General features: G+C 35.2%; 4 protein-coding genes across 5 annotated transcripts in view; 2 read left to right on the top strand and 2 right to left on the bottom strand.

Annotated features, from left to right (window-relative positions):
- Positions 1-25304: 25304 nt before the first annotated feature.
- Positions 25305-175721, bottom strand: sha (shavenoid). 2 transcript variants are annotated; one of them, XM_089096051.1, is made up of 15 exons: positions 175474-175721; positions 149613-149768; positions 129234-129377; positions 123337-123447; positions 120201-120355; positions 68845-68980; positions 67240-67399; positions 65060-65234; positions 61987-62211; positions 54925-55137; positions 43060-44176; positions 37023-37840; positions 32738-32917; positions 30494-30658; positions 25305-25777 (listed from the first exon to the last, which is right to left on the bottom strand). In XM_089096051.1, exons 2-15 carry the CDS (start codon positions 149734-149736, stop codon positions 25382-25384), a joined length of 4119 nt encoding a protein of 1372 aa, XP_088952177.1. In that variant the 5' UTR covers positions 149737-149768; positions 175474-175721; the 3' UTR covers positions 25305-25381. The 2 variants fall into 2 exon arrangements, with proteins under 2 accessions (XP_088952177.1, XP_088952182.1); XM_089096056.1 differs by having other exon boundaries at positions 37023-37315.
- A 50935-nt stretch (positions 175722-226656) lies between these two features.
- Positions 226657-226959, bottom strand: LOC148956674 (uncharacterized). Its single transcript, XM_089091687.1, has one exon. The coding sequence runs from the start codon at positions 226957-226959 to the stop codon at positions 226657-226659; it is 303 nt and encodes a 100-aa protein (XP_088947813.1).
- Positions 226960-228810: 1851 nt separating this feature from the next.
- The window catches only part of LOC148956672 (uncharacterized), a 75143-nt gene continuing 40657 nt past the window's right edge, over positions 228811-263296 (top strand). The window contains exons 1-4 of the mRNA XM_089091677.1: positions 228811-228880; positions 241655-241841; positions 245314-246197; positions 246302-246475. Of these exons, the coding sequence (XP_088947803.1) occupies positions 241670-241841; positions 245314-246197; positions 246302-246475 (1230 nt within the window). The 5' untranslated portion in view covers positions 228811-228880; positions 241655-241669. The remainder of the gene's footprint in view (positions 228881-241654; positions 241842-245313; positions 246198-246301; positions 246476-263296) is intronic.
- The window catches only part of LOC148956673 (uncharacterized), a 26491-nt gene continuing 13714 nt past the window's right edge, over positions 250520-263296 (top strand). The window contains exons 1-3 of the mRNA XM_089086643.1: positions 250520-250881; positions 253802-254139; positions 257530-257872. Of these exons, the coding sequence (XP_088942769.1) occupies positions 250521-250881; positions 253802-254139; positions 257530-257872 (1042 nt within the window). The 5' untranslated portion in view covers position 250520. The remainder of the gene's footprint in view (positions 250882-253801; positions 254140-257529; positions 257873-263296) is intronic.

Genomic DNA, 263296 nt, shown 5'->3' with positions numbered 1-263296 from the left:
AGTTCCAAATTTTTTCATAGAAGATAGAAAAGTTCAAGTTCTCTTCTGAATTTTACCAAAGAACATAATTCAATTCTAATTTCTCCAGAGAAAATAAAAAGCTTCCACGTCAGTTTTAAGTTCACCAAGACATAAAAAATTTAAAGTTCAGTTCTAATTTTTTCCATAGAAGATAAGAAAAGTTCTACTATGATTTTTATTATTTTCATTAATATAAAAAGTTTCAATTTAATTATAAATTTTCTTAAATTAAATTAATAAATTTCTCAAATATATTAAAATATTTAAATTTCTCTTCAAAATATTTTTAATGAAGAATAAAATTTCAATTTCGATTCTGAATTTTCTCAATGAAAATGAAATAAGTTATTGATCAATTCTATTTTCCTAAAATAATATAAAATTTTCCACTTCAATTCAGATTTTACTCAAAGAGATGAAAAAATTTAAAACATTGTTCCAAATTTTTCAGTTCCAAAGTTAGGTTAGGTTAAGTTAGGTTAGGTTAGGTTAGCCTACGTACGCGCGCGTACGTAGGCTAACCTAACCTAACCTAACTTAACCGAACCTAACTTAATCTAGCCTAACCTAACCTAATTTAATCTTTTTACCATGTTTAAGTTAGGTTAGGTTAGCTTATCCTGAGCGCTCGTGATGAGTTTACCTAACCTAACTTAAACAGTGAGAAATGTTTCTAATTATTTATTAATATTTATTTATAGCTAACCTAACCTAACCTATTGTTTTTGGTGGTTAGATGAATGAACTGAATTTAAGAAAAATTAGAAATAAAGTGAAACTTTTTATCTTCATGGTAAATAATCACAATCATAGTATAGCCATTCCTATCTTCTTTGGAAAAATTTAGAATTGAACTTTATATTTTGTATGTCTTTGAGAAATTAGGAACTGAAATGGAAAGCTTTTTCATTTTCAATGGTAAATTTCAGAATTGAGCTAACTTTTTTTCTCTGCTCTAAGAAAATTCAAAAGAGAACTTGTACATTTTGCACTTCTTCGAGAAAACTCAGAATTAAAGTGGAGCTCCATATCTTCATGAAGAGTATTCACAATCAAAGTATAACTTTTCCTATCTTCTATGAAAAATTTGGAACAATGTTTTAAATTTTTTCATCTTTTTGAGAAAAATCTGAATTGAAATGGAAAATTTTATATTATTTTAGGAAAATAGAATTGATCAAGAACTTATTTCATTTTCATTGAGAAAATTCAGAATTGAAATTGAACTTTTCTTCTCCCTGAAAAATATTTTTAACAGAACTTTAAATTTTTTCATCTCTTTGAGAAATGTTGTAATTGAATTTAAGAAAATTTAGAATTAAAGTGAAACTTTTTATCTTCATGAAAACAATCACAATCATAGTTTAACTTTTACTATCTTCTCGGTAAAAACTTAGAAATTAACTTTACATTTGTTATTTCTTGGTGAACTTAAAAATGACGTGGAAACTTTTTATTTTCTCTGGAGAAATTAGAATTGAATTATGTTATTTGGTAAAATTCAGAATATAACTTGAACTTTTCTATCCTATGAAAAAATTTGGAACTATTTAAAAATTTTTCATCTGTTTGAGAAAAATCTGAACTGAAGTGGAAAATTTTTATATTATTTTGGGGAAATAGAATTGATCAATAACTTATTTAATTTTCATTGAGAAAATTAAGAATTGAAGTTGAAATTTTCTTCACTTCTTTGAGAAAATTTAAAATTGAAGTGAAACTTTTCATCTTCATAGAAAATAATTACAATAATAGTATAAATTTTTCTATCTTCTATGGAAAATTTTTTTTATATTCATGGAAAATAATCTGTGGAAGCTATTTATTTTCTCTGGAGAAATTAGAATTGAATTATGTTCTTTGGTAAAATTCAGAAGAGAACTTGAACTTTTCTATCTTCTATGAAAAATTTGGAACAGTATTTAAAATTTTTTCATCTCTTTGAGAAAAATCTGAACTGAAGTGGAAACTTTTTATATTATTTTGGGAAAATAGAATTGATCAATAACTTATTTCATTTTCATTGAGAAAATTCAGAATCGAAGTTGAACTTTTCTTCTTCCGGGGGAAATATTTGGAACAGAGCTTTAAATTTTTTCATCTCATTGAGAAAAGTCGGAATTGAATTTAAGAAAATTTAGAATTAAAGTGAAACTTTTTATATTCATAGAAAATAATCAAAATCATAGTATAAATTTTCATATCTTCCACGGAAAAATTTAGAACTGAACTTTAAATTTCTTATGTCTTGGTGAACTTAAAAATGAAGTGGAAGCTTTTTGTTTTCTCTGGAGAAATTAGAATTGAATCATGGTTTTTGGTAAAATTCAGAAGAGAACTTGAATATTCACGATCAAAGTATAACTTTTCCTATCTTCAATGAAAAATTTGGAACATAACTTTAAATTTTTTCATCTCGATGTGAAAAGTCAAAACTGAATTTGAGAAAATTTAGAATTAAAGTGAAACTTTTCATCTTCACGGAAAATAATCACAATCATAGTATAACTTTTCCTATCTTCTACGGAAAAATTTAGAACTGAACTTTAAATTTTTTCATCTCTTTGAGAAAGGTCGGAATTGAATTTGAGAAAATTTAGAATTAAAGTGAAACTTTTTATCTTCATGGAAAATAATCTGTGGAAGCTTTTTATTTTCTCTGTAGAAATTAGAATTGAATTGTGTTCTTTGGTAAAATTCAGAAGAGAACTTGAACTTTTCTATCTTCTATGGAAAATTGGAACAGTATTTTAAATTTTTTCATCTCTTTGAGAAAAATCTGAACTGAAGTGGAAACTTTTTATATTATTTTGGGAAAATAGAATTGATCAATAACTTATTTCATTTTCATTGAGAAAATTCAGAATTGTAGTTGAACTTTTCCTCTTCCGGGACAATATTTGGAACAGAACTTTAAATTTTTTCAGCTCATTGAGAAAGGTCGGAATTGAATTTAAGAAAATTTAGAGTTAAGGTGAAACTTTTTATCTTCATGGAAAATAATCAGAATCATAGTATAACTTTTCCTATCTTCTACTGAAAAATTTAGAAGAGAACTTTAAATTTTTCATGTCTTGGTGAACTTAAAACTGAAGTGGAAGCTTTTTATTTTCTCTGGAGAAATTAGAATTGAATTATGTTCTTTGGTAAAATTCAGAAGAGAACTTGAACTTTTATATCTTCTATGAAAAATTTAGAACACTATTTTAAATTCTTTCATCTGTTTGAGAAAAATTTGAATTGAAATGTAAATTTATATATTATTTTAGTAAAATAGAATTGATATGGGTACACACACAAAAACTCACACACACACAGAAGCTTACACACACACACACAAAAACTTACACACACACAAAAACTCATACACACACAAAAACTTACACGCACACACAAACTTACACACACACACAAACTTACACACACGCATAAACTTACACACACACACACACATAAAATTACACACACACAAAAACTTACACACACACAAAAACTTACACACACACAAAAACTTAAGAACAAAAAAATAATTACACACACAAAAAAAAACATACACACACACAAAAACTAAATCACACCAACAAACATACACACACACAAAAAAAATAACACACAAAAAAAAACTTACACACACACAAAAGCTAACACACACAAAAAAACTTACACACACACAAAAACTTACACACACACACAAAATCTTACACACACACACACAAAAACTTACACACACACAAAAAATTACACACACACATAAACTTACACGCACAAATAAAAACTTACACACACACAAAAAATTACACACACACAAAAAATTACACACACACAAAAAATTACACACACAAACAAAATTACACACACAAAAACTTACACACACACACAAAATTAAATACACACACAAAAATAAAAACACACAAAAAAACAAAACACAAAAACAAAATAAAACACAAAAAAAAAATAAAAAACACAAAAAAAAAATAACACACACACAAAAACTTACACACAAACAAAAACTTACACACACACAAAAAATTACACAAACACAAAAACTAAAACACACACACAAAACTTACACACACACACAAAACTTATACACACACAAAAAATAATACACACACAAAAACTCACACACACATAAACTTACAAACACACAATGACTTACACACACACACACACACAAAAACTTACAAACAGACACAGAAACTTACAAACACACAAAAAATTACAAACACACACAAAAACTTACACACACACACAAAAACAAACATACACACACACAAACTTACACACACACAAAAACTAACACACAAATAAAAAATTACACACACACTAAAACTTACACACACATAAAAACTTACACACACACAAAATTTTACACGCACACAAAAACTTACACATACACACAAAAACTTACACACACACACAAAAAATTACACACACAAAAAAACTAACACACACACACACAAAATAATAAACAGAAAAACAAACATACACAAAAAAAAAAAATAACACACACACAAAAACTTACATACAACCAAAAACTTACATACACACAAAAACCTTACACACACAGAAAACTTACATACACACAAAAAACTTACACACACACAAAAACTTACACATGCACAAAAAACTTACACACAAACAAAAAATAAAAAAAAAAAAAAAATAACAAAAAACTACATATAAAAAAAAAATTAAATATAAACAAAAGAATTACACACAAAAAAAAATTTAATACACACACAAAAACTTACACACGCACAAAAAAACTAACACACACAAAAAAACTTACACACACAAAAACTTAAACACACACAAAAACTTAAACACAAACAAAAACTAAGAACAAAAAAAATAAAAAAAACAAAAAAAAATAAGAAATAATAAAAAATAAAAAAACAAAACTATCTATAAAAATCACAAAAAAAATAAAAACAACAAAAATTATTACACACACACAAAAAATTACACACACACACAAAAGACTACACACACACAAACAATTAAACACACAAAAACACTTACAGACACACAAAAAAAAACATACACACACACAAAAAATTACACACACACACACAAAACTTACTCACACACAAAAACTTACATACACACAAAAACTTACATACACACAAAAACCTTACACACAAAAAAACTTAAACACACACAAAAACTTACACACACACAAAAACTTATTACACACACATACACACACGAAAATTTTATATTATTTTAGGAAAATATAATTGATATGTGCACACACAAAAAAACTCGCACACACACAAAAACCTTACACACACACACAAACAAAAACTCTAAGCTAAGACTCTAAGCTAAAAACTCTAAATTCTTAACTAAAACTAAACTAAACTAGAACTCTAACTGAAACTCAAAGGTAAAACATCAAACTCTTAACTAAAATTAAACTAAACTAGAACTCTAACAAAAACTCTAAGCTAAGACTCTAAGCTAAAACTCTAAACTATTAACTAAAACTAAACTAAACTGGAACTTCAATAAAAATTATAAGCTAAAAACTCTAAACTATTAACTAAATATAAACTATAACTCTAACTGAAACTAATATTTAAAAAAATCAAACTCTTAGATAAAATTAAACTAAACTATAACTATAACAAAAAAAAACTCTAAGATAAAATTCTAAAATCTTAACTAAAACTAAACTAAACTAGAGCTCAAATTAAAACTCTAAGCTAAGACTCTAAGGTAAAACACCAAACTCTTAACTAAAACTAAACTAAAACTCTAACTGAAACTCAAAGGTAAAAAAATCAAACTCTTAACTAAAATTAAACTAAACTAGAACTCTAACAAAAAAACTCTAAGCTAAGACTAAGCTAAAACTCTAAACTATAAAATAAAATTAAAATAAACTAGAAATATAACAAAAACTATAATATAATACTATAAGCTAAAACTATAAACTATTAACTAAAACTAAACTAAACTAGAACTTCAACAAAAACTCTAAGCTAAGACTCTAAGCTAAAAACTCTAAATTCTTAACTAAAACTAAACTAAACTAGAACTTTAACTGAAACTCAAAGGTAAAACATCAAACTCTTAACTAAAATTAAAATAAACTAGAACTCTAACAAAAACTCTAAGATAAGACTCTAAGATAAAACTATAAACTATTAACTAAAACTAAACTAAACTAGAACTTCAACAAAAACTCTAAGCTAAAAACTCTAAACTCTTAACTAAAACTAAACAAGAACTCTAAATGAAACTCAAAGGTAAAACATCAAAATCTTAACTAAAATTAAAGTAAACTAGAACTCTAACAAAAAGTGGCGCATCCCGGCGGCGCATCCCTGCGGCGCATTCCTGCGGTGCATCCCTGCGGCGCATCCCTGCGGTGCTTCCCCCGACCCGTGGCACATCCCCCTGTGGCGCATCCCCCTGCGGCGCAGCCCCATGCGGCGCTTTCCGGGCCCGCGGCGCTTCTCGGGCCCGGGGGACCTTTGAGGACCGGGAGGAGGGCCTTTGGGGTCCGGGGGGGCCCTTTGGGGGTCCAGGGGCCCTTTGAGGACCAGAGGAGGGCCTTTGAGGGTCTGAGGAGGGCGTTTGGGGGGCTGGGGCTCTTTGGGAGCTTGGGGGACCTTTGAGTACCGGGGGCTTCCTTCGGGGTTGGGGTGGGGGATCGGAACCCTTTGGGGTTGGGGTAGAGGACCTCACAACACTGTTCAATGGAACTTTTGTATTATAACGACCACACTCAAAACCTCTTCTAAAATCTTCTTTTAAATCATCTTTTAAATCAACATCTCTAACGGTTTCGCCGAAATAATTCCATAAGCTGTCTAAAACCGTTTCGCCCAAATAATCCCCTAAAAGTAATTTCTGTGTGTTCCTTTTGTTTTTTGGCATCTCTGTGCTTTCACATTTCAAATTTCTAGGAAACCCTTTCCTACGTTAATCTCTTCATCTCATAAATGTTCCTAGCTAAACTATTATGGTTTCTTTATAATATCAATTTATCTCTCCTACTTAAAGCTCCGTGAAGCCGTATTTAAAAATAGAATTTCTATCTCTTTAGACTCCCGCATAATTCCAAGATAACAAGTGATGTCATTTATAATTCCTGACACTAAAGATCGATGAAGCCCTATTTAAAAATAGAATATTAATTTTTCTCTCTGACCAAAAGAACGTCTATCCCTCAGACCTAAGATTAAAGAAGCCTTAATGTTTCTTAGTTCTCCCCTTCGTGAATCAATAATTTCCCCTAGCGATTATGTAAATCAATTTCTCAGGTTAGGCCGTATTGAGTCCGAACATTACCACGTGGTTTATGGTTTTCCATTCTCACTGACAAAAACCATAAAAACAGACATAAATGTGAAAAAGTTCCTGTTTTTCAAATTCTCACTGACAAAAACCATGAAAACAGACATAAATGTGAGAAAGTTCCTGTTTTTCAAATTCTCACTGACAAAAACCATAAACCATCCATAACCATCCATGAAAAACATCAAATAAATTGACCAACACACATAACCATCCATGAAAACAGACATAAAAGTGAGAAAATTCCTGTTTTTCCAATTGAGAAAATTCCTGTTTTTTCATTCTCACTGAGAAAACCATAAACCACGTGGTGCTGTCACGAGTTATATATAGGTATCTACTTTTGGGTTTCATTTATTTATCGATGCTGATTTGTGGTAGTTTCACGCTTGGTAGATAATTTGATTTTATTTTTGGTAATTTTTTTTTTAATGGAGTTCTTTAGTTTTCTTATAAAAACTTATTTTGTTGAAAAAGTTTTTCTAATTAATAACCGTTAAAGAAGTAGGAAACTGCCATAAGTGCAATGCTGGTCTTAAATCAGGATAGACCCTCGCGTCCGTTTTCTTCCGGCTGATTTCTTCCTACGAAAAGATAGGCGATTCGGCCGGAAGGAAACATTTGCATGAAGAAACGTAGGGGGTCTCGCGTGATTAGATACGGTAGAATTTCCTATTTCTGTTACGGTTATTTACTTTTGGCTCTGACAGAGCGGGATTTCGATTCGCACCCCGGCTCGACTGTTTTGCAATACGGAGATACATGGCGTTCTGGTGCTAGGTGATGGGAATCGAAAACTGTTGTGATCTCCCTCTCTGCTGATAAAAGCACTGTGGTGCGCAAGAATGAAAAGCTGACTGACCTTGGGCCTTGAACACCTAATCGATGCACGACATTTGGAAAATACAAAAAAAGGAACAAATTATATATGTATTCTACATTCTATAACCAGTTTTCCAATCCCATTCAGGAATGGTTTATTCGTGAACTTCAAATAACAACAAAGACGCAAGTTTGCATAGCATAAACACTGACTCAAACCTTGTAAACCCATATCATGATTTTGGAACACCGAATTATCTTTGGGAGGAAATTTGGCAAGAACATAGAGTCAAAATTTTCCATGAGTTCGTGAAGAAACTTGACTCCCCTGTAGAAGGGCTAACAAAGTGGCCGTCAGCGGCCGAATTAACACAGCTATCGGCAAATTGTATCTAAAGCTTGAGCGGACAACTAAAATTAAAAGTATCTGGAACAACTAGCTGTCTAAGCTGTAGAGTGCACTACCACAGTGTGGCTTCTAGGATGCTTCAGTCTGTGTCAAAAGTAAGGAAAGGAGAGGACTAGCCGCGGCGATTAGGCACGACGAAAATCAGGGGCAGATTTATTGTTTTTGTTTTTGGGCATGGTTAAAACTGGTCAAAACAAATCACATGCCAGAAGTTTTAAATTTCCCGCACTTCTTAAGCACGTCAACTGGAGCGCCATCTGTTGCCAAAGATGTAAGAGTAGTGAGACAGCTGGATCGCTAACCTATTTTGACTCGCCGTAAAGATTGGTTTTCTGAGCGAAGCAAATTCCATACCATGTGAAAAATATCCATGTTTTCTTAAAAAATCCATGTTATTTATTGGAAAATCCATGGAAAGCCATGGCGTTTCCAAAATCGTTGGCATGGGTTGAAAAATCCATGTTTGCATGGATAAATCCATGGCGGTGGCAACCCTGATCATAGGCAGCGCAATAGCGCTGTCTAAGTAAAGAACGATGTTGACACAATGTATTATTTTTTTTTTCTCTTAGACTAGGGCACTTCATATCGAAAGAGTTGTCGTAAAAACTTAGAAAAGAGCTCATTCGATTGGAAATTAGAAGGGCTTGTGCCCTTTTTAATAGCCGAAAGTGATTGGAAGGCAACTAACACCCCTTCAACGCCCACCGTTTCCCCAAACACAGCAAATCAAAATTTTTAGATTAGCATTTTGTTCAACTTAGTTGAAAGGTACGAAAATTATGTCTTTAAGGATGTCACTCCACCCACAGCCCTCAGGGCAAGGGTTGTAAGTTATGCCCTGGGGACATACAAGGTATTTATTGAAAGTGTTGTCGTAGAAACTTCAAAAAGGGCTCATTCGATTGGAAACTGAAAGGGCTAGTGCCCTTTTTAAAAGTCGAAAGTGATTGGAGGGCAACTAACCCCCCTCTCACACCCACCATTTCCCCAAACACAGCCAATCAAAATTCTGAGATAGCCATTTTGTTCAACGTAGTTGAAAGGTTCGGAAATTATGTTTTTGAGGATGACACTCCCCCCACAGCACTCAGGGCAATGCTTATATAAAGCATTGTCGTAGAAACTTCAAAAATAACTCATTCGATTGGAAATTGAAAGGGCCAGGACTCTTTTTAATAGTCGAAAGTGATGGGAGGGCAACTAACCCCCCTCTCGCACCCACCATTTCCCCGAACACGTCCAATCATAATTTTGAGATAGCCATTTTGTTTAACGTAGTTGAAAGATCTGGAAATTATGTCTTTGAGGATGGAAAACCCCACACAGCCCTCAGGGCAAAAGAGGTAAGTTTTACCCTGGGGGCTTACAAGGTTCTTATAGAAAGTGCTGTTGTAGTAACATAAAAAGGGCTCATTCAATTGGAAATTGCAAGGGCTTATGCCCTTTTTAATTGTCAAAAGCTTTCGGAGGGCGAATGCCCCCCCCCCGCCCATCATTTTCCCAAACCCTTCCGATCAGCATTTGATGTAGCCATTTTGTTGAACGTAGCTGAAAGGTCTGGAAATTATGTCTTCGAGGATGACACCCCCCATAGCCCCCACTACAAAGGTAGTAAGTTATGCCCTTGGGGCTTATATGGTTCTTATACAAAGTTTTGTCGTAGAAGCTTCAAAAAGGGCTCATTCCATTGGAAATTGAGAGGGCTGTATTTCAAACAAGGGATCAATTTCCAAACACTTCGAATCAAAATTTTGAGATAGCCATTTTGTTCAATGCATTTGAAAGGTCTGGACGAAAATGTTTTTAAGTATAACAAGCCCCCCCAGCCGTCAGGGCAAGGGTTGTAAATTATACCTATAGGGCATATAAGGTTTTATAGAAAGCGTGGTCATATAAACTTCGGAGGGGGCTCATTTTATTGGTGTTCAGACGCTCTAGTGTTCAGACGCTCTATTTTAAGAGTCAAATTGATCGGAGGGCAGCTATGTCCCCTCCCTCCCCTTCTACACACCCATTTCGTATTGTCCCGAAATGCCTCTAGTAGAAATTTTGAGATAGCCATTCTATTTAAAATAGTCTAAATATCATATAACAAGGCTTCTGGGGTTTAAATAAGCCCCAGAGATTAGAGGCAAGGGTTGTAAGTTATGCCCAGGGGGTATTTAAGGTTTTAATGGAAGGGATGGTTGTTTAACTTTAGGAGAGGATCATTTGGTTGATCAATTGAGAATCATTTGGTTCCTTTTTAAGCGTCAAAAATTATGGACGGTATTTATCCCCCCTCCCCCTCCTAAAACCCCTCTTTTCACCAAACGCATCTGATTGAAATTATGAGATAGCAATTTTTTTAAAAATAGTCCAAAGAACATATAATAATGTTTCTGGTGTTGACACAACCCCCCAGCACCCTGGGGATAGGATTTTAGGTTATTTTATGAGGGGATATAATGTTTTTATTGAATGGGCTGTCGTATAAACATCAGATGGGGCTTATTTGATTCGAAATTGAAAGTTGTAGTGTCCTTTTTAAGATTCAAAGTGATTTGAAATCAAACAGCCCCCCCTCCTCAACGCTCAGCATTTGCCTCAACACCCCAATCGAAATTTGGAGATAACTATTTTACTCATCGTAGTTGAAGGTTTTGGAAATTATGTCTGCGAAGAATACACCCCCCCCCTCTACAGCGCTCAGGGAAAACGTTGAAAGTTATGCCCTTGGGGTATATAAGGCTCTTATGAAATGGGTAGTCGTATATGCTTTGGAGCGGACTCATTGAATTTGTAATCATAAGTTCAAGTGCCCTTTTTAATAGTCAAAGTGGTCAGAGTGCAGCTACCCCCCCCCTCCCACACACACACACACACAAGCACGTCGTGTTTTCCTGAGATGTATCCAATACATATGTTGAGACAGTCCTTTTACTCAAAATAGTCCAAATATCATATAGGTGAGGGTTGTAAGTTATGCCCCAAGGGCATTTAAGGTTCTTATAGAAGGGATGGTTGTATAAGCTTTAGAGGTGGCTGATTGGAGTGAAATTGGAAGTTATAGTTCCATTTTAAAAGTCAATAGTGATGGAGGTCAAGCAGCAACCCCCCCCCCTACCCAACTACCCCTCTTTCACCAAATACATCGGATTGAAATTGTGCGATGGTAATTAATTTAAAATAGTCCAAAGAACGTATAACAGTGGTTCCAGGATTCGCACAACTCCCCAGAGCCCTGGGGCAAGAGCTTTAAGTTGTAAACCTCTATTTAAGTTCTTTCTATATGCCCTTTTATATTGGCAGATGTAATGATTTACGTAGATTCCAGAGATAGACGATAAATGTTGGTACATAGTCTTTATTAAATAACGTGAGAATACACATAGAGAAAATAAGGTAGCACAAGAACAACTAGCTAAGACGAAGGCGAAAGATGGACTCCCTTTAGAAATGAGCCAAGAATGTAACTTTCCTGGAACGGAAGTTCCAGCTATTGGTTGTTCAACTATGCCTGGGAACGGACCCTTTCCCACGACTAGCTTTAGTCCCAAGAGCCCCCCTGGAATGCTCTCGTTGACATATAAATGCCCAAATAACTAAGAAATGAGATACCCGGAAAAGCTTCTAGAATTGATGTTAAATACTTTACAGATTCTCCCCCCTGTTTTAAGTTAAATTTCCCAAATTTGGCTTATCCCCTTCTCATTAAACCCCCAAAATTTAATTGGATTCAAAACATTCCCTTCCCGAATCATTCACTTCTCGCCTACTAACGTTCTACAGCATGAACTAGTAAACAATTACATTCCACAAACACTACACAATACTTGCATAAGTAAAAACTTACATAGTATAAACGAACCAGACTAACAAGAGTAGTCGGAAATTGGATATTTTAACAATTCATTTTTCTTTGTATATTTTAAAATAGACTTGGTCCCTATACCCCTGAATTTGATGAGGACAAGCAAAGTTGGGATTATGTATAAACTTTGAATTAGGGCAAAAGGAATGACCGGGAAAGGCTAATTAATCCTGAAAATACCAGCGACAGATAAATGAAATTGCAGAAACTCTAAAAATCATACCATGCAGCAATGACGTTAAGATATTATTCCCAATAAAATCCTCGGGGTTTTATTGCTGCGGAACGCCTCGGTTTAGACCTATTTGGTTTTTCTCTACTAACTAGTGGTTCGACAAATGGCAGTACTACTGTTGATATCTCTACATAACTATTCACGCTACGCATTAAAACCATTCCGTGAGGCATCAACCTCATCCCACTGGACCTCAAAACCAGCCCCCTTTTCCTTGGTATCCAAGCCACCCTGCGAGGCATCAGTACCATCTCGCAGTGCAACAACAAAAATCATCCCGTGAGGCATCAGTACCATCCCACGGGACCTCAAACCCAGCTCCCTTTTCATGGGTAGCCAAACCGCCCTGCGAGGAATCAGTACCATCTCGCAGTGCAACAAAAAAAAACCATCCCGTGAGGCATCAGTACCATCCCACGGGACCTCAAAACCAGCTCCCTTTTCCTGGGTAGCCAAACCGCCCTACGAGGCATCATTACCATCTCGCAGTGCAACAAAAAAAAAACCATCCCGTCAGGCATCAGTAACATCCCACGGGACCTCAAAACCAGCCCCCTTTTCATGGGTATCCAAACCACCCTGCGAGGCATCAGTACCATATCGCAGTTCCTTCTCATTATCATTGAGTCCAAATTTCACCCTCGTCAGCGCAAAAAGAAATTCATCGGAAAAAGAAGACGTGTCTCCTTTCCCCACTATCTGTTCTATCTGTTCATATTGTATTGCAACCTTATACGCATCACCTAAACAAAAAAAAAAATTCTGCACTATTCTCTAACAAATACCGTTTGTAGGACGGTCTGATCCACTCCTTGAATAAATTTAGAGCAAATCTTCCAAGAACTACACCATCATCCCTGGCTTCTAAGGACACCCTTAATGACCTTCCTAATTTTTGCATCCTTCTATAGAATAGATATACCCTTTCATCCTTAAATTGAGCCACGCCTACAAACCCTGCAACCATTTTGCCTACTATTTTGCCTGGGGTATATACTACAAGTAATCCACCTTTTAAACTTGACAAATTTATAATTGAGGAATCCAGATTCCCAAAAAAAGGAGCGAAACAAACCATGGGCCAAAAATGACGCAAAGCTTTTGAATCAGACCAATTTAACAACAACTGAAATTTTTGTAACTTTGTAAAAAATTTTGTAACAAACTTAATTATTTTTCAACTTTCTGACTTTGTGAGTGGCGTTATTACTAAAAAAAAAGGGTCAATTAGCGATCCTATTACTTGGGACTGTTGAGGCTGTTCTATTGGAGGATTAATTGGGATGGTGCTCAGGGGAGTTGGAGGGTTTGTTGGGACCCATGTCTTGATCTTTTGAAGGTAATCATAAAGTTCATCTTGATCGAAATCAGGATCATTTGAGTCAAATAAAAGAGGTGGAACTATGCCATTTATCCTTCACTGTCTTACAAAATCAAAAGCAACCTTTTTCTTATATCCAATTTCCACAGGATCAAGTATAGGAAAAAAAACTGACATTTTGAGATCAAAATTTGAAAAAGCAATTACTCTAAAAAATTTAAATGTTGGTTTTAAACACAATTCTTTAATTACGGACGCTAGATTTTGGGCAATTAACTTCACTTCTAACAACAAGGGTCTAATAAAATTTACTGGGTTGGTTAACCGCGTTAAATCACTTACGAAACGTCGTCTGTCTTACATCCTATTGCAGTTGGTCTCAATTAAATCACTAGCGTCAAATGTAGTCACAATTGAGAATTAATTTTCGATTATCGAATTCACAATGTTAAATTTTGTTTGGAAACTGTCAAATGTAGATCACACGTCGAATGTATAAAATCAGGTAAAAAAAAACACCTAACGTAAAATGGCCAAGTGAAGGTAGAAATCAACCGGAGACTTTCAGTTGTAGAAATTTGAATTAGTATGTAGAAGCTATCGCGAGGAAATCCATATTAGGTATTGTGTAACAGCCTATTTCAAAATGTTCATTTAAAAGAAAGTGTTTCTCAAGAAGGCGCTTTGAATAGAAAAAAGTTCAATACCTCGTAACATTTCGATGTCTTTTTATCAGTCTTTTGTAGTATTTGCGGCTCAATATCACAAGCAATTTCGGTAGCGGGCGAAATAGCTCTTCAATATGTTGCCAGTATTTAGCGTAAGATGTCGTAAGTACATATAACGGTCACTCAAATGTCACTTGGAGGTTTTCCCCTAGTGATATATGCTCCACTAGTCTTAACCGCTTGCCACCACTCTGTAAACCTCTATTTAAGTTCTTTCTATATGCCCTTTTATATTGGCAGATGTGATGATTTACGTAGATTCCATAGATAGACGATAAATGTTGGTACATAGTCTTTATTAAATAACGTGAGAATACACATAGAGAAAATAAGGTAGCACAAGAACAACTAGCTAAGACGAAGGCAAAAGATGGACTCCCTTTAGAAATGAGCCGAGAATATAACTTTCCTGGAACGGAAGTTCCAGCTATTGGTTGTTCAACCATGCCTGGGAACGGACCCTTTCCCACGACTAGCTTTAGTCCCAAGAGCCCCCCTGGAATGCTCTCGTTGACATATAAATGCCCAAATAACTAAGAAATGAGATACCCGGAAAAGCTTCTCGAATTGATGTTAAATACTTTACAAAGTTATGCCCTGAGGGCATATGCGGTTCTTATGGAATGGGTCGTATTAAAATTCAGATTAGTTTCATTTGATTTTAAATTGGAAGTTATAGTGCCCTTTTTATGAGTCAAAGTGATTTGAGAGACCCCCCCCCCCGCGGCCATCATATCCCATAAAAAATATCCAAACAAAGTTTTGGGACATCAATGTTTCTGCATTGTTGAAAGGTTTAGTAATTATGCGTAGCAATAGTTGTAGTAGCAGTAGTAGCATTAGTAACAGTATGCAAATAGCACCTTTTATTCAACATCCCCTTCAACACGATGAAATTTTTAACTTAATGCCATCAACCGGTCCTGAAGCATTGCTGATATGTCCTCTTGACAACCTTTATTGGCTATAGTGTTTCGATTATTTCAGTACAATTACTATATTGCCCAAAATTTTCGCCTTAAGACCCTTAGGTTTAGTAATTATATTAGTAGTACCAGTAGATATAGTAGTAGCAGTAGGAGTAAAGTTAATAGTAGTAGTCTTAGCTTTAGTAGCAGTAGTTGTAGGAGTAGAAGTATTAGTATTGTGATGCAAATATTGTCTTTTGGTTAGTTCAACATCTCCCACAATAAGCGTTGTAGGTTTTAATTTCACACACGAAACTGTTCCTAAGATACTGCTGATATGCCCTTTTGACAACCTGCATACGGATGGTTGTCATCCGTACAATAGAAATATTCCCTGAAAATTTCACCTCCAGACCTTCATGGGTTGTGGAATTTGAGCTAGCCAGAAGACACTGTGTTTATTCATTTAATGCTGTTTCCACGGTTACTGTAACTAACGACACTAATGGCATTAATTTGAAATTTCTAGGGAACGTTTAGGAGGCGTTTCAATTCAACGAAAAATCTATATGCATGCAGGTATTAAAAGGCTGTATAAGGACATATGTAGGGATACTCTATCATAGCTAATTGTATCATTGATGTTTTAAAAGAGCTAATTTAATTTAAAATTAAAAGTTTTAGGGCCTCTTAAGAGTCAAAAGTGATTGAAGGGCAATCAGCCTTCATCTTTAGCTCATAATTTTCCAGACACTTCCAAACAAAATTCTAAGACAGCCATTTTGTTCAGCATAGCTGAACGGTCTAGAAACTATATCTCTACGGTTATTGAGTAAGTCAACCCCCCAAAGTTATGTAATTTGCCCATTATGCTTAAAAACTAAATGTTGCTTTAAAATTAAATCAAAACACACTGTTTGTATTCAGATTGCCAATAAGACATCTCAGTAAAATACAAAGAACGACTGAGGGTATTAAGTTCAAATTTTCGGGGCTACTTCTATTTCTGCTCTTAAATTTTACTAAATCAAAAAGAGTGTAAGTTAATCCAGGCTGTGAAAGAATGTAAATATAATTTTTTGGGAATGGTATTAAATTTTATTTACCAGGTCAACTAGAGGGTGTATATGACTAAATTAAACACTACTATTTGGGTCATGATTTTCAAAAGAGTCTATGTTGTTAAAAATTGCTGCAAAATTTTCGTCAGCATATAAATAGCTGGCCAAACTATAAATCCTTAAAGGAAAACTGAAAAGATACAAACTATTATTTTCTTTTCCCCCGAAAATCATGACCGATTTATAAGGTCAACTAGAGGATGTATATGACTAATTAAATACTACTATTTGGGTCATAATTTTCAAAAGAGTTTATGTTCTTAAAATTTGCTGAAAAAGTTTCTCCAGTATATAAATAGCAGGCCAAAGTATAAATTCTTAAAGGAAAACTGAAAAGAAGATTCAACCTATTATTTTCTTGTTCCCCGGAAAAGACTTATAAAACGAACAGAAATTAATTTAAAAATTTTGTTTTCCATATAATAAGTTTATAAAAAAAAAGTAAAGAACTTCATTAAATCAAAAATGAACAAAATAGAATTACATAATCTACCAAACTTACAACTACCACAAATCAGTATCAATAAATAAATGAAATCCAAAACGAACAGAAATTAAAATAAATAACAGTCAAACTCGAAACGAGCAGAAATTAATATGAGTAGTGTTTAAAACCCTTATGCTTTCTAAAAGCCAGAATATAATTTGTACTTTACTGAAAAAGATTCTTTTAAATGTTTTCATTTTCATAACTTTAAGAAATCAAAAATTAATTAAGATTTTAAGGAATGAATATCAGCCTATGTATATTAAACTGACAATGCACATTTTTTTCGGAAAATTCATTTGACTTTTTTTTCAGTAAAGTACAAATTATTCAAAGGATATTGATTTTTTTTTCCAGAGAGAAGGTTTTTTATCTTGCCTTAAAGATAAGATTAATTCTTAAAGATAAGAATTTTAGAGTCAAAAGACTTAAAAGATCATCTGAATCTTAGGAAAAAACTGAAACAAAAATCCAGGTTAGACCAACCAATAGATCATATACCGTTTAATAAGGGTTTGTTATAAGCACTACTTCGAATAAAAGCGGCCAATCAATTCACGAAAATTTAGGATACTGACAAAGCACATTTTTAAAATCTAAGTGGGAAAGGAAATTGTGTTTCTTTTCCAATGGAAATAAAAAAAGGGTATTTTTAATGAAAATATCAGAAAATTATATTATTGAAAGTTCAGGGAGAGGGTAAAATCTAAGGGGAGTGACTTCCTCCTCTCCATCTCACAGACGTCCTGCGACGTAATATGTTTAGCGTTGAATCCGGAACAGAATATTTTTTTCCAATTTATATTATATTAGACAACACTTTGCCAAAGCTTTACGTTCAAAAACGGTGATTGTAGCCTAGAAGAACTTTTTACTGTCATAGAAACGTCTCTACAAAGGAGAAACGTAATGTCTGGTTGAGAATCTTATTAGGTATCCCTTAGCCCTAGTAACTTTATGTCCTGGAGAAGCCCCCTTTCAAAATCATATGCACCAGTTGGCGGGCGCAAGCATGTTGCAGTATGGTGCAATACTTGCCCCATGCAAGTATTTCAAGCATGGTGCAAAGTGTGTCATACATGTCGCGAAGAGGTGTCACATAGCGGAAGTTAGAGAAGTGGAGTGGAGCAAGTTGCGCTCCGAGATGTAATCTATAGGAGGGAGAGTGGATAATCTCCCTCTTTATGAAATTAACGAGTGATTCCTTTTAGAAAGACGCAAATGTATGAGACGTCTGTTTCGTTTTTAGCACAAAAAAAGGGAGATGCCATTACAAGCTCTTCTAAATAATGAAACTAAAAGGGTGAATTCAAACTATTTTTTTATTTATTTTTTTTTGAATTAATGAGTTTCACAAAAAAACTTCTGAAATCTACTTTTTATTGCATTTTATTTACCGTTTGGGACCAAAAGGAAATTTTTAATCAAATAGAACTTAGTATTGAATGGTTAGTAAATAATTACCACTGGCAATAGTAACCGAAACTAGGAGATACAAAGATTTGAAAAAAACATATAAATCGATAGAAGGTTCCTTTTAAGCTGACTCCAGATATGTAAAACTTATAAGCCTAACGGTATCTATCATTAAATATTGTCTTAATAAAATCTGTATAACTTTAGGAGATGGAGAGGAGACAACAATAGCCTCCCTCAAAACTAACGTGATGGAGTTTGCTAGAAACGTGTACAATTGAAATTTAAAATAAGTTTCGGTAAAATAAAAGTAAAGAGAGAAGTTAAAACAAAACGAACAGGTTATCTTATATTTAGGAGGGGGCTGTTGGTGCCTAAAGCTCACCGCCCTCTTTACGCTAATGTTCAGCAACTGCTTCCCAGAGGGTATACTAAAATGCTACAAATACAGCTATTTCTTGATTTTGTTTTATTTACGGATTACCGATCAAATATTAGAGAAAAAATAGAATTATTTGAAGTAAATACTCGTAAAACTAAATGAGCCCCCTAATTTCCGAAGAAGTGTGAAGAAAATTTAAACCACTTATAACTTTGTTCTTGTTTCAGTGAATTCATTCTTGAACCGTTGAGACCAAAAGTCAATCCCTAGCGAGACAGATGGTAGGACGGCAGGGGACAAGCAGGGTGGCAGTCATAATCCTACTCATAAAAACTCTTTGGAGGGGGCTCACTGGAAGTCAGAAGTACTAGCGCTCTTTTTAAGAGTCAAAATGATCGAAGGGCAACTAGCCCCTCTACCCTACATGGCCTATTTTCCCCAAAAGCATCCGAAAAAAATTTTGAGATATCCATTTGTTCAGCCATCTCCCCTCCCTGACATCCTCTTTTCCCCAAAAGCACAATATCGAAATCTTGAGATAGCCATTTTGTTCACAATAGTCAAAAGAGTATGTAAAACTGTCATCAGAATGGACCCCCCCCCCCAGGATCCCAGGGGTAAGGATTTTAAGCTATTCCCTAGGGCATATAAGATTTTTATGGAACGAATGGTTGCATAAACTTCAAATCGGATTGGGCTCATTTAGTTGGAAGTTGGAATTTCTAGCGCCCTTTATAGGAGTAAAAAGTGAATGGAGGGCAACTACCCCCCCCCCCCCCTCACGGACTATTTTCCTGAAATGCATCCGACAGAAATTTTGAGGTAGCCACTTATTCAAGAGCAGTCAAAAGCTCATAGGCAGCGCAACAGCGCTACCTAAGCAAAGAATGATGTGGGCACAATGTTTTTTTTACTTTCTTTTTTTTTATTATTTTTAGACCGGGGCACTTCGTATCGAAGGAGTTTTCTTAGAAACCTCAAAAGAGACTCATTCGATTGGACATAGAAAGTTCTATTGCTCTTTTAATAGTCGAAAGGGATTTGAGGACAATCGGCCCCCCTCCCAGGCCCATCATTTCCCCAAACACAATCCAATAATAATTTTGAGATAGTCATTTTGTTCAGCGTAGATGAAAGGTCCGGGAATTATGTCTTTAAGGATGGCAATCCCCCCTCAGCCCTCAGTAAAAGGGTTGTAAGTTATGCCCCGGGGACATAGATGGTTTTAAGGAAAGGCTGGTCGTATACAATTCAGAGTGGGCTCATTGCATTGGGAATCAGAAGTTCTAGTGCCCTTTTTAAGAGGCAAAGTGATCAGAGGGCAGCTATCCCTCGCCGTCGTATTTTCCCCAAATGCATCCGAAATAAATTTTGAGATAGGCATTTGTTAAAAAAAAGTCCAAAGATCATATAACAAGGCCTCTGGGATTGACATAATCCCCCAGCGTCTGAGGACAAGGGTTGTAAGTTATGCCTCGGGGGTATATAAGGTTTTTACGGAAAGGATGGTTGTGTGAGGCATAGAAGAGGCTCATTTGGTTGGAAATTCATAGTTCTAGCTCCCTTTTAAGAGTCAGAAGTGATGAAAGGCAACTAGCCATCCCCCCTCCCTGACATCCTCTTTTCCCCAAACGCATCCGATCGAAATTTTGAGATTGTCATTTTGTTCACAATAATCACAAGAGTATATAACAATGTCGTCAGGGCGGACACCCCCCCCCCTCCTCAGAGGGCAAGGATTGTGAGTTATTCCCCGGGTCATATAAGGTTTTTATTGAACGAGTGGTTGTATGAACTTCATATCGGACGGGGCTGATTTTATTGGAAGTTGGAATTTCTAGTGCCCTTTTTAAGAGTCAAAAGAGAATGGAGGTCAACTGCCCCTCCTCCTCCCCCCCCCCCAAGCTTACCATTCCCAATCACACGTCCAATCAAAATTTTAAGAGAGTTATTTTGGTCATCATTGCTGAAAGGTTCAGTAATTTCGTATTTTCAGATGTCAGCCTCCCCACAGTCCTCAGGGCAAGGATTGTAAGTTGGGCAGCTCGTTCATTGCTTGCGTATAGTATATTTTATTGAGAAAGGTATGCACATTTGAACTTTCCTTTCCAAAAAGACGAAGGAAGTTCATCTGTGCCTATGAGAGAATGTCGAGGGGAGCGTTGAACTAAATCAAAGCACGTTATATGTATACGCATTGTCAAAAGGGTGTAACTCAGGAATGTCTAAGTCTATTGATTTGGAAATTTCAGAAAATGATAAGAGAGATGACCAAAAAGGCAATATTTGCATGCTACCACTAAAAATCTCAAGTAAGAATTCAGTCTGCCGGACAGTTTTGTGTACCTATAGAGATACGTAAGGGTGCTAAACAAGGGTCAGTAATCAGCCCTGTGATATTAAACAATGTAGTGCGTTCTGCGACAAAATCGATAAAAGATTTTTTGATAGATGATGGAATTGATGGTAGTCATCTATCTTACGCAGATGATCTACTTTTGATAAGTGATAATTTAGAATCTTTACAGAAAGCTATAAATGCCGTGTCGTCTGCACTTGGTGATCTTGGGCTAACAATAGAGCCGTCTAAGACTGAATTCGTCGTTTTGAATGACGAAACATTGCCAAATCGTGCTGTTGATGTTTGCGGGAAGACAGTTCTCCAAAAGGATAAGTTTGAGTATCTTGGAGTCCGGTATGGGAATTCTATCAAAACTACTAAAAATTTAGTTATTGCAGCACTTAATGAAAAAGTGCGGAAAACTTACGGTATGCTAGCACGAACTATAGGTCAATTTTACAAAATTACGCTCGGTCGTCTCTGTAACGCCATGTTCGCGCCACATGTCCTTTTTTTAATCCCTTTATGGAATTGCTTTAGTAAAACCGAACGTAACCAAATTCGTTCAATTTTGTTTCGGTTTTGCAAATATTTATTGGGAATTTCCATATGGTTCAGAAACTCTTATGTTTCGCAGAGGTATTATATTTTTGAGATAAGTTAGGAAATGGATGAGTTGTATACCCGTTTCAAAAGTTGAAATAGAACAATACACGACTTTCCATTGGCTAGTCTTGTGCATTAAAATCGTGATTTTTATTTTGTTTCTTTTCATTTTTCCATAGTTATCGCATTTTAATTTTGTTTTGTAGCGTTGTGTTATTTTTTCCTTATTTTTTTTCTTTCGTTTTTATAACTCCTTCGAGCATTTACGTGTATTTGTATGAAGGGTTGAAATAAAATTATTATTTATTATTATTATTATTACTGTCAAAAGAGCATATCTCAAGAATTGGTTTGATTATTAAGCTGGAATCTTAAAGAGGGAATATCATCTAACCAAAAGGCGATATGTCCACACTACTACTAATACTACTATCAATGCTACATTTACTACTACTACTACTACTTCAACTACTACTTGTATTGCAACTACTCGTAAGGCTAAGAGCATTGAGAGTAAAATTTCAAGAGGTATATGAAAATTCAGGTTATCAAAATGACATATCAGCAATTTCATAGCAATGCCTAATTGCATTAAGATACAACTTCCAGGACTTGATGAGAGGGATGTTCTACTGACCAAAAGGAAATAAAGGAAATATGTTAATATTATTACTGCTAGTAGCACTACCGCTGGTCGATACTATTACTAGTAATACCAATACTACTACCGTGACTGCTACTACAACTATACCTAAGGGTATGAGGGTAAAAATTTCAAGGAATTTTGAGGTGGAAGGTGAACTTAATCATCACACGCCGTCTGTAAGCAGGTTGCCAAAAGGGTGTAACATCAATTTCTGAGGAACAGATTGTTGTGTGAAATTGAAACTAACAGGACTTGTTGTGAGGGATTTTGAACTAACCAAAAGAAAATATTTGCATCCTAATGCTACTGCTTTTACTCATACTACTGCTAGTTCTACTATCATTACTACTTTTACTGCTACTACTGTTGCTACTAAAACTATGCTCAAGCTATGGGTATTAAGGGGAAGCTTTTAAGAAATACTTTGGCGGATGTTGAAGTAAATCAAAACAAACTATGAGCATGTGTATTTTCAAAAAGGTGACAAAGAAATATCTCATGAACAGCTTATATTAAGTTATACCTTTAAGGGTACGTTGTGGCTGATGTTAAACTACCCAGAAGGAACTATGTGTATACTATTAATACTACCCCTACATACAGTTACAGTAACTAATGACGTTAAGGGTATTAAGGTGAAACTTTTGGGGAACGTTAAAGGGGGGTGGGTTCAATTAAACGAAAAAACCATTTGCATGTAGGTTTTCAAAAGGGTATATAAGCAATTTCATAGGCAGCCCCGCTCTATAGAAATATCATTGAAGCTTTTAAAGGAGCTAATTCGTTTCAAATTAACAGTTCTAGTGCCCTTTTTAGAAGTAACAAGAGATTGGAGGGAAAGCAGCCCTTCTCCCAGGCCCATTCATTTTCCAAATACATCCAGTCAAATTTCTGAGAACCTCATCCAGTCAAACCTCAGAAATATATCGAGAACGACTCGGGCGATTAGGTTGAAATTTTCAGAGCAGCAACTATTGCAACTTCTTCTCTAATAATTTAAATAAGTTAAAAGAGTTAAGCTTTATTTTTTCAGGCCAACTTGTGGAGGTGTAAACTTCAGCTAAACAATATTATTTGTATCAAGAATAAAGATTGTTGAAAAAGTTTCTCCAACATACACATAGCAAGCAAACTATAGATTCTTATAGAAAAAAACCCAAAAGGATATACAACATTATTTTTTCCATGAAAAAGACTATGTCAGTAAAAAATAATAAAAACCAAGATTTGTATTGTTATTATTGCTAGTTTAAAAAGGGAAATGATCTGAAGAGATTAACCATATTTTGACTGAAATGTGAGGACCCTGCACGGGACCCAAAAGAGAACTCCAGCTACCAAAATATGAGAGCCCTAATTAGCAATATTTTGATAAAGCATATCTTGTAATATACAGTTGTTGGAGGTCATGAATTATTTTCACAACCTATTAGATTAACTATTCATTTACATTAATTTCCCATAGGTGTTTCGCAAGACTTCAATAGATCTTTTAATGGAGGTAGAAGATATGATCTAAAACAAACAAACCTAATGAAAGGAATATACTGACAGTATCCTTAGGCTAATAAGATTAAAACTTGATAAACTTAATACAAGATACGACCTCCCACTATAGCATGGATGTCTGAATACCTTTCAGATTAAACACAAGAAGTGGCTGTCGGGAATCCCGTTTCCTTTGTAGAGCTCATCAGCCTTACTGTATTTCGAGTAAACAAATAAATAAAATTTAACAACAATAATTTTTACAGAAAAGGAAGAAACTAGAAAATATGTTTTGAACCTTACAATTGTTGTTAACGAACAAACGGTTGGATAAGAAAGAATTTGTTTGGCTAACAAAATAAAACATGCATGATTCAGATATCATAGTTTCAATCTGAAAACTATAACTATCTTAAGGACTAAATAAGATACAGAAAAACAAACTGGATCCGACCAATCAAGAAACAATACCCAGGGGTATTTCCTGTTTCATTTGTAATGTTATCTGCACGCTTGAAAATTCTCCGTTGACTAATTGTTTGGTTTAACTCAGCTAAAGATATTGGGTAACCAATGAAGCTATTACTGAAGGGGACTCTTATCCGAACAGTTGGATAAGAAAGAATTCGTTTGGCTAATACAATAAAACATACATGATTCTGATATCATAGTTTTCTAATTTCCGGTATTTCTGCATTAGAAAAAAGGATAAGAAATCCGTTAAAAAAAAAAATCTGAAACCTGTAACTATGTTAAGGACTAAATAAGATACAGAAAAACAGACTGGACGGACTAATTCAAGAATTTTCTGATAAGGACGATACTGGACGGCCAGTCAACGGGCGACCGATAAGGACGACCAATCAAGTATCTTTTTCGTCCTATAAGGTGGGCTGCATAGTTTAATCTATAAAAAAGCGTATTATAACTGATTTTGAATTGCCGAGACTAAAAAGAATGCCATTGTTACTTGAAAGGCAAAAGGTTAACTGATAAATTATGCTTGCTCTTTTTTTCTTCGTCTGGATATATCCTGGATATATGGCTAGGATATATCCAGACGCAGAGGTGGATTAAGGTGCAGATTGGGCAGCTTAGGACCCTCAGTAGCTCTAATGATATACCCCCTCTCCCGAACAGGCTAGTCCTAGTTACACTTGGACTATATAACCTTAGAAATTGAACCTAAAACATCAAAGCAAAAAATCATAAAGAGACGAAACAATTATTTCATAACAAAATTACAGTCAAACGCTTATAACAAAAATAAATAAGGGTTAATGTTACACTTTTGGTCCATCATTTTGTACAGTTGAATAAACTCCACTATCCATCGAATTTGAAATTTTCTTTTTAGTTGTTCCTGTATCGTAAATATTGTTAACAAAAAATCCATAGTCAGTTGGAGGTTTAATTGGATAGGATTTACGAGTTTTCAAAGTATCAAAAGAACAACTACTGGCGTGGCCCGTGCCATCTGACCCTAAACTACCGTCGTCACTATTTTCACTAAGACGACGTAAGTTACGTGGCGTTGAGCTTGCAGAAAAATGCCAATCCGTATCGGAATGAATAGAACTTTGATCAGCAGGTGTTCTTTTGTTCGAATCGTAATCTCCCGAACTTTCAACCGTTGAGGCCAAACTTAGTTGAGAAGACACAGATTTGAGTGTGTTTACCTACAAAAAAAGAATAAATAAGATAAAGGGGACATAAATACGCTACGCGGGAGATACAGGACATATATACACTAAAAACTGTATGCATTCTAGGGAATGCAGAGTGGTATAAGACTTACCATTATTTGGTAGACATAAAAAACTATTTCAAAGCGCAATCATGGTGCAGCCACCCTCCTCATAATTTCTGAGGCATAAATACCTTAAACATTGCTTTTGCTCGGAAAGCTTTACAGATTTACATGATTTCAAGAATATGGGTAACTTATAAGAGTGGTAACTGGCACTAGTAGAAAAAAAACACCCGTGCCGTCAAGCATTTCGTGTTTCGTGGCTTTCAGTGAAACTAAAAAAGGCTAAATTATGGTAATTAGTCAAACTAACAAAATTACTGTAGTAGTAAGAGTCTTATCTCTGTTTCTGAGAAAAACACAACTAAAAAGCTTGAAAGATGCCAAGAAGCGTCAAATATTAGATGGCGTTGGTGGTTTTCTGCTTGGCACCAGCGTCAATTTCCACTCATACAAGCTGTCCATAATCTTTGAACTAAGTGTCAAGAAATATATCACCGATCAGTGAAATTCAAAGTGCGACTGCCAGTCAAATGTTTCTCTGGTCTTCCAATTTTTTTCTGCCTCCCTATTTAGCAATGTTTACTCACTGAATAGTTTGCGTTGTATATTCTTTTTGTTGTTGTTCTGCATTTGTCTATATACATATTTTTTTTTTCTGTTTTGACCGAATTTGTATGCTTTTATTTGAATGCATCGTTTTCTGAGACATAAGATTTATCGATTGACTAATTATCGACTGAACTAATTACTTAACCGTTAAAAAATCCGATGATTAAAAAAGGAAAAAAGAATTAAAAAAAAGAGATTAAAAAGAAGCGAAATAATTCCTTAGACTCTGCTCAATCAAACATAGATTTAAGGTTGTTATAAGAGTTTTATACAAATATTTTTCCAAGTGGGAAGGAGAGGGTCAAAAAAGAAAAGTCAGTACATTTTAAGGCACTATTTTCCCTATTAGTGGACAAGAAAGTATTTGTAATTTGACTTAGAATCGTTTTAGTTGAATTGTGTTTCCTTGATAGTGACATGTTCAATTTTTCAATTGACCAAATCAAGCACCACCTCAATTGCGAGCGTTTGTTGAAACGATATCTTCAGTGACCACATTTTGTGATCTCAGGGCAATTTAAGATTATTTCCTGGTCATGACCAGATTTGATATCTCCCCTATCCCCTGAAGGTAAAATGACAGTATCAGATGCGAATAAAGTTCAATCAAAGAAACCTACTTCACTTTTAAACTAATTTTCTTAGTGGTTTTTTACTCCTTTTATTGACCCTTTGGACTCCAGATAAGGCGACACACAATAAAAGGTAGTCAAAAAGCAAGTTCGTCACTCGCGAAAAGTGGACAACAAAAGGATCGTCAAACAGTCATCTTTGACCATTGGATATGTTTGGATTTATCAATCAGATGGATTATCCATCTGCTGGATGGGTGCATCTTCAGCTTGAAGCAAAAGATACCACAGGCATCTGTGGTATTATAGTATCCACAAAGTCGCCAATTTTTTTGAAGCACACCCAGAATGTGGATGGCGGACGGTGGTGATTTTGTATGAACTCTATAGCTAATATCTATATATTTATATTCACTTTTTTTTATGCACAGAGTTATCTTTGTCTATTTTTTTCTAATATGCGCTTATTCAGTTGCTTGATTCTGTTGATGGTTACATTTAGTGGTATAGAATGGAAGAAATTTTTCAAAAAACTCCATGCAAGAGTTTTTTGGTTTTAACAAGGATCCAACGGCAAAATTAGTGCTTCTATCTTCCTCAGTAATACTCGAAAGGTCACCTGTTCTTAAAACCCAAGCCTACTGTTTTTTAAAACCTACTAAGGGTCTAAAGCAGTGGTTTTACCCTTTTTGGACCATGTCCCACCTAGGCATTTATAAAATCCTGATCCCCCCTCATGAAACTTAAACTTTGCTATTCAAGATTTTACGTGATTTCGCCTGAAGGAAGCTGAAAAGGCCATTAACTTGATATCTTTTTTCGGACCGTCCTCTACGCATATATTATACTAACAAAAATATTGTCTTAATACAGCACCTTTTGTACAACGTATGCGTCATTGCTATACTATCATTTATCTTTTCCTCTTTATATGCACATGAATTTGACGTACTTCACATGAAAAATGTATTTTTTTTTCAGAATTAAGGCTCTAAAGTATAGTGAGCGTGAGGGTGCACGTCCTGTCCATGATCAACCAAAATATTGCAATGCCCCACTGGTAATGCCTGCGCCCCACTATTTCTAAGGTGCTTTTGCCTGCATCCGTATATTCGAAGCTTTACCCGTATATTCGTATTTTCGAAACTTTACCCGTAGCTAAGTAATTTAATTCGCTACTTTGTATTTAAGGAAAACTTTCAAGTAGATATCCGTAAGTACCTCGGGGTGCAGAACAGCGGGGTGCAGAACCTAGGGGTGCGTGCTATGATTAGTCAAATTTAGAATAAAATCTTCCCCAGCTATTTGAAAGTGCTTAATTAAACCTAGTTTATTTAAACTAATGTTTTCATAGCCTATTTTAAAATCTTTTTTATTATTTTTTAGGGTGAAATTATTTAATACCAAAACGCTAGGGTAAAAAATAGTCTATATCATTGTATATCAGTTTGAAGATTCTTCTCTAAATTTTTCCTACAAACTTGCGTCATTAAAACTTTACTAATTTTGTTTCATTTATTTTCCATTTTTCACAATGCCATAGACAGAGCAGAACAGATAGTAATTAACCAAGGATAAGTCAGGGGAATAACATTGGTGGGGGGCTTTCTCTGCCTAATTTATCTGTTTTCTTATGAACTTTTGATAGGAAACTGGCAGATGTCTGAACTTATATATAAAGTTTTATTCGGGCTTGGCTTTTACACACAGGTACATTAATTTTGGTACGGCTTTAAGTAATAGATGAGAATTGCCTACTAACTAATATACAACTTTCACCAAAACATAACTTCGTACATAAGTTCGCCTGGCTCAGTTTGATACTTATTCACATTGGTTAAAATACCGAATTTCTGGGGCTTTCTCTCTGCGCTCGAAAAAACAAACCTACACTATTTATCGAATTAACCTAGAAAAATATAGCAGCGATTTCTGAAGATAGGTAAGCTATATGACTTTATACAGAATCAATAACAAATCCAACTTACTAGATTTATATAGTAAATGTTTTCTTTGAGTGGGATGTTGAACTTAATCAAAACATAACTATGCTGATCGCTGTTGTCAAAAAGACATGTTTATAATATTTTAGGAACGCCTAACAGTATTTAGCTGAAACTTTCAGTAAATGTTAAGGGGAATATTGAACTAAATCAAAAGATACTATGCGCATGCAGGTTGTTAAAATTGTGCGTGCTATATGTCAGAAACAGTTAAGGGTATTAAATTCAAAGTTTCAGTGAATATCCTGAGGGGGGGGGGTTGCTGAACTTATTCAAAGACACTATGCATATCCCGGTTGTGAAAATAGGGGAGCGGCTCTATATAGTTCTAAAGCCGGTTTTGTCATTAACGCTTCAGTGAAAACAAAACATCATATTCTTTTATATTTTAACTTTGAAATATCGAAATATATTGAAGTAAAAAATAATAAAATTGAATTGCCGAGGTTTTATATGATTATATAACACCATTCAGTTCATTTTCTTTAGTTCTTTACAGTAATCTTGATTATTATACTGCTTTATTTTTTCCATTGTTGTTTTGAAAATGAAAGCACACTGATTAAATACATGTATGAAGAGTGTCTGGAAGTGAGTGCTGGTTAATTGAGAGGACGTCTGAGAGGAACGGGTTTGCTACCAACTATTTGTGTAAGTTTGTTCGTGTAGGGGTTAAACAAAGGGAATTATTTTTGAGAAGATGGCTTTTTAAGGTTTTTAACAGTAAGCTTCTTAGGAGTTTTTCGGTTCAAACCCCGTACCTCCGCCCTGGACACAGCTTTGATTATGCCGCTTTTTAATTGACAGCAGCTGAGTCTATTTAAATATTATACCTCAATAGATTTAGGAACGTCATTTATGGGGGAGAGGGTTGACCCCCCCCCACCCCCCAAAAAAAAAAACAGTGGATAAAAAAATTGAGTTGGTACAATAGTAGAGCGAAACGCCACAATTTTGGCTCAAATTTTGTCTTCATTAGGCAATCATGCTGATGAAAATATATCACATAAAATCAATGGAAGATAATCAGCCTCTGTCAGTGGAAATAAATTAAGTAATTTCAATAGCAATATCACCCATGCAGTCAGTAATATAACCCAGTCAGTAAATCCATTGTTCCCCCCCCCCACCCATATTTTGGCTAGCTACGCCTTTGAATTCAGTAGCTATTATTTTATATCATATAAGAGAAATAAATATATACGCCAATAGTAACAATAGTATAATAATAATGATGAATACAACGAATATGAACATTATAATAGTATAGTGAATATAAATAAAATAGTATGAACATTCATGCAGTAGAAAACAAATACAATAATAATAATATACGATGTGACAACAATAACATACAGTTTAACACCTTTTCCCAGTAGTATGTATTTCCTCGTTATTTTTATGATACTTTTGAAGAGACAGAGAGAAGAGAAAGTCGACTTTCTTTTGTTAACTTACCCTAGAGAGATTTTTGGCTTTCTCCGTTTTTTTGGCAGATCCATCATTCTCTGAAAAAGCATCTTCCATTTTCTCTAGAAATCTCCGGAGCTTTATTTTAATTGAGCTTTTTGTATTCCTATTCTCCAGCATTTTGGCACGAACTTGGAGGGCGATTTCCATGCCCTTCGAAAAAAGAAAAAAAAAGGTTAATTCCCATCGGTCCCAGAAGGGAAAAAGATAATGCATAATTTACTTTTTAAAATTACATGAACTTTCAGACTCAAGTTTGAAATTAACACATAATGAAAATTAACGCACAAAGGAACAATTCGTAAATAAAAATTTGAAAACTACAATTTATTAAGAGGAACTTTAGTGTCAGATCAAGATTGGATCAGAGGAGGGGGTGAACTTGAAGTGGTGATTTTGAAATTTTCAAACTTTTAGAATAGAAAAATTTTCTTATCAAAAAACAGTATGGAAACCAAGTTTTTTATGTAGCAAGTTAGGACTTCTCTCGTTTTTGGTCTGGTATGTCAGTCTATAGCTTAGACATAGTTATTTTTTTGTATCTTGATTCTTGCAAGTAAACAGTCTGTTTCACTACGCTGAAACATTAATAAAAAATAAAAATGAGCGTAAGACGGATGGTAAAAAAGGTAAAAAGTTGGTAAGGGTGGACAAAATTAAGTGAGGGATATTTTATAGACGAAGAAAGGCTCGTATTTTAGATTGAGAAGTTACCACTGAAAATATAAAGGGATAAAAGATACCTCGTACCTGACCTTTCTTAGCCTGAATTGCGGGATAAGTTATGGAAGGAGGTAGAGGGGTTAGAAATTACTTAATGTGGTAAAAAAAATTATTATGTCTTTATACCTTATACCCCAGTATACCCAACAGAAATTAAATGAGTGATATTAATAGACTGAGAGTGTCTTAGATATTAGACTGCAAATTTTCACTTAATAAAAATAGATTGGCACACGAAAATCCCTGTAAATATTGTCTTCTGCTTAGATTATTTAAATTAATCGTTAATATAGGGGGAGAAAACACTACACAAAGCATTATAAAATCTGGTTCTATCTCCCTAATTCTTAAATGGTTGGCAGGCCCAGTCCTTTCAAAATTTAACTGAGGCATATTTTTTGGTTGGAGAGAGGCTTAGATTTTAGATCGAGAACCTTTCACTTAGAAAAAAAATGAATTGAATTGCAGATGATATCCCACGGAATTACTTTTCGAAATTGAACTCGTGGGTTTATTCCTGGGGAAGAGAGAATTACTTAAAGTTGCACCGAAATTAGGGATTATTTCCCTCCCGTGTGATTTTGTTTCTCGGAAACGGCGCTGTGGTGACTATCTATACAGGTAATTAAAAAAAGGGGACAACCATGATTCACCTCAAAATTGAGGAGAATACGGTCCCTTCCCCTAACGATACGCTTTTCCATTTATTGATGTACGAAGTTCTTAATAACTTTGAAAAATTGGTGATGTAGTGTAAAGATGAGTATATCATACAACTGGTGCCTTTAGAACACTGCCCTTTACTTCCCATAAGCACATTAGGGGATGTTGCCAAGTATTAAAGTTTATCATTTTTTAATACTGAGTTATTATGCATGCATCCAAAAAGTGAATGTAATAAAGAATATTTACCAGTTTTCTTTCATTGTACATTGTTCCAGACATGATATTAAGAATCTTCTAATCTAAGGGTTCACTTGAAGTCTTCCAATCTAAGATTTCTTTGAAAATAAGACGACAAAAAGTTACCCTAGACTTAAGAATTAAATGCCTACAGTCCGACTTCCACCGTCACGTTCTTCATCCCTACCGAAACAACTTGGAAGCAAAAGATCATAGTAGACTAACTGAAAGGGTGCCTTAGTAGCAATGGAAGCCAAAAATAAGCTAAAAACATATGACACCAAAAAATTTCAGAAAGTATATTTTCCCTCTAAAAATGTCTTCGAAAATCAACAGGTGGTTGATGCTTCAACTTTTACTGACGAAAAGTTTTGTCAAATTTAATTAAATAGTTTTTCTTATTTATTTTCACGGTCAAGCATGGCAACCCAACGGAAAATACGACACTGCCCTAAAAACCGCCTATTTTTGAAATAGCCAAAAATATATAATATGAAAAATTGCCGTTTTCAGACATAAATACACTTAAGATGAGTCAAGGGGTCGAAATTATTTCTAGTTTAATGTCTTTGGTATTTAAGGAATTAACTTGAAAATGTCTCTCACCTTGGAAATTCCGGACTCACTTATAGTTCCATTTTCAGATACAAGATGACTCTGTCTAAGATATGCTTCTTCTTTTTCAAACTCTTCGATTCGTTGCAACAGTTCATGTACAGAACTTGTGGATTTAGTGTCATCGTATAATGAAGTATTGGATTTTACTGAACCAATTGGCTCATACTCCTAAGAAAAACAGTATATATATACATATATATTAAACGGACCACACTACTGCACAAATTTTAACACTTCTTTTTTCATCTTCAGGTATAAAATTTTCAGATACTATCAAAAATTAAAATAATGTTTTTATCATCGTCAAAAATAAAACATAAAATTAAATAATTAGAAATACCATACGTTAATAGCAATAGTACTTAAATTAATTAATAACAAAAATTTAATCGTTGAAAATAAAAATTAAATTTGATGATTTTGTAAAATATATTCTGTTTCTTCAGCAGAAGAAAAATCCACAGAAAAGTTCCATGTATTAATCAATTATTTTCAAAATAGGTTTTTCTTCTTTTTTTTTTTAGAAGTCAAAATAGCCAGAAATACATATAAAGGAATAATATCTGTAAGGACTGGACGTAGTTTCAAGAAAACGAAGAAACAAACAAAAAGCAGTGGCGTCAATCCATGATAATTTAAACAGGGTCAAAATGTACTTTCAAAATCTAGGGGAAGAGGCAAATTTGTCTTTTTTTATTTTTTTCAGCGAAAATACCACCAAGATGATGCTTTTTAATGAAAAACCCAAAAGAAAATAATATTTTTATCATAGTCAAAATATAAAACTTAAAATTAAATAATTGAAAATATCATTCATTAATAGCAACAGTACTTAAATTAATTAATAACAAAAATAAACCATTGAAAATAAAGATTAAATACTATAATTTTGTAAAATATATTTTGTTTCTTCAGCAGAAGAAAAATCCACTGTAAAGTTCCATGTATTGATAGGTTATTTTAAAATATATTTTGTTTAGAAGTCAAAATAGTCAGTAAATCAAACAGTTCGTGGTAACGAACTGTAAGTAAGGAGCGATCCGGCTCAATAGTAACCGAAACTCTAAAAAACGGAATTTTGATACCAATAGATACATCAGAAGAATCAAAGTTTTATGCTGATTTCAAACATATACGTTTCATCAAGTTTAGTCTTACCCATTAAAAGTTATGCGCCTGAGAAAATTTGACTTATTTTTGAAAAAAGGAGAAAATACCCCTAGACACTAATGTAAACTTGCTAAAAACAACACCATCAGATTCAGTGTGTTAGAAAGCCCTACAATAGAGGTTTAAAGCTTCAATATGAAAAATGTGGAATTTAATAGTTTTGGCCAGAGAAAGGATCACGAATGCGTGTTTTTTTGTTTTTTTTCCAGCGGTCATTATGTCCACAGAACGGTCCCATGCTATCGTGACAAGGTTTATTTAAGAAAAAATTTAATGTTCTAATGGCCCTTTTAAGTGACCAAAAAATTGAAGGGAAACTAGACCCCCTACCACATTCATTTTTTCCCAAAGTCACCCAATAAAAATTTTGAGATAGCCATTTTGTTCAACATAGTCGAACATATTATTAATATGTCTTTGACGATGACTGAATTACCCACAGTTCCTGAGGGAAGAGCAGCAATTTATAAATTTTGCCCATTGTTTACATATATTATTGGTTATTGGAAAGTCTTCAGGCGGTTTCAGAAGGAATTTTTTTTCTAGTGAGGGGTCGGGGTCTGATTATGCGTTACGGGGGAGGGTCTTTCCATGGAGGATATTTCCTTGGAGGAAGGGACATTTCTATGAAGGGGGCGCCAGGTTTCCCAGCATTATTTAAAAAACAATCAGAAATTAAATAAAAAAGACAAGTTTTTTCAACTGAAAATAAGGAGCAACATTAAAAAACGAACAGAAATTATTACGTATATGAGAGGTTTGCCCCCTAGTCAATAACTCGCTCTTTACGCTAAAGTTTTTTAGTGCTTTCAAAAGAGCTATCTATTCTAATTAACCGGCCTTTGTGATTCAGGGGTTTGTGATTCGAACAAAATTCGAACTTTAGCGTAAAGAGCGAGGTATTGACTAGGGAGCGAACTTCCTAATATATGTAATAAAAACATACGAATATAGAAATTTGTTACGTAAGTTAATTCGTGAGTTACGTCTGAACAAAATTTCGAGAAAGCCAATTAGCAAAAAAAGGAAAATTAATATGCGAATTTTGTTTTAATTATTCATGTACGATGAGCCAAAATCAAAGCTGCATTAATTAAAAAACGTTCAGAAATTAACTAAAAAATAGGTTTTTTTAACTGAAAGTAAGGAGCAACATTAAAACTTAAAACGAACAGAAATTATTCCGTATATGAAAGGGGCTGTCCCCTCCTCAACGCCTCGCTCTTTACGCTAAAGTTTTTTATTGTTTTAAAAAATAAAGCTATGAGAAAGTCAAACTTTAGCGTAAAAAGCGAGGCGTTGAGGAGAGGACAGCCCCTTTCATATACGGAATACTTTCTGTTCATTTTAAGTTTTAATGTCGCTCCTTACTTTCAGTTAAAAAAAAACTTGTTTTTTTCAGTTAATACCGATAAAGGAATAATATCTGTAAAGAATGGAAGTAATTTCAAGAAAACAAAGACACAAACAAAAAGCAGTGGTGTCAATCCGTGATAATTTGAACAGGGGCAAAATGTACTTTCAAAATCTAGGGGGAGAGGCAAATTTGTCTTTTTTCATTTTTTTCAGCAAAAATACCACCAAGATGATGTTTTTTAATGAAAAACACAAAAGAAAATTTTAAAAATCTAGAGGTCCAAACAAATATAGGGGGAGGAGCCCCATCTCCCTCCAACATGACATGACTGCAAAGAACACACACGCATATGCGAAATGATCTTAGCTATACAAGAATCATCCTTAATGGCGATAAACAATGTTAACTAAAATTTTCTATAATTCAAATAACTGTTCCGCATTCTTCAAGCATTTTTATTTTCTTTTTCTTTTTTTTCACATTGTTTTTCAAAAAGAGAACAATTTTTAACATTTTACATGTGTGAATAGCTTTTATTTGTTGTAGCTTCAAAAAGTCTTAAAAATCTTAGAAAGTCCCACAGACAGGCCTATCCGGCGAATCGGCTTTAATCCGGATTATTGGAGATTTATTCGTAGGTTGGATTCGCATGAAATGCACCTTGTTTTTGCGACGTAAAGCACCTTGTTGTAATAGAAACTGCTTAGAAATGTAATAGAAATAAGGGATAGAAATTAACATTTATTACAGATTTCTTATCATCCACTTCAAAAGCCTGTTTTAACTCCTATTTATTCATCAATTTAAAAATTCTGATAACAAAGCTTACAAATTAGGCATGTTCTGCGTGCTACCTGGGTAAACAATTTTGTTTTGTCACGTTTTTGTTTTTGTATTTTTATGAGCAAAAATAACTACAGCTATATTAATCAAGTCAGTTTTCTCTATTTAAAAATTGCCAAAGTGAATAAAGGAAGAAAAAATGAATGCAGATACTAGTAGAATGAATGACGGAATTTACAATCGGAAAGAAGTCCATATAAACAGTTTTACCGAGTACTCTTGCATTTGTTTGTAGAAAACTTGGGCAAATCAATTTTTAATTCAGTGTATTTAAGTAATTCGCTAATAAATTAATATAGAGTAATTAAAATTTAGTTAGAGTAAACCGACTACAGTAAATGGGAGAGCAGCCAAAGAGTTTAGACAAATGTAAACAATCTGAGCTTTATTAACTCCTCCAAAAAACTAATTTGCGATATAAATTGGAAAACAGATCAATCGATTCAAACTGCTAAAGCATGAGTATTGCAACATAATACTGGCCATTAGAAGCTGAAGGCAATATTTCTTTAGGGGGCTCAATTAAATTTCAAGTCTATTTGCTTTCCTTTTTTTGTAAGCCTTACTGACCTCCTTTTATGTGGACCTTTCAGAGGCCATCTGACTAGTCAAAAATTTACATTTTTTTGGAGGTTCTAGCGTCAAAGCCCTCAAATGTCTCTTTATTTTGTCCATTCCCAAGAACAATAATAAGAAAAAACTGTTTTTGTCAATGAAACCTAATTACTTTCTTATTTAGGTTTCAAAATGGATACTTCAAGACTGAAATTTTCTCAAGTACCATTTCATTATTCAACAGATAAACAAACGCATGTTTCTTTAATATTTATAGATTATTATTTAATTCAATATTTCTTTAGGAGCACGGTAATTCTTAGAAAACGACGACTATTTATGGCTTACCATTAGTTCATCCAAACTGGCACTTCTTCTGTGTAAAGATTTTGGGGGAAGACTAGGTGGACCCGTACCACCTTTTCTGGGTGGCAGTTTTGGCGGTGAGTCATATATAGTCTCTTTTCGTTTTTCTGCCGGATGTTGCACCTTACTCTGCCTATTTAATTCTTGATTTAACCTTTGCATATCAATCCCCTTCTGGGGTCTTGGAGGGGCATCATATTTTGCTTCTTCTGGGCTTTCAAACATTTGGCGAAGACTTTTCAATGGAAGAGCTGGACTTTCATCAACCATCCGTTCTAAAATAGGGACTGGGGATGAATGAACTCTCGCTAAAGCCATTTTATTCCTAACTGAACTGTTGTTTTCAGTTTTGGCGTTATTTTTTAGCACCTCAAGATCTTCGTTCTTCAAGTTTCTTATTGAGACGATATATTTTTCACTTCGACTCCTCCCACAATTGGGGGATGAGAAAATCTGCCTTTGACGTTTAGAAACAGTGCCATGATTCTCTACAAAATCTGACCCTAAATTTCCTTCCCGCATTGCTGTTCCCAGGTTCCCATCTTCCCGTGACAAATAGTTATGTTGCATTTCAAATTCTCCCCATTCGAATTTCGATTGAGAAGAGGCAAAATTATCTCTTTGTCCAGTAATAGGGCTAGAGTTTTCCCCTTTCGAATGACCAGATTCACGTGTTATGTCCTTTGGTTTGGCAAACCAATTGGGATCCCCCGCCAGATCCCATCTCTCATGTTTTGAAGTTGTTGAAACGTCAGATAAGTCTCCCGGATCTGTTTTAGTAATTGGCTTCTTACCATTCCCTATAATAAAATAGAAATTATAGGGGATTTAAAGTCTAGCCACAAAACTATAGGAAACTGATAAGAGAGGAAGCTCAAGTTCACGAGGACAAAAAAATTAAAGCAATTGAGTAGCGTTGAGTCGATGAAAAAGGAACTGTTGTTGTCAAAAGGACACAATAGGTATTTAAGTACGGTTTTAGATCAATCCTACGTTTTAAGATCATATCCCTAGCTGATTTAAATATATATAAAATAGCAAAAATAGCCTATTTTCAAAAAATAGATTAGATCTTAAAAATACATTATAACTAAAGATATATCAAGTTATATCTAAAAAACATAATTTTCCTTCTGTGACCGTTTGCAGGTCATGAAAAAAAAAAAACACAGAAGGGCCACATTCTGAAAATATTTTGTTTCACATGCATATATAATAGAATTTTTGCGAGGATCTATATTCCCAGACCACATAAGGCGTCTAAAAATCAAGCCAAATAGCCTATAAGTGCTATTTCTGATGGATCTACGAGTAATGCTGTGGGTCGTCTATTTAGAATGAGTATGGCAACATTGAGTCTTTCGCCAGTTGAACAAGAAGCTATATGTACAAATTCAGCGTTTTCTAGTCTCTTCTAGTGTTTTCAACAGTTCTTACTCTTTTCAAATGAGCATATGCACCTCTCATATATTTTGAATAACATTTAAATAGCTCTGATTTTAAACGAAAATTTAGATATTTTTAGTGGATACGTGTTAGGTTCCGGTAAAAATGAAAAGAAAACGTTAGAAAGAGGAAGTGAAACGAAAAAGAAAGTACATTAGAATTTTGAGAAAAATATAATTCCAAGCAGATGGGAATTCGTAAGAGTGGAAACTGGCATAAGCATTGAAAAAAACACTAACACTATCTAGTTGTCTAGCTTTTTGGATTTGGCAGCTCCTTTCTAATGCTTAGTTTTAGCTCTGGATTTCTTTTTGAAAGTCGGCTTGAGACCTAACTCAACTACTCTGCAAGAAGGGAAAAGTCTCACGTCTGCAACTGTACTGTAGACCCAAATCAATCGAAGCTTCTAAATAGTTAAACGAACTTGTCGTCATTTTTATATTAAAGTATTTGCCTATTGCATGTAGTTTATAATATCGCTAATTTGAAAAATACATTTTCCAAGAAAATCCTTCCAAAGAAAAATAAGAAGCAATATTAAAAACCTAAAACGAGTATAAATAAAGTCAAATAACATGTCAAGCAGGTATAACTATGAAAAACTAAATATAACCTAAAGGGAACAGATATAGAAATGAATAATTACATGTATTTGAATTAAGTTTTAAAGTAAGGGCCTATTTTACGTATGTTAAAATATCTTTAATTTGGAAAATCCCTACTAAGAGAAAAGTAAATAGTGATATTAAAACCTAAGAAGACCATAAATAAATTCAAATAACATGTCAAACTTAAAACAACATAAATTGCTGTGGATGAATAAATGACACAAAGAAAAAACATCAATAAGAGTGAATGCACTGCTCCTTTAAAGTCTCTAAAGACAAGAATGTTATTTGTACTTAACTGACAACAAAATATATTTCGAACAGTTTTTCTCTTGTAATTGTAACCTAAAAAAAATATGGAAACTGCTCAAACTTCTGGGAATCCTTTTTATTATATATCATTATATTTTTAATAATAGCTGTGCTTTCATTTGTGGAACATACAGTATACTTTCAATACTACCCTCTTAACCTTAAATACATTTGTTTTTCCATTAATAAACTGAATAGGTTTCAATAAACTGAATAGATTGCTTCAAAAAATACCAGTTTTCGTTTCAAAACACTTTTATACACTTTTGAATTCAATAGAATCAAAATGACAAAATATTAAAAAAATGTATGTTTTTAGAATAGCAAAATTAAATTGTTAGTCTCAAATGAAATTATTTTATGAAATATTTTTCCCCTGTAACCTTGGTTAACATTGTCATTTCTTTCCTCTTTTTGTTGATAATTTGATAAATAAAAGACATATACTTCAAAATACATACTATTTACAGCAAGGCGCAAATGGAAACTTGGACCTAAGAAATGGGGTAGTACTCCAACTTTATTTATGGTAATTTCAACTTGGTAATTTCTATCTGTGGTATTTAAGCTTACTTTATAAAAATGAATGGGTACACGGTGAAAAGAAGAGTAACACATGGCAACATGCAAGGGACACTAGGGGTCTGGGGATTAAGTATAGTGGAAGTTAAAGCTTTTCCGCTAAACTTCCTGCTTTAAATTTTAACAAGTAGTATTCCCACTTTATTTGTGATATTTCAGCTTGTTATATATCTATTTTTACTTTTCTTAGAAAAACGTCTTTTAATCTATTACAACGGTTAATTAAGAAACAAATACAATTTGATTACAAAATATTTTAAAAGAGGTTTTTCTAAGAAAAGTAAAAACAGATATATAACAAGCTGAAATATCACATATAAAGTGGGAATACTACTTGTTAAAATTTAAACCAGGAAGTTTAGCGGAAAAGCTTTAACTTCCACTATACTTAATCCCCAGACTCCTAGTGTGCCGTGCATGTTGCCATGTGTTACGATTGTTACAAGGAGAATTTTCCGTGAGGAGCGAAGTTTCTGGTGGTGAGCTTTCTAAAGATAACTTTATACGGGGGGAGGAGTTGCCAGAATCCCTATGAGAAATTCTTTTCGTTTGTCTTACTGTTTCTTTGGCGACTCAATTTTACAGGTGAAGGTGGTTCAGGGGGATCGCCGGGGGAAGTTTCAGCGGGTTCGGAATTGCCTGGGAGATTTTTCAGTGAGGGGGTGGATTTTCGGCGGTAAAAATCCTCCACGGGGGAATGTTCCGCGGGAGAAATTTTGGAATTTTTCGCGGGAGAAACTCTCAATTGGAGGAGGGGGATATTTCTCCCCCCTCTCTCCCGGCTATTTCCGGGAAAATTTTCCACGGAGGAGGGGATTTCCAGCACAATATGAAAAATAATTAGAAACTAAATAAAAATAAGTATTTTTCCCAATGAGAATAGATTAAGGAGAGTTTTTAGGCAGAATTGCCCTATGGACATTTTTCGGGGGTAATTTTCAGCAAGGATAGAATTGCCTAATAAGATTACACACAGGAGGAACTTCCCATGGAGGAATTTTTCGAGGATAAGGTGGATTTTCCGGAATACTTGGGCAACAAATTTTATCGTGCTACATTTTAAACTATATATAAAATTTTAAACTATATTTCAAATGTAGTCCAAGGGAAAAAGGCCGCCCAGATTATTTTAGGGATACCTCTAAGTCATAAATCGCAGATAATTCTTTCACTTACACACAAGAAAAATTCCTCTTATAAAAAAAATCCTTCATTTTTATGAGCAGGAGTTTAAACATAATTTAGAGCAAACAATTAAATTCTAGTTAGTCGTTTATTCTGTATTTTTTCACTGATGAAGTTTTCCAGATGTGAAGACGAAATATTTTGGCAGTTTTAGTCCTTTTTTATTCGCTGTCTCAAGTAAACGTTCTACTTATTGCTTTTATATTTCTCTATTTTTGCTTTGTTAGGTGATAATTGTATTCATTCTGTTTTTTTTTTTATAGATGGCCATTCACATCTTCTCAGTGATTAATAATTACGCAAAGTATCTCTGGAAGAACAGATGAGTTGTTTGTATGGCAGCTTCCTATTCTTTTTATTTACCTTTCCATGACGTAGAGCTTTTTCCCAGTCTAGAAGGAAAGGGTTTCTAGAAAATTAGATAAATCCTTCTAATTTTATTGTTCCTCTCATTACTCAAAGACCCAACATTTTATTGTTTTAGAGGATGGAGGTGATTTCCCGAATTTTCAAGAAATCTGGAAATTCCTATTCTCAATATATACATTAAAAGATTTAAAAATTAAAATATTCGAATAGTATTTTTCCGCACTTTAAATTAAGATCATCTGACCACACTTTTAACAAAAATCGAGTAAGTAGGCAAGCTAATTTAATCGCTAAGCAGAGAATTCCTGACCAATATAATTGGTGAATGGTCGTTCATTTATTCTGGCTTGTTTTTTTTTGTTTTCTTTAGTCTGTGTATTCTGTATTCTTTATTTGTTTGCTTTATCTTATTCTTTATACTTTATTGTGTATTCTTTATTTGTTTGCTTTATCCTGGGCTCTCTTTAAGTTCCCTTCAAAATGTTTGTTATTTTCCCTTTTTTGAGTGCTGAAGACGGCTCGGCGAAGGTCCTTGCCGAAATATCCGCTTTTGTCCTTCTCGCTTCTTTTCCGTCTACTGGCTGATATTACCCTCATTTGTTCGGCTATTTAATTATATTATTTATTTTTTCAAGTTTGTCATACTTCACATTCCGAGGGGGGGGGATTCATATACCCACCAACCTCCCCGCAAAATAGAAAAACCAAAACGGGACAACTTGTCATTGCTTATCGGGATTTAAGTGAAGTCGAAATATTTGGGTTTTTTAGTCTATTTTGTTAATTGCCTCAAGTAAAAGTTCTACCTATTGCTTGCATAATTTCTATATTTTACTTTGTTAGGTGTTAATTGCCTTTTGTTTCATTTTTTTATCGACGGCCATTCACAACTTCTCCGTGACTTGTAAGTTCACAAAGTTTCTCTGTAAAAATAAATGAGTAATTTCTATGGCAGCTCTCTATTATTTTTTATTTATTTTTCAATGATGTAGAGCTTTTTTCCAGTCTAGAAGGAAAGGCTTTCTAGGAAATTAGATAATTCCTTCTGATTTTATTGCTCTTCACATTTCTCAAGGACATAACATTTTCATTTTATTTTTTAGGAGGGTAGAGACTGCATGTTTTTATGCAGTTTTCAGCTATATTTATATTAATCTTTCTAACAAAAAAGATTGACAATAATTCTAACAATATGCATTTTAAAGTTTATGTCTCCGTACAAGTTTTCCGCTTATCCTTTTCCTGCTGTCCAGCGGCTTCCAAAAAAACGACAAAAAAAAAAAAATATATCTTTTGCTCGGTGAATGGACAGATTTAAAACCAATGAGTCTAATGATAAAGTACCGTGTCTTTTCATTGCAAGCTGCTGATGTAGGTTTGTCCCCAAATTGCTCGTTTCATGGGAACATAAGCCTTAAGTTACAAATTTTGTTGCGAGTTTTGAACGTCTTTTTAATTAAAAATCAAAGTAATATCAGTCAGTTATAATTAGAAAAATATTATAATTTTTTACTTACCATTTTTCCTTATGTCCAGAGTGCCAGGTTTTTTAATTCCAGACTTTTTCAAAGTTGCAAATCCAGTATTCATATTAAAAAGATCGTTTCCAATTTGTAATTCATCCCCACCAGGCAATACTCGACTTAAACTTTTCACTGACTTGCAGGTGCTTCCTGTCGAATCACATCCTTCAAAGGCAGCCTCAGAAGTTTGACATTTCTTTGGTGCTTCTTTTACTCGCTGTGCTACTTTTGAAGTTGCAGCTTCGGTAGTGCTGGCTGTCGAATCACATCTTTCAAAGGCAGCTTTAGAAGTTTGGAATTTCCTAGGCACCTCTTTCATTCGCTGCGTTACTTTTGAATCACTTCTTTCTGGTTTCGATTTGAAACTTTTGACGACAGTCATTGATGGTGTTTCGAAAGGTCTTCGTGGTCTATCTAAACTGTCTGGTTCAAACCAAATTTTTTTCTGGAACTGTTTGCCTCCTATTGATTCGGACTCACTGTCACTAGATAGCTTTGGCACCTTAGACTCCGCATCAGAGAGGATGACGTCCACTTCTTTCGTACTACCTCTCATAATCGTCATAGTTGTATAAGTCGATTTTTCAACCATTAGAGGCTTTACTGGTGCGGCTTGTGTCTGCATAAGACAAGTCACTCCTTCCGTTTTCTCACATACTCTTTCAGCAGGTTTCATGTGTTCTGGCTGAGTCTCAGATATTTTGAGCATGTCATAAAGGGGTTGTTTTTTCATATCAACAAATGTCGTTCGAGTTGAAGGTCGAGAACCATTTTGCTGCTCCATCTCAGCTTTCTTACCCTCTTCATTTTCATCTTTCTTTTTGAAAAGTGACCCGTATATTGACTCTATTGATGGATTTGTATATAATGATCTTGACATTGATATATCATTTTTATCATTTTCATGCCTTTCTTCGTCTTTAGAAAGAGATTTTTTCACTTTATCAAGAGTGGATGTAATGTTTTTCTTTATGCTTCCGTATGCTGTGTCTTTTTCTTTAACGAGTTTTTTCTTACGAGGAATATATATTGGTTGGTTGCTTTCATCTGTGTTCGATTTATTTTGGCTTGAATCAGAAGCGTCTCCATTAGCACCACTGTCTGTGGAACCCTGAAAACAAATATAAAACAGTTTTTAGCAAATCTGTAAATAAACATATTTAGCAAGTGTGATCCCACTGGTACCTTGTACACATACAGTCAGTGTAGATTCAAGAAGAGATACTGTCTATACATGCTCGAAAATAAAAATCAGCTTCACACATACTAACTTGGGAATGATTTTGCCTGAACTAAAATTTTGTCGAAGCCTGATCTCTTCTATGAGCTACTATAAAGTTCGTTGAATCTGTCTTTATGTAAGAATGCTTAGAGCTACTTTACCGGAATTCATATGACTGCTTTTTTTTCTTTTTTTCTTTTTTTTGCCAGAGCTACCCTTAAAAGCTTACTGATGTAGCAGAGTGGCACATTACCACAGAATGCTGAGCTTTGCCTCCCATGAACCTTATTGCCCTTTGTACTTGTTCACAAAGGTGAGACCCAAAAGTCGTTTATTGATTCATAAATAGCAGGAGAATAGCCCAAAAACTTTTAAAGTAGTAACAAAGCCAACAAGTGCGACATCAAACCATTCACTAGGTTAAAAGTGACCTAGTTTTGAAAAAGATATAGTAAGGTAGTGTTTGATTCACTTGCTTTCTCTTAACAACTCATATATGTTCGACTTGTAAGAGAAACTCATGGGCAGAAAGTTCTACCCAATTATATTTTTGAAGTACTTATTAGAGAGCGCCTGAAAATTCTAAATGGGTTGTAGCTAAATACCAAAATTTGCGATGCCAAAGAAATGATTTTGATTCACCTTATATATTATTTAATTCAGTGGATGTACGCTATATTAGAGCTTTGATCAGGGGCATTAAACCTAGGTCTCAGACGCCACGCGCGCCTCATTTGAAGTCAGTCCAGAAGGAGAGTCATTAGCGAAAGTTGGAAAATTTGGTGAAATATACTGAGTTTCTATTACCAGTTAATTTTTTCCTCTATATATCTTTTCACAACGGATCTTGTTTTTTTTTAACATTAAGACATTTTTTGTTCAAATTGACTTTTTTCCATGTTTGCAGAACCGCGTTTAAACTCAGGGATATTTTTGCCAGATTGTCTTTTCAGTATCTTATATCCTAAAAGTTTAGTACTGTGACAATTGGTCCTTTGTCTATTCATTTGAGTGGGTGAAAAATATATATTTTTTAGTTTAGATAGTTTTAGAGATTTTTTTTGTAAAGACTTTAGTATTGCTTCATACTAAAAGTTTTTAAGGTACAGTTTTACAGTTATTACAGACTTTAGCATCATTCGATCGGACGTCTTTTTTAGAGATTAAATAAAAAAAAACAAGTTTTTTAAACTGAAAGTAAGGAGCGACATTAAAACTTAAAACAAACAGAAATTATTCCGTATATGAAAGGGGATGTCCCCTCCTCAACGCCTCGCTCTTTACGCTAAAGTTAGACTTTCCCACAACTTTATTTTTTAAAACAATAAAAAACTTTAGCGTAAAGATCGAGGCTTTGAGGAGGGGACAGCCCCTTTCATATACGGAATAATTTCTGTTCATAAGGTTTAATGTCACTCCTTACTTTCAGTTTAAAAAACTTGTTTTTTTTATTTGATTTCTGATCATTTTTTAGTTAAAGCAGCTTTTATTTTGCTCACCGTCATTGAATGATTAAAACAAAATTTGCATATTAATTTTACTTTTCTTTTGCTAAATGGCTTTCTCTAAATTTGGTTCTGGTGTAATTTACAAATTAACTTACGTAACGAATTTCTATATTCGTATATTTTTATTGCGTATATTATGGGGTTCACCCCCTAGTCAATACCTCGCTCTTTACGTTAATTTCAAATCGTGTTCCAATTCTGTAAGAATGACTCCTTAATCACAAAGGCCGCTAATTATAATAAAAATCTCTGATGAATGTACAAAAAAATGTGTTTCCTTATGAATCAGACGAAAGTGGGAAAAAAGGGGCGTGGGAAGGAGCCAAGCTACCTTCCAGCATTTTTGGTCACTGAAAAGGGCAGTAAAGCTTTCAGTTTCCGTTCAAATGAGCTCTCTCTTGATTTTGTAGGACCACGGGGTCGGTACGATTACCCCTTAAAAAAAATAATAAATAAGCATCCGTGATCTCTTCTGGCAAAAAATACAAAGTTGTACAGTTTTGCAGATATGAGCTTGAAACCTATGTAATAGGGTTTTCTTATACGTTGAATCTGACGGTGTGATTTTCATTAAAATTCTTTCACTTGCAGGGGAGCCTTTGATGAGTAATACTAAACTTAATAAAATTTATATATTTAGCAATATAATATTTAGCAATATATTATATAATATTTAGCAATATATATTATATATTTAGCAATATATTATATTGCTGATTAATTTATATAATCAGCAATATAAGCCCATTCTTTTGGTACATTTATTGACATGAAAATTCCGTTTTTTAAAGTTTCGATTGATATTGAGCCGTATCGCTTTTTTTATGTTTTTTTTTTATTACGCATATATTGTTACGTCTATGAGAGGGTTCTCCCCTTAGTCAATACCACGCTCTTTACGCTAAAGTTAAAAAAAATTTTAAATCACAAACCCCTGAATCACAAAGGCCGTTTAACTAGGATAGATAGCTCTTTTCAAAAAAAAAACTGTAGCGTAAAGAGCGAGGTATTGACTCGGGGGCAAACCTCCTCATATACGTAATAATTTCCTTTCGTCTTAAGTTTTAATGTTGCTCCTTGCTTTCAGTTGAAAAAACTTGTTTTTTTAAATTTAATTTCTGATTGTTTTTTTAAATAATGCTGGAAAATCCAGGGCTCCCTTCATAGAAATGTCCCTTACCCCAAGGAAACATCCTCCACGGAATCCTTCCTGAAAATGTCTGTATAGTTCCCAATAACCAATACTATATGTAAACAATGGGCAAATTTCATAGCTTGTAGCCCTTCCCCTGGGAACTGTGGGGGATTAAATCATCATAAAAGACATATTTATTAGATTTTCAACTATGCTGAACAAAATGGCTATATCAAAATTTTGATCAGGTGACTTTGGGAAAAAAATCAGTGTGGGAGAGGTCCTAATTGCTCTCTATTTTTTGGGTCACTTAAAAAGGGCACTAAAACTTTTAATTTTCGTTCCAATGAGCCCTCCTAAGATATTCTAGGACCACTGGGTCAATACGATTACCCCTGGGAAAAAGAAAAAAAAAACAAATAAACACACATCCGTGATCTTTCTTCTGGCAAAAAAGGGAAAATTCCACATTTTTGTAGATAGGAGCTTGAAACCTCTACAGTAGGGTTCTCTGATACGCTGAATCTGATGGTATGATTTTAATTAAGGTTCAATAGCTTTTAGGGGGTCTTTCCCCCTTTTTTCGAAAATCAGCCAAATTTTCTCAGGCACGTAACTTTTGATGGGTAAAACTAAACTTGATTAAAGTTATATATTTGAAAGCAACATTAAAATCTAATTCTTTTTATATATCTATTGGTATCAAAATTCAGTTTTTTAGACTTTCGGTTACTATTGAGCCGAGTCGCTCCTTACTTACAGTTTGTTGCCACGAACTGTTTGATTATGCTAAATAGCTCTCAACAGATGATACGTTATAATAAACATCATTCAAATTGTTTTATAATAGTAAAATATCATACTGGAATCTTTGATATATTGGATTGCAAGGTGCTATGAAAGTCATCTTTTTTTTATGAGAGAAACATTAATTTAAGAGATACGAGCAATATTTTTTAACTTCCATCTTATAAATTGTGTCGTATTTTATGATCTTTTTCAAAAATATTTGTCAATTGGAAAATGGGATATTTTTTTTAATAGGATAGATTAAAAAAAGAAACAACTTCTAATATCGGTCGATAATTCAAATGCATACGATTATTGTAGCGAGCGCATTAGAGATTTATATATGATCACATATCCTTATGCACTATTTATAGTATGCATATTTTATTTCACAAAAATCATTAAACAATTTACGTTTTTAATATACGTCTGTTTTTTTCAATATTATTTGATTTTAAATAATTTCATAATCAGTTCTAAGACTATCCAACACAAGTTAATGTAATTTTCAAAGATATTTAAAAGCTAAATTGTATCAAAAGTCATATTAAACGCCATGATAGTATTTCTCAAAGTGATTCAAGAGTTAAATTTAGTTACTGTACATTATAAGTAAGGCAAAAAATCAAAATAAAAAGTATTACAATTTCTGCTTCTTCAAAGTTTGAACTTCTTTTGTTTGTTTTAGAAGAGTTTTGTTTTATATATGTGATTACTTTTAGAGCTCTTTCAAGGTATTCGCTAATACAGTTTATTGTGACATTTAAGTAATATCCTAATTGAATATAAGCTTAATAGATGTGAGGATCCTCAGTAATCTGATTATAAGTCGTCGGGTCTATATAAAAGGCACAATGAGCCAGACAGTGCTAATTTACTTATATAGACAATCTAACAAATATTAATAGGTTTATCGTGAAAACAGCTTCCTTGATCTTAATGAATTTTCAATGCCTTTATGAAAACTCAGCTAGATGAGCGTGATATAATAAGCCGCTAAGGTGTTAAATTGATTACCACTGTTTTTTTTTTAATTATTACAATAACAGCAATTGACCCTTAGCCTCAGACGTGTATTGATAAATTCCATAAAAGTTAGGGACTAATCAACAAAAAGTGTAATACATTTTGGCCTTGTTGATTTGTTTCAGACAATTTAGATCCACTCAGAGGCCCATTTGACCAAGAAATAGACATAAATTTGTAGCAAGGCCGTATCCAGGGCGGGGGAGGAAGGCTAGGGAGTTTGACCCCCCCCCAAATTTTTGTTTGACTCGTGAAAACATAACAAAAATGTTTAGGAACAAATTTTTGATGCGTTCTTGAAGTTTTTTACCCCCCCCCCCCAAAAAAAAAATCTTTTTAAAATACATGCCCCCCCCAAAAAAAAATTTAAAAATAATACGGGCCTGATTTGCAGAGATAATAATAGTTAGTTTTCATTTTAATCCGCCAAGTTTAAATTGGTTGACTCAAGTCTTTGTCTTGCAGGATCGCTACCGTAGGCCTATATAGAATCGAAAGTCAGTGCCATTATCATTTCAGGAGTATTTGTTGCTGGTGAGGATGAAGGCCTCCAGTAGGTTGATGCTTTTGACCTTCAGCCCACATGTGTTAGTGTCAGCCTGTCTTGTTCTTAATCCTTCTTTGAGACACTTCTATCCCTTTACTGCTGAGTTGAAATCGGTGAGAATAAGGGCAAATATGTGAGTAAAAGCACGGAAGACATTCTTACCATCAAAATGATCTGCCCCAAAAGAAGTTGAAGTTTCAAGTTGCAAATAATAATTTCGCTATGTATTATATAATACCGTTTAATGAGCTACACTGTATGGAACCGTTTAGTCTGTACTGGGTTATTGGCATAATTTCGTCAAAATCCTGGGGGGGGGGGCAAGTTGGAGCAAATTTTTCCAAACCAAGTGAAAATGACAGTGAAAACTGAAAAATGATCCATAAAGGTAAAGATATACTAAAGAAAACTGACCTGTTTCTCCGGATACTTGAATTATGCAGCCTTATCTTAGTTTTGACAATATTTTTTGTAGAAACTAAATTACAGCTGGAGGGGGGGGGTACTGATCTCGGAGTGGGGGACTTGGGTCTAGAGGGGCCTACCCCATAGAAAATTACAACCATTTACTGGGTTGAACACGTTTTTTGGACCCAGAGGTTCAATATGAATTTTTGAGGCGGAAAACATTTCACTGGACGCCGGTGCATGATATTTTCCCACTAGTGGCAGATGCTGGTATTTTTAGTGCTTTTTCAGTCGTGAAGGTAACATCGTCCGAAAAATCATATCGGAAAGAATAGTACTCGTCAAGTCAATACAAAACAGGTCTACCTTCAGTGCTTCGATCAAATATTGTCAACCGCCCACTTAATGAGGAGTAACTGCCCCTTTATGCTGGCCGTTGTCGATAATAAACGATGAAGATTTCTCTATTTATTAAGCCAGCCTTTTTAGTGTTGCTGTAGATTATACCGGCTGAACAAAAAAAAAAGTTTATTTTTGCCAGCATAAGCTTTCTTGATTACTTAGAAATTAAATAGACAACCATAATCAATTTGAAGCTAAATTTGTAGTTTTAACAAAGCACTGAATTATAGTCGTGAACGGTAGTTGCATATATACTGATTTCTGGCCAGCCACGCGTTTAGATATGGGATTCTAGCCAGACACGCATGTGAACGCCGCTCTGGAAAAAGTATCCAGAACTTGTGATTGTTTGCGTATATGCTTGATTTTAGATATGTTTTCCACATGTCATTTTCGATGACAAAAAGTCCGTAGTAAATTTTGACACCTTTCGTAAGTCTTAAAAGAATAGCCTTGTGACTTTGAACCTTCTTGTTCTCGCTGAAACATTTTGATGATAATTAGATTTTGATATTCATCGAGAAAACGAATAAGATAAAAATTAATAACCAAAATAAATTTTGACCGGAATGCTAAGTAATTTTATTGTTTTGTTTATTGTTAAATTAACTTGGAGAAACAGCAATATAGCTTTTAAATCACATTACTTTTTACGTTTAAAATGCCGCTTTGGCAAATGAACTAATCGATATCAGGATTTCATTCCATGATCTTACTTTAAGGGGATTCATGAGTAATTCTCTCCCAGTGTTTTATTAAATTAAAAGTAGAAAAGTTCAGTAGAAACAAAAACAGGGCAATTTCAGTTTTGAGCATCAGGGCTGCCACTCGTTTGAATTTTCCGCAACATTTTGGGATTTCAGTCCGAGGTTGGGATATGAATTATACAAATACCCTTAAAAATTATACGTGCAGAAATTGTTGTTATCTAATAATTTATTATCAAAAAAAGGACTAAAACGATATTTCAAGACGTTTCTGGATGATCAAATCCGTACGATAAACCAACCAGTCCTCGACACATTATTTATTAGACGACACATACAATGCTACTCAAAATTCAATATGAAATAAGCTCTTTAACATTTTACTAATATATCCTAGCCTGATTAGTTATAGATTTAGTCTAAATTGAGCCGCAGAAAACTAACTCTAGGTGAAGAATTACAATTCAAGTCCCTTAGGAGTAAAGTTTTCGTGCCTGAAAAAGAATTTGTGGAAAACGACATTGAAGATCCAATGGATCCCAAGTTTCTGACGGCCGCTCGTAATCACTAGGACGTCTGTAGTCTATTATAAATTAAGACGATCATAATATACTTTTAATACGTCACGCAAATAAACCCAATTGACTGAATGTGCAGTTTTTTAACTCGGAATTAATAGCCTCTCTTTTTCTCTTCCATCCAAAGCTGTCAGTTTGTACAGCTTTTAGTAATATTATGTAACAATTGAATAACCAATTTTAGCAAGCATCCAAGCTAAATATTCGTCGTATTAGTGTTGTCATTTGATACAATTTTAAAAGAAATATTTTTTAATCAATCCTTAAAAACGTAATGATGAATCAATATCATTAACTTACACACCTCTTACATCTTACATACATCAATACCTCATCCATCAATATCTTACGTACTTCAGGCCTACTGAATAAATAGTCAACATAATATGTTCTTCCACGCAACATAAAATATCAAATGATCCTAATAAATAAAAACCTTAAAATATTAGACGATTCTAATACATAAGTTTTGACCAGAACAGGGAAACACGACGATTTTACTATTTGAAAACGATATATTATTCATTTCTAAGCTTAATTTTCTCTATGTTCAATAGGACAACAGTTAGCTCTCCAATGGGTCCGAACGAAGAGGCATTCTTTAGTTAAACAGAAAATTTGGAGAAAATATAAAACAAAAAAGCGAAAAAATTTTCATTTAGAATGCAATATTCAGTAAGAACTCGAATTTTTGTAGTAAAACTGTTCAGATAATTCAATTTTTGGCAGATATTGTGTTAACTTTTAAGTAACACAATTCTGCAGATACCAGTAAATTCACACGTGTTTTATGTTGAATTTATATATTATATGATTATGTTTGATTATATATGTACACATGTTCATAATTATGCTCTACATTGTATTTATATCTGATGTTATTTGGTCATAAAAAGGTCCATCAGTTTGCTTAATACTCATATGATGGCAAGACGGCCAACCTAATTTTCCGTTAGTTTGGGCTAGGGTTAGCTCTCTACTAGGTTGCCCCTGAGGGGGCAATTGTGATAACAGATAAGTACGTTAAAGTATCAGAGCTATGCACAGAGAACAATGTTACTACCTGTAAGGCAGAAAAGGATGCTAGCACCTGCTTTGGTGCTGAATTAGTAGTTGGGCAAGATTATGTTCTATCCACGTTTACGAGCATCATTTTGATTGGATTTGTCCTAAAAACACTACAAAGGCACGACAAAGGCATTTTGCGCTTAAGGACAAAGACGACAGATTACAAAATTGTTTACTTTTCAGCCAATCCATCTGGGGTTAAACAAAAATCAGGTCGTCCCAAATGGGTTGGGAAAAGGTCATAAAGAAGAATTTTAAAGAAAACTTCACGGGAGGAGGTTTTAGAGCTTATTGGAGCAAGCTTTGAAGAGATTAGGGAAAAGCTTGCACAGCTGTGTTACTTCAACTGTAGAAACAATGATCTCCTATAACCCATCTCTAACGATGCCTTCGAAACTTTGAACTCAGTAAATGCATGTATTTGCTTATTTTAAAGTTCCTCATAAACTTTCTAATTCAAACCCAAAGTCCAAAAGCTGTGTCAAAGCAACTGCTAGGGAATTATAATTTTAGAAAGTATCGGCTGAATTTTAAGTCAAAATTCAATTACCGAAAGGAATATACAAGCTCATATTCATATTAAAAAAGCATTATCTGTATACTGAATTAGAATACGCCAAACCTGTAGATACACATATATACACACAAAATCACTGTTTTAAAGATACAACTTGATGCATTCCACATTTTGTCCTTGTAAAAAAAGAGCTCAACCGAACTTACTGGGAAATAATGTTTCTATCTTTAATTACTATGGACATTGAAAATGATATTTACAATTGAATTGATTACATGAAAACTTAAGAGACCTTACATATTTAAGAAAAATTACGAAAAATCGGAAATTCAGTTATTAATGAAAAAGAACTCCATAGGCAGAGATGCAGTTTTTGGGTCCAAATTAAAAAACAAGAAAGAAAAAAAACGGATGAACAATCAACGAAAAATAAGCTAAAACACAAAGGCACTAAATAGCCTAGGAAGATGTAGCTATCTTTGGGAATCAACAGATTGTTAAAGTTTGGATTTACACGTATAAAAACCGTTGTACAATTTAACTGGTTTGTTTTGCTTATGTATTTTTACAGTTCAACCGTGGCAACATTGACAAAGATGTGGCTCTGTAACAACCAAAATATATATATATATATATATATATATATATATATATATATATATATATATATATATATATATATATATATATATATATATATATATATATATATATATATATATATATATATATATATATATATATATATATATATAAGAATATCGGATTTTCAGGAATGGATAGCCCCAAGACGGGTCCAGGGGGCAAAGAATTTTTTTATTTTGATGACGTTGGTACTTTAAAAGGCTTATTAAATTCACGATTTTTATTCAAATTCAGCATCCGAGTTTTAGCGATCCTTAACGAGAAAAGAGTTCGTATAGTTATAATTAATGGAATTCTTTGGATGTTTAAAAATATTACTGTTACTTATTAAACCAGTAGCCTATCCAGAATTGACTTGTTCCGTCATAACCCCAAATCAACCACAGACAGCTTCATCTTTAATATCTAGTTTCTCGGAATAATAACTTTGCGTATTTTGAGACTTTTATGAAAATCGATTTTTAGAGAGGGGGGAAGGGCAAAACTTTTCATGAGTAGATTTTTTCTTACTATCGTGAAGTTTACAAGCATTTCTTAACATTGCAATTACAGAGGGGTTAAGCCCCCCATTCCTCTTCTGGGTACACACCTAAAATGTAGGTTAAAAAATCGCTTTGCAGAAGAACGTTCTGAAATTACTTTAAAGATAAGAGGATGAGCCAGGTGAATGAATCTTTTAGGAACTATTTCAAATGTCAAAATTCCGAAAAAAAAGACATTTATCTTTTCAGCTTTTTTTCTTTAAAATATCCAAGGAATTTTGTCCAGAAACCTGTTGTCTACCATAGCTGAATATAGATTACTATAAACAGACTATAATTGTATGGCCATAGATATTTCGAAACAACTATATAATTTCGTATCTGGATTTTTACGAAGTTTTTTTTTTATGTACATGTTGTTTTTAATCTTCGGTTTTCTAGAGTTTTGATTACTATTTAAGGTTTTTGGTAACTCTTTACAGGCGCCTTGAAAGTTTCTTTTCTAAGCCTACTTTGTTTCTGTTTAGTTACAATTGTTCAATATTTTACAGGTATTGCCGTTTGAAACGTCAAAGCCAACCTCCTCTCGACACAGGATCTTCTAGAAGGGTGATGCCCTGCATTGCATAAAATGAGCTTTTCTTAGATTAAGTTATACAGCTTCGTGATGAAAAATTTTCATTTAGGTAATGAATAAGAAACCCACATTGTTTTAGCTCATAAAGTCTGCTTGATTCTGAATTTTTTGATAATTTTCACTAAAGTTTAAATGCTAAAAATTTCAAAAATTTACATTTTCCCTCACACACAATTAGATAAACCTACCAAGATTTTACGTCCTTCAGAAGTTCCTTCCTGTTTGTGCTGTGTCTTGACTGAATTTGTTCTTGAAATTTGGCTTTGCTTGGAAACTGAACCGTAATCTCTTGGTTCCTCAGGGATGTCAAACAAACGGGGAAGAAATTTCCTTGATGACATTTTAAGGCGAGCAGAGTCAACAGCAGAACGAACTCGAGCAAAGAATTCTGGAGCTTGTCCCTAAGAAAAAGAATGATTCGAGGTCAAAAGGATAAAGCTATTCTTCTTCTATCTTTTCTTTGTCGGGGAATATGTCTGAGAAAACCAACTTTTTGGAAAAAAAAATTGCCAAAAGATTGTATTCTGTAAAGAACTGTATTTTATTATGTTTTTTTTAATTTTTTTTTCTTTCTTTCCTTTACCGATTAAGATTTCGAGAAATTAGCCAAGAAAAGGGTCAATGAAATACTAAATTTTGTTTAACACTTCATTTTTTTATTTCTGTTAATTTATTATATATTTCATTTTGAATTTTTTAAAATTCTGTTTCCTCGTTTCGTTTATCGATAAAAACGTCTGACAAAAACAATTTTTTGGGCTGATCTTAATTGATCTTAGAAGTAAAAAGCAATATCAACTGGTGTCAGTTAAGTTAAAGCTAAAATTAAAAAAGTAACTCCTTATCAGGTAGTTATAGCGTAGATCGGCTTCAGGGTAAGAATTTGATAGAAATGGTCCAAAAAGAAAAAGAAATGAAATTGGATAGTTTAGAGTTTGATAATGTAGAAAATGGAGTGAATAATTTTAATAAAACAATCGAAGATGAGGATTGAGGAAAAAAAATAAGAAAAATGGCTTGGAATATTAGTAAAAAAGTTTTAAGGTGGGTAGAAGATAGGATGATTTTGCAAAAGGAGCTGCCGTGGGATAGATCTTACGAGAATAATACAGAAGTAAGGAAAGTAAAGTAATTAAGAAAATGTGAAACCGAGTTTATGGATTAAATACCTAAGGATATGAAATATAAAGCCAGGTGGTATATTAGTATGACCTTTTATTGGCTTGTTATCAAATCAGGGGGAATTGGTCAGTCAGAACTAGGTCAAAACTAACGGTAGGACCGGGACCTCTTAAAGAGGTTATAAGAGGTCCCACCCTCTATGTCACTAATTAGCGATGTAGAGTGTGTGATACAGAGTGATATAGAGTGTGAAATTACTAAATATTTTGGGAATGTATTAAATATGACGCATTCATAGTAAATTACATGCAGAATAACAAGAGGAGTTATTATAATTTAGAAGGGAAGAAAGATTTACTTAGTAAAGGAGCAGAAATAATATTAAAAAGAATTGACAAATAAGAGAATAATACTAAATTCATTAGCTGCATTTTTGTTAGAAATCTAGTATTTTTAATAATATTTTAACCTATAAGTTCGGTATGTTTGCACTTTTGAAGCTTTTCATAACAATATAATAACTTGCAAAAAATTTCAAATGCTTTACATTCTTACCAATTTCTGGAATTTTTGACAAGCTTTTGTTTACTTTTATAATTGAGTTTGTTGTTGTTTTGATTCTTTTTTAGTTTTTGAGCAATTAGAAAGATCGTGCAAAAAAGATAAAATAACCTGGTTTTAGGAAAGTGGGCAAATTTCACGCTTAGGCTAATAAACCAAGAAGTGTCTGAACCTTCAGAACTCCATACCTCAGTTGTATGGATTATCTAATTCAGCGGATTAAACTGATTACTTGATTAAATGATTGATTGAATTGATGGTCGAGAATTCTGTTTAGGTTAAGAGAAAATGAAGTTATAAGTTTGCTTGGTGCTAATTAAGGAGTTGATCAGGGTTGTCTTTTATCCAAACTTCATAGACTTAGGTGATGCAGATAGTTTGAGTACCTTGGGTAAAAATATTAACAAAATGAACGAACTTTATTGAACGTCATATTGAACGTGGGGTAAATCACTTCTACTAGAAATAAATAGAGATGATGAGGTGATGTTAGGCACCAAGAAAATTGGCCGCAAATAATTTCTAGGACCATGTTTGAAAAAACAATAAATTTATAAATTCCAATCTTTCATACAATTTTTATTCACAAATTGCTATTTCACATCTGATTTCTGATAATGCCATCCTTGATGCGCGATTAGCTTTCAAAAAAGCTTTACTACACAAAATGATTTCTCAGGTCTGAATAACCATTCAATATATATTCAAAGCTATTATGCAACTACTTTCAAAAAGTTAGCACTACTCATCTATTCTTTAGTTGTACTCAAACTTTTAAGAAGGTAACTTAAGAAATAGGCAGAAGGTAAGTTGCATACGCAGCCGACTTTCTATTGTTATCAAAGTCACAAGGGCATCAAAAGCTGCTAAGGTGTATTAAAAGCAAGAATGCATCAAAACTAATTTCATATACAACTGTTCTTGAAAAGTTTCTCTCAAATTCCCATCTTGAAAATCTACCAAGAAGGTAGTTTATCTTTCTAAATTTCAGCTTTCATTTAAGTCTCGTCACTACTAGATCCTTACCTTTGACACCAATAACAGCATACTTGTGTCTTGAAACCATCCTAATTTCCCTTGCTTCCATCGGTATTAGAGCCATAAGAGCTACTGAATTAATTAAACAAAAGTCCTCTAGCTATGTCAGGAGAAAAGCAGATAAATGTAAACGTTGAAACAAAGTAGGAATAAAAGTTCGATAAGATGTATTTATTATACTTCCCGTTGGATGCTTCAATTCATTTGGTTCTAAAATGCTCTTAGTTACTTATTGTGTCCATAGATGTCTAAGGTTGCTCCTTTAAGATAATATGGGAAAAAAAGAAAAAACTTGTTCTTATCCGATATCTAGGGAAAACGAGGGCTAGTTCTATTTTATGGAGCTAAATAAGCTATGAAAATTTTTAACGAAACTTGCTTTGTTCTGTTGATCCTGTATGATATTTTCAGTCAAACATAAACACAACTCAGTTTTGGTCTGAAAATACATTTTTGAGTTCAAGCAAAGATAGTTGGGCTTACAGTGCACACAACTCAACTGGTTCACTTACTGCGTCCACCATTCTGACCGTTCCGAAAATTTTTTGAAAATTCATGAGTTGTGCAGGAACAATATCGCCATCTAATTGTTAATATCCCTAACGTATATGTTATTAGTTGTTAAAAAAGCAACTGAAGACAATGTTTCACTAAGAAGAACTTTGCATTCTTGTTGATAGACAGCAGTTTCATGAGATAGTTCAAAAATTGCAAGCTGGTAAAAATTGACATTGCTATATTTGTCGGATAAAATTTGACAACACTGGATTTTAGTGTTGCTGCATAATTATGTTTATTTTTTTAATTTCTTTGGAGGAAGATGGGCTTGAATGGTATGAGCCACTTTTAGTAGGAACTTTGACCAAGAACGTATATAAATGTCCGGCTTGAACAGGACATTGTTCACTACTTTTCATTTCCCTAATTTTCCAGGTGAAGAGTGAACTCCGATGGTCCACAGCATTTGTCACTGAAGAAGGATTTTCCAATAGCATATTTTGGTGAATATTATATTATCCCATACTAGGCGGAGAGAAAATTAGGGGAGTTCTAGTTATCAGATTAAACGTATATCGGATTAAACTTTTTTTTAAATGCTCGTATTATAGGCAATGAGTGTTTGGCTGAGTAATAGGAAACACTCTTTAATGATTTCCTAGTTCTCTGGATGGTTTTAATCCTTTTTTCTATAATATTGTATGATACGCAGTTTTATGAAAGAATTCTAGAAGTTTGGTTTGAAAAATAAAATTTATATTTTCAGCTAAATATGTATATACATTGCTGAATATTAGTGTTTATTTCTTGAATATTTTCTGGGGAAGGGTCTCGAAATGGTCTGTAGGATTTTTGATGAGAATTTGACCTAAGAGAAATAATACATCCTATTTTGAATCTAATCTACTATTTTCACTAATATCTCCACAATATGTAGAGCAATATATAGTCCAACAATATGTAGAGCAAATTAAAGAAAATTCTACTTTTTAGACGTGGGCACCCATAAGGGGGGAGGGCACCCCCCCCTCCCCCTGGATGAATGATGCTGCCTTATATTTATATTTTTTTCAGAGATTTCTATTATATATCATTGAAAGTGCCAATTAGACAAGGTTTGCCCCCCTTAGAATTCAGCTTATGGGCGCCCATGATTGACGTGTGTGGACGTGAAGTAATTAAGTTGCAAAATAAGATGCTCGCATGTATCGGATGCAACCTTATTTTTAAATATAATAAGCTTTAAGTGTTTTGTTGGATCCTGGCAAAAATTTCGATGACTTCATTTGGTCTCTTGAAATTTTTATTGCATTCTTTTTATTGTTAATATAGTATGATACGTAGTTCCCAAGAAAGGGAACCAATATTCGAAAAATTAATAGACATTTAAGTTTCATGACGAAATAGAATGAATTAGCACAATCATTCAGAGGAAACACACGGGGGCGCAATTGCCCCTTAGCTTTTGAAAAAATTCTTGGTATTTTCATAAAAAAAGCTCACCCACCTCTCCCCACTGGACCATTATAGTATGTTTTTTTTTGTACTATCATAAAAAAACTGAACAAGAGCGCTCCCCTCCCTTTTGTGAATCAACACACCTGAAAACACGTGAGATATAGCATAATTTTTCGCTCTCCTTACTTCACGAACCCTGCTAAATTATAGCTACAAACTTTTTTATGTAAATGGCTAATAATTATTTGAAGCTCTAGACGGGTTTACAAGCTCATTTGCAACCTGAAACTTTGAGCCAATCTCTTTTCATAACCCTGAATATTTCAACTACAAACTACAAACATGTTAACAACACCCATTGATTGTAAGAGGAGAGTGACGCATGGTATCAATATAGGCATTCGCTTTTGTTTATTGCGTTAAATACGCCAGTGCTGGAAGTTTTGTTAAACATGTGAGTTTGTTTCCTAGTTATTTATTTATATTTTTTTCTCGTTTCGCGTGTTTAGTTATTGTATGTATATGTGTGTTATTTTTTAAAAGAACATTTTTTCGTTTTTTCGTTTTTTTCCGTTGAGAAAGGCACCCGGACGTCTGGCCGAAATATACGAAGTATTTTTTAATTAAGTGTTTATTTGTTGTTATATATTGTTTCACTACTTTATTAAAATTAAAACCCGTTTTTTCTTGCTTATTTTTTCGCAAATTCGTTAACAACACCCATTCCTGGGCTCATTCTAATGAGATGCAGTAAATTTCAAATGATTCAAAAAAGCTATTCGACAGTTCAAAACATTTTATATTGGCTTCTGATCTACAAATATAATAGAAAATCTAAATTTATGAGTACTGGGTACAACATTTAAACAAGACAGAGAAAACACACAGATAAAATGCCTGGATATACATAAGTCAATGTGGTCTAAGCAATTTTTGCTCTTGAATTGTTCTGGAGTTATTTGATGCAATGAGCAAAAAAAAACATTACTCTTCCATCATTCCAAGACAAGAATAAGCTATAATTTCATACAAATTTATATTTCATCTGATTGGTTCTCCTAGGTGTAATATGACGCCAGTAAAAAGAATGGAGGGTTATCGAGTTACAAGATTATTTACAAGTAATCTTTCTGTTTTTACTGGATTTGTCTACTCAGACTTCTTACATATACTAGTTCAAAATCTTTGTGGTCCTTATTTCTCGTCAGTAAGTGCCCCTTTCGATTTATATTCCCCTTTTTTGTTATTTTTACTTTGTTTTTAAAAGTTTTTTCTTAAGACACTTGTTCAATTCAATTTTTGCTTCAAAATCGATGTAAAAAAGTGCTTTAAAAAAACAACAACATTTTCTCAAGCCTAAAACTTTCTTTTCAATACTATTTTGATATCGTATCATTCTTAGATTATTAATGGAAGACGAAGGGATATACTTGGTGTTTGTTATTTTCTAAAATAAGAACTTTAATTGCTGATAGATGATATATTTGATGAGAAATTGTCAGATTTGTCAGACAATCTGAACTACCTATCTGTCAATTTCCCTAATAGTAGTATAACCCCAGAGAAGGGCAAAGTGGCAACACTGCTTTTCTGTTATAATTCAAAAAGTATTGCGTTGCAAAGAAGGAATTATAGGACAGGAGTTAAACCAACAATTTCTTTTGGGGATTCAATATACTGATCACAAGCTAGTTCTTGTACAAGATAAGTTGTCAAAGGCACTTAAAATACCGAAAATACAAAACTTATATCAAAGTCAATGATTCCACTTTCGGAAATTTCTACCAATGCGGGAATAGAATATAACGTATTCTTGAGAAGCCAAAACTTCTAGGTATCTTAAGAGTTAGAAAAAAAGATATAGTAAAATGGATTGAACCCATTGAAACGTTTTGAGTTTAAGTAAGCTATAAAAATCATTTTAATAAAAAAAAAATTACGTAACGCCTTTTGAATTGCTGCAAATGAATCTTCTTCCCGACGAACACAAAACTTACATTTAAAACGCAAGATTTTAAGGTAGTTAAAGTAAATGGTCTTTAATAACTTTCAAAGCAAGTTTAAAGGTAATTTTCTAATAGAGAGATACAATCTTGGTTCCATTGCCTCAAGACTTTCTGCAGACACCTTTGTACCCATTACAAAACTGTGACGAAAATATGACAATGCAATGATAAAATCAAAACCTCTTTTAACTAAAAAAAAAAATTGTCACCTATAAATAGAAAAAAATGAAGATCCCCTAATTGTTAGAATTCTTAGTCTTTGATAAATTTAAGTGACATGATTATAGGCAAACTGAAATGGCGTATGCTAAATTTCCCAGAATATTGATGTATTATTTTATAGTTCATATTTTTTGTATTATTTTTACACATTAACTTCATATTATTGGGTAAATTTGGCTCGTATTTTGTTAAGAATATTTATGCAATATCCATATATTATTATATATTATATAAAGACTAAATGATATTATGTTTCATAATAATTGTGTATTCTACCTATAATATATTACTGTTTGTTTTATTCAGTCTCAGTTGGAACACTAAGAAAATTTTAGCTTCACTAACCTCGAAAGAGCTTTGGTCTAAGTAATGTTGGCTTAAAATGTACTCTCTGTCCTCTTTAGTAAGGTGTGCTGGATCAAATCCAGCTTGGAACAGCTGAGCGTCTAATAAATCCTCTTCAAAGTGAGGAACTTGACCTGGAAGTAGACTTCCTCCCAGCTGATAGCCTGCATGACGTAGGTCTGGAGAGCAGAATCCGGAAGGAGATAAATGTCGGCGTGCTGCATCCTATAAGCAAGAAGAAAATATAATAAGATACATTTTAATGTTCTAGGCCTTGGCTATGTCGATTAGGTATATTTTTGTCTTTTTTTGGCCTTAAAGATTTTTAGGGTGTGATATTGATAGCTTCTGTTTGCGTCAAAACTTCTTTTAACTGTAGGTGAAAAAGGTATAAATGCAAGACAAAGGGCGTGAAGACACTCCTCAAGTTAAACTAAACTCTTTTAAACAATATTCTAAAACAAAACTGCCAGAGGATAAGGCAACCCTCCCTCAATGTATCACAAAGCTCGACAGAATATATTTCAGGGGCTTTTCACAAAAACAATTTAAATCACATTTTCTACGAAATTGAACTATTGAAGCAGTCCGATCCGATGTAAAATGTTATGTTTAATTGGTTTTGAAGTCTTATACTAGAAACAAGATTGTATTTCAAACTGGAAATTTGAGCATTGAAACTGGAAAGGTTATCCTAAAATTGAAAGTTGTAAAAATAAATTCAAAATCGGGAAATATCTTTTCAAGTCCCCGAATTTTATTTCAGTTTTCTTGCTTTGAAACAGATACATAGAGCAAAACCAATATTTAAATAACTACACAGTGTAAAAACCACGAAAATTGCTCTTGACATTAAAAGAAATAAATTTTTTTCGTGAATATCCTGAAGTTTCCATGAATAGTAAAACCATACTTCAAAGTAAATCATGTCACGGAATCAATTACTATTGGGCATAGTTTTTTATGTAAAAAATTGCCAATGGAAGAAAAACAATTCTTATCTTTTGAAGATTGTTATAACTTAAAATATAAAATAAAATATAAAATATATTTTTCTTGTAAAGTTTAGAGTAGTTGTAAATTTATTCTGGGTTTTGTATTGGTTTTTGATACACAAAATTATACTTACTTTTTCTAGCGTCAAAATCCCTTTTTATGATCAAGAATTTGATTTTGTTGTGTTATAAAATTCAGTCTTTAACCCTAGTGACGAGTAAGCCAAGGTACATAGACAGAATTTCTTCCTTGGAGGGGAGGGAGGGGAGAATCAGATGAGGATAGAAGTTTAAAATTAAAACAAAGGCAAATTGAATGGACAATAAACATAAAAATGTAGGGGAAATTTTTATAACCAAGAAAAAAAAAGGAGAATTTTCTAACCAAGAATTCTAACCAAAATGTGAAATATTTGGGAAATAAAAGAAATTATTAGGAAAACCCCAATTTATCTAGTAATTTTGAGAGAAGAGGAGGTACTGGGCTGATACCCGTTTCCTCTGTGTACGCTCATGATTTTATAGCTCAGGGTGGCCTGAAAAGCAAGGGTAATGCACAAAATAAGATTTATCCAAATTTAAATATATTTGTTAACCCACTGATAAAAAAAGTTCAAAAATCCAATAGATGAAAAATCTTTCAAACAAATAGGAAGGCATCAACGACATCAAAAACTGGAGTAAATTGACAGGAACATTAGCAGTTACAGAGTTATTTAATTTGGCTTCATCTTAATTTCTCATTCAGAGCAAATAATTGACTCTCAATTCTTGTGTTCTTAATGACATTATTTAAAAATTGAAACATTAAATAATTTTTTTCACTCTCCCAAATTTATAAGAAATATATTGATTTTACACGGTCTTACCAAGCAAACACAAAGGAAAAAAGCTGATGAACACCCTCCAACCCAGAAAAATAGAAAATTATGGACATAAAACGTAATTTCTTGGCACTTTTGCAACCCTAACTGACCCCCAATGGTCGGAATTGTCTGCACATGAGCACCTTAGAGTCGTTTATCCCACCTTTAATTAAAATGCTCCCATCTTAAACCAATTTAGTTCTGGGTAACCTTTATTTTAGCCTTTCATTAATTGCTTATCAACAATCTCGGCCAAAGAAGGCTAAATACCTCACATTTTTTTATTTAGTCAAATAGATTTTTGACAGAAAAATACCCTAATTTTTTTCGTTCAACGAATGTCATCGGATATTGGACAAGTTGATCGGATTCAACTAGCAAAACTGGGAAAAAACGAGACTTAAACTAAATCAACATTAAATCAATGGGTGTAATGGCAAAAGTAGAACATTTTGACTCAGTATTTGGTTGAAACCGTAATTGAAAAGAAGAGTAAAAGGGAGTAGATGAAAATACCCAAAACACAAAAGACGTCAACAACAAAAGACTTCAAAAATGAAATGAATCAGTCAAAGAGCAATCATGTCCCTGAACACGGAGTGCTTTTCATTTATAGTTTCGTATCTTTATTTCGTCATTCTACTTCATGTCTCTTTGAGATTACAAGAAGTTGGACAAAAAAATTTTCCATCATTCATTTCTGATTCGTTGGTTGTTTTTAAGTCGGGTTACTTTTTTTCGTTTTACTTCTCTTGATTCTTTCTTGTTTTTACCCCTTCTTTGTTCTAGCCAGCCAGTCTAGACCGCCTATCACTATGGTACAAATAAATTATGAATAAGGAACAAAAAGTTCAAAAATATAGAATTAAGCTGCATCCATGTGTAAGTTTTTCAGGATGAAAGAAGCAGAATCCAGCGAGCTAAGTCCCACCCGGCAGTGAACAGAGTTATAGACCCGGAGATTTTGAAGATTGCGGTTCAAATTTGTATATCGTAAGGCCCATTCCCCCGAAAACCATGTCAACGAACAAATAATAATTGAATTTGGCTCACTCACATTATTGATGCCCCCCCCCCACACAAAAAAAACAGATAATTTCATGAAATGCGAATTAAAATATAGAGCAAATGGTAATGATGTCGAACTTTCAATGGCTGGGGCTGATTTAACTTCTGGCAGCTTTCTATCATGAAGTGAGAAGCTATGAATACCTGAAACAAAGCCATGGCTTCCTTTTGGTTTACTAGTGGAGTGTTGGTGGTTTTAGAATCTCCATGTGAGTGATTTGAATGAAGGAGAGGATTTGATTTGAGTAGACCATCATCGACAAATGGAGAGCTTATGGAGTTCAGTTTTGCCTCCCTAGCCTTTCCTCTTCTTTTCTTTCTGAAATTGAAATAACATTTATTCATTTTAATTTTCTGATTTAAGGCAACAAAATATACAGCGCCATTATGTAAGAAAAGGAAAGAAAATCATAAAGAATTGTGTTTTGAATATAATAAGCAATAATCAAAATAAAGCTAAGTATGGAGCTTTGAAAAGGAGACATCTTTCGCACTCAAATCTTATCATTTGTAACAACATGGTTAATAATCATAGAAGACGTAAGCTAACACAAAGCATTGAATTAAATTTATCTACTATGGTCGGCCCAAGCATTAGGAACTAATGAGGAACCCAGTCAGCTTTGCATGCACTGGAAACCCTGCTTATAAGGCTTGGCTATAAGCTTGGCTATATACGCTATATATATATATATATATATATATATATATATATATATATATATATATATATATATATATATATATATATATATATATATATATATATATATATATATATATATATATGTATATATATATATATACTTATATCTGAGGAGACATGGGTGTTCTCTTGTATTTCCTATTTTACATTACTCACTGTAACAGGGAACTTTGTATCTTGAACATTGATATCTTCAACTAGCCAAGAAATTTATTCACAATTACAAACACAACTGGCAATTATTCAATATTTATTACTAGGGCCTTGCAGTTAGGGACCTGACAATACCATGAATCTTACAATAAAAGAAATTGATGCAACGGGCTTCAAACATATTTGACACAATGGCTTTCGAATAATTTATATAGTGTTTAATTTTGAAAAAAAAAAAATTCTTGTGGCAGTAAAGAATGAAGTTTAAACTCAAAACAAAAAAAAATATTATTTCGTAGTTTATGCAACATGTATTCACAAAACCAGTCCAAATAAACTGACTCATGATATTTCCCTATATTTGTAGAATTCTGAAAAAATAGTGCTTTACTAAAAACAGGTAACCACCCAAAAAACAGGATATTGTATTAGGAATAGAAAAGTCTCTAACTAGCATGAAAAAAAACATTAAAGATCAATTTGTAAATAACGTTCTCAATAGTCTTTCGCCGGCCATTAATTCGGTAACTAATTCTCTATATACTCTAAAAACATTCTCTAAAAATTCTCTAAAAACAGGATATTGTATTAGGAATAAAAGTCTCTAACTAGCATGAAAAAAAACATTAAAGATCAATTTGTAAATAACGTTCTCAATAGTCTTTCGCCGGCCATTAATTCGGTAACTAATTCTCTATATACTCTAAAAACATTCTCTAAAAATTCTCTAAAAACAGGATATTGTATTAGGAATAAAAGTCTCTAACTAGCATGAAAAAAAACATTAAAGATCAATTTGTAAATAACGTTCTCAATAGTCTTTCGCCGGCCATTAATTCGGTAACTTTTTACATATACTTTAAATTCTCTAAGAAAAACTCAAGCAAGCTCAGTTGACAGTCAAGAATAAGCATTTCAAGCTCTGTATATATTGAAAAATATCATGAATCACTTTAATGTCTATTATCTGAAAGACTAAACGCAAATAAGTGAACTTGTAAGACTACTATTTTAAATTTTTCGGGGAGATTGGGGGTACTATGGACTAAGCTCACCCTTCCCCCGTTTGAGTAAGTATGTTAATACTTATACATGTACAGAGGACAATTATGTGAGAAAATCAAATCAAGGAACTTCTTTAGAAGAATTGACTTCTGTGGGCAAAACATTGACAATTTTACAATTTCTGGTGGTGATATCAACATATTTTCCAGAAGAGAGGGGGGGGGCAATAAAAACAGGAGCTCTGTTTTCACTAATACTTAAATGAGGAATTTTCTCTTTCTCCTATCTTTATACATTTTTAAAACGTAATGTATTCTTTTTCTGCTATTATTCTGCCCCTCCCTCTCGTTCGGGAACAAAGAACATAAGAAAAAAGATAAATTTTTACAAGAAGCAAATAAAAAGAAGAATAAGTCTCATGTTGGATTGATGAAACAAGAGAATTTAATGATTAAATTACCTTCGATTCATTAGAAATATAACAACCCCTATGACATAAAGAAGCCCAAGAACTCCAGAAGCGATGCCGATGGCGACGTAATTACTTTGGTGAATGATGGACCCTGACCCTGATTGGCCAATATCTACTGCTCCTCCGTCAAAAACAACCTCAGCTACTCCTAAAATAAGTTACTATGGTTATCATGTAATATGTGCTTTTCTAAAAACTAAAAAATAATAAAAACACACAATAAACTGAAAAAAATAGACACAGTAACGCCATCTGTAAATTTATTAAATCTACAAGAGGTCTGGGAATTTCTTTCATTTAGATAACCTAGTTTATATTCTCAAAGGGAGCTTAGGGAGGTTTCATGTCCTTAATGAATGCATGAGGTTGGAGTGTAATCGTTAGCTACATATCCAATCTGACCTGGAAGTTTAAAACAGATGTAATGTGAATACAGTTCTTCATATAAAAATTTAGCTCAGTTCATTTCGTTTAATTACAAAATTATATAACATATAACATTAATCCAGGTGGGCGACCATACCGGGGAGACCATATATATAAAAAACAAAACTATTAATAAACAAACAAAAAAGAAAATAAGACAACCAAATTAGGATCAATCTCTGTCATGAGAACAAAAATAAATATACAACAAAAAATTCACTGAAAAAAAAAGAAAATAAAAAAAACATCTATGAAGCAAGAACAAAAAGAAAATTTTTCATTTTTTATAAACAAATTTGATACATATTTATCAATACTTCAATGGTATTGACCCCCCTTCCTCCCCCCCCCCCAAAAAAAAAAGTTGTAAGCACGTTCCTTCCTAAATACTCATTGACAAAAAATTACGTCAAGTGCACACTGGACTGGCTTTTCAACTTTGTATGGCTGCAAGTTTGTTTTCTAAAATAAACATACATATACATAAAGATAAACATATGTATGTTTTCTGGATTTTGACGTACTGGATTGGCTTTTAACATTGTAAAGCTGCAAGTATGTTTTCTAAAATAAGTATTCATGAGAAAAACTGACAGGAAACACTTTCGCCATGGAACCCTAAATATTTCTTCACTTTTTATTCAACTGTTAAAAACTCATTAGAGAATTTACTTAAGAGCATTTGACATACCCACAGTCATAAGAAAACACTAAACCAATTCCAAAATTTTTTCTCAATAATTATCACAGGCGCACCAAAATCAAAATTAGTAGCGGATCATTATTTTTGCCTTTGTTCCGGTTTCATGATAAGGCAAGAATAACTATAACAAGAATGCAAATAGTTTTAAAGATGTAGAAGGACGAATCTAATAAATTTCAGGAAATGGTAAGAATACCCCCTACAAATAAGCGATTTCATGGTTCATTATTAAAGTTTTGTAGGTTACATGAATTTTAAATCAAGTTATGCATTCGATAACCAGTGTAAAGAAGATAAAAACCGTAAGTAAAGGAGGGAAGCTCTTTAAACCTCGAGATTGTTATCATAAATTCGTCTTGTCGCACTTTTTTTTAATTTAGCCTACTGACATGTTGCAACCCGAAAGTAAAATCCTGCATAGGTTTTAATTTTGAAACAAAATCATAACTGTTTAAATTACTAACCTGGACTGCCTGCTATCCTGAAGGCTATGCAAGGCGAGAAAACTCCGATTCGTGCATTGGCAGTATCCTTGCATAAGAGGCGGACTAATGCTACTCTGCCATCTAGAGAAATTCTTAAAGAACCATCTCCAAGCCACTAGAAAAAAAATATTTTAGCGGTTGTCTAAGTAAATAGCTAATTCCCGAAAGAAAACAAGAGCAGAAATTATAATCTTGGAGGGGGGAACACAATAATTCATTAAGTAGACATGAATTTTAAAAGAAACATAATTAAATAAAGAATAAAACAGAGGTGTGTTTTCAATGCAGCGCATGTCAAATAAAATGTCAACAATATACATGATGAAATTGAAACATCTCTAAATAGAATAAGATGTTTTGCCAAGCTACTAGGAATTGTAAATTAATCGAGCGCCTTCAAAATCAATTACTTAATGGAGAAAAGTAACAACAGCAAAAACTAAAAGTTTTTAAGAAGAAAGAGAATACTTTCTTGAGCAAACAACGACAATCAAAAAATACTTAAGCAAATCATAAAATAAAATGTACTATTTATAACCTGTTCTAATCTCTATGCCAAATTACAAATTGCTTTAGTGTGAAAACTAACGTAGTAGGCGTATTTACAGATATCTGGTTTTGTTCTAGCTCTAGGGAGAGGAGAGAAGGGTTCAGTTCAAAGCCTCTATCAACTCTTTGAGCTAATACACGCACAAAGAATTTATAATTAGCCCTACAGTCTCAACTGATATTTTTTTCTTAGGTGTTGAAAACAAAATTGAAACCTTCTTAAAAGACTGCAGTTTTGGGTCATGGCATTGTATTTCTAATATTACTGCTTTTTCAAGCTTCGGAACATTTAGGTACCTTCTTTGTTATCCGTAAAGGAAAAAACAATCCAAATATAAAAGATGAATGGTGATCAAAAATAAAAAAATAATCTTTTCTTCTTGCTACACGGTGTTATGTATACTTTTAGACTCCCTAATGAAAGAAAAAAAGGATAGATGTATTAAATTATTATGGACTTCAACCAGCACGTGTTTTGGCAAGCTCCTTACCTAGTTTCTGTCAAGCCGTCCGTCAAGATCCCCATAGCTGTTTAAAACAGGTAAAACCGGTCATTTGTGTCTACTTCTCTTTTGAAATTGGTTTCCATAATACCTATTAGCGTTTTGCCTCCTCATGTGTTGCAATACTTTTTCTGTGTTCTACTAATTTGTCAGTTGGCTCATACTTAGGGTATTTTTTACCTATTTAAATTTTGATATAGTTACACGTTCGTGAATTGAGAAAATAATGTAATGTTATCCAGTTAGTGATTCAAAAACTTTTCTAATTATATTTCTAACTGGCCCATACCCGAAATCGTATTGGTTATAAGCTTTGGCGAAGAAACTCGCTTTCCATTCAGTTTTTCCTTTCCATTTTTCTGAATTTCTGCCAAAAGCTCGGAAAAATCAACTGCAGGTTTGACCACGAAAAAAAAATTATTCATTATATTGTTTATAAAATTTGACAAATTTTACCGGTAAGAGAATAGTTTTGGTTGAGCCGGCATCTGCGTTTATTGGTTTGTACTCTTAATGTCTTCTGCTAAATTAAGTACTATCAGGTTGAGCCAATTGGCCCAATAAAAATTAAATTTGGATATAAGAATTCGTATAAATTAGCTGATTTTCATATGCTTTACATTTAATTTGTCTATTTTTTAAATTAAAATATGGCAGTCAGAAAAATAATTAGTAATAATCGTCTGACGCAAGTACAAAGTCTGCAAATGGTAAAATAACTGTATAATTTACTATCTTTCAATTTAAATTTGGATATAAGAATTCGTATAAATTAGCTGATTTTCGAATTTTTCTTCGAAATTTTGCTAAAATTTCAGTTGATGTGTTGAAACTGTAAAACCTGTTAGCCCATCAAGCCCGAACTTGTGTTAATAAAAAAAAGAAAAAAGTCTTAAATATGGAGCCAATCAAAAGTACCGACTAATCATATATTTAGGTGATAAGCTGAGAGATGCCAGGAGTAATTTTTTTTTATTAATTTGGACTGAATGGAGATGAATACAAATTATGTATTAGTATGATATTCACAATAAATATGTCACATGTATAAGTCTTAAAATTTATGACATGCTACATTCCATTTTCTCTTGAAACTTAATGCTTGATGAGTACATTGGCAACACTCTGCTGGTATTGACACCTTTCGGCGAAACTCTACGCATGATTTAGCACACTAATCGACATAAGCCTGATTCTGCCATTAATCAGCGGATTTTAATTAAACTGAGCAGAGATGTGTTATAACAATGAAAAAACATTTGGTAACAATACAAATCCGAAATAAACGTCATTTTCTTTATTAAACAATAAGCTGTATACGTATCAAACAATAAATAACCGTAAATAAAACAATATACTTTAAGAGAATTATAGTTTAGTCCCAAATTCAAAATAATCAAAATACCGGCTACATAGGCATTTAAGGTCTATCTCTGCCAGAAAACTTAAAAAATATGGAAGCATCATTGTCACTTGGTAAATTGCGGAAAAAGGGGAAAGTAAATCAACCAATGAAAAATAGTGTTTTTGCGCATTCATTGGTTGATTTTCTTTTCACTTTGTTCATAAACTTCAAATTAAAATAAGATTTAAGATAGTTTACCGATGGCGAAGAAATACGAGCATAACAAGCCAAGATCAGGCCTTTTTAATCTAATCCAATTAGCAAAAATTTTAGCATAAAAATGCTTAAACTCTGTTTTGCGGGCGGCCGGCGTTTACCCCTCCCCCGGCGAATACCCCCGTGCAAAATACCCCCCCCCCGCAGAAAAAAAGAGAAAATATCCCCCACCCCCGAAAATACCCCCCGCGGAAAATACCCCCGGCAGAGAATACCCTCCGCGGAAAATACCCCCGCAGAAAATACCCCCCCCCCCGCGGAAAATACCCCCCCCCCCAAGCGGAAAATACCCCCTCCCCTCCAAAAAAAATTTACCCCTGCTCCCGTGGAAAATAAGGCTTTCCCAATTTGAGACTTTTATCTCAGTTTTATTTTTTAATTTCCGTAGGGGGATGGAATTTTGGTACTTGTGTATTATGCGCCACTCACTCAAGTTTACGCTGTGTAAAATTCGAGAACACACCGTTTTTTTTGTTAGTTTCTTCGTTAATTTAGAAATAAATTTGCGCTATAGATTTGCAAATTAGGGGGGGGGGGTAAGCAGAGTGGGTCTGCATGCAAAATGTGTTTGGTACAATTTTGCTGCATATTAGATAGATCGACAAATAAGTGTATTTTAAAGCCAAATATACGGCCATGAACACAGTAAAATAACATAAATGAATATAGTGAATGGGGGGAGGAGGGTAGCATTTAACCCTCCAGAAAATGCCCTCCCCCTAGTCAATACCTCGCTCTTTACACTAGTTTTTTTAGTACTTTCATAAGAGCTATCTAGTCTAATTAAACAGGTTTTGTGATTCAGTGATTTGTGATTCGAACAAAATTTGAACTTTAGCGTAATATTTGAACCCAAAATAGTAGGAATGGGTCAGAAGGTACTAAACTTACATCCATATATGGGCATAGAAGAGATTTAATGTCCTTGGTAAAAGCCTGGACCAGATTTAATGTCCTTGGTAAAAACTTGGGACGATATTTAATGACCTTGGTAAAAGTGTTATTTCTAGACCAATCAGATGCCTAGATCCCTGTACATAAAAGATCGCATCTCTTTCTAGACCTGTTTGATAGTTATGTGGTTTGATGTTTATGTGGTTTGATGGTTATATTCTTTCATGGTTATGTGGTTTGATGTTGTTTCTTAGTTCTGTTCTGTTTGTTGGTGGTTATGTGGTTTGATGTTTGAATACCTATTGAATACAGACAAAAGTTTACATCATTGCCAGATAAGAGTTTCATGGTTTTATTGTTTAATGGTTATGAGTGCTGTTTCATGGTTATGTGGTTTGATGGTTATGTGATTTGATGTTTCATAGATGTTTCTATGCCTATTGAATACAGAAAGAAGTTTACAACATTGCCAGGTACAGACGAAAGTTCACAACATTGCCAGATAAGAGATCTTATGCTATGTTGATGATGTTTCATGGTTTTTTTGTTTGATGGTTATGATTCATGGTTATGTGGTTTGATGGTTATGTGATCTGATGTTTCATAGATGTTTCTATGCCTATTAAATACAGACAGAAGTTTTCATCATTTCCAGATCAGAGCGTGTTTAACGGGAAAAGGAACATTGACACCTATTTTTGGTCAATGGATTTACGTAAGGTTTCTCTTACATCACAAAAGGATGCCGAAACAAAGGAAAATTCAGAAATCACTTTTAGGGGGTTATTTGGGCGATACAAATTAATCGATATTTTAGGTATTTTTGGGGGGGAAACAGCTTGCGACATTTGAGAGGATGATTTGGGGTGAAACTATGTGGTCGCTATAATAGACGAGTACACAATATTGGATTAGTGAGAGAATAATGAGTATGAAGGATCAATGACTCTAACCACAATGGACCTCAACCTCCAGGGGCCACCTCTCCCCAGCCCCCAGACCCCTTCCCACAATTCCAACTTTTTTTTAGAACAACTCCCAATTTGTAATATAGAGGCTCAAATTAAGAGCTAAAATGTGTAAGAAAAAATTAGCAGAACGTCAACATTGACCTCATCTTTCAGGATTTAGACAAGCGAATGTTTTGAACATCCAATTCTGTTACTTTTTACCTAACATTTTCAAATATGGCATTTAGAATGTTATCCCATTTTTTTAAAGTCCCCCAATGACCTAAAATGTTTCCCCATTATGACTTTTGTATTCATAAATCTTATCGGATCAGCTATTCATACAAACATTAACCAACAAAATCAATATTAAAAGAAATTCTGATCAATATAAAAATTATACACTTCGAAACCTATATTTTCAAAGCACATTTTTGACCAATCTGGTAAAATTCTTGGCTAGAAACAGCTTGCAGATGTTCACAAAACGTTTAAAAGTTCATTGTTTCCCTAATAAAATTTACTTCATCTGTGATGTAAGAATGAGAGCAAATTTTGTGGGTTTTCGCAAGAAAATAGCTCGTCTTTAACAAACTTAGCAATAGCTAATTGAAACTGTGTATAATTTCTTCATTTTTAATCCAATTACGTAGCTAATAAAGGAACATTTAAGATTTTTTCTGATTTTGTGTGGTTTTGCAAAAAAAATAGCTCGTCTTTAACAAACTTAGCCATAGCTAATTGAAACTGTGTATAATTTCTTCATTTTTAGTCCAATTACGGAGCTAATAAAGGAAATTTTAACTTTTTTTCTTATTTTTAGTGGTTTTATAAGAAAATAACTCGTATTTAACAAACATACCAACAGCAAATCGAAATTTTCTATAAATATCTTAATTTTTAGTCCAATGAAGCAGCTAATAAAGAATTATTTTACATTTTTTCTGATTTTGTGTAGTTTCACAAGAAAATAGCTCGTCTGTAACAAACTTACCAATAGCTAATCGAAACTGTCTATAAATATCTCCATTTTTAGTCCAATTGCGTAGCTAATAAAGGAGCATTTGACATTTTTTCTGATTTTGTGTTGTTCGGCAAGAAAATAGCTCGTCTTTAACAAACTTTGCCATACCTAATTGAAACTGTGTATAATTTCTTCATTTTTAGTCCAATTGCGTAGCTAATAAAGAAACATTTGACATTTTTTCTGATTTTATGTGGTTTCGCAAGAAACTAACTCGTCTTTAACAAACTTAGCCATAGCTAATCGAAACTGTCTATAAATATCTTAATTTCTATTCCAATGGCGTAGCTAATAAAGAAACAAAGTTTCCAAATATCGGAAGCAAGGAGGATTTCATACATGCTACAATTGACTTTAATGAATACTAGGGAATACATTGTTTATGTAATTTCGATAAACCGTAAAACTTTGGGTCAAGAGCTACCCCAGGAATGTGTTTTAGATTACCTTTTCTCAAAATGGTAATAAACAAGTTAGCGGCTGTGCTCGTTCCCTTTAAGTCTTTTTTTCATATCATTTCATCATTATTGTGGCTCGATTTCAGAAGGACATTTGAGGTGATGTTTTATTTTTATGGATATAAGGATTTTTATTGTTCACCATACATGCGGGCTATCATTCCAAGCAGACAGAGGCAAATTGATGTTAAGCGGCACAGTATCGTAACAAGTTATTTGCACATTCGCTTTTTCAATTAGATTTTATGATAGGTGTTAACAGTGACATGTTTCGGGGCGTTATTTACGGTATCATCCTGAGAAAATGCATATCGCGATGATTTGAGATGCATATTGGACACAAAATTTCTTCTGATGGTCGGGTTCAATGTCCCTGCTCAAGAACCCGAAGTACCTCCCTGGACTAAGTTACCACGCTGGGTGCAGGTTACCTCCAAGGGAGTATCCAATCTACCTTACGGTTTATCTCAACCCTGACGCAACCCAGGACACATTTTTCAGCAAATATATCAAGACTTGCAAAGGGGAACATTCTTGTTCCCACCCACCCCGCATGATGTGGGGGAGTTTGATCAGTGTTGTCTCATTCTAGGGACGGAATCCGATCATTTTTTTTATTCCAATATTCACAGCGCCAGGTACTTCAAAGTATCTGATATGCCGCTATTCATTTACCTCTTTCAATGGCCTCGAGGATTTAAATGTCTATTGAACCTTCTTTTGAAGGTGTCAATAGAGGGATTTCCAGGGATAATATCCCCAGGAAGATCGTTCCAGATAGAAGTGCAACGCTGGATGAAGCTGTTCCTAGAGTACTCGGTTTTGGGCGTATCCTCCTTTAGATAATTGGACCGAGCTGTGTGCCTTCGTGTCTGCCTTGTCGGCTGGACAAAGGGGGGCACAATTCGAGAGAGCTCGTCTGAGGGAGGCGAATTCATGTACTTGTAGAAAACAGCCATCGACGCTACATCAAACCTTTCATTTAGAGGCTGGAGCGATTCTTGTGTAGAGGCGCAGCCCGCCCTATTTGCCCTATTCTGGATCTTCTGAAGTGGTGCCAACAGCGTTTTCGGAGCACCAGCAAATAGCGGGCATCCATATTCCGCTATGGGTCTGATGCAGGACTTTTAGAGTGAGATAATAGAAGTGAATGGAAGAAGGTTTTTGCAGCGAAGAGTAACTCCCAGCTTTCTTGCGTAGGAGGTTCTCACCCGATCAAGGTGGTTGTTCCAAGAGAGATCGGGGGAGAAATGAATCCCCTGTAGACGAAGCTCATCGACTCTCTTTATAGCTTCATTTTTGAAGATGAAACTGGGGTGTTCACGTGGCACCTTTGATCGGGTAATTAGAAGCTCCTTTGTTTTCGATGCATTGAAGTTGATTATCCATGCATCAGACCACTTTTAAATTTTCAAAAGATCTATCTGTAGGGAAAGGAAGGCTTGTGTTGGGTCTTTGTGTTTAGGGACGGCTGAGTGCGTTGTGGTATCGTCGGCAAAGTGATGCAGAAGGCTTGCGAGGTTGTCTAATAAGGAAGAGCGTAGGTCCCAAGACATTGCCCTGGGGTACCCCTGCTATCACTGAACATTCGGGGGAAATTAACCCATCAATAACAACCCGCTGTGAACGATTGGAGTTAAAATTCTCAATCTCTTTTAACAGGCATCCACGACCACCATACACACAGAATTTCTTTAGCAGGCCATGGTGCCACACTCTGACAAAAGCTTTCACAATGTCGAAGGATAGAGGCCTGATGTCGTATCCCATTGCCAGTAGTTCTATCCACTCCTGATACTGGGCCACTAGGCAGTCTAATGTGGAGCGTTTCTGGAGGAATCCAGATTGGCGATCGCCTAGAAGGTCATTTGATTCCAGGTCCTGATGAAGTGTTTTATTGGGGACGCTCTCGTATACATTGCCAACACAGGAGAGAAGGCTAGTACGCCTGTAGGAGCCCACGCTCGGTGGATCGCCTTCTGGCTTCAGAGTAGGTATAACCTGGGCGGACTTCAATGTTCGTGGGAAGGTTTCGGAGCAAAAGCACAGCCGAAAAAGCAATGACAAGGGTCCATCTAGTTCGGCACTGCTGGACTTGAGGACAACATTTGGTATGTTGTCAGGACCCGTGGCTTTGGTCACATCCAGATGCTGCAGAATGCGAAGGATTTTGGGAGCAGAAAAATTTACGCGTTCCAGGACAGTGTCGGTTCGGTCGGAGAATTTTGGCACTTCACTACCGTCATCGTCTAGAATCGAGAATTCGGCAAAAGCCTTAGCAAGAGCTTCAACCTTTGCCTGTGGATCTTGTACCACTGTCCCGTTACTCTGGAGAGAAGGAATTGCGGTTCCCTTGGACGGCGGTAAAGCCTCCTTGACAATTTTCCACCAACTCTTTGCCGAAGCAAGTTGAAGCCTGGTGGCAAATTTCTCCTTATACTGAACCCGGGACTGCTCAATCACACGAACTGCATCTTAGCGCGCATTTATGAAGGCAATTCTGTTCTCTTCGCTCTTCGAAAGTAGCCATCGCTTGTGTGCCGTTTGCTTTGCTCGGATTGTCTTCTTACACTGGGCGTTGAACCAAGGTTTGTCCTTACTGAACACCTGGATCCGCTTTGAACGGATATGTTTTTTGACAGAGTCAGCTATGGCCTGCTGGTACTTATCTGCAGCTTTCTTTGGGCCTTCCAGGAGGAAGGCTCTCCACTGCTGAGAAAAAAGAACGTTTCTCAATCCGTCCCAGTCACCTCTTTTGTATAGCCAGATTGTTCGATCCTGCTTTACTGGAGGCGGAATACGTAGGTTTCCACGTGCAACGACGGCAACGTGGTCACTGGTGAAAGCATGAGCGGCTACCTTAAAGGAGTCAGGGTGATCTGTAAGGAATTGGTCAAGACGAGATGGTCCGTTTGGGCCGTGACACGTGTCGAAATTGACAAGTTGTTCCAGCCCGTAAGAGAGAGATAGATCATACAAGTCCGACCCCTCCCTATCAGTATTTTTGCTGCGAAGCCACACGCTATGATGGACGTTGAAGTCTCCATGAAGGATAATGGCAGACTTAGCGTACTTGCCCCGAATATATTCAAGGGAGGTTTCAAGGTAGCTGGTAATCTGGTAAGTTGGAGGGTTATACACGGTACGGACAATCACGGATTTATTTGGGAAGGTCACCCTGACCCACACAGCTTCTTCGCCTGCTGAATCTGGTATGTTCAGGCATGAATACGGTATATGGCTCTGTATATAAACAGCGACACCTCCTCTTCCGTATTTACCGCCGTCAGTAAGCTCTCAATCCCGCCTGAGGAGCGTGTATCCCTGTATGGCAACCTCAATGCTCTGAACTTCTTGGTTTAGATTGGTCTCAGTGATGCACATGATAGATGGCTTGACCGAGTTCACTAAATGTAGGAACTGGTCAAACTTAGATCTGAGACATCGTACATTACAGTGGGCTACCGTAAACAGGTCCGTTTGGATGGTCGGTCGACGTGCTACAGGTTGTCGTCGAAATGGCTGTTTGGTCTGAGGCTTTTTGTTATTAATCATAACCAGGTAAAAGAAGCTTTGCCGGGTGGTTAGCCCAACAAAGTCGGGCTTCGGCTAGATGATAAAAGAGGCCAAAAACGGTCTTTCTCAAGATAATTTAAAAGTAGTAATAATAAGGAAATTATCTCTGGGTTTCTTCACCAACACTCTAACGTCCGAGCATCTATGTGCGAGAAACGTGGATGTCCGAACCAATAAAAAAGTATATTCATGGTTCAGAACGGGCTGGTGCTACGATACTCTTTTCACGCGAGAACCAGCTCTCCACACATCACCCCCCCCTTTGAAAACAGAGAATTGCCCATTTTTTTCTTTACCACTGTTAGATACTCTAAGCATTTCACCTCACAATGTTACACTATAAATACTCTAAGACATCCCCTCTCATCACCCATCTCCCCAAAAACACTTCATAGACATTCCTCGCCAAAAAAATTTATTTTCAAGTCATTCTCATTCATTCGGGCTTTCTCAAGTAATACAGCCCACAATGTAGCACTATAACTTCTATAAGAAATCCCTCTGCCATCACCACATCCCCCCCAACCACATACATTTTCTTAGAAGTAGTACTGTTTCGTTATGATGATAACATATCTGTTAGAAGTAACAAGTTTTTTGCCAAAGATACCAAATTTTTTCTTAAAAATAACAATTATCAAAATATGATAACACGTTTTTATCCCGAAGTAGCAACTTTTTCTTAACATTAACAAATTTTCTCATCAAAGTAACAGCATTTTACCATAAAACTAACATACTTTAACTTAGCACACACAAATTTCTCTTAGAAATAATATTTTTCGTTGTGATAGCACGTTTTCTGTTTAGAACTAGCAAATTTTCTGCCAAAGATACCAAATTTTTTCTTAGAAGTAACAATTTTTTGATTATGATAACAACTTTTATGTCTGAAGTAGTAAGTTGTCCTTAAGACTAACAAATCTTCTTTTCAGAGTAACAACATTCTTCTTGAATACTACTAAAATTTTACTTAACACTAATAGATTTTCTCGTCGATGCATTAACTTTTTTCCTTAATACTAACATACTTTTATTTAACACACTTAATTTTCTCTTAGAATAACACTTTTCGTCAGTGATAAGAAGCTTTCTGCCAGAAGTAACAAGTTTTCCTTAACACCAACAAATTTTCTCATCAAAGTAACTACATTTTACCTTAAAACTAACACTAATTTTACTTAACACACACAAATTTCTCTTAGAAATAACATTTTCGTCAGTGATAACACGATTTCTGTTCGAACTAGCAAGTTTTCTGCCAAAGATACCAAATTTTTTCTTAGAAGTAACAATTTTTTGAATTTGATGACAACTTTTCTGTCAGAAGTAGCAAGTTTTGCTTAACACTGACAAACTATCTCTTCAAAGTAACAACATTCTTATTTAATAGTACCAAAATTTTACTGAACACTAACAGATTTACTCTTCGATGCATCAACTTTTTCCCTTAATACTAACATACTTTTACTTAACACACTCAAATTTCTGTTAGAAATAACACTTTTCGTCAGTAATAACACGTTTTCTGATTGAAGTAGCAAGTTTTCTGTCAAAGATACCAAAAAACTTTTCTTACAAGTAACAATTATATCGTTATGAAAACTAGTTTTCTGTTCGAACTAGCAAGTTTTCTGTCAAAGATACCAACATACTTCTTAAAAGTAACAACTTTCCGTTATGATAAGAAGTTTTCTGCCAGAAGTAGCAAGTTTTCCTTAACACAAAAAAATTTTTCATCAAAGTAACAACATTTTACCTTAAAACTAACACACTTTTACTTAAGACACTCAAATTTATCTTAGAAATAACAATTTTTTGATTGTGATAACAACTTTTCTGTCAGAAGTAGCAAGTTTTCCTAAACAAATTATCTCATCGAAATAACAACATTCTTCTTTAATACTACCAAACTTTTACTTAACACTAACAGATTTTCTCTTCCATGCATCAACTTTTTCCTAACAGTAACAATTTTTTTAATAGCTCCAACTTATCTGTCGAAGATAACAAATTTTATCTTAATAGTAACAATTTATAGTCAAAGATAACATGATTTCTGCTAAAAACTACCAAGTTGTCCAGCAAAGATAGCAGATTTTTCTTAGAAGTAAAAAATTTGGTATCTTAGGTAAAAAACTTGTTACTTCTAACAGATAAGTTGTCATCATAACGAAAAAAAGCTACTTCTAAGAAAGTGTCTTTGGTTGTGGAGGATGTAGTGATGGCAGAGGGATTTCTTTTAGTAGTTATAGTGCTACATTGTGGGCTGAATTTCTTGCGAAAGCCCGAATGAATGAATTGAAAATAAAATTTTAGCGAGAAATGTGAGAAAAGTGTTTTTGGGGAGATGGGTGATGAAGAGGGGATGTCTTATAGTATTTATAGTGTAACATTGTGAGGTGAAATGCTTAAAGTGTCTAACAGTAGTAAAGAAAAAAATTGGGCGCTTCTCTGTTTTCAAAGGGGAGAGGGTGATATGTGGAGAGCTGGTGCTAGTTTGAAAAGAGTGTCGTAGCGCCATTCCGCTCTGGACCATAAGTATACTTTTTTATTGGTTTGGATATCTACTCTTCTCACCCAGGGATGCTCTGACGTTAGAGTGTTGCTGTAGAAAATTAAAGATAATTTCTTTATTATTACTACCTTTAAATTATCTCGAGCGAGACCATTTTTAGCCTCTTTTATCATCTAGCCAAAGATCGGATTCCGTCTCCTCGGAACGATTCAACAGTGAGCAAACCCCCCTGAATTGCGTTGGGATGCTCGGATTCCGTCCCTGGAATGAGACAACACTGACCAAACTCCCCCACATCGTGCGGGGTGGGTGGGAACAAGAATTTTCCCCTTTGCACGTTTTGATATTTTTGCTGAAAAATGTGTCCTGGATTGCGCCAGGGTTGAGATAAACCGTAAGGTGGATTGGATACTCCCTCGGTGGCGGCCTGCGCTCGGCGTGGTACCCTAGTAGAGGGAGGGGTACTTCGGGTTCTTGAGCGGGGATATTTAACCCAACCATCAGTAGAAATTGTGTGTCCAGTATGCATCTCAAATCATCGTGATATGCATATTTCTCAGGATGATACCGCAAATAATGCCCCGAAACATGTCACTGTTAACACCTATTAAAAATCCAATTGATAAATATAATGTGCAAATAACTTGTTACGATACTGTGCCGCTTACCATCAATTGGCCTGTGTCTGGTTGGAATGATAGCCCGCTTGTATGGTGACCAATAAAAATCCTTACATCCATAAATATAAAAAACCACCTCAAATGTCCTTCTGAACTAAAATCACAAAAATAATAAAAGAATATGAAAAAAATAGCCTTAAAGTGAACGAGTACAACCGCTAGCATATTTCATGCCATTATGAGAAAAAACTAACCTAAAATGCATCCCTGGGGTAGCTCTTGACCCAAAGTTTTACGGTTTATCGAAATTACATAAACAATGTATTCCCTTAAAGTCAATTGCAGCATGTATGAAAGCCCCTATGCTTCCAATATTTGGAAAGTTTGTTTCTTTATTAGCTACGCAATTGGACTAAAAATGAAGATATTTATAGAAATTTGCGATTAGCTATGGCTAAGTTTGTTAAAGACGAGCTATTTTCTTGTGAAACGTCACAAAATAAAAAAAAATGTCAAATGTTTCTTTATGTGCTATGCAATTGGACTAAAAATTAAGATATATATAGACAGTTTCGATTAGCTATGGCTAAGTTTGTTAAAGACGAGCTATTTTCTTGCGAAACCACACAAAATATGAAAAAATATCTAATGTTTCTTTATTAGTTGCGCAATTGGACTAAAAATGCAGATATTTATAGACATTTTTGATTAGCTATTAGTAAGTTTGTTAAAGACGAGCTGTTTTCTTGTGGAACCACACAAAATCAGAAAAAATTTTAAATGTTCCTAATTAGCTACGCAATTGGACTAAAAATGAAGAAATTATACACAGTTTCAATTAGCTATGGCTAAATTTGTTAAAGACGAGCTATTTTCTTGCGAAAACCCACAAAATTTGCTCCGGTTCTTCCAACACAGATGAAGTAAATTTTATTAGGGAAACAATGAAATTTTCAACGTTTCGTGAACGTCTGCAAACTGTTTCTAGCCATGAATTTTAGCATATCGATCAAAAATGTGCTTTAAAAATATAGGTTTCGAAGTGTATAATTTTTATAGTTACGAAAATTTCATTTAATATGGATTTATTGGTGGATGTTTGCATGAATAGCTGATGCGCTAAGGTTCGTAAATACAAAAGTCATAATTTGGAAACATTTTAGGTCATGGGGGGACTTTAAAAAATAATGGGGTAACATTCTAAATGCCATATTTGAAAATGTTAGGTAAAAAGTAACAGAATTGGACGTTCAAAACATTCACTTGTCTAAATCCTGAAAGATGAGGTCAATGTTGACGTTCTGCTAGCTTTTTTCTTACACATTTCTAACTCTTAATTTGAGCCTCTATATTGAAAATTAGGGGGTGTCCTAAAAAAAAAGTTGGAATGGTGGGAAAGGGTCTTGTGGGCTGGGGAGAGGTGGCCCCTGGAGGTTGAGGTCCATTAGAGTCATTGATGATTCATACTCATAATTATCTCACTAATCCAATATTGTGTACTCGTCTATTATAGCGACCACATAGTTTCACCACAAATCATCCTCTAAAATTTCTCAAACTGTTTCACCCAAAAATCCCTAAATTGTCGATTAATTTGGTTCGAACAAATAATCCCCTAAAAGTAATTTCCTAATGTCCCTTTGTTTCGGTATCCTTTTGTGATGTAAGAGAAATCTTAAGTAAATCCATTGAGCTTAGATATAGGTGTCAATGATCCTGTTCCCGTTAGACACGCTCTTATCTGGCAATGATGTAAACTTCTGTCTGTATTCAATAGGCATAGAAACATCTATGAAACATCAAATCACATAACCGTCAAACCACATAACCATGAAACAGCCCTCATAACCCTCAAACAACAAAACCATGAAACATCATCAATATAGCATAACATCTCTTATCTGGCAATGTTGTAAACTCCCGTCTGTACCTGGCAATGTTGAAAACTTCTGTATGTATTAAATAGGTATAGAAACATCAAATCACATAACCATCAAACCAAATAACCATGAAACAGTACTCAGAACCATCAAACAATAAAACCATGAAAATCTTATTTGGCAATGATGTAAACTTCTGTCTGTATTCAATAGACATAGAAACATCAAACCACATAACCATCAACAAACAGAACAGAACTAAGAAACAACATCAAACCACATAACAATGAAACAATATAACCATCAAACCACATAAACCTCAAACCACATAACCAACAAACAGGTTTAGAAAGAGATGCGATCTTTTATGTACAGGGATTCTTGGCATCTGATTGGTCTAGAAATAGCACTTTTATCAAGGACATTAAATCTCGTCCCAAGTTTTAACCAAGGACATTAAATCTCGTCCAGGGTTTTACCAAAGACATTAAATCTCTTCTATGCCCATATATGGATGTAAGTTTAGTACCTTCTGACCCATTCCTACTCATAATACACAAGTAACAAAACGCCTTCCCCTACAGAAATCAAAAAAATAAAACTCAAATAAAATTCTCAAATTTGGGAAGCCTTCTTTTCCACAGGGGAGGGGGCATTTTCCGGGGGGTACAGTATTTGGACAGTTTGAAGTCAAAAAACAATTCTTTCTAGGTATATAGGTGTGTTCTGAAATTTTACACAGCGTAAACTTGAGTGAGTGGCGCATAATACAGAAGTACCAAAATTCCATCCCCCTACGGAAAAAAAAACTCAAATGAAATTCTCAAATTTGGAAAGCCTTATCTTCCACAGGGGGCCATTTTTTTGTGGGGGGGGGGATGGGTATTTTCCGGTGGGGTATTTTCCGCGGGGGTTTATTTTCCAGGTGTTGTATTTTCCGGGGGACTATTGTCTTCGGGGGTATTTTCCGGGGATTTTTTTCCACGGGGGTATTTTCCGGGGGGTATTTTCCGCAGGGGGTATTTTCCGGGAGGTATTTGCCGGGGGGGGGGGGGTTTTCGCCTAGAGCCGTTTTGCGTTATTGAATAGATCAGAGCTCAACAAAGAAAGATTAGATCGAAAATAAATACTAGCTACTTCAGCTCTTGTAGCACAAAGGAAAATAAAGGTGCAATATGGCCAGGGTTGCTACCCCTAGTGATTTATCACTATTTCTAGTGATTTTGTATATTGCCTAAACAACAAATTCACTAAAATTACGAAGAAAATCCCTAAATCAACCGAAAATCACTAAAATCTAGTTATTTTTTGTCACCGGCCGGCAACCCTGAATATGACTATGGCAGGCGTATCTTATACTTATTTGTCGTCTCGTCTAATTCTTTCATTGATTGTTTCTTTTTAATTGCGCTTTCTCTCTCTTGTCTATTCTAACTCAGCCTTTACACTTTTTTTTGTGTGGGAACGGGCTATAAATAAACAGGGGTGAATCTCCAGAATTTTTATTGGGGGGGGGGGGGGCAAGAGGGGTCCATATCTGGAGAGTCAAAGGGCATGGGATGTATAATTTTTTTTTTATGTATAAACACATAAAAAAATTATATTTTTTTTAGCCCTACTCATGTTAATTTCTGTTCGTTTTGTGTTCGACTCGGTTATTTATTGTAATTTCTGTTTGTTTTGGTTTTTATTTATTTATCAATACTGATTTGTGGTAGTTTCACGCTTGGTAGGTTATTTGATTTTATTTTTGCTCTTTTTTTGTTTAATGGAGTTCTTTACTTTTCTTTGAAAAACTTATTTTGTTAAATTTTTTTTTTAAAATTCATTTCTATTTGTTTTATATTGACACAGTCTTTTCAGGGAAAAAGAAAATAACACTTAAAATCTTTTCTTTTTTTAAGACTTTATAGTTTGGCCTGCTATTTGTGTGCTGGAGAAAAATTTTCAGCAACTTTTAACCACATACACTCTTCTAAAAATCTAGACCCAAACAATAGTGTTTAATTTAGTTTCATACCTCCTCTAGTTGACCTGAAATAGAAAACTTGAAACCTTTCGCAAAAAAATCTGTTTACTTTCTTTAATAGCTTGGATACACTTACGCTATTTTGATTTGGTTAAATTTTAAGAGCAGAAGCAGCCCCGAAAGTTTGAACATAATACTCTCAGTCGTTTTTGGGGTACTGCTGAGATGCCTTATTGGGAATTAGCATTAACCCAGTGCATTTTGATTTAATCTTAAGGCAACATTTAGCTTTTAAACATAATGGGCAAGTGGGAGGATGGGCGTGGGAGGGGGACTAGTTGCCCACCAATCACTTTCGACTATTAAAAAGGGCATGATTCCTTTCTATTTTTATTCTAATGAGCCCTTTTCTAAGTTCCTACGACAACGTCTTCGATATGAAGTGCGCTGGTCAAAAAAAAAAAAAAAAAAAAAAAAAAAAAAAAAAAAAAATACATTGTACCCCGATCGATCTTTACTATATAAATGTAAGGCCTTCCAATCGCTTTAGACAATTGAATGCTCCCAGGGCATAAATTACAACCCTTGCCCTGAGGGCTGCGAGGGAGTTGTCATCCTCAAAGACCTAATTTCCAGAACTTTCCACTACGTTAAACAAAACGGCTAACTCAAAATTTTGATTGGATGTGTTTGGGGAAATGGTGGGTTTGAGAGGAGGGTTACTTGCCCTTCAATCACTTTTGACTATTAAAAAGGGCACTAGCCCTTTCAATTTCCAATCAAATGAGCCCTTTTGAAGTTTGTATAAAAAGCCTTACATGCCCCCAAGGCATAACTTATAGTCTTTGCCCTGAGGGATGTAGGGGGGGGGTGGTCATCCTCAAACACCTAATTTTCAGAACTTTCGACTACGTTGAACAAAATTAATATCTCAAAATTTTGATTTGATGTGTTTGGGAAAATGGTGGACGTGAGAGGGGGGGTTAGTTGCTCTTCAATCACTTTCGAATATTAAAAAGGGCTTTACCGATTTCAATTTTAAATTGAATGAGCCATTTTTGAAGTTTCTAAGACAACTCTTTCTATAAAAACCTCATATGCCCCCAGGGCATATGAGGTTTGTCAGGAGGGCTGTCAGGATATGAGGTGTTTGAGGAGGAGGGGTTGTCATCCTCAAAGACCCAATTTCCAGAACTTACAATTACGTTGAACAGAATGGCTATCTAAAAATTTTGATTGGATGTGTTTGGATAAATGGTAGGCGTGAGAGGAGAGTTAGTAGCCGTCTAATCACTCTCCACTATTAAAAATGGCACTAGTCCTTTCAATTTCCAATCGAATGAGCCTTTTTTCAAGTTTCTACAACAAAGCTTTCAATAAAAACCTCATATGCCCCCGGGACAAAACTTAAAACACTTTCCTTGAAGACTGTTGGGGGAGTGTCCGACTACTAAAAAGGGCACTTTTAGCCGTTTGAATTTCCAATCGAATGAGCCCTTTTTGAAGTTTCTGCGACAACACTTTCTATAAAAACCTTGTTTGTCCCCAGGACATAACTTACAACCCTTGCCCTGAGGGCTGTGGGGGAGTGCCATCCTCAGAAACATAATTTCTATCTGGAAATCAACTACACTGAACAAAATGGCTATCTCAAAATTTTGATTGTATGTGTTTCGGGAAATGATGGGCGTGGCAGGGGTGTTAGTTGTCTTCCGATCACTTTCGACTATTAAAAAGGGCCCAAGCCACTCCAATTTCCAATTGAATGAGTCCTTTTCGAAATTTCTACGACATTTCTGACTTCTTCGATAGAAAGTGCCCTGATCAAAAGAAAAAAAATACATTGTGCCAACATCTTCCTTATATGCCCCCAGGGCATAACTTAAAAACCTTGCCCTGAGGGCTGTGGGGGAGTGTTCTCCTCAAAAACATAATTTCTATCTAGAAATCAACTACGTCGAACAAAATGGCTACCTCAAAATTTTGATTTGACATGTTTGGGAAAATGGTGGGCGTGGGAGGGGTGTTAGTTGCCTTCCAATCACTTCCGACTATTAAGAAGGACACTAGCCGTTCCAATTTCCAATCGAATGAGCCTTTTCCAAGTTTCTATGACAACTCCTTCGGTACGAAGTGCCCTGGTATAGAAAACAAGAAAAAAAAATAATAATACACTGTGCCAACATCGTCCTTTACTTCGGCAGCACGATTGCGCTGCCTACGATAAAGAGCAGATCCTGGTATGTGTAGAATTGAATAGGAAATTGGGAAATCACCATTTCCTTGTTATGTGCATCAGTGGGCCCGATAAGATGTTATTTATTCTTGGTATAAATGATGCATTTTATGGGAACGGGGAGCCTGATACTAATTTTATGTTGGACTGGCCTCTGGTCCGTATATCTTGTGGATCCCTTGGATTATCTGTTCAAAAATCGTTAGTGTCTTAAATGTTGTGTATTTTGCATTAGAGTATTATTGTATTTGTTTATTTTATGCGACAATTAGTCCCAGTAGCCTATTTATATAGCCAGACTCTGTACTGTTCTGTGTTAGATGAATAAAAGTATTATGTTATAGCCAACCTCTCTACAATCTTATTTTAGTCCCTCGAATAATCCCAGCTGGTACGCCAAATAAGTCAGGTCAGCCTTAAGGCACGCTACCAAAGTTTATTTACCTTAGGACCATAATTATCTCCCCTATAAAGGGAGTAATAAGGTATCAACGAGAACTTCACTTTACAACTTTAAACTCACTTTACCACAGCTGGTGGCAGTCGGAAAAACAGGGTCGAGAGGACTGAATAAAAATTGTATATTGGAACAGAAATGGATTTACTAGATGAAAACTTGACTGTCCTATCAACAGTGGTTGAAATTGCCAAGATTATAACGCAATACGCGGGGATTTCAAATGCCGATGAATTTATCGAAAAATTGAAAATTTTCAACGAATTAACCGAGTCGTTTGACGATAAGGTCGAAGAGCAAAGCGTTGCAGCGATATTAAAGGGAAGCGCCCTTAAACACTTTTAGGCGATTAAGGGAAAAGAGCCCAAGGACATTAGCACTAGTAAGATCAGTAAAATCAGTAAAAATTAGTAGCATCTTTCTGAATTGAGTTTTGGCTGATTAATTCATCGTTTTAATGATCCAGACTTTTTGTTTCAATGTTTTGAAAATTTTTAATTAATCTTTTAAAAATAAGGCTGGACTAGTTAATATTATAATCATCTATTATACAGTTTGAAAATGGTGGATATAACAAGCTCAGGCTATTAAATGGGTTATCATGATCAAGTTCAGGGCTACCATATAGATTAACTACTATTAGCCATTCTTCTACTATCCCCAAAGTTCTCGGAATCTGGTCCATTTAAAAGATTTTTTTCGAAGTATTCCTGAAAATAAACGTTCGTAAGCTTACGTTAATGCAAATTTTTATCGTTAATTTTCGTGTAGATGTCGGAAAACACAACTTTCAAATGGAGTGTATTTGGGTAAATCCTGGAAAATTCGGGATTGTCAAACCACTCGAGTAGTCCTCATTCTCCTTGCCTTTATCTCTGAATTAAATAAAAAAACAAGTTTTTTCAACTGAAAATTAGGAGCAACATTATAAGTACTTTTCATTCAAAATCAAGGGCCCTTTGTTTGAGTAGTATTTCCCAAAGAATCATAGCAAAACGTCAAACTTTAACGTAAAGAGCGAGGGTTGGGGATAGGGTAGCCCCATTTTCACATAACGAATAGTTTCTGTCCGGTTTAACTTTGCTCATTACTTTCGGTTGAAAAAAAACTGTTTTTTTCAATTAATTTCTGACTGTTTTCAAACCATGCCAGGAAATCCCTTCCTTCTCCCCTCCCAAGTAAAATTTCCCCTGAAGAATTCCCCGGAAGCTTTTCTCCCCATGAAAATTCTCCCTATGGAAAATCCCCCTCTGTACCATGAGTAAGATGCGATGTATTTAAAATACCAAAATAAAGTTCCTTCTTTCTAAAGATAATTCCGATTTTCTATAATTAAGTTAAACCTAGTTTCAAAAGTCCTTAATCAGCAAAGAGAAAAAGTGCAATCACCCAGACAAAGAATGGCGCTATCCAGGCTTAAGATTTCGCTAAGAAAAAAATATGCTACGTACAATATTTCTAAGAAAGTTTAAATGGCAAAAACTGTGTGAACGCCTGAATCATCAGGAATATTTAAAAGAAATTGTTGGACGAAAGATTTACATCCTTGGTCCTCTCGGGCCAATGGTGAGCCAGTCCTCATGGCGCAGGACTGAAAAGCTATGTTTGATGGTGGCGTAGAAGTGTTTTTTAAGATTATTAACAGATCAGAGTTAAGATCATTCAGACAAAATTATTATACTCTTCCATCTCGGTCACCATTACTGTCATTTGAAGTGACCTTTTGCTGTGCATCTAAACGTGTAAGTTCAACAAAGCTATTGCCTTTTTATCTGTGTTTATTTCATTTATATGTCTGCGTCTAGTCTAATAATAGGTAATTAGTTCGTATTTCTCCAAGGTAAACGCTCCCCAAAGGAATCTGATCTCCAGATAGCTCGAGAAAAAAGAGGCCACATTTATATGTCTACATATTCAATTTTCTCTCATTAATTGAGAGCGGCGCTAGCCTAGTTGACACAATCTCTAGCGTTATAAGCGGCGCTATTGGAGAAATTTCTATCGCTACAAATATCAATCTTTTTATCGCTACACCCTCCTCATAGAAAAATACCCCGCAAAATTTCCGTATATTTCCCAACAACAAATACTATATATAGATAGATAGATTTATTCACACGAAAATCCTATTGGTGAAACACAACAAACAAGCAGAATATACAACATCCAATCACACACTGACAAAACGCTAGAACTTATTATTCAAGAAATTTTCACGATGCTTCATGCCTACCCATACCTCGATGCTTTATTTATTGATGCTGATTTGTGGTAGGTGTATTCTTGGTAGATTATTTGATTCTATTTTGTTCATTTTGGGTTTAATAGAGTTCTTTACTTCTTTTTGCAAAATTTATTTGCGGATAATTTTTTTTTAATTAATAAATAGAAAAAGGAAAATGCTACCATTTAAAATTGCTGAAAACTAAGTTCCTAGCTGTATTTGCCACCCCACAGAAATTTTATGACAGGACTGAGGATGACCTGTCTTGTCCTTTTCAACTCTGCGCTGGTAGACATGGGAATGTAACATATTAGCTGTATAGAGAAACATTGTAATTAATTCCTACTCCCCCTTTCTCTTTCAATATTTATCTGAAGTTCATTAAGAGTCTGCAGTTTGCCCACTAAAATGTACTTTTTTAGGAATCTACCCTACCCCCACCTAAACAATGACTCACTCCCCCTGCTCATTATAGCTGATACGCAATTACAGATCACCAAACGTAGTATAATTTCATTACAAATAAAGCGAATCAACTTGGTTAAATCCCGTACTACCACCGTATGTATTTACTTCTTTTGCAACCGGGAAGTCTAAAATATAGTTAGGCCTATTGATACTTTTAGATCAATTAGCTTCTCAGGATTTTAAATTGATTGCAAATCCATCCTCTTCGGGGTAAAGTCGTAGTTTGGTGCCCTAAACCACCTAAACTGTGATCCAACCACCACTGCTATTTTGACATCTGCCCCCCCCCTCCGGGAAAATTTTCTGCTGGCACCCTTGTTCCATTTCACTCCCTTCTATTAGAATCGGGAGTGTCAGAGCCTTTTCAAATTTCTGCAAAATAAATAAAATAATAATTGAATCAAATTACAACACCATAATGCTGTTTTGTTTTCACCCCAATTTCGTGTTTCTATGCCTGAAGGCCATATTTTTTAATATATGGAAACTTTAACTTTGAATGAACTTTGAATTAGAAACTTTAACTTTGAATGAACACAGGATTAGAGCCATCTATCTAAAAAATAAGATCTAAGACACATATCTAAAAGATGCGTCATTCGTTGAGAGTAATTTTACAGTCGCCAAAGGAGCTATTGAGTTTCCTAGAGTTGAAAAACGAGTGAAAAAAAAACAGACGATTAATTTCTAAAGGTTTTCCAAGATTGAAAAGCCTACAAAAAGATAGGATTTTCCTATCATACTTATTTACTGATTCACATACCTATTTCCTCAGTTATTCATTTCGATTATTCAGTTTCATCAGCTAAGAACTGTATTGTCGTCTAATTAGTAATAGATTAAAATGAATTATTATAGATCTAAATATGAAAATTTCCTTCAATTAGTACTGCTATCATCATAGTCAATTGCGGATTCTGCCATTTAATAAATCTTACTAATAAATTTTAGTATCGTCGCCAATGCTTGAAATTTTAAATTTCGACGCATTTGACTGACATATAAAGAAGTACAAGTCACTGTTTAACAATAGGAATTCCGTTAGTTGCTACAGTGCCCAGTTTCAGAAACCTCTGTTAACCCTAATTGTATGATAAATAGTTATATATAAAACAGACAAATAATTAACATATTTAATATTTTCTAAGTTTCTTATTCACTTAATGAATTTATTGAACAATTTAATTAAGCAATCAAGTGAACAATATATCTGAACTAAAAACTATATAGTAACTTTTGGTATTACATATTTGAATTATTAACATACTAATTGATTATTTTTGAACCTTATTGATTTATTATTAACCCTTTCAGTCCCGAATTTTAAGAAAGTTGGTAGGATTTTTTTTAATAGTCATTTCCGAGAGAGAAAAATGCGCTCTTTCTAGTGGTGTAACTTGCATCTTTGCATCACCGCTTGGTGGTGCAGAAAAAATATGTCCTCATATGTGGACGGTGGGAATTAGGGTTTCTAATTTTTCACAATTTCCAGCAGAATTATTTGCGAACAAAAGTATCATCTATTTATTTTCAATTACAAAACACTGACACTTTTTTGACAGTGAAAACATTTTTTTGACAGTGTTTTTTTCACTGTCTAAATAAATGGATTTATCCCCATTTGGAAATTTATTCTTTTGTGATAGAACGGCAGTGTGGTCTAAGAAGGGAATGCCTACTTAAAGGTGTTACGTCACGATACGCATCATCTCGGAAATCCGAAATCTGTGAATAATCTGTGATTAACGGTATAAGAAATTACTTCTGCTGCCATCCTATCAAACTCTTCGTGTTTGTAAATTCGTGTTCGTGAACTGTAGTTAAGGTGTGGCTCGGTCCAATAGTAACCGAAACTCTAAAAAATAGATTTTTGATAACAATAGATACATCTTTAGGTTCATTAAGTTTATTGTTGCCCATCAAAAGCTAGGAGCCTGGGATAATTTGCCTGATTCCTGAAAAACAGGGGAGGAGAAACACCCTAACAAGTCAAGCGATATTAGCATAAACCCCAACATCAGATTCAGCATATCAGAGAATCCTACTGTAGAGATTTGAAGCTCCTATCTACAACAATGCGTTTTATTTTATTACTTTAAGCGTATTTATTTTATTATGCGTATTTATTTATTTTATAAAAATACGTATTTATTTTATTTATTACTCCTACTGTCACCCTATCAAACTCTTCGTCCCACAGTCTCCGGGGGAAGGGATTAAATTTATAAACTTTGCCCTGTGTTTACATATTATAGTATTGGTCATTGGGAAGTATACGGACGTTTTCAGGGGAATTTTTTATGGTGGTGAGGGGTCGGGGGGAATGGGTTAAGTGGGAAGATCTTTCCACGGAGGAATTTTTCATGGGGGAAGGGAATTTTCCATGAAGGGGGTGCAGGATTTCCCAGCATCATTTAAAAAAAACAAGTTTTTTCAACTTAAAGTAAGGAGCAACATTAAAACTTAAAACAAACAGAGATTATTACGTATATGAGGGGTACTTCCCCTCCTCAATGCCTCGCTCTTTACTCTAAAGTATTTTTAGTACTTCCAAAAGAGCTATTTATTCTAATTAAACGGCCTTTGTGATTCAGGGATCATTCTTAAAGAATTGGAACAAAATTTGAACTTTACCGTAAAGAGAGAGGTATTGACGAGGGGAGAACCACCTCATATACGTAATAATTTCTGTTGGTTTTAAGTATTAAGGTTGATCCTTACTTTCAGTTGAAAAAAACTTGTTTTTATTTAATATTGAAATATATCGAAGCATTTTTGAGTGCAATATACGCATGCGGCCAGTTGGTAAAATAATTAAAAAACAAGTTTTTTCAACTGAAAGTAAGAGCAACATTAAAACTTAAAACGAACTGAAGTGATAACGTATATGAAGGGGGTGCCCCCTCGTCTGTAACTCGTTCTTTACGCTAAATTTGTTTTAGTACTAATAAAAGAGCTTTTTATTCTAATTAAATGGCGTTTGTGATTCAGGAGTCATTCTTAGAGAATTCGGACAAAATTTGAACCCCCCCCACATACGTAATAATTTCTGTTCTTTTTAAGTTTTAATGTGGCTCCCTACTTTCAGTTGAAAAAACAGGTTTTTTAAATTTAATTCACAGATAGGAGCTTTAAATCTCCACAGTGGGGTTTGCGGATGCGTTGAATCTTATGTTGTGATTTGCATTAGGATTTTTTTACTTTTAGGGTGTGTTTCCCCCGTTTTCGGATATCAGGCAAATTTTCTCAGGCTCGTAGCCTTTTATGGTTAACACTAACCTTAATGAGACTATGGAGCCAGCATAATAAGCCTATTCGTTTAATATAACTATTGATTTGAGAATTCCGTTTTTTGGAGTTTTGGTTACCATTGTGGCGCATTGATCCTTACTTACAGCTCGTTACCAAAAACTGCTTGATTAGAGGAAACCCCTCCTCGCTATGCAGGTATTTCTAGAGGTATATAAATTTTGAAGGAATAGATTAATTATAAACGCCTAAAAATGCTTGAAGATATGGATCTCTTAGGTGTTTTTGAGTATTTTTTCCAGTATTTCCCTATGTATACTACTTTGTAGTCGAGTATACTACTTTCCACAATGGTGCAGATTTTGTTTGGTTTATAATAATATAGACGTTGAGTTGTTCAGTATTTGTTTAATTAAAAAAAAAAAAAAATTAAAATTCTTAATACATATCCAACAATCTAGAAGCAGCCATCTTTTTTGATGCGATAACAGAAGAGGGCGGTTAGATCTGGGGAACCTAAACTAGAACACAAAGATAATACTGTATTTTCTTCTTCTTCTACAATCACATCTCTTTTTTCTCTTTTCACTTACTGTCTAGCTACTGATGGGGATGTTTTCTCTTGCACTTATTTAAAACAAAACCAGAGCAAGTTCATATAATATCGAACAATTTTTCAGATGCTGTACCAGCTTCCAGTCCTCAATTGTCCAAACTATAACTCTAAGCTAAAACTCTAGACTAAAACTCTAGAATAAATCTCTAAACTAACGCTCTAAAATAAAACTCTAAACTAAAACTCTAAACTAAAACTCCAAACTGAAGCTCAAAACTAATACTCCTAATTAAAACTCTAAACTAATACTCTAAACTAAAACTCTAAACTAAAGCTAAAGTAATCATCTAAACTAATAAGCTAAACTCTAACTCAAAACTTAAACTCTAAACTAATACTCTAAACTAAATCTCTAAACTAATACTCAAAACTAAAACTCTAAACTAAAACTCTAAACTGAAATTCTAAACTAAAACTCTAAGCTAAAACTCAAAACTAATACTCTAGTCTAAATCAATACTCAAAACCAAAACTCTTAACTGACACACTAAACTAATACTGTAAACTATAAATTAAAACTAAAAATTTAAAGTAAAAATCTAAAGTAATAATGGGAACCGATATTCTTATCCGAAATTATTAACTAAAACTCGTAAATAATATTCAAAAATTAAAATCTAACCAAAACTTTAAAATTTTCTTAAATAATACTCTAAACTAAAACTAAACTATAACTAAACCGAAACTCTAAACTAATACTCTAGGCTAAAACTGTAAACTAAAACTCCAAACTGAAATTCTAAACTGAAATTCTAAACTAATACTCTAAACTAAAACTCTAAACTAAAATTAAAGTAATACTCTAAACTAATGATCTAAACTAAAACTCAAAACTAAAACTCTAAAGTAATACTCTAAACTAAATTTATAAACTAAAATTCAAAACTAATACTCTAAACTGAAACTCTAAACTAAAACTCAAAACTAAAACTCTAAACTAATAATCCAAACTAAAACTGTAAAGTAAAACTCTAAACTGAAATTCTTAACTAAAACTCTAAACTTATACTGTAAACTAATACTCTAAACTAATGCTCGAAACTCAAACTGCAAACTAATACTGTAAAGTAATACTCTAAAGTAAAACTCTAAACTGAAATTCTAAACTGAAACTCTAAACTAATAATCTAAACTAATACTCTAAACTAATGCTCTAAACTCAAACTAAACCAAACTAAACTAAAACTCTATGCTAAAACTCTAAGCTAATACTCTAAACTAAAATTCTAAAGTTAAATTCTAAACTAAAACTCTAAACTAAAACTGATACATGTGACTTAAAACTTTCAATTTGCTAGTTTACAATGGGATATCCACGCAATTGATTTCCTGCTAAACTTTGACACAATTGAGTCCTTCTCATAAATAAGCCTGCCAAATATTTTAGGTGTGTCACCACTGACAATTTTAGTAGGAACTTCTTGTCCTTTTTCGGCCACTCACTGCAATATGTTGGCTTATCATCAACAAGACATTGGTGTAGACATTTTAGACGGTGTACATTAAGGAATCCCCGTCTTAATCGAAGGGATTTGGAGCTGCTGAGCATCCGAACTTTTTGTAAATTTCCGAAAGTTCGGAAAAGTTAATGAAAAAGTCGTACTTCCGGCGGAATCATCAACCAGAATGGAATAAGCGTTTGATACTCCCTTAAAAGCATCATTAACTTCTTCCAATGATTCTGGATTTTTGTAAGGGTGCAGTTTTAGTGACATCTTTCGGTAGGACTTTTTAATATCTTCTTTTGTCGCGTTTGAAGGCAATCCAAGAACCGAGTAAAAATCCCTCTGTCTTTGGTTTTTTTTTGTTACTCTTGATCTTTAGAGGAAGACGGCCTAGCTCCAAAACTTACTCTCTTAGCTCCTTTTGAGTTACTTCCTGATGAATTTGAAAACCTTTTTTCTTCTTCATAGGGGCCCTCTTTTTTCTTTCTCGGCTGTTTTCTTTGTTTTTTTTTCACTAATAGAGGAGTTATCCGTCTTTAAACCATATTTTTGGCGCTTTCTCCTTTTTTTTTGCGTTTTTTCAAGTTAGAATCTTCATTTTAAAGTCGGGGAGTTTAACAGGGTGCCAATTTATAGCTAAAAAATGTTACAGCTTTTCCGGTTTTGTCTGAGAAGCATTCTCTTGACGCTGCTTTTATTCTGGCTTGGTTTTTTGCTCTTCCTCCTAAAAGCTTCCTGTTGTCAGGTGTTTTTTCCATTGGCTCTGGCTCGGCAGTAGAGTCATTGACTTTCACTTCATCTGTCACCCCTTCTGTAGGGAGGGGGGGGGAGGCAGCTGCCCCCCCCCCCCCTAGACCTTCAAATTTACATTAGATATGGCTGAAAAAGCAGATGGTTTGGAAAAAGCAGTTGATAAAACTCCATCACACTATCGACTGCCCCCCCTAGACAATATGCTGCCTACGCCCATGGCCATGTAGGTTTCTGCCGTAATACCTTCTTTTTAAAATTCAATTATTCACTATGGTAATTACTAGCTATCGCTGTAATCTGCATTACAAACATGAAAAAGCTTTTGGCTTTTTCTTAGTTGGAATAGTAAGAGACAAACCTTAGTATGAGTAGTATGTTACCTTATATTTTGCGTAGGTTATGTTTCATTCTGTGTTATTTGCGGCCTTTACGTTCCCTGGCACCTTTCCATAGCAGATTACTAGACTGAATATTGCTACTATTGTCAATTGAATATGGAATTATACAAAACCTACCAGACAAGTTTCCGGGCCAACCATACATGTTTCTGGGTCAATCAGACAAGTTTCTGGGTCAACTATAAGTTTCTGGGCCTTTACGTTCCATGGCACCTTTCCAGAGCATGTACCTATGGATTTGGGGCCTTTACGTTCCTTCCTGCTATAGCAAGGCTGGTTTGGTGAGTATAATCTGGTTTGGTGGGTATAGTCTGGTTTGGTGGGTATAGTCTGGTTTAGTTTTTCAAAGAGAGTGAGTATTCGACATTTTTGCAAAAAGGGATAAGGAATTCGCAAATTGGACACTATGAACGATATTAATTAATGTTTTGCATAATAGGAGTGTGAATGATTCTAATTAGTGATTGTATGAAGGTGGGGAAAAAAAGGATTAAACTGATTAACAGTTAAGTTAACCGCGAAGGGGTTGTTAACTCAGGTAATTTGTTATAAATTTGAAACAACATCAGTCTACGAAAATGACTAACGACGATAGAATGACATTGTGAGTTGACCTAGCTTTACCTCTCCGATGTGTCAATTTTGGAGGGAAAATCAAAAATACTCAGAATCAAAAATAAATGGGATCTGCCTCAAGGGGAAGGCTCAGAGGGCCTTCATTCCCCCATTTCTGAGGGCAGAGGAGGGGGGGGGGGAGGGTGAATTTTGGAGGGAAAACCAAAAATACTCAGAATCGAAAATAAACGGGATCTGCCTCAAGGGCAAGGCTCAGAGGCCCCTCCTTCCCCCATTTCTGAGGGCAGGGGAGGGGGAAAGGGTCAATTTTGGAGGGAAAACCAAAAATGCTCAGAATCAAAAATAAAGGGGATCTGCCTCACGGGCAAGGCTCAGAGTCCCTTCGTTCCCCAATTTCTGAGGGCAGGGGAGGGGGGAGGGTCAATTGCGGAGGGAAAAACAAAAAAGCTCACAAATGAAAATAAATGAGCTCTGCCTCAAGGGGAAGGCTCAGAGGCCCCTTCTTCCTCCATTTCTGAGGGCAGGGGGAGGGGGAGTCAATTTTGGAGGGAAAACCAAAAATACTCAGAATCAAAAATAAATGGGGATCTGCCTCAAGGGGAAGGCTCAGAGGCCCCTCCTTCCCCCATTTCTGAGGGCAGGGAAGAGGGGGAGTCAATTTTGGAAGGGAAAACCAAAAATACTCAGAAAGTTCATTTTGAATTTCCTTCATTGAAATGCAAGAGTTGGAGTATTTCAGTAGTGTTTTGTTGTGCTCAGGGGAGGCTCCTCAAGGGGAAGGCTCAGAGGCCCTTCATTCCCCCATTTCTGAGGGCAGGGGAGGGGGGAGGGGGAGGGTCAATTTTGGAGGGAAAACCAAAAATACTCAGAATCGAAAATAAACGGGATCTGCCTCAAGGACAAGGCTCAGAGGCCCTTCCTTTCCCCATTTCTGAGGGCAGGGGAGGGGGGGGAGGGTCAATTTTGGAGGGAAAACCAAAAATGCTCAGAATCGAAAATAAATGGGATCTGCCTCATGGGCAAGGCTCAGAGGCCCTTCGTTCCCCAATTTCTGAGGGCAGGGGAGGGGGGAGGGTCAATTTTGGAGGGAAAATCAAAAATCCTCAGAAACGAAAATAAAAGGGATCTGCCTCAAGGGCAAGGCTCAGAGGCCCCTCCTTCCACCATTTCTGAGGGCAGGGGGGAGGGGGAGTCAATTTTGGAGAGAAAACCAAAATACTTAGAATCTAAAATAAACGGGATCTGCCTCATGGGTAAGGCTCAGAGGCCCTTCGTTCACCCATTTCTGAGGGTAGGGGAGGGGGAGGGTCAATTTTGGAAGGGAAAACCAAAACAAAATCAGAAAGTTCTTTTGAATTTCCTTCATTGAAATGCAAGAAATGGAATATTTCAGTAGTGTTTTGTTGTGCTTTACCTTGTCATAGTTAAATTCTCTTAATTTTTCAAAGTTCATTTTGAATTTCTTTCGTTGAAATGCAAGAGTTGGAATATTTCAGTAGTGACTTGTTGTGATACCTTGTCACAGCTACATTCTCATGATTTTTCGAAGTTCATTTTGAATTTCTGTCGTGAAATGCAAGAGTTGGAATATTTCAGTAGTGACTTGTTGTGCTTTACCTTGTCACAGTTACATTCTCTTGATTTTTCGAAGTTCATTTTGAATTTCTGTCGTAAAATGCAAGAGTTGGAATATTTCAGTAGTGACTTGTTGTGCTTTACCTTGTCACAGTTATATTCTCTTGATTTTTCTAAATTCATTTTGAATTTCTCTCGTAAAATGCAAGAGTTGGAATATTTCAGTAGTGTTTTGTTGTGCTTTACCTTGTCACAGTCACATTCTGTTGATTTTCATAGTTCATTTTGAATTTCTTTCATTGAAATGCCATAGTTGGAATATTTCAGTAGTGTTTTGTTGTACTTTACCTTGTCACAGTTACATTCTCTTAATTTTTCAAAGTTCATTTTGAATTTCTTTCGCGAAGTGCAGGAATTGGAATATTTCAGTAGTGTCTTGTCGTGGTTTACCTTGTCACAGCTACATTCTCATGATTTTTCAAATTTCATTTTTAATTTATGTCTTGAAATGCAAGAGTTGGAATATTTCAGTAGTGACATGTTGTGCTTTACCTTGTCACAGTTACAGTCTCTTGATTTTTCGAAGTTCATTTTGAATTTCTGTCGTAAAATGCAAGAGTTGGAATATTTCAGTAGTGTTTTGTTGTACTTTACCTTGTCACAGTTACATTCTGTTGATTTTCATAGTTCATTTTGAATTTCTTTCATTGAAATGCAAGAGTTGGAAAATTTCACTAGTGTTTTGTTGTGCTTTACCTTGTCACAGTTACATTCTCTTAATTTTTCAAAGTTCATTTTGAATTTCTTTCGTGAAATGCAAGAATTGGAATATTTCAGTTGTGTCTTGTCGTGTTTTACCTTGTCACAGCTACATTCTCATGATTTTTCAAAATTCATTTTGAATTTCTGTCGTGAAATGCAAGAGTTGGAATATTTCAGTAGTGACTTGTTGTGCTTTACCTTGTCACAGTTACATTCTCTTTATTTTTCGATGTTAATTTTTAATTTCTTTCGTAAAATGCAAGAGTTGGAATATTTCAGTGGTGACTTGTTGTGCTTTACCTTGTCACAGTTACATTCTCTTGATTTTTCGAAGTTCATTTTGAATTTTTCTCATAAAATGCAAGAGTTGGAATATTTCAGTAGTGTTTTGTTGTGCTTTACCTTGTCACAGTTACATTCTGTTGATTTTCATAGTTCATTTTGAATTTCTTTCATTGAAATGCAAGAGTTGGAATATTTCAGTAGTGTTTTGTTATGCTTTACCTTGTCACAGTTATATTCTCTTAATTTTTCAAAGTTCATTTTGAATTTCTTTCGCGAAGTGCAAGAATTGGAATATTTCAGTAGTGTCTTGTCGTGGTTTACCTTGTCACAGCTACATTCTCATGATTTTTCAAAGTTAATTTTGGATTTCTTTCATTGAAATGCAAGAGTTGGAATATTTCAGTAGTGACTTGTTGTGCTTTACCGTGTCACAGTTACATTCTCATGATTGATCGAAGTTCATTTTGAATTTCTGTCGTGAAATGCAAGAGTTGGAATATTTCAGTAGTGTTTTGTTGTGCTTTACCTTGTCACAGTTACATTCTGTTGATTTTCATAGTTCATTTTGAATTTCTTTCATTGAAATGCAAGAGTTGGAATATTTCAGTAGTGTTTTGTTGTGCTTTAAATTGTCACAGTTACATTATCTTAATTTTTCCAATTTCATTTTGAATTTCTTTCGTGAAATGCAAGAGTTGGAATATTTCAGTAGTGACTTGTTGTGCTTTACCTTGTCACAGTTACATTCTCTTGATTTTTCAAAGTTCATTTTGAATTTCTGTCATGAAATGCAAGAGTTGGATTCTGGTTCAAATCTGAAATTTTAGTCGTTTTTTGGATCGAAAAATAAAATTATTTCTATAAAATCTGAGCTAAAAAAGGGTTTTTGACCGTAAACTCTAGTTTTTTTTGTAAGAAAATTATGGAAGGGCCTCTGAGCCTTGCCCTTGAGGCAGATCCCGTTTATTTTCGATTCTGAGTATTTTTGGTTTTCCCTCCAAAATTGACCCTACCCCACCCCCCACCTATGCCCTCAGAAATTGGGGAATGAAGTGCCTAAGAGCCATCCCCTTGAGGCCGATCCCATTTATTTTAGATTATGAGGATTTTTGATTTTCCCTCCAAAATTGACACTTCGGAGAGGTAAAGCTAGGTCATTCTATCGTCGTTAGCCATTTTCATAGACTGATGTTGTTTCAAATTTATAAAAAATCACCTGAGTTAACAACCCCTTCGCGGTTACCTTAACTGTTAATCAGTTTAATCCTTTTTTTTCCCACCTTCATACAATCACTAATTAGAATCATTCACACTCCTATTATTCAAAACATTAATTAATATCGTTCATAGTGTCCAATTTGCGAATTCCTTATCCCTTTTTGCAAAAATGTCAAATACTCACTCTCTTTGAAAAACTAAACCAGACTATACCCACCAAACCAGACTATACCCAACAAACCAGATTATACCCACCAAACCAGCCTTGGTATAGCAGGAAGGAACGTAAAGGCCCCAAATCCATAGGTACATGCTCTGGAAAGGTGCCATGGAATGTAAAGGCCCAGAAACTTATAGTTGACCCAGAAACTTGTCTGCTTGGCCCAGAAACATGTCTGGTTGGCCCGGAAACTTGTCTGGTAGGTTTTGTATAATTCCATATTCAATTGACAACAGTAGCAATATTCAGTCTGGTAATCTGCCATGGAAAGGTGCCAGGGAACGTAAAGGCCGCAAATAACACAGGATGGAACATAACCTACGCAAAGTATAAGGTAACATACTACTAGTATGGCACTATACCCCAGACAAGTAACTTTTCAAAAGAAGCTTGTATTATCTAAACTTTTAGTTGCTATGTGAGGTGGATTGTCCTTTACTAGGTTTCAGCTATTTCCGATGATTGATCCTTTATGTAATGAAACTTACATAGTCCCCATTTATAATAAACTAATTCAATCCTTTTGAAATACTATACAGTGAATTAAACCGGAAGTTGGTGTTAAATATTTCAGTTATTATGGATTAGAGTTCGTTCTTTACTATAATTAAATAAAAAAAAAAAGTTTTTTTTAACTGAAAGTAAGGAGCGACATTAAAACTTAAAACGAAGAGAAACTGTCCCCTCCTCAACGCCTCGCTCTTTACGTTAAAGTTTTTCATTGTTTAAAAAAATAGAGTCGTGAGAAAGTCAAACTTTAGCGTAAAGAGCTAGACGTTGAAGAGGGGACAGCCCCTTTCATATACGGAATAATTTCTGTTCGTTTTAAGTTTTAATGTCGCTCCTTACTTTCAGTTAAAAAAACTTTTTTTTTATTTAAAAAAACAAGTTTTTTTAACAAAAAGTAAGGAGCGACATTAAAACTTAAAACGAACAGAAATTATTCCGTATATGAAAGGGGCTGTCCCCTCCTCAACGCCTAGCTCAATTTTCGAACGTTTTTGAATAAATGCAGGTTTTGATCTTGGCTCACCGTACATGAATAATTAAAACAAAATTTTCATATTAATTTAATTTTATTTGGTTAAATGGCTTTCTCGAAACTTGTTTAATTTTATTTACGAACGTTTTTATTAGTAATAAATATACGTAACTTACGAGTTAACTTACGTAACGAACTTCCATATTCATATATATTAATATGTATTAGGGGGTTGGCCCCCTAGTCAATACCTTGTTCTTTAAGCTAAAGTTCGAATTTTGTTCCATTTCTTTAAAAATGACCCCTTAATCACATAGGCTGATAATTATAATAAATAACTCTTATGAAAGTACTAAAAAATCTTTGGCTTAAAAAGCGAGGTATTGACTAGGGAGTGAACCCAATCATATATGTAATATTTTCTGTTCGTTTAAAATTTTGATGTTGCTGCTGTTGCAGTTGAAAAACTTGTTTTTTTATATTTAATTTCTGATCTTTTTTTAAATAATGCTGGGAAGTCCGGCGTCCCTCTCATAGCAATGTCCCTACCCCCATGAAAACTTCCTTCATGGAAAGATCCTCCCACATAACCCCCGACACACACCCCCCTCCCACTACCGGGAAAAATCTCCGCTGAAAACGTCTGTATACTTCCAAATAACCAATACTATATGTTAACATTGGGTAAAGTTCATAACTTTCAGCCCTCCCCCCAGGAACTTCGGGGGATTAAGTCATCCTAAAAGACATACTTATAATATTTTCGAACATGCTGAACAAAATGGCTATCTCCAAATTCTGATCAGGTGACTTTGGGAAAAAAATGAGCGTGGGAGGGGCGTAGTTGCCCTCCATTTTTTGTCACTTAAAAAGGGCACTAGAACTTTCAATTTCCATTCCAATGAGCCCTCTCACGATATTCTAGGACAACTGGGTTGATACGATCACCCCTGGGAAAAAAACAAACAAAACAAAAACAAATAAACACGCACCTGTGATCCTTCTTCTGGCAAAATATGCAAAATTCCACATTTTTGTAGATAGGAGCTTGAAACCTCTACAGTTGGATTCTCTGATATGCGGAATATGATGGTGGGATTTTCATTAAGGTTCTATAACTTTTAGGGGGTCTTTCCCTCTTTTTTCGAAAATCAGCCACATTTTCTACAGGCGCGTAAATTTTGATGGGTAGGACTAAACTTGATGAAACTTATTTATTTGAAATCAGCATTAAAATCTGATTCTTTTGATGTATCTATTGGTATCAAAGTTCCGTTTTCTACAGTTTTGTTTACCATTGAGCCGGGTCGCTCCTTACTTACAGTTCGTTACCACGAACTGTTTGATTCCAAATATGTTTAATGTCAACTATTAAAATGTATGAGCTTGAGACAATTTGCCTGATTTTTGAAAAGGAAGGAAGAACCCCGAAAAAAGATTTTAACGAAAATCACGCCATCAGATTCAGCTTATCAGAGAATCCTGTTGTTTAGGCTTCAATCTCCTGTCTACAAAAATGTAAAATTTGTAGTGTTTTTTTTTTGGCCAGAAGAAAGGTCACGGGGGCGTGTTTATTTCTTTTTATTTTTTTTTTATTTTTTTGTATTTTTGCTTCTTCAGGATTGATCGTATCGAACCAATACTCCTAGAATATTTGGGGATGGCTTGTTCCAATTTAAAGTCCTATTGCTCTTTTAAGTGGCCAGACGGATTTGACTACAGAAAGGTGCCGGGTCACTCCTTACTTACAGTTCGTTACCACGAACTGTTTGATAAAGTCTAAACAAAACTTATATTAAAACCTACTCAATGAGATCCTCTTGACTGATACAATTTATGATGAACTGTTTCGATCCTTTATGTAATTTAATTAAAAATACACTAGACGTAGTAATTTCCTTTAAAATAAGCCATTATACCGCTCTTTATGATTTTCCAGTGCCTAGCTTACTGAGGGGAAAGAAAAAACGGAAAAAAAGAAAAAAAATGCCTTTTAGGCAGAATGCTGTAGTAGCTGCCACTTTTCTTGATTTTCAAGCCAATATATTTCCCTTGTTGTTCAAGTCAAGGGAAAGTATGTTTCTTATATAAGGGTTTCGAACAAGGCAGTTCTAATGCTGTACTTTTTGTTTTGATCTGAGTCTATTTTTAGGAGTTATGGGTTATCATATTTCTTAACATTGGACGTGATTGTCTATTACTAGGTTGCTAGCTACCGCTGCAAACCGAACAAACAGGAAAAAGCCTATGTCTTTTTCTTATTTGGAATAGTAAGAGATGAACCTAAAAAAATCAGGTAGTCAATTTCCATTCAAAAGATGATTTTATTATCTTAAATTTTAGTTGCTATGTGCCGTGGTTTGTTTTTTTACTACGTTTTCAGCTATATCCTATGAAACTAGAAGATTTGAAGATTCTTCAGTTCAATCAGATATGAAACATTGGCCATTCAAGGTAATCAGTAAAGATGTCAGACCAAAAATTCAAGTTGAATTTAAAGGCGAGACAGAGGCTGTCATGCCCGAGGAGATCTCTTCAATGATTCTTGGCTAGATGAAGAAAATCGCCAAGGCTTATATCGAAAAATCAGTCACTGACGCTGTTGTCACTGTACCTGCTTATTTCAATGATCCCCAAAGACAGGCTACAAAAGATACTGGTTTCACAGCAGGATTGTATATTCTTCGTACTCCCCTACTGATTGTAGATAAACTCATGTTGACTAAATGGTGCCAATGAGAAAACACTTGCAATAGGAAATATGTAAAAAGGTAGATTTCCTGACGTACCCTTTTATTAGATTTTTTCTATTCTTAAGCCAGGCTTAACAAAGTGGACATGTTTTGAATCAGGATAAACAAGAAAATGTTCTGGCTATTTAGGAAAACAGAACACATTTTTATTTTATACATAATAATTCAATCAATTGATTTATTTGACTTGATTACTATCAGTGGTGGTTTTGAACTCTCTTACGCCCGGGGCAAAATCTTAATTAGTGCACCCGTCCCCACATCTCTCGACAAATGTTCTGGCTCAATTAAAAAAAAATTCTTAAGAAATTTTTTTTTATTAAAAAATTTCTTTCATTTAATTATGATTTTTCTAACTTTAGCCCCGTGATTCCCAGCGTGGGGTGCAGGAGCATGGCAATATTTAGGTGGGTCATGGGAAGACGTGCACTCTTTGACAGACTGCACTTTAGAGCCTTAATTGTGAAAAAAAATTCATGTTATGTCGTGTATTATATAAAAGGTGTTTAATACAGACACTACTTTCGATTAGCATAAAACATGCCTAAAGTACAAATAAAAAAAATGCCAGTTTAATATCCTGTTAAGCTTCCTTAGGGTAAATGCATGTAATATTTTGTTTTTCAAAAAAGTAGATATTTCAAAATTTTCAGTCAATATGATTTGGGTTAGTGAAGGGCCGGATAGCAGAAAAGAAACTGAGAGGGAGGCTGATTACCCTCTAGTATCTTTCGGCCTTTAAAAAGGACGCTAGAGCTTTCAATTTTCAGTCAAATGAGCCCTTTCCAAGTTTATAAGATAGCCACTGCCATTTGGAGTGAGAAGAGAAACGATTTTTTTTTTGCATTTTTCTTACCCTTTTGGGGCTTTATTTAGAAAAAAGGCCATATTTTTATTTATTTTTTCTCTGAATTGGAGTCTCTTTAGCCCAAGGTTCTCGTATAATTAAGCATCTTTTCCTACCCCCCCCTCTTTTCCCTAGAAGTCGTTCTATATTTATCTAAAGGCTGAATAGGAGTTAATTTTGGATAATTTTGACATTAAATTCTACGCTTTGAGGCAACTTCCCCTCTACTACTTACAAAACGATCCACTGTCACTCCTTCATAATAGAAGATTCACATTTACACATCATTACATAGCATTTTATGAAATAAAAATTAAATTAGTTTAGTTAAATAAAGCTTTGAAATAAATACCAGAAAGATTTCTCTGCAATAAGAAGAGGGGTAGCCTATCACCGTGCAGCACCATTGTTTTAATTTCCATTTGGCTGCACAAATCAAATTTGGTGAGGTTTTCCAGGGAAACTTTGTCAAGAATGAGGGGGGGGGGTACGCGAACTCCAGACCAAATGTGATTATAGAAAGGTATTTCAGATTTCTAATATTTGACACTATAAAATATGTAATTGTACAATTTCTAATTCTGCTTTAGCTTGCTTTTACTGAATTTTTAATTCATAACCCCTGTTATTTTTAGTTCATTTTCTTCTTTGACAAATCTTTTTTGGCAGACTTTTTAAATTTACCAAATATTTTTATTTTGTAGTTTTATTTTATTTTATTATTGGTTTTAATTTATGTTCCTTTTTTAATTAGTTTTTATTTTGGGTATATCTTTAACAGTTAGGGCTTGGGTTTTGAGACATTTGGACATTTTTTATATTTATTTATTTTTCAGGTTTCTAGTGGCCAATAATAGGCTCCTTCTTTCTTCATCTTCTTCTTGTCAAAGATTCATTTTATTGTTGACTGATGTTACTTAGTAGAGGGTTTTTGAATAAAGAATTTGGAATATTTATGTTTTTCTTGCAATAAGTATAAATGTTTTAATTATGTTTCGTAAACTTTTCTTAGATCTGAGGATATTTTAGTAGGGATGGGGGGGGGGGGCGGTTGAGTGTTACATCTCACTTAATTATACTTTAGGTCATTAAATTACAATTTTGTTGAGGGAAGGGATCCTCAGAAGAGAAGTTCTGTTGTATTCCACATGTATTTCTTTCCTTTCACAAATATTCGACAATTATATTTCTTTTCTTGAGAAATAGCTTTTTATCACGGGCAGCCATTATGTTTATTATTTATTTTTGCTTTTTTCATACATCACTGGTAACAGATATCCAGCACTAAAATCATGTGGCTAAATTTAATTTGATCTCTATTTTATCATTTGAAGGAAGACAAAAATATCCCTGTGACAGACTTGTGCCAACTCTTCAGCCAAAGTGCGTCATTTGTCAAAAGAAAAGTCATACAAAAACGTTGTGTTTGGAATACATGTAGGCTTTTCCAGAAATATAGGCATAACTGATGCTTATTAGAGTCGGCAAACTTTTCTTGGATTTGAATGTATTTATTAAGGGAGGGTTAATTAATTGAACCTAAGACAAAAAGAAATAAACTAGTCAACGATCAAAACTTAGTAATTGCCTGAAGCCAAGCGAGTATTTCTTATTATTTAATCAGTACCTTTCCCTTGTTACAGGAGAGTAAGCACTTTTTCTTTCGATTTATGCCTGTTTTACATGTTCGTCATATAATAAGTCCGACTTTTCACTAATCTGAAAAGAATCATCCGCTGTTGTATAGCGGGTGCCTGAAACCAAGCGAGTATTTCTTTGTATTTAGTTAGTAGCTTTCCCCTCTCACAGGAGAGCAAACGTTTCATTTTATGCCCATTCAACTAGTTTGATATAAATTAGGCATTTGATAATCATCTGAAAAGACAATCATTTTTTTTACTTTTGGGAATTTTATTTTTATTAAAATTAAGTAGAGGGCGCAGTTTTGAAACTAGCTCCTTACTTTAGTTGAAAGACCTTTTCTATTTATTTAATTAAATTTCATGAAAATGTAAAGTTTTATGAATACAATACTTTTGGTAATACTGTTTGGATTTTTATGGGTAATCAAACAGTTTGTGGTAATGAACTGTAACTTACAGTGACCTGACTCAATAGTGACCAAAACTCTAAAAAACGGAATTTTGGTACCAATAGATATATCGAAGGAATTGGCTTATTATGCTGATTCCAAATATATTAGTTTCATTAAGTTTAGTTTTACCCATCAAAAGCTAAGAGCCTGAGAAATGTTTTTCTGATTCTCGAAAAAAGGGAGAATGACCCCCCTTGAAGTCATGTAATTTTAATGAAAATCACACCATCAGATTTAGCATATCAAAGAACCCTACTGTAGATGTTCCATGGTCATATCTACAAAAATGTGGAATTTTGTAATTTTTACCAGAAGAAAAATCACGAATGTGTGTTTTTTTTTCAGGGGTGATCGTATTGACCCAGTGGGCCTAGAACGTTGAGATAGGGCTCATTCTAATGAAAATGAAAAGTTCTAGTGCCCTTTTTAAGTGACCAAAAAATTGGAGGGCAACTAGGTCCCCTCCCACGCCACTTTTTTGCCAAAATCGTCTGATCAAAATTTTGAGATAGCTTTTTTCTTCAGCATAGTTGAAATGCCCAATAACTATGTCTTTAGAGATAAAATGACCCCCTATAGCCCTGGGGAAGGTTTTAAGATTATACGAATTGCCCTCTGTTTTGTTTGTTATCGGGAAGTATGCATATATTTTTTGGGTCGGGGAGGGGGGACGAATTTTCTGCTGGGAGAATTTTCAATGGAGAGGATGATTTCCAGGGGGTGAAATTTTCAGTAGAAATTTTACACTGGTTGAATTTGCCAGAATTCATATACGAAATTTCTTTATATGTCTCGCTTTCTCTTTATCAGTTCAATTTTACGGAGATGTTATGGGTAATTATCCAGGGTAAATTTTCACCAGGAATGACTTCTCCAGAGGATACTTTTATGGGGTGGGGGATTTTTCTGTGGAGGTGGAGCCAGGTATCCTGGTCTTATTTAAAAAACAATAAGAAATTTTAAAAAAACAGTTTTTTCAACTGAAAGTTAGGAGCAACATTAAAACTTAAAACAAACAGAAATTATTATGCATATGAGGGCGGTTGCCCCCTCTTCAACGTCTCGCTCTTTGCACTAAAGTTTAAATTTTGTCCCAATTCTTTAAAAACGATTCCTAAAATACAATGGTTGTTTTGTTAGAACAATAAGTAACTTTTTTTTAAAGTGACGAAAAACTCTAGCTTGAAGAGCGAGGTGTTGAGGAGGGGGGAACCCTCTCATATACGTAATAATTTCTGTTCGTTTTAATTTTTAATGCTGCTTTTTACTTTCAGTTGAAAAAACTTGCTTTATTTTCTTTATTTATTGAAGCTTAGAGACAAGCAATTTTCTAAAGCCAATGGAAAAAGTATGTCAATTAAAGAAAAAGTATTTAAAAATGAAAAAAGTAAGTAGCTACAAAAAATGCGCAAAATAATAGCCTACTTACAAAAACTAAGATATTAACTCCCAGCGTTAAGATCTGTTGAGCAATGCCGAAGCATTGGACGGATATTTTTTAACAATATCGACAGTTTTGAACTTGGTTATCAAACACCAAAATGGTTAATGCCTTTAGACTCAATTGTTTGTAAAACGTAACGCATTATCAAAGTAGTTTTTTCAAAGTAAAACATAAAAACAAAGATTAAGAAAATTAAATAAAAATTTTTAATTCAATATTTTTAATTGAATTTTGAATTTCAAAAGCGAGTATATTTGATATCTTTATACTTTATAACTGTAAAAAATTAAATTTTTTTCAAAGTGACAAATGGATAAATACAATCACTCCTAGAAAAAAAATGATAATAAAACACAAAAAACGTATCCGTTCAGGGGGAAAATACAGACTAATTACTAATTACTAATAAACAAATACATATTTAAGATCACCATAAAAAGCTGGTAAATTGACTGAATGTTATCAATAGTTAGGCTCTGATACTTTCGTTATAGACAAGGATCGCTATTTACTTACAATTCATTACTATGAAGAATTTGTTCTTTGTTTTGTTTTTTTTTCTTTTGCTCCATTCAAATCAAATAGAAAAAATGATTGTGGAAAACTGGTTAGGGATTACTCAGTCACAAATTAGAACTTATATTTTCCTTATTATGGGTCAAAATCTATTGACAGGCAGCCAACAATGGGGCAAAAAAATTTTTCACATGGTTTTTCCCTATTCTACTCTCTTTACTTTGGTTTTCTTATAATTACTTTATAGCCCCAAATTTTCCCCTGCCCCCTTTGCCGGCGCCCATGAAATAGAAGATCACACTCATTTACGACGTGGATTGCAAATATAGACATTTGATTTGTCTTCGAATCCCTTTTCGTTTTAAATACAAAATTTCAAATCAAAATTGACATGCTGTCATAAGCTGATGACTTGTTCTGTAACGACTTACTAAAATCAGTCATTCAAATTATAAAATATACAACTTTAATTTCTCCTTTTGTTTAATTAATTGTGTAAACCTAGATCTATTGACGCCTTGGGGTAAATAAGGCGGCAACGGTGACCTTCATATCAGATGATTTCGAGTAAAAGCCCAACATTGCGTTCAGGCGCACTCGATTTTTTCTTATTATTTTCTAACTGGAAATGATCAATTGGTAAGTTGGTCAGTGTTTAAAGGGGCCAAGGTGAGGCCCTTGGTCCAATAGCCTCCCTTCTAATTCTTCTTATTACTTGTTTTCGCCAAAATCGATATTTAAGGGTTTCTGAGCGTGACAAAGTACATATTCCAAAAACGGTGGGCATGTCAAACCAACTTAAAATCAGAGTCCAGTAAAGATTTTCAACCTGGACAATCGCAGAGCCTTAAGTATCTTTTTGGGGATGTTTCTACAAATACAGTTACTATAAGCAATAGCTATAATTAATCAGTATAACTGTAATTAATCGCAAGTATCTCGTCACACTACTTTCACTCCTGTCGATTAAAAAAGACAATGTTTATAAATAATTTTAGTGTTACATTAATTTTTCATATCACATTTGTGCTACCGAAGGGTAAAATTGAAGTAAAGAGAGCTTGGTTTGTAAACGCTATATTTGCACTAATTTTTGCCCAAGCTCCAACCAAAAGGGGTATATGTCGTTGTATCAAACTGGCCACCTTCTGTCTCCATACCAACTTTCATGGATCTCGAAAGAAGCACCTCAAGAAAAATACCACTTGCATCACCCCCTTGATGCTCCTCTGCGATTTTAATATTAATCTTGGTGACCTGACATCAAGCGCTTCTACAGCTTTCTACTTCTTATGGGTTATTTCTTACTTACATATTAATCCCCAATATGCCACTTTCTGTACCTACTTTCTTTCGCCAGCAGTACCTGAAAGTTTCAAGTCTAATCCCTTGGCTGCTTATAATATATTGCAAATACAGTGTTTTGATGACTTGAAAGGTTCAATTCCATTCCCTTAGCTGTTCCTAAAATTTTGCAGATTAGGTATTATGATTAGCTGGATGCATGTAATGTTCTGCACATAATAATGGCACATTCTCCCCTGAACAAACAGTATAGCGTTCAATTGCCTCTCCGGTCTTCCTAAAAACCCCCTGAAGGTCCAACTTTATACCCCAGGCCGTTCCCAAGATATCGCAATTCTACCACTTTTAATACCTGGAAAGGCATAGCATCTTCAGATATACCTGTCTATTTGACTGTGCAAGTAAGCAACTAAGAGTGGAACAATGTTTTTGTGAATCAGATACACAAATCGTTCACTCCTTTTTATCCTCTGACACAAAAGTTAGAAAGCCCCATGCCCATCCTTCTTCTTCTTTTCCCCAACCTTATCTTTTTGTCTCAACTCCAGGCCCCAGGCCATTCGCAAGAGTTAAACGTCCTAAGCGTTGCAGAGATACAACTTCGATTTCCTGGATACAAACGGTGTCTTTTCATTTACTTCTGCCCTCTCCTCTACGTCAAAATTTAAGGCCTACTTAACTACACCCTAAGATTCCCGATAAGTTTGAACTCCATCCCCAACCGTTGATCAATCAAGTTTTGATATTGTCTTGTCTAGTTTCATAGTCTCTTGGCATTAAATTTAGTATCCTACTCACATTCCAGCAGTTCCACTTAATGATGCTTGTCGTTACTGAGACCTTTGACAACCTGTACGAGCAGTATCTTTTGATTTAGTTCAACATCCCCCTCTTCACTGCCTGACAGTTGTAACTCAATATCCTCAGTCATTCACAATATATTGCAAAAGCCCCCTTTTAAATTGTAGAACAAACTTTTACAATTTGTATTATTTACAGCCCTTTTCCCAGGGTCTTCGGGGGGTCATGTCATCACTGCACGCATATTCGACGAAACTTTCGACTGTGTAGAATAAAAATAGTTACCACAGAATTTTATCATATGTCTTTGGACGTTACGGGGTAGTCGGGTAGTGAAATAAGGCCAGAGAGGAGAGTTGTCAGGCCTCCATTCATTTTTGATTCACAATATTCAATCTAAATTTCCTACGACCAGGACTTCCATATGAAGTGGCTCATACACCGAAGCCTTATGGTTCTTCACTACAGGCAAATCTAAAGCATTGGCTCTGATTATTTATGAATAATAATCTAAAGTTATGTTTCGAGAAGGTTCACTTGAAGTTTGCTAGAGGCTTATCAGCTGGTGTTTCAGTTAATCATTGTCATTATCTCCGAATAAAAAATGATTTATGTTTTGTGAAAGTTCATTTGATGACGTTTGCCTGAGATTTAATTTAAAAGGTTTACTTGACAGTATTTATTTCATGGTAGTTCGTAGATTCCTTATTATAATTGTCATGGGCAGCGCAATAGCGCTGCCTAAGTAAAGAACGAAGTGGGCTCTATGTACTATTCGTTGTTTTTGGTTTTGTTTTTTTAACAATGCCCTTCCTTCGGAAGTAGTTGTCGTAGAGACTTAGAAATAGGCTCATTCAGTTGGAGATTGAAAGTTCTAGTGCCCTTTTAAGGAGTTATAAGTGATTGGAGGGCACCCGACCCCTCTCCCACAACCCCTTTTCTCCCTAAAGAAATATGATACTACTAATATTGCTACTATTATTAGTGTCACTCCTCCTACTGCTGCAACTGCTGCGTATACTGCTAATCAGGCTAAGAGTATTAAGGTTCTAATGGCATTTTAGCATATATTGAGTTTAAAGTTCAACTAAATCAAAAGACAATATGTGCATGCATGTTGCCATAAAGGGTGTCAGCAATACCTCAGTAGCGGCTTAGAGTTTTAAGTCGTATTTTTCAGGGCATGTTGTGGGGGACGCTGAACTAACCACAGCACTATGTGCACATTCCAACTACAACTGCTACCTCTGCTGCAACTGCTGCTACTACGATTAAGACTACTATTGAGGCTAAGGGTATTAAGGTGAAACTTTCAGTGAATATTTTGTAGGATGTTGAACCAAATCAAATCAGAAAAATCCCAAGAACAGTTCAGGGCTTTAAGTTGAATCTTTCAGGGCATGATAAGGGAGATGCTGAACTAACTAACAGGTACTATGTGCATATTAAAACTATTGCTACAACTGATGCTACATCTACTACTGATTCTACTACAACTGGCATGTGGATACTACTGTACATGCGTTTATACAAATGTAGTATGTACATTCATGTACCCTATGTACATACTACTACAACTGCTGCTAGTAGTAGTAATGCTACTGCTATTAGTATTATTATTACTAAGACTAATGGTATTAAGAAAAAACTTTCTGGGGTTGTTGAGGGAGATGTTACTAAGTCAAAGCACGCTATATGCGCGCAGGGTATCAAAAGAGCCTATCAACAATGTCTCGGAAACAGCTTAAAGGGTTAAGTTGAAACTATCAGGGCATGATGAAGGGACATGTGAACTAACGAAAAAGCTACTATATGAATACTACTGCTGCTACTTCTACTAATACTATAGCTAATGCTGAGGGTATTAGTGCAAATTTTTAAGGGAATGGTGAGGGCACTGTTAAACTAAATCAAGACAAACGATGCGTATATAAGCTGTCAAAAGGGCGTATCAGCAATATGTAAGGGACGGTTTAGAGTGCTAAGTTGAAGCTTTTAGGGCTGTTTGAGGTGATGTTGAACTGAATCAATCCACAGTATGTACATACGAGTTATCAAAGAGATGTATCAACAATATCCCAGCAACACCTAGGGGTTTTAAGCTAGAACTTTCGTGGCTACTAATATTACTATTACTTTCGCTATTACTTCGACTACGACTACTATTATTGCTGCTGCTACAATTGAAATAAACTAAAATAGTTTAACTGTATCCAGGTTGTCAAATTGGCATTGGCATCTGATGACTAGATTCGGGTATAAAGTAGAAACTATCAGGGAACGTTTAATTTGATATAATAATAAATCAAAGGCACTATGTGTATGCTAGTTGTCAGCAGGGCGTATCAGCAAAATCTCAAGAATAGTTTAGGGTATTATGTTGATAATCTCTTGGCTACTACTATTACTATTGTTGTTATTACTATCGAACTAATTGGAAAGGGCTTATGTGCATCCAGGCTGTCAAAATGGCATAGGCACAATGTCTTCGAAACAAAATATGGTTTTAAGTTTAATGTTTTTGGGAAATCTGAGGGGGGATAAAACTAAGTCAAAAGGTACTACGTCTATCCTGATTGGCAAAAGGAATTTTGAGTACCAGCTCAGAGCTTTAAGCTAGAACTAACATGTTATTAGAAATATTGAACTAAATCAAAAGACATTATGTTCATTCTAGTTTGTCATTAGGGCATATATAAGGGGGAAAACATAATACATTCTAAATGTTTTCTATTTTTTTACTTTAATAAATCCAAAATTTTTAAGACTTTCAGGAATGAACATCAGTATATATGTTAAACTGTCAATCCACACTCATTTTGTTTTTTCCGCAATCTTCGTTATGTCGGTGATTTTTCTTTTTTTTATTGATGTTATGAGAAATACAAACACATTACCCTAAAAAAAGAATGTTTTCAGTAAAGTACAAATTACGTTCTAGTCTTCAAAAGGCACAGGGGCGTCAGCCCTATCCTTCTTTGTGACAGTTTCTGCTGGTTTTAAGCTTGAGTAGGTTATTTATTATAATATGTGTTTGTCTTGGGTTTCGTTTATTTATTGGTGTTTATCTATAGTAGTTTTACGCTTGAAAAATTATTTTACTTAATTGTTTTCTCATCTTTGCTTTAATGTAGATCTTACTTTTCTTAGAAAAACTTCTTTTGTGGAAAAAAGCTTTTAAAAATTAGTGTGTGAATATTAACTAAAAGTGTTTTTAGACCATGATACTAATTTTACTAGGGATTATTCATGTCACTATATCGATACAATCAAACAGTTCGTGGTAACGAACTGTAAGTAAGGAGCGACCCGTCTCAATAGTAACCAAAACTCTAAAAAACGGAATTTTGATACAAGTATATGCATCAAAAGAATCAGATTTTTATGCTGATGTCAAATATTAAAGTTTCATCAAGTTTAGTCTTACCCATCAAAAGTTATTAGACTGAAAAAATTTGCCTTATTTTCAAAAAAGGGGAAAACTCCCCCTAAAAGTGATAGAATCTTAATGAAAATCAAACGATCATATTCAGCGTATCAGAGAACCCTACTGTAGAGGTTTCAAGCTCCTACCTGTAAAAATGTTGAATTTTGCATTTTTTGCCAGAAGAAAGATCACGGATGTGTGTTTATTTGTTTTTTGTTTTTTGTTTCTTTTTCCCCAGAGGTGATCGTATCGATCCAGTGGTCATAAAATATCGCGAGAGGGCTCATTTGAACGGAAATCAAAAGCTCTAGTGTCCTTTTTAAGCGACCTAACATATTGGAGGGCAACTAGGCCCCCTCCAACGCTCATTTTTTTCCCAAAGTCCCCCGATCAAAATTTTGAGATATCCATTTTATTCAGCATAGTCGAAAACCTAATAAATATGTCTTTGAGGATGACTTAACCCCCCACAGTCCCCGGGGGAAGGGCTCCAAGTTATGAACTTTGCCCAACGTTTACATGTATTATTTGTTGCTTGGAAGTAGGCTATGCAGACGTTTTCAGGAGGGATTTCTTCTGGTGGGGCGGGGGGCCAGAGGAGGAGGCTACATGGGAGGATGTTTCCATGGAGGATATTGTCATGGGGGAAGGGAAATTTCTATGACGGGGCCGCCAGATTTTCCAGCATTATTTAAAATAAAACGTTCAGAAATTAAATAAAATTTTTTTTATTGAAAGTAAGGAGCGGCATTAAAACTTAAAACGAACAGAAATTATTCGGTATATGGAAGGGGCTGTCCCCTCCTCAACGCCTTGCTCTTTACGCTAAAGTTTTTTATTTTTTTAATAAATAGATTTGTGAGAAAGAGTCAAACTTTAGCATAAAGAGCATGGCGTTGAGGAGGGGACAGTCCATTCCATAAACGGAATAAATTCTGTTCGTTTTAAGTTTTAATGTCGCTCCTTACTTTCAGTTAAAAAAAACTTGTTTTTTATTTATTTAATCATGGTTTTGTGCTGCTGTCCTTGTCTCAGCTGGCTTTTTGCTGTGAAGAGTTGTTGTATTGATATTAGCAAGCATTAAAGCAAAAAATTTCAATATATGTGTGTCTTTTCGCTTACTTATTTTTTTGCAGGAGGGGGGGGGGGTATTAGAGTGAATCTCACAACGATCAAACACAGTTTTGAAGTTTGTTCAATTGACATTAAATTGATAAAAGTCAAGAGAATTAGTAAACAAATGATAGGAAAGAAGCAAAATTTCAAAAACATAGTATACAATCATCAAGAAATGATAAGTTTATCCTATAGTGAACTTAGTTGACTGATAGCACATAGACAAATGGACTAGAAACGCTCAAATTATTTTTTCGGAGGTGGAGGGGGGGGAATAACATATATTTCTTTAATGATTTGAATACAAAACTCCAATTAATTCAGGGCAAATTAGCATTTTTGAGGGGGGGGGGGGGGGGTGAATCCGTATCCCTCCCCTCTACTTGCGCACGTGTCTGATTAGAAACTACAAAAAAAAGATTATATAGCTAGGTTTAGGATTCTTCATTATTTGCCCCAATCCTGACGGGATGAAATGAATTTTAAATAGTAAAATGAATTTTTGACTCTCTCGTGAACACATTACTATTGTGGTATAGCCTGCGTAGGGTCTCCAAAACCCACTTTGTTGAGTTGAAGGGATTGTTATCATGTTTTGGAGATTGTTATCTTGATTTCTAAACATTGTAGTTTTTTTGCAACGAAAATACACTTTCATGTTATAGCTGAAGGCATTGGAATTTCCCAGTACAGATCTGTGAATCTTGTTAAGGACAGGCAGGTACACAAAAATTTGCATTCATTTATTTCTATTGGGGTGGGGACGAACGTTAAAAAAAACGCACAAAACTGGTAAACTAAAAGACAATCTGGGAGTCTAAAAAAAAAAGTTGTTAACAGCTTAAGTTTTTGGTTGAGATCCAGCCCCTGCACCCACATACCGTAGTTTTGGACCTGAGCACAAACCTAGACACGTCAGAATTGTTATATACTAGCTAATAAGGATTTAGTAGATGGCTAGGATAAAGTTTTCTTGTCGAACAAGTTAGCTATCAAGAGGAAAAATTATTGACTTTGGACAGCCAATTACAATTAAACGTGGGAATAGTTTTTATTGTTAACCAAGCATTTCTCAAATGAGTCATTTTTCGTTGAATGAACAGACAGGCGTCACTTTTCTTTATTTACACTCACTAGTTTTAGCTCTTAAAACTGCAAAGAGAAAATTATGACTTTAACAGCTGATTGCTGTGTGAGAATTTTAAGCGAAGAATCTCTCACAACCATGGGTGAAAACAATTGTTTTTTCTTCTGACCAGCCACAACAACTGTTTTTAAGTTACCTATAATTTTGAATATTTAACTTTCTGCCAAATTTCTACTGGTTTTTAAAACATCTGACATAATTGGGAATTAATATTAATTTTCCTTTTAAATTTCAATTTAATCAGTCTTTCAATGAGGTTATCCAAGCTTATTTTCAAGTTTATGCGTAATCAATCATTTTTTGAGGAAAATATAGCTCTTTGATTCATCAGACCAATTAAAGTTAACCACAGGATGGGCACATCTGATGGTGGCATATCAGGGTTTTGATAGCTCCCCTACGAGGAAAAATTAGAAAAAAGAATTCAAAGCCCTTGAGAAAAAGTGTCTTTAATTAAACCTCACGCCATCAGACATGACAATTTTTACAATTTGAACTATCTAAAAATAAAAGCTAGTGCTAAATCATATTTCAACTTTTCAAAAAAATTCTAGCCAAACCAAAAGCTTGGACAAAGTAATCATTTTAAAGTAATCTTTTAAAGTAATCGCAAAGGCTCAGTCATTTTTAGAAGATTCAAAAAATTTCTCTAACACATTTTTAATGTAATGTCACCATTACTGCTGTCAAGCGTCCAGTTTCCATAAATATAAAAAAAATATTCTCTTTGGAAAACTAACTCTAACCAAGTTCTACTTTTGATCAATTTTGAGGTTCTGACTAGGCTATTCAAGCATTTCTCATAGTTTTTGAATTTGAAATTACACCGAGAATTACTACGGAATGTCTTCTGTGGCCTAAAATTAACTCAGAAGCTAGATCTAAACACCTTAGATCGATCAGAGTCTACTTGACCAGCTCACGAGAGTTAGTCAGAGATAGTGCCCCCCCCCAATATTAATATTATATCGGCTCGGTACCCTCACTTGGAAATTAAAGCATAAAACAACTGGAACTTTAAGTTCCTGGGGTCATTTCACCCCTTGTTTTGTCGTCCCTGTGGTGTCACTGTGACTAGTTGGTAGGAATAAATGGGTTACTGGCGATTTCATGCAGATCGGAATGAGTAATATGGAAGTTCGATATCAGCTGCCGCAGGGCCAGGAATTGGATGGAAATTGTGGATTAGGGTCTCCAAATTACTAACAAGAAGAAGAAGAATATTGAAAGGGACACTGTGGTAACACTGTTGATTGAGCTCTACTTGGCAACACGCAATGCCTGGCCCTGCCGCCGCAAGACCTGGAATATTATGTGATAATGTATATACTTCTCAAAGTAATCAAACAAGAAGTAGAAGAATAACAAATTGAAAGGGGCATCTACTGATTGTGAAAAGGTCGGAAGATTAGAAAAGAAGTAGATTTTTGAATATATTTTTGAAAGAAGTTGGATATACATATAATGGACATTCTATATTAGCTTAAGCATAGATAATCTTTAAATCTAATCTCAATATTTTCTGTTAGTTTCCTGCAATGGTACACCCAGGCGAGCAGGGCAGAGTGACTTAAGAGCTATTCAAAGTAATGATTAAAACCTCTTGTTCCTCAGTTTAATATTGGAACTTTTTCTTCGTTTTTTCTTTTTGTATTTTTTAATTTAAAAAATGAAATTTTGAGGGTTCATTTTGCGTATATATGTTATCTTATGTTCCAACAAATGAACGGAAGAGAAAGTGTTTTTTTTATGCATAGGAATTGCAAAAAAAATTCAAATAGGAACGTATCCGCAGTTGTTAGAAGTATAATTTGGCTAGTTTTATAAAAAGAAAACAATAAGAGTTAAAATTCATTACCTGAAGATATGTTTTGGTACCTTCACGATAAAGGGCAAATGGAGGCTCACCAACTGTGCCGTTTTCGAGGGCAATCCATCCTTTTGAAGAAAGAATATGAGCTTTGGAGACAACACAAACTGGTGAAAGCAGAAGTTGACCCTCTGACCTCATATCTGAAAAAGAATTGTTGGTCAATTATGTAGTAATTAAGGGAAAGTGAAGAAGAGAAAATAGATAGAGAGAATGGCAGAGAGAACGAGAGAGAGAGAAATGAATATTTCAAACAGAGCATTTCATTTCTCTTCTAAAAAAACTCAGATTTAGTTTATTGGTTAGTTTTTCTCCATGTCAATATTTTAGTTTTTAATACTCAAGTTAATGTTTAACATTAATGCTCTAATTTACAACGTACAAGCTTTACTTATGCAATTGATGCGCAAGCTTTAATGTGGGAATAATTTGCCATACGTATAGTCACTATTTGCCACAGGGATATTCATGGTATAGGCAGTTTGATGGATTAAGTGAGCTAAAGGCTTACGTTCTAATCAAAAAGGAGGAATTAGTCCAAAGGGCATTTCATTGAGCACACTCTGCTTAAAATTACCAGAGCTGAAAACATGACCTCGTAAGGCAAATAACGAAAATCTGCGGGGAAGAGGTGGTTTAGGCATTTATTATTTCATGAATTCACCCGTTTATTCTTTGAAACTAGAATGTTCAGATTTTTTTATTGATTTTTCCTAAAACTAAGGGACGTCCTTGGTCCTCTCCTCAAATTACCCTACTGCTACTATTACAAAATCACAGTAGTAACAGGCCAGCTGAGGCCAGCAAAGCCCTGCACACTACTCCTCTATCTCAATCTGCTCAAAGTTTTACTCTTTAACCCTCCTATACAGTTTCAATGTCTTTTAAACCTCTCCTTACGAGCCCTCTTTGAGCCTCTTATGAGGCCTATTGCCAATCTGGATTCGTGCTGTCATTAAACCTGTCCCAGCCGTTCCAACTTTTCTATCATTTTGACACGACACGGCACGGCAGCGGGTTTGCGCGTGGAAATCTTTTTGAACCTTTAAGCTGTCTCTCCGAATCAGAAATGACTTTTCAGTCTATTCTCTAGTCCCGAATTCGTCAGCCAGGTAAACAGCACACATATCGTAAAGTAAGAAGGAGAGAGAGACAAGCTCGCAAAATCTTTATCGCTTCAACTTGATTTCCTGGGTGGCAAAACTAGTCAGCACTGAACAGACTGACGGCACTAGAGCATCTAAGAAACCACTAGCAGGTGAAGTTTTGTCGACCTTCTTCAGTATCTTTATGACACGGCAATGTTAATCTTCCCGAGTTATAAAACAAATTCCTCGTGATCATAGGCAATTGCAATAGAGTTGAAGCCATATTATTAAAATAAAACTTAGTACTTTATCACATAGTTAAATATGAAAGTTGTGTAACAGCAGTCAGGGACATACCCCAGGGAGGTCTTAATCCCCGCTCCTTAAATCCCAAATTTTCTTGATAATCATGATGAAATAAATTTTCTTGATAAAGTAACAATTTGTTGATTGGACCCAATCGATTTATTTATTTTATTATTGGCCCTCCTCAGGGTACCTGCCGGCAGTTATGTTAGTAAGGAAATGGGGTTCTAACATGAATTAATGCGTCAGATGTGTCAAACTGGATGCTGGCCAGTTATGTGCCTACAACTTTAGTGGTCACGCAAAGATCTGAGCATAGATCTTTCCGAAAATTCTTGAATTCCTTTGAAATTTTGAATAATTTTTAAAATACCATGGGCAGCAAAAATGTAATCTCCTTGTTTGAATTGGTTACATGGAAACTTAGACAATTCAAATCTTGAAAAATTCGGAACTCAATTTTTAGTGACAAATACATTCATAAACAGTTACAAAGTTTTGGTGGTGCAGTGGGTGTCAAATAAAAAGAAAAGTGTGTGAAAAACCAGTAAGAAATAAGTGAAAATACAACAAATGGCAGCGAACAACTGAAGAAGGTTTAACTTTTCTTTGAAAAGCATAGACTAAATGTTGCAACAAAACAAATCACAAAATTGAATCACTTTAGTACAATCGACTAACAAATTATGCAAGCTACATAACAGGAGGTGTCTTTGGGCCTACCTGGATGTCCCGATTCATAAGATTTTTCCTATCTTTTTTTGTAAACTTTTTCTATTCTTTAGGTTTATGACGACCCACTACCCAAAACCATTTCAAGTCCCCCTCCCAAAAAAAATAATTTGCAAGTGCCAGGATGTGTTTTAACTGGATTTATAGTAAGATACATTTCAAATCAAGTGCTTTTAGTTAATTTCAGCATACTATGTTTAGAGGCAGCCGAAGGGAGAGGTTCAATCTTTGGAAACGAATATGACTTCTCTCCTTTATAGGGGGCAAAACTGTCGTTTTCTAGAAATATTCTGAAACGGTTTCTTTTATGTTAATAAACATAAGTTGTGGTTATGGACAAGAGACAAGTAAACAAGAAGCAATTTTTGGGAGGCTGGGTATTTCGGGGGAAAAAATTAGAAAAAAGGAAGATCTTCATGAGAATATACAGATAATTGTTGCAGAAACTGAAAATATATTGATGCTTCGGGGGGGGGGGGGAGGGGGGGTGTTAAAGTCCTTCCTCCATTGTAAGTGCCATACGTGAACCTATACTTAAGTAGCTTTGTCATTCACAAATCAAATGGTTAAGAATAAGCTGATTTTTAATTGAAATATATTGTATTACTTCAAATAGGATCACACGCATTTTACGTGTGCACTGGTCACTTTTGCATTTATTTACTTACTAATACTATTTATAAACTTTAACTATCATTCTCGTTTAACTTATTAAGCATTATCTATGTACTTATTGTTATTAACTAGTAAATGACTATTCAATTATTATATGCAATGTATTATTCACTGTGATGTACAGTTGAAAGTTGCATTAAAGATAATATACATCAAAATTATTTACTAGTTGGTCGAACAAATAATTTCTATAGGCCTACCTTTTTTTATTTAAAATCCATATTATCCATTGCGCCTTAATCCCATTATCAACACTTTGATTTGATTCAAATTTCATTTAACCATAAATTTAGATGATTTATTAAATAAAAAAAGATTCCTACCTGATAAGGCTATTTCCGCATCTGGATAGATCAAATGACTCTTATGAGGTAGAAAAACGAATGGTATCTTCTCAGTAGAAGAAGCACTTACATAGTCAGCCAACAGGCACTCTGAAAAAAGGTTACATTTGAGTGACCTAGAAAAACTCACTTGCAAAAATAGCCTAAGTAATTTATGCCCAAAGGTGACTGCTTAAAATTAATAGTTCGAATTCAACGCATTGATAACCTAGTAAAGAGGGCTCCAATCTAAAATTAAAGCTTATACCATTTGGGCTTACATATATCGGAGATTAAGTGCAGTCCCTTCAACAGCCCATTGGCCCCTGGGCTCGAAGCAGCTCTCCTTGGAATAAGATGAAAGGTTTTAAAATTTCCATTTCAGTCAGAAAAATCAAGAGCTCTGACAAATATTCCTCCGGATCAATATATATATATATATATATATATATATATATATATATATATATATATATATATATATATATATATATATATATATATATATATATATATATATATATATATATATAGTCGAAAACTGAGTCAAAAATTAGTACCCCCCCCTAAAAAGTCAAAAATTAGTAAACCCCCCCCCCCCGAAAAAAAACCTGGATCTGCCCTTGATACTTTATGATATCCTTCCACCCCAACCCCGGACGACCTGCTTTCCGCTTAGCCCCATACGGTTGGCCGAAAAAGGATAATCTTCGGCAATCTGTCACCCTTCGTCTGCAGAACGTGCCCTAGCCATCTCAACCTTTATCTCATTCTAGCCGTAGAAAGTGGGAGTGAACCACACTTTTCGTACAGTCTCCTGTTTGAAATACGTTCAGTCAGCCGGGAACCCAGAACAATCCATAGGTAATTTCTTTGGAAAAGCAAATCTTCATCTGCGTTTCGACACGCCCATGCTTTAGAACCATATTTGACTACTCTGGATCCTTTAACCAGACATATTTATTCGACTTTTCAACTGTGCTGAACAAAATGGCTATCTCAAAAATTTGATCAGCCGTATTTGGGGAAAGATAGACTGTGAAGCAATAATTTTGTTTGCTTTAAGTTTCAACTTCGCTCTTTACTTCCCTCAGAATTTTTTTTTTTTAATTAATCAGCATAAAAAGCCAATTCTTTTCATGTTTCTATTTTAGTGGAAAAAAATGTTTTTCATTAAATTTTTCACTGTTTTCTTAAATAATCCAGGAAATCTGACTCCACCTTCATGTAAAAACTCCCCAAATCCCCACCACAAACTATCCATGGAAAACTCCTAAACGTAAAATCTCCCCACCAAGCCCCGAAAAATTCCTCCCAGACAATTTCATCCTCGCTGAAAGACAATTCCATCCCTGGAAAATTTCTTACTCATATATTCTCATATGTTTCTTCCACCTTGGACCAAAAACCGGGTAATTATTAATAAATTTCTTGTTCCTAATATTACTGAAAAACTGGAAGCACTACACAGAAAACTTTCAAATACTGCTTGTATCCGTTTTTCTCCGCACCATCACCTTATCAGGTTTTTTCAGTCGTAAGTTATTTTTCTTTTTCTTTTATTTGTTTAGTTGTTTTTCTCTGTTTGGTCATTCTACAATTTAGATTTGTAAAGAGTGAGTAAAAATCCAATAATGATAATATTAATGCCTGCTTATTATATTCTGCATGTTGTCAGTTTTTTTTTTTTCTCTTTCTTTTACTCTTTTCCCCCACCTTTCACGTTATTATTTTTTTTCTTTTTTTTTTTGCTCTCGTTTCTTTTAAATTATTATGTGTTAAGCTGTAATTTGGTAATATTTGATTTATATATTGTCTTGTGTCGCATTTTTTGTGTTTTTCCTCGTGATACTCCACGTATTGTACCTCTGTATAGTGTGGGTTAAAAATAAATAATAATAATAATAATATCCACCTAGAAAACTGTCATTAATTTCATTTGAAAAAAAGGCTTGTTTTTATATCATTTCTGATCGTTTTTCAAATTATGCCTTAAATCTGGCCCTCAGTGGAATATTTTTCACGGAAATCCTCTTCCCCCAAAGGAAAGTTTCTCCGGAAATATATCCACTCCCACGAAAATCCCATATACTAATTTCACCCCTGCTGAAAATTCCCCTCGGACAATTACTTACAGTTCGTTGCCATGAAATTTTTGAAAATGTGAATTGTTTTTTTCTGTTTTATCGTTGATAATGGCTTCCGGGTGTAAAGCGAAAAAATCCAGACTTTTACCATCAATTTTGTATTAAACAGGGGCATAATTTGCAATGAGGCAGGAAAAAGCTACCTCCCCCCCAGACCCCAGTTTGCCACACCCCCTCAGCTAAAATTATGCATCTTCAAAAATCATGTCAAAACTAAGAAAGGCCTACATAATTCAAGCATCGACAGAAACAGATTAGTTTTCTTCAGTATACATTTGCCTTTACGGTACTATATGATTCATTTTTAATTTTCACTGTCATTTTCACTTGACTTCGGAAAATTGGCTCCAAATTTGCCCCCCCCCCCTCCTGTATTTTGACGAAATTTAGCCACTGGTATTAAAAAGTCTTTATTTTTTACTATCTTATGCGAAAACTTTGCCCGTTGTTAATATACTTTCATTTTAATTGGGAAGGAAATCCCCAAGCTCATGTCATCAGTATATCTTCGAGAAGTGTGGACATCAGCCTGAAAAAAAGTTTAATTTTTTCGTATCAAATTCCCCCCCCCTGGATATTTGCTGCAGGCTCTCTCCCTCCTGGAAAAATATTTGCGTTGCTCCTTGGATTGTCACTTCAGTCAATTAAGTCATAATGGCTAATCATCAGGTTTTACTCACGCATAGGCTACAAAATGTTTTCCAGGGGTCTGCAAGAATTTCAGCACTTGATTACCCCCTTTGGCAGTGTAAAAATTCTCAGTTACTAGTTTGTTATTACTGATGTGCGTTTAAATAAGATAGTCCCTAACCTGCTGTTAACCTGGGGTCAAAGTCAATTTATTGACAGCCTCTGCAATTTGTACAATTGCGTAGAAATGGAATAAAAAATTGCTTGTAATTGTATATACTTGAGATATTTAAGAATACGCAATTTCGGGTCCTTTCAGACAGAGAATTTTGGTCAATTAAAAAAAAAAAAAATCAGTTATACTTGAAGGCACATAACCAGGGTAGAAGATACAGAGAGACGGTGAATGAGAGAGAGGGAGAATTGTTTTAAAATTATGAAGTTTGTAGGGTATTACCATGTTTTGGTCAGTGTTGCCGCATAACAAAAAGAAGCAAAATCATTTAATTAAATTTGACAAAGGTTTTGGTCCATAAAATTTCAAACATCAGCAATTTGTCGGCTCTCAAAAACAATTACAACTTCTTAAGCTGTTTTTTCCCTTGGTTTATAGCTAACTTTTTACTTACTTTTCACGTTTATTTTTTTTTTCAAGTTGACGCCCGCTGCTACGAAAAACCTCCTAGCTCCATTTGGAGGCCCTTGTCGCTGAAAATAGCATTTCAGATTTTTAGTATGTAGATGGTTGTGCAAGTCACCACTTCAAACAATTAGATTCAGTTTCCATTATCCTTACCAGATCAAGTAGAGATCAACTATAGTTATGATTATTTGGATTTCATGATAATATCAACCCCGGGGTGCTACCATTTCGACTAACCGTCACAAGCACTAAACGTCATAACCAATAAAAAAAATTATAAGTTTATATAATAGTAATAAGTATATAACAATTTAGAAACAAAATAGTGGCTATATATTTGCACCTTAGGGGGGTGGGGGTAAAGCATACCATATACTAAATACGTAACCTAATCTAGGTACCTTGTCCCCCCTAAACTCCCCAAAAAAACTATAGTTTTAAAATTTTAGATGTTATGACGGTTAGTGGTTCTGACGGATTTTTTTTGCCGATGTTATGACGGAATTGTGTCGATATTCTGACGTTAGTGCTCCTGACGGTTAGATGTTATGACACCTTCCTATCTATCTCACGTCTAAATATTGTGTAAAAAGACTTAGGGGTAAAACTTCACTAACTAACTAATCCAGTGAAACCTTTCACGGCTATTAGCAAGGCCGTGCCCAAGATTTTTTTTCGGAGGGGGGTTTTATTCCAAAAAAAAAATTCGGGGGGGGGGGGTTAAACAAAAAACTTAAAAAACGCATTCAAAATTTTGTTTATATCCATTTTTGTTACGTTTTTACGAGTCAGACAAACCCCTCCTCTGGGTACGGCCTTGGCTATTAGTGGTAAATATAGAGCGGCCGTTGTCAATAGTAACCAAAACTCTGAAGACCAGACTTTTGTTAACAATATAACTTCAAAATAATCTGGGTTCAATGGTGAATCCAAATATGTATGATTTATTCAGTTTAAAGTTGCTTATTCTAACTAACGAATTGTTATGCCATTAGCTAATAAAATTGAATGATTTAAAAAAGGCGAAACAGCCCCAAAAGTTGATCTCAATAAAAAAACTACACCATTAAGTTCAGCATATGCGCGCTGAGATGGGGGAGGGAGGGAGCTAGGACCTGAAATTCCAAGTTTTTCCGAATTTCTGGGCATCTTTTAGTCAAACTATGAAAATGATTTTTTTTTTTAAGTTTACCTTCCTCCCCAAAAAAAAATCTGAGTACGTGCCTCTCCCAGTTTCAGAAGTCATTCTGCCATGCGATAGCACATTCATTCTAAAAAACGTGCATGGAATGCACACAAAATTAACGGTTATTTTTATGCGTTTTCACAGTAATAGAGAATTGTATGGTTGCGTACCAGCTGCGAGGAAGACGGCCATGGGTTTTTCTTCTTTTTTTTGGGCCGAGAGGGAACGCCTGAAGCCTCAAGCCCCATATGCTTGGCCCTGAATTTTCAAACTTCCCATGAGAGGTCCTTCAGATCAACATGGAAGGGAAATTCGCTCCTAAGCTTCGTCTAATTTATAGAATATACTTAAATCAAGCATACCATATGGGTGCTGAGGAGTGACAACTTCTCGCTTATAGAAGCAGCGTTTTTAACAGGAACCTAAAATCTCAAAAATTAATAAAAAGGTTGAACTTAAGCGTAAAAAGCAAAGAGTTGAGGGATACTAAGCCCCGTTATATTCAGCATAACAATGATGTAACATTAAAAAGAACAGAAACTAAATATATAACATGTTTTTTCAACTGAGTGTAAAGACCGATGTTAAAACTTACGAGAGAAAGAATGAGGCTATATATGAGGTAGCTGCCAACTACTTCAGCTCCCCGCTCTTTAAGCTAAAGTTTCTTTTTGATTCAATTTACCTTAATAGCCTACTTTAAGACTGAATATGAAACTATTCCAAAAAGCGATAAGAAATATAAAAAAAAAACTTAAAGTTACCAACTTATTAGTTTATTCCTGTCTACATGTTTTGAGAAGAGCACTTGATAAATTTTGGCGTAAAGGACGAAGGGTTAAGGGGAGCTGTAGGCCCTCATATATAGTATAATTTATGTCGGTTTTAAATTTAGCCTCGCTTATTAATTTCAAGGAAAAATAAAATAAAATTTATAATTTGCCACATTTCAGCTGGTGAGGACTGTCTAATGTGAAACCATAGGATTGCGTACGACCTTCCTGCATTCTTCTATGCACGGCAAAGTCCTTTATCATTATTTTGGGGGAGGGAGAGGAGAGAGGGAGGCAGTCCACCCAAATATTTATCTGAAAGACCTTTCCCTCAAAAAATCTAAAATTTTGACCTAAAACTAGTGTTCTCTCATACTGGACGCATTTGAACCCCCTTCCTTCCAAAAATATAAAGATCGTATCCATAAGATTACAACACCCTATAGAAATAACAAATTGAATCTAATTGTGTTTCTTTTTATGAATAGAGAGTAAGAAGACAGATGCAACATTCTTACCTTCAACGTCGTTAACACATGCCTGAAGATCATCTCGGAAAACAGGTGTTGAACTACTGCACTGACACTGACAAGATCCAGGGCGGATAGTTTTAGCAAAACGCACTCCACCGCTATCACAGTAGTCATCTCGGCACGTCGATTCTAAAAAGGCATAAATTTATCAGGTATTTCACTTTGGTATGCCATCTAAAAAATAATAGGTTCTTTAGAAAAAGATACATAATCTTTAACTACAGATGCTGAATCTTTTATCAGAATTAAATTTTGAAACTAAAATTTTTTCATGAAAAGTAAAAAGTGAGTTTGAAACTTAAAGCGCGGAAAAGTATAATAAGTCACACAGAAATAACAGACTTCAAACTGTACTTCAAACTTAGAAGTACAATGAATCCGAATTTTAGACGATCAGAAACCCTTATTCATACTTTATTCATACTAATTTCTGCTCGTTTCTTGTCTGATACCCTCACCCCTCACTTATCATTTAACACTTTTTTTTTCAGAAATCGGAGGACTTTATCTCTTATCTTTCCAACTTAAGTTAGGGCACCATTACCGTTAGATTCACAATTTAGCTTGGAAGTTAAGTTTTTTTTAGTTATAGACATAAAAGTTTAATAATATAGAATAATTGTAGATATAATTAGATACCTAATTTGGAAGATGCAGAGAAAAGATGCATAGATATAAAGCTGCTTTGACGAAGATTTGAGATGAATTCAGGTCATAGCAATACCAGTCTATCCGAAACTTACACAAAACGGTAAGAGCTTCAGCCCCCCCCCCTCCCCTGCGAAGTTTAAATAGTTGTGTGATGGCACCATAATTTCCCACGTATTTTAAATGCAAAAAACGCACTCTTTTTTATTTGCCCCCCCCCCCCAAACGTTGCTCCCATGTCAAAAGTATAATCGGCTCTAAAATAAATCCTGTGTATGCGGTTATTTGATCTCTGGAGTGAAAACAGATTAATATTTTTTACTGCTGTTTTTTCTTTTTACTTTATCAATTTTGAAGGATTATTTTCGCATAACCAAAAATCAAATTAATAAGTATCATTTACGTTTTCAACAACTTCAGTTTAGCCAATTTGGCAAAAATATGACCTTTTTGGGGGGAAATGACTTATGTGTCAGTTATTTAAAAGGGAGTTTCTCCTCAGTCCGAAATTCTTAAGGGTTTTCTTATTTATTTTTTTTTAGGCACGATTATTTTTATTGTTTCACATATATCTAAATTTACACTTTTATTTGGATCCCTTTTATTCTTGAATTCTGACAACTTTTTTTATTTACGGAGGTATACTGGGCATGCTTTCATTCCTAAGAGTCTGTTCTCTTTTTATACCCCTTTCTCCATGCTTGTAGACCTTTTTTCCTAAGAAATGTGTATAGTCATTCCAAAGGACCCTTGATAAGAAATTTTTGGGATGGATTAGTGCTTGTGCTCATAAGAAAAAAAGGACAAATATAAATCGACATTTTAAGGAAATTTTCTAGACAAAACTTTTGCAAAAGTTTGCTTTCCTAGTTCCCTTCGTGGACCTTTGCCGCCCCCTTCCACTTGCTTCACTTACTACGATCGACACCTCAAACATTTGGACCTTACATGACATACATTTTGCTTGTAACTTGACGGCTATTAAGCTGCCATTCGGAGGCAACGCTATAGCGTTGCACTTAGTAAAGGTCATACGGGTTCAATGTTTTACTTTTTATTTCTTACTTATTTTCACAAAGATACTTCATATAAAAGGGGTGGTCGCATAAACTTTGGAAGTCGCTCATTCTATTGGAAATCGCAAGTTTTAGTGCCCTTTATAACAATTAAAAATGATCGGAGGGCAACTAGCCCCACCCCCTCTTTTCTTCAAATGCATCCGATCAAAATTTTGCGATAATCATTTTTTTCAAAATAGTCTAAGGTCAAACAACTGTACCTCCAGAGTTGAAAAAAACCCGCAGCACCCGAGGCAAAGGCCTTGTAAGTTATGCAAGTTGCAAATTGCTAATATATAGGGTTTTGTGGAAGCACTGGTCGTGTAAACTTCGGAGGAGGCTCATTCGGTTTGAAATTGAAATTACTTGTTCCCTTTTTAAGAGTCAAAAGTGATCGGAGGGCAACCAGCCCCTCCACGCCCCTTCGCCCAAATGCTTCTGATCAAAATTTTGAGTTAGCCATTCTGCTAAAAAAATAGTCCGAAGGTCAAATAACTATGGTTCTGGGCATGATACCCCCCCCGCCTTCTGAGGAAGGGCGATAAGTTATGGTAGTTGCCCATTGTTAACATACAAGGTTTTTATGGAAGTGTTAGTCGTATAAGCGTTGGAGGGGGATCATTCGATTGCCATTTATTCAAAATAGTCCAAAAGCCAAATAACTATACTCCCGGGGTTGAAAAACCCCCAACCCCTGAGGAAAGGACTGTAAGTTATGCAAGTTGCTTATTGGTAACGTATAATGTTTTTATGTAAAGGGAGGTTGTATAAGCTTTGATTGGAAATTCAAAAGTTTCAGTGTTCTTGTTAAGAATCAAAGGTGATCAAAGGGCAACCAGGCCCCCCCCACGCCTTTTATCCCCAAATGCATCAGATCAAAATTTCGAGATAGCAATGATGTTCAAAATAGTTCAAAGCTCAAACACCTATGCCAAATAACTCCGGAGTCGACACATCTCCCCCCAGTCTCTGGGCAAAGGCTATAAGCTATGCATTTTGCCCATTGTTAACATACAAGGATTTTTATTGGAAAAGAGGGCATGTTTGATCCTGGGTCTCCAAAATGGCTTCGGGTATTAATGTGAAACTTTAAGGAATATTGAGAGGGATGCCGAACACAGTCAAAAGACTCTATGTACTTGCTGGTTGTGAAAAGAAAATATCACCAATATCTATAGAACGACTGAGGGTATTAGGCCTAAGTTCAAAATTTCAAGGAATGTTTAGGAGATGTTGAAGAGAGATTTTAGGGTGACCAGCCCCCTCCTTGCTCTCCTTAGGTGTCCCCTATGCTCAAAACTAATTGAAATTTTAGAACTGTCATTTTTTTGGAACTAGTCAAAAGGTCTATTAGCTATACTTCCAGGAATGCCATAACCCCATAACCCTGGGGCCAAGATTGTAAATTATACAATTTGCCCGTCGTTCATATCCAGGATTATCATTAGAAAAAAGGGGAAATATTTGATTATGGGTGCATCTGAAAAAGCTAAGGGTATTAATGTGAAACTTGGAGAATCTTAAGAGGTATCTTGTACTAAATCAAAAGTGACTATGTGCTTCCAATTTCTCAAAAAGGATAATCTGCAGTATTCTAAGAACGGCTGAGGTTACTGAGTTGAGATTTTCAGGAAATATTGGGGGGATATTGAAATGTGGTTGGAAGGCCTCCAGCCCCCTCCCATGACTTTTTAGTTGCAATCCCTCCACAAATAATTGATAAAATTTGAAATAGACATCTTGTTCTAAATAGTCAGAATTCAAATAAATATGTCTATGAGGATGATATACCCTCCAGCTTTGGAGAGGGATTCTGAACACACTGTCTGCGTGCTGATTGTCAGAAGGGCGTATCATCAATATCTAAGGAACGGTTGAGAGTCATAAGTTGAAAATTTCAGGGGATGTTGAGGAGGCGTTGAAGAGCAATCAGAGGATAACCAGCCCCCTTGACCTTTTTGCATGATCTCTCCCCTCATCACTGATCAAAAATTTGAAAAAGTGGTTTTGTTCAAAAGAGTCAAAAGGTTTTGCAACTGTGCCTCCGTGGATGCAATGCTCCGCGCATCCCCGAGGATAAGGATTATAAATTTTACAATTTGCCCTTTTTTTACATGGAGGATTCATCATTAGGAAAGAGGATGAATTTTTTATTCTAGGTGTGTCCGAAAAGGCTAAAGGTATTAAGGTGAAACTTCGGGGAATATTAGGGGCATTTTAAGCTAAAATTAAAGATACTATGTGATGCTGTTTATCAAATAGTTAAGCTGTTAAAAAATGGTCGGAGGGCAACAAGTCTGCCTCCCATTCCCATTTTAGCTGACGTGTAAAAGCCTAAAGTCTACTGCGCCATTTGCGCTTTACTGAAAACGAATCATATTACAATTACTAACTTTTGCCCTTACAACACTAAAAATAAAAATAAATTTACAGTTAAATAAAATCTTAAACTGCAGAGCTTTCAGCAGTTAATATCATTACATATCAAATATTCAGTTTAATTTTATTAGTTCTTTCCATGGACTGTAGTAGTAACCTAGGTGCTGATCCAGCCGGCACAAGAAACGGGACAAGATAATAGTGTATACAATATGAACGGTACATGAAAAAATACATGAAAACCCACGCCTTTGACACTATATTTAGACATGGAAGCATGTTATGAAGCAATTGGGGGGATTACGTTCAATGAGAGTGAGTATCCTCTCACACCTATACCTCCTTGGTACCTTTTTAGAGCATGTACTCGGGGATACCTTTCCAAGCAACGTGATTAAACGCGCTTTTAAAATCGGAATGGTTTGATTGACATTTGCAAAAAATGGGTAATTAGTGATTGGATAATTTTTTAACATAAAATCTCTGAATAAAATATTTTTGGAGGGATGAGATGATGTGAGCGAGGTGTCTTAGAGTTCTTATAATGGTGTTATTTTGGGAGATTACGTTCCTTGACACCTTTTCAGAGCATGTACTCAAGGATACCTTTCCAAGCAACGTGATTAAACACTCTTTTACAATCGGAAATGTTTGATTGACATTTGAAAAAAATGGGTAATTAGTGATTGGATAATTTTTTAACATAATGCCTCTGACTAAAATATTTTTGGAGGGATGGGAGGATGGGGGCGAGGTGTCTTAGAGTACTTGTAATGGTGTTATTTGGGGAGATTACGTTCCTTGGCACCTTTTCAGAGCATGTACTTATGGATTTGCATACTTTATGTTCCTTCCTCTGCTATTTGGGTACGTTCCTTGACACCTTTCCAGAGCATTTGCTTATGGATTTGCTTGCCTTATGTTCCTTGACACCTTTTCAGGGTATGGACTTATGGATTTGGGTGGATTATGTTCCTTCCTGTGCTATTTCGAGAGATTCTGTTACTTGACACTTTTTCAGGGCATTTAGTTATGGATTTGGGTGGATTATGATCCTGCCTATGATATTCTATAGCGCTTATATTCCTTCGTATGCTATTATAAGAGTTTATGGTCCCTACCCATGCTATTCTAAGGGTTTATGTTCCCTCCTATGCTATTATAAGGGTGTATGTTCCCTCCCATGCTATTCTAAGGGTTTTTGTACCCTCCCATGCTATTCTAAGGGTTTATGTTCCATCCCATGCTATTCTATAGTGCTACATTCCTTCATACGCTACTCTAAGGGTTTATGTTCCCTTCCATGCTATTCCCTAGTGCTTTGTTTCTTCCTATGTTATTCTAACGGACCTCCACACGTGATTAAACACGTTTTGAAACTACGTGCTATTTGCTTATGTCCCGTTGGTACCTTTCCAAACGAGCGGGGATTCCCATCCAGTTCCTAAACATTGCAAAAAAGCTGGCAAGCATTTTTACATTCAACCATACATTCACGCCTGTGAGATTAGAGTTACACGTGGACATTGCGAAAAAAGCTGGCAAGCATTTTTACATTCAACCATACATTCACGCCTATGAGATTACAGTTACACGTGGACATTGAGAAAAAAGCTGGCAAGCATTTTTACATTCAACCATACATTCACGCCTGTGAGATTAGAGCTACACGTGGACATTGCGAAAAAAGCTGGCAAGCATTTTTACATTCAACCATACATTCACGCCTGTGAGATTAGAGTTACACGTGGACATTGCGAAAAAAGCTGGCAAGCATTTTTACATTCAACCATACATTCACGCCTGTGAGATTAGAGTTACACGTGGACATTGCGAAAAAGGCTGGCAAGCATTTTTAAATTCAACCCTACATTCACGCCTGTGAGATTAGAGTTACACGTGGACATTGTGAAAAAAGCTGGCAAGCATTTTTACATTCAACCATACATTCACGCCTGTGAGATTAGAGTTACACGCGGACATTGCGAAAAAAGCTGGCAAGCATTTTTACATTCAACCATACATCCACGCCTACAAGAAAATGAAATAATTTAGCTCGTATGATCAATTTAATTTTTTTTTTCTTAATGCAGTAGTTTTTTAGTAAGGACACTCAATATCCTAAAAGTGTCTGATTCAAACTTTTACCTTGAGCATCGATGTTGTTAGCAGAATTTCAAAAGGATCGTTTATGAGTGCTGGCGTATCTGATGAAATAATTTAGGTCGTATGATAAATATTTTTTTTTAATGCCGTAGTTTTTCAGTAAGGACACTCGATATCCTAAAAGTATTTGATTCAAACTTTTACCTTGAGAATCAATGTTGTTAGCAGAATCTCAAAAGGATCGTTTATGAGTGCTGGCCTATCTGATTAAATAATTTAGGTCGTATGATCAATTTAATTTTTTTTTTTTAATGCAGTAGTTTTTCAGTAAGGACACTCGATATCCTAAAAGTTTTTGATTCAAAGTTTTACCTTGAGAATCGATGTTGTTAACAGAATTTCAAAGGGATTGTTTATGACTGCTGGCGTATGTGATGAAATAATTCAGGTCGTATGATAATTTTTTTTTAATACAGTAGTTATTCAATAAGGACACCCGATATCCTAAAAGTGTTTGATTCCAACTTTTACCTTGAGCATCGATGTTGTTAGCAGAATTTCAAAAGGATCGTTTATGAGTGCTGGCGTATCTGATGAAATAATTTAGGTCGTATGATAAATTTAATTTTTTTTTAATACAGTAGGACACTCGATATCCTAAAAGTGTTTGATTCCAACTTTTACCTCGAGCATCGATGTTGTTAGCAGAATTTCAAAAGGATCGTTTATGAGTGCTGGCGTATCTAATGAAATAATTTAGGTTGTATGATAAATTTAATTTTTTTTTTAATGCAGTAGTTTTTTAGTAAGGACACTCGATATCCTAAAAGTGACTGATTCAAACTTTTACCTTGAGCATCGACGTTATTAGCAGAATTTCAAAAGGATCATTTATAAGTGCTGGCGTATCTGATGAAATAATTTAGGTTGTATGATAAATTAATTTTTTTTATTGCACTAGGTTGTCATTACGATCACTCTATATGCTTAAAGTGTTTGATTCTAACTTTTACCTTGAGAAGCGATGTTGTTAGCTGAATTTCAAAAGGATCGCTTATTAGTGCTAGATTCTCTGATGAAATAATTTAGGTCGTATGATAAATTTAATTTATTTTTTTTTATGCAGTAGTTTTTCAGTAAGGACACTCGATATGCTAAAAGTGTTTGATTCAAACTTTTACCTTGAGCATCGATGTTCACACACACACACACACACACAGAGACGACACACACACACAGAGATGACACACACACAGAGACCAAACACACAAAGAGACGACACACGCACAGAGACGATACACACACACAGAGAACACACACACAGAGACAACACACACACACACAGAGACGACACACACATAACGACAACACACGCACAGAGACTATACGCACACACACACGACACACACACACACACACATATAACACACATGCACAGAGACGAAACACAAACACACAAACACACACACAGAGACGACACACACACAGAGACGAGACACACACACACACACAGACGACACACACACAGAGATGACACACACACAGAGACGATACACACATAGAGAAGACACGCACACAGAGACGACACACACACAGAGACGACACACACACAGATACGAGACACACATAGAGACGATACACGCACAGAGACGACACACATACAAAGACAACAAGCACAGAGACAACACGCACACAGAGACAACACACACACAGAGCCGACACAAACACATAGCGACGACACACGCACAGAGACGACACACACACAGAGACGACAACACACAGAGAGAAGACACAATCACAGAGACGACACCCACACAGAGACGACACACACACACAGAGAGACGACACATTCAAAGTGACGACTTACACATAGAGAAGACAAACACACAGAGACGACAAACATAGAGAGACGACACACACACGGAGACACGACAAACACACAGAGAAAACACACACACAGAGACGACACACACACAGATACGAAACACACAAAGAGACGACACACGCACAGAGACGACACACACACACAGAGTCGACTCACACACAGAGAGGACAAACACACAGAGACGAAACACACACACACACACACACAGACGACACACACACAGAGATGACACACACACAGAGACGATACACACATAGAGACGACACGCACAAAGAGACGACACACACACAGAGACGATACACACACAGATACGAGACACACATAGAGACGACACACGCACAGAGACGACACACACACAAAGACCACAAGCACAGAGAACAACACGCATACAGAGAAAAGACAGACACACACAGAGACGACACACACACACATAGCGACGACACACGCACAGAGACGAAACACAAACACAGACGACAACACACAGAGAGAAGACACACGCACAGAGACGACACACACAGAGAGACGACACACACACACACACAGAGAGACGACACACTCAAAGTGACGACTTACACATAGAGACGACAAACACACAGAGACGACAAACACACAGAGACGACACACACACGGAGAGACGACAAACACACTGAGACAAAAACACACAAAGAGACGACACACACACAGATACGAAACACACAAAGAGACGACACGCACACAGAGACGACACACACACAGAGTCGACTCACAAACAGAGAGGACAAACACACAGAGACGACAGACATAAGGAGACGAATCACACAAAGAGAGGACAAACACACAGATACGAAACACACACACATAGAGACAGCACACACAGAGACGAGACATATACAGAGGCGACACACACACACAGAGAGGACTAACATACAGAGAAGACACAAAAACAGAGACGACACACCCACAGAGACGAGACGCACACAGATACAAAACTCACATAGAGACGACACACATACATAGAGACAGCACACATACACACACACACACACACACACACGACGACACCCACACAGAGAGGACACACACACAGAGAGACGACACACACAAAGTGACGACTTACACATAGAGATGACACACGCACAGAGACGACAAACACACAGAGACGATACACATAGAGGGACAACACACACACACACATAGAGCCGACTCACACACAGAGAGGACAAACACACAGAGACGGCAGACACAAACACACAGAGACGACAGACACAGAGAGACGACTCACTCATAGAGAGGACAAACACACAGAAACGACATGCACACACACAGAGACGACACACACGTAGAGACAACACAGACACAGAGACGACACACACACACAGACAAAACACACAAAGAGACGACACATACACAGAGACCACACACACGCACACAGAGACGATAAACATACAGAGAAGACACAAAAACAGAGACGACACACCCACAGAGATGACACACACATTGAGACGAAACACGCACAGACACGACACACAAACAGAGTCATAGTGAGAGAGATATCCAAAAAGTTGGATTGATCTAGGTTCACTTAGAGTGGCACGCCACAAGACACGACACACAAAAAGAGTTATAGTGAGAGAGATATCCAAAAAAATGGCTTGATCTAGGTTCACTTAGAGTGGCGCGCCACTCTAACTGGACATAAGCAAATAACATGTAGTTTCAAAACGTGTTTAATCACGTGTAGAGGTCCCATAGAATAACATAGGAAGGAACATAGCGCTATAAAATAGCATGGGAGGGAAAATAAGCCCTTAGAATAGCATAGGAAGGAACATAGTGCTATAGAATTGCATGGGAGGGAAAATAAATCCTTGGAATAGCATGGGAGGGAACATAAACCCTTAGAATAGCATGGGAGGGAACATAAGCCATTATAATAGAATAGGAGGGAACATAAGCCCTTAGAATAGCATGGGAGGGAACATAAACCCTTAGAATAGCATAGGAGGGAACATAAGCCCTTAGAATAGCATGGGGAGGGAACATAAACCCTTAGAATAGCATAGGAGGGAACATAAGCCCTTAGAATAGCATGGGGAGGGAACATAGCGTTATAGAATAGCATGGGAGGAACATAAGCCCTTAGAATAGCATAGGAAGGAGCATAATCCACTCAAATCCATAAGTACATGCCCTGAAAACGTGTCAAGGAACGTAATCTCCCCAAATAGCACAGGAAGGAACATAATCCACCCAAATCCATAAGTACATACCCTGAAAAGGTGGCAAGGAACATAAGGCAAGCAAATCCATAAGTACATGCTCTGGAAAGGTGTCAAGGAACGTAAAGTACCCAAATAGCACAGGAAGGAACATAAAGTATGCAAATCCATAAGTACATGCTCTGAAAAGGTGCCACGGAACGTAATCTCACCAAATAACACCATTATAAGTACTCAAAGACACCTCGCTCCCATCATTCCATCCTTCCAAAAATATTTTATTCAGAGATTTCTTGTTAAAAAAATTATCCAATCACTAATTACCCCTTTTTTGCAAATGTCAATCAAACAATTCAGATTGTAAAAGCGTGTTTAATCACGTTGCTTGGAAAGGTATCCACGAGTACATGTTCTGAAAAGGTGCCAAGGAACGTAATCTCCCCAAACAACACCATTATAAGTACTCTAAGACACCTCGCTCCCATCATCCCATCCCTCCAAAAATATTTTATTCAGAGATTTCATGTTAAAAATTATCCAATCACTAATTACCCCTTTTTTGCAACTGTCAATCAAACAATTCCGATTTTAAAAGCGTGTTTAATCGCTGTGCTTGGAAAGGTATCCACGAGTACATGTTCTGAAAAGGTGCCAAGGAACGTAATCTCCCCAAACAACACCATTATAAGTACTCTAAGACACCTCGCTCCCATCATCCCATCCCTCCAAAAATATTTTATTCAGAGATTTCATGTTAAAAAATTATCCAATCACTAATTACCCATTTTTTGCAAATGTCAATCAAACCATTCCGATTGTAAAAGCGTGTTTAATCACGTTGCTTGGAAAGGTATCCACGAGTACATGCTCTAAAAAGGTGCCAAGGAAGTATAGGTGTGAGAGGATACTCACTCTCATTGAACGTAATCTCCCCAATTGCTTCATAACATGCTTCCATGTCTAACTATAGTGTCAAAGGCGTGGGTTTTCATGTATTTTTTCATGTACCGTTCATATTGTATACACTATTATCTTGTCCCGTTTCTTGTGCCGGCTGGATCAGCACCTATGTTACTACTGACTGTCCGAGATGCATAGGCCTATAGTCAAACAGTTCGTGGTAAGGAACTGTAAGTAAGGAGCGACCCGGCTCAATCGTAACCGAAACTCTAGAAAACGGAATTTTGATACCAATAGATACATCAAAAGAATCAGATTTTAATGCTGATTTAAAATATATAAGTTTCATCAAGTTAAGTTCTACCTATCAAAAGTTACGCACCTGAGAAAATTTGGCTGATTTTCGAAAAAAGGGGAAAAGACCCCCTAAAAGCTATAGAACCCTAATGAAAATCACACCATCATATTCAGCGTATCAGAGAACCCTACTGCATAGGTTTCAAGCTCCTATCTACAAAAATGTGGAATTTTGCATTTTTTTCCAGACGAAAGATCACGGATGCGTGTTTATTTGTTTGTTTGTTTTTTTTTCCCACGGGTGATCGTATCAACCCAGTGGTCCTAAAATATCGTGGAAATTAAAAGTTCTAGCACTCTTTTCAAGTGACCGAAAAAATGGAGGGCAACTAGGCCCCCTCCCACGCTCATTTTTTCCCAAAGTCACCCGATCAAAATTTTGAGATAGCCATTTTGTTCAGCATGGTCAAAAATATGATAACTATGTCTTTTAGGATGACTTAATCCCCCAAAGTCCCCGGGGAGAGGGCTGAAAGTTATGAACTTTACCCAATGTTAACATATAGTATTGGTTATTGGGAAGTATACAGACGTTTTCAGAGGGAATTTTTTGTGGTAGTGGGGGGGGGAGGTCGGGGGTTATGTGGGAGGATCTTTCCATGAAGGAAGTTTTCATGGGAGAAGGGACATTGCTATGAAGGGGGTGCCGGATTTCCCAGCATTATTTAAAAAAATATCAGAAATTAAATATAAAAAAAACAAGTTTTATAACTGAAAGCAAGCAGCAACATCAAAACTTAAAACGACGGAAAATATTACGTATATGATTGGTTTCATCCCCTAGTCAATACCTCGCTCTTTAAGCTAAAGACTATTTAGTACTTTCATAAGAGCTATTTATTCTGATTAACGGCATTTGTGATTAAGCGGTCATTTTTAAAGAATCGGAACAAAATTCGAACTCTTGCTTAAAGAGCATGGTATTGACTAGGAGGCGAACCCTCTAATATACGTAATAAAAAATATAAGAATATAGAGGTTCGTTACGTAAGTTAATTCGTAAGTTACGTATATTTATTACTAATAAAAACGTTCGTAAATAAAATTAAACAGGTTTCGAGAAAGCCATTTAACCAAATAAAAGTAAAATTAATATTCAATTTTTTTTTAATTATTCATGTACGGTGAGCCAAAATCAAAACCTGTATTAATTAAAAAACGTTCAAAAATTAAATAAAAAAAACAAGTTTTTTTAACTGAATGTATAAGGAACGCCGTTAAAACTTAAAACGAACAGAAATTATTCCGTATATGAAAGGGGCTGTCCCCTCCTCAACGCCTCGCTCTTTACGCTAAAGTTTGACTTTCTCACAACTCTATTTTTTTAAACAGTGAAACTCTTGTTAAACTCAAAGTTAAACCCAAACTCTTGTTTGTAGTGATTTTTGGTTGTTTTAAGTTCGATTTGAATATTCAACTTGTAAGATTTATTTATTCATTTGTATTAGTACCTGTTGCGTATTTTGTTTGCTATGACTGTTTATTTAGTTTCTGTTCGCTTTGGGTTTCATTTATTCTTTAATAGTATTTTCTGGTAATTTGGAGTTTGAATTATTATAGGAATTTATTTCTGCTGGTCTTGGCTCTTAATAGGGCTCTGTACTATTATTTGGAGAACTTTTTTTTGCATTAATCCTTAAAAAAGCATCTCAGCTAAGGGTCAAGTTTATAGATGAAATATTTTTACCGAGTTTTCCAAAATGCTATGAACTTGAATAATAAAACTAAGGATAAAGCGGTTTACGTTCAGACGACACTCTCCATGTGTCTGAGCGGACCATTAGTGTAAATGAATATTCGTTCACATCGTGTCTTTTAGAGAGTTTGAGCGGTGAGTGGCCCCACTCTTATGCGCAGCATTTCCTTTTCATTCTAGGTTTCATTTAGTCATCCGTAATAATATATGTTGTATTTAAATCTAATATTACTATCAATTTTATTTCGCTTAGGTTTTATTTAGTTTTTTTTTAGGTTTTATTTATGTGTGTTTTGAGTTTGACTTTTATCTGCTTGTTCCTAAGTCATCACGCCCAATATGGTTATTATAGCTTTGCCTATACTATCCTTGGGCTCCAACTCTGACCCGGTAGCTCTATTTTAATTCTTCTCCTTCTTCCTATGAATTAATTATTTCTTCTTCTACTCTGTTCCTTTGTTTCATAGGCAAAGCAAGGTCCAAATAGGAATAAGATTTCGCCGGATTGAGAAAAAATTATGTCGTAGCCCATTCAGCTGCATGGGTAAACGCTCAAAAGCAGATCGGCACCATGGGAAACGGATCGGTTTTCCCATGCATCTGAACGGACGATTAGTGTAAATGAATATTCGTTCACTTCAGTTTCGCATCAGACAGGAAGAATTCGTTTTTTCCGGCCATCAAGATTTTGTTTCGAATAAGTCAAAGGTTTGTGTTCGAATTAGAGTATGTAGTATAGAGTAGCCTATGGAATACCAATAGAATATAAACCAAATGTTTTGCTTTTTTTAATTGGTACTCACAGGAGTCATTTTATCAAGGAATGTTCTTTCTGAAAAAAGAAAAGAAATTTTGTTTGCCTAAAAAAAGATTTAGAAAAATTTCGTTTTCAATCAGAACAGCCAGGCAGAATTCGCAGAGCAACATCAATCTGTTATGTTCATGTCATCTTCGGTATCAATAAGTTTAAGGGGTTTAAGGTTCATTTTCGAAAATCTCAACATATTATTTTCATAATTAAAAATTAATATTCACTTAAATTCAAATAAAGGATGTTTTTTTCTAAATGAGTGTCAATTTATAATTTTTTCTCACTTAGAGAGTGCAGTCAAGAAATTTCGCCTAGTCTGGCCTACGATTTGCTCATTATTAGGCTGCTGCTGATTCCACAACCATGATGGGGGACTACAATCCTCCAGTTGAGGGTTGTCAACGTAATTTCAGTGCTACAATTTTGTGTTTCCCAGCCTTATTTACTCCATTGGTGGCTCCTAAAGTAAACTGCCATATGGCAGTTTACTGTGGCGATCACACGATAAATTATTATGAAATAAATTATTAGATAAGAGCATTAACTTCAAGATGGATCGTTAACCATCTCTCTAAAATTTTCATTCAACCTACCAGCCGTGGCGGAAAAAGAGATGCACAATACAGTTGTCCATGCAAAAATACAACAATGCTTGTTTTTCATTCTGGGATGCAACAAACCTTTAGTTTGTGGTTTTTTTTTTTATAAAATCCAAATAAATTTGTTGTTATAAGTACATACTAAAATTCTGTTGAATCCGAATAAAAGTTTTTAATTCTGAATCAGTGTTTGTTTGAACATTTTTCTAACTAGACACTTACTCAGAGCTATCGTTTCTAAATTCTCAATTGTTATAGACCGTAGTTCACTCTTTACTAAATTGCAGCTCTATTAAAAATCTAGTTATATGGTCAGATCTAGAACAGTTCTATTCAATATCCTAGATCTGTGTTCTTCAAGCACCGTGAAATTAAGGTCAAGCCGTTGTACACTGGCTGAGAGTTGAGAAATCAAAATGAAGTGGATCTTTATGTTTTCTTCTTTTATAATAGTCTCAAAACTGAAAGTTACAACCGGCTCTGGGCTTCCAGGCCTATTACCTAAATGCATTTTTAATTGCAATACCTGGCTTTTACTCGGAGATTGTCGTATTTTTGCGGTTAACTGTTTAGTATAGTTAAGAAAGATAACTGGAAGTAAAAATCCCTAAGGAAGATGAGTGAAAAATAGACCATAGCATGTTATTTCAATGTGTCGAAGCTAACTGCTTGTCACCCATGAGTTTTGTAACAGTTCTTTAACTCTCTTCTATTAACTCTGACCTAGAGCAGCGTTTTTCTACCTTTTTATTCTTGAATACCGAGAAATAGGGGCAGTGTTTTTCACAATAGCTGACAATTGAGGAATCAAAATTAAAATTGATTTTGATGGTATTTTAGGCATTTTAGTGTTATTGAAACTTTTAAAGTTTTGCAATCGTTTAAAGAGTTTGCGGATAGTTACAGTAGGTTCTGGTAGAATATGGGAAAGTTTGGTCAAGGAAAGTTGGTAATGCGGTGCCACTCTGAGAATTTTGGCTTATGGATCTGATTGAAAACTAAATTCTGTCAAATCTATCTAGAAAATTGGCAGTAAAAGACTGCCAATTATCCCAAGATCGCCAATTTCTGTCGGCTTTGGGTTCTCAACCTTACTAATTAAATGCATCTATGATTGCAATATCTAGTTTTTAAGTCGGAGATTATTGTGTTTTTGCGGTTAACTGTTTAGTTAGCCAAGATAACTGGCAGCAAAAAGCCCTAAAGAAGTTAAGTGAGAAATAGACCATAACATATTACTTCCGAGTGTTAATACGAACTGCTTGCTATCCCTGAGCTTGAAAGTGAAGTTTTCGATGCGGAGACATTTCTATTAAGTTCAATGAATAGCAGTGTTTTTCGATCTTTTCATTCTTGATCACCGTGAAATTTGGGTTAAAATTTTATACACTGGCTGACAGTTCAGAGATCAAAATTAAAATTGACTATGATGGCATTTTACTTATTTATTGCCATAGGACAGGGAAAATTCTGGAATTTGAGTTTGCGGATAGTCAGAGTAAGTTACAAGAAGACGATAAAGTTTGTCAAGGAATTGACTAAGTCTAATCCAGTTTTTCGCAATGTTTGTCATAAGTGTACCCTGTTCTACAATCTTAAAACGCTGAGTACTCCAAAAAGAATTTTTGAGTACCCCACGAATTTTTGTCTTATTGTGTCTGTGAGAAACTGGCCAAAGAAACATTCGAATCTAGTCTTCCGTGGAACCTATTGCAAAAACAGCCAAGGCTTTGGGGTCAAAATTAAATAGCCTCTCGCACTTAGAATATCTGTTTTTCTTACCTGATTTTTTTTCATAATCATCGTTTATGAACGATTTTAAGCCAAGTTCAGACAGGAGTTAATTTTTGCCCCAAAAACCAAAACTAACGTCGTTCAGTGACAAAAATGTCAATATATGTAGTTCAAGTCCCTTCTATCTATATTTTAGCCTATCGTAAAAATTCAATTATTTGACCCACAAAAATGTTCTTAAATAAATAAAGCTTCCTGTTGATGCTTTGAATAAACAAGCGCTCTATAAAAACGTAAATTGGCATTATTTGTTTTGGTAGGTATTCAAAGATGTATTTTTTTTGGAAATTTTCTATGACGACCCAAGAATTTCGCTTTCAGAGATACTAACTGGAAACAACACTGCGATGTCACTTGGTTGTGTTCACTTGAAAGAATGTATCATTGTCTGTCAGAATTTCACCGCAATTGTACCGCAGTGTTTCACCGAATTTCACCCTAAATAAATCTCACCCTTTTATCTAAACAAAACGCGATCCAAGTGGTCACAATTTTTTTTCAGGTTTTATCTGAGATGCTCTTCCATGTCCAAAAGCTTGTTTCTTGCACAGGGCATGAACACGTCCCCACAAAACTCTGGTATAACCCGTAATCCAAAAAAAAATCTCTTCTCGCACCCTGGGGTTATGCGCATCACACTTCTGGAAAAGACAATCACAGTCCTAGATGGCAAAACGCCCAACTAATTTCTACAGAAATCCAGCCTCAAGTACAAATGTTGCTCCACTTGATTTCAGTTTGAATTGATATGCTAATCTAAATAAGCTTAAGGCTTGATAGACACAAATATCCATATAGTCTCTTCCGTTATGTTTCATAAAAAAGTGAATTTCATGCATCCTTGGATAGTTGATTTAAAGACAACAGCTGTGCTTTAACGGGGAATCGACAGACGCCTGCTGGGTTGAATGTCATTCTTGATTTCGACCAGTCATTTTTCCTATTGGGTAGTCAGTTAGCTTTTCTTTTCTTATTTTCTGTTTCATCCCTGAGTTATTTATTTAGAATAAATATAATAGTTATGGGGCAACTTAATGACAGACCCCAACACGTGCAATAACGGGAATTCAATGGTAAAACATTTCTTTGAGCACACGGTCGAGTAAAAATACATTATACTTTAAATGAATTTTTGAGAGTGATGGCCTATATAACCAAAAATATTCCTAGCATTTATCTTTCATCAGAACCAACATAAATGAAATCAGGAGAACTCCTTAGTTCTATGTGGCTGTCCTCTACCAAAACGTAGTAACTATAGTTGTCCAAGTTTTTTTTTTCAGGAAATCGAAGCGTAATGATTTTTTTTTCTAGAGCAGAACAAATAGATGAAGAAACAGAATTTTATAAATATAATTTCCTAGGTCTGTTTCCTCATCCATTATCCTCTTGACGTGGGTTCTCGGTTGTATCAACTTAGCAACTAGCGAGAGGTTTTGGCTTTGAGAAACTAGCGAGATCTGTTATTACCTTCTGCACACAAATTGTCAAACCCTGACGATTCCCTGACAAAACTCGCCTGTGTATATAACGTTGGAGCTGTTCCGGTGTTTTGAGATGGTTTGGGGTCTCCGCACGCTCCTCTCATACCCTCCTTCCTCCGTCCCTATCCCAGAAAAGGAAACCGCGCTTGTTAGGACACAAAATGGTGTCAGGGTGGACCTTTCAGAAGTTTGCCTAACCACAAACAACAAAAGTACGAAGAACAAAAGGGAAATCTTTTTGTAAGACAGTGGAGATAATTTGAATGAATATTTCGGCCCTATGTCCAAGGGCCGTCCTCAGCAAGACAAAAATATATAAAAGAAAAAAGACTCACAACAACATGCGACCAATAAAACCAAAAAAGTGGAAATTCTTTCAAAACAATCCTAGCATCATTACTTCAGCGAAGTTCAACCAGGACTGATAAAAAGTAAGGTAAAACAAGACGATTCAATGAAATGAAAGAAAATAAATTAAAAACATGTTCTTATTGCTAATCCAGCCTTTTTGGCAGCTAACCTCAAAGGTCTTTTTGTAACTGGTTCTGTGTTAATGTCTATCGGTTTTTTAAAATATTTTGTAAGATCATTTTTAATTAAATTTGTGTATAGAGCATTTAGTGTATATTCCCCCAAGTCCCTATTTAAGGAAATATTATTATTAATCTTAAGTCTGATTTCAATTGAGTCTCGTACTACCTGCTTTATGCCTAGGTCATTGCTAATAAGGGCAGATTCATCAAAAAGTATATTGTGGTTAGGATTTTCAAAAATATGGCTGCCTAATGCAGAATCAGATGAAACAGTGGAAATATTAGAATTTAGAGCTTTGACAATATCATCTTTATGCTGTTGTATGCGCTTTTCTAAATTCTGGTGTGTTCTACCTATATAATATTTGCCACAATCGCATGGTATTTGATAGACCCCTCTTTGGCGAGTAACTGGGGTTTTATCTTTACCAGAATTTAGAAAATTTATGATTCTAAAATTATTTGTGAATACTACATGCAGATTATTTTTTGTGCAAACTTTTTTAAGATTTGTAGTGATCTGTAGTGAGTGTGGTCTTCGTCGCTATTTTTGCCTAACCAGAATCGTAATGGCGAATGGTGCTGCAGTGACCTTGATTAGTGGCACTCCTCGATGAAATTATAGCCTAGTAAACAACACCAGGACTTCTACTTTTAGGGAGATCACCCTATTTAAGGGGTAAATTTCTTCTTTTAGGGACACTTATTTTGAATCTAGGGATTCAGGGAAATCTAAAGTAAAGTAAGAATGCTTAGAGATATTCAGGGAAAGTTTGATTTTTTTTTTTCAACGAAGGCTGAAAAATTCTCATAGATCGCATATACTCAGTTGTCTGAAAAAGCTAATGTTGTAACATTGGCTTATGTTGCAAAGGTCAGCTCAAAATTACAAAAAAGCTAAAGGGTGGAAAATAAGGACATTTATTAGATAATTAGTGATTTAGTTAGCCTAGTGCTTAGATTATTTTTATACAATGCTTTTGATAGGTTTGGAGTCAATAGGAGGCAGTGTTTCGTGTTTTATTTAAGCGCTAAGTTACCCAGTTTTTTTTTTGTAACTCAGGAGAAAACCTGTATGCATAGATCAAGGCCCTATAGGCAAATGACAAGCTCGGCTAGCTCAGTGGGCAGAGACCCAAATTCCCAATCTCAAGGTGATGAGTTAGGGTTCGACATTGGTCTTTTTTTCGATTACTAAAAAGTAAAATATTTGGAATATATTCATTTTTGAGACAAAAGGTGCATTTTGCAGTAAAAAAAAACATATTAGACAATTTTACGCATGTAGATGAAGAACTCGACTGGAGTTTTATCAGATTTTACTTCCCCCCATAAAGTTTTTTTTCTGACTCGTAAAAAAGTAATGAAAATGTGAATAAACAACTTTTATTTGTATTATGTACAGTTTTTTGGTAAGCCCCCACGAAAAGGAGCCCCCCTCAAAAAGAAAAAAAAATCCTGGATGCGCTCTTGAAGTGGGAATCTTTTCTCTTCGTAAATGAGTATTTCCTAACTTTTAGTTTTAGTAAGTCTACCCTATTTACTCTCAAGTTGAAACTTCTAGGGAGATTTTTTTTTTTTGGGGGGGGGGGGTCAGGATAACTTTAATTTAATTTAGGATAGGAGCAAAAAAAGAATAATCTTTATCCGATCGTCACAAAAGAATCTACGTGGTGTTCTTTTTCCATGCCTGCCTGTCGTCCAATAGCAGTCGCTGCTTGTTTGCATAATTCGACAAATATAGGGAAAGACCAATCAGTTTATTTTATCTAATTCCATGGATATTTGTTGCATAAACTGAAACGATCATTCAAATTTTTTTGTTAAGTTCTAATTTTACTCTTTACCTTCATCAGAACCTTTCTTGCTTTTGGTATTCCTTAACTGGAGTAGACAAAGATAATAAGCATGCTTACCATGACCAAAGAACATATCGCCTAAATAATGCCTCGAAATAGTTACTTTTTCTTCATATCCAAATGCTTCCTGGTCAGACAGTAAAAAAATGAGAACACTCAACTTCCAAGTAAAAATCAGCATGTCAAGAAGTCCAAATGCATTTTATAGAGACACTGAAAAAATAGAAGACTAAATAAAAAACAGTTACCAAACTAAAGGGATTCATACAGATTAATGGTTGATATACAGTCAAATTTAGAGACACAGTCCGCTTGCTAATTAAATCATAGGGTTTCTCATATGTAGTTTTCCAAGCCATGTCGAACGGTGCAACTAAAAAAATTCACAAATGTATAGTTAAACGGTTACTACCAGAAGGAACAACCACCCTCTGTTCAATTCTAAGAAACACTTCAACATTTGGTTTCAAATTCCCTACAAATCGTATGCTTTTTTCTATTTACATTTACATTGACTCATTTACGAAAAAAAAATCTACCAAAATAAGCCAAAATGAGACAACTACAAGAAACCACTTTTTTGGCTCTTGAATAGGAGGTACTCAATTTCAGACTCTAAACCTCTATTTAAGAAATCAGTATTTCAAAGAAGTCCATTTATATTTTATTGACACACCTGACTAAACCAAACACTTTGAACATAGAAGATTTACCCAACTTGGTAGCCCAACGTCCGCGTATACACATCTTGCATGGAAAATTTTTGGCAAAATTTGGTCACGGAGTGTCCAATATTCTTAAGCTGTATCCGTCGATAGAGCCAGAAAAAGGTTAGATTAGGTTAGGACACTTTCAGACACTAAACCTCTATTTAAGAAATCAATGTTTCAAAAAAGTCCATTTATATTTTATTGACACACTTGACTAAACCAAACACTTTGAACAAAGAAGATTTACCCAACTTGATAGCCCAACGTCCACGTATACACATCTTGCATGGAAAATTTTGGGCAAAATTTGGTCACGGAGTGTCCAATATTCTTAAGCTGTATCCGTCGATAGAGCCAGAAAAATTTGAAGCCTTTAAGTTAAGTTAATAAAAGACCTAATTTCTACAACTTTTAACTACGTTGAACAAAATAGCTACCTAAAAATTTTTATCGGATGTGTTTGGGGAATAAGTGGGCTTGAGAGGTGGGTTAGTTGCCTTCAAATCACTTTTGACTATTAAAAAGGGCACTAGCCCTTTGAATTTCCAATCGAATGAGCCCCTTTTCAAGCTTCTACGACAAACCTTTCAATAAAAACCTTTTATGCTCCCAGGGCATATGTTACAACCCTAACCCTGAGGGCCGTGGGGGGATTGTCATCCTCAAAGATATAATTTCCGGACCCTTCAACTACTTCGAACAAAATGGCTATCTCCAAAATTTTATTGGATGGGTTTGGATAAATGGTGGGCGTGGAAGGAGTGTTACTTGCCTTCCAATCACTTTCGAGTATTAAAAAGGGTACTAGCCATTCCAATTTCCAATCAAATGAGCCCTTTTTGAAATTTTTACGACGACACTTTCTATAGAAACCTTATATGCCCCCAGGACATAACTTATCACCCTTGTCCTGAGGGCTGGGGGGGTTGCCATCCTCAAAGATCTAACTTCCAGAACTTTCAACTACGTTGAACAAGATGGCTATCTCAAAATTTTGATTGGATGTGTTTGGGGAAAAGGTGCGCATGATAGGGGGGTTAGTTGCCCTTAAATCGCTTTCGAGTATTTAAAAGTGCACTAGCCCTTTGAATTTCCAATCGAATGAGGCTTTTTTGAAGTTTCTACGACAACGCTTTCTAGAAACCCTTATATGCCCCCAGGGCTAAACTCACAATCATTGCCCTGGGGGTTGCAGGGGAGTGTCCTCCTTAAAAGCATAATTTCTATCTGGAAATCAAGTACACTGAACATAATGGCTATCTCAAAATTTTGATTGGATGTGTTTGGGGAAATGGTGGGCGTGGAAGGGGTGTTAGTTGCCTTCCAATTACTTTCCTCAATTAAAAAGAGCACAAGCCACTCCAATTTCCAATCAAATGAGCCCTTTTTGAAGTTTCTACGACAACTCTTTCGATACGAAGTGCCCTGGTATGGAAGAAAAAAAGATACGCTGCGCAAAGTGTTTTTTTTTTGTTTCAAAAATAAAGTTGTGAGACAGAGTCAAACTTTAGCGTAGAGAGCTAGGCGTTGAGGAGGGGACAGCCCCTTTCATATACGGAATAATTTCTGTTCGTTTTAAGTTTTAATGTCACTCCTTACTTTCAGTTAAAAAAAAATTTTTTTAGTTAATTTCTAAACGTTTTTGAATTAATGCAGCTTTGATTTTGGCTCAAGGTACATGAATAATTAAAATGAAATTCGCATATTAATTTTCCTTGTTTTGGCTAATTGGCTTTCTCGAAATTTTGTTCTGACTTAACTTACGTAACGAATTTCTGTACTCGTATTTTTTTCTTGCGTAAATTAGGGAGTTTGCCCCTTTATCAATACCTCACACTTTAAGCTAATTTTTGAATTTTGTTAAAGCAATAAGTGCCTGGAATCCAAAGGTCTGTTAAATGGAATGGATATCTCCTTCGAAAGTACTAAAAAACTTTAGCGCAAAGGGTGAGGTATTGACTTGGGGGCGAACCCCCTCATATACCTAATAATTTCTGTTCGTTTTAAGTTTTAATGTTGCTCCTTATTTTCAGTTGAAAAAAAACTTGTTTTTTTATTTAGATCTTTTTTTAAATAATGCTGGGAAATGTGGCGCCCCCTTCATGGAAGTGTTCCTTCCCCCAAGGAAATGTCCTCCATAGAAAGATCCTCCCCCGTAACCCCTACTCCGACCCCAACCCCTCACTAGAAAAAAATACCTCCTGAAAACACCAATACTATATGTAAACAATGGGCAAAGTTTATAACTTACAGCCCTTCCCCCAAGAACTGTGGGGATTAAATTATCCTCAGATGCATGTTTACTAAATTTTTCACTAAGCTGAACAAAATGGCTATCTCAAAATTTTGACTGGGTGACTTCGGGAAAAAATGACCGTGGGAGGCGGTCAAATTGACCTCCAATTTTTTTGGTCACTTAAAAAGGACACTAGAACTTTTACTTTCCGTTCGAATGAGTTCTCTCACGATATTCTAGGACTACTTGATCGACACGATCACCCCTGGAAAAAAAAACAACAAACAAATAAACACGCATCCGTGATCTTTCTTTAGACAAAAAATAAAAAATTCCACATTTTTGCAGATAGGAGCTTGAAACCTCCATAGTAGGGTTCTCTTATACGCTGAATCTGATGGTGTGATTTTTATTAGAGTTCTATGACTTTTAGGGGGGTTTTCCCTCTTTTTTCGAAAATAAGGCAAATTTTCTCAGCAGCGTAACTTTTGATGGGTAAGACTAAACTTGATGAAACTTATATATTTCAAATCAGCAAAAAAATCGGATTCTTCTGATGTATCTATTGGTATCAAAATTCCGTTTTTAGAGTTTCGGTTACTATTGAGCCAGGTCGCTCCTTACATTAATACAGTTCGTTACCACGAACTGTTTGAAACTGCCTTTTGACAAAACCGACCAAGCTAACCTAACCTGACATTAAATGGCCGAATCATCCAATCACACCTCGGCCGAATCACAGCATCTGCGTCAGCTTAGATGTTGCGGAAGCTAGCTGAAATAATTATAAATAAAATTCTTTGCCACATTTTCTTCAAACTAAGTTAAAAACAATTATCTGTAACTGTTATGTCTTCCAAACCCTAATTTTCGAACATAAAACTGTCGGTTAATAATCGCAAAGGAAATTCAGAGTTTCAAGGAGATTGGTAAGGCAAAACTAGTTGCGAATTCTTAGTTGCAAATTTAAAAAAATGAGTCAGCAAATCTGACTATTTGTTATAATCTGACCATATTATTATTCAACCAGATGTAAGCGGAAAAATTCCCTTAATTATGTTTTTACAGTAATATTTAGTTATTCTTCATATGTTTTTCTAATTTGTTAATGGGCTCATGATCATACTGAAATATTTTACTTCGTTGTAACAATCTGTATAACGTTATAACTAGACCACGGCGCCGCGCCGATAAGAGAAGGTTGGCGGCGGCGGGGCAAAAATAGCAGTGTCAGTGCGCCACCGGTACGCCACCGCTGGCGCGATCAATGTTAGCCGCAAATATTAATGTTTTCATCAGTCTTAGTCAAATCCCATCTTGAATTTACCTCAGATTCAGGCCTATTCATGAGTTAAAAACTTCACAAATCGCTGGCTGGACGCTGGCCTTCTTCATTATTCATCAAGAGAAGCAGAAATCTGGTAGAAACGAAACGGCTGAGGCGTTTCAGAGCCCTTGCATAATAATTGAAATAATAGATAATATATTTGCCGTGGTATTCAATAGAGTCCAAGGAATCTAATTAAAAGTGAGCATACACAAAAGTCAAATTATGCCAGTAGCCTATGAGAATCTAAAAATACCCAAGACAATGAACAAGTCCCAATGGGGAGCCCTGGGTATATAAAAATATTTCTATGGTTTCCCAGGGAATTTTATATCATTTTCTTCCGTCTTCGCTTTAAATGAAAAAAAAAATTATATTTTTGGCATTCCTGCTTTCAATTAAAAAAAATTTGAGGTATTATCATTTAAAAATGATTCCCCTATCCCCCTTTCCCCTATCCCCCAATCGAAGAGGCTCATTCTATTAGAAATTGGAGTGGCTAGTACCATTTTTAATAGTCAAAGTTGTATCCCCAAATTCATTTTTCTTAAACAAAACAGCTATTCTGAGCGAAATGGTAATCTCGAAATTCCATCGAACGACTTTGGTTGAATAGGGTTGGAGGGGGGGGGTTGTGGAGGTTAACTGATTCCCGGCCTTTTTGGTACCTTAAAAAAGGCACTGTAACTTTAAATTTCCGTCTGAATGACCCCTTTGCCGATCTTCTAATACCATTGGTTCCGTCCGATTCCCATTATATCACCATAATTGCATAGCTTATAAACCTATCCCCAGGGACTATGGAGGGCCATGTCATCACCTAAAACATAGTTATTGAACCTTAGAACTGTGCTGAAAAATGGATACATGAAAATTTGACCGGATGACCTTGGGGAAGGAAGGTCGTAAGGAAGGGGTCACTTATAAAAGGCACTAGAACTTTGAATTTTCGTTTGAATGAGCCCTCTGATGATCTTCTTGGACCATTGGTTCGATACTATCACCTCTAGGAAAAAGAAAATGAATAAATAAACACGCACCCTGATCCACAAAACACAAAATTCCACATTTTTGTAGATAGAAGCTTAAAACCACTACAGTAGAATTTTCTGATACGCTGAATCTTATGGGGGGATTTTTATTAAGATTCCTTTACTTTTAGGGGGTATTTCTCCCCTTTTTCAAAAATAAGACAAGCTTTTATCTGGCTCGTATCTTTTTCGGTCGTTTAGAGAAAGGTTGTTTGCCCTACAATCTCTTTTTACTCTTAAAAAGGGCACCATAACTTTTTGGGCACCAAAACGTATCGGTTGACTGGATGCGTTTTGAAAATGAATGAGGTTGATAGAAGGGCTGCTTGCCCTCCAATCTCTTTTTACTCTTAAAAAGGGCACCAGAACTTTTAATTTTGAATCGAATTAGCTTCTTTGAAAGTTTCAATTATATTTATGGCTATATATAACCTTATACAGATTGTTACAACGAATTCAAAGATTTCAGTATGATCATGAGCCCATTAACAATTTAGAAAAACATGTAAAGAATAATTAAATATCACAGTAAAAACATAATTAAGGGAATTTTTCCGGTTACATCTGGTTGAATAATAATATAGTCAGATTATAACAAATAGTCAGATTTGCTGACTCATTTTTTTAAATTTGCAACTAAGAATTCGCAACTAGTTTTGCCTTACCAATCTCCTTGAAACTCTGAATTTTCTTTGCGATTATTAACCGACAGTTTTATGTTCGAAAATTAGGGTTTGGAAGACATAACAGTTACAGATAATTGTTTTTAACTTAGTTTGAAGAAAATGCGGTAAAGAATTTTGTTTAAACTATTTCAGATAGCTTCTGCATCGTTTAAGCTGACGCAGATGCTGTGATTTGGCCGAGGTGTGATTGGATGATCCGGCCATTTAATGTCAGGTTAGGTTAGTTTGGTCGGTTTCGTCAAAAGGCAGTTCAAAAAAAGGCGGTCATTCATTAGAATGACCGTATGTTAAACAATAGACCGAACGAAAAATGTAGTTCAACCCACTTCAGAGGAATATAATCAAACAGTTCGTGGTAACGAACTGTAAGTAAGGAGCGACCCGGCTCAATAGTCCAATCTCTTTTTACTCCTAAAAAGGACACCAGAACTTTTAATCTTAAATCAAATTAGCTCCATTACAAGTTTCAATGATATTTATAGCTATTATAAGGCAATGTTGCCAATGACAATGCTTATATGCCCGTTTGAAAATCTACACACACATAGTTTTTTCGTTGTATTAAGACTCCCCCTAAACTTTCCCTAAAAGTTTCACCTCAATACCCTTGGCGTCATTAGGTACAGTAACTGTAGTGGTAGTATTAAAAGTATACTCATAGTGCCTTCTGGCTAGATCAAAATTCCCCACAAATTACCCTTAAAGGTCTAATTTAATAATATAAGCTGTTCCTCAGATATTGCTTTGTCACCTTTTTGAAAGCCCAGGTGCTCATAGTTTGTTTGATTTAGTTCAACATCCTCCTAAATATTCCTTAGAAGCTTCACCTTTGGTTTCTTCAATATCCCCTTCAACACACGCTGTAAGTTTCAGTTTAACACCATCAACCGTTCCTGGAGCATTACTGATGCGCCACTTGACAACTTGTGTAGGCATAGTTTGTTTCGAATTAGGTCCATACAGTTTCTGTATATCCCAAATTTTTTGCCTTAATACCCGTAGTTTTAATAGCAGTAGAATCAATAGTAATAACCTAAGCTTTAGTGGCAGCAATAGTAGTAGTAATAGAAGTAGTAATAATAGTAATAGAAGTAGTAATAATAGTAACAGTAGTAGTAGTATACATCCCTCACAACAAGCCCTGTTAGTTTCAACTTCATACACCACTTTTCCTAAGAAATTGCTGTTATACTCTTTTGAAAACCTGCATAAAGACGGCGTGTTGTGATTCAGTTCACCCTCCCCCCTCAAAATTCCTTGATAATTTCACCTTCATACTCTTAGATATAGTTGTAATAGTAGTCACAGTAGTATTACTGATATTATTGGTGCCCAAAAAGTTATCTTTGAACTTTCAAAATAAGTATAAAAGGTAAAAACTATTTTTTTTCTAAGTCTGTTGTATACAAAAAGTAAATTTCGATTGATTTTTTTTTCAGCTTATTTTTGCTAAGATTCATTTCCTTGAAAAATGTTGACTAAATATAACTATAAGTTTGGCTTGGTTTTATTAATAGGATACCCAATAGTTGGTTTTCCCGAGTTTAATACTAGTTGATTTTTCCAAAGAAGAATTGAAGTTACTCCTCGAAAAACAGTTTGGTGACGGTGGTCCTCCCGATGATTTGAAGCAGGTTCTTTTGTCTTTTAACTTTATTTACGGTGTTAGACGGCATTTCAGAAAGATACCCGTTGACTTCTAAGGTGGGAATTCCTTTCGTCTCATTTCTTTAAGCTATAGGAGGGCTATTTGATGATAAAGCTGTTTAAATTAACATCGCTATTAAAGATTGAACTGTCTAAGGATCGTCTTAGGCTCTCATTAGAATGACCGTATGTTAAACAATAGGCTGAACGAAAAATATAGTTCAACCCACTTCAGAGGACTATAATCAAACAGTTCGTGGTAACGAACTGTAAGTAAGGAGCGACCCGACTCAATAGTAACCAAAACTCTAAAAACCGAAGTTTTGATACCAAATGATAAATCAATAGAATTATATTTTTATGCTCATTTCAAACATACAATTTTTTTTAAGTTTATTTTTACCCATCAAAAGTTACGCGCCTGAGAAAAGTTGCCTTATTTTCGAAAAAAGGGGAAAACAACCCCTAAAAGTCATAGAACTTTAATGAAATTCACACCATCAATTCAGCGTATTAGAGAGCCCTACTATAGAAGTTTCAAGGTCCTATCTACAAAAATGTGGAATTTTGTATTTTTTGCCAGAAGAATGATCACGGATACGTGTTTATTTGTTTGTTTTTTTTCCCCAGGGGTGATCTTATCGATCCAGTAGTCCTAGAATATCGTGAGAGAGCTCATCTGAAAGTAAATTAAAAGCTCTAGTGCCCTTTTTAAGTGACAAAACAAATTGGAGGGAAACTTGGCCGCCTCCCACGCTCATTTTTTTCCGAAGTCACCCAATCAAAATTTTGAGATAGCCATTTTGTTCAGCATAATCGAAAATCTAATCAAAATGTCTTTGAGGATGACTTAATCCCCCATAATTTCAGGGGGGAAGGGCTGCAAGTAATGAACTTTGCCCATTGTTTATATATAGTATTGGTTAATGGAAAGTATACAGATGTTTCAGGAAGAATTTTTTTGGTGGGGGAAAGGGACGGAGGAGGGGGTTATGGAGTAGGATTTTTCGATGTAGAATGTTTCCTTGGGGGAAGGGACATTTTGCTGAAGGGGGCGCTGGATTTCCCAGCATTATTTAAAAAACGATCAGAAATTAAATAAAAAAACAAGTTTTTTTTCAATTGAAAGTAAGGAGCAACATTTTAACTTAAAACAAACAGAAATTATTACGTATATGAGGGGTTCACCCCCAAGCCAATACCTCGCCCTTTACGTTAAAGTTTTTCTTAGTAATTTCAAAAGAAATATCTATTCTAATTTACCGGCCTTTGTGATTCAGGGGCTTGTGATTTGAACAAAATTCGAACTTTAGCGTAAAGAGCAAGGTATTGACTAGGGGTAAACTCCCTAATATACGTAATAAAAACGTACAAATGTAGAAGTTCTTACGTAAGTTAATTCGTAAGTTACGTCAGAACAAAATTTCGAGAAAGCCATTTAGCCAAAACAAGTAAAATTAATATGCAAATGTCATTCTAATTATTCATTTACGGTGAGCCAAAATCAAAGCTGCATTAATTCAAAAACGCTCAGAAATTAAATAAAAAAACTAGTTTTTTTTAGTGAAAGTAAGGAGTGACATTAAAACTTAAAACCAACATAAATTATCCCGTATATGAAAGGGGCTGTCCCCTCCTCAACGCCTCGCTCTTTACGCCAAAGTTTGACTCTGTCACACAACTTTATTTTTTAAAACAACAAAAAAACTTTAGCGTAAAGAGCGAGGCGTTGAGGAGGGGACAGCCCCTTTCATATACGGAATAATTTCTGTTCGTTTTAAGTTTTAATATCGCTCCTTACTTTCAGTTAAAAAAAACTTGTTTTTTTTATTTTATTGAAAGAAAGGCTTAGATAGTTAGGTCACGTTTCACAGGTGCCTTCTGTCTTCTGTTTGTATCTGGATTGGTAAAAACAAAAGCAGGATGCCTTCCAGCGCATAAGGACGAATTTAAAGGAAGTATAAAATATAGGAAAGGAAATAAAAAGTCGAGTTCTGAACATTGTAAGGTGGATGAGGTGCTGGTCTCAGATGACTTCGTGCTTTAACGGTTTGATAGCGTCGGCACTAGTAGTAGTAGTAATAAAGAAGCTGCACAAATTCATATCGGTAATTGACCCATAATTTTCCTGTAATCTGTAAAAATTAAGGGGACACCCAATTTCAAAAACAGTGTACATTATAGGGACGCGTCATACGTGATGAAAGTGTGCCACACGTGTCAAAAGAAGATGGCGAATAAGTTTCTTCATGTGACAAGGAGTGTACCACACGTGGTAGGAAAATCGACGCTCTGATATTTGCACCAGGTGATGAAAAGTAAGAAACCCCACGAGAAAATTTATTACAAGGGCTTTAATTTAATTTTACAAGGCGATTAAGCGAGACATTAGTTACAAAACGAAAACAAACTAAATTTCATCGCTTTTCTTTTACTAGAACTTATTAGAGTAGTGATCTAAACTCTATTCGTTCCATTGTATAATAAATCAACTTCGACATTGAGAAAACAAAACGAAATTTCCCCAGCAATTAAAAAACGGTATTCACAGTTTGATTAAAAGCCAAATTGATTTTTAGAAGAACAAGCTTTTGACTTCGCCGTCTCTTGTTTTTCTCATTGTTATGTTTTGCTATTTAAAGTGACTCTAAAGACTTAGAATAGAAACAACGCCTTGATCAAAGAACAATACACTATTTCACCAAGGTCGTACCCACTAGACTTCTCGGTATTGACCTTTTAGAGGCACACAGGTCACATTGGGGAGACAGAGACAGAACGAAATACAGACCCAGCACAGACATGACGCAGGAATTTTATTTTGTGGTGAAAACTCCAATATTCAGGGAGGGAAGGCCCTAATTCAAAAACGTGTAGAAATCGTGAATTATAAGAGAATATAATATATTACAGAAAAAATCACACACAAATTAGAGATATCAGGGGACCGGATGAAAAAAACTTCTGCACCTTAGATACACCAGTATCAGTCATGTAACTTATCAGTCTCGACATCTTGGACCATGAGACTAATCAAAATTGAATGGGGAATCAAACTCTATATTTCTTCTTTTTCTATGGTTTATGTACTACAAATAAAATTTAACAAAGATTGTCTTCCTTATATCTATCCTATAGTGTAATTACATATAATTTTTTTTTAATTATCTTATTTACCACCATAAGCACCTCTGAAACAATGCTACATATTCAGTCAAGCATTTTCTTGCAGATATTCCATATTCTGCCTACACATGCCTATACCTGCTTATTCAGAGCATTATACGCTGAAAATGGCTAAACCTATAGCCATAATTAGTAGTTCTATAAAAACTTATGCTTTTATTCTACCTGAAAACAAAACTAGCCTTTAAAAACAAAGAGAACTGATAGAAAGAATAGAAAAAAGAAGTTTTTTTTATTTACCAAAAAAAGGTCGTAAGACTAGTAGTTTGAATTTGAGATTAGTGATCCAGTTTCTGGCACTAGGGGTTTTGGTGCCATTTCGTGGGCTTGTGGTCCAAAATAGCGAAACCAGGGTCGTTCTTTGAGTATATCACACCACCGATAGTTTTCTTTTCACAATGTAATTTTTATAATAAATTCATTGTAGTAACTTACATTTAAAAAAATTATCCCCCAGCTCTCAGAAATATTTCTTAAATTGTTGCATACCACTTTCCCTACTTACTACTAAGCGACAAAATTCAGTTAAAAAATAAAATAAATAAAAGCTTTTACAAAAGGGTTGGACCGTCTCCATCGGGAAAATCCTTGATTTCTTGAACATGTTTCTGGGAAAAAATTCTGGAAACTAGTTATGTAGAAGGCAAGCTAATAGTATGTATAGGTAAAGAAGATAATCTTGATATTTTTCAGTTTTCCATGAACCTTTTTACACTTTTTTATAGCTTATTATTGTATCAACATGTGCTATCAGTTTATCGGTCAGTAATTCGCGTCATAATTGTGTAATTGTGCGGTACCGTTGTGATAATTGCTATCTCACGATTTGCCTACAATTTACAATTCGTGCAGATTTAATTGCTTCATTGATGAAGGTCGATGAAAGTTTAATTGCTACATTGATGAAAGTAAATGAGACGATTTTTGTGACATGAGTAACTTTTTTCAAGAATACCTCAATTTGCTGAACTTTCCTTTTTTATCGAAAGAAAGGAGAAGTAGCCCTAAAAAAAGCTGAGAATAAATTAATAATTTGAATAAAGAGGTAAAACCCGATTAACGGAATAGTTTATATATTGGTGTTTCAAAAGGTGGAAGTATAAGTTTTAGAAATGCTTAAATTGTTCCAGGTACTTAATATTTTCTAAGTCTGTCAAACGCAAAACAACCGTTCTACTGGCTGACACAAACTATGGCGTTTATTTTTAATTAAACTCTCCATTACAGAAAAAAGGAAATCTGACTACTTGAATAGCTTAAGCGAAAACTTACATACCATATCTTTAAAATTTGGGGGAAAACTAGGGATGTAAATTTTAATAATAAAAAAACTACCATATGCAGTTATGCAGATCTTATTAGTTCCGGGGGCCAAATTTGAAATTAATAAACTTGGGCAGAAAACCAACAAAAATCAGCCAAAAGCATATGGCACGAAACAGCACAAGAAGGTGTAGCCTTCCTTTGAAAGCTTTGGGAGTCAAAATGTTGTAAATGTTTGACTTTCTACAGACGATAAGCATTCTTATAATTGACCAGTTAATTTTCCTTAATCATTTTCATGCTTCGCTCTGGCAACACTGACAAAAATAAGGTAATGTCTAAAAAACTTTGTATTTTTGAACAACAAATGAAAGATATTAGAAAACTGTAGCTTCCAGGCATGAAAAAACTCCTGCGTTTCAGGGGGCTTAAGTGATATTAACAGTCTTGTGTAATGAAAAAAAAAATAATAAACAGAATCGGCTCCGGAATACGGATGCAGTACCTCTACAAAGGGAAATACGAGAAAAGCCAAAATATATGGGAGTTTTTCGAAAGGTTTGGATAAAAAGTAAATTCAGAAGATCTCGACTGGCCTCTGAATCATTAAAAATAAAAGAGGAAAATCATTGGACGGAGCACTGCAGTTTAATGTGAATCAAATAAAAAATTACAAGTTTTTTTTAACTGAAAGTAAGGAGCGACATTAAAATTTAAAACGAACAGAAATTATTCTGTATGGCCCCTCCTCAATGCCTAGCTCTTTACGCTAAAGTTTTTTTTATTGTTTTAAAAAATAGAGTTGCGAGAAAGAGTCAAACCTTAGCGTAAAGAGCGAGGCGTTGAGGAGGGGACAGCCCCTTTCATATACAAAGTAATTTCTGTTCGTTTTAAGTTTTAATGTCGATCCTTACTTTCAGTTAAAAAACCTTGTTTTTTTATTTAATTTCTGAACGTTTTTAAATTAATGCAGGTTTTTATTTTCGCTCACAGTACACGAATAATTAAAACGAAATTTGAATATTAATTTTCCTTTTTTTGGCTAAATGGCTTTCTCGAAAGTTTTTTAATTTTATTTACGAACGTTTTTATTAGTAATAAATATACGTAACTTACGAATTAACTTACCTGAAAACGTCTGTATACTTCCCAATAACCAATACTATATGTAAACATTGGTCAGAGTTCATAACTTGCAGCCCTTCCCCCGGTGACTGTGGGGAATTATGTCATCCTCAAAGACACACTTCTTATGTTTTTCGACCATGCTGAACAAAATGGATATCTCAAAATTTGGATTGGGTGAATTTGTGAAAAAATGAGCGTAAGAGGGGGCCTAGCATCCCTCCATTTTTTGGTCACTTGGAAAGGGCACTAGAACTTTTAATTTCCGTTCGAATGAGCCCTCCCGCGATATTCTAGGACCACTGTGTCAGTATGATCACCCCTGGGAAAAAAACAAACAAAAAAAAAAAGAAAAAAAAAAATGAACACGCATTTCCCCCTTTTTTCGAAAATAAGACAAATTTTCTCAGGCACGTAACTTTTGATGGATAAGACGAAGTTTTATGAAACTAAGCTTTGTTTGAAATCAGCATAAGAATCTGGTTCTTTTGATGCATATATTGGTATCAAAATTCCTTTTTAGAGTTTTGGTTACTATTGAGCCGGGTCGCTCCTTACTTACAGTTCGTTACCACGAAGTGTTTGGTACCTACACTGATATCTAAAGTTTGATTGAGCAAAAAACTTTGCGCTTAATCTTCAACTTACATACAAGAGTCATGGGTGGCTATACGGGGTCAAAGATTGGACCAGATACAAGCCACCTTGAAAGAGGAATAAAGTCCATACAGGGAAAAATTTTAAAACATTCAGAACAAGCATGGCCCTTTTTTGGTTATTAAAAAAAAAGTTTTTTCAACTGAAAGTAAGGAGCAACATTAAAACTTAAAACCAACATAAATTATTCCGTATATGAAAGGGACTGTCCCCTCCTCAATGCCTCGCTCTTTACGCTAAAGTTTTTTATTATTTTAAAAAATAAAGTTGTGAAAAAGAGTCAAACTTTAGCGTAAGGAGCGAGGTATTGAGGAGGGGATCCCCTTTCATACACCGAATAATTTCTGTTCGTTTTAATTTTTAATGTCTCTCTTTACTTTCAATTAAAACAAACTTGTTTTTTTTATTTAATTTCTGAACATTTTTAATTAAAGCATGTTTTGATTTTGCTCACCGTACATGAATAATTACGACGAAATTTGCATATTAGTTTTGCTGTTTTTTGGTGAAATGGCTTTTGTCGAAAGTTGTTCAATTCTATTTACGAAGGTTTTTATTAGTAATAAATACACGTAACTTACGAATTAACTTACATAACGAACTTCTACATTCTTATATTTTTATTACGTATATTAGGGGGTTCGCCCCCTATTCAATACCTCACTCTTTACGCTAATGTTCAAATTGTGATACAATTCTTTAAGAATGACTCCTTAATCACAAAGGCCGTTAATTAGAATGAATAGCTCTGATGAAAGTACAAAAAAAAACTTTAGCGTAAAGAGCGAGGTAATCACTAGGGGGTAAACCCAATCATATACGTAATAATTTCTGTTCGTTTTATGTTTTGATGTTGCTCCTTACTTTCAGTTGAAAAACTTGTTTTTTATTTAATTTCTGATCTTTTTTTTTAAATATTGCTGGGAAATCCGCTGCCCCCTTCATAGCAATGTCCCTTCCCCCATGAAAACTTCCTCCATGGAAAAATCCTCCCACGTAACCCCCGACCCATCCCCCCTCTACCAGAAAAAGAAACCCTGAAAACGCCTGTATACTTCCCAATAACCCATACTATATGTAAACATTGGGCAAAGTTCATAACTGGCAGCCCTTACCCCGGTGACTTTAGGGGATTAATCATCCTCAAAGACATAGTTATTATATTTTTCGACAATGCTGAACAAAATAGCTATCTCCAAATTTTGATCGAGTGACTTTGGAAAAAAAATGAGAGTGGGAGGGGGCCTAGTTGCCCTCCATTTTTTGGTCACTTAAAAAGGGCACTAGAACTTTTAATTTTCGTTCGAAGAGCCCTCCCGAGATATTCTAGACCATTGGGTCGATAAGATCACCCCTGGGAGGAAAAAAAATCCAATAAACCCGCATCCGTGATCTTTCTTCTGGCAAAAAATACAAAATACCACATTTTTGCAGATAGGAGCTTGAAACCTCTACTGTAGGGTTTTCTGATACGCTGAATCTGATGGTGTGATCTGATTCATTAAGGTTCTAAAATGACTTTTAACCCTAAATGACTTTTAGGGGGTGTTTCCCCCTTTTTTCGAAAAAAGGCAAATTTTCTCAAGTGCGTAACTTTTGATGGGTAAGACTAAAATTGATGACGCTTATATATTTGAAATCAGAATAAAAATCTCATCTTTTTGATGTGTCTATTGGTATCAAAATTCCGTTTTTTAGAGTTTCGGTTATTATTGAGCCGGGTCGCTCCTTACTTACAGTTTGTTACCACGAACAGTTTAAAAAGAACTTGCTTCATAGATTTGTCTTTATTTTCCTTTATAATATTTTTGTAGGCTTATCCCCAACTGAAAAAATTTGTGCGGATAAACTTGGCCAAAATATTTAACTCAGAGTTTTGAGTTTGTCCCAGAGAAACTCTGGGACAAAATTGCAATATAAAAGATTTTTACACCGTCTTGTAGAGAAAAAATTCTGCACAACATATCAAAAGTCCCCACAAATTCCGTGGGCGGAATAGGGTAAAAAACAGGGGACAAGGGAAAAAAAGAGGGAAATTGTAAAAACTCAGGGGCAGGTTTATCGTGCGCTGGAACTTCACGTCTGCTCTTTTTCTGCGCGGAGAAATCGAAAAAAGAAAGTTATGATGTTTCATCGATGGACTTGGTTCGATTTCCCCTTTTAGAAAGGGAGGGGGAAAACAGTATCCTCGAGAATTGGGCGATATGGCTGGTCAAAACTTTGCCCCCAGGTTTTTTTTAACTCGATGATTTAAAAAAACATGGTATTAGATTTGTATCTTGCTTTTCTGTAGTGTTTTCACCGTAGACGAGACAATGCATCGGGTCTTCAGAGTACGTGGGCAGATTTAATTCGACTATATAATAGAAACATAAGACAAAACTAAATGTAAGAAATGAAACAAATCAGGGAACTTCGATACTCACAGCAAAAGATAATTACGGGTTATATTGAACTAAAAAGGATAAGATCAAGTATTTGTACTAAACATCGTCTTCTTCATCGTTGTCAACAAAAACATATTTATTGGAACACTCAATCCCTTGGCAGTCTTTGCAAGCAAGTGTGCAAGGCAATTTATTTTTTCGGCAACTACAGCGTGAACTGGCACAGTTGGAACGCGTACAGCTGCAACGAATTATATTTAGCAGATGAGGTGGAGCAGGTCCGATGTCTGTCATGATCGGAGTGAGGTGTCCGTCACGTAATCGCCAGCCCTAGTCTTTCAGGTCGAGTTCTGACGCATTATTACGCCACTCCATTATCTGATAGAAGACTCTATAAGAATGAAATTTCGCAGCCGATGGAGTAGGTGGAAGTCTCTCTGAGTTCACAAAAGTTGATGTCTTTGGGCTGTTCTGTTTCTCAAGAAAAACCCTGTACCTAACTTTGCTTAGACCCTCCCCTTTCTTAGCCTTGTAAGAACACAGCAAAAAATTTTCACTGACTTGTTGGACTTCTTCCTTCCTAGATCGCGGATTAAGGAACACTTCACAGTTATTCCTAAATTCTTCATGGCTTTTTAGGAATGGCAGGACAGCCTGCTTTCCTATCCCAAACAAACGGGACGTCGTTTCGCAACCCAGAAGAGCAGGGCCAACGGCAATATAGTGACAAACCTGTCCCAGCAATCTTTCGATAAAGTTGATTTGCGAGTATTTAGTTGACAGCGGTCTCGAGCGCTCGAGATCCCTGGCTTCCGGAGGCAAGTTATGGAGGAGAAGGATCAATAAATCAGTGTCGTTTCCGACTACAGTGGTTACCCCTTCCTTGTCAGCATCAAAACCAATTAATGCAATCAGAACGAACGCATCTCTCTGCATGAAAGACAGTGAGGCCGGCTTGGACAAGCTTCTTACCAATAGCTCGAATAATTTACTGCTTATTGTTGGGATTCCGCAAGAAGTCCTCCTTCTTCCTTTGCTTTTTCATACTCAGTGTGCAATCGACGGTCGGACACTCGATACCTTTCGTTCGTCTAACTTGGGTGATATCTTTGGTAGACGGACCTAAAGTGTAACCATCAAAGACGACAGAAGCATTTGAATACGCCTGTGTCACGAAGGAAACGTAATTGTTGCAAATCTGTTTGAAAGTGTTTCCTGTTTTCCATGGAATATGCTGGAGTAGCCATCCGTCATCGATCATTTGTTTTTCCAGCTCTTTTGATAGGACGTTCACAGGTTCTGCTTTTGCTGATTTCCAAATAGCTTTTGCTAACTCCGCTTTATCTGGCTGTCTCGGCAGGCTTGACGATTCGAAAAGGGCAGTAGGATAGATGGAGAGTTCAAATCTGAGAGTTTCTTCCACATCCCCTCCAGCTCTAGTTGCCGCTGCTGCAAGACGTTGGAATAGAAGACTTTCGTCAATTTGTATGTCTTCACCGTCAGCTTCGGAAATGTTGCCTTGATAAGCCATCGTAATCGCTTTGCTCTTACATATAAAGGTGTAGCGATCGGCATTGGCGTCGTCCATTCACTTCATATTTTATTTTTCTATTGCCTTTGCTACATCCGTGTTGACATCCCTTGCTGCTGTCATACCATTCAATATATTGCGCAATTGAGTGCAGTCATCTTATGGACAGGACTGCATAAAAAAGCTACTAAAGCCTTTATGTCCTTTCTGTCTCTTTCTATCCGAGCTGGTCTTGCGGAAAAGTGCTGGCCAGATGACGCGTACTCAACACCGGTGAGTGACTACATAAGCTCATTAATTTCAGCTCGTACTGGCATTGAAACTGTCCAGATCAACCTTTGCGTCTAACTAATTCCATTTCCTCTCGTAACTCCCCCGCTTGTTTTCAACAACCTCATTAGTACTTGCTCAATTACTAAGTTGTGAGAGAGCCCAGCCCAAAATTTATCGCTTCTTCGAATGACAAACATCCCGTCCGTGATGTATTTACACAGCTTCTGGTTACTTTTTTTCAGCTGTCCCATTTGTTGAAAAAATATTTTCACCTACTTCGTTTACAGTTTGTGGCCTGTAGCTGCAAAGTAAGGGAGCATCTCAGAGAGTGCTTGAAGATACTGCACTCAGTTTCCGGTCCGTTCTGTCAGGATAGCCTTCTTAAGAGCTGCTAACATTTCTGAATACTGAAGCCATATTTTTGCAGTCCTTTTGTTCTGTAGCGTGTCTTGAAACTCCCTCATTCACGTTTGTATTCGACGTACTATGTCTGCGTTGGATGCGTCTTCGTGGGTTACTTCCTCATTCAGTAGAGCCATATATATTGCCTGAGCTTCTGCAAAATATCGATGTCTCGCACGTATGTCATCTGTGCAGTCAAAACCATACGATTTGCAAATGAGAATGATTTGCAATGCTGAATCTATAAGCTCGTGCACTCTCAAGGCTCTTGAAACAGCCTTGCCGCTAAGGATATGCTTAATAGTGTTACAGGAATATAGGCATTCGAGCACTTCTTTTATTCCTGTTTCCGTCATCAAGTGCCCGATCGCTCCAAGAAAGCTCATACGGCACCGGGGACAGCCGATCAAACCGCTGCCTCGAAATGACTATCAGCAGGCTCAGCATTGATGATTTTTACCGCTTTCATGTACAAGGGTTGATCGAAAGTAACAACCTGTACCGTTCGGTTCTTGAGCGCTTTATTGGAAACAAAACGTAAAGTCGTGTATACACAAGAAAGATCGGAGGGATTATAGTCGATCATAGGCAGAAAAAAAAATCGACGAGGCGCCCTTGTGTGACCCATGGTGAATTGCTTGCATAAATCCACTTCATCCGGCCCGTTTCGTGTCATGTATCCAACTTGCATGCCATAGTAGGTCAATGCCACCGATCTTGTCGTCGAAGGTGATGGTCGGTATGGGTTTGTACACAAGACTGTTCCCCTGTTGGCTTCTATTGTAGAAGAAGAAAGGCACTTGTCCAACCTGCTGGAGTATTCTCGAAATCGTCATTCTTTCTTTTTATGAGACAAGCTATGGACGTCGGACGGCAGTTGTCTTTTCTTTGCTGGTTGTGCACTATTTCACCGTCTTTAACTGTTATCTGTTCACCCCGTTGCACACTAACCTCGTTGATCCAAAGAGCTCCTTTTTATTTTTGTGATTCTTACACTTACACCACCAGTACAGATGCTGCGGCTGAAGAGCTTACAACATTCATCTTCTTCCTACATTAATATTGTATCATGTGAAAACTACAAACAAAAACTTATCGGGCAAGAAAGAGGAATTATTTACATAAACCATATTGTAGTGACACTTGTGGCTAAACTCAAACCTAAGCCCTGTTTGGGATACGAAAACAACCAACAAAGCGAATCTTTCCATAAGATTTGTGAGATCAAAACCTCTTAATCAGCCTCAAGCCAGGAGGCGCAGTTAAGAATTTTGACCAATTAAGCTGCACTCCCAAATAGGACGTAAAGCGAGGAAGCAAATTACCTCAAGTTGTACGTAAGGTTTACCGCTTGTTCACACGTAAAAATAGAATTCAGGAACTGTACAACCAGCGTGACGCGTCGCACTTTCCATGTAACACAAATTATTTCCTTCTATTTCTGCTCTGCCTCACAAAATAAAACATTTGAAAACAGCCTAAGCTATCAGGAAAGCTCCAAATTTTCACTAAAGTTTGAATTCACTTTACGATCTTAACAACCACTAGCTTTCGGCTAGATAAAATTTCAAGCACAAAACCGGTCGGAAAATCGGCTCGGTTTTCACAATCCGCTCGGATTTCCACTATGTGTAATGCACCATTAGTGAATCTCCAGGAAAGCGGAAAAGAGAAGCACCAGGGAATAGGTTATTAAACTCTCGTCAAAACGGTGATAGAGGATTTTAAAACCGAGTTGATAGACCCTTGTCTCCTCTCCAAATTCTGTAGAGCCGTCTGACTATCTTTTCCTTTTAGAGGATATCCTGATTTCCCCCTATTTTTCCCTTGTAACTGGAAAATCGGGGGGGGGGAGTGAAAGGCTAATGACCGAGCAATCAAAGTAACATATTCATTCATCTCGCACTGGGAAACCGCAGAAAACAAGTCTTGCAGACTGCTGTGCAGGATCGTTATTTTTCCCCTGTAAGTGGGGAAATTGAGCTACGACTTATTACACAGCAATAAAAAAGACGCATATTCGATCTTCTTGGGCCCAAAAGCATCAGGAATGCCATTCTCAGCATCAAAAACTACCGGCCGTAGACTTTCGAGTTTTCCCCTGGATTTTCCCCTTCCCCCCGTTTTTCACTCTGTTCTGCCAAGGGGATTCTTGGGGACTTTTGGTATGTTGTAAAGGATTTTTTTTCTCTACAAAATGGCGTAAAAATCATTTATATTTCAATTTTGTCCCAGATCGTCGATTTTTTCCGTAGATTTACTGGACTAGACTTGCAAAGTATTTTATAGAAATTGTACAAAAAAAATAGCATCTAAGGAAACTATTAAAGTAAAATTTGTTTTACTTTAGGTTCTAAATTTTACATCTTCAACTACCATTGATGACCAGTTTTGATAACTAGTCGCTAACAAATTAACGGGCTTAGGACCCGAGAAGAATTTGCAACATATGGCTTACATTTTGTCCGTTAACCTTCTTTCAGGATTTAGTGTCGGAATTGCGCTAAACCGTGTCAGATGGAGAGGTTGAAATTGAAAAAGCCCGCTACCCGAATATAGTTCATCATGTGTGATTTTTCTGCTTCACACTCCTATGAAGATCGGCAAAAAAAGACCACAAAGGGGTAAATGAGCAAAGGTCACATTTTGAAAAGAGTAGAAATTCTTAAAATCCTTGAATCTTTTTTTTTCTTGTTATCCAACGGGTATGTAATGTTAATTCGCATTGCACTCAATTTGATCCTAGTTTCGTCCGCAAAATCATTGATTTTGGTTAATTTAATTTTTAAATTTCAGGATGTTTAACCATTTTTTCTATATTGTCTGGTGTTTAAAAAACGGTCTGCCGTTTCCACGCTGTACGCCTTGGCCCATGTTTAGCAAACTTCCACCACGCATGGTGCGCACTATTTTAAATTGTGCCCAAACCATTGAATATGCATTTGAGAAACTGACAGATGGGTCAAAGTAAAAATATTTGCTAACCTGGAAAGTTACTGTGCCTGGTGAATAAAATCTTAGTCGGGATGCAGACCAAGTTAGGATTTGTGGATGTGCTGTCTAGTCATTACCTTCCCAACCCTTCCATAATTGTGAGGCTTTAAAGAGTATGTGAAGCTAAGGTACAAGATTGTGAAAACGATATCTGTTCTAATTTGAAACTATTCCTTTCTCCAATGTGTGTATTTTTTCAGTTTGGCCTGATGCACTTTTCGTGGACTTTGGCAACGTTGGAGAAGGTAGAAAGATATCAAACTCTGTTTGAAGCACTCCCAGCATTTGTACCCTCCTTGACAGGAGAAGGTCAAAAAGGGAAAGGGGCATAACTAGAAGACATTAGGAAGAGGGGAAAGCTAAGAGATTTGTCTTCGAAGAGAAATCTCTGAGATGTTTATGGTGCTGGTAAAGTTCTAAACTTTCCTATCTTGCAAAGCAGTTTATTTATCCAGATGGAACTTTCAATATAGTGTCCAGAGTGTAAGTTACGCGCTGAGAAGCTCTTTTGACCTATCTACCTCTACCCATTCCCCCTAAGGGTATTTAACTTCGATGAACGTTGAAACACTTTATGGTATACAGGTGTAAATTTCATAGATAAATCTACAGCACAAATCAGGGTAAAAAAAAAGGATTTTGAGTCCTGTAACCTTGATAAATCCTGATTTATAAGTTTTTAGAGTTTTAGAGTTTATAAGGTTTTATAAAAGAGAAGGACGAAGGTTGTTTCTTAGGAACATCTCGATCTGTCCTAATCCTGGATTAAAGATCTATTACTGAAACTTTTATTTAAGTAGGACAACAACTTTCTGAGCGCTTCTACGCTTTAACCAAAAAAGCATGCGTAGTCATATCTGCATCTTACCCTTGTTCACATTTAGCCTAGTGATGAATTTCACGTTTTTCCCAGGAGAGTGTGAAAAACCCAGCCTCGGAATTTTCCGATATTAGTAGCTCTATTATGTACCTTTTTAATTAGCGGCTCTAACAAAGTTCACTTTTCATGTTTTTGGGAGGTGTTGGTACCATAGCATTTGACTGACCTAAGGTTCATATTCCCTGTGCAATTTCTTTGTATGTTATTTTTTCTGCAATCCTACGGATTTAACATTTCAACCCAAGACGAGAAATTTGATATCGTTTTATACCTGAGATTTAGCTTGAACCATCTAACAGGGGTTCCAGATAGAGGGGATAGAAAGTAGTCTATAGACGATGAAAAATACTTTTTTGGTTTTTACACGAAAAAAGTAACAAAAAATACCATCCCCCCCAGATATTAAAATATTCGTTTTGTGTCTTCCTATAAAAAAATGGTTTGAAAAAATCCTTGCCCTCCCACATAAATTTTCGTATATTGGTACCCCTACCATCTACCGAATTACATTTTTGAATTTGCTTTGTAGTTTTTCTCTTATTAAAAATACCCACAAAATTGTTTGAAAATCATTGTAAAAATGAAAAAACTTGCAACTTGTTTAAGTGCAATTTACAACTATAGTCTTGTCACAAAATCATACGCTTAAGAGGGAGTATAAAGCTTAAGCTTTATATAGACTAATACCATGATTCCCAACATGGGGCGCAATCCCCACCGATGTGACATGGCGATAAGGGTCACGGGCAGGACGTGCAACCTTTGACTATACTTTAGAGTCTTAGTTTAAAAAAAAACAAACAGTATTTTCCATGCGAATGACATCACATTCTTATACATTTAAAGAGCAATTAGAATATAGGATAGTATTTCAATGACGTCATCCATCGTTAAAAGGCGTTGCACACAGATAATTTTCATTAATTTCAATAATTTTCATTGGCGTTTAATAATTTCATTAGTTTCAATGATTTTCATTAGTATAAGATTTATATAGAGGATCAATCGCAAAAACATACCAAGGTTAATAATCTTTTAAGCTTCCTTCAGGTGAATACACTTAACATTTTAAATCATAAAATTCAAGTATCCCGAGGGGTGGGGTGTCAGGATTTTAGGAATGCCTGGGGGGCACGGCCCGCCTTGTCTTTGCCCCTCCCCTTAAATACATGGCCCAATATAGGTTGGGAACCACTGGACTGATATAATGAAACTGGTGCTAAATATCACTTTAGCGAATAGATTTTCAAATTATCCGATGGCTTTCCAAGCAAAAATGTATACGGGACTTCTGTCACGTGAACATCAGCAGCGAGAAAAAAGAATGACGGTACTTGTGCATTATATCCTACACAGCGCTATAGGGAAATGCTTCAGGGAACCAGTCAAACGGGAATTTGTAATGGATAAATGGATCGCAAAGCATGGTTTGTCATTCCGTTTACAATGTTTAAACTATTGTTTTGGGGGGTTTAGGGGGAAAAAAGGTACATAGGTTAGGTTAGGTTGGGTATTTAATGTATGCTATGCTTTACCACCCCCCCTCCTAATGTGCAAATATAGAGCCCAAGTTTGTTTTTAACTATTATATTTTCATCATATTTTATTTTATTTCATTAGCATTAACCAAACTTGATTTCTTTCATGTGTAGGATATAATGCACAAGTACCGCGATGACTTTTCACAAGTCCTTTTGAATCAATTGCTTAAAATTCATCCAAGAGTCATAGCTAAGTTTATCTTAAACACAATAAACGCTTTCATTATGTTGATTAATCAGTCTAGCCAAAAACAGCTAACACAATCACAAAAATATTGTCAAAAAACAAATATCGGTATAAAAGAATGATGATAAAATCTTTTGCCGTCGAACAATAAAGCTTGTTTAAGAACCCATTTCAACCTGTTTCTAGGCATTCTTTCTTAAATGAAATTAAGAGCGACCCTTTCCCCGGCCCTTAATCAAACATTTCGTGGTAACGAACTGTAAGTAAGGAGCGACCCGGCTCAATAGTAACCAAAACTCTAAGACAAGGGATTTTGACACCAATAGATACATCAAAAGAATCAGATTTTAATACTCATTTCAAGTATATAAAATTCATCAAGTTTAGTCCTACCCATCAAAAGTTATGCGCCTGAGAAAATTTGGCTTATTTTCGAAAAAAGGGGGAAACACCCCTTAAAAGCTATAGAACCTTAATAAAAATCACACCAGATTCACATCAGATTCAGCGTATCAGAGAACCGTACTGTAGAGGTTCTATCTGCAAAAATGTGGAATTTTTCACTTTTTGCCAGAAGAAATATCATGGGTGCGTGTTTATTTATTTTTTGTTTGTTTTTTTTCCCAGGGGTGATCGTATCGACCCAGTAGTTACAGAATATCGGGAGAGGGGTCATTCAAACGGAAAATAAAAGTTCTAGTGCCCTTTTCAAGTGACCATAATATATGTATTAAAAACATATGGATGTAGAAGTTCGTTACGTAAGTTAATTCGTACATATATTTATTACTAATAAAAACGTTCGTAAATAAGATTAAACAACTTTCAAGAAGGCCATTTAATCAAATAAAAGTAAAATTACTATGCAATTTTTTTTAATTATTCATGTACGGTGAGCCAAAATCAACACCTCCATTAATTGAAAAAACGTTCAAAAATTAAATAAAAAGAGTTTTTTTAACTGAAAGTAAGGAGCAACATTAAAACTTAAAACGAACAGAAATTATTCCGTATATGAAACGAGCCGTCCCCTCCTCAACGCCTCGCTCTTTACGCTAAAACTTTTTATTGTTTTAAAAATAGAGTTGTGAGAGAGAATCTAACTTTAGCGTAAAGAGCGAGGCGTTGAGGAGGGGACAGCCCCTTTCATATACGGAATAATCTCTGTTCGTTTTAAGTTTTAATGTTGCTCCTTACTTTCAATTAAAAAAACTTGTTTTTTTTTTATTTAAATAGTTAACTAACAGCCACCTAGACAACCGCAAATTCTGGATAAGACCAATGTTTGAGTAATGACAGAATATAAGATGAATATAAGAACTGCAGGAAAATCTAAAGAATCTCGAGCTGTCTAAGGAAGAGTATCTAGCAAACTTACCCCATTGTTTACTTATCTGGAATGTGAAGAAGCTGAATTGGTGGGAGATAGAAGAGGTAGTTATCGCGGCACAGACGATAATACGGTGTTTTTCGTAGTAGCGACGATCAATACACTTCCTCTTTTTTCTCTTTTCAAACTTTATTCCTTTTCAATTATTTTAAATCTTTCATGCATATGTTTGCAGCGGTCGTTGCACAGTACGAGCAAACACTAAGGTTTACCTACTCCCTTTTTAAACCAATTTTTGAAATTTCAAAAAACAAATAAGTTCATTTATAATATACTGTTAGCTTACACAAACACTTACGCAGGAACGTTTTGGGGATAAATAATAAAAAAAAATTCTATTTTATAATTTGAATGAAAAGTGCCCAAAAAATTTTTTAAATTTAAGACTTCTAGGTCAATAGTCTCCGAGGCCCACCATCCAGAGGTCCCTACCCTGAAATGCATTGCATATTTATTGATACATACCTCGAAAGTCAAGAAGGTTAATTCTTCCCCAACACTTTTTCATGCCTAGCAACTAAAATGCTATTTCATTACTGAAAAATATATCCGAAACTGACAAACTAATTGATCACATCATCAAAAATGTTCACTAAAAAAAAAACACTGGTATTCAGGCAGCTACAGAAAAATCACAGGCTTTACACTTCACCCTGTCAAATATGCATACAACACAATTCAGGCAAGGCAAGTATCTGTTTCAGCTTAATTGCTTGTGATAAAGTAATCGGCAGCATCATCTTGCACGTCTTGCCGCCTTGTAGCTGTAGAACAGTTTTGTTGAGTTGTTATTGGACAAAGCTGGCATCATTTGATTGACGAGTAATTAAGGCACACCTTTTGGCTAGTCCGATTGTAGACATGCTACTTCTTGATATCAGCATTTTCTATCCTGAAACAGACTTATGGTAGGAGAGGAGGTAGGTAGGTAACCAGAGCTTAGTCCAGGAGCTGCAAAATATCACAGCTTTCTCCATGACTTCTTATATCTGTGTTGAAAAAAATTCCCCGCCGCAACCCCTTTCTTGTGGGATCAGGAACTTCAGTGATGTGGAACAAATCATCTAGCTTATCCATAAATAAAATTATTGTGGGGGAAGAGAATTGATGCTCAAAGCACAAAAATTTGAGCCTCCCTTGGAAAATTAAATCGAAATCTTGTCAGTTTGTGGATACCAGCCCCCCCCCCCCCCAAAAAAAAAAACCTTGTGGCACCCTACAAAGTACAATTTAACAGGTCCAGCGATCTCAATAGATTATTAAATAAATAGAAACGAGTTTTTTTCAACTGAAATTAGGGAGCAGCATTAAAACTGACAACGATTAGAAATCCCCCCCCCTTCTCAATATCTTGCTCTTCACTCTATTTTTTGGTCTTTTTTTAAGAAATCTTCCTATTCAAATTAAACGGCCCTTGTGTTTCAGGAGTCGTTCTTAAAAAAATGGGACTAATAGTAAAACTTTAGCGTAAAGAGCAAGGTGTTGAGCAGAGACAGAACCCCTTAATATACATAATAATTTCTGTTCGCTTTGAGTTTTAATGTTGCTCCTTACTTTCAGTTAAAATAATTGCTTTTTTTTATTTAGTTTCTAATTGTTTTACAAATAATGCCAGTAAATCTGGCTCACCCTCCATGTACACTTCCCTCGCGTCATGCGAAACTCCTTCGTGGAAAGTTCCTCCCATGTGAAATACACCCCCTAAAATTTTGTCCTGGCAATTCCATCTTCGCTGAAAATTCCCACCGCTGAAAATTTTGGGCGGACGATTCAGCCAAAAAATTCATATTTAGCATACTTTCATTTGAAACAGATTTTAATCTCTAGTCGTTTTTCAAATCATTCCGTAAATCCCTCCTTCCTTGGAAATTTTCAACCAGAAATCCAAGCCCGCTGTAAAATTTCCCCACACAAATCCCTTGGGACACAAACATACAAAATTGAGTTGGCAAAGAGAAAGTAAGACATATAATACAAAATTACATACTGAATTGAGTTGAGAAAGAGAAAGTAAGACAGATAAAAAGAATTTTGTAAAAGAATACTGTCAAATTCCCCCAGTAAAAGTTTTTCCTGGAAAATTCACCCTTGGAAACTTCCCTCCCTAAGGTTTTTTTTCCCGTTGAAACCCATCCCAAGCACAAAATCCCCCCCAAAAATGTTTGTATACTTCCCAATAACAATACTCCGATTCTAAAAGAATCCGAAAAAATTGAATCAATCCAAAAAAGAGCCTTGCGAATATTTTTCAAAGACGGCAAAGTGCCATATTCTCTGCTCCTAAAAAAAGTTAGTTTGGAAACCCTTGAGCGAAGGAAGGTTTCCTTATGCCTCCCTTTTGCAAAAAAGTGCAATAACAAACCCTCGCACGGCAATTATTTTCCCCAAACGCAACTCCCCATCCAGATTACGGACGCCTCGAGCGGTTTCTTAGCCCAAACTTTTTTTGCCCCCATTCGCTGCGTTACTTCCACACATGAAAAAACTCCTGTTCCCTTCATCACAGAAAAAAAAATGAATAAAATATCCCACTAGTTTCTCCCTTTTTTTCTCTTTTTTTTATTGGCCGATGGTGCTGCCTGGGTTCTTCTACTTATTTGATTGTTTTTCTCCCCCCCCTCAACAACTTTTTTAGTTTCTCTTTTGTTTTTTATGTATTTTATGTTTCGTTCTCTTTTTTTTGTATTTATTAACTTATTTTCGTCCCCTCCCCTCTCTTTTTACCAATTTTTATCTTCTTAGCTTTTTTATTGACTTATGCAGTTGAATTATTAACACTTTTTTAGTGTCCCTTTTAAGTTTTGCATGCATTTATATCTCATTCTTTTTTGTATTTATTCGCTTATTTTGCCCCCCCCCCTCTTTTTTAATGCCCCTTTTAAAAAAAATTTGACTTGTATTTGTTTAAGTTTAGTTTGACCAGTTTTTATCTTTTTAACTTTTTAATTGACTTTTTACCATTAACTTGTTGACGCAAAAATGATTATTCATTCTGATTTTTCTTTTTCGTTGTCGTTTTTTGCATTTTTTGCCAGTTTTCGTGTAACCATATGATTTGTCGACTATGAAGTTAGAATTCGGTCCCTTGTGGGCTTGTGATAGATATTTTTTTGAAATAAATATCTTATCTTAGTATGCATAAACAATGGGCAAACTTTACAACTTAAGGACCTATCCTCAGGGGCCGTGAGGTCATGTTGTCTCCAAAGGCATAGCTTTTGGATCTTTCATCTATGTTGAAAAAATGGCTATCTAAAAAGTTTGATCGGGCGATTTTGGGGAAAAAGGGATGCGGAAAGGGGGCAAGTTGCCCTCTAATCTTTCTGGTCACATAAAAAGGCACTAGAACTTTAATTTCCATTTGAATAAGGCCTCTCCAGATTTTCTAGAACCATTAGTTTGATACGATCACCAACTGAAAAAAAAACACGCATCCGTGATATTTCTTTTGGCAAAAATTACGAAATTCTAGATTTTGGTAAAGAGAAGCTTGAAAACTCTACTTTATAGGTTCTCTGATACGCTGGATCTGATGGTGTGATTTTTCATTAAGATTCTTTTTCTTTTTCCTTTAGAGATGTCTCCCCCTATTTAGAAAATCAGACAAATTTACTCAGGTTCGTAACCTTTGATAGGTAACACTAAATTTAATGAATCTTATGTATTTGGAATCAGTGAATTAAGCCGATTCCTTCGATATACCTATTGATACCAAATTTCCGTTTTTTAGAGTTTTGGCTAACATTGAACTGCGTCGTTCCTTACTTACAGTTCGTTACCACGAACCGTTTGATCGTATGAAATTGGTGACGGCTCATTTTATCGTAAATCTTGAGATATCGAGCTCTTTTCAAGTGACTAATTTCACACAAAACAAGTTTTTCAAAGAAAAGTAAAAAGCTCCATTAAACCAAAAATGAGCAGAAATAAAGTCAAAAAATCTTCCAAGCGTAAAACTACCACAAATCAGCATAAATAAGTAAATGCAACCAAAATCGAACAGAAATTACAATAAATAACTGAGTCAAACTCAAAAAGAGCAAAAAATCAAACTGATAGAAGAGCTTTAGTAAAGGTTTTATCCTTGTATGGTATACCAGACAAATACATTTAAGTGATTAGTGCTATGTACGAGAATAACACTGCTGTGATAGTTTTGTTTTAAATCAGGAGTTAAGCAGGGTTATGTTCTATCCCCCTTTACATGGATTATTTTGATGGACTTGGTCTTAAGGAGCACAGGAAGGGCAATGAGAGACCACGGAATCAAATGGGGAGGAAAAAGTCTCCTGGGCTTAGATTATGCTGATGATTGTGTTTGACATTCTTTTTGACATTTCCCTTAGGTTTGACCTTAATACACCACTTTTTTTTATTTATAGGATCAAACAATCCCTCTTTTCTTGATAAAAAAAACCTTATATGTTAACAATAGGCAACTTGTATAACCTACAGCCCTTGCACCAGAGGCTCAGGGCTGTGAACCCATAGTTATTTAACAATGGCATAGTTATTTAACCTTTGGACTGTTTTAAATAAAATGGTCGTTTAAAAATTTACATCGGATGTATTTGGGGAAAAAAAGGGTGAAGTGGAAGCCCTCCGATCAATTTTAACTCTGAAAAAGTGCCCTGGGACTTTTGATTTCCAATTGAATGAGTCCCCCCCCCAAAAGTTGATACAAAAACCTTTTCCATAAAATAAACCTATGCGTTAGTAATGAGCAACTAGCTTAACTTACAACCCTAGCTCCAGAAGCTGCTGGTGGGGTTGTTAACCCCAAAGGCATATGTTATTTGACCTTTAGACTATTTTGAACAAAATATTTTTTTTTTAATTTTGATTGGATGCATTTGGGGGGAAATGTTAGTTAAGAGGGAGAGGCTGATTGTCCTCTGATTACCTTTCATTCAAAATTGAACTTGAACTTTCAATTTCCAATCGAATGAGCCTCCTTCAAAGTTTTTACGACCATCCCTTCTTTTTAACAATTGGTAACTTGCAATAACACACAGATTGCTGATACAGCTGTATCAGCACTTTTTTTGGAACGTGTTAGCGTATCAAGATGAAACTTCCAGGGCATATACCTGCTATTAATACTGATCATTTTGTGTTTGAATTATTATATGAACTTATTTATGCTAGTCTTCGGTTTAATATGACTCTTTACTTTTCTTTGAAAAATTGTTTTTCGGAAGGATCCTTCTAATTAATTTAAAGAAAGTGCAACAAAAAGCGACTTTTTTGTTATCTAATTTCATATTACTCAATGTTCAGGAAAGGTCTGATTCATCTAAGAAAAAAATATAAAACTAAAACTTTCCAAACACAAAGAGAAAATAGCTTTTGTGTCGGCTTCACCAACGCAGGTAATTAACCCTTTTCAAACCAAACGATAAACAGCTACGAGCGTAGAAAATATTACAAAATGAAAGCAACAAAATAAGCAAAGTGTTATTTTCACAAAAAATTGTGAAAACAACAAAATAAAAAAAAACATTACAGTATGTAGACCGTGGGATCCAGCGTTCAACCCCCCCCCCCCCACAAAAAACATCCCCTGGGGAAATTATCCCGCGGAAAATACTACCTCACAGAAATTACCCCCCCCCCCCCGGAAAATGCCAACCCGTAGAAAATATTCCCCAAAAACTACCCCTTGCGGTTGGTTAGTCTCCAATCACTTTGGGTTTATAAAAAAAAAGGACTAGAAATGCCTGGGGATTATCAAACAATTTCTACTTCCATCCTCCTCTCGTCTCTCCCTTATAGCTAATTCTATATTTATCTGAAGGCTCAATGAGAGTTGAGATATTTTGGCATTAAAATGCACCCTTTGAGGTATCTCCCTCGCTCTTTAGCTACAAAACAATCAGATAACCCTTTTGCAGATGTTTCAGTTCCTTTTTAAGTTTTGTAATTTGTCTATTGCTTGCAGATAGTATATGTCGTAGGGAAACATATGGACATTTTTTTGCGTAGGGTTTTTCTGGAGGATTTTCCATGAGAAGAAAGCTTTTGCACGAAGGGGGGGGGGTCAAGACTTACACATAAATTCCTCTTTTCCGCTTTCCTTAGCACTTGTCGATTAAACTAAAAAATAACACAGCTAAAATGAGATTTTCAAATTTTGAAACCGTAATTTTCACGAGGGGGGCATTTACCAGGTGAGGGGTTTCTGTGGGTGGATGGGGGTATTTTTAGTGGCGGAGGGGGTAAACGCTTAGACCTTTAGAAAGTGACGGGGCGAAGGAAACCCCCCTGAACAGACATGGAGAAAAAAAAATTCTCCAAAAAAGGAGAAATAAATCTGAATTTAAGAGTTTATGACGTCCGATTTTCTTTGTTTTTGTGACAACAAAACAGAGCTTTTTTATTAATCATCTTGACAGTCATTTATTTCATCATAGGCAGTACAATAGCGCACCCTAAGTAAAGAACTATGTTGGCACAATGTATTATTTTTTTTTCCATACCCGGGCATTTTGTATCGAAGGAATTGTCGTGGAAACTTCGAAAAGGGTTCATTCGATTGGAAATTGGAGTGGCTAGTGCCCTTTTCAATAGTCGAAAGTGATTGGAGGGCAACTAGCCCCCCACGTCAATCATTCCCCCAAACAAATCCAATCAAAGTTTTGAGATAGCCATTATGTTCAGCGTAGTTGATTTCCAGATAGAAAACATGTTTTTGAAGAGGACACTCCCCCACAACCCTCGGGGCAAGGGTTTTAAGTTATAAGAACGATGTTGGCACATTGTATTATTTATTATTTTTTTCCTTTAGAATAGGGCACTTCGTATCGAAGAAGTTGTCGTAGAAACTTCGAAAAGGGCTCATTCAATTGGAAATTGGGAAAACACACCCGACGGCAATGTTCTACTAGACCTAGCACCATGCTCACAAATCAAATAATCAGCGTATTTAATATGGATCTATACATGTCCCAATACAAGTCCTATTGCATACTATCGGACTTCATTGAAAAATTCCATGTGTTAACAGTACCCTAAACATTGTTAATAGCAGTCCATCAAGTTTGAGGACAGGTCATTGGCTATGCATCTTTCAAACATCGAAGAATATCTAAATTTTTGATCTTCTTGTTCTATCATATAATTTCTACACTCCAAAAATCAGAAACTTTATTGAGAGCAGTGGGAAAACTATTATTCAAAACCAAAGGAGAGTATAGGATTTAACGACTAAGACATGCGGCTTTCATGCATTACTCTTTTTCATGTTCAGATGTCGTGGCTATACCTACAAGCAGTTTCTCAACATTTACGTTGACTTTCCTCGATTGAACGACTTTCTAGTGGAAAATATACTTTCAAGTGTGTTTAATATTGATTTTAGTGCTCTACGAATAAAATGTCCTTAAAATGTATGTAAAATTGTTTATTAATAAAAATAATGTATATACATCATAAAAAACGACTTTTCTACTCTTTAGATTTCATCTTCTACTACGTATAGGTATTTGTCGAGAACAACTAATGCAGGTACATTTTCTGAGTTCACTGTTTACTGATTCTGATGTGCTGCAATGTCAGGGTCACATTTTCTACAGTATAATGTAACTTCACTATTATCATATCTCTTTGTATAGTCCATGATACTATTCTCATTTATTTTGTAAAATTCGCATGTTTCAATTTGTTTATAAGAAGCAATGTCACATACAGTGTCGTCAAGTGGCGAATCACATTCCGTAACAGCCAAATAAAAATCAGTAGGCTTATAATCATAGTAGCCATTGTCTTCACAACAATGACGTAGAAACCAAATTCTTTTGTTGTTCCAACAGTTGAATCGCTGACCTGGCTCCTCCTCCCAAAACAATCTAAAGCCCCGACGATACCAATCTCTTAGCAATAAACTAAAATCACGTTTAGGATTCTTTCCAATCATACCAGGATATGTATTCTCCCACTGATTACATTTATCATAGTGGCAATTAGAGCATAAGTATCCTCTAGGATGAGAGTCACACAACCCTTCAAGACAGGAATTACAACCTTTAATTTTTACGACATATACTCTATGCAAATTACACGGGTTGCATAATCTACACTTTTCATCACACTCATCAATCATTGTGTAATTCTCACATGATGACCAGCTTCCCAGTGTATTCATGCACAGTGGACATATATGAAACATTTTTTCATGTTTTGGCACTCCCACCGCCAAAATTAAACTGAGCTACGATCAAAAAACTGAGTAGGATAGAGAGAGAGAGGAGTAAATCATCTTTGAACAATATCTTTCTTGTGAAAAAATCTTAAATTTCTAAGCTAGTGTGTGTTTAAAAGCAAATCCACAATATCATTTTGTCTTGTCGTGATTAATATGTCAATAAATTGTGTAAATGCCTTTGGACCACGACGTAAAAGCTTCATGCAATAGTCTAATGAGGGAAAATCAGTTTGCATTATATTGACAAGCATTCCCTGAGAAAATATCTTCTTTTGAACTGATAACTCCAGAAAATCATCATCTAGAATCAAAAATTTTTCAATAAAAACAACATTTACCATAATTTGCTATTTCTGGAATCTATCTATTCTTTAAAGTTCTAACATTCTCACAGCCAACTTCACACTAACTTTGATTCTTTTTCCACTCTAAAAAATGTACGCTAACCTATTATAAAAAAATATGTTCGATTTAGAAACAATTTTATTAAGTAGAATTACAATAATAATAATTACTGATTCAATTTGTTTTCCTCAATATATTTCACCAGTGTATCTAACGCAGCTTGAAGTCTATTTATATGCACAATGTTTGGTTTCGCTGCAAAGCATAATTGCTCTTCCAATTTAAATTTGCTCAAAGATATCACATATCTAGCATACGTATCGTCCCATTCAAGGCTTAGTCTACATCCTCGTGTAATTTCCACTGCCACGTTTGGTACTCTCGCCCTTGTATCATTGCTTCTACCTTCTCCACCATCAAGCTCTAATAGTGTAAACGTACTGCTTATTTTCTTTGCTAATATCGTCTCAAATAATAATAATAAACTGCTATCTCCCTGAATTCAATTCTCTTACTAATATGAAGCACAATGAAAATCAACCCTTATATTTGGATCCAATTACTAAACTTTTCAAGTTACCGTATATAGAGTACCTACTGTATCCGCTCTATCTGAAATTGGTCGAGAAAATAGGTGTTGCCTCAGAAACCTGTCTGCTAAGGTATATACCGGTTATAGTAATAGATGAATGACCGTGGTAAGGCTTATTACGCAATCACCCGTCATATTGCACTGTATATGGTGTATATTGAGTAAATCACCTATGAAATATCCCTTCAAATCTTATATATACACACTACTAATGGAGGGCTCCACAGTGAATACATTCAGATTTGAACGGTCCCAATGACTTGCAAATAACACTTGAGTAGTTTACGGCATCTTTGTAGGTTTTTAATTGGTTTTATGCCACAATTTGTTGGCATTGAAGATTATGATAGTTGGCATTGAAGATTAAGATTGTGATGAGCTGTTCTTCTGACATAATAATCTTTCTGATACTTGTGTACATAATGGTACACACTCGATAAGTGAAGTTAGGTCAATCCTAATGGAATATACCAAAATATAATGAAAATATAATAGTTTAGAAACAAATTTGGGCTATATGTTTGCACATTAGGCGGGGGGAGGGGGTGCAAAGTATAGCGGGTCTGCATGCAGAATGTGTTAGCTTAAATTATTCTGCATATTATGAAGTAAGAATTGCTTTCTAACTTCACTATGTCCAAATACTTTACCCCCACCCCCTAATGTGCAAATATATAGCCCAAATTAGATGGGTTCAATGTATTCTGTCACCCGCCACTTGTTTTCCACTGAGCGTAAGCTAGTTTTCCTTAATAGAGAGAGGTAAAACCGGTTTGTTCTCGAGTGTGTACCATTGTGTATACAAGTACCTATTTTTCTTCTGCACTTTCATTTTTGACTAGTTCTGATTCTCGCTGTTCTTTAACAACAATATTCTCTGTTCTTCACTGCCATTTTTGACGCTGTTGATGCTTGCTTTAGCGTTTCCGCTAACCCTACAATTCTTTGTTCTTCACTTTCATCTTTGATAAGTTCTGATTCCTGCTGTTGCTTGTCATTCTCACTGCTGATTATCTTTTAACTGCATACTTCTTTGTTCTCCCGGTCGTATATCTTCTAACCACACATTTCTCTGTTCTTCATTTTCATTTTGATTCGTTCTGATCCTTATTGTCGCATGTCTTGTAACCACGTTTTTTTTCACTTTCATTTTTGAGTCGTCGTGATTCTCGCTCCCACTTATCTTTTAATTGCATATTTCTATATTCTTCAATTTCGTTTTTGAATTGTTCTAATTGTTGGTTTTTCTAATATTTTAAATGCATATTTTTTTTATATTTCTTTTCGTTTATCATTGCTTCAAATATTTTTTCAGTGCCTTTTGCCTTAGTTGCTTGGATTGGTCTTATCACTTTTGATAGTCTAGGACTCAAAGTTGTTCATTATTACCCGTAGTACATTTACGTTTCTCAGGTCGTTCTCTTGATCTTGTCTCATTTGATGGTCCAGATTGTTCATTTTGAGCTCACGGTTTTGTCCTCTTTTGTACTTTTTTATACCCATTTTGTGCTAACGTTAATTTACATTTGTGTCCCCTACATGTTATGAAACTGCTGAAAATGTCTTTTGAAATTTACATCACCGAATATGGGCACATGAATTTACATATTTCTAAATTTTTGTTCTGCAAATGCTTTAAAACAGTTTTAAAATCTATTTTCCTTGTGTCACTTCCAGTTAAAATGATTGCTAAACTATTTAGTCTATCCTAATTTATTGTTGATATAACATTGTTTTTTTTATAGGTTTCAGCCTGGAAAATGATCTCTCTCCAGAAGCAACGCTTGCTGGAATTGTTAAGAACATTCCACAATTTCGAGAACCAATTGTTCATTTTGATGGTGGCACGGGATCCCTTCAAACGCGGGGCACGATTGGGCCCAATCGTTCCAAATCGCCCTTTATCCGGCCTTGGTAGTATTCATGAGCGCCAGCAAGGGGGGGGGGGTAGGGGGCCCATGGTCCCCCGTGAAAATTGGCACTATAAAGTAAGTATAAGGAAACCAAAAGAAAAAAGGCAGTATTTGGAAAAAAAACATGCAAAAAATGTGTGTTGCCCCATCGTCGACTGCCTGCCAATAGATTTTGATCCTATAACCTAAAGTGCAAGAGCCTAACTATTAATGACACCAAATCAAAGAATCAGCTATTTATGGCGATCCTAAATATGTATTTGTTTATTAGTAATTAGTGCAGACTATATAAGGGGCAATTTCGGTAAAAAAAATTGCCGTCAACTTTTGCTTGCATTGCCAGAGTACCCATGAGCTGATATATGAAGCCACTATACCCAAAAATGTTTCCCCTTAACGGAATGCTGGTAAATTTTTGTATTTTCCCCCTGAACGCATACGTTCTTTGTGTTTTATTAATTTAAAATACTTTTTCCACAAAATAAGTTTTTCAAAGAAAAGTAAAGAACTCCATTAAACAAAAAATGAACAAAAATGAAATCAAATAATCTACCAACCGTTAAACTACCACAAATCAGCATCGATAAATAAATGAAACCCAAAACGAACAGAAATTACAATAATTAACCGAGTCAAACTCAAAACGAGCAGAAATTAACATAAGTTGGGCGCAAAACCCCTATGCCTTCCCAAGGCCAGAACAAAATTTGCACTTTACTGAAAAAAATAATGATGGGCGGGGGGGATAGTTGCCTCCAATCACTTTCGACTATTAAAAAGGGCACTAGCCCTTTGAATTTCCAATCGAATGAGCCTTTTTTTTAAGTTTCTACGACAACACCTTCTATAAAAACCTTATATGCCCCAGGGCATAACTTAAAACCCTTGCCCTGAGGGTTGTAGGGGAATGTCCTCCAAAAAACATATTTTCTATCTGGAAATCAACTACGCTGAACAAAATGGCTATCTCAAAATTTTGATTGGATGTGTTTGGGGGAATAATGGGCGTGGGGGGGGTGCTAGTTGCCCTCCAATCACTTCCAACTATTAAGAAGGGTACTAACCCTTCGAATTTCCAATCGAATGTGCCTGTTTTGAAGTTTCTACGACAACGCCTTCTATAAAAACCTTATATGCCCCCTTGGCTTAACTTAAACCCTTGCCCTGAAGGTTGTGGGGGAGTCCCTCCTCAAAAACATATTTTCTATCTGGAAATCAACTACGCTGAACAAAATGGCTACCTCAAAATTTTGCTTGGATGTGTTTGGGGGAATGATGGGCGTTGGGGGCGGGCTAGTTGCCCTCCAATCACTTTTGACTATTAAAAAGGGCACTAGAACTCTCAATTCCAATCGAATGAGCCCCTTTTGAAGTTTCTACAACGACCCCTTTCAAATGAAGTGCCCTGCCAACATCGTTCTTATATGCCCTCAGGGCATAACTTAAAACCCTTGCCCCGAGGGCTGTGGGTGAGTGTTCTCCTCAAAAACATATTCTCTATTTGGAACCTTGCCCTGAGGGCTGTGAGGGGTTGTCATCCTCAAAGACCTAATTTCCAGAACTAAAACTACGTTGAACAAAATTTCTATTTCAAAATTTTGATTGGATGTGTTTGGGGAAAAGGTGGGCGTGAGAGGGGAGTTAGTTGCCCTCCAATCACTTTCGACTATTAAAAAGGGCACTAGCCCTTTGAATTTCCAATCGAATGAGCCTTTTTTGAAGTTTCTACGACAACGTTTTCTATTTAAAACCTTATATGCCCCCAGGGCTTAACTTACAACCCTTGCCTTTAGGGCTGTGGGGGAGTGTCCTCCTCAAAAACATAATTTCTACTTTGAAATCAGCTACGCTGAACAAAATGGCTATGTCAATATTTTGATTGGATGTGTTTGGGGGAATGATGGGCTTGGGGGGCTAGTTGCCTCCAATCACTTTTGACTATTAAAAGGGCACTAGCCACTCCAATTTTCAATCGAATGAACCCTTTTCGAAGTTTCTACGACAACTCCTTCGATACGAAGCGCCCGGGTGGAGAGAAAGAAAACAAAAGAAAAATGTTGTGCCCACATAGTTCTTTATTTAAGCAGCGCTAGCGCGCTGCCTATGATTACCATTTATCTGTTTTTCCAGGAGTGATTGTATTTATCTAGTTATCGCTTTGAAAAAGATTTAACTTTTTACAGTTATGAAGTATAAAGGTGTCAAATATATTGTTTTTTTTTATTTTGGTGATTTTTTTAATTAATTACTTTTTCGATTTTTATATACTTTTACTTTAATTGACACACTTTTTTCATTGCTTTTAGAACATGGTTGTAAGCTTCATTAAATTAAAAAAAAGTTTTTCCATTGAAAGTAAGGAGCAACATTAAAACTTCAAACGAACAGAAATTATTACATATCTGAGGGCGGTTACCCCCTCCTCAATACCTCGCTCTTCACGCTACAGTTTCTCGACTATTGTTCTAATTAAACTAACCTTGTGTTTCAGGAGTTGTTTTTAAAGAATTGGGACAAAATTTAAACTTTAGCGTAATGAGCGAGGTGTTGAGGAGGGGGCAGCCCCACTCATATACGTAATAATTTCTGTTCGTTTTAAGTTTTAATGTTCCTCCTTACTTTCAGTTGAAAAAACTTGTTTTTTTTTAATTTCTTATCGTTTTTTTTTAATAACGCCAGGATATCTGGCTCCACCTCGACGGAAAAATCCCCCTGCCCACAGAAATATCCTCTGAGCAATTCAAACCTGGCGAAAATTTACCCCGGATATTTACCAACATCTCCGCGCCTAAAATTGAATCGGTAAAGAAAAAGCAAGACATATAAAGACATTTCTTATAGGAATTCTGGCAAATTCACCATGTGTAAAATTTCCCCTGAAAAATTCACCCCCTGGCAACTTCCCTCTCCATGGAAAATTCTCTACGTGTAAAATCCTCCCAGTAGAGAATTCTTCCTCCCCTCCCCACCCGAAAAATTTATACATATTCCCAATAACAAATAAAACAACCGGTCAATTTTATAACTTAAAAATATTTCACCAGGGGCTTTAGGGGGTCATTTTATCTCTAAAGACATAGTTATTGGGTCTTTCAACTATGCTGAAGAAAAAAGTTATCTCAAAATTTTGATCGGACGATTTTGGGAAAACGGTATCGTAGGAGGGGGCCTAGTTGCCCTCCAATTATTTTGGTCACTTAAAAAGGGCACTATAGCCTTTAATTTCCGATAGAATGAGCCCTCTCTCAACAGTGTAGGCCCACTGGGTCGATACGATCACCCTTGGGAGAACAAACAAACAAACACGCATCCGTGATCTTTCTTCTGGTAAAATTACATAATTCCACATTTTTGTAGACAGGAGCCTGAAACTTATTCAGTAGGGTTCTTTGATACGCTGAATCTGATGGTATAATGAAATTTGGTGGTGTCACTAAAATTATATGACTTCGAGGGGGTCTTTCTCCCTTTTTCAGAAAATCAGACAAATTTTCTCAGACTCTTAGCCTTCGATGGGTAAAACTAAACTTAACGAAGTTTATATGTTTGGAATCAGCATAATAAGTCAATTCTTTTGATATAACACTTGGAATCAAAATTCAGTTTTTTAGAGTTTGGGTTACTTTTGAGCCGGGTCGCTTCTTACTTACAGTTTGTTACCATGAACTGTTTGATTGTCCATCAAAATCCAGACAGAGATCATTGAAATATTGATCGTTTCTTCTACGTTACCAAAAGTATTGTATTCATAAAACTGTACAGTTTCATGAAATGTAATTAAGCAAATAGAAAAGAGTTTTCAACTAAAGTAAGGAGCAAGTTCAAAAGTTAAAAAAAAAATTAGAAATTACCCTGTATATAAGGGGGACTGCCCCCTTCTCAACACCTTGCTCATTAAACAAAAGTATTTTTAGTGCTTTGAAAAATCTTATCTTTCCAATTGCAAATTTTCTGAAAAAACTTTGGAGAAAAGCCAAACTGCCCAGTAAAGAGTAAGGAGCTAAAGAGGAGACAGCCCCCTTCATATAAAGAATAATCTGTTCAAATAGGTTTCAAATCTGTTCCTTGCTTTCAGTTGAAAAACTCTACTTTTTTATTTAATTTCTGATTGTTTTCCAAATCGTACCCAGGCCTAACCAAGATATAATTTGAGGTACCAGTCCCTTAGATCTCTAGTTAATTTCTTTTAACATGTGTAAGTCAATGACTGTACGTGTATTAGTACCGTCCTACATTTAAAATTTAAAATTAAAATTTGGATAAAATTTGAATATATTTAAAGAATTGGCAATGAAGAGTAATTTTGGTAAAAAGTCCTTGTTAATATTACTACAAACGAATTTCGGTTGGTTAAAAAGGAGTATTATAGTTTGTATGGATGAAAGTTCTGGGAAATTTTGATATTCTGCATAACTGAAGCCATCACAACCTCTGCAATAGATTTCGTATCGATAAATACATTAAATACATTTGTTTAAATACATTGGAATACTTCATATAAATAGAAACAGAAAATAACATCATTTAAAATTACTGAAAACCAAGTTCCTTGCAGTGTTTGCCACCCCAAAAAAATTTCTTGGTAGGGCTGATGATGACCTGACTTGCCTTTTCCACCTCTGTGCCGGAAGAAATCGGATTGTAACATTTTAGCTGTATATAGAAACAATTTACTTAATTCTTAGCATAGGCGCCCATAAGCTGAATTCCAGGGGGGGGGGGGGCAAACCTCGTCTAATTGGCACTTTTAATGCTATGTAATAGAAATCTCAGAACAAAAATATAAAACTAAGGCAGCATTATTCAGCCAGGGGGTAGGCGGCCCCCTGCCCCCCTTCTGGGGGCTCATGATTCTTACTCTCCCCCTTATGTGGGAGGATCTTTCCCTGAAGGAAGTTTTCATGGGGAAGGGACATTGCTATGAATGGGACGCCGGACTTCCCAGCATTATTTAAAAAAGATCAGAAATTAAATATACAAAAATAAGTTTTTCAACTGCAACAGCAGCAACATCGAAACTTTAAACGAATAGAAAATATTACATATATGATTGGGTTCATTCCGTAAGTAGTATGTACATATTGAATTTTCCCAGACATATAGCAATTTCAACGTTATTTGCTTGCCTGTATAGGACCATGCTATTTAGATAGATAGATTTATTTTCCATATACCAGTAAAATAATTACATAGCAATCTACAAATCCCCACAAAGGCTCCATGGCCTGTAGGAGGGTGATTATGAAAAGATCAAATAAACATTAAACATTTAAACGCTTAAGATTTAAACAATATAAACATAACATTAATATTTAAACATATAAACATAAGCATTTTAACTTTTAACATGTAAAGCATTTGCTTAATAAAAAAAAAAAAAAAAAAGGAGAGTTCACTAAATAAGCTTTATCAAACTACAGTGAATCAGAATATCTATAAAAAAAGGAGAGTTCACTAAATAAGCTTTATCAAACTACAGTGAATCACAACATCTATATATATATATATATATAAAAAAATGAAAAAAAATAAATGAAAAAAACTATTGGCAGCAGGCAAAAGTAAAGAAAATTAATCACATGAAAACAAATATTTTTTTACTAGTCTTTTGAAGGTGCCAAACGAGTGGCATTCTCGAGCCGAATCTGGAAGGGTGTTCCATGTCAAATGATAGGCAACAAGAGGATTAAAATCGGATCTTATTGTTGGTGCATGGGGAATTTGGATATTTAAAGAACTACGGAGTTGATAATTTGACCGATCAGAAACAAAAAAAGACGTAAACCTAAGGGACCTAGGAATATCACCATGGAGCTGAAGAAAAGCGAAAGACGCACAGGAAAGAATATAAAGTTTTTTAATATCAAGTAACGGTTTAGTTGCCGAACGATTTACATCCTGGGTAAGATTTATAGCTTTATCATAAGTATTCGAAAGCGGTTTGAGAAAAGAAGGGAAAGTAGACATCCATATGACTGAACAATAGGAAACATAAAAATTAATTAAGCTATGAAATAGGATTCTTAGAATTGGCCCTGGAAAGATATGTTTTAGTTTTCTTAGAATACGAGGTTTCTGCGTACGCTATTTGGGGTTATTGACTTGCAGATCTGGTTTGGTGGGTATAATCTGGCTTGGTGGGTATAGTCTGGTTTGGTGGGTATAGTCTGGTTTAGTTTTTCAAAGAGAGTGAGTATTTGACATTTTTGCAAAAAGGGATAAGGAATTCGCAAATTGGACACTATGAACGATATTAATTAATATTTTGAATAATAGGAGTGTGAATGATTCTAATTAGTGATTGGATTGTATGAAGGTGGAGAAAAAAAAGGATTAAGCTGATTAACAGTTAAGGTAACCCCGAAGGGTTTGTTAACTCAGTTAATTTGTTATAAATTTGAAACAACATCAGTCTATGAAAATGGCTAACGACGATAGAATGACATTGTGAGTTGACCTAGCTTTACCTCTCCGATATGTCAATTTTGGAGGGAAAATCAAAAATACTCAGAATCGAAAATAAACGAAATCTGCCTCAAGGGGAAGGCTCAGAGGCTCTTCGTTCCCCCATTTCTGAGGGCAGGGGAGGGGGGAGGGGTCAATTTTGGAGAGAAATCTAAAAATACTCAGAATCGAAAATAAATGGGATCTGCCTGAAGGGGAAGGCACAGAGGCCCTTCGTTCCCCCATTTCTGAAGGCAGGGGAGGAGGGGGGGGTCAATTTTGGAGGGAAAATCAAAAATGCTCAGAATAGAAAATAAATGGGATCTGCCTCAAGGGCTAGGCTCAGAGGCTCCTCCTTCCCCCATTTCTGAGGGCAGGGGAGGGGTCAATTTTGGAGGGAACACCAAAAATACTCAGAATCGAAAAAGAATTGTATCTGCCTCAAGGGGAAGGCTCAGAGGCCCTTCGTTCCCACATTTCTGAGGGCAGGGGTGGGGAGGGGAGTCAATTTCAGAGGGAAAACCAAAAATACTCAGAATCGAAAATAAAGGGGATCTACCTCAAGGGGAAGGCCTGGGCTGATGCTTGCTAGTCGAAGAATTTGTCTTTGTTAGTTTGAATGTCTAAAGTGCCTGTCTTTCTCTGTTTACATGTCTGATTCTTTTTGTTTGCATGTCCGGGTTGGTGTTTGCAAGTCCAAGTTGGGTTTTCAGACCTACTTTTTTTAGATTTTCGTGGGTGTTTGGTTCCCGGGGTTTATTATTTGAGAAGTGAACTTTAGTATTTCGTGATTTGACGTGCCTGAAATCATGAATTAGAATAGTTAACTAGCTGTTTGGGTTTACAGACCTAGTTTTTTAGATTTTCGTGGGTTTTAGGTTCCTGGGATTTATTATTTGAGAAGTTAACTTTAGTATTTCATTGTTTGACTTGCCCTAAATCATGAATTAGAATTTTTAATTGGCTGTTTGGGGATGTTCAGACATATGTTTTTTAGATTTTCGTGTGTTTTTGGCTTCTGGGTTATATTATTTCAGAAGTTAACTTTAGTATTTTGTGGTTTTACGTGCCTGAAATTATGAATTAATATAGTTAATTAACTTTTTGGGTTTTCAGACCTAGTTTTTTAGATTTTAGTGGGCGTTAGGTTCCTGGTATTTATTATTTGAGAAGTTAACTTTAGTTTTTCGTATTTGACGTGCCTGAAATCATGAATTAGAATATTTAATTGGCTGTCTTGGGGATTTTCAGACCTATGTTTTTTAGGTTTTCGTGTGTGTATGACTCCTGGGGTTTATTATTTGAGAAGTTAACTTTAGTATTTTGTGGTTTTACGTGCCTGAAATCATGAATTAGAATATTTAATTAGCTGGTTAGGGTTTTCAGACCTAGGTTTTTTAGATTTTCGTGGATGTTTGACTCCTGGGGTTTATTATTTGAGAAGTTAACTTTATTATTTTATGGTTTTACGTGCCTGAAATCATGAATTAGAATAGTTAATTACCTGTTTAGGGTTTTCAGACCTAGGTTTTTTAGATTTTCGTTGATATTTGTTTCCTGGAGTTTATTATTTGAGAAGTTAACTTTAGTATTTCGTGGTTTGACGTGCCTGAAATCATGAATTAGAATAGTTAATTAACTGTTTGGGTTTTCAGACCTAGTTTTTTAGATTTTCGTGGGTTTTAGGTTCCTGGGGTTTATTATTTGAGAAGTTAACTTTAGTATTTCGTGATTTGACATGCCTGAAATCATGAATTAGAATAGTTAATTAGCTGTTTGGGTTTTCAGACATAGTTTTTTAGATTTTCATGTATGTTAGGTTCCTGGGATTTATTATTTGAGAAGTTAACTTTAGTATTTCATGGTTTGACTTGCCTGAAATCATGAATTAGAATATTTAATTGGCTGTTTGGGGATTTTCAGACCTAGGTTTTTTAGGTTTTCGTGGGTGTTTGTTTCCTGGAGTTTATTATTTGAGAAGTTAACTTTAGTATTTCGTGGTTTTACGTGCCTAAAATCATGAATTAGAATAGTTAATTAGCTGTTTGGATTTTCAGACCTAGTTTTTTAGATTTTCGTGGGTGTTAGGTTCCTGGGATTTATTATTTGAGAAGTTAACTTTAGTATTTCTTGGTTTGACTTTCGTGAAATCATGAATTAGAATATTTAATTGGCTGTTTGGGGATTTTTAGACCTAGGTTTTTTATGTTTTCGTGTGTGTTTGACTCCTGGGGTTTATTGTTTGAGAAGTTAACTTTAGTATTTTGTGGTTTTACGTGCCTGAAATAATGAATTAGAATAGTTAATTAGCTGTTTAGGATTTTCAGACCTAGGATTTTTTAGATTTTCGTGTGGGTTTGACTCCTGGAGTTTATTATTTGAGAAGTTAACTTTAGTATTTTGTGGTTTTACTTGCCTGAAATCATGAATTAGAATATTTAATTGGCTGTTTAGGGATTTTCAGACCTAGGTTTCTTAGGTTTTCGTGGATTTTTGTTTCTTTGAGTTTATTATTTGAGAACTTAAATTTAATATTTTGTGGTTCTACGTGCCTGAAATCATGACTTATAATAGTTAATTAGATGTTTGGGTTTTCAATCCTATTTTCTTAGATTTTTGTGGGTGTTATGTTCCTGGGTTTTATTATTTGAGAAGTTATCTTTAGTATTTCATGGTTTGACTTGCCTGAAATCATGAATTACAATATTTAATTGGCTGTTTTGGGATTTTCAGACCTAGATTTTTTAGGTTTTCGTGTGTGTTTGACTCCTGGGGTTTATCGTTTGAGAAGTTCACTTTAGTATTTTGTGGTTTTACGTGCCTGAAATCATGAATTAGAATAGTTAATTAGCTGTTTAGGGTTTTCAGACCTAGGTTTTTTTAGATTTTCGTGTGTGTTTGACTCCTGGGGTTTATTATTTGAGAAGTTAACTTTAGTATTTTGTGGTTTTACTTGCCTGAAATCATGAATTACAATAGTTAATTAGCAGTTTAGGGTTTTCAGACCTAGGTTTTTTAGATTTTCGTGGGTGTTTGTTTCCTGGAGTTTATTATTTGAGAAGTTAACTTTAGTATTTCATGGTTTGATGTGCCTGAAATCATGAATTAGAATAGTTGATTAGCTGTTTGGGTTTTCAGACCTAGTTTTTTAGATTTTCGTGGGTGTTAGGTTCCTGGGGTTTATTATTTGAGAAGTTAACTTTAGTATATCGTGGTTTGACTTGGCTGAAATCATGAATTAGAATATTTAATTGGCTGTTTGGGGATTTTCAGACCTAGGCTTTTTAGGTTTTCATGTATGTTTGACTCCTGGGGTTTATTATTTGAGAAGTTAACTTTAGTATTTTGTGGTTTTACGTGCCTGAAATCATGAATTAGAATAGTTAATTAGCTGTTTAGGGTTTTCAGACCTAGGTTTCTTAGATTTTCGTGGGTGTTTTTTTCCTGGGGTTTATTATTTGAGAAGTTAACTTTAGTATTTCTTGGTTTGACGTGCCTGAAATCATGAATTAGAATAGTTACTTAACTGTTTGGGTTTTCAGACCTACGTTTTTTAGATTTTCGTGGGCGTATCTGATGAAATAATTTAGATCGTATGATCAATTTAATTTATTTTTTAATGCAGTAGTTTTTCAGTAAGGACACTCGATATCCTAAAAGTGTTTGATACAAACTTTTACCTTGAGCATCGATGTTGTTAGCAGGATTTCAAAAGGATCGTTTATGAGTGCTGGCGTATTTGATGAAATAATTTAGGTCGTATGATAAATTTAATTTTTTTTTAATGCTGTAGTTTTTCAGTAAGGACACCCACTATCCTAAGCCTTTTTGATTCAAACTTTCACATTGACCATCGATTTTGTTAGCAGACTTTCAAAGGAATATTTTGTGAGTGCTTGCGTATCTGATGAAATAATTTATGTCGTATGATCAATTTAATTTTTTTTAATGTAGTATTTTCTTAGTAAGGACATTCGATAACCTAAAAGGATTTGATTAAAAATTTTACCTTGAGCATAGATATTGTTAGCAGAACTTCAAAAGGATCGTTTGTGAGTGCTGGTGTATCTGATGAAATAATTTAGGTCGTTCGATCAATTTAATTTTTTTTTAATGAAGTAGTTTTTCAGTAAGGACACTCGATAACCTAAAAGTGTTTGATTCAAACTTTTACCTTGAGAATCAATCTTGTTAGAAGAATTTCAAAAGGATCGTTTATGAGTGCTGGCGTATCTGATGAAATAATTTAGGTCGTATGATATTAGTGGTAGTTTTTTTTTTAAGTAAACTCGATGTTTCTCTATGATTCAGTCCCAACGTCCCCCTGTTCTGAGTGTTGAAAATGATTTCACGACATTATTTTAGTTTTTTTCTTGCCCCATATTATTTTTTTTATCATGAACCCTTTTGAGATCAATTTGATCAACTACTTGGTGCCCATTAAAAACGAAATTTTTGAGTTAAATAAGTAGTTTTTGTATCTTTTAAAAGAGCTTTAAGGGGTTTGAGAGATTTTTTTGTTTGGCATAGATGAAAGGTCCAATACCTCACTTAAACTAAGAGGTTACATTTTGGTATTGTTAGACAGTTTACTAAATTTTAAGGTTTTCTTTAGTTTCAAAATGTTTTTGTCAGTCACCATCTTTAATCATTCACAAACAATACTGAAGAAAACCAATTTCCACTGTTTATCGACATTAAATTCTTAAGAAGGCTATTATTTCATTTTTAATTTTCATGTTTTTGATTTTATATTGATGAAGAATTTAAACACAACTTCAACTAGTTATTTTTTTGTCCGGCATAGATGAAAGGTCCAATACCTCAGTTAAACTAAGAGGTTACATTTTGATATTGTTTGACAATTTACTAAATTTTAAGGTTTTCTTTAGTTTCAAAATGTTTTTGTCAGTAACCATCTTTTATTATTCACAAACAATACTGAAGAAAACCGATTTCTACTGTATATTGACATTAAGTTGTTAAGAAGGCTATTATTTCATTGAAATACGCATTTATATTTTTAGTTTTCATGTTTTTTGATTTTATGTTGATGAAGAATTTAAACACATCTTCAACTAGTTATTTTTTTTGTTCGGCATAGATGAAATGTCCAATACCTCAGTTAAACTAAGAGGTTACATTTTGACATCGTTTGACAATTTACTAAATTTTAAGGTTTTCTTATGCAAGAGTCGGAACACACACACAAACACACACAGACACACCCACAAACATACACACATGTTACCAAATTCCACATTATTGCACAAAAATACCAAAATCATAGGTTAGGTTAGCCTATGTACGCGCGCGTACATAGGCTAACCTAACCTATGATTTTGGTATTTATGTGCAATAATGTGGACTTTGGAAACACGTGTGTATATTTGTTTGTGCGTGTCTCTGTGTGTTTGTGTGTGTGTTCCGACTCTTGCATAAGAAACCCTTAAAATTTAGTAAATTGTCAAACGATGTCAAAATGTAACCTCTTAGTTTAACTGAGGTATTGGACCTTTCATCTATGCCGAAAAAAAATAACTAGTTGAAGATGTGTTTTAATTCTTCATCAACATAAAATCAAAAACATGAAAATTAAAATGTAAACGCGTATTTCAATGAAATAATAGCCTTCTTAACAACTTAATGTCGATAAACAGTGGAAATAGGTTTTCTTCAGTATTGTTTGTGAATAATTAAAGATGGTGTCTGACAAAAACATTTTGAAACTAAAGAAAACCTTAAAATTTAGTAAATTGTCAAACAATATCAAAATGTAACCTCTTAGTTTAACTGAGGTATTGGACCTTTCATCTATGCTGGACAAAAAAAACTAGTTGAAGTTGTGTTTAAATTCTTCATCAATATAAAATCAAAAACATGAAAATTAAAAATGAAATAAAAGCCTTCTTAACAATTTAATGTCGATAAACCGTGGAAATTGGTTTTCTTCAGTATTGTTTGTGAATGATTAAAGATGGTGACTGACAAAAACATTTTGAAACTAAAGAAAACCTTAAAATTTAGTAAATTGTCAAACAATATCAAAATGTAACCTATTAGTTTAAGTGAGGTATTGGACCTTTCATCTATGCCAAACAAAAAAATCTCTCAAACCCCTTAAAGCTCTTTTAAAAGATACAAAAACTACTTATTTAACTCAAAAATTTCGTTTTTAATGGGCACCAAGTAGTTGATCAAATTGATTTCAAAAGGGTTCATGATAAAAAAAAAATAGTTTGGGGCAAGAAAAAAAAAACTAAAATAATGTCGTGAAATAATTTTCAACTCTCAGAGCAGGGGGGCGTTGGAATTGAATCATAGAGAAACAACGAGCTTACTTAAAAAAAAACTACCACTAATATCATACGACCTAAATTATTTTATCAGATACGCCAGCACTCAAAAACGATCCTTTTGAAATTCTGCTAACAATATCGATTCTCAAGGTAAAAGTTTGAATCAAACCCTTTAAGGTTATCGAGTGTCCTTACTGAAAAACTACTACATTAAAAAAAAAAATTAAATTGATCATACAACCTAAATTATTTCATCAGATACGCCAGAACTCATAAACGACCCTTTTGAAATTCTGCTAACAATATCGATGCTCAAGGTAAAAGTTTGAATCAAACACTTTTAGGATATCGAGTGTCCTTACTGAAAAACTACTGTATTAAAAAAGATTAATTAAATTTATCATACGACCTAAATTATTTCATCAGATACGCCAGCACTCATAAACGATCCTTTTGAAATTCTGCTAACAACATCGATTCTCAATGTAAAAGTTTGAATCAAACACTTTTAGGATATCAAGTGTCCTTACTGAAAAACTACTGCATTAAAAAATAAATTAAATTGATCATACGACCTAAATTATTTCATCAGATACGCCCACGAAAATCTAAAAAAGGTAGGTCTGAAAAGCCAAACAGTTAATTAACTATTCTAATTCATGATTTCAGGCAAGTCAAACCACGAAATACTAAAGTTAACTTCTCAAATAATAAACCCCAGGAAACAAACACCCACGAAACTCTAAAAAACCTAGGTCTGAAAACCCTAAACAGCTAATTAAATATCCTAATTAATGATTTCAGGCACGTAACACCACAAAACACTAAAGTTAACTTCTCAAATAATAAACCCCAGGAGTCAAACATACATGAAAACCTAAGAAACCTAGGTCTGAAAATCCCCAAACAGCCAATTAAATATTCTAATTCATGATTTCAGCCAAGTCAAACCACGTAATACTAAAGTTAACTTCTCAAATAATAAACTCCAGGAAACAAAAACCCACAAAAATCTAAAAAACCTAGGTCTGAAAACCCTAAACAGCTAATTAACTATTCTAATTCATGATTTCAGGCACGTAAAACCACAAAATACTAAAGTTAACTTCTCAAATAATAAACTCCAGGAGACAAACACTCACGAAAATCTCAAAAACCTAGGTCTGAAAACCCCAAACAGCTAATTAACTATTCTAATTAACCATTTCAGGCAAGTAAAACCACAAAATACTAAAGTTAACTTCTCAAATAACAAACCCCAGGAGTCAAACCCACACGAAAATCTAAAAAAACCTAGGTCTGAAAACCCTAAGCAGCTAATTAACTATTCTAATTCATGATTTCAGGCACGTAAAACCACAAAATACTAAAGTTAACTTCTCAAACGATAAACCCCAGGAGTCAAACACACACGAAAACCTAAAAAACCAAGGTCTGAAAATCCCCAAACAGCCAATTAAATATTCTAATTCATGATTTCAGGCAAGTCAAACCATGAAATACTAAAGTTAACTTCTCAAATAATAAATCCCAGGAACCTAACACCCACGAAAATCTAATAAACTAGGTCTGAAATCCCAAACAGCTAATTAAATATTCTAATTCATGATTTCAGGCACGTAAAACCACAAAATACTAAAGTTAACTTCTCAAATAATAAACTCCAGGAAACAAACATCCACGAAAACCTAGGTCTGAAAATCCCCAAACAGCCAATTAAATATTCTAATTCATGATTTCAGGCAAGTCAAACCACAAAATACTAAAGTTAACTTCTTAAATAATAAACCCCAGGAGTCAAACCCACACGAAAATCTAAAAAAACCTATGTCTGAAAATCCTAAACAGCTAATTAACTATTGTAATTCATGATTCCAGGCACGTAAAACCACAAAATACTAAAGTTAGCTTCTCAAACAATAAACCCCAGGAGTCAAACACACACGAAAACCTAAAAAACCTAGGTCTAAAAATCCCCAAGCAGCCAATTAGATATTCTAATTCATGATTTCAGGCAAGTCAATCCATGAAACACTAAAGTTAACTTCTCAAATAATAAATCCCAGGAACATAACACCCACGAGAATCTAAAAAACTAGGTCTGAAAACCCAAACAGCTAATTAACTATTCTAATTCATGATTTCAGGCACGTAAAACCACAAAATAATAAATTTAACTTCTCAAATAATAAACCCCAGGAAACAAACAACCACGAAAACCTAAGAAACATAGGTCTGAAAATCCCCAAACAGCCAATTAATTATTCTAATTCATGATTTCAGGCAAGTAAAACCATGAAACACTAAAGTTAACTGCTCAAATAATAAATCCCAGGAACCTAACACCCACGAAAATCTAAAAAACTAGGTCTGAAAACCCAAACAGCTAATTAACTATTCTAATTCATGATTTCAGGCACGTAAAACCACAAAATACTAAATTTAACTTCTCAAATAATAAACTCCAGGAAACAAACATCCACGAAAACCTAAAAAAACTAGGTCTGAAAATCCCTAATCAGCCAATTAAATATTCTAATTCATGATTTCAGGCAAGTCAAACCATGAAATACTAAAGTTAACTTCTCAAATAATAAATCCCAGGAACTTAACACCCACGAAAATCTAAAAAACTAGGTCTGAAAACCCAAACAGCTAATTAACTATTCTAATTCATGATTTCAGGCACGTAAAACCACAAAATACTAAAGTTAACTTCTCAAATAATAAACTCCTGGAAACAAACACCCACGAAAACCTAAAAAACCTATGTCTGAAAATCCCCAAACAGCCAATTAAATATTCTAATTCATGATTTCAGGCAAGTCAAACCATGAAATACTAAAGTTAACTTCTCAAATAATAAATCCCAGGAACCTAACACCCATGAAAATCTAAAAAACTATTTCTGAAAACCCAAACAGCTAATTAACTATTCTAATTCATGATTTCAGGCACGTCAAATCACGAAATACTAAAGTTAACTTCTCGAATAATAAACCCCAGGAACCTAACACCCACAAAAATCTATAAAACTAGATCTGAAAACCCAAACAGTTAATTAACTATTCTAATTCATGATTTCAGGCACGTCAAACCATGAAATACTAAAGTTAACTTCTCAAATAATAAACACCAGGAAACAAATATCAACGAAAATCTAAAAAACCTAGGTCTGAAAACCCTAAACAGGTAATTAACTATTCTAATTCATGATTTCAGGCACGTAAAAACATAAAATACTATAGTTAACTTCTCAAATAATAAACCCCAGGAGTCAAACATTTACGAAAATCTAAAAAACCTAGGTCTGAAAACCCTAAACAGCTAATTAAATATTCTAATTCATGATTTCAGGCACGTAAAACCACAAAATACTAAAGTTAACTTCTCAAATAATAAACCCCAGGAGTCAAACACACACGAAAACCTAAAAAACCTAGGTCTGAAAATCCCCAAACAGCAAATTAAGTATTCTAATTCATGATTTCAGGCACGTCAAATACGAAATACTAAAGTTAACTTCTCAAATAATAAATCCCAGGAACCTAACACCCACGAAAATCTAAAAAAACTAGGTCTGAAAACCCAAACAGCTAATTAACTATTCTAATTCTTGATTTCAGGCACGTAAAACCACAAAATACTAAAGTTAACTTCTCAAAGAATAAACCCCAGGAGTCAAACACAGACGAAAATCTAAAAAACCTAGGACTGAAAATCCCCAAACAGCTAATTAAATATTCTAATTTATGACTTCAGGCAAGTCAAACTATGAAATACTAAAGTTAACTTCTCATATAATAAATCCCGGGAACCAAACACCCACGAAAATCTAAAAAACTAGGTCTGGAAACTCAAACAGCTAATTAACTATTCTAATTCATGATTTCAGGCACGTCAAATCACGAAATACTAAAGTTAGCTTCTCAAATAATAAACCCCGGGAACCAAACACCCACGAAAATCTAAAAAACGTAGGTCTGAAAACCCAACTTGGACTTGCAAACACCAACCCGGACATGCAAACAAAAAGAATCAGACATGTAAACAGAGAAAGACAGGCACTTTAGACATTCAAACCAGCAAAGACAAATTCTTCGACTTGCAAACATCAGCCCAGGCCTTCCCCTTGAGGTAGATCCCATTGATTTTCGATTCTGAGTATTTTTGGTTTTCCCTCTAAAATTAAACCCCCCCTCCCCAGCCCTCAGAAATGGGGGGACGGAGGGCCTCTGAGCATTCCCCTTGAGGCAGCTTGCCGTTTATTTTAGATTCTGAGTATTTTTGGTTTTCCCTCCAAAATTGACCCCCTCCCTCTCCTGCCCCTCAGAAATTGAGGACAGGAGGACCTCTGAGCCTTGTCCCATGAGACAGATCCCGATTCTTTTCGATTCTAAGCAGTTGTGGTTTTACCTCTGAACTTGACTCCATCTCCCCCTCCCCTGCCCGCAGAAATTTGGGTACGAAGGGCCTCTGAACCTTCCCCTTGATGCAGATTCCCGTTTATTTTCGATTCTGAGTATTTTTGGTTTTCCCTCCAAAATTGACCCCCTCCCTCTCCTGCCCCTCAGAAATGGAGGAACGAAGGACCTCTGAGCTTTGCCCATGAGACAGATCCCTTTTATTTTCGATTCTGAGTATTTTTGGTTTTCCCTCTGAAATTGACTCCCCCTCCCCCGCCCCTGCCCGCAGAAATGTGGGAACGTAGGGCCTCTGAGCCTTACCCTTGAGGCAGATCCCATTTATTTTCGATTCTGAGTATTTTTGGTGTTCCCTGCAAAATTGACCCCTCCCCTGCCCTCAGAAATGGGGGAAGGAGGGGCCGCTGAGCCTTGCCCTTGAGGCAGATCCCATTTATTTTCGATTCTGAGCATTTTGATTTTCCCTCCAAAATTGACCCCCCCCTCCCCGGCCCTCTGAAATCGGAGAACGAATGGCCTCTGATCCTTCCCCTTGAGGCAGATCCCATTTATTTTCGATTCTGAGCATTTTTTGTTGTATCTCCAAAATTGACCCCTCCCCCCTTCCCTGTCCTCAGAAATGGGGTAACGAAGGGCCTTTGTGCCTTGCCCTTCAAGCAGATCCTGTTTATTTTTGATTCTGAGTATTTTTGTTTTTCCCTCCAAAATTGACATATCGGAGAGGTAAAGCTAGTTCAACTCACAATGTCATTCTATCGTCATTAGCCATTTTCAAAGACTGATGTTGTTTCAAATTTATAACAAGTTACCTGAGTTAACAACCACTTCGGGGTTACCTTAACTGTTAATCAGTTTAATCCTTTTTTTCTCCACCTTCATACAATCCAATCACTAATTAGAATCATTCACACTCCTATTATTCAAAAGATAAATTAATATCGTTCATAGTGTCCAATTTGCGAATTCCTTATCCCTTTTTGCAAAAATGTCAAATACTCACTCTCTTTGAAAAACTAAACCAGACTATACCCACCAAACCAGACTATACCCACCAAGCCAGATTATACCCACCAAACCAGATCTGCAAGTCAATAACCCCAAATAGCGTACGCAAATAGCATGGTCCTATACAGGCAAGCAAATAACGTTAGAAATTGCTATATGTCTGGGCAAATTCAATATGTACATACTACTTCCGTAGGCAATGCCTTGCTCTTTAAGCCAACGATTTTTTAGTACTTTCATAAGAGCTATTTATTCTAATTAACGGCCTTTGTAATTAAGCGGTCATTTTTAAAGAATTGGAACAAAATTCGAACTTTCGCTTAAAGAGCAAGGTATTGAATAGGGGGCGAAACCCCTTATAAACGTATTAAAAATATATGAATATAGAAGTTCATTACGTAAGTTAATTCGTAAGTTACGTATATTTATTACTAATAAAAACGTTCGTAAATAAATTTAAACAAGCTTCGAGAAAGCCATTTAACTAAATAAAAGTAAATTAATATGAAAATTTTGTGTTAATTATTCATGTACGGTGAGCCAAGATCAAAACCTGCATTTATTCAAAAATGTTTAAAAATAAAAAAATAAAAAACAAGTTTTTTAACTGAAAGTAAGGAGCGACATTAAAACTTAAAACGAACAGAAATTATTCCGTATATGAAAGGGGCTGTCCCCTCCTCAACGCCTCGCTCTTTACGCTAAAGTTTGATTTTCTCACAAGTCTATTTTTTTTTAAACAATGAAAAACTTTAGCGTAAAGAGCGAGGCGTTGAGGAGGGGACATCCTCTTTCATATACGGAATAATTTCTGTTCGTTTTAAGTTTTAACGTCGTTCCTTACTTTCAGATAAAAATACTTGTTTTTTTTAGTTAATTTCTCAAATGATATTTTGAGTTAAATAGTTGTCGCTCCTTATTTTCAGTTAAAAAAACTTGTTTTTTTTATTTAATACTAAAATAAGATGATATTTATCTCACAAAGCCTATAACTAGCTCCAATAAAGCTAAATTATCTGCCTATGACAGTTAAAAAGCAAAAGAACAAAATAAATAAAATAAAAACCATAAAAAACAAGAGACAAACCTTAATAACTAATTTAAAACGAATTATGCTATGCAAAAAATGAACAGACAATAGACTACAGGAATATAACATCTCAAATTGACAAAACTGTTTTTACATAATGAATGATAAAAAGAAAGGGGTTGGGGGTGATGAGGAAGAAGAGAAGATTTACTTCTATTATACATTAATTATGTTCGTGGAAAATTCTTTCTATATCTTTCTGTGAAGATTCTATTGGGGTGAAAATACAATTTATATTGAAACAGGATAGGGAAGGCTAGGTTAGTAGAATGTGACCTTATACTTCTATGGAAGCACTAGCAACCACTGAAGCGTATCAAGTTGAATAAAATTTATCTAGGTCATCCCCTAGGGTATTCTTGAGGTTGAACGAACTTTATCTAGGTCATTCTCTATTATACTTCTATGGAAGCACTAGGAACCACTGAAGCGTATCAAGTTGAATGAACTTTATCTAGGTCATCCCCTAGAGTCCTCTTGAGGTTGAAAGAACTTTATCAAGATCATTCTCTATTTTACTTCTATGGAAGCACTAGGAACCACTGAAGCGTATCAAGTTGAACGAACTTAATCTGGGTCATTCCCTAGGGTACTCTTGAGGTTGAACGAACTTTATCTAGGTCATTCTCTATTATAATTCTATAGAAGCACTAGGAACCACTGAAGCGTATCAAGTTGAATGAAGGTAATCTAGGTCATCCCCTAGGGCACTCTTGAGGTTGAACGATCTTTATCTAGGTCAGCCTCTATTATTCTTTGCAGACGCCTCTAGAAACCACTGAAGCGTATCAAGTTGAATGAACTTAATCTGCGTCACCCTCTAGGGCACTCTTGAGGTTGAATGACCTTTATCTAGGTCATTCTCTATTGAGGTTCCATTTTTGCAGACGCCCATAGGAACCATTGAAGCGCATCAAGTTGAATGAACTTTATCAAGGCCAATCCCTAGGGCACTCTTGAGGTTGAACAATCTTTATCTAGGTCAGCCTCTATTATACTTTGCAGAGACGTATAGGAACCACTGAAGCGTATCAAGTTGAATGAAGCTCTACACCTTTTCAAAGAGAGTAAGTAGCTGAACTTTTACATAACAGATTTCTTTGGCCTTGAGTATGGATATAAATTGCTTGACAAGTAGTTGATATCGCAGTTCCAAATAGACATTTGACTAACTTACGTTTATTAGAGTTCGGAAAACCTTCTATTATTCAAATTGAGTGGTTTTACACTATTGAAAGTTGAAGGAGTTGACAATAATGATATAAAGACGAGAGTTCCCAATGTAGCAGTGAATATTGTAAAGGATTGTCGGCTAACATTTCAGTGGGATGATATGTTTGATAGATATGTCATATCTTTGAGTAAATTTAAGTTGGAAGAACAATTATGCTTTGCTGCCAAAGTGAACATTATGCATATATCGAGACTAAAACTTCGATTGAATGCAATCATGAAACATATTGAGGACAATGGATTAGGACATCTCGTGAAAAAAGAGTGAAAATATATAAGTTATTTTATTATTACATTTTCTGACAATAAAAATGTTTTACATTGATTTTTTTCTGTTTAGATATTATTAATTTTCTATTTAGGTATTGTTAGTATTGTTAGTCTTTATCGATATTATTTGTCGGATACGTCGGATAACATTGACAGAATCTATGTATTAGAATGAATAAATTCTTTATCATCATTCGTTGTCGAATATTTCATTATGAAAAAACTGCAAGAAAGTAACAAACTCTTTCTTGTTGAATTTCACCTCTTGGATACACAATACAGAAAATTCATTCAAGAAATTATGATAAAATTGTAATTTCCGGGCTTCATTTGCATGCAATAGATACCGAGAGCTCTATGACTACTCCCCTCAATGAATTCTACGGGTTTTATGACTCTTACCCACAATGAATTCAGATGGTTTAAGGACTCATCCCCCTAGCCATAACTCCATTCAACCTTGAGCAAAGGTAAAAAAGTTTAATGAAGTACTTCTCTACTTAAATACTACATTAATAGCTTCCAAGATGATAGTACTATATGACACAGAATTTATCGGCTTGAAAAAATCATGCTTTGTCAGATATGCTTGATAAAATTGAGAAAATCTAAGTATCAGAGTGATTAAATTCGAGTGATTAAATCAGAGTACGTTTGATAACACTGACATAATTTAATTGTCAAATTGAACAAATTCCTTATTAACATTCTTTATCGATATCATTTGTCGGATACGTCAGATAGCATTGACAGAATCTATGTATTAGAATGAATAAATTCTTCATCATCATCCGTTGTCGGATATTTCGTTATGAAAAAATTGCAAGAAAGTAACAAACTCTTTCTTGAATTCACCTCTTGGATACACAATACAGAAATTTCATTAAAAAAATTATGATAAAATTGTAATTTCCGGGATTTATTTACATACAATTTATACCGAGACTGCTATGACTACTGCCCTCAATGAATTCTACGGGTTTTATGACTCCTCCCCACAATGAATTGAGATGGTTTTAGGACTCATCCCCCTAGCCATAACTCCATTCAACGTTGAGCAAAGGTATAAAATGTTAATGAAGTATCTTCTCTAATTAAATACTACATTAATAGCTTCCAAGATGATAGGACTGTATGACACAGAATTTATCGGCTTGAAAAATCATCTTGTGGTGTTATATTTAAATGTGCATTTTAATTATTGTCTATGGAACTCGAAGAAATTGACTGTTATCATTTGATATTGAACTATAATATGTTTGAGTACAATAAAAGCTTGTGGAGTACTACATTACGTCGTATAAACAAATGGGATTCTACGATAGAGTGATTACACCGCTTAATAAAAGTGGTCGGGAACTGAGAAATGTTCAGGAGGAAGTCAGTGAAATTTCCTGCTTTTTCGGGGTTGATGGACGTTCAATATGTCAGAAAGAAAGATCTAAAGAAGAGGCATAAACAATATAGATATCTCTACAGAGGGCACTATCAAGAGAGAATGTGTTGAATTATTTTATGGAAAAGATTCAGAATGTCCAAAGCTGTTCAATGATATTAATAATTTATAATAATATATTGATATGTTAATATTCTACATGTCCTTAGTTCATTGAAACCATATTATGCATTACCTCGTTATGTTTTCATCATTTTCAGAGTATGCTAGCATATCAAAGGCTTAGCATCTTTTGTCAGATAGCTCAGGATCAAATTGATAGAATCAAAGTATCAGAGCGAAAAAGTTCTATATCAACATACTTTGTAGGATTTGTCGGTTAACATTATCAAAATCTAAGTGTCAGAGTGAATAAATTATTTATCAATGTCTTTGGACAGATACGTTTGATAACACTGACAAAAACTAAGTATCTTAGGGAACAAATTCCTTATTATCATTCTTTTGTCGAATACATCAGATAACATTCACAAAATCTAAGTAAAAGAGGGAACAAATGCTTTATCAACATGCTTTGTCAGATATACTTGATAAAATTGAGAAAATCTAAGTATCAGAGTAAACAAATTCTTTATCAATATTTTTTGGCAGATACTTTAGATAACTCTGAAATAATTTAAGTATGAAATTGAACAAATTCCTTATTAACATTCTTTATCGATATCATTTGTCGGATACGTAGGATAACATTGACAAAATCTATGTATTAAAATGAATAAATTCTTCATCATCATCCTTTGTCGGATATGTCATTATGAAAAAATTGCAAGAAAATAAAAAACTCTTTCTGGAATTCACCTCTTGGATACACAATAAAGGAAATTCATTCAAGAAATTATGAAAAAAATGTAATTTCCGGGCTTCATTTGCATGCAATAGATACCGAGAGCTCTATGACTCCTCCCCGCAATAAATTCTACGGGTTTCATGAGTCCTCCCCACAATGAAATCAGATAATTTTAGGACTCATCCCTCTAGTAATAACTCCATTCAACCTTGAGCAAAGGTACAAAAGTTTAATGAAGTACTTCTCTACTTAAATACTACATTAATAGCTTCCAAGATGATAGGACTGTATGACACAGAATTTACCGGTTTGGAAAAATCATCTTGTGGTGTTATATTTGAATGTGCATTTTTATTATTGTCTATGGAACTCGAAGATATTGACTGTTATCATTGGATAGTGAACTATGATGTGTTTGAGTACGATAAAAGCTTGTGGAGTACTACAATACGTCATATAAACAGACTGGGATTCTACGATAGAGTGATTACACTCCTTAATAAAAGTGGTCAGGAACTGAGAAATTTTCAGGGGGAAGTCAATGAAATTTGCAGCTTTTTCGGGGTTGAAGCACGAAATCATGTTAGGTCCATTTGGGTTCACTTAGCGTGGCGCGCCACGCTAAGATAACCTAAATGAACCTAAAGTGAATGCAGTTATTTGAAAAAAGGTGGTATTGTAGGTTGGCTGCAGGTGCCCGGGTGAAGGAAAAATCAGTTGTTCTGCCATTTATTCCTTGATTGAAATAGATGGTAGCATTTGCTGTAGTAAAAAAAATGAGCCTAGCTTTTTGAATCTTTCTCTCACTAGGCCCCTGGGGCGAATTTAAGAAAGAGTTTGTTACTTACTTACTTACAATTTTTCTTTTCATAGTTTCTTGAATGAAATTTTCGTATTGTGTATCCAAGAGGTGAACTCAAAAAGAGTTGGTTACAAACTTACAATTTTTTTTCATAGCTTCATGAATGAAATTTCTGTATTGTGTATCCAAGAGTTGAATTCAAGTATGAGTTTGTTACTTATTTACTATTTTTTCATGATATCATGATTGAATTTTCTGTATTGTGTATCCACGAGGTGAATTCAAGAAAAAGTTTGTTACCTACTTACAATTTTTTCATAATTTTTTCATAATTGAATGAGATGTCTGTATTGTGTATCGAAGAAGTGAATTTAAGAAAGAGTTTGTTACTTACTTACATTTTTTCATAATTTCTTGAATGAAATGTCTGTAATGTGTATCCAAGAGGTGAATTCAAGAACGATTTTGTTACTTATTTACAATTTTTTCATAATTTCTTGAATGAAATATCTGTATTGTGTATCCAAGAGGTGAATTCAGGAAAGAGTTTGTTACTTACTTACAATTTTTCATAATTTCTTGATTGAAATTGCTGTATAGTCTGTCCAGGTAGAAAATTCAAGAAAGAGTTTGTTTACAATTTTTTTTCTCATAATTTCCTGAATTAAACTCCTGTATGGTGTATTCGAACGGTTAATTCTAGAAAGAGTTTGGGGTTGGGGGATTGGAACCCTTTGGGGTTGGGGTAGGGGGATCGGAACCCTTTAGGGTTGGGGTAGAGGACCTCACGACACTGTTAAAATACAACTTGTGTATTATAAGGACCACAGAGTTTTACCCTTAAATTCTCTTCTAAAACCTTTTCTAAAATCAGCTTTTAAAATGTCTCTAACTGTTTCGCCGAAATAATTCCCTATAATGGCTAAAAAGGTTTCGCCCAAATAATCCCTAAACGTAATTTCAGCGTGTTCCTTTTGTTTTGGCATCCCTGTGCTTTCACATTTGAAATTACAAAGAAACCTTTTCGCGCGCTAAGATCAAAACATTCACTCGGGAACGATTCTCTTTAGAAACAACAAATTAATTCCCCTTTCATGTCAATCAATCAATCATGACATCATCTGTCACGTGCGATCTAAACTTTGCCCCGGAAACGTTCTCTCTGGGAATACATCAAAGACATTAATTAACTTAACGTCATCTGTCAGACATTAATTAACTTTGCTCGGAAACAATTTGATTAATGACTCACTTGCTCTGAAATGGTCTTTGAAAAGTAATTCTTGGTGTTAAGGTAACCAAAAAGCTGTAAAGTATAGTTGTGGGTGAAAAAGACAAGTACTTCAAGTTGCAAAATGGGTTTAGGAGGGACATTAAGAAAGTAACTTGCTCTGAAATGTTATTTGAAATGTATTTCTTGGTTTTTAGTTAAAAGATAATCTGTATAGTATAGTTGTGGGTGAAAAAGATAAGTACTTCAAGTTGCAAAATGGGTTTAGGAGGGACATTAAGAAAGTAACTTGCTCTGAAATTGTATTTGGAAAGTATTTCTTGGTGTTGAGGTAACCAAAAAGCTGTAAAGTATAGTTGTGGGTGAAAAGATAAGTACTTCAAGTTAGAAAATGGCTTTAGGAGGGACATTAAGAAAGTAACTTGCTCTTAAATGGTCCTTTAAAAGTATTTCTTGGTGTTGAGGTATCCAAAAAGCTGTATGGTCTAGTTGTGGTGAAAAAGATAAGTACTTCAAGTTGGAAAATGGGTTTAGGAGAGACATGAAGAAAGTAACTTGCCCTGAAATGTTGTTTGGAAATTATTTCTTGGTGTTGCGATATTCCAAAAGCTGTAAAGCATAGTTGAGGGTGAAAAAGATAAGTACTTCCAGTTGGAAAATGGGTTTAGGAGGGACGTTGAGAAAGTAACTTGTTCTGAAATGGTCCTTGAAATGTATTTCTTGGCGTTGAGGTAAACAAAAGGCTGTAAAGTATAGTTGCCTGTGGAAAAGAGAAGTACTTTAAGGTCCAAAATAGGTGTTGAAGAGAAATTAAGAAATTAAGTTTCTCTGAAATATTCTTTGAAGAGTGTTTATAGGTTTTGAAGTAAAAAAAAAGCTGTAAATTATAGTTTATTGTGAAAAAGATAAGTACTTTAAGTTGAAAATTGGCTTAGGAGGGACATTAAGAAAGTAACTTACTATGAAATGGTCCTTCAAAAGTATTTCTTGGTGTTCAGGTATCCAAAAAGTTGTAAAGTATAATTTCGGGTGAAAAATATAAGTACTTCAAGTTGGAAAATAGGTGTAGGAGGGACATTAACAAAGTAACTTGCTCTGAAATGGTACTTGAAAAGTATTTCTTGGTGTTGAGGTATCCAAAAAGCTGTAAAGTATAGTTGTGGGTGAAAAGATAAGTACTTCAAGTTAGAAAATGGGTTTAGGAGGGACATTAAGAAAGTAACTTGCTCTGAAATGGTCCTTGAAAAGTATTTCTTGGTGTTGAGGTATCCAAAAAGCTGTAAAGTATAGTTTTGGGTGAAAAAGATAAGTACTTCAAGTTGGAAAATGGGTTTAGGATGGACATTAAGAAAGTAACTTGCTCTGAAATGATCTTTGAAAATTATTTCTTGGTGTTGAGGTATCCAAAATGTGTAAAGTATAGTTGTGAGTGAAAAAGATAAGTGCTTCAAGTTGGAAAATGGATTTAGGAGTGACATTAAGAAAGTAACTTGCTCTGAAATTGTCTTTGAAAAGTATTTCTTGATGTTGAAGCATCCAAAAAGCTGTAAAGTATAGTTGTGGGTGAAAATGAGAAGTACTTCAAGTTGTAAAATGAGTTAAGGAGTGACATTAAGAAAGTAACTTGCTCTGATATTGTCTTTGAAAAGTATTTCTTGGTGTTGAGTTATCCAAAAAGCTGTAAAGTATAGTTGTGAGTGAAAAATATAAGTACTTCAAGTTAGAAAATGGGTTTAGGAGGGACATTAAGAAATTAACTTGCTCTCAAATGGTCTTTGAAAAGTATTAAAAAAAAATGGAGCGGGGACTCTTGGGGGGCCCGGGGAGGGCCTTTGGGGATCCGGGGGCCCTTGAGGGCAGGGTGGTCCTTTGGGAGCCCGGGGGACCTTTGGGAACAGGGTGAGGGCCTTTGGGGGCCCGGGGGCCCTTTGGGAGCCTGGTGGTCTTTTGGGAGCCCGGTGGGCCTTTGGGGGCCCGGGGAGGGCCTTTGGGGGTCTGGGGAGGGCCTTTGGGGGTCTGGGGGCCCTTTGGGAGCTTGGGGGACCTTTGAGTACCGGGGGCTTCCTTCGGGGTTGGGGTAGGGGGATTGGAACCCTTTGGGGTTGGGGTAGGGGGATCGGAACCCTTTGGGGTTGGGGTAGAGGACCTCACGACACTGTTAAAATACAACTTGTGTATTATAAGGACCACAGAGTTTTACCCTTAAATTCTCTTCTAAAACCTTTTCTAAAATTATCTTTTAAAATGTCTCTAACTGTTTCGCCGAAATAATTCCCTATAATGGCTAAAACGGTTTCGCCCAAATAATCCCTAAACGTAATTTCAGCGTGTTCCTTTTGTTTTGGCATCCCTGTGCTTTCACATTTGAAATTACAAAGAAACCTTTTCGCGCGCTAAGATCAAAACATTCGCTCGGGAACGATTCTCTTTAGAAACAACAAATTAATTCCCCTTTCATGTCAATCAATCAATCATGACATCATCTGTTACGTGCGATCTAAACTTTGCCCCGGAAACGTTCTCTCTGGGAATACATCAAAGACATTAATTAACTTAACGTCATCTGTCAGACATTAATTAACTTTGCTCGGAAACAATTTGATTAATGACTCAATAATCCATGAAAGTGAGAAAGTTCCTGTTTTTCCATTCTCACTGACAAAATCCATAAAACAGACATAAATGTGAGAAAGTTTCTGTTTTTTCATTCTCACTGACAAAATCCATAAAAACATCCATAAATGTGACAAAATTCCTGTTTTTTCAAATTCTCACTGACAAAAACCATAAAAACAGACATAAATGTGACAAAATTCCTGTTTTTCAAATTCTCACTGACAACAAACAGACATAAATGTGACAAAATTCCTGTTTTTCAAATTCTCACTGACAAAAACCATAAAAACATACAAAAATGTGACAAAGTTCCTGTTTTTTCAAATTCTCACTGACAAAAACCATAAACCACGTGGTTCTATGCCCATATATGGACTCCCCGTGGGAGTATAAGATAGCTCTCTACTCAGGTGTACTCAAGGACTGAGTGTATAAATGAGGGAAGCTCCCAAATAGTGTGATTTAGGACATTTAAACTTTGTAAGAAGCTTAAGGAAGTAGATTGTGGTATTCAAGCATTGTTAAATATCATTAATATGGTAATCTTTTCTTAATGAAACGATTTGGTAACACCCAGCAAATTTCATAGCACATTACTAACCGACATTTCTGAGGGGACAGGATGAGTGAAAGAAGGGGAATTCACCCCTCCCCGATTATGAAAACTGCATTTTATAATACATTGAAAATTCTTTTCCTTGCTATTTTATTGCAAAAACTGAAAAACAACAAATTTGCCCTGTTTAGATTTAAGAAAATATCTGTAACTCCCCCTCCCTTTTGTGTACCTTCTTGAATTAACACCACTGATATTCGCAGTTTTAGCACTAAGCTTCCGAACTAAAGCAATAATTACATTTTCCGATTTACAAGTAATTAATTTGTCTACTTTTAATTAAAAAAACTTTAAATGTTTGGGATTGATGTTTACTTTCTTTGTATAGAATAGAATAGAATTTATTTGCGCTAAAAGCCCATAGGCCATGGCAAAAAATATAAACAAAGAACCTTTACGAAGAAATTGCACATAACCTAACATAATCCTACAGAAATCTACTTCCATGATTCATTGCGAGACGAAGGAATCGTGCCAAGCTTCTGATACCCATAAAACACTCATCCATACACACATTCACCAACCACTTAAAATCATAATCTCCTCCTACCAAACACTTCCAGTCTCCAATCACTCAGCTCCTCCCATTCACACATCAAGTGATACACGCCCTCATCTAAACCTCCACACATAGGACAAAAATAAGGACCAGCCTCTGACTTTTCCCTCACGATAAACTTTTTTCTTTGGCCCAGTGGCAAACTATAAAACTAGCCTAACACTAAATAATTACCCGTTGTAAATCTAAGCTAATAGCATTCCTCATGTCTAAGTGTTATAGCCTTTAAAACATTTCCCTTGGCTGGTTGAAACAAACATTTGATAAATATCTATGACGGATATTTATTTTTCCGAATTATACTACCTCAGCAAATTATTCCTTTTTTTATAAACCTGAATTAATCCCCTATTCATATCCAAGCTTTATAATGGAAGCCAAAATTTGCAGGTCCCTAGTCAGGTAAATGACCTATTTAAGTTAAGTCACCTTTGCAGCGATACCTGCAAACTAGGTTGTGACGGCCACCTGAACCATAATAAAAGACCTCATGCCCCAAAAAGTGGTGTTTTCTGCCATTTTGGGCCATAAAACATCAATTTTTCCCAAAACTTTGATGCAAAACCGGAGAACTGAATTTATAAGACTCATCTATTTTTTATGGTCTAAAATCTAAACAAAAGGTTTTGAATGCTCATCCTGAAGAAGGTGCTAGGCGTGTTCCCTGCGGAAAATTTTCTACGTCTGTTCCAACATGTAGGCAGAATGTGTGGTTCCAAATGTCCTACAGTGTTTATTTTCACATTTTTATTTATTTTATTTCTCTTTTCAACTTTTTAGGAATGGAGTTATCACAATAGGGAAAGATAAAGGTTAAAGAAAATGATTTGAAAACATAGAATTAGTGGTATTTATAGAAGAGTTGTCATATGCTGGAAATGCAGAGAGACAACATGCTGGGACTACGAAGTACGCGTAATTACTTCCCGTGGACTTGGTCTGGTACGACAAGAGACGTCACCAGTGAAAATGTTTGGAGGGGGTTGCATTTTACCGACTGGCTGGTCATTTTTACCAAGTAGTTTGGGTGATATTGCTATACTATATCTTTTGCTTTTACCGAAAGAGGCTGATCTTCTTTCATTGTTTTTACGCCATAACTTTTCATCAGCCCATTCGTCATAGCAAAAATATTTGACGCGCTACTATTGACCGACTCAAATTTTTAATCCAGTGACGTCCCTACTTCCTACTAGTACTTCCTTCGTAAATAGTAAGCTTAATATTTATATTTTTGATACTTTTAAATCGATAGGCTATATAAGAATTTTTAATCAAAAACAACTTAGTCCTCCAAAAGACCAAACTTTTGTTTGGTTCCGCCAAATTTTGCAGAAAACGCCACTTTCCAGTGCCACAATCTTTTTGGTCGCTGTAAAGGAGCTCTAGAACCGTCAATTTCCAGAGCCCTTTTCTGATCTTCCAAGCCCTCCGATCTCTCCGACTACTACTGCTACTAAGGCTACAAAGGTGAAACATTCAGGGAATGTTGAGGGATACATTTAAATAAATCAGAAGGCAATACATGAATCCAAGGTTGTCAAAGGGCGTATCATGGATTACTAAGCAACGGCTTATTTTACCAAGTTGAAACTTCCAGTGCATGTTGAGGAGGATGTTCAACTACGTAAACCAAAAGAAACTATGCATATGCATGCTGTCAAAGGGACATATCTGCAATATCTTAGGAATTTGTAAGAAGGGGCTTTTGAAATGAATCAAAAGACATGATTTGTATCCAGATGGTCAAAAGAACGTATCTGCACTATCCCAGGAATGGCTAAGGGCATTAATTAAAGACTTTCATGGTAGATTGAGGAATGCTGAAATAAATCAAACGACATTGTGTGGATTGAAGGTTGTCAGAAGCGTTTACATAAGAAATCTCATGGACGCCTCTGGAAATTAAGTTGAAAATTTTGAGGTATGTTGAGAGAGATTTAGTATAAACGTTTATCTATATTCAGGCTTGTAACATGATAGAGGTTAGAACTGCTTCGATTTTCATAGAAACCCAAAGATTATGTAGATTTTAATCCATTTATCTGAATAGCATTTCTGTGTAACATGACTACACAGAGTAAGTATAAAGCCCTCTGAGCGCTGAGTACCTTAGAACCAGGAACAAATTCAAATATCTTCGTTTCAAGAACGTCTAGTACATTCAATTAGGACAGAGATTCCAAATGGGATTCCCATACCCCTGGGGCGTTAGAAAATATTTCTAGTGATGATTTCAGAAAGGATTCCTATTGCAAGTGTAGCACATAAAGAAATATTTGAGGAACGAAATCGGCTGTAAGATTCAAAGGGGCAGGACATGGGACAAGGTTTGGGAATTCCCGATTTACGACAATTTTGCATAACATTAGTGGAGTTTCTAGGTGTATTGTCAAATATAATTTGCCTTTTCCTCGTACAGTTAGTTCGTTATTCTCTGCAAAGGAAAAGGCTTAGAAACAGCATCAATACAAGAAAACTATTTTCTAAGGACCTTTTTTAGTGCTTTAATGTAGTTTTAGTGGTAGGCAGCCCAACTGTCATCAAAAGTAGAACCAAGAACAGATCATAAGCTGACTGATTCGTTTAAATTACTTAATTTGAACTTTTGAAAAAAAAATACAATGAAATATAATAGAGTTGTAAATCGCACCATCTTTTAACCGCTTTTCATTAACTGCATAACGGTGCCTAAAAAGTTATTTTATTGCTTAGGCTAACGTGGCGGGCTTAAACGAACAGCTAACGACAGGAACATACTTAAGGCGTTAGTACATAATTTGTTGAAACCGCGCCGACAAACTCATTATCCCAAATGGGCAAAATGATTTAACCAAACAAAAAAGAAGTATCGATGATTAGAAGGAAACTTGCTTTAGAATCATGTTCTCCAATCGTTCACAAATGATAAGTTGTATAACTTGTGTATACCCTAAGCAATAAGACCACTTCTCATGCATATTTATTAAGTGACAGATCTTTGACATATCTTCATTGGAATAACGCTTAGTTGCTGCCCATCGGCTTACCTATGGGCTATCTATTTATTACCGTCTAGTCAACCTTGTGAAAAGATCAATTGGTTTACTTCTGGCTCATCTCTTTTATGAGTTTCAAACCCACAATCAAGAAAATCTACTTCAAAACAGTTAATGAGTTTTTGACGCAAATTATTTGCACCTGGGCAGTGAGTTGTTCTCTTTCTATGTTGCTGGATTCATAAATTTGTTACTGTTTCACTATAGGGTGAACAATCACTTCCATTTTTTTTAAAAGAAAGAAGTAGAACTGGGATTATCAAACTCTAAAAAATCAGTTCAAAAACTAAATTTTAAAATCTCTAAAAGTTTGAGTGACCTGACTTATGTTTGAAATATACAAGGAAAGTATGCCCAGGATGCGACTGTTTGCTCTGGGTAGTGGTTAATGATCCTGTAAATAATTATACTCAAAATAGGCGTAGAGTACGGGGGGGGGACCAGGGGACCAAGGCCCACCAAGAAATTTTGAATTCTGCCCTGTAACGTTCAGATTAGCACAAGCAGACTTCACAGTTATCTTCTCAGTCTTAAGACTGATTCTTTTGACTGATCATGCAAATCAGTTTCTTTTCCTTCCTGGCGAGCAGAAAAAGAACCTGTCGATTTTGACAGTTACAGCCATAATTAGGCTTCAAATTTAATCTTGATTTGGCATGAGACCCCTTTTGCTAGAAAGTGAACGAAAGTGAAAATGAAGGGTAGGATCCGCTGGCGAAACCGTCAGGGTTCAGTAATAATTTTGAACTTGAACGGACTGTAGTGAAAGAAACAGAGGCGAAAACTTTAACAATGAAAAGATTAGAACACTATTTTTTGTTGAGAACTCTAAAGAAAGAACTGAGTTTACAAATGGGAACTCACATGTTGGTACCAAAACAGGGCAGATAAACGAACAACCGAGTACTTGTAGTTTTAATGATAATGTTCGAGCTAGTGATTAAATGAGTAAGCAAATGACCAAGGTAGGCCTAGGAGTAGCAATGTGTCTAGTGTAGGTGATACAGTCAGTGTCAGTGATGTGGTAGCAATAGTACTACGAAGGGCAGAACATTTCAAGCTAGCTGGACTGAAAAGTACCAATGGTTACGACACGACACGACTAAGAACGGCGCTGTATATACAGTCTGCACAGAAGCAGTGAATTTGAAAATGTCCCTTCCAAAGACTTCACTCGATAAAGACTCCTTTGACACATTCGTAACGAAAGGTTTTAGCAACTGGAAAAAGGCACTCGATCGCTTTAAGTCGCACGAAGCTTTTGGATTTCACAAAGCAGCTATCGCAACCATAGACTCTTTGCACCGCGGTAATGACGCGATTCAACAGCTAAGTGCACAACACAAGCAAGAATTGCATGACTCTCGCAAAGCTCTGAAGCTCATATTCTCGTCTCTGAAGTACCTCACAAGTGCCTCACAAGGAATACCTATAAGAGATAAGCAGGAAGAGTCTTCGAACTTTCGACGCCTTCTTGAACGTAGGTCAAATGATGTTCCAGTTTTAGAAAAGTGGCTTGTCAGACCAGAAAAGTACAAGTGGTTGTCACCTGACATTCAAAATGAAATATTAGAGGATATGTGTCATGCTATGCTTAGACTCCTCATAGATCAAGTGAAAAACTACAAGTATTTTGGAGTGATTCTTCACGAAACCGCTGATGCTTCCTGTAAAGAACAGATTTCCGGTTTGTCTTAGAACTGTTGATGACAACCTCGACATAAGCGAAAGTTTTTTGGATTTTATGTAACTGAAAACACAAAGAGTGAAACACTATTTAAATGTTTGATGGATGTCCTTTGTCGTTTCGGTCTTTCATTACAAAATTGTCGTTGACAATGCTAAAACGGTGCTGCTAACATGTCTGGGAGCCAAAAGGGTCTACAGTCTCTGGTGAAGGCCCAGGAGGGAAGAGCTTTATATATACATTACCATGCTCACAGTCTGAACCTGGTTGCTCAGGATGCAGGGGAAAATAACATCAATATAAGGAATGTTATGAACATGGTCCAGAGATTTATTGCTTTTGTTAGAGGTTCCCCGAAAAGGTTGTCCAGTTTCAACAGCATAAAGCTAGATGAAGGGGTGGCTCTCCGACCATTCTGTCCAGCTAGGTGGATCTTAAGAAACCCCTCTATCGCGACAATCACTAGTAATTGCTCCGAAATAATCCACTGGCTTGAGGACTTCAGCAATCACCCAGAAAACCATATATAGACAGCCGAAGCTGATGAATTTCTTGAGACCTTTACCAACTTTTCTACATTCTTGAAGCTAGAAGTTCTTCGCATTATCTTTACTGCAGTAGAAGAGTCGAATACTGCACTTCAAAGAGCGCAGCTCCACTTCAGAGAGGCAGAGGAAATAAGTGATTGCCTCCGTAAGGTCTTGAAAGGTATGAGGAATAAACATCGCTTTAAACTGCTATAAGAGGCAGCTGTCTCACGTGCAAACATTCTGGGTCTCAATGAACCGAAGCTCCCTAGAAAACGCAAAGTCCCTAGTCGTTTTGATCCGTCTAAGCCTGAAGATACTTATCGCCAAGTTTTCTATGAAGCTACCGAATGCATACTGATGGGCTTGACTACAAGATTTGAACCAAGCCAAACAACTCAACATCTCTCTAAAGTAGAAGAGTTCGTCATAGGTTTATCTGACGTTTCGTATGTGCAAAACTTCTATAAAGAAGATATTGAGGACTACGTCCAGTTGCAGCTGCACTGAGACATACTTCTTGATCAAGCTAAAGCGAATAAAAAGAAGATCTAGAAATGTGATGTTGTTGTCAGACTTCTAAAAGAAAATGACTCCCTTGCCAAAGTTTCTCACCAGATGGTGAAGTTAATTAGGATAGTGTTGTATATGCCAGTTTCAAACTGTACTTCGGAAAGATCTTTTTCAGGCCTTCGAAGGCTAAAAACATATTTTCGGTCAACCATGACCCAGGAAGACTGAATCATTTAGCTGTTTTTGTCAATGCACAGGGAAGTCCTAGAAAGCGTAGACTTCAAAAAACTTATAGACGAGTTCATCAAGTGAGCTCAAGTTCGGATAAGTACGTTTTCACTGTCCCATTAGGTGTAGCATGCGTTAGAACTTAGAAATGAAGGAACTCTTTGTATTCGACCGACCCGTAACATTGGTGAGAACCAATTTTTCACGGCTGGAAGTCGAGGGGAAATTTCGGCACCTTGAGACAGGTTCAGTCTAAACAGAAATATTTCGCAAATTAACGCTGAGATTCTATTCCTATAGTAATTTTAATCTTATGCTTAAAGCATCTAGCTATTTTCAGAAGAAGGCCAAAGAAGCCTTTTCTACATTGTTAAAATTTTAAACTTTTGCTTTTATTCTTGCTCGAGGAGTCTCGATGTTGTACTTCGAATTTTTTGTTCAGACACAAACGACATTTCTTTTTACTTCATCTCCGATAAAAACAAAACTTTCGCGCTTCTAACCCGAAACTCTGTTTTGAATTTAAGAAACCTACGAGATAAAACAAAACGTCAAAATACACGTACCATCTTACCCACATCTTTCCTAAGGCAAACACAGCTTTTATATTGCTTTGTTTTTGGTGCAAGGGCTGCCCCCCACGGAGAAACTGAAACTCTAAGCCTATGCTGAAAACGGAGCTACAACTAGACTATTGTGTTAAAAGATGCAAACGGAAACCAACGGAACCAACGGAAAAGAATGGGGCATTCCTGGATCTGAGTCTAAAACGTGCCAAAAACACGCGTTAAAAGTTTTATATCCTAACATTTGTTGTTTCAGGATTTTTCTTGACTTTGATTTTTCGTAGAATAAAAAATATAATAGCTCTGCAACGCAGCACGAAAGATTCTTCCATAATTTTCCATGATCTTTCGCACAATTTGGCCCCAATAATTGAAAAAAGGGTATTGGCCAAATACCATAATTTTACGAGAGAAAGAATAAACCGAAAACACTTTTAGTTTTTCAACAAGTGTTTGTAAATAGAAGGCTTTTGTTCGGTTTTGAAGATGAGATTCAATAATTTCGATATCAAGAGCTCCAACTTACGACTGATTTTGTATTAGAAAACGCGAGATATAACGCATTTTGGAAGAAATACAAAGATCTAATTATCTTGAAAACAAAATAAAATGTAGAAAAAGGAATTAAATCATTCCCTATTTTGGTCCTCTGTGTTTCAAGGGTCTCTTGCCTTTGAATTCCACTTGCCATTTAAACCTCTATCAAACAGTTCGTGGTAACGAGCTCTTAATAGGGAGCGACTCAGCCCAATAGTAAATGAAACCCTGAAAAAGGAAGTTTGATAAAAAAAATTAATATCTTACGTAAAAAGAATTGGCTTTTTACGCTGATTCCAAATATGTTTAATGTCAACCATTAAAATGTATGAGCTTGAGACAATTTGCCTGATTTTTGAAAAAGAAGGAAGAACCCCGAAAAATGATTTTAACGAAAATCACGCCATCAGAGTCAGCATATCAGAGAATCTTGTTGTTGAGGCTTCAATCTCCTATCTACAAAAATGTAAATTTTGTAGTGTTTTTTTTGCCAGAAGAAAAGTCACGGGGGCATGTTAATTTTTTTTTTTTTAGTATGTTTGTTTCTCCAGGAGTGATCGTATCGAACCAATACTCCTAGAATATTTGGGGATGGCTTGTTCCAATTTAAAGTCCTATTGCCCTTTTTAAGTGGCCAGACAGATTTTACTACAGAAAAGTGTTTTCTCTGCCATTTTGTGGCACTAAACTGTGATTTTGCCCTAAAAAAGACCAAGTTGGTATTAATTGAAAGCTATGAGATAGCCTTTCAAGTTAAAAGTATCAAAAAAATTATATACTAAACTACAAGGAAAGTAATACCACATGGTGGCGCATTCGTACTCGAAAATACACGAAATCTATTCAAGATAAAGGTTAATATGAACATTTGCCTTAACGTCTAATTTAACTAAGTTAATTCAGTTGATTGTTCATGAGATTATGTTTAATGATGTACCCTATAATTTTGCGTAATCTATTATGAAAGACGGGTGTCGTCTTTATATTCATTTCTTTGTTTTTGTCATGGCTGGCCAGTTCAGCTTTAGATCTTTTACCAATGTCTCAGGCACCTATTTGTTAACTAAACTGATTTGATTCTTATTTCATACATAGAATTATACAAATAAAATGAAAGTGCTTATCAGCTATTATGAAGGAGGACGGTTGGTCATTTTGTAGGTTTGGGAGGGGGGGCATACGCCTCAAAGAGTGTATTTTTTATTGCCAGATGTTCAAAATCTCATTGAGCCTCACATTAAACACAGAGTGGGGCCTGGAGAAGGGGGAGAGGGGTGGTGAAAATTGATATTTAATCCCTCTAGATTCCCCGAAAAAAGCTGGACCTGTGACATTATTATTGATACTAGCAGGTGGAGAGGTATTTGTGTATCTCCCATTGCGAAAATCTATTTATGCATAGAATGTAACATTCACACGCATAACAGCTACGGGGTGGAGAAGGTAAGGTCTCACCAGTTGTTTTTTTTTTTTGGGGGGGGGGGCAGTCAAGGGCTTTGTTTTCAGAGACTTGCAATGGTAATATTTCTCTTTTCCTATTTGTATACAATGTGACGATGTATTTAAACAAATGCACACAATACATTAAATATCAGAGAACCCTATTTTACAGATCGCGATTGCTTCAGCCTCGTATAGAAGAACAAAAGTCAGGCAGAACTTACATCCCTATGAATATTAACACCCATTTCTATGCACCTGAGATTATGTAGTGAAAATATTGTTAAGGATTTATTCAACAAAACTACCGTTAATCGGAAATATAAATATTGAAATTTTGTCCAAATTTTTATTACAATCCAGCATTTTAATTCTTAAGCAGAAAAACTGAAAAACGAAACGCAACCAACTATATTAACTCATACACTTTAATAGCGAGAAATCAGTGGTGGGGCTTATGGGACCGGTACCCCCATTATGTCTCGATTGGGCCTGGGAATAAATTGAAAAACGATTAGAAATTAAGAAAAAAAAATTCGTGGGGAGAAGGAATTTTCCATGGAGGGAGAGCCGGATTTCCCGACATTCTTTAAGAACGATCAGAAATTAATTTTTTTTCAATAAGTTTTTTTCAACTTAAAGTTAGGAGCTACATCCAAACTTAAAGCGGACAGAAATTATTACGTAAATGAGGGGGGCTGCCCATCCTCAATATTTTGCTTTTTAAGCTAAGTTTGACTTTTCGTCCCAATTCTTCAAGAACGATTCCTGAAGCACAAGGCCGCTTAATTAGAATAATAAGCTTTTTTAATGGCCCTTATAAAAATTAGCGTAAAAAGCGAGGTACTGAGGAGAGGGAAGTCCGCATTATATCCCTAAAATGTCTATTCGTTTTTAGTTTTGATCTTGCGCCTTACTTTCAGCTGAAAACACTTGTTTAATTATTTAATTTGAAAAAGAAGCCATTTTAAAGCACCAAAACAATTTAGCTCAACAAGGGAGGGACTGAGAAGTGGGGAGTAAGCATGGGCACTGTTTCTGTTCTGTTTTCAAAGCACCTCTGTTCTGTTTATACAAAAAAAAAAAAAAAAAAAAAAAAAAAAAAAAAAAAAAAAAAACAGAAACGCATGACCTGTCTTTAATTTACCTGTTATGTTCTCTTTCTGTTTTGAAAATAGCTATTTAGTATTTGTTTCTCTTTTTTTTCGTACTGATTTTCTCTGTTCCGGTTATTTTTAGTGATACAAAAATGAGACATTCGAGAATTTCAGACTTACAAAACAATGCTTTAAAGCATAATTTGGAATTGTAATTGCCCTACAGCAAATTACGCCCCTGGCTTTAAGTTTTCTTTTTAGGGTTTTTAACAATAGTCGTCCCAATGGTGTAATTTGTGTTTTGCTGTAATGCCTTTTTCAAGGGGTTTCAAGTTATTATTAAAAAATTCTTGCATAATAATAATAATAATTACCATTCCTAAATCAGCTATAAATGCCAATTTATTCTCACTAGACAGTTTTTTTCGAAATATGTTTTAAACATTTTATTACTATAGACTGTTTTGAGCAGGGGTGGATCCAGGATTTTTTAGGGGGGGGGGGCAAAACAGGTTGATCCGAAAAAAAAATTAGGGGGGGGGCACGCAAAAAAGGTTGATCCGATAAACTTCCACTAGGAGCAAGTTTAATTAACGCAAACCTGAGTTAATTAAGTAAATTACACTACTTCAGACTACGCTAGGGGAGGGGAGCCACTCTGGATCCGGCACTGGTTTTGAGCTCCTTTAAGGGCTCAAAATGAAATATGAACCAGAAGCAATTACTGAACTTGGAAAAAACATAAAAACACATTTTCTTCCTACATACTTATATAAATTTACCTACAATTGTTGGAACTGGAACGTCAATATCGAATATAGGTAAGTAAAATGATTGCACTCAGTATGTCTAACATATCACATAGTGCTGCTAGATAGTTTCAGCTAGGCAGAATCAAGGCCTTGGAGCTAGCAAAGAGTGGCTTCCCCTTCCTTAGCCCTCGCTCTTTACACTAGAGTTTGACTTTTTGTCACAATTCTGAAACTTAAAAAAAGACTACACCAACGCAAACCGTTGAATTTGAATGAGAACAATTTATAAAGAACTTTTAGACTTTGGCATAAAGAGCGAGAGTTGAGGAAGGGACAGCCACCCTCATATATGGAATAATTTCTGTTCTTTATAAGTTGTAATGTTTCTCCTTACTTTTAGTTGCAAAATTATTTTTTTATTTAATTCATTTAATTCATTTTATTTAATTCATTTGTCTGCACATTTTGTAATAATAACCAAAACAAGAAATTGCTGAATAAAAGAGAATGCTAATGAAATCAGATGATTTGTATTTGTTGACTATTTACAATTAGTATTTTTCTTTGTTTAAAATGAGAATTCTTATATTTTGGTTTTTGGGAAGTATGCATACATTTTTCGGGTGGAGGGCGAGGGACGAATTTTTTACTTGGGGGATTTTCCACGGGGAGGATTTTCCATCGGGAGAGAAGTTTCCAGGGGATGAAGTCTTCAAGAGAAATTTTTCACTAGGGGAATTTACAAGAATTCCTATAGGCTACGAAGTTCCTTTTATATGTCTTGCTTTCTCTTTGTCAACTCAATTTTACGCGTGGAAATGTTAAGAGCAATTGTCCGGGATAAATGTTCACCAGGATCGAATTATCTAGAGGATATTTACATGGGGAGGAGTGGTTTTCCGTGCAGGTGGAGCCAAATTTCCTGGCATTATTTAAAAACAATCATAAATTAAATAAAAAGTTTTTTTCGACTGAAAGTAAGGAGCAACATAAAAACTTAAAACGAACAGAAGTTATTACGTATATGAGGGGTGTTACCCCTCCCCAGCACCTCGCTCTTCACGCTAAAGTTTGAATTTTATCCAAGTTCATTAAGTACGGCTCCTGAAACATAAGGGTCGTTTAATTAGACCAACAACATGCTTTTTCAAAAGTACTAAAATACTTTGCCAGTTTTAATATGCCAGTTTTGAGAAAAAAAGAAACTATTTAACCGATTTCGAGGAAAAATCTGTAAACACATATATACACAATTGCTGCTCGTTTAATCAATCTGAAAAAAAGTCGAACAATAAGATGTTTCGATAAGGCAGTTGTCAGGGCTTCCTTCCATACAGCATTTTATGTTGACCATTCATTTTCAGGTGGAAGCAGAACTTTAGCTACGTTGTCTTTTCAGCCGAGAAAATACCACATACAACATACCATGATTAAGAACAGGAAGGCGGAGGTCGACGACAATAAATTCAAATATCTGATCACACGACTTATGCATAGTCATGGCAAATGTAAGTCGAAGTGGAAATTGATGCCGTTGGATAGTACATCCAAGTAGACCTTTAATAGCAAGTGTAACTTGACAAATGTGAACTTTGTTTTCTGATTTTTCCCTAGTAATTATATTCACCTTAATTATAATGTTACATAATTTAGCAGCAATAAGGCGGGTTCCATTACACATCCCTACTAAAATATGTAAGTTCCACAAAAGAATAACTATTGTATTTGTTTTATATTGTTCAGTAATGAGGCGGTAAACCTGCAGTAACAATTGAATTGAGAATTCAGTTCCTCCTTTTTCTTCATCTTTTATGGAGTCATAACTTTTATAAGTTTTGTCGATTGCCTCTCCTGGCAGGCAATTGACAATTTTCACATTTATTTTATTAAATTATTTGTTGATCGTAGCTAAAATATCACGATCCATCATTAAATTTAAATTCTGATTGGACAGACATTATCCTATGCTGCCCCGAGACGAACAGTCTTGTTAACGTCTATCATCAAATTTGAGCGTATTAATGCTAGTATAAGTTACCACCCAGCCACTGGCCAACCTGCTTAGTGTCTGCGTATGAGAAATTTAAGATCAACACAAATAAATTACTATCATAATTCAAACTTAAAACGATCAGGAAATTACTGTTAAAGAAAAAATTGAACTTTCCATAGCTCTCCAGCAAAGGAGAAGAGGGGGTGTTTTAAGATGATGAGGAGAGAGTTCCAGGGTGTCACCGCCGCGTGTCAACACCATGGAAAATTTAGTTTGTGTGTCCGCATTTGTCGGCATACTGGACAATTTTGTCGATTCATTCTTTAAACTCCTCCGCCAAACTCAAAACTCTAGCTGCACCCCTGTATCGAGTGTGCCTTGTATGAATTCGTTAGTAAGAGACCATATCATATGAATTTAAAATTTTCACATCAATATGTGAACGATTAAAATTCCAATTTGAATAACAAATTTCAATAAATATCTTACGTTTCTTTCAATCATATTTTTACTTATTTATGTTTATGTAACTAAACGGGCTTCTTTGATTAAATTCTTTCTTATTTGTCACTTCCACCAATATCCGCTATTTCATTTGCGTGCTCATCAAGCAATTCTTTTAAATGGCCTAATTTTTGGAATTATTGAAGCTAGTCTTTGGTATGTAATAAACAAGGAAGAAACATGTGAGTATGAATATGGGCAGAGAATGGGTCGTTTAAACTTTAGGTAAGGTTTTTTTTATGGAGGGGAATTTATAGGGAAACTATATCCGTATCGTATCGGTATACTACCGACATATCAGTGTCATACCCAAAACCATATCGGCCGGGCCCTAGTTATAACATTTGTTTCTAACTTACTATTTCATTATAAATCCATTTTGTAAAAGTTGTATAATTCACAAACGTTGATTTGTCAAGGTTAAGTTGAATAAAAAAATTCAAAACAATTCCGCCATGTCTTCTTTTTATCTGTTAGGCGCTTAAATACCACCGTTTCACCTATATGTCGAAAAATATCAAAGCCGACACAAGAAACATGGCAGATGGAAAAATGGAGAAATTGTTTTGAATTGTTTCTATCCAACTCAATCTTGACAAATCATCGTTTGTGAATTATAAAACTCTTACAAAACGGATTTGTAACCAAATCGTAAGCTTGAAAAAAATGTTATAACTCATTTTTATATTCCAAAAATACCGAACGAAGTTATTATTTTCTAAGGGTCCATTAAAATTGAATTTGCGGGAAACACGATTATTATATTCATAAAGAGCATAAACAAATGAAATTTAGTCGTATGTTCAATTTATTTGTAGGTAAATAATATGAACTGCTCAATATTTATCAAGTTTTGAAATCAGTTTAGCAAAACAGTCTGCAGTACATGATCAGGAATCAAGTTTTTATCTATAGCAGTAAGATCTGATTTTCCATTAATTTATCGCCCAAATTTTGTAATAGAAAAATTGCGCTATCTGATATAAATATTATAGTTTCATCGTCTCATTTCATCGTTTTGGTCACAAGATTCCCAAAATTTTGGTCTTTTGACTGGAAAGCACGGTTTCATGTCTATAATATTTATTAGTGATGATAGTTAAGTGTAAGTCATTCTGATTCTGGAGAAATCAGCATCTTATCTAAATTTTGTCATTTTTCATAATTTTATGCTAGTGAATTTCCTAGGCTACTGCTTTACAGTGGTTAAATGAAATGTTGGCTAGGCCTGGGCTATCCTTGACCAAGCCTACCCTAAACCAGTCTAAAATTTTAGATGGGCTGATTTTTGATATCTTGGATAGGGTTTAGGGTAGGAAAAACAACTTCCAGCAATGAATCCAGGGTCAAAATCATACTCTTGGAAGGTAGCCTAGGCCTAGCCTATTGTCAAGTTACTAGGCTATCCTATGTCAGCCCTCTTCTGATTTCTATGTATTATGAGTTTGCCTACCTGACAGGTCTATGTCTTCAGAACTTTTACAGAATAGCCTATTATTATGTCTTAATTTTCAGTTTTTGGTTTCTTTTAGCCTAGGCTACTCTGGTTTTGGTTTAAAAATGCTATTCCTGTTATTAAGTAGCCTAGTATTTAAGCCATAACCTAGGGATAGGCAATTAAAGAATTTTATTTTTGAATTTAGTAAATCTATTTGCAGATCATTAAAATCTTATAAATTAGGATTGAGCAAAATTGTGAAGCTCAAAATAAGCCTACCTTCCTTGTGCTTCTTTTAAGATGGAGGTAGGCTATAGACTAGCCTATTTTACAAAGTTTCACTTCTATGACACCAAATGTTTTAAAGGTCAGTTCTGTTTGGAAAGAGAAAGAGTACTTGGGTAGGCTACTTAAAAATAGGCTACCTCCCCATGACACTTTAGTCAATAGGTCCCTCCCTGAAAGTTTCATTTTTCTAACCTAACCCCTTTCCAAGATGGCAAAAAGTAGCTTGTCTAGAATTCTACTATTCAATCTTTTACAGGCTATCAGTTTAGTAGCCTAGCCTACTGTCACTCCATAAGCAGTCATTATAAAATTGTGGGAAGTTCCTTTAAATATTATAAAATATTTACCTAGCCTAAATAATTCACAAATGCTTTACTTCATGCCCTTCTTACTAATTTATAAATTGGGTACCAAGTAATTGCACAGTTATTCAGTACTTGAACAGATAAATTACTTTAAACTCTTTTTTGTATTACCTAGAAATTAGATTGTTTCACCCAGGAATTTGTTTAAGTTTTCTTATCAAGAAAGTGATTAGCCAAGCTTGATTATTTTTTGCTATAAACATTTTTTGATGCACTGGTGGCTAAGGTTTAAGACACATATAAAGATTAAGCCCAGTCTTGGAATATAGCCTATTGTCCAATTGTGGACACAGGATCTTATAGTTTAGAAACACTGGTTTGGTTTGCCATACTTGATCATACTTGTAGTCATTGGTCCTTTATATAGCAAACATCAAATATACTGCTGTGTACTCTTATAGGGAAAACACTACAAGGTCTATTGAAAGACTTCTTTTCCAATTAGCCTATAGAGATAGTGTTGTAACTGGTAAAATTGGATATTTTACTGTAATTTTACAGACCCCTGTAAAATTGATATTTTATATAGTTAATTATTTTATGTAAATTGTGCATATTACATATTTTACCAATACCTTACATGATGCAAGGGGTAGGCTAATAGATTAGGAAGAGTGTGTTTAGGTGTAAATTTATGGGCAAGAATCATATCTCATTTTTTCTTCTCTATTTATAAGTGTGCAGAATTTAAAATAGTGGAGGTGTTTCTCATAAAACATTGGCTACAACTCACTGATCATTATAGTTGTTCTGTGCTGTACTTTAAAAAAAAGGGATATGAAAGATATTCTAGCCTCAAGTAATGGGTTAACTATACCTTATACAGTTTCATGAACACTCTAGTTTGTCTAATAGAGATTATTCTTTTGACCAGTGGTATCCGAAGGGGGGGGGGCAGGGAGGGGCGCCCCCCCCCAGTTTGTTGAAATTTGGTAACATTTTTGTCAAAGGCAAAAATTTAGCAAAATTCTTGATTTCTGCAGAAAATTTGGCATAAATTGGGTAGCAATTCAGTAAAATTTACAAGGATTGCCCCCCAATAAAATGAGCCTCAGTATGCCCCTGCTTTGACAATGACAAGTGACTAAAAGGTAGACATAAACACAGTCTTGGTATGGGTGCTGAAGTTCAATTTGTCATCACCAGTGATTCCAAGGTCTCTTTCTTTAGAAACCATCCAAAGAGGATTAGCTGCATGAAAGTACTGCTGGTATTGATTATGTCTTGATAAACTCCTGTCTTGAAGGTGTCTAGGGTTTAAAACTGGATGGTGGATTCAGTCAGGCAGTTGTGGAACAGAATGGACTAAGAAGTGTTGGTGCTCTTGCCTGGTGCAAGGCAGTGGAGCTTCAGCTTTGTGGTTTGTTCTCTTGTGGTAGTTGAGAGGGGCCAGGGGAAGACTTGAATTAATAGGTCACTTTTCTGCAGCTTATGAGTGTTTATTACATCTCATGTTTTCCTATGGTATGCTAAAGTTGGGTGTTTGAGTGAGGTGAGACATTCCTTGTTTTGTCTTACTGTGTTGGCATAGGTCTTGTTTGAACCCTCTTACTTTGTTGGGAAGGGGTTCTTTGAACCATTTCCATTAGCATGCCAAATTTGAAGTGAGGGTAGACCATGTCTTTATAAAGCTTCATTATTGCACATAGCTTCCTGGTGGTGAATGTTTTTTTTTATGAGGCCAAGGGCAGTGGTCTATTTAGGATTTCTATTCAGGAGAGGGGGCCACAAGTTACCCAAAACTTACCAGTAACTAAGTACATTACTGTCATAGTCCCCCTTTTGACCTTACTTGGTACTATACTATTTAAAAGAGATAAAATAATGAGTTAAGTTTACCAAATTGAAGAGCTCTAATGTTGTCAGTCCTTGAATCAGATACAAAACAATATAAGAACTGTAAATATTTCATATATTTTAATCTGTCTTTATTTCCTCCCAAATTTACTTAAAACATTGTAAATATACATTTTGACAATGCAATTGATAGACATTTGTGCAAGACCATTCAACTTGCCCTCTCCGGTCAGATTTTGGAGATATGTTTTAAGCTGTTTAGCATGATAAATGAATGCACAGTTGGAAAAAAGGACTCATCACACCAACCAAGAGTTTCAGAAATTATCAGGATGACAAGACTCACCCATAGACCTCCATTTGGCTTCCCAGACAGTTAGCTCAGCAAGGAGGCTAGTCTCAGAGAAACAGAACTGCTCATATTTCTGTAGCTTCATCACAACCTCAGCTAATACAGCATCAATAGTAAAATGAGGGAACAGAACTTGAATTTGAAGTGATGTAGCTTGTTGGTTTAGAAATCTCAGATTGAGTTCTTTGTATAGCTGCTTAAGGTGTTGGGAAAAGACAGTCTTTGTAAAAAGAGAAGTTTCTGCAGAAAAGAATAACTAATGTTGGTGTCTTGGTATTGAGGTGAGTGTCCCAACACTTCCAGCTGTCTAGACAGCTTTTCCATATAAAGAAAGAAAGTGCTTTTGCTAGATTTTTTAAATAGAAACTTGCATAGATCAAAATATTCATAGTAGGTAAGTAGATTAAATTTTTTTTTGCAGAGAAACAGAAGCTGAAAGCAGAATCAAATTCACTTTTTCTCAGGAATCAGGGGGGAAATGCTACTACCTTTATCAAAGGCAATTCTAACCAACTTATTCTAAAAAACTATCTTCTATTTGATGGTTGTCATGGAAACAGACACCAAAAACAATCTGTCAACAGTCACTCAAAATCACTCATCTCAACAGTCAATATTGAAAAACACTTAATAATTTTTACTCTATTCAAAATAATGTTCCAAATCATATTGTCTATACTATTTACAATATTGTTCTGCAGTAAAGGAGATGCATATTTCGTGCTTTTAGCAGATGATTTGAAATGCTCCTACAATTTTGTGTTTCTGCAATATATCATCAGTTGCAAGAACCCCCTGAATATCATCCAGTCAACATAGTTTTCAACCAGGAAAGTCTGTATAAACAAATTTACTGGAGACTTACGATTTTGAATGTCAATAGAAAACGAATCTACTTCAGGGAAGGAGTTAATCAGTAAAGCTTTGAATAAGTTTGGGCGGATGAGTGTGAACAGTTGTGTTGGCCTGAAGTGGCTTGGTACTGCAGTGAGTAATTAGCAGTAGGTGTTATACCAATTTTGCATTGGTACCTGTCTGGCTAGTTTTCATGAACTAGCCCTATGGGGCCATTGGAAAAAAGTGATCTCCTTATGAAGTGTTGAAAACAAGGGAATATTACCTTAATTTGCACTTTGGAGCAAATTAAGATCCATTTTGATCTGTTAGTTACTCCATACTTGATGATGTGAATGATTGATTTATTATCAAATGCGTCCCATTGGCACTTCCAGGGAACACCATTCCATTTGACATCTAATAACTTCTTGAAAACTTCATCATTGGGTACTGAGGCTGTTGCATACTCAACTTTTCCAGTAGTTTACTACATGGCAGGAGAAAAACTGTTATCAGTGTTGAGTTTTGACAGATGGCTTGAACAGCTTCTTTGAATGTCCCCTCCTGTCAGTGCCAATATTTTGCAAAATTGAAAAAATGAATTGTGGGGGGGGGAGAGGTTTCATGGTAAGTAAGCTTATATGTCATAAGCAGTTCTAGGCATTTATCCCCCAGAAAATCCTCCCCCATTATATACCCCCACCCCCATGGAAAATAAGGCTTTTCAAATTTGAGAATTTTATTTGATTTTTATTTTTTTTGATTTCTGTAGGAGGAAGGAATTTTGGTACTTGTGTATTATGTGCCACTCACTCAAGTTTATGCTATGTAAAACTTGGGAACTAACCAGTTTCTTTGTTAGTTTTTTTTTTCAGCTTAGTGTAAGAGAAGACAAAGACAAGTGACAGAATATATGGGAAATATATAATTTGGGCTATATATTTGCACCTAAGAAGAGGGGGGTAAAGTATTTGGACAGTTTGAAGTCAGAAAACAATTCTTTCTAGGTATATGGCCACTAAAAAATTACAGAAGAATAGCAAGGTATTTGGAAATGTTGTTAACTAAAACAAAACAAAATCCCAGTATAAAGTAAATGTACTGTTTCATTTAACTCTTTTTTCAAAGTGTTAAGTGTTTTTTTTTCAATGACTGTTTTTCCAAGTATTAAATACTAGTATTAGGTTAATATAGTGTTTCATTTAAGTTTTTTATGATGATTGATGATCAAAGTTTATGTTCTTTTTGCCTTTCATTTGTGTTATTTTACTGTGTTCATGGCCGTATATTTGGCTTAAAAATACACTCATCTATCTATCTATCTAATATGCAAAATAATTGTACCAAACACATTTTGTATGCAGACCTGCTAAACTTCACCCCCCCCCCCCCAATATGCAAATCTATAGCCCAAATTTATATCTAAAGTAACAAAGAAACTAATGTAAAAACTGGTGTGTTCTCAAATTTTACACAGTGTAAACTGGAGTAAGTGGTACATAATAAACAAGTACCAAAATTCCTTCCCCCTACAGAAATTAAAAAAATAAAACAAATTCTCAAATTTGGAAAGCATGAGAAAATTTGCCTTATTTTCGAAAAAGGGTGAAACACCCCTTAAAAGTCATAGAACGTTAATGAAAATCACACCATCAGATTCAACACACAAGAGAACCCTACTGTAGAAGTTTCAAGCTCCTATCTGCAAAAATGTGGAAATTTGTATTTTTGCCAGGAGAAAGATCATGGATGCCTGTTTATTTGTTGTTTTTTTTCCCAGGAGTGATTATATTGAACCAGTGGTCCTAGAATATCGTGGGAGGGCTCATTAGAGCAGAAATTAAAGGCTTTTAAATTATACCTTGCCTGCCTCTAAAACATTCTCTATAAAAGATTCAACTGCAATAATTAGTTCCCTAGAAGAGGTTTCTAAGATGCTTGGGAGTCAGGGTGCATTCCTCCACCCTAAAAAAAGTTATCTCTGTGCCACAGTAGATAGATATATACAGTAGAGTCGTTCCCTATCTCAATCATTATACAAAGCCAGACCAAGATGCAAGTGCTCCAGAGAACATTAAAATATAAGCAACATTAGATTTTTTCATGGGTAGACAAGTCAGATTTCTCTCAAATGCAAAACTTGGCTTCACCTTTGTAACACTAAATTTTAGAGAATACAATTTTAAATTGGTTTATTCCAATACATATATAAAAATTGCTAATTAGTAGTGTAATGTTTTTATTAGATGTTTTTAGAAATTACAAGTAGGTTGCATAGTCTTGAGCAGGTTTCAAAGGCATTTTGAGAAAGTTTCTGAGAAAATGTGTGTTCCAGGGTTCTCATTTGTTCTTCCATCAGCAGTCCAATGGATGAGAATATTGGTGGAGCTTTTATATCCGCCAAGACTGTAGTAGCCAAATATTATTGAGTTGTGATTCTACTGTATATTATTTATATAAAGTGATCTGTGCCTTGAGACTCTTGCTGACAGTCAACCAAAGTTTTATAGTCACAGTGAGATTAAAGTAGCTAAAGTAATTTGGGAAGTAGCTATTAAATTAGGTTTACCTAATGATTTTAGGAAAACATTAATTAAGCCACTTTATAAGAAAGGTGATAAAAGTGAGTGTGGCAATTATCAAGGCATTAGTCTGGTCTCTGTAGGTAGAAAATTACTTAGTAATATGATACTTTTTAGACTGAGAGATGCCATAGACAAAGTTTTAAGAGAAGAGCATTGCCAAGTGCTGAAAACCATGTTGTGACCAAGATGGGCCCAGGGTTGCACAAAGCCCCCATTCATGGAGGTCCCAGGGATTTCTTGCTGTCCGGTTCTAAGCTAGACTGAGAGATGCCATAGACTAAGTTTTCAGAGAAGAGCATTGCAAAGTGCTGAAAACCATGTTGTGATCAAGATGGGCCCAGGATTGCACAAAGCCCCCATTCATGGAGATCCCAGGGACTTGTTGCTGTCCGGTTCTAAGCCAGCTCAATCACTTTGGTGTAGACTTTAGAAGATATGTGATCCTTTCCTGTACTGGTATCCGGAATCATTGCTTTTCCTGAGGCTAAAATAATTTCAATTTAAAAAACATGAAAATTGGAACTGGGAATGTTATGACGTTAAAAAATGACCATCATATCAACATTTTGACTGACGAATTCAGACAATTAAAACTGGACTTATTCGGAGTTTCAGAAACTCATATCCTAGAAATAGGAAGCCTGAAATTAGGTGATGTAGAGTTTGTTTACTCAGGCAGGAAGGATGGGCTACATAGACAGGGAGTAGGGCTCATGATGAGTAAGGAAGCTGCTAAGTCTTGTTTAGGCTGAGGAGGTATTAATAATAGAATACTAATTGCTCATTTTATGACTAACAAGTTCAGGGTATCAGTTATAGTTGTATATGCCCCTGTAGAACTGACTGACAGAGATACTAGTGACTCAGATGAATTTTACTTACAGTTACAGGAGCAAATAGACAGGGTTCCAGGCAAAAATTTGATGTTTTTACTAGGAGATTTAACTGCCCAGGTCGGTAGAAATAGGGATAAATGGTATCCTAGCCTAGGTAGATTTGGTGTAGGAAAAGAAAACAGTAGTGGATACAGACTTTTGCAATTTTGTAGGTATAACAAACTAGTTATAACCAAAACAGTGTTTGGTCATATAATGGCTCATAAGTTAACATGGTATTCACGTGATGGTAAGACAGTAAACCTTATTCATTATGTTATAGTAAACCAAAGACTGGCAGGATCAATACAGGATACTAGGGTATATAGGAGTGCTGTTATTGATGTTAAAAGTAAAGATCACCATCTGGTAGTGTTAAGGGTTAATTTAAAGCTCAAATTTTGGAAGGGTAACTACCTCCAGGGAAGTTATGTTGTTGGTAGACTCCAAAAAAGAGAAGTTGAGAGAAACTTTCCAGGAACAGTTAAATAATAAACTTGAGAGTTTAAAATTTGATAATGTGAAAGATGGTTGGAATAATTTTAGAAAAATAATTTGTGAAGTTGCTGAATGTGTCTTAGGGAAGAAAGCTAGGACTGCAGCTAAGAATATTAGTGAAAAATCTTTATGTCTAATGGAAAGGAGAAAGGACTTGTACAAGAATTATCTGAGTGATAAATCATATGAAAACAAAAGGAATGTAAAGAAAGTCGAGAAAGCATTAAAATATGAACTAAGGAGGTGTGAAGTGGAGGCCATGGATAAAATTGCCAAGGATCTGGAAAATGCAGCTAGACGGCATAATAATAAAATATTGTACTGACATGTCAATAAATTGAGAGGGAGTAGTTAATCCGGACTTGGCCCAGTTAAAGATAGGAACGGGGCCACAATTAGTGATAAGGGAAGAGTTAACGAAAGATGGGCAGAACATTTCGATAATGTGCTAAACCGGGATTGAGTTACATGAAAAGATATAGATGGAAAAGAAAAAGCTTGTGAAAACTTAGATGTGAATGAAGATCTGTTTTGTGATGAAGAATTAGCAACAATACTGAAAGGATTAAAAAATAATAAGGCTGCAGGTGCTTATAGGGTAGTAAACGAGTTTCTTAGATATTGTGGCTCTGAGGTTAGAAATAAGTTACTGATGATTATTAATATGATATTTGAAAAAGGGGAAGTACCAAATGATTTTAGGAAAACATTAATCAAGCCTCTTTATAAGAAAGGTGATAAAAGTGATTGTGGCAATTATTGAGGCATTAGTCTGGTCTCTGTAGGTAGCAAATTACTTAGTAATATGATACTTTTTAGACTGAGAGATGCAGTAGATAAAATCTTAAGAGAAGAACAGTTGCGGTTATTATTAGTAAAGATGGTGGGAGCAGTGAAGATGTTAAAAGTAGAATAGCCAAGGCTCAGGGTGTTTTTTCACATTTAAAAAAAAGTTTGGAAGAATAAGAAGATAAGTCTGCAAGCCAAGATTAGAATATTAAAAGCTACGGTCATGACAGCAGTCAAATACGGCTCTAAAGCATGGGCACTTCGAAAAGCAGATGAAGATTTCCTAGATGTTTTCCAGAGAAATTGTTTAAGGATTGTTCTGCATACCCGGGTGACTGACCATATTTCAAACAATAGGCTGTACAAAAAATGTGGTTCAATACCACTCTCTAGGGCTATAATGAAAGAAAGGTTTAGCTGGATAGGGCACGTATTGCTGATGAAGCATGACAGGTTGCCGAAAATTATTCTTTTCGGCCAACCGTCTAGGGCTAAACGGAAAGCAGGTTGTCCTTGTCTGGGTTGGGAGGACGTCATAAAGAAAAATTTAAAGGACATGGGAACTTCGTGGGAGGGTGTAAAAAGGGAGGTTTTGAATAGATTGGGATGGAGGACGAGCGTGCGTAGCTGTGTTGGCCTCAGGGGGCTTGGCGCTGTGGTGAGTTGTTAGTAGTTGTAGTAGTAGTACCCTTTAGTGGCCTTTTAGTAGTGACCATAAATAATGGAGGACAGCTAAGCCCCCTCCCCGCTTATTTTTTTCCCAAAGTCATCCGATCAAAATTATGAGATAGCCATTTTGTCAGCATGGTTGAAAAATACAATAACTATAGTGGCGTTTTTTTTGGGTGGTTGGTTCCGTGGTTTAATCGTGTTTTGCCATTTTTTCGTTTTCGACAAAACACGCAAAAGCATGTTTTAACAAAACTTCGTTTTTTTGCGAAACACGAAACATCATGTTGCCTGTTCGACTGTCTGTTTCCTCAAACTTGGAACTTGCTCTTTATGCGTGTTCCGTGTTCGATTGGTCCCTATCCAGATAGAAAAAAGTTATCTGTAGATGACAAAAGAAAGGATCAGATTGAAAGGACGAAAATGGACATAGATCCTGCTGAATATGCGTTTTTGAATAGAGGTCAAGGTGAAACATTTGTGTACAACAAAAAAGGCAAATAAAAAGCTCAGAATTTTTTCACATGTTTCCACAGTTTTGAATATTTTGAGACTTTTCATAAATTTCTTTTTTATATGTTCAACCAGGAACATGGACAGAGAACACTAAAGTGAAATAAACTGCCCTATTGGGCTAGAACATTAAACTTGGAACATGAACCATGAAACACGGAACTCCGAAAAAAAACGCAGCTTATGTCTTTGAGGATGATCCTTTTTTTTTTTAATGAACTTTGTCCAATGTTTACATACAGTATTGGTTATTGAGAAGTATACAGAAGTTTTCAGGGGGGATTTTTTTTTGGTAATTTGGGGGGGGGGGCTAGGGTGGGTTGGGTGTTACGTGGGAGGACCTTTCCATGTAGAAAGTTTTCATGGGGGAAGGGACATTGCTATGAAGGGGGCGCCGCGTTTCCCAGCATTATTTAAAAAAAAACGATCAGAAATTAAATAATAATAAAAAAATCAATTAAAAGTAAGGAGCAACATAAAAATTTAAAACAAACAGAAATTAATACATATATGATTGGGTCCGTCCCCTAGTCATTACCTCGCTCTTTACGCTAAGTTTTTTTTTGTACTTTCACCAGAGCTATTTATTCTAATTAACGGCCTTTGCGATTAATGGGTCATTCTTAAAGAATTGGAACAAAATTTGAATTTAGCACAAAGAGCAAGGTATTGACTAGAGGTCGAACCCCGTAATATACGTAATAAATATATATGAATACAGAAGTTCGTTACGTAAGTTAATTCGTAAGTTACGTCAGAACAAAATTTAGAGAAAGCCATTTAGCCAAAAAAAGTAAAATTAATATGTTAATTTTGTTTTAATTATTCATATACAGTGAACCAAAATGAAAGCTGAATTAACTCAAAAACGTTCAGAAATTAAATAAAAAAACAAGCTTTTTTTACTGAAAGTAAGGAGCGACATTAAAACTTAAAATGAACAGAAATTATTCCATATATGAAAGGGGCTGCCTCCTCCTCAACCCCTCGCTCTTTACGCTAAAACTTGACTCTGTCTCACAACTTTGTTTTTTAACACAATAAAAAACTGTAGCGTAAAGAGCGAGAGGTTGAGGAGGGGGCAACCCCTTTCATATACGGAATAATTTCTGTTCATTTTAAGTTTTAATGTCGCTCCTTACTTTCAGTTAAAAAAGCTTGTTTTTTTATATTTAAGTGTTAATAGACATGAACTCTTCTTTTGCTAAGTACCAATGAAAAATCAACTTTCAGGTTCATTGGAAATCATAGTTATTGCCTGTTTTCAGCTGCAATGCAACTGACCTTTGAGAGAATATTTGTAAAGACCTTGAATAAGTATTTGCTATTTCTTAAAAGATGGCATTAGCAGTGCTCAGTGTATAGAATTTCAGATAGTAATGGAATTGCAATGAAATAACACATGTAATCTTGAATGTCAGTGTATTGTTGTTCACTATAGTGTAAAGAAATGTATTAAAGTTGGAATTTTATTCAAAAAAAATCTTCAGTAAATGAGTATAGGCATTTATTTTGGGAAAAAAAGTACTTATTCAAGCTCTTTTTACTTATAAGTAGCAAATATGTTATGGTTTAATCAGTAAAGACGCATGCATTCTTACCTATAAATATGCCTATGCCACTAAAGCATAAGTTCTAAAAAGCTGTAGGGATTTCTAAGGAATTGAATTTTGGGTGCATATTCCACAGCTGTTTTTTTTCCCAAAAACTAGCATTAACAATTATTAAACCAGGAAATTTATATTTAAAACAAAGAGCTTATTTACAAGTAAGAGCTCTTAAAACTTACAACCACAAAGCATCATTTATATTGGAGGGAGTGCCCCTACTCTATGCTCCCAGTAAAAACTTGATTGGAAACAGTTCACCCCTTTGCTTAGAATACCATTTCCAAATAAACCACAGAGGGCTTGAGCCATAAATCAGTGAATTCAGTGGCGAATTGTCTTCCTTTTGCATATGCTCACCACTATTTTGCTTCTTCTAAGGCTTTTTGCACATATATGAAAAACGTGTCTTGAAGACTCAATATTCTCTCATATCATAAAGGCAGAACAAATAAAAATGATTTTTATGAATTCACCCTTTGGTTGCAATAAAATTTTGATAACCAAATATTTTTGGGTTCTGTTTAAAATTTACAAACATATTTTGTGGTTGTAATCCAAGGGAAGATATATTAACTTCTCTTTCCCAGTAAAATCTGAAATTTAAAGAGCTGACTTAAAATGAACTTGCATATTTTTATAAAGGTCTTCACCGTTTGTCTCCTCTCTTTAAGACTTGCATTGGCATGTGTTTGCCAACGTCATTGTGTGTTTGTCTGATGTAATTTTTGATCAATCTCATTAGGTGAACAACTTGTTGTTTAACCAAAAAATGTTTTAATTATCTTTGTGGATGCAAAATTATGTTTCAAAAATTTCATTTTAATATCCTGTGTGTTCATACAATAACTGTTTCGTAGGATAGTCTTTAGGACAATAAGGCAGACATGGTGTTTTTGGGTCTTTCTGCTACTGAAGACAAAAAATTATTTTTCCGAATCTTTTTGCACCAGCAAGATTAGACATTGTATACAAGCAGCACTTTACTCAATTGATCACAGCTTGGGTTGCCTTCTTCTAGTAAGACAAGTGAGTACCCAATTTAAAACTGAGGAAGTATGTTAAGTCAATGATATAAACTTGTTTACACAATTGTAAAAAATAATACGTCTTCAAAAATTAAAATCCAATATAAAAAAAAAAACTAATGTCACCAAAGGGAATCATCTAGTGAGAAAGGACTAAATGTGTAGCTACAGTATCCCTTGGGTATTTACTTTCTAAATGGATTCTTAAACTTGTATTTTTTTTTTTTTTTTTTTTTAGTTACCGTTTTTTAAGATGGAAGATATATATGTGACTTATATACCAAAACTCAATCATTCTGATCGTCTACTTACTTTTTATGGAATCACTGTTGACAACCTCTTGCAGTTGACTAATTTTTTCTGCAAGGCCCAGGGTCAGTTGACTGTATCTCTCCAGCGTCCAAAAGGTGGAAATCTTGAGCCAGGTAAGATCAAATTAATATATACATATATATATATATATATATATATATATATATATATATATATATATATATATATATATATATATATATATATATATATATATATATATATATATATATATATATATATATATATATATATATATATATATATATATATATATATATATATATATATATATATATATATATATATATATATATATATATATATATATATATATATATATATATATATATATATATATTAGTAGTTACCTACAACTAATCATTATGATTAGTTGTTTAATGCTGTTCTTGTGCTAAACAAATATGAGGTGTAATTTTAACAATCTGCAGCTTGACTTTTTTTTCACAATTTCTGAATCAAAGGGGAAAAAATCACAGTCTCACTCTTCCTTTACATTTTCTTTTAGTATTTCGAAAAAAAATAATTTAGTAAAATTTGAATTTCCAACAGTTAATGGTGATGAATTAAGGAATGGCTGGGCTATGACCGAAACTCTTGAAGGGAATTTTGATATGAACTAATTCATCAAAACAATTCGCTTTTGATGCTGATTTAAAATATACCAAAATTATTGTTTAAAGCTGCCCATCAAAACCTATGTGTCTGAGGAAATTGGCCAGATTTTCATAAAAAGGCAAAATTTCCCATAAAAAGACAAATGATCTTAATGAAAATCGCAATATCAAACTAAGCATATTAAAGAAACCTGTAGTAGAACTTTCAAGTTCCTTTCTGCAAACATGTGGAATTTGTATTTTTCCCAGCGTTTTTGTCATTTTTTTGCTTCCCGGTGTGATTATATCAAATCAATGGTTTTGGAAAAATTAGATTTTCTCTCACTTGGACAGAAATTAGATTATGCCATGGGAAAATTTTGCCCCAAAAGACTATATAATTGAGCTTCCCAATTTCAGAGGAAGCAATGCTGTACAGTGGCATATTCGTTTCTTAAAGGTCACTTGGTCCGTACAAGATCAGTGAATTAACATAGACATTTATTTTGAAGCTTTATTTAACCAAACTGATTAACTTGCTGTTTCATAAAACTGTAAACAGTGACGCATAATTGCGCATCAGCTATTATGAACTCAACCAGAATTTTTGCGAAAATGTTGGTTCTGGATTCCATATTCTTTTGTTTGTTAAAAAATAAAAGTATAAAGATCCAACAGAGCCATTGCTTGCTTTTTTATTTTTTAAAGAGTGAAAAATCATTTTCAATTTTCAGCATTTTCTTGCTATAAATCGTCAAATTTGCTGTTGAGATTTTATCTTCAAACAAACTTCGGCTTTTGTAATCTGTAACTATTATGGACGTATTGCTTCTACACAAACCAATGGAAAGTGAAACTAACAATTATTCTGAAAAACATTTCCAGAAATGGCTTGGGTAACACTTTTTTGCCATTGTTTCCTGCTATGTAGCCTTAATTCATTGGTCTGTAGGGGACAAGGCTAATCATTCCAAACTGTTCCTGATGAGCTGGGTTTTATTCAGAGCCGTTCTTAGGGTTGGTGGTGCATGGGGAAAAAGTAATTACACCGCCCTCACTCAAATATAAGCGAAAGAAGCCGAATCAAAGTGAAAAACTTGATCAAAATGGGCAACTCCGCAGCCGTGGAGCCCCCCATCTTTGGCGCCCAGGGCAGATGACCTAGTTGCCTCCCCCCTCTTAATTTGAACGGCTCTGGTTTTTCTACTGCTCTGAGTTCCATGCAATGGCTTCTGTAAGATTCGTCCAATCTCTTTAAAATGTTCAGCACGAATACAATTAGGGATTCACCTGAACAGATTTTTAATGATACTGTTATGCACAATTTAAAGTATTATCAATTCTTGCAGGCATAGGTTTGCTTTTTTTTCAATCAGTTTTTTTTTTAGTGTTTCAGATAAAGCGAACTTCCAAAACGTTTTGTTTAAAAACTACAAGCTCTTGAAAAAATCTGACCAAATCCTTGAATTTGGAAGCAAAATAGAATATTAAGAATTCGAATATTCCTTATTTTTGTTTAAATTTGAGAAATATTTATAAGGTTTGTGTATCTTTTATTACAGATTAACCACTTTGTGTGTCTTTTGTCTTTTCACATTGCCATGCCAAGCCTTTTACACAGTTGAAACCATCTTACGTGATTTTTCACACCACGTTAAGCTATGCTGTTTTCTGTCGTGTTTATGGTGTGTTGAAAGCTATAGTCAATGTAACATGTTATGAAACTTGGAAAATAGACTTGAATTCTTTTCTTTGTAATTGTAAAAGTAGTATAATTTGGCGTTCATTTTTGAATGCCACGATAGCTATTTAGATTAACGAATATGCATTTCTGCATTGTGTTACATTTTAAATGTTCATCTCTGATTAGGCATTTAAAAATAATTACCCTGATCAGAAAATAGCATGAATCAATATATAACCTGAAATAGATTTCTGATTAAAAAATTATTGGATTCATAAAACAATACTTTTATATATGAAAATAAACAGGTGGGCTGCAAAGAAACAGTGACATTTATATCGATCTACTACCATTAACAAAATATCACTAAAGGCCAGGGCCGTATTCAGGAGGTAGGGAGTTTCTCCCCCCCCCTAAATGTTTTTTCTGACTCGTAAAAGTGCTACAATAATGCATAGAAACAAATTTTGATGTGTTTTTTAAAATCCTTTGTGTACACCCCCCCCCCAAACCAAAATACTGGATATGTCCCTGCTAAAGGCTATGCTTTCCCCATTATTTACATACTCCAACTGCTTACTTTGATTTAAAACTGTTCTTGAAAAATATTTACTATAACGTCTTATCTAAACAAAAAAAAGGTATGGCAAAAAAAACGAGGTAAGTCACAGCCATTGAGAAGGGTCGAATAAAAAGCAGGCCGTCGCCGAGTGGTTTGGGAAGAGGTCATAAGGAAGAATTTTAAAGAAAATTGGAACTACACGGGGAAGGATAAAAAGTGAAGCTTCTACTATATCAAGGTTCAGAGGAGCATGCTCAGCTATGTTGGCCTCAAGCGGTTTGGCTATTTAACCAAACCGCTTATTCACTTTTTTTTTGTAAAAACAGTGTGAAATCGAAAACAACCCTAAGATTGTAATCTACTTTGATTTACATCCTAACGCTTCTGGAGAGCCCTTCAACCCTTTTCTAAAAATTTAGCCGAGAATTGGGGTGAATTGGGAAACAAATGTTTCCCGTGGAAACTTTCTCAAGAGTTAGCTGCCTAATTTGGTTTGTAGATTGTTCAATGGGACCTGTTCCATGTCATCCTCAAGGATGTTTCAAATTATTGAATTGCATGCCAGTAAACTATCTAAAGAAATTCCATCCACAAAAATTACAATCCATAACTAAAGTTAGCCTAATCACCATTATCACCATGGCAAACAATAGAGTTAAATTTATTAAAAATTGACCAAAATTGAAGAACCGTGCTCATTGACTGTTAATTTTTATTTTTAGGTGAGTTTGTTGTTGTATATTTTAAGGAGCGATGGTTCCGAGGCGAGATTTTGGCGTATCCAGCAAATAATAAGTTTTACTGGGTGAAGTTTATAGACTATGGAAATGAAGAAACTGTTCCACTGAATAGTGTTATGCCTGTGTCAGTATTGGATCCTGTTCTGGCTACTCACATGTCCTTCCCACCTCTTGTTGTAAAATATCTATTGAATGGGCTTCAACTACCTTCTGAGCACCTTGCAGACACTTATCATACTATAATTGTAAACCTTATCCAAAACCAAATTTTCGCAATAAGAAAACTAAGGAAAGTAAGAGGTATAGACTTAGTGATAATGGCGAATGAACACGGTTATAATGCAGATATTCTTGCTAAAATGAAAGTAGGGCTTCTTGTACCAGTTCTTGACCAGGCTCCACCAATTTTCAAAGCACCACTAGCTGCCACAATTAAGAGTACCTCTAAAAGAACGTATGAACCCCTTGTTTTGGACATGGATGTAATTTACAAAGTTAGGGTATCTTCAGTTGACAAAGGACCATTGAAATTTAGTATCCAATTGGCAGATGATCTTCAAGAAATAGAGAATCTCAGCGAAAGTATTGCCCAGAATCATAGGTTACAGCCTTTGACAAAAGGCCAAGAAACATTAACATGTGTAGCCCAATCATCTTCAGATAGAAAATATTATCGTGCTGTTATATCTAAAGTCAAGTCGCCTGAAGTTGTACATGTGTACTATGTAGATTACGGACCTAAAGAAGTGTTGCCTTTTGACCATCTGTATGAGATACCCAACGAAATTCTAAATTTAAAGACTTACTCCGTTCGATGTTCACTTATTGATTTCGAAGCAGAAGCAATTTTTTTTGAAAAATTTGAAGCTTAAACAAAAGGAAAACTATATTTGAATGTAAATTTGGGAAAACTTATCCCCCTGAAGTTCACTTATATTATGAATCAAGGAATGTTGTAGATATATTGAAGGATTTGATTGCATCCAAATCTATTTGTTCCTTGGCTCGTGGGAATCCAACTTCTTATGAAAAACTTCAAATCCAAAGCAATTTTGAAGCAAATGTGGTAGTCACAAATGTGGAATCTCCTTCGAATTTCTATGTTTTTCAAGAGAAGGCTCGAAGTGGCATTCGTGCATTTGAAGTAAGTTTTCTTTTTAATCTGTTTTTTACTTTAAAAAGTAAAGTCACTCTAATGTTTAGGTCAGGTTAGTTTAGCGCTTAATAAAAGTATGTTGAGTTTTTCATCAACCAAGGAAAGTTCTGACAAATATAATTATATGCGTAAAAATCCAAATGTTTGGCTCGAAACATTTACCTATATTCTTTAAAGTGGAAATTGTAATTGTCAATTCAATGTTTAATCCGTATTTCTGTCAATTGTATTTTCTTTTTTTTTTTTTTTTTTTTTTTTTAAAATGTTGTTTCAATTTTTAGGATTCCTATACACTAACATTGATGGTTATGGCATTTCTTTTGCCTGGGGTAAAATCTAGATTAACCCCCACCCCTCCCCTCTGTCTTCCACAAAAATTTTAGGTCACATTTTAATAAATTTTCATTTATTTAAAAAAATATTTTTAATTTATTTATTAATTAATAATCTGTTTTTTAATTCTTTATTTAATTATTTTAATTATTATTGTCTTATTATATTGTTATTTTGCTTTATTAACTCTTTCCTCTTCTTTACTTAAATAAAAATAAAATATCAAAAACTACAGAATTTTTTCTAACCTTTAGATGATTTATTTGAAATTATTCGTCCCTAAAGTTTCTGCCCCTTGGGTAAATGTCCCCTCTCTAAAACCGCCGGCTCTGTGTACAAATTTAAACGCATGAAACTTTAGAACCATGGAAGTCCCATATTTGAGACTTCTTCTAAATTAAGCGTCATCCATATCTTTCTCAATTTGATAAATAATTTTGCGAACAACTAATTGAATCAAAGAAAAAGCTCATGTCCTTGAAGGTTTTCTTACAGCTTGAGCAAATATATAACAAAAAAGCCTTTATAGATTTCTAGAATCCTTGAAACTGATGTTTGCAAATCTTTCTTGAAAATTCAAAATCGCAAATATTTAAAATATGAAGTCAGGTAAAAATTGAATAATGGATAATGGCGTTATTAAAAGCAAAAAAAGATAGTGGAAAAACGTGGACTAAAGTGGAAGAAACCCAGAAAATCCGATTTGTCTGCATATCATAATGCAAGAATTTTGTCGTGTTTCCCTCATTAAAGGCTGAAGACAAGAGTATTACCAATCTTTGCATATGTTCTTCTGTCACAAGAAACTGTCCTGGCCTTTCCAGCCTATATTTATAGTGCTCCTATTCCTATGCATCTGTGTGTGTGAATAGCAGTGTTAGATGTCAGCATTCTGTAGAATATTGGTTATCCATTACTAGAAATATACTGACCTTGTTAAGGAACCCTTCCCCCCTACAGTGATGGCTCTGGCCTCTCTTTTGCCCGGGACAAAAGTGTGATTAGTGCACACAACCCCCCCCCCCCCCCCCGTTTCCCACAAAATTTCAGACCAAATTTTTACAAATTAAGGTATATTTTCCCTCTGAAACAACCAATTTTGAGACAAAAATGCAGCCATAATTTGCACCAAAAGGGGGAGCTACTTACTTTTATAATTGCATTCATCAAACTCGTATCTGTGTGTTCAATGAACCAAAATTATTATATTATTTTGACTTTTTTGTAGAGAAGGATCTGAACTTGCTTGTAAAATAGGAAAATTTTCCTTTTTCAATGAATTTCAACGTATTTTTAATCCAAAAAATCCTGTACACTGAATTTCAAAATTTAATTAGGTAGATGGACAGAACTGAATCTCAGCTATGGAGTAATAGTAAAAATTTACTTTTTTGTTGATTTATTAAAACTGTTGGAGAGCAGAACAATAACATACTGAAACTAACACAGGCAACATAAACCTAAATAAAGGTTGTTTTAGTTCAAAAATTAATTACCAATTTACGTTTTAAATATTTTTTGTTTATCATTTAAATTATTATTTTCTAATTATTATTTTATTATTTAATCAATAATTTATCAATTGTTTTATTTGTTAACTGTGCCCTCTATTTTATTTTAATAAAAATGAAATTTAAATAATTACAAAATGGTTATAATTATTACATTATTTATTTTAAATTTTCCGCCTTGGGCAATTTCCCCCTCTGTCTCTCACCAAAAACCACCTCTGCCCTCCTCCCTTGTTCACAACTCCCCGAAGTAAAAATTTGTTTTGTAAAACAGGATTCACTTGACTACGGGAATTACATTTTAAGTCTCAAGCCATTCAGGAACAAATGTTTGTTGACTCTAATTGTTTGTCCTATTTTCTGACTATTAGTATACTTACTTTCTGAAGTCTTGTTGCAGTGCCGTTCTCTGAACTAGCAAAATGCTCGAAAAATGCAATTTTTTTTTTTTGTTTTTAGTTTAGTTTTATATTTATATTAACATGGGAGAGAGTTTAGTCAATTAAAAATTAGAAGTTCAAGATCCCCTTTTAACATTTGTGATTGAAGGGCAATCCGCCCTTGCTTCATTCCCTTTTTTACCATCGAGTCTCCCCATGGCCTCCCAGACATGCAAAAAATATCCCAATAACAATTTCGCTCGGATATTCAAAAGGCTCACATTCAAAATCTTTTCGACTTGATTAGTTTGAAACTTGCAGCTGTAGGTCTATTGACCATGAAGAACAACCCAAAAAAAAGTTGTTTAGGGCAAAGCCCCCCTCCTCAAAAAAAAAAAAAATATATATAGGGTCAAAATAAGCGAATGACTTTTTTTCTGATCGTCTCACGGCTTATATCGTAAAATCCTAGGGATCAAGCATACCCTTTCCTCTCCCTCAGTCCTTTGGTCAAGAGGATTCTTATACAAAGAAAAGAAAAATGTACGAGGAAAGAAAGAATATGAAAAAAGGATGATAATCACTTTCTGGTGAATCTTCATGGAAATATTCTGTTTTAATCATTAGGGAGGAAGGGCCAATTGATAAAAGTTAAAAGTTTTTAGGGAACATCCACTGGAACAAACGCACATCAAAAATTTTTCCTACCTTTTGGTATGACATCATACTTACGCATTGTGAGGGAAGAAGACAAAGTCCTCAGGAGACTGAACTCATCTGGGCCATCAAGACTACAAGAATATATGCATAAGATATAATTTTGATAGTTTCAATCCCCTCTCCCCCTATCTCTAATGTGTGAAAAGTCGTATTGCCCTTCCTCACTTACTTTACTTCCGGTGGGAATTAGAGGATTATACTGCATGCCTGGCACAAAAGGACCTTGGAATGACTTCTGACGACCATTTTGTTTGATCGGCTGCAACTCCTCTGACACTCTTCGCCAGTCTTCGTTCCATAGATCATGTCTGGAAACCCAATGGCACAACATATTCTCCGAGTCTTTACCGCAGGTTCTTCTTTTGACCTGGTTATTGTTTTCAGAGGGTGCTGGCTCGCAAACCTAGACCTCTCGATACATCGTACCAGTAGAACGACGCAAACAAGGTGTGAGGATCTAGGCGATGTCTTTTGATGCCAAGTGAGAGTTCTTCTGGTTGACTACAATGTATCCTAACTTCCTCTAAAAAAACTGCAAGTTTTTTGAACTGAAAATAAGGAATAGCTGTAAAACTCAAAATGAACAGAAATTGTTCCACATATGAGGAAGGGGGGCTATCTCGGTCTCAACCCTCACTCTTTACGGTGAAGTCTTAAATTATTTGGAAATACCTCTCATTCAAATTCAACGGGCCTTGTGTTTGAACAGCCTGTACTTAAAGAATTGTGACAAAAAATCACTTTAGCGTGAAGGTTGAGGAAGGGATAGCCCCCTCATCTACGGAATAATTTCTGTTCTTTTTAATGTGGCTCCTTGCTTTCAGTAAAAAAAAAAACGTATAAGCCCTTACTTTAGCTTTATGGGCCTCTGCTGGTGAGTTTGAAATCTCGGAAACGCTTCAATAGTGTAGAGCATTTCCCCTACATTGCTTATTCCTTATGACAAGTTTACAAAAGTTAATGCAGGCTCTTATCCATGTATTTGTACTAAAATAAAGAAAAATACCACTTATTATAATAACTTACATCGTGTTTGTTTTCTTGCAGGCGTTTTTAAACTCGCCTAATTGTATCAGCAGACTGCAGAAGATGCCAGTTAGTCAAATGTCGGCAATGAAACCGTGTTTGGGTGCTGTGGGACCTAACTCGCAATATCAACGTTGTCTTATTCTTACAGAACCTACAGAACTTAGAGTTTACCTGGAATCTGTTGACACAGGGATTGAGACCTACGTGCCAGTTGATAAAGTTATGCCGATACGTACAGAGACAGTGACAATTATGGCTGCCCAAGCCTTAAACTGCACACTTGATGGCTTTGAAGGACGAAGTGTCCCAAGATCAGTTTTGCATGAATTTAATGTTTTGGTGTCACATAAATTACTGAAGATGACAGTGCTGAAGATATGCGGAGAAAAGCTAGTCATTACCCTGCTTGATTTGGAATCTGGTTAGTTTTGTGATTTATTCCTTCTTCTGGCGTGTAATAATACGTGTAAATTGGCGTGTAAATTTTTGTGTACGTTTTGAAAATGGGGTTTATTCACCATGGTCTATTTATATGCTGGTGTCATCTCCTTGAGACTTATGCATATGAGCAAAATCATCGTATGTCTTCCAGAATTCATCCCGCTGTTATGTTCTCTGCACTATTTGCGATTTAGTTCGAGTCTTTTCTAATTCACAATTCTCTAATTTACTCCTGTTATTTGTTACTCCTGTTATTCTAATTTACTCCTGTATATTTTTTTTTGAAAATTCAAAATTCACAACTCTCTAATTTACTCCTGTTTATTTATTTTTTATCTTTAATTTGCTCTCTTTGAAAGCTTCTTTCCAGAAATTGCCTTTTCTTTATATAAGGCCTGTTTCAGAGCTTAGTTTCATGTCATACATGGGTACTCTTACCCCATAATGTTCTCTTTGTTACTCTAACCAATATTTGTCTTATTTTCTCTCATAAAAGATTGTGTAATTTATTCCTAAAAATACGCTTTTTTGAGTTTTTAGACCTTTAAACCTTATTGAGGTATCATTTTTTTAGGGAATGGAGGCCTCACCAAAAAAGCTAGTGTCATGTACAGTTTTAGGCTTTAGGCTCATGAGCACTTTAAAAACAATTCAAATCCTTTAAATATGAAATAATCATTTGACGTTTAAAAAAAGCTCCACAACAAGTCTATTCCGTTTTATACAACGCAAAACATATGGGGGAAAATTTGGCCCAGGGTTTAATTATCTAGTTAATCATCTTGTGAGCAAGGGAATTCTGCTAAAAGTTGTCTTAAGGGCTTAATCACCTTTGGCTCATGTGCTGGTGGATACTCCTCTTCTATTATACCATATTTAAAGCCTCCACCTGGCCTACCCCTCAAACTACAATATTAGGGTAATCTGTTCGTCCACTCTTTATATTACTACCCTTTGGGTACATTAAATTCTCTAAAGGAGTGTGGTCTTTTTGTATGATGAGGATATGTTCAAGCCTTCGAAGTTGTTATTTCAAGGTGCGCATACTGAGTGGGTTCGAACCAGTTCATTCATAAAGGCAAGGTTTCTTTATCTCATCACTGATCTCCCTCCTCTTTTGTGTATTGCCCATGGCTTAGTTTTACATGTAACCTGGCTCCTCATCAGGGAAATCACAAGGTGAAATGTTCGGGGAGCAAAAGATTTAGCCGACTAGGTGGTCGTTTTTGATGATAAACATTGAAGTTTTAGGTAAAAATGAAGAATGAAATTTTTATGAATTGATTTTTTGTTCAATGGCTCTTTGTTCCAAACAAATTAAAGAAGCAGCCCCATTGATCGATTTTTCACTTCTAAAAAGATATGCCAGTCTTCAATAATGTCACTACTTATTGTTCTTTTTTTAATTGGGTCATCTAAAATGTAATTGCTTACGCATTTTCGTACTTCTGGACTGCAAAAATATCTTATTCAATTTAAGAGTGATTTACTATCTGCCCATATAGTAAAACTGTTAAAAGGATATAGTGTTTTTGCCTAATGAGGATGTGTTCAAGTCACCTAATCTGCTATTTTAACACGCACATCAAGTTGGTTGAGCCACCGAGCCAGTCTCTCCATAAAGCTCACAAAGGACAGGTTTTTGGTTTTTCATTTTGATGCTGTGTTAAAACATACTAGTTTTTTCGATAAACTAAAACTTATTGCATGGTTATAGCTTGGATTTTGATTTTTACCCGTACTTATGACTAAGTTTGCAACTGCAAACTTCCTCTCTTGTAGCAAGGGGACGTATAAATCTCAATCAAACTAAAAAAAAAATAAATGATAATATGAGGGAAGTAGGGAAGGAAAGTTGCAGAGAAGGACTGAGAGAAAGTAGAAACAGAGAAGGAGACTGAGAAAAAATAAGCGGACTGAGACAGTATTAAGGTCACAATTCGGAAAAAATAGGGGGGAAACTCCTCTTAAAAGACTTGGAAAATAACTTAGATTAACACTGGATGGGGGTGAGTTTCAAAGTGATATATAAGGCACTTTGGAGACACTTAAAACTGCTGAGGTTGACTTCATAGTACCCAAAAATAGCTGAATCATTCAGAGGGTTTGGTCGTGTTAAAGTTGCCCCCAAATAGGATGGCAAGAGGTCAAAAAAGAAAGATTTAAAGGAAAGTGCAACTTCATGGGAGCGGATAAAGAATGGAACTTTAAATTGATTGCGAAGGAGCTCTGCTAACTACAGGCGGCTGGTGCTGTAGTGAGTTGTTTGTAATAATAGTAGTAGGCATGGTATGAATAGATGAAGCTATACATTGCATAATTTTTGAAGTAAGAGTTCCGACTGATAAGAATTTATTAAATAACCCGACTCAACTCACCCTGAAAGAAAAGAAAAATCTTCAAAAGTGCGACGGCCTGGCGTTCTTGAAATATTTGAGGAAAAAATTCCACTGCGAAAAACTTTCTTTATCATAGGGGATTATCACATTCCTCAGTCTCCTGCTAAAAATAGATAAAATTTATTAATGGCACAGCAACCTCAATTGTAGGGTATGGTGCCGACATCAGATCTGTGAAGTCGGAATTGGTACCGTAATTGAAAAAAATGAGACCTTCTTAGTATTAATAAATTTAGCCCCTCTGGGAGGGCTGAATGTGAAACCATCGTATTATGCTATTAAGTAGGGTTGAAAAATTAATGAATTAAATACCCTTACTCCAACAATACACATGTCTAGTTATCCTCGCGTTTCATCTTGTTGGCTAGGGAAAGGCAGTATTACAGAAACTGTATTTATAAACTAAATTTTATAGTTTTAATGGATTAAATTTATTTTTACTATGAACTTTGATTTTAGTCTTCCTGTATCATATTATGTTTATATATTTTCTTTTTTCAGGACAAGAAATTAGTAAGACCTTGGCAGCCAGGATGTTCTCACGACTTATACCTCAACACGGAATCAGAGCGGCGGTATCAAAGCTTTTCGGCAATCCACCTCGCTTGACTTTAAATAAAGTAGAATCTGTATGGTGTATGCTGGTTCTCTCGGAAAACAAGTTTTTTGGACAGTTGGAACGGTTTTCAAATGAAGACTTGCAAAATCTGCAATGTGAACTCCTTGGTGTGTATAAAGCACTTAGCAATCCACCACTTCTCTATGCTGATGTGAAGAGTCATATTGGGGACTGCGCTGTTGTGCGCTTTTCGGTAGATGGTGCATACTATAGAGCTAAGGTATGTGAATTAAATAGAATATTTGTTATATTTCTTTGTGAAGTATGTGATACCAGTATGCTACCTTTTCACGGACGTTTGGCTGGCCTCTGTCAGATCTTGTTTCTATAAAAAAAAACTTGAATTTGAGCTAAGGGTGGGCCTCCCTGACTTCGACGTTGCAACTCTAAAGGTGCAACAAAAGTTTTTTTTCCTATATCTTCTGAGGTATAAACTAGTAACTGCAGATGATAGAAACAGATTTCACATGTTATCCTCTGTCAGAAGCTAGTACGGATATACTAGATTTACAATGCTACAATCTATTTCTAGGATTAAGTGGGAAGAAAACGGACTTGGGCAGACTTCTTCTACGTATTCTGTTTATGCTTACAGGCTTCTCAGTCTATACTATTTAGCCCTCTTCCTTTTTCTGTGTCTTAAGGTGACTGTGTTGATTGGTGACAGTTTACCATGGTTTAAACGTTTTATGATAGATTTAGCGATTCTAGGTACTGAGCTATTTTGCAGTATACTTTGAATCCCATATTCTTTGTGAGGGTGGGGTTAACTTAACTGAGAGTGGTTATTTGGGGTATTTGAGACACTGTCAAATTGTTTTGTAGAGTATACCGTACGGGCGTTAGCACATTGCAGTGAAATTGGGAAAGTCCAGTGATTTGACGGAATTGTCCATGTTCATGTATTTCTTCTGTTCAAACTGAGAAAAAATTACTATTTTGTAATTTTCTTGAAAACTTGGAAAATGTCGCTGATAGGTTTTGGCAGCTGCGCTCTTATCGTTGTGCTACGTATCGTTGTGGAACAATTACAAATCAGTTGGTGACCTTTTTCATATGGAAGTTGTAATAGATGGTTGAGCATGTGCCTCGAAAGGATCGGGATGGTTTGTAAGTAACAGGTCTGCACGATATGATTCACAGGGGCTTGTACGCCCATGTTAATATCCACAATCTGTTCGAGCCTGTAAGAGAAGTTTCCAGATTTTTCCAGAGAGTATGTTTGTTGTTGCTTGGTAGTTTGGAGGGTTGTAAACAACCATAATTATATGTGTATCGAGAAGATCAACTTTAACCCATAGAACACTTTGCTCACTGGATAAATGAAACATTCAGGCGCGTGAAAGGAATATGAATAAGCTCTGGGATCACTCCTCTAGGTATAATGATGATAAAACCTGTCCCTAGTGATTAATGCAGCCTTTTTATTCAATTCTAAGATAAAAAAATTCTTGCCTGATTTTATTTTGAATGGTCTTTCATTTGCTTTGGCTTGATTTTTGTTTCAGTCTTTTCCCTGTCTTGTTCAAGTTTACTTCAAAAGGTTAGTGCCGAATATTTTCCTATTTCTTACCGTTTTTTTTTTTTTTTTTTTTTTTTTTTTAATCTTGGGAATAACAGGTCTACTTCTTTGACAAGGCAAACCTCGAGTTATGATTAAGGTGACGCAGGTAACAGTTGGTTTTATTTTTTGTTGAATTTGGCCATTCACTGGAAATTGATTTCAGGGTAATATCTTTTGGATAACAAATATATATATGTATATATATATATATATATATATATATATATATATATATATATATATATATATATAAGATTAAGATATATACAAGATAAATATATATAGATAAATATAAAAATATATAAAAGGATGAAATATGTATATAAGATAAATATGTATATATATATATATATCTTTGCTGTGGGTCGTACCAGTAAAACTGTCCGTTACCTGCGTCACCTTAATCTTATATATATTTATCTTATATACATATTTCATCTTTTTATATATTTTTATATTTATTTATATTTATTTATATATTTTTATATGTATATATATATATTTATATACATACATATATGTATATATATATATATATATATATATATATATATATATATATATATATATATATATATATATATATATATATACTGTAATGTGCGTTCCTATCCTCTCCATTGAAGAGTTATGGAGCACATCATGCGTCTCGCATTTCTCCTTGGCTCCTCCTTCACGGGTGCGTAACGACGAATTTATATACCTTTACTGTTCTTTGATGCGCTATTTGGAAAATTGTCAATGCTTTCATCCACTGACTACCAGTTTGTGGTCCTGTTATGTGTCCCATTTCTGAAACAAACGTGCAAAACTGTTTATAAACCTGTTCTGTGGTACAACGTTTTACTAAAACGAAAACTACCATATATATGTGCTACCTTTTTAGTTAGTAACAAAATAATATTTCTTTTCAAAGTAAAATATTATGTCCATGGGGGAATGTGAGAAAGTGTATTTGACACATCTTTAGAGACTAGACTATTGCTTACAGTTAATAGAGTTACGAGGAATGAGTGTCTATTGGGTGAGGAAGAAGGAAATTACTTATCATTATTTGATAATGCTGTACGCTGTATGATAGTGCACTAGATGAAACAAACATGGAATGTACTAAAATAAGCCCTTGGTGAAGTAAAAGCTTCTGAAATGTACACAAAGTTGTTTTCATTTTAATAGAATGCTCTTTCATTGCAAGTCCCTGTCTGTGATGAAAAGTAAGGAATTTGATGTTATACATCATTTGAGAGTGTTATACATCATCGTTTGAGATAAATATTTATGCAGTGCACAGTGTGACAGGGCACTTAGTAGGCAAAACATGCAGTGAACAAAAATTAACTTTCAGTGTTGTGAAAGCTGCTGGAATTTATTCAAAAACTTTCTGATTTTTAGTAACGACCATTATGTCATATAACCTTTCTATGTTTGGAGCTTTCGGAGAGTCCGTGAGTCAGGGGATCTTACCGTTAAAGAAACCGTTAAGGAAAACGGCTAGTCTTGCTGCAATAAGAAGAAGAAGAATCGTCCTATATTTCTATTTCAAATTTTTGGATCGGTTGCTTTCTGAATAACCACATCCAAATTTTGGGTGGCAAATCTCCGTATTTGAAACAAAATACCTCCTCATTGCGGGGTCGCCTACATCGACCCAGTATATAAAAAAGACCTCTACAAACTCCTCTGCTGTTTACGCACTATCACGGACCGGATCAAAATTCGTCAACTCCGCTCGCTTGGTCATGTCCAACCAATGCCACCAGGTAAAATACCAAAGGACACCTTTGAGGGACTGATACACGGCACACGACCTCGAGGCCAAAATTGCAAGACATGGCTTGGCAAATTCAATGTTTGGAACTCCTCCTTTCCCTCACCCCCTTTCAGATTCCACCGTTTGACGTCAGAGAGAGTCGAATACCATCCCCATGCTCAACACCTAGTGAAAAGACAAGAAGCCCCAATACATCCACAGAAGCTGGATGGGATTATTTAAAGTAAGTCAAGACATTCAAATTTAAGCTGTAAACTCATTTATGCTATTTGCAGGTTCTCAAAGAATTCGCACAAGATGTGGAGGTGATGTTTATTGATTACGGAAATTTTCTAACTGTAGACCGGTCGGAAATTTTCCGTCCTGTATGTGTGAAAGGCTGGAATCAGAAGCCGTTTGGTCACCTCTTCCAATTTGACGCCGATTTCCCCACTATATCCCATGACGACTTGACTTCTGTACTGGTTGACAAATCTGTTGAGCTGCAAGTATTAAAACAGGATGATAATATCGCTATTTGTTTATTTACACAAGATCCTAAAAATCAGCCAATTGCCTCTAGGGTCTCACAGCTGCATTATAAACAAAACCCCAAGGGAAGTGTCTTCGATAGACTGGGTGAGTTTTAAAATGTATTTTATTCGAATTACAATGCTTGAAGAAGTTCTTTATTTCATCATTGTTTTTTTTCTTGATTCTTAAGCTGCTTTTTGCTTTTATTTCTACCCTCTATCACCTATCAATTGAATGACATTCCACTTCGATTTTCAGTCCGACCTTACAAATCAATTATTTTGAAATTCTTGAAGAATTTTCAGATTTTTTTAGTCTTAATAGTACCACTTTCAAGAAATTCGATATTACATTATCCTGGATTTATATTAAAATTAGATAGCACTTTTCCCAGATTTTCTTTGAATTAGATATTGCTTTATAAAGGTATAAATACTATGCGTCATTATTTGGTTCAGTCTCCAAAATAGTTAAGTTAAATTATTACACTTGAGATTCAAGCTTCAAGTACTTGATCGACTCATCTTACCTTCCTTAGAATAGAATTTTCTCTAATAATAATAAAACAAAAAAACATTCTCAAAATATTCCGTATTCTCTAAAGACCAATTAATCTAAAGAGCAAATATTCTCTAAAACATCAATTACAATGGATTGATGCCGAAAAATGGAAAAATTATTTAGGCAATTAAATGCAAAATAATTATTTAGGAGCTAATTTTTCACACAGGTATCATTTCATGTGACAGTTTTTATTTTTAATTGATTTTAAATATTATTTCGAAAAGTATATAACCATGTTATGCCCAATTTTTTTTAACAGGAAAGTTTTCAACTTTTTCATATTTTAAGAATTTTATTATCAGACCTCTCAGAATGATTCTTAACTTTTTACCTTTTTTAGTATAGTCTCTAAAAATAACAACGAATCCAAAAGGTTACAAAAACTATCTTAGTCAATGGAATGCGATAAAACTCTTTTAGGGGCCAATTTCACTAAGTTGCTATTTACACATTCTTAGGCTCATTCTCAATGCTCTTTGCACGTAAGTCAACATCCTTCACTGAATATTTTTCTGTCGCTTGGTTGCTCTGTTGATATTGAAGTAATTGATATTTTCCTTTTTTATGAACTTTATCAGTTTTGCACTTGAACAGATCAATTGTTAGTTTATTTTTTTTGCTAGTTTTAGTTCATTAGTTAAATACCACCACCCGAGGGGATGGCTTGCTGAACTTCAAATTCTTTGTCTGTGAGGACCTGGATTCGAGTCCTATTGTCGCTGGTTATTTATTTGGGAACGGGGGTCGGTGGCGTGACTGTAAGATCAGTCAGAGTCAACCCAACTATAAATGGGTACCTGGAGAAACCTTGGGAATTTAAACAGGAAGGGTGTGCGATACCACATGATGATTGGTCCCAGCCCCCCATTGCACTTCCTGGCTGAAGAGCCAAGAAACGGAGATCTGTACCGCCGGCACTGAATGTAAAGTCCGGTGCCGTATTGTTTACCTTTTTACATTTGGGTCCCTATATTGTTTTCCAGTAACTTTCCAGATCCTTGAAAAAGATTTGAAGGTCGCCACTGGAGCAAAGATTCGTTAATTGTCAATCTTAAAATCGTAATCTCACTCTGGAATAAAATTATTGAAAGTGGAATCGAAATAATTAAATGTGATCATGAATCTCGATAGGAGGGTTGGAATAATTTTAGAAAAACAATTTGTGAAGTTACTGATGGTGTCTTAGGGAAGAAAGTTAAGACTGCAGCTAGGAATATTAGTGAAAAAGCTTTGTGTTTAATAGAGAGGAGAAGGTGGAGAAAGCATGAAAATATGAACTAAGGACGTGTGAAGTGAAGGCCATGGATAAAATAGTCGACGATCTGGAAGATGCAGCTAGACGGCATAATAGTAAAATAGTGTACTGGCATGTTAATAAATTGAGTGGAGGGAGAAGTCAGTCCGGACTTGTCCCAGTTAAAGATAGGAACGGGGCCATAATTAGTGATAAGGAAATAGTTAAAGAGAGATGGGTGGAACGTTTTGAGAATGTGCTAAACCGAGATACAGTTGCAGGAAAAAATATAGAGAAAAATGAAACAGTTTGTGATACCTTGGATGTGAAGGAAGATTTGTTTGTGAGGAAGAATTAGCGACAGTACTAAAAGGATTAAAAAATAATAAGGCTCCAGGTGCTGATAGGGTGGTAAATCAGTTTCTTAAAAATGGTGGGTCTGAGATTAGAATTAAGCTGCTGAAGATTATGAATATGATTTCTGAAAAAGAGGAAGTACCTAATGATTTTAGGAAAACCTTAATTAAACCACTGTATAAGAAAGGTGATAAGAGTGAGTGTCGCAGTTATCGAGGCACTGGTCTGGTCTCTGTAGGTAGCAAATTACTTATCAATATGATACTTTTTAGACTGAGAGATGCTGTAGACAAAGTTTTAAGAGAAGAACAGTGCGGTTTTAGAAAAAGCAGAGGATGTGTCGACCAAGTTTTCACTCTTAGGTTAATAATTGAGAAGTGCCTTAGTTTTCGGTAACACCTTTGGTCCTCAGTTTTATAGATTAGGAGTAAGCGTTCGATTCTGTTGATAGAAGAGCTTTAGCAAAGGTCTTATCCTTATATAGTATACCAGACAAATACATTAAAGTGATTACTGCTATGTACGAGAATAACACGTCTGCGGTTAAGGTAGGAAATGAGGTTAGCAGCTGGTTTCGTACTAAATCAGGGTGCTAGAATAGGTTTAAAAATAAAATTTAGAAGACTAAGTCACTAAGGCTAGGAATAAGTGAAGATGAAAAGTTGACGTTGGGTAACGAAAACATTGATCAGGAGGAGGGGGCAGCTTCACTTACCTTGGTAGTATTATTAGTAAAGACGGTGGGAGCAGTAAAGATGTTAAAAGTAGAATAGCCAAGGCTCAGGTTGTTTATTTTACAGTAAAAAAAAGTTTGGAAGAATAGGAAGATAGGTCTGCAAACCAAGATTAGAATATTGGAAGGTCCAGTGATTTACCTTCCAATATTCTAGGGGTAAATACAGGGGGTAATACATATTACTCCCTGTATTTACATACATATATACAGGGGGTAAATATGGCTCTGAAGCATAGGCGCTCCGAAAAGTGGATGAAGATTTACTAGATATTTTCCAGAGAAATTGCCTAGGGATTGTTCTGGGTACCCGGCTGACTGATCATATTTCAAACAGTAGGTTGTGCGAAAATTGTGGTTCAATCCCGTTTTCTAAGGCTATAATGAAAGAAAGGTTAGGATGGTTAACGCTTGTTCTGAGGATGAAGGATGACAGATTGCCGAAGATTGTCCTTTTCGGCCAACCGTTCAGGGCTAAACGTAAAGCAGGTCGTCCTCGTCTGGAATGAGAGGATGTCATAAAGAAAAATTTGAAGGGAATGGGAACTTCCTAGGAGAGTTTAAAGAGGGAGGCTTTGAATAGATTGGGATGCAGCAGGAGCGTGTGTAGCTGTATTGGCCTCAGGCGGTTTGGTTCTGAGGTGAGTTGTTAGTAGTGGTAGTAGTAGTAGTAGTAGTAGGTCGAGTCAGATATCGAATATCTAGATCCGTAATTTTCCCAACGCGCGGCATGGCAATATTTTGGTGTCATCGGTAGGACGTGCACCATTGGCTGATTATACTTTAGAGCTTTAATTAAAAACTATCGATATTTTTCATGCGAATGACGTCACATTCAAAGGCATTTAAAGAAAAAAAAATACATGACAGTATTGCAATGATGTTTTACCCGACAATGCTTCATAGCATGTGTGACAGGCTACTAAATAATTTCTAATACCACAATAGCTAAGGATGACAAAAAAGTTATGCTCTTTCACTGTTACTTTTTGAGGGCCTTTTTCAATTTAGTGTTCTAAGATTAATTTTGTCCGTAGGACTTTTATCCGTAGTTTTTACTCTATTTTTAAGTTTGTGCACTGAGGACGGTCGAGAGGAGGTCTTGACCGAAACTTCTGTATATTATTTTTCCTTTTTCCACTCACTCAAATTATCTCCATCTGAATTCTGCGTATCCCCCGTTTGAAAAATGAACAGTCGGCCTCAGTGAATCTGTCTTTCAATTAAATATAGATAAAACAAGTTTTTCCCATCTGAAGTATAGAGCAACATTAAAAGGAAAAGAAATCATCCTGTATATCAGAGGAGGTGCCCTCTTCTCAGCCACACGCTCATTGCGATGAAGTTTTTTCGTGCTTTCAAATTGGTTCTTTTCGAGTTCCACGACACTTGTGCTTGAGAAGTTTGCTCTTAAAAATTTGGACAAAAAGTCAAACCATAGCTTAAAGAGCGGGGAGCCGAGGAGCGGGCAGATCCGCTATTATCCGTTTTAAGCTCTGTTCCGTTTTTAAGTTTTAATGTTTTTTCTTACTTTCGGTTGATTTTTTTTTTTATTTATTATTATTATTGTTCAATCTCGAGTAGTTTTTCAAATCATACCCAGGCCTATCTAAGATATGAATTGGGGTTACCATCATCATAAAGCCCCGATTTTTTTATCTTAAGTTGTGCATATAACTAATTGTAAACTGATTGGTAGCGCCCCACTTTTTCAGTTTTTCTATAAGAATTAAAATGTTGGATTGTAATTGAAATTTTAGACAAAATTTTAATATTTAGTCAAAATCTTTGATGAACAGCAGTTTGTTGAATAAGCAACATTTGTGCTGCAGAATTCCAGGTGGACGTAGAGGTGGAGATAGGCACAGAATAATTCCACGGAGGTATCTCCACTGACATGACTGAAAAAGAAAAAAAAACAAATGTATATTTATCTGTCCTTTTTTCACAGGCTAGAATTATCCTCGCTTTCCTTCTTCACATGTTTTTCCGTTTTTGATAGGCTACTAAGAATGTAATTTTTATAGTCTGTGAAGTCTTACCTTATTTTACTATGTGGTAATCAAAGCCTAGCACGCGTTTAGCCAAAAACGAATATATTTGAATATCAACGTCTCTTTACCTTAAAATATATATTAGAAAGAAAAAGGGAGGAAAAGGAAAGGGAAAAAATACGAAGCTAATTCGGTTCATTGTTGCTTTTTAGTTTTATTTTCAAATAAACCTTTATCTGATCTATCGTATTCTAGATTAGATAATTAGTAATTTCAAGTTGAAATTCTGATGAATATTTACTGCAACTATTTGCATTCCTTTAAATGTATAATAGAGTATTTTCTCAGTTTAATGATTAGTTCAATCTACCATAAGAACAAGAAAACGCATTGATAATATGGAGGATGGCTGTTATGCAGGGAGTAACATATTATCAGGTTCAGGTCTTGCACACAAGGCCTTGAAGCACCAAAACTTCTTGATTTTCTTATATATATAATCCCAAAATGGCCTACCGTTTTTTTTTATTTCCTATCGGCGACGATAAATTGCCCAATGTTTAACCGTTTGTTTGTTCAACAGTAGACTAATTTGTTTCCTAAAACCAATGTTTTTTTTATGGTCCTTTCGGTTTACTTTGGAAGAA

Source organism: Artemia sp. Qi Xiang Cuo, chromosome 1 (genome assembly GCF_049724085.1).
Source record: "Artemia sp. Qi Xiang Cuo chromosome 1, ASM4972408v1, whole genome shotgun sequence".
NCBI classification, from domain to species: Eukaryota; Metazoa; Arthropoda; class Branchiopoda; order Anostraca; family Artemiidae; genus Artemia; species Artemia sp. Qi Xiang Cuo.
This window is presented reverse-complemented; position numbering and strand designations above follow the sequence as displayed.

Coding starts and splice junctions, on each gene's coding strand:
- sha (XM_089096051.1), bottom strand. CDS start 149,736: ATGCTGATTTTTACTTGGAAGTTGAGTGTTCTCATTTTTTTACTGTCT. Junction 67,400..68,844: donor CAGGATAGCAGGCAGTCCAG/GTTAGTAATTTA, acceptor AACTTATTTTAG/GAGTAGCTGAGGTTGTTTTT. Junction 32,918..37,022: donor CCAGTTTGGATGAACTAATG/GTAAGCCATAAA, acceptor TGTTTTTCTTAG/GAGTATGAGCCAATTGGTTC.
- LOC148956674 (XM_089091687.1), bottom strand. CDS start 226,959: ATGTGTAATGGAACCCGCCTTATTGCTGCTAAATTATGTAACATTATA.